Genomic DNA, 269,212 nt, shown 5'->3' on the forward strand with positions numbered 1-269,212 from the left:
ATGCAGAGTGACTTGGATAGGTTAGGTGAGTGGGCAAATTCATGGCAGATGCAATTTAATGTGGACAAATGTGAAGTTATCCACTTTGGTGGCAAAAACAGGAAAACAGATTATTATCTGAATGGTAGCCGATTAGGAAAAGGGGAGGTGCAACGAGACCTGGGTGTCATTATACACCAGTCATTGAAAGTGGGCATGCAGGTACAGCAGGCGGTGAAAAAGGCGAATGGTATGCTGGCATTTATAGCAAGGGGATTCGAGTACAGGAGCAGGGAGGTACTACTGCAGTTGTACAAGGCCTTGGTGAGACCACACCGGGAGTATTGTGTGCAGTTTTGGTCCGCTAATCTGAGGAAAGACATCCTTGCCATAGAGGGAGTACAAACAAGGTTCACCAGATTGATTCCTGGGATGGCAGGACTTTCATACGATGAAAGACTGGATGAACTAGGCTTATACTCATTGGAATTTAGAAGATTGAGGGGGGATCTTATTGAAACGTACAAAATCCTAAAGGGATTGGACAGGCTAGATGCAGGAAGATTGTTCCCAATGTTGGGGAAGTCCAGAACGAGGGGTCACAGTTTGAGGATAAAGGGGAAGCCTTTTAGGACCGAGATTAGGAAAAACTTCTTCACACAGAGAGTGGTGAATCTGTGGAATTCTCTGCCACAGGAAAACAGTTGAGGCCAGTTCATTGGCTATATTTAAGAGGGAGTTAGATATGGCCCTTGTGGCTAAAGGGATCAGGGGGCATGGAGGGAAGGCTGGTACAGGGTTTTGAGTTGGATGATCAGCCATGATCGTACTGAATGGTGGTGCAGGCTCGAAGGGCTGAATGGCCTACTCCTGCACCTATTTTCTATGTTTCTATAAGTCCCCAGGGCCGGACGGAATATTGCCTAGGCTGCTCCACGAGGTGAGGGAAGAAATTGCTGAGCCTCTGGCTAGGATCTTTATGTCCTCGTTGTCCACAGGAATGGTACCGGAGGATCGGAGGGAGATGAATGTTGTCCCCTTGTTCAAAAAAGGTAGTAGGGATAGTCCAGATAATTATAGACCAGTGAGCCTTACGTCTGTGGTGGGAAAGCTGTTAGAAAAGATCATTAAAGATAGGATCTATGGGGCATTTAGAGAATAATGGTCTGATCAGGGACAGTCAGCATGGCTTTGTGAAGGGCAGATCATGTCTAACAAGCCTGATAAGAGTTCTTTGAGAAGGTGACCAGGCATATAGATGAGGGTAGTGCAGTGGATGTGATCTATATGGAATTTAGTAAGGCATTTGACAAGGTTCTACACGGTAGGCTTATTCAGAGAGTCAGAAGGCATGGGATCCAGGGAAGTTTGGCCAGGTGGATTCAGAATTGGCTTGCCTGCAGAAGGCATAGGGTCGTGGTGGAAGCAGTACATTTGGATTGGAGGGTTGTGACTAGTGGTGTCCCACAAGGATCGGGTCTGGAACCTCTACTTTTCGTGATTTTTATTAACGACCTGGATGTAGGGGTAGAAGGGTGGGTTGGTAAGTTTGCAGATGACACAAAGGTTGGTGGTGTTGTAGATAGTGTAGAGGATTGTCGAAGATTGCAGAGAGACATTGATAGGTTGCAGAAGTGGCAGATGGATTTCAATCTGGAGAAGTGTGAGGTGGTACACTTTGGAAGGATAAACTCCAAGGCAGAGTACAAAGTAAATGGCAGGATACTTGGTAGTGTGAAGGAGCAGAGGAACCTGTGGGTACATGTCCACAGATCCCTGAAAGTTGCCTCACAGGTGGATAGGGTAGTTAAGAAAGCTTATGGGGTGTTAGCTTTCATAAATCCAGGGATAGAGTTTAAGAGTCATGATGTAATGATGCAGCTCTATAAAACTCTGGTTAGGCCACACTTGGAGTACTGTGTCCAGTTCTGGTTGCCTCACTATAGGAAGGATGTGGAAGTATTCGAAAGGGTACAGAGGAGATTTACCAGGATGCTGCCTGGTTTAGAGAGTATGGATTACGATCAGAGATTAAGGGAGCTAGGGCTTTACTCTTTGGAGAGAGGGAGGATCAGAGGAGACATGATAGAGGTATACAAGATATTAAGAGGAATAGATAGAGTGGACAGCCAGCGCCTCTTCCCCAGGGCACCACTGCTCAATACAAGAGGACATGGCTTTAAGGTAAGGGGTGGGAAGTTCAAGGGGGATATTAGAGGAAGGTTTTTTTACTCAGAGAGCGGTTGGTGCATGGAATACACTGCCTGAGTCCGTGGTGGAGGCAGATACACTAGTGAAATTTAAGAGACTACTAGACAGGTATGGGGGAGTTTAAGGTGGGGGGGGGTTTATATGGGAGGCAGGGTTTAAGGGTTGGCACAACAAAGTGGGCTGAAGGGCCTGTACTGTGCTGTACTATTCTATGTTCTATGTAACCTGTGTGCATTGGTGATAACGTCTCCTCCTCACTGACAATCAACACTGGTGTACCTCAGGGTGTGTGCATAGCTCACTGCTCTACTCTCTCTATATACACATGACTGTGTGGCTAGGCATAGCTCAAATACCATCTATATATTTGCTGGTGATACAACCATTGTTGGTAGAATCTCAGATGGAGTTGACAGGGCAAGATATGTCAACTGGTGGAGTAGTATCCTTGCACTCTATGTCAGTAAGATTAAAGAGCTGATTGTGGACTTCAGGAAGAGGAAAATGAAGGAACACATGCCAATCTTCATAAAGGGCTCAGAAATGGAGAAAGTGAGCAGTTTCAAACTCCTGGATGTCAAGATCTCTGAGGACCTAACCTGGTCCCAACATGTCAATACAGTTATAAAGAAGGCAAGACAGCGACTATACTTCATTAAAAAATTCCGTTAAAGATGGCGCCGGTAACTGGCGACTTTGCATGTGCTCTCCCGAGTAAGCTGCCCTCTCCACTATCTTATACCCAAGTAACCCTTCTAAACCTCCAACCTAGCAAGATCAAGCTAAACAACACCCTGGCGAAGCTACTGATCCAGCTGGAGACCACCGCGCCAGAATTGCTTCTTAAACTCCAGACCGCATCTGGACCTGACCAGCGAAGCCCATCACATTCCCGGAGACCCGCGGTCTGCTACCGTGCTGGAGTGCTTGGAGACGCAGCGCATTCCGACCAGCACCTCTCCGGAGCAGAGGACCACACAGAAGTGACAGCGGAGACCTCAAGGTGCCCCAGATGCTTCCCTGGAGCGGCCACCATAAAGCCCCGTTGGTGGCCATCCACAGCTGCCGGAAGTGAGGCCTCCGCCGCCAACCTAGGAAACCAAGCCCGAGGCTCGGCTGGAGCGGAGGCCTCCGCAACTGTGACTTGGCTTAAGGGCTTGTGTCAGCCAGGAGCCCGGCCATCCAGGATTAAGTGTCGGCTTCAGGGCCCGACCCAATCGACAGCCCGGAAGTGGCAGCGGAGCCTCCCCCGTTACTTGGCCCGATCCGGAGCGCACGATGACGCGACCCGCCAATCGATCCCCGCGGTACACGCCCACCTACCTCAAAGAGCTGACAACAACACACTGCATCGATGGAAACCTGCATATATGCACTACTTACAGAGGAAGCGTGGGAAAAGAGCTGGGCTGCTGGTCAGATTGAAGCTGAGGGGCTTCGGGGTCCCTACGCCCACCATCCTACTAGCTAATGTGCAAGCCATAGAGAACAAGGTGGATGGTCTTAAATGGAGACTCAGCTACTGCAGGAAAATGCAGAACTGCTGTGTATTCTACTTCACCGAGACCTGGCTCCCCCCTGCCAGCCCCGACTGTGCCATCTGACCGGAGGGGTTTTTGATCTATTGGATGGACTGCACGGCGTCTTTGGACAAGATGAGGGGAGGTGGTGTCTGCCTACTGATCAACACTGGGTGGTGCTCGGACACAGTGGCACTAACAAGCTCCTGTAGCCCGGACCTGAAACACCTGTAGGTGAAGTGTCGTCCTTAATATCTGCCACGGGAATTCACCTCGGTCATACTGACAGCGGTCTACATTCCTCCCCAGGCAGATGTGGAGTGTGCTCTGAACATACTGTATGCCAACATCAGTGAACCTCAGACCAGGTATCCAGAGGCATTACAGCCAGGGACTTTAACCAGGCCAACCTCAGAAAGGTGCTGCCAAAGTTATACCATCATGTCTCCTGCCCCACTAGCGGCCCAAATATACTTGACCACTGCTACACAGCAGTCAAGGATGCCTACCGTTCCGTCCCACGACCTCATTTCGGAAAATCGGACCGTCAGGCTGTACTCTTCCTCCCGGCTTACAAACAGAAACTGAAGCGGGAAGTCACGGTGTCAAAAGTAGTGTCGCGTTGGACTGAAGAAACGGATGAGGTCCGCCATGACTGCTTTGAATCAGTGACTGGTTAGTATTCAAGGACTCGGCAGCTAACCTCGATGAGTATGCCTCAGCTGTCACGGACTTTATTTGGAAATGCATGGAGGACTGTGTGTCTCGCAAGACGATCCAGGTATTCCCTAACCGGAAACCTTGGATGAATTATGAGGTCAAGTCCCTTTTAAAGGCTAGAGCTGCGGCTTTTAGGTCCAGGGACACCAGTCGCTACACGGAATCCAGGCATGAACTCCGGAAAGCCATTAAGAGCGCCAAGAGGCAATATCGAGCTAAGTTGGAAGCCCAGGCTAACCAAAGGGATGCCAGTAGACTATGGCAGGGTCTAAATGAGATCACTGGGTGCAAAGAAAAGGCTGGGAATATCAATAACTGTGGCACTTCTCTTCCTGACGAACTTAACGTATTCTACGCAAGATTCGAACAGAAGAGGAGCGTCCCACTCCCTCCAGATGCACCGGACCTGGTGGCATCGAGATTCATTGTCACCGAGGGGGACGTTAGAAGGGCCTTTCTGAAGATAAATCCAAGGAAGGCAACGGGCCCAGATGGCGTCCCGGGACGGGTTCTCCAGGCCTCTGCAAGCGAGCTAGCTGGAGTGTTTGCTGACATCTTTAACTGCTCCTTGCTTCAGTCTAAGATCCCCTTGCGTTTTAAGAAAGCAACGATAATCCCAGTGCTGAAGAACAGCAAGGTGGCATGCCTGAATGACTATCGACCTGTGGCTCTGACATCAATTGCTATGAAGTGCTTCGAGAGATTGGTTATGGCACACATCAACCACAGCCTACCTGTCAACCTCGACGCTTTGTAATTCGCCTACCGGAGCAACATGTCAACGACAGATGCCATCTCTCTGGCCCTACATTCCTCCTTAGAACACCTGGAGAATAAAGACGCATACATAAGATTCCTTTTCATTGACTACAGCTCTGCCTTTAATACCATCATTGCAAATAAACTGATTCCTAAGCTCTGGAACCTGGGCCTTAGCACTCAGATCTGCAGCTGGATCTTTAACTTCCTCACAGACAGGACCCAGGCTGTAAAAATAGGGGACAATCTCTCCTCTACAATCACTCTGAGCACCAGTGCCCCTCAAGGCTGTGTACTCAGCCCCCCGCTGTACTCACTGTACACCCATGATTATATAGCCATGTTTCCATCAAACTCAATATATAAGTTTGCTGATGACACAACAATTGTAGGCTGTATCTCGGGTAATGATGAGTTTGAGTACAGAGAGGAAATTAAGAACCTGGTAGCATGGTGTGAAGACCATAACCTATCCCTCAACGTCAGCAAGACAAAGGAATTTCAGAAGGAGTAGCGGACTGCACAACCCAATTTACCTTGGTGGTGCGCAACTGGAACAGGTCAAAAGCTTTAAGTTCCTCGAGGTCAATATCACAAATGACCTGACTTGGTCCAACCAAGCAGATTTCTCTGGTTCACTGCCAAGAAGGCCCACCAGCGCCTTTACTTCCTGAGAAAACTAAAGAAATTTGGCCTGTCTCCTAAAACCCTCACTAATTTTTATAGATGCACCGTAGAAAGCATTCTTCTAGGGTATGGGCATCACAACCTGGTATGGAAGGGCATCACAACCTGGTATGGAAGTTATCCTGTCCAAGACCGAAAGAAGCTGCAGAAGATCGTGAACATGGCGTAGCACATTTCACAAACCAATCTTCCGTCCGTGGACTCACTTTACACCGCACGCTGTCGGAGCAGTGCTGCCAGGATAATCAAGGACACGCCCCACCCAGCCCTCTTTTTGTCTCCCTTCCCTCCGGGAGAAGGCTCAGGAGCTTGAAGACTCGTACAGCCAGATTTGGGAACAGTTTCTTTCCAACTGTGGTAAGACTGCTGAATGGATCCTGACCTGGATCTGGGCCGTACCCTCCAAATATCTGGACCTGCCTCTTGGTTTTTTTTGCACTACCTTACTTTCCATTTTTCTATTTTCTACATATGATTTATAACTTAAATTTTTAATATTTACTAATTTTAACTATTTTTAATATTTTTAATATTTAATATGTGTAATCCAGGGAGTGGGAAGCGCAGAATCAAATATCACTGTGATGATTGTATGTTCTAGTACCAACTGTTTGGCGACAATAAAGTATAAGTATAAAGTATTAGGAGTTTGAAGAGATTTGGTACGTCAGCAAATGCACTCAAAAACTTCAATAGGTGCACCTGTGGAGAGCATTCTGACAGGCTGCATCAGTGCCTCGTATGGGCGGCGGCAGGGGGGAGGTGGGCGCTACTGCACAGGACCAGAAGAAGCTGCAGAGGGTTGTAAATTTAGTCAACTCCATCTTGGGTATTAGCCTACAAAGTACCCAGGACATCTTTAGGGAGTGGTGTCTCAGAAAGGCAGCGTCCGTTATTAAGGACTTCCAGCACCCAGGGCATGCCCTCTTCTCACTGTTACCATCATGTAGGAGGTAGAGAAGCCTGAAGGCACACACTCTGCAATTCAGGAACAGCTTCTTGCCCTCTGCCATCGGATTCCTAAGATCACAAGATCACAAGACAAAGGAGCAGAAGTAGGCCATTTGGCCCATCGAGTCTGCTCCGCCACTCCACCATGAGCTAAAGTATTCTCCCATCCAATTCCAATTTCCGGCTTTTACCCCATATCCCTTGATACCCTGACTAATTAGATACCTATCAATGTCCTCCTTAAACACCCTCAATGATCGGGCCTCCACAGCTGTATGTGGCAACGAATTCCATAAATCCACGACCCTCTGGCTGAAAAAAATTTCTCCTCATCTCTGTTTTAAATGGGTACCCTCCAATTCTAAGACTGTGGCCTCTTGTCCTGGACTTACCCACCAAGGGAAACAGCCTTTCCACATCTACTCTGTCCAACCCTTTCAACATTTGAAATGTTTCTATGAGATCCCCTCTCATTCTTCTATACTCTAATGAATACAGTCCAAGAGCCAACAAACGCTCCTCACATGTTAGCCCGTGCATTCCAGGAATCATCCTCGTAAATCTTCTCTGAACTCTCTCCAACATCAGTACATCCCTTCTAAGATAGGGGGCCCAAAACAGCACACAGTATTCTAAACACGAGGAATTCTGCAGATGCTGGAAATTCAAGCAACACACATCAAAGTCGCTGGTGAACGCAGCAGGCCAGGCAGCATCCCTAGGAAGAGGTACAGTCGAGAGGTCTCGGCCTGAAACGTCGACTGTACCTCTTCCTAGAGATGCTGCCTGGCCTGCTGCGTTCACCAGCAACTTTGATGTGTGTTGCTTACACAGTATTCCAAATGAGGTCTCACCAGTGCCCCATAGAGCCTCATCAACACCTCCTTAACTCCTCTTGAAATGAATGCTAACATAGCATTCGCTTTCCTTACTGCCGATCCAACCTGGTGGTTAACCTTTAGGGTCTTCTTCCAAAATGTACAACCGTACATTTCTCAACATTGTATCTCATCTGCCATTTCTTTGCCCACTCTCCTAAACTGACCAAGTCTCTCTGCAACCTCTCCGTTTCTTCAACACTTCCTGCTCCTCCACCTATCTTGGTGTCATCCACAAACTTTGCCACAAAACCATTTAATCCATAATCTAAATCATTGATATACATTGTAAAAAGAAGCAGCCCCAACATCGACCCCTGCGGAACACCACTAATAACTGGCAATCAATCAGAATAGGATCTCTTTATTCCCACCCTTTGCTATCTGCCCATCAGCCAATGCTCCACCCATTCCAATATTTTTCCTGTAATTCCATGGACTCTCATCTTATTAAGCAGCCTCTTATGCGGCACCTTATCAAAGGCCTTTTGAAAATCCAAATACACAACATCTACAGCCTCTCCCTTGTCACTTATTTGAGATCACCTCAAAAAATTCCAATAGGTTGGTGAGGCAGGATCTTCCCTTCATGAAACCATGCTGGCTTGGGCCTATCTGGTCATGCACCTCGAGGTATTTCATAACCTCGTCCTTGCGGATCAGCTCTAATAACTTTCCAACTACGATGTCAGACTAATAGGTCTGTAATTTTCTTTTTGCTGTCTCCCTCCTTTCTTAAACAGCGGAACTACATTTGCGACCTTCCAGTCCTCCGGAACCATGCCAGAGTCTATTGATTCCTGGAAGATCATTTCCAATGCCTCCACAATCTCCAAAGCCACCTCTTTCAGAACCCATGGGTGCACCTCATCCGGTCCGGGAGACTTATCTATTCTTAGACCGTAAGACAAAGGAGCCGAATCATCGAGTCTGCTCTGCCATTTTATCATGAGCTGATCCATTCTCCCATTTAGTCTCACTCCCCCGCCTTCTCACTTAATTCCCTGGCTACTCAGATACCTATCAATCTCTGCCTTAAATACACCCAATGACTTGACCTCCACTGCTGCCCGTGGCAACAAATTCCACAGATTCACCACCCTCTGGCTAAAAAAATTTCTTTGCATCTCTGTTCTGAATGGGCGCCCTTCAATCCTTAAGTCATGCCCTCTCGTACTAGACTCCCCCATCATGGGAAACAACTTTGCCACATCCACTCTGTCCATGCCTTTTAACATTCGAAATGTTTCTATGAGGTCTCCCCTCATTCTTCTAAACTCCAAGGAGTACAGTCCAAGAGCAGTCAAACGTCCCTCATATGTTAACCCTCTCATTCCCGGAATCATACTTGTGAATCTTCTCTGAACCATCTCCAACATCAGCACATCCCTTCTTAAATAAGGAGCCCAAAACTGCACACAGTATTCCAAGAGCCTCAACATCACATCTCTGCTCCTATACTCTATTCCTCCAGAAATAAATGCCAACATTGCATTCGCCTTCTTCACCACCGACTCGACCTGGAGGTTAACCTTAAGGGTATCCTGCACGAGGACTCTTAAGTCCCACTGCATCCCATTTAGCTTCCCAAGCACTTTCTCTCCAGTAATCTTGACTGTACCTAATTCTATTCCCTGAGACCTCTGGCTATCAGGTATGTTGCTAATGTCTTCCACTGTGAAGACTGATGCAAAATACTCATTTAGTTCCTCTGCCATCTCTTTGTTACCCATTATTCTCCAGCATCATTTTCAATCGGTCCTATATCTACCTGTCACTCTTTCACTCTTCATATATTTAAAAAAACTCTTAGTATCCTTTTTTATGTTAATTACCAACTTCCTTTCATAATTCATCTTTTCTTTCCTAACGACTTTCTTAGTTACCTTCTGTAAGTTTTTAAAAGTCGTCCAGTCCTCAGTTTTCCCACTAATTTTTGCTTCCTTGTACACCGTCTCTTTTACTTTTATTTTAGCCTGAACCTCTCTCGTTAGCCACATTTGTGCCATTTTTCCATTCACGATTTTCTTTTTTCTTGGAATATATTTTTCCTGTACTTTCCTTATTTCTTGTAGCAATTTCATCCAATTCTACCTTCTCTCCGCCTAGCTTATTTTTCCAATCGACTTGGGGTCAGTTCCTCTCTCATACCACTGTAATTTCCTTTGTTCCACAGAAGTATTGATACACCTGATACTAGTTTCTCCTTTTCAGATTTGAAACTGAACTCAATCATATTATGATCACTACTTCCAAGGGGTTCCATTACCTCGCTGCCTAATCGCCTCAGGTTCATTACACAGCACCGAATCCAAAACAGCCTGGTGGACTTATGGACAAGCTGCTCCAAAATGCCATCCCGTAGGCATTCTACAAACTCCCTCTCCTGAGATCCAGTACCTTTCTGACTTTCCCAATCCACTTTCGTATTAAAATTCCCCATAATTATCTTGACAAATCGCAGAGATTCACAGATAACGGCCTTCGACTTCCCCAGTGGACTCTTTCCTTTCTCCCGTGCTCCTCCTCCACTAACATCTGTTGCTCTGTCATGGCAGGTGAGCTCAGACCCGTGCCATGCTCCTCCTGTGCCATGTGGGAACTCAGGAAGGCTGAGAGTGTCCCTGAAGACTATGTGTGCAGGACGTGTGCCCAGCTGCAGCTCCTGATAGACCCCATGGCAGCACTGGAGCTGCGTATGGACTCACTTCGGAGCATCCAAGATGCTGAGAATGTTGTGGATAGCACATTTAGTGAGTTGGTCACACTGCAGATTAAGGATATAAGGGAAGATAGGGAATGCGTGACCAACAGTAAGAGTAGTAGCAGGAAGGAAGTACAGGAGTCTCCTGTGGTCACCTCCCTTCAAAGCAGATATATGGCTTTGGAGTCTGTTGGGGGAAATGGCTCATCAGGTGAAGGCAGCAGTAACCAGGATCATGGCACCGTGGGTGGCTCTGCTGCGCATGAGGGCAAGAAAAAGCGTGGTGGAACTGTTATGATGGGGGATTCCATGGTAAGGGGAATGGAGAGGAGCTTCTGTTGACGCAAACGGGACTCCCGTATGGTGTGTTGCCTCCCAGGTGCAAGAGTCAGTTCTTCGCCAAAGCCCTCTCACTAGACTACAACAGGATGAGGGAGGAGTTGGCTAATGTGGATTGAGAGCACAGGCTATGTGGTGGGACAGTTGAGGAACAGTGGAATACTTTCAAAGAGATTTTTCACAGTGCTCAACAAAAGTATATTCCAGTCAAAAGTAAGGACAGTAAGTGTGGGGTGAACCAGCCTGGGATAACTAAGGAAATAAAAGATAGTATCAAATTAAAAGCTCCTGTGTACAAAGTTGCAAAGAGTAGTGGGAGACTGGAGGATTGTGAAAACTTCAAAAAGCAACAGAGAACAACTAAACAAGAAATAAGGAAGGGGAAGATAGTCATAGTCATACTTTATTGATCCCAAGGGAAATTAGAGATTAGAAATTAAAGGTAGAGTATGAAAGTAAATTAGTACAAAATATAAAAACAGATAGCAAAAGTTTTTTTAATTGTATAAAGTGGAAGAGGGTGGCTAAAGTCAACGTAGGTCCCTTGGAAGACAAGAAGGGGAAATTGATATTGGGTGATAAGGAAATGGCTGAGGCATCAAACGACTATTTTGTGTCAGTCTTCATGGTGGAGGACATGTCTACTATGCCAAAGAAGGATGTTATGGATGAAATGGGAGGTGAGGACCTCGATAAAATCACTGTCACTAAAGAGATAGTGATAAGGAAACTAGAGGGCCTGAAGGTATATTAGTCCCCTGGTCCTGATGGGATGCATCCTAGGGTGCTGAAGGAATTAGCGGGGGTTATAGTCGACGCGTTGGTAATCATTTATCAAAACTCTCTAGACTCTGGGCAGGTCCCGGCAGATTGGAAGACAGCAAATGTCACTCTACTTTTTAAAAAAGGATGTAGGCAAAAGACGGGCAACTATAGGCCAGTTAGCTTAACAGCTGTAGTTGGGAAAATACTTAAAGCTGTCATTAAGGAAGAAATAGCGAAACATTTAGAAAGGAGTAGTTCCATTAGACAGATGCAGCATGGATTCAGAAAGGGCAGGTCCTGTTTGACAAACTTACTGGAGTTCTTTGAGGACATAATGAGTGCAGTGGATAGAGGGGAACGTATATTTGGATTTTCAGAAGGTGTTCAATAAGGTGCCGCACAAGAGACGTATAAATAAGATACAGATGCATGGAGTTGGAGGAAGTGTATTGGCATGGACAGTGGATTCGTTAACCAATAGAAGGCAGAGAGTTGGTATAAATGGGTGTTTCTCCAGTTGGCAGTCAATGGTGAGAGGGGTGCCGCAGGGGTCGGTGCTGGGCCTGCAGCTGTTTACCATTTACATTGATGATTTGGAAGAAGGGACTGAGTGTAGCGTAGCAAAATTTGCTGACGACACTAAACTGAATGGAAAAGCAAATTGTACAAAGGATGTGGAGAGTCTGCAGAGGGATATAGATAGGTTAAATGAGTGGGCCAAGGTTTGGCAGATGGAATACAACGTCGGTAAATGCGAGATCATCCACTTTGAAAGGAATAATAGAAAGCAGATTATTATTTAAATGCTGAAAGATTGCAGCATGCTGTTGTGCAGATGGACTTGCGAGTGCTTGTTCATGAATCGCAAAAAGTTGGCTTGCAGGTACAACAGGTTATTAAGAAGGCAAACTGAATGTTGGCCTTCATTGCTAGAGGGATTGAATTCAAGAGCAGGGAGGTCATGCTGCAAATATATAGGGTACTGGTGAAGCCGCACCTGGAGTACCATGTGCAGTTCTGGTCTCCATACTTGAGGAAGGATATACTGGCTTTGGAGACAGTGCAGAGAAGGTTCACCAGGTTGATTCCAAAGATGAAAGGGTTAACCTATGAGGAGAGATTGAGTCGCCTGGGACTATACTCTCTAGAATTCAGAAGAATGAGAGGGGATCTTACAGAAACATACAAAATTTTGAAAGGGATAGATAAGATAGAGGTAGGAAAGTTGTTTCCATTGGTAGGTGAGACTAGAACTAGGGGACATTGCCTCAAGATTCAGGGGAGAAGATTTAGGACGGAGATTAGGAGAAACCGTTTTTCCCAGAGAGTGGTGAATCTGTGGAATTCTCTGCCTAGGGAAGCAGTTGAGGCTTCTTCACTAAGTATATTTAAGATACAGTTAGATAGATTTTTACATAGTAGGGGAATTAAGGGTTATGGGGAAAAGGCAGGTAAATGGAGCTGAGTTTACGGACTGATCAGCCACGATCTTATTGAATGGCGGGGCAGGGTCAGTGGGCCGGATGACCTACTCCTGTTCCTATTTCTTATGTTCTTATCACAACATGCTGCATCAATGCATGGTATGGAAATTGCACTGCGGCAGACAGGAAGCCTCTACAACGGGTGGTGGGTATTCAAAACTGCTCAATGCATCACTGGCACCAGCTTACCATTCATCAAGGACATATATACAGAACAGTGTCAGGAAAGGGCCAGTTAATATCATGAAGGATCCCACACACATCGACTGTTTGTCCCACTCCCATCAGCAAGGAGGCTACGCAGCATCCACTCCAGGGCCAACGGACTGTGTGTGTGTGTATATATATATATATATATACACACACACACACACACATACATACATACATACATACACACACTCTATATATATTTTTTTTATACTATTTTTATTATCGTGTACTTCACCCTGTCATGTTTATTTTGTGCTGCATCAGATCCAGAGTAACAATTATTTTGTTCTTTACATGTGTACTGGAAATGACATTAAACAATCTCAAATCTTGAATGAATAGAGCACATCACTTACAAAATGCTCAGAAAAGTAACTAGCCAATTACATTTGTATGGTCATGCAAATTCGAAGAAGGAACAAAGGTGTGGACTATTTTCTAAATGAGGAGAAAAGTCAAAAATCAGAGGTGCAAAGTGATTTGGGAGCCTTGGGCAAGATTCCCTGAAGGTTAACATCCAGTTTGATTCAGTGGTAATGAAGGTAGATTCATTTCGAGAGGACAAGAATATAAGATCATGGATGTAATAATGCTGAGACTTTACAAGGAATTGGTCAGTCCACACTTGGCCCATCACCAGGACATGTCCTCTTTTCATTGCTACCATCAAGGAGGTGATAGAGGAGCCTGAAGATACAATCAATGTTTGAGGAATGCTTCTTTCCTTTTGCCATCAGACTTCAGAATGAACAATGAACCCATGTACACTACATGATTCTTTTCTTCTTTTTGCACTATTTATTTAAATATATACATAAAGGTTCAAAGGTTCACTTATTATCTAAGTATACAACTTGGATACATAGATATACACATACATACAAAGAGAAGCCGAAATCTGATGTGTTGGTGTTTCAGTGGAGTAAAGGAAATTACAGTGGCATGAGAGAGGAACTGGCCAAAGTTGACTGGAAAGAGACACTGGCAGGAAAGACGGCAGAGCAGCAGTGGCTGGAGTTTATGCCAAAAATGAGGAATGTGCAAGACAGGTATATTCCAAAACAGAAGAAATTTTCGAGTGGAAAAAGGATGCAACCGTGGTTGACAAGAGAAGTCAAAGCCAAAGTTAAAGCAAAGGAGAGGGCATACAAGCAAGCAAAAATTAGTGGGAAGACAGAGGATTGGGAAGTTTTTAAAACCTTACAAAAGGAAACCAAGAAGGTCATTAAGAGAGAAAAGATTAACTATGAAAGGAAACTACAAATAATATCAAAGAGGATACTAAAAGCTTTTTCAAGTATATAAGGAGTAAAAGACAGGTGAGAGTAGATACAGGACCGATAGAAAATGATACTGGAGAAATAAATGGGAGATGAGAAGATGGCAGAGGAACTGAACAAGTATTTTGCATCAGTCTTCACTGAGGAACACAGCAGGATACCGGACACTCAAGGGTTGCAGGGAAGATAAGTGAGCGCAGTCACAATTACGACAAAGAAAGTACACAGGAAGCTGAATAGGCTAAAGGTCGATAAATCTCCTGGACCAGATGGAATGCACCCTTGTGTTCTGAAGGAAGTAGCTGTGGAGGTTGCGGAGGCAGTAGCGATGATCTTTCAAAAGTCGATAGATTCTGGCATGGTTCCGGAAGACTGGAAGATTGCAAATGTCACTCCGCTATTTAAGAAGGGGGCAAGGAAGCAAAAAGGAAATTATAGACCTGTTAGCTTGACGTCGGTGGTTGGGAAGTTGTTGGAGTCGATTGTCAAGGATGAGGTTACAGAGCACCTGGAGGCATATGACAAGATAGGCAGAACTCAGCATGGATTCCTTAAAGGAAAATCCTGCCTGACAAACCTATTACAATTTTTTGAGGAAATTACAAGTAGGCTAGACGAGGGAGATGCAGTGGATGTTGTATATTTGGATTTTCAGAAGGCCTTTGACAAGGTGCCACACATGAGGCTACTTAACAAGATAAGAGCCCATGGAATTATGGGAAAGTTACATACGTGGATAGAGCATTGGCTGATTGGCAGGAAACAGAGAGTGGGAATAAAAGGATCCTAGTCTGGTTGGCTGCCGGTTACCAGTGGTGTTCCACAGGGATCAGTGTTGGGGCCGCTTCTTTTTACATTGTACATCAACGATTTGGATTATGGAATAGATGGCTTTGTGGCTAAGTTTGCTGACGATACGAAGATAGGTGGAGGGGCCGGTCGTGCTGAGGAAACGGAGAGTCTGCAGAGCGACTTGGATAGATTGGAACAATGGGCAGAGAAGTGGCAAATGAAGTACAATGTTGGAAAGTGTATGGTTATGCACTTTGGCAGAAAAAATAAATGGGCAGACTATTATTTAAATGGGGAGAGAATTCAAAGTTCTGAGATGCAACTGGATTTGGGAGTCCTCGTACAGGATTCCCTTAAAGTTAACCTCCAGGTTGAGTCAGTAGTGAAGAAGGCGAATGCAATGTTGGCATTCATTTCTAGAGGAATAGAGTATAGGAGCAGGGATGTGATGTTGAGGCTCTATAAGGCACGGGTGAGACCTCACTTGGAGTACTGTGGGCAGTTTTGGTGTCCTTATTTAAGAAAGGATGTGCTGACGTTGGAGAGGGTACAGAGAAGATTCATGAGAATGATTCTGGGAATGAGAGGGTTAACATATGAGGAACGTTTGTCCGCTCTTGGACTGTATTCCTTGGAGTTTAGAAGAATGAGGGGAGACCTCATAGAAACATTTCGAATGTTAAAAGGCATGAACAGAGTGGATGTGGCAAAGTTGTTTCCCATGATGAGGGAGTCTAGTACGAGAGGGCATGACTTCAGGATTGAAGGGTACCCTTTCAGAACAGAAATGCGAAGAAATTTTTTTAGTCAGAGGGTGGTGAATCTATGGAATTTGTTGCCACGGGCAGCAGTGGAGGCCAAGTCATTGGGCGTATTTAAGGCAGAGATTGATAGGTATCTGAGTAGCCAGGGCATCAAAGGTTATGGTGAAAAGGCGGGGCAGTGGGACTAAATAGGATAAAATGGATCAGCTCATGATAAAATGGCGGAGCAGACTCGATGGGCCGAATGGCCTACTTCTGCTCCTTTGTCTTATGGTCTTATGGACTTATGGTCTTATAAACATACTGTATACTGTGATATTAAACCTGATTTTGATTCTTGGAGTATTGTGAGCAGTTTTGAGCCCCTTATCCAAAAAAAAGATGTGCTGGCATTGGAAAGGATCCAGAGAACATTCACATGAATAAAGGGTTAACATATGAGGAGCGTTTGATGGCTCTGGGCCTGTACTAACTGGAGTTTAGAAGAATGAGAGGCAGTGGGGGTGGGGGGGGAGGGTGTCATTGAAACCTATTGAATATTGAAAGGCTTAGATAGAGTGGATGTGAAGAGGATGCTTCCTACAGTGAGTGAATCTAGGACCAGAAGACACAGCCTCAGAATGATGAGGGATGTAGAGGGATGTCATTTAGTACAGAAATGAGAATTTCTTTAGCCAGAAGGTGGTGAATCCGTGGAATTCATTGCTACGGATGGCTGTGGAGGCCAAATCATTGAATATACTTAAAGCGGAGCTTGACAGATTTTTGATTAGTCAGGGTGTCAAAGGTTACAGGGAGAAGCAGGAGAATGGGGTTGAGAGGGATAATAAATCAGCCATGAAGAGATTCGATAGGCTGAGTGGTCTAATTCTGCTCCAATGTCTTATGATCTTATCTCAGCCTAATGGGCACAATTCACAGTACAGCAGCAGGGGTCCATAAAACAAATCCCAATGGTTCTTCAAAAGCAATCAACATTGGGATGTTTATTTCAAGGCACTGTTTCTGTCCATATGAGGACCTCTATTGAACTTCAAGGTGAAGGTTAAGAATTGAGGTTTTTGTCTGGTTCAAATGGAGTTGGGTGATTTTAATCCAATCTACAGGGAGCAAGTGCTTGACCAAAGAAATCTGCTTCTTTGTAATGATCCATGAAATAAAAGCTTGGTAAGCTCCTACACAGTGACAGGTTGCATTGTAGAATGGAAAGCTAGTAATACCCTCAAATCCACACCAGATGCAGGCTCCTGATTCAATCACATAGTCAGCCACTGCATATCAGAGCAGCCTCCCAAATTTCACATTTTCTCAAACAATGCAAAAGCAAAATACTAAAGATGCTGTAAATCTGAAACAACATTAGCCAAGTCAAGTCGTCACTTTTTATTGTCATTTTGACCATAACTGCTGGTACAGTACACAGTAAAAATGAGACAACATTTTTCAGGACCATGGTGCTACATGAAACAATACACTGAAAAACTACACTGAACTACGTAAAACAACACAAAAAATACACTAGACTACAGACATACCCAGGACCGCATAAAGTGCACAAAACAGTGCAGGCATTACAATAAATAATAAACAAGACAACAGACACAGCAGAGGGCAGTGAGTTGGTGTCAGTCCAGGCTCTGGGTATTGAGGAGTCTGATGGCTTGGGGGAAGAAACTGTTACATAGTCTGCTCGTGACAGCCCGAATGCTTCAGTGCCTTTTGCCAGATGGCAGGAGCGAGAAGAGTTTGTACGAGGGGTACGTGGGGTCCTTCATAATATTGTTTGCTTTACGGATGCAGCGTGTGGTGTAAATGTCTGTAATGGCGGGAAGAGAGACCCCAATGATCTTCTCAGCTGACCTCACTATCCGCTGCAGGGCCTTGCGATCCAAGATGGTGTAATTTCCGAACCAGGCAGTGATGCAGCTGCTCAGGATGCTCTCAATACAACTTCTGTGGAATGTGATGAGGATTGGGGGGTGGGAGATGCACTTTTCTCAGCCTTTGCAGAAAGTAGACATGCTGCTGGTCTTTCTTTGCTATGGAGCTGGTATTGAGGGACCAGGTGAGATTCTCCACCAGGTGAACACCAAGAAATTTGGTGCTCTTAACAATCTCTAGGGAGGAGTCGTCGATGTTCAGCAGAGAGTGGTCGCTCCGTGTCCTCCTGAAGTCAGCAACCATCTCTTTTGTTTTGTTCACATTCAGAGACAGGTTGTTGGCTCTGCACCAGTCCGTTAGCCGCTGCACCTCCTCTCTGTATGCTGACTCATCGTTCTTGCTGATGAGACCAACCACGGTCGTGTCATCGGCAAACTTAATGATGTGGTTCGAGCTGTGTGTTGCAACACAGTCATGGGTCGGCAGACTGAACAGCAGTGGACTGAGCACACAGCCCTGGGGGCCCCTGTGCTCAGTGTGATGGTGTTGGAGATGCTGCTTCCAATCCGGACTGACTGAGGTCTCCCAGTCAGGAGGTCTAGGATCCAGTTGCAGAGGGAGGTGTTCAGGCCCAGTAGACTCAGCTTTCCAATCAGTTTCTGAGGAATAACTGTTTTGAATGCTGAACTGAAGTCTATGAACAGCATTCGAACGTATGTGTCCTTGTTGCCCAGGTTGGTTAGGGCCAGGTGGAGGGTGATGGCAATGGCGTCGTCTGTTGAACGGTTGGGACGGTACGTGAACTACAGGGGGTCCAGTGAGGGGGGCAGCAGGGTCTTGATGTGCCTCATGACGAGCCTCTTGATACATTTCATGATGATGGATGTGAGTGCAACGGGACGGTAGTTGTTGAGGCAGGACGCTGAAGACTTCTTCGGGACGGGGACGATGGTGGCAGCCTTGAAGCGCGTAGGAATGATGGCGCTGCTGATGTTGGGAAGATGTCAGTGAGAATCTCTGCCAGCTGGTCTGCACATCCTCTAAGCGCTCTGCCAGGAATATTGTCTGGTCCAGCAGCCTTCCGTGGGTTGACCCTGCACAGGGCTCTCCTCACATCGGCCTTGGTAAGACACAGCACCTGGTCATTTGGAGGAGGGGTGGTCTTCCTCGCCGCCACATCATTTTCCGCCTCAAAACGAGCGTGGGAGTAGTTCTTTTTTCCTAAATTTTATTTTTATTTGGATAAGGAATTCACAAGTATCATGTACTTTTTTCACATGTATAACCTTTTCCATTTTTTTATATGTATAAAACTATAATTATTTATACGTTCTTAAGTACACATTGAGATGATATAAAAAGAAATTAGACACTTAAATAGATAATTATGTACAGTAGAAATTCTAATCTATTAGGCCAAGTAATGGTGTTAATTGTTAAGGAAAGTAGTAATAATAGTGGATTAGTAATAGTTTCCATACATCTCTTCTGGATCACTTCTTCTGGTCCAAAATGTTGTGTGTAAGCCTATATAACAACCATTATAGGTGTTTATATCCTAACTTGTTCATGCTTGCTCTTGCTCCCAAACATAATTATCTGATCCCTATGTACTTATTTACTTAATTTTATCATTTTTTATCCCTTACCCAAATCTTTTCCTTTACTTGTATTAATTCTCTATTTTCCAAACAAAAAAAAGACAAAAACAGTAAACATTTAGACTAGGGGTGCTTACATTAGCAATATTACTGTGTTGATGAGAAGAGCAGTATAAATCATTAGGAGATTCATCTAAAGTCTGCTCGCATTGGGGTTATATATTCAATCCATTTATTCCAGATTTGACAAAATTTTTCTTTTTGAATTCTCAGGGAGTAAGTCAACTTTTCCATTTTAAATATTTCCAAGATAATTTCGTGCCAATCTTCTAATGTAGGTGGTATTGGATTTAGCCACTTTCTAGTGATTGATTTCTTACTTGCCGCTAAAAGGGCCTGCAGCAACTTTATGTCTTCCTTCTGTTCAAGAAACAATACATTCCCCAAATAGAGCGTCTCAAAGTTCAGAGATATCTGGGTCCTAAGTACCTTAACTAATGTTCTATGAATATCTTCCCAATATAGACTTAATTTAGGACAATCCCAGAAAATATGGAAATGATTTGCCTCCTTGGAGCCGCACTTTCTCCAACACGTCACGTTTGTATCTTTATATTTTTCCTGATATGGGGTCTTAAAAGTATCTTATAGTATTTTTCCAACAATGTTCTCTCCAAGTCAAAGAATTAGTCGAAGACCACTGAAAGCTGCATATTTCCCCCAAGCCTCCTCTGAAAGTACCAACCCCGCTTCTTTCTCCCACTTCTCTTTAATATACAGTGTATTTACATCTTTAGCATGGGAGAGTGCAATATATAATTGAGAAACTGACTTACTAGGTATTGAACCGCAAGCCGAATTCAGAACTTGAAAAATTCTAATTCTACTGTTGATAGGTCTGTATATCTACAACTCTGGTCAACATAATTTCGTACTTGAAGGTACCTAAAAAAGTCATTGTGTTCTAGGCCATGTTTGTCCTGCAGGATTTGGAAACTTTGTAATACTCTTTTATGTATAAATGAGAGGTAGGTTGTAAGACCTTTCTTTATCCATAATTCAAATCTTTTATCTCCTCTGTTGGGAAGGAATTCGGTATCATATGCACACCATCTGAAGAGTTTTAGCATGTTATTAATTCCACATGAATTAACCACCTTCTGCCATATTTTTAATGTAAGATTTATCCAACTGTTTTTAAATTTTTCCAATTGGGCCATCAATCCTTTGTCAGCTATTGAGGCCTGTAGAGGAAAACTGTCAACCAATCCAAATTCTATTTCCTTCCATCTAGCCTTATATTCCCTATTACACCAATATAACAGAGGGGTTATCTGTGAGGCATAAAAATAATTTCTCAGGCAAGGAAGAACCATACCTCCTCCTTCCTTCCCTAACTGTAAGGTGTTATATCGAATTCTAGGTTTCTTTCCTCGCCAAATGAAGCAGGAAATCCATTTGTCCCATTCCCTGAATTGATTATCATCCACCTCCACAGGTAAAGTACGGAAAAGATACAGTAACCAAGGAAGAATATTCATTTTTATAGTATTTATCCTTGAATTTAAACTTAAAAAGGGGATAAGATTCCATCTATGCATATCTGCTTTTATCTCTGAGATTAATGGCCCATAGTTTACCTGTGACAGTGTTGAAAGATCCTTCGGCAGGGATATTCCTAAATATTTTAATGATTTAGCTTCCCACTTAAGATCATATGTATCCTGCAATTTTTTGGATGGTGTATAATTTAGGGATATAACCTGCGTTTTCTTTACATTTATTTTATAACCCTATATTTTCCCAAAGTCATCCAACAATGTAAACAATCCTATAAATGATTTTTCTGGTTCACTCAGATAGACTAAAACATCATCTGCGAATAACGCCATTTTCTGTTCAATCCCTGCCACCTAGATACCTCTTACGATTTTGCTCTGTCTTATTAGTTGGGCAAGCGGTTCAATATATAGCACAAAAAGGAGAGAAGAAATTGGGCATCCCTGTCTAGTGCCTCTCGCTAAAATAAAGGAGTCAGAGAGGTCCCCATTTATCTTAATTCGAGCTGTAGGGCTGTTATATAGAGTCTGGATTACTTTAATAAACTTTTCTTCAAAGCCGAATCTTCCTAACACTCTGTATAGGAATGCCCAACTAACCGAATCAAAAGCTTTCTCAGCGTCTAATCCTAATTGTCTCTGTCTCGTTCTTATTAACCTGTTCTAATATGTGTAGAGTTCTCCTTATGTCGTCCTGTGTTTGTCTTTGTTGAATAAATCCAGTCTGGTCTAAGTGGATTAGGCCAGGTAAGAGTTTTTCCAATCTGCACGCTAATATAGATGTAAATAGTTTGTAATCTAAATTAAGAACACTAATTGGCCGATAATTGCCACATTCTAATTTATCTTTACCCTCTATAGGAATAACTGAAATAATCGCTTCTCTCCAGGAAGGTGGAGTTTCTCTTCTCTGTAAGATCCAATTAAAGGTGTAAAGTAGTAATGGGGCTAACTGTGATTTCAGGGATTTGTACCACTCTGAGGTAAACCCATCTGAACCCGGGGACTTTCCAGCTTTTAACCTAGAGATGGACACATTCAGTTCTTTGGCAGTTACTGGTTCTAATAGACTTTCATTTTGTAAATCTGTAAGTTTAGGTAGATCTAAAGAATTCAATAAACTGTCTATATAGGGTTCATTGGAGGCCCGGAGTTGGGAGTACAGCTCTCGCTAATATGTTTCAAAACTCCCTTGAATTTTCCCTATTGTACTCTCCACAAGCTTTGTCTTTGGATTCTTTATTTTATGAATTGTATTGTCTGCTTGTTGGTTTCGTAATTTATATGCTAGTAATCTAGCTGATTTACCTCCTACTTCATAATTCTTTTGTCTCAGGTAAAGAAAATTTCTTTGAGTTTCCAACGTATAAATATCGTCAATTTCACTTTGCAATTTCCTAATTTCCTGTTTTAAATTTGAACTACTTTTGTTGCTATCTACAACTTGAAGTTGTTTTAATTTTCCTTGAAGGTCTGCTAATTTTTGTGTATTGATTTTTTTCATGTGAGTGGTAATGGAAATAATTTTCCCTCTCAGTACAGCTTTCAATGTATCCCATAAGATCACTGGTGATGTTTCTCCCGTATCATTAAGGTCTAGGTATTCTTTGATTTCTCCCCTTAATCTCTCCATTACTTTCGGGTTATTGAGTATATTTGAGTTTAGCCTCCATAGTGTTTTCCTCATTTTCCTTTCCAGGATTAGAGACATAGAGACTGGGCTATGATCTGACAGATCAATTGTTGCAATATTACAGTTTTTTATCCTGAGTCTATCTGTATTAAAGATAAAGAAATAGTCTATCCTTGAATAGGCTGAATGAGGGAAAGAGTAATGTGTATAATCTTTACTAGTGGGGTGTAATTCCCTCCACACATCTATAATTCCCAACTCCTCCATCAATAAATTCATTTTCCGAGTCAGAGATTTATTCTGAGTAACTATTCTTGAAGAATCTAATATAGGATTTAATCTAATATTAAAATCCCCTCCACAAATTACTACCCCTTGAGAACTGACCATTAGGTCAAAAATGTGTCTATAAAATGACCATTCACTACCTGGAGGAGCATAAACATTCAGCAGTGTTATTTCTGTACCTTCTATTCTTCCTGTAATTTTTACAAATCTTCCATCTTTGCCTTTAGTCTCTGAAATATGTTCATAATTAAGAGTACTTGATACTAAAGTAGCTACCCCTCTTTTGTGGCTCAATTTATATGATGAATAAAATACATGCTTAAAGCCCATTCTTCTTAATTTTCCATGTTCAGATTGGCTCATATGTGTTTCCTGGAGGAAAGCTATTTGTGCCCTCTCTTTTTTCAATTTAGACATAATCTTATTTCTTTTAATTGGACTCAAAACCCCATTAACATTATAGGAAATTATTTTTACCAATTCAATTTGCATTTTTCTCTAGTAGAAAATAAACACTCTCCTTTTCTAACCAAACAGTAAGCAATCCCTTCTCAACAGTAAACCAAAATATATAACCACACCCTAGACATTTTTGAACGTATAACATTTGAAAATTTTTCCCGACTTCCCACAGTGAGGCCTGAGCACCGACCCGCCTCAGTTCAGAGGGATAACCTCTATCTTCACCCTGTGTTAGAGGGCCCTCAGCAGTTTGAATAATCATAGAGAATTTTCTCCTATTTATGTCTCGACCATATTGCTATCATTCAAGTTATTCCGTCTAGTTTATTTTCAGATACCAGCTTTCATTTTACCTTTAAGTTCAAATTGCTCTTTTCAGTCATTTCTCTTAATTAGTCTGTATTCTCTGTACATTCGCGTCTGAATATTTGCAGCTTTTCCTTGCAGTTTGACACTCTGGTTCGTGTGGAGCGTCCACAACTTCTGCCGAATCTTCTCCAGTAGTGACTCCGGTTGGGTGATAACAGTAGTGACTCCGGTTGGTCCACCAGGTCCGAAGTTGTCTCCTCCACTGTAGCGTAAGTTTTTGTCCCTTCGTTGTAAAAGACTTTCAGCCGAGCTGGATACAGGGTCTGAAATCCGATGTTGCTTTCCTTCAGGACCCTCCGTGTTTCCACATATTCCTTCCGTCTGGCAAGAATCCCCGGTGCGTAGTTGTGGTCTAAACTGATTTTACAGTTGCTCCACATGAAACCTTTCTTTTGCCATGCCCGCTTAAGCACCTCTTCCTTCATTCTGTAACTGAGAAATCTGACCAGAATCGATCTGGGCTGGGGCGCCTGCCGGAGGCTGTGGTGCCAACGCGCGGTGAGCTCTTTCTATCTGTAGGTCTTTTGTGGCCGGTATATCAAGGTTCTCTCTCAGCAGCTTCTCCACGAAAGGAATCATCAATCCGGGTTTACCTTCAGTTCCTTCGGGAACTCCATAAATCCTCACATTTTCCCTTCTTGAGCGGCCTTCTTGATCTATTAGTTTCCACTGGAGCTGCTCTTGTAGCTTTAGCATTTCTGCTATCACTTCCTCGGCGTTTTGTAGCTTCTCTTCAATTCCAACAATCCTCGCTTCGGCTTCATCTATCCTCAAGTTAGTTTTTACTATTTCTCCTTTAATATCCTCCAGCTGTTTGTTGTTATCTTGTCGGAACTCACAAATCTCTTCGAGAATCAAAGACAGAGTCACCGATTCCTGCTCATTATTTCCGTCCTGGCTTGCCGTGGGGGAGCTAGGCCCGTCGCCTTGCTGCATCCCTTTATGTTTACCAGCCTTCGGAGAGGACTTTTTAATCTTGTTCTTAGACATCATCCTTGCCCCTTTTATTAATATAGTTATACAATATTAAGTATTCGTCTAAATTCGATTTTGGGGCAGTTTACCTTCTTTTTGGCCGAGAGACCTTTTCCTTACGCCGCCATTCCCTTGATGACCCGGAAGTCGTCCCCGCATAGAAGTAGTTCAACGCATCTGGGAGGGAGGCATCACCAGCACAGGCAGTTGGTGTTGTCTTATAATTGGTGATGTCCTAAATGCCCTTCCACATGCGCCGTGTGTCGCCGCTGTCCTGGAAGTGGCTGTGGATTCGCTGGGCGTGTACACGCTTTGCTTTTCTGATGGCCTGGGACAGCTTGGCCCTCACTGTTGTTAGGGCTGCCTTGTTGCCTGCTCTGAAGGCAGAGTCACAGGTCCTGAGCAGCGCACGCACCTCCGCGGTCATCCACGACTTCTGGTTAGCAAGTGTAGTGATGGTCTTGGCCACAGTGACGTCATCGATGCACTTGCTGATGTAGCTGGTCACTGATGCTGTGTACTCCTCTAAGTTGGTAGAGTCACCATCGGCTGCCGCCTCCCTGAACATGTGCCAGTCAGTTCAAAGCAATCTTGAAGAGCAGAGATGGCTCCTGCTGGCCAGGTTCTCACCTGCTTCTGAACTGGTCTGGAGCATCTGACAAGCGGTCTGTATTCTGGGATTAGCATAACAGAGATGTGGTCTGAGTAACCGAGGTGGGGGTGGGGCTCCATCCGGTACGTGTCGGGAATGTTTGTGTAAACAAGGTCCGACGTGCTCTCCCCTCTCGTTGCAAAGTCCACGTTCTGTTGGAATCTGGGGAGCACTGACTTGAGGTTCCCGTGGTTAAACTCTCCAGCGAGAATAAACAGTCCATCAGGGTGTGCGTTCTGCAGTTCGCTAATAGCCCCATACAGTTCACAGAGCGCCTCCTTAGCATTAGTGCTGGGGGGAATGTACACACCGACTATAAGGACAGTGGTGAATTCCCGTGGTAAATAAAATGATCTGCATCTAACAGTCACAAACTCCATGAGCGATGAGCAGTATCTGCAAACCAGCACAGAGTTCTTGCACCATCCCGTACTGATGTAAAGACACAAGCTAGAAATAGAATCATTTCAGGTTGATTACCGTTCATCAGGACCAGGAAAATTTTAATATAAAAAAGGCTTCAAATCACAGAAAGGGGGAGAAAGGACACAGATGACAAAGGGAAGATCTACAATAAAGTGATAAAGACAGAATGAATGACAAGTGTTGATGGTGCAAGTACCTCAAGAGAGTTGTTTGAAGGGGATGAATGAAAGAGAAAGATAAAAGAACACAACCAATACTGTAATTGTGAGATACAAGATTAGATTGGCTGATCATCAATATCCATTTAAACCATAAAATATAGGAGCAGACCATAAGATATAGGAAAAGAACTAGGCCATTTGGCCCATTGAGTCTGCCCCACCATTTCATCATGGCTGATCCATTTCTCTCTCAGCAATCTCCTGCAACCTTCCTGGATCCTTTCATGCTCTGACTAATCAAGAATCTGTCAACCTCTGCCTCAAATACACCCAATGACTTGGCCTCCACAGCTGCCTGTGGCAACAAATGCCACAGATTCACCACCATCCGGCAAAAAAAAATCCTGATCTCCATTCTGAAAGAACACCCCTCTATTTTGAGGCTGTGGCCTCCGGTCTTCGACTCCACCCCTCCACCACAGCAAACATCCCCTACACATCCACTCTATCGAGGCCTTTCAACATTCAATAGGTTTCATTGAGCTCATCCCTCATTCTAGTGAGTACAGGCCCAGGGCCATCAAATGCTCTTCATATGACAAGCCTTTCAATCCGGGAATCACTGTCGTAAACCTGCTTTCAACCCTCTCCAGTTTCAGCACATCCTTTCTAAGATAAGGGTCCCAAAACTGTTCATAATAATCCAAGTGAAGCCTCACCAGTGCTTTATAAGGTGTCAATATTACATCCTTGCTTTTATATTATAGTCCTCTTGAAACGAATGCAAACATCGCATTTGCCTTCCTCACCACCGCCTCAACCTGTAATTGAACTCCTAGGGAATCCTGCAAGAGGGCTCCCAAGTCTCTTTGCACCTCAGATTTTTGAAGTTTCTCTCCATTTAGAAAGTAGTTTACCCTTTTATTTCTTCTACCAAAGTGTATGACCATACACTTTGACACTGTATTCCATCTGCCACTTCTTTGCCCATTCTCCTAACCTGTCTAAATCCTTCTGTAGCCTCTCTACTTCCTCAAAACTACCTGTCCCTCCACCAATCTTCATATTCTCTGCAATTTTTGCCACAAAGTCATCAATTCCATCATCATTGACATATAACATAAAAGGAGTGGTCCCAACAGACATTTCTGCTCTCACGATACCTTTCCATGCAAACACAAATAAAACTCCTGCCATTTTATCTCCTCTCTTCCTGTCAACTAGAAACCCAAACCCCTCTTCCATGTTAAATAGCAGTTAACACGTAGTTCTTAAAGAGACATTTACTTTGGTGGGTTGGCCAGTATTCACTGCTATTCCCAAGTTGTTTCTGAAATTAGTAGATGGTTGGCTATTTCAGAGCGTATTCGTGGGATGACTAGACAGACTACATACTATAGAAACATAGAAAACATACAGCACAATACAGGCCCTTTGGCCCAAAAAGTTGTGCCAAACATGTCCCTACTTTAGAACTACCTAGGCTTTACCCATAGCCCTCTATCTTTCTAAGCTCCATGTAGCCATCCAGGAGTCTCTTAAAAGGCCCTATTATTTCCGCCTCCACCACGGCAGCCAGCAGCCCATTCCACACACACAACACTCTCTACGTAAACAACTTATCCCTGACATCTCCTCTGTGCCTACTTCCAAGCACCTTAAAACTATGCCCTCTTGTGCTAGCCATTTCAGTCCTAGGGAAAAGCCTGACTATCCACACGATCAATGCCTCTCATTATCTTGTACACCTCTATCAAGTCATCTCTCATCCTCCGTCGCTCGAAGGAGAAAGGGCCAAGTTCATTCAACCTATTCTCATAAGGCATGCTCCCCAATCCAGGCAATATCCTTGTAAATCTCCTCTGCACCCTTTCTACAGTTTCTACATTCTTCCTATAGTGAGTACTCCAAGTGGGGTCTGACCAGGGTTCTATATAGCTGCAACATTACCTGTCAGCTCATCAACTCAATCCCACGATTGATGAAGGCCAATGCACTGTATTCCTTCTTAACCACAGAGTCAACCTGCATAGCAGCTTCGAGTTTCCAATGGACTCGGACCCCAAGATCTCTCTGATCCTCCACACTACCAAGGATCTTACCATTAATGCTATATTCTGCCATCATATTTGACCTACCAAAATTAACTACCACATACTTATCTGGGTTGAACTCCATCTACCACTTCTCAGCCCAGTTTTGCATCCTATCAAAACACAAAATAATCTGCAGATGTTGGGGTCAAAGCAACACTCACAATACGCTGGAGGAACTCAGCAGGTCGGGCAGCATCCGTGGAAAAGATCAGTCAACGTTTCGGGCCAGAACCCTTCGTCAGGACTGTAGAGGGAAGGGGCAGAGGCCCTATAAAGAAGGTGGGGGAAGGGTGGGCAGGAGAAGGCTGATCTTTTCCACGGATGCTGCCCGACCTGCTGAGTTCCTCCAGCATGTTGTGAGTGTTGCCTTGCATCCTATCAATGTCCCACTGTAACTTCTGACTGTCATGGTCCGGTCTGTGAAGTCCGCATTCCGGTTCACGGACCAGTCCATCGATCTTTATTCCAGGTTTTCTGGTTTTCCCTTGTTCTGTTGGTGCCTTAATTGAGGCACATGATTCTCATTTTGGGCTGGCTACATATACAGCTCCTGGGTTCAGCTTCAGTTGCTGGACTGTTCCCTTCCCCTTCTTTCTGAAGCCTTGCCTGAAACCTCGCCTGCGTCCTCGCCTGTATCGCTGTCAGGTTCTACTGCCAAAGCAAGACCAGAGCTTTGCTGTGTCTAGATAAGGAACTGTCTTTCGTTGTTTGGAACTGTCTCTTTGTGTCCACGTCTTCGCGAGGTAGGTCCTGCCGTTTGCCACTACCTTGGGTTGAGAACTGTCTCGTTGTGTTCAGTATTCTGTGTATGAGTCCTGGCCCTACGTCCTGTTCCCAAGGAGGGGTCCTGGCTCTGTGTTCTACGTTACTGTTCTCCCTCGACCAAGGCTCTGCATTCCTGTTCTCCCTCGACCAAGTCAAGGCTTTGTGTTCTCATCCTGTCCATGTGCCTCGCCCAGCCCAGGAGTACCTTGCCCAACCCAGTGCTGGGGTTCCCTCGTCCTGTCCAGGAGTCTCACGTCCAGTCCTATTGCCACTCCTGGTCCTGTAGCCACTTCTTATCCTCGCCTAGATCCGGGGTCCGAGCCCGAGTCAAGACCCAAGTTCTGGGTTCCTGTGCAGTCTCTGGCTTGGAGTTCCGTTCCTAGTTCCTCGTCCAGGTCCCGCTTTCCTAGTCTAGTCCTAGCCCAGGCCCTGTATCCTAGCCTCGTCCAGGGCCTGTGTCTTGTCCAGTGTCGTTTCTTCCCCACTTCCCTTGCTTGCTTGACTCAACTAGTCCTGTTCCTAATACTTCAGTGTCTGTGTCTTGCATTTGGGTCTGCTCCCAGACCCCCCCCCAATGACACTGACAGCCCTCCACACTATCCACAACACCTCCAACCTTTGTGTCATCAGCAAATTTACTAAACCATCCCTCCACTTCCTCATCCAGGTCATTTATAAAAATTACAAAAAGTGGGGGTCCCAGAACAGATCCCTGAGGCAGACCACTGGTCACCAGCCTCCATGCAGAATATGACCCGTCTACAACCACTCTTTGTCTTCTAGGGGCAAGCCAGTTCTGGATCCACAAAGCAATGCCCCATTGGATCCCATGCCTCTTTACTTTCTTAATAAGCCTTGCAAGGGGTACCTTATCAAAATCCTTGCCAAAGTCCATATACACTACACCTGGTGTTGGTGGTGGTATCTGTTAGCCTCGCGAGACCATGGATCTGCGCCTGGAAAGTCTTGCTTCAGTCTGTGTTAGAGCAGCATCTGTTGTAGCTGTAGAGGCCCACACGGGAGTGACAGTCTCGGCTGCAGTGAATGCACTTGAAGGCGCTGTCCTCCAGTGTTGTCTTGGTGCTGTTTTTCCGACGAGTGCACTTTTCTTCAACAGCAAGCCTCAGCTTCTCTTCTCCTCTTTTTAGACCTCTGTGTAATTCCAGCCTCCAGTGAGAGCGATCGCTTGCGATCTCCTCCCACCTCTTGACGTTCATTTTCAGTGATCTCATGTCTCTCTTGCAAACATCTTTGAAACGAAGATGGAGCTGGCCTTGTGCTCTCTTGCCGGAGGCCAGTTCCCCGTACAGCTGGTCTTTCGGGATCCTCTCATCTGACGTGTGGTGTACGTGGGCCAGCCAGCGGAGACAGCATTGTTGGCGCAGGGTGAAGAGGCTGGGTATCTGGGCGTGGGCCAGGACCTCGTTGTTGGTGACTCGGTCAGTCCATATGATGTCCAGGATGCGTCTCAGACTGCGAAGGTGGAAGGCATTGAGACGCCGCTCATCTGTAGTAGAGGCTCCAGGTCTCGCTGCCGTAAAGCAGTGTGCTGAGGACGCAGGCCCTGTAGACTGCAACTTTGGTTGCAACTTTGGTGTGCGTCGTCAGCTTTCTGTTCTCCCAGACTCTCTTTGTCAGCCTGGCGAATGTTGAGGCTGCTCGTCCGATCCGTCTGTTGATCTCAAGGTCTAGGGAGACACTGTCCATGATGGTGGAGCCAAGGTATGTAAACTCGTGAACTACCTTCAGCTTGTAGTTGTTGATGGTAATGGCAGTGGGGTGCTCAACGCTTTGGCCCAACATGTTGGTTTTCTTCAGGCTGATGGTCAAGCTGAAGTCCTGGCAGGCACTTGAGAAGCTGTCCATGAGGTGTTGCAGTTGCTCTTCAGAGTGTGTTGTCACTGCCGCATCGTCTGCAAACAACATGTCCCTGATGAGTACTTCACGAACCTTGGTTTTTGCCCTCAGCCAGGACAGACTGAACAGCCTCCCGTCCGATCTCGTATGGAGGTAGACACTATCAGTTGATGTTCCAAAGGCGTGCTTCAGCATGACGGCAAAGAAGGTGCCAAACAGGGTGGGGGCAAGCACACAGCCCTGCTTCACACCGCTGCGGATGCTGAAGGCCTCCAAAGAAGACCCGTCGAACTGAACGAAGCCCTTCGTGTCTGTGTGGAATGACTGAACTATCCTGAGGAGCCTCAGGGGACAACCAATCCTGGCAAGGATTTTGAACAGGCCGTCTCTGCTCACAAGGTCAAAGGCCTTCGTAAGGTCAATGAAAGCGACGTAAAGTGGTTGTCTTTGCTCTCTGCATTTCTCTTGTAGCTGTCGAAGAGAGAAGATCACGTCGATTGTGGAACATTGCGACCTGAAACCGCACTGAGACTCGTGATACATCCTTTCGGCTATTTTCTGCAGTCTGTTCAGGACCATGAGGGCGAAGACCTTCCCAACGATGCTCAGCAAGGAGATTCCCCTGTAGCTGTTACAGTCGCTTCTGTCCCCTTTGTTCTTGTATATGGTGACAATGTTGCAGTCTCTCATGTCTTGCGGCACTGCTCCCTCTATCCAGCACTGGCACAGTAGTTCGTGCAGGTGGTTTAACAGGACGCCCTTTGCACACTTGATGGCCTTTGGTGGAATGCCATCCAATCCTGGTGCCTTCCCAGTGGGCAGGCTGTCGATGGCTTTACTCAGCTCTTCAGCAGTCGGCAATGCATCAAGTTCCTCCATGACAGGCAGGCATTCCACAGCGCCTAGCGCGCTGTCCGAGATGCTGTTTTCTCTGGAGAAGAGTTCAGAATAATGCTCCACCCATCTCTTCATCTGCTTGCCTTTGTCATTGACGGTCTCGCCTGTTATGGTTTTCAATGGTGCTGTCTTGCTCTGGGTTGACCCGATGGCTTTCTTGATCCCCTCATACACTCCACGGATGTTACCTGTGTCAAATGATGACTGAATGCTTTCGCATAGTTGTAGCCAGTAGTCATTTGCACAGCGTCTGGCCGTTTCCTGGGCCTTGCTTCTTGCTATTCTTAGCGCTTGCAGTGTTGCCTGGGTGGGGTGCCGCTTGTGCTCTAGTAGTGCAACACACTTCACCTCGATGACAGCGGTGAGCTTACTTGAGCTCGCTTCAAACCAGTCCTGTGTCTTGCCCCGTTTCTTCCCGAAGGCCTTGAGTGCAGTGCTGTGGATCGTGTCCCTGAGAGAGTCCTACCTCTGCTGAGCATCTCCTTCTGGTGGGTCTGCAAGGAGAGCATCCTCCAGTGACTTGGTGAACTCTGCAGCTTTGTCTGGGTGTTGTGTCTTACTGGCATCGATGCGCTGCTTGCCTGGTGGCTTGGCGCAGTGCATCTTCTTCGGCCAAAGTCTGATCTTGCAGCAAACCAGAGAGTGATCTGTGTTGCAGTTGGCACTCTGAAAGGAGCGAGTCATGAGCACGTTTCTCAGGTGATGGCGTCTTGTGATTATCGGGTCTAGCTGGTGCCAGTGTTTGGAGCGGGGATGCCGCCAAGACACTTTGTGCTGAGCTTTGGTCTGGAAGTAGGTGTTGGTGACACACAATTCGTGGAGCATGCAAAGCTCGAGCAGTCGTTGCCCGTTGTCATTCATGCTGCCAATCCCATGCCACCCCAGGCAGCTTGGCCAGGAGTTGTAGTCGGCGCCCACTCTGGCGTTGAAGTCGCCAAGTAGCAGCAACTGTTCCTGATTTGGGATCCCCTGTATCATCATTGAGAGCTGGTCGTAGAACTCGTCCGTTGCGTCTTGTGTAGAGTAGAGGGTTGGGGCATAAACGCTGACAAGGTTGACAGGCCCGTCGGATGTGTGGAGTCAAAGTGAGAAAATCAGTTCCGTCCCCTTCTCGCTGGGCTCTACCATCTTCAGCAGCGAGTTCTTCACGGCAAAGCTGACACCATGCTCTCTGGTCGCATCTGAGCCCTTCCCCTGCCAGAAGAAGGTATAGTCTCTTTCACGTAGGGTTCCCGATTCTGCGAGACGTGTCTCTTAGAGCGTTGCAATGTCCACTTGGAGTCTCAACGGTTCATTGTTAATCACTGCTGTCTTGCATGTGTCGCTGATCTCCCAAAGGTCATCTGATATACCAGCTGTCATGGTCCGTATATTCCAGCATCCTAGTCTGAGTGCTGGCTTCTATATACACTACATCTATGGCTCTACATTCATCAATGTGCTTAGTCACATCCTCAAAAAATTCAATCAGGCTCGTAAGGCACAACCTACCTTTCACAAAGCCATGCTGACTTTTCCTAATCATATTATGCCTCTCCAAATGTTCATAAATCCTGCCACTCAGGATCTTCTCCATCAACTTACCAATCACTGAAGTAAGACTCACTGGCCTATAATTTCCTGGGATATCCCTACCCCACTTCTTGAACAAGGGAACAACATCCGCAACCCTCCAATCCTCCAGAACCTCTCCTGTCCTCATCGATGATGCAAAGATCATTGCCAGAGGCTCAGCAATCTCCTCCCTCACTTCCCACAGTAGCCTGGGATACATCCTGTCCGGTCCTGGTGACTTATCCAACTTGATGCTTTCCAAAAGCTCCAGCACATCCTCTTTCTTAATATCTACATTCTCAAACTTTTCAGTCCACTGCAAGTCATCTCTACAATCGTCAAGATCCTTTACTGTAGTGAATACTGAAGCAAAGTATTCATTAAGTACCTCCGCTATTTTCTCTGGTTCCATACACACTCTTCCATTGTCACACTTGATTGGTTCTATTCTCTTACATCTTATCCTCTTGCTCTTCACATACTCGGAGAATGCCTTGGGGTTTTCCTTAATCCTGTCCGCCAAGGCCTTTTCACGGCCCCTTCTGGCTCTCCTAATTTCATTCTTAAGCTCCTTCCTGCTAGCCTTATAATCTTCTAGATTCATATCATTACCTAGTTTTTTGAACCTTTTGTAAACTCTTTTCTTCTTGACTAGATTTACAACAGCCTTTGTGCACCACGGATCTTGTACCCTACCATCCTTTCCATGTCTCTTTGGAACGTACCTACTCAGAACCCCACACAAATATCCCCTGAACATTTGCCACATTTCTTTGGTACGTTTCTCTGAGAACACCTTTTTTTCCCTTTCCTTTAAAAATCTTATTATTATTATTATCCAAAATTAACACGAGTATATCCAAGTATGCAACACTTACAATGTCTCAAGAAAAAAATCATTATTTTAAAGATTGAAAAAAATTTTAGTGATAAAAAAACCCTACTAAGCAAGAAAAAGTGAGGGGGAAAAAAACCCATTAGGTGTTCAACCCCGGAGCCATGCGTCATACAAAAAGCTTCTACAGATAAACATCAAACTGCCAGCAAGAAAAAAAGAAGTACCAAAAATTAACGAGTAGATTGTGGAGGAAATCTATCAATTAACTCAAATGATAATAATGAGCAAATGAACCCCATCTTTTCTCAAAATCAAACATAGGTTCAAAGGTTCAACTTCTAATTTTCTCCAAACTAAGACAAAGCATCACTTGAGAGAACCATTGTGACAAAGTGGGAGCCGATATATCCTTGCACTTCAACAAAATGGCCCTCCTAGCTATCAATGTAACAAATGCAATAACATGTTGGTCAGACACAGAAAAACCATGAATATTTTGAGGAATTATTCCAAAAAGCACAGTAAATTTGTTAGGTTGTAAATTAATTTTGAGTGCTTTAGAAATTGTCAAAAAAACTGACTTCCAGAACTGTTCCAGTATAGAACAAGACCAAAACATGTGTGTCAGTGTAGCTGTCTCAGTTTTACATCTATCACAATAACTATCAACATTAGGGAATATTTTAGACAATCTCTCCTTTGTCAAATGGTAATGATGTACAATTTTAAATTGAATCAGTGAATGACTAGCACAGATTGAAGAAGAGTTAACCAGCTTCAGAACCCACGTCCAATCCTCCGTCATAAAAGTCAAATTGGAGCTGCTCCAGCCTATGGTCAGGCCACACTAAGATCCCCTCCAGTTCGCCGACCAGCCCTGACTAGGAGTTGAGGATGCCATCGTCTATCTGTTGAACCGTGTCTACGCCCACCTGGACAATCCAGCGAGCACTGTAAGGGTCATGTTTTTTGACTTCTCCAGTGCGTTCAACACCATCCGCCCTGCTCTGTTGGGGGAGAAGCTGACAGCGATGCAGGTCGATGCTTCCCTGGTATCATGGATTCTTGATTACCTGACTGGCAGACCACAGTACGTGTGCTTGCAACACTGTGTGTCCGACAGAGTGATCAGCAGCACTGGGGCTCCACAGGGGACTGTCTTGTCTCCCTTTCTCTTCACCATTTACACCTCAGACTTCAACTACTGCACAGAGTCTTGTCATCTTCAGAAGTTTTCGGATGACTCTGCCGTAGTTGGATGCATCAGCAAGGGAGATGAGGCTGAGTACAGGGCTACGGTAGGAAACTTTGTCACATGGTGTGAGCAGAATTATCTGCAGCTTAATGTGAAAAAGACTAAGGAGCTGGTGGTAGACCTGAGGAGAGCTAAGGTACCGCTGACCCCTGTTTCCATCCAGGGGGTCAGTGTGAACATGGTGGAGGATTACAAATACCTGGGGATACGAATTGACAATAAACTGGACTGGTCAAAGAACACTGTGGCTGTCTGCAAGAAGGGTCAGAGCTGTCTCAATTTCCTGAGGAGACTGAGGTCCTTTAACATCTGCCGGACCATGCTGAGAACGTTCTACGAGTCTGTGGTGGCCAGTGCTATCATGTTTGCTGTTGTGTGCTGGGGCAGCAGGCTGAGGGTAGCAGACACCAACAGAATCAACAAACTCATTCGTAAGGCCAGTGATGTTGTGAGGATGGAACTGGACTCTCTGACGATGGTGTCTGAAAAGAGGATGCTGTCCAAGTTGCATGCCATCTTGGACAATGCCTCCCATCCATTACGTAATGTACTGGGTGGGCACAGGAGTACAGTCAGCCAGAGACTCATTCCACCGAGATGCAACACAGAGCATCATAGGAAGTCATTCCTGCCTGTGGCCATCAAACTTTACTACTCCTCCCTTGGAGGGTCAGACACCCTGAGCCAATAGGCTGGTCCTGGACTTATTTCCTGGCATAATTTACATATTACTGTTTAACTATTTATGGTTTTATTACTATTTAATTATTTATGGTGCAACTGTAACGAAAACCAATTTCCCCCAAGATCAATTAAGTGTGACTAAGACTATGACTATGACTATTTGATTTCCTTTTCCCAATCATGTTTAATCTTAAATAAAGGATGCTTATCCCATTGTAATAGTAAATTATAAATTCTTCGAGTGGAACCCTTCATCGAAGGGTTCATACTCATAATGGTATCCAACAGGTCAGCATCCAATATGCAAGGAGAATTACTTAAATATTTTTATAAGCAATGTCTAACTTGAAGGTATTGTAAAAAGTGTGAGTATGAAAGAGAATATTTATCAATTGTTCAAAAGACTACAGTCTATCTTCTTTAAATGAATCCAAAAAAGAATTAATACCTTTATTTTTCCAAAGTAAAAAAATTGGATCACTCAAAGAAGGCTTAAAAAAGTAATTTCGATTAATTAAACTACAAAGTTTAAATTTTTTAAGATTAAAAAAATTGTGGAACTGGAGCCAAATTTGTAAAGAATGCTTAATCACTGGGTATAAGTTTAATTTAGCAACTTTAGCTAATTGTATAGGTAAAGCAGCTCCCAATAACGAGGTTAAATAAAACTGTTTCACAGCTTTCAATTCCAAGTCTACCCAAATTGGCCGATGGTTCTTATCAACCCAATGTAACCAAAGGGGCATGGATCACACATTAACAGCGACTTTTGTAAGTAACATTTACTAATTCTTGGTCTTTTATTATTCTAAATAAAAGATAAAATAATAGAATCAATCCAATTTATGCTTCCAAGGTTCTGCCTGATAGCCTCATAGTTGCCCTCACTCCAATTAAATGTTTCCCTAACTTGTCTGTTCCTATCCCTCTCCAATGCTATGGTGAAGGAGATAGAATTGTGATCACTATCTCCAAAATGCTCTCCTACTGAGAGACCTGACTCCTGACCAGGTTCATTTCCCAATACCAGATCAAGTACAGCCTCTCCTCTTGTAGGCTTATCTACATATTGTGTTAAGAAACCTTCCTGAATACTCCTAACAAACTCCACCCCATCTAAACCCCTCACTCTAGGGAGATGCCAATCAATATTTGGGAAATTAAAATCTCCCACCACAACAACCCTGTTATTATTTCTCCTTTCTAGAATCTGTCTCCCTATCTCCTCGATGTCCCTGTTACTATTGGGTGGTCTATATATAAAAAAAAAACAGCCAGTAGAGTTATTGACCCCTTCTTATTCCTAACTTCCACCCAGAGAATCCGTAGACAATCCCTCCATGACTTCAAGCAACTTCAATCCCTCTATGACTTCTCGGCCTGAAACGTCGACTGTACCTCTACCTATAGATGCTGCCTGGCCTGCTGCATTCACCAGCATTTTTTGTGTGTGTTGCTTGAATTTCCAGCATCTGCAGATTTCCCCATGTTTGCCCTCTATGACTTTCTCCTTTTCTGCAGCCGTGACACTATCTCTGATCAACAGTGCCACGCCCCCACCTCTTTTGCCTCCCTCCCTGTCCTTTCTGAAACATCTAAAACCCAGCACTTGGAAGTAGCCATTCTTCATAGAAACCATGGATCTGCACCTGAAAAGTCTTCACTCATAGAATAGACTATGTAAAAACATCAGTAAAGTAGATGGATTTACACAACAATCTTCAACTTAATAAACAACATTAACCTTCAAATTAAAACAATTGAATAAATTTGGAATTGAACGTCTTCCATTCTCACAATTAGTTCAAATCTGGTCTCTGGCACCAGTGCATAATTTGATAACCAATAATTTGATCATTTTCTCCAGAAAAGGATCGAATTATCTACAGTGTCTCCAACTTAATGAAGTTTTTAAAAATATAGTTTAATCATTCATTAAGATATGGACATCACTGGCAAGGCCAGAATTCCGAACAGTGTTGCTAGGACATTTTAAGAGAAATTACGACGCAGTGGGAACCGAGCCACATTCCAGTCATATCATATCTCCTCACTTGAAGGACATTGGTAAAGCATGTGGAATACAAGATGCTTCGATGACATCGACTGAAATGTCTTCCATGATGAGGATGTCTCCGAGTTCATGGATGAGGTCATGAGTTACATCCGGAAGTACATCGAGGATGTTGTCCCACAGAAATCGATCAGGGTCTATCCAAATCAGAAAGCCTGGATCAACGGTTCCATGACAGCAGCACTCTCAGTTCCATGACAGCAACAGTGAGATGGTAAAGGGCTAGTTTGTTCTACTGACATGGAAAAATTAGATGTCAAGCTAAGAGCCGCTGGCTTTTGCACCTGCAGGATAAGATGTGGTAATCTAATTATATTCAGTCTCCAAAAATGCGGAACAACGGTTGAAAAATGAGGAATTACCTCATTGTGCACATTGTCCCGGTTGCCTGAGTTTGATGGCCTTTTAAGGTAATCAAGGGGTCTTTGTCTCAAAATACCACTGTTGCTTGGCAAGTCACTATGGAGGTAGCTAAAAAATTGTTTCCTGTGTATGTGACAAAAATGGTATTAAAAAAACTCATTCTCTGTGCTTTGGCAGGGAGACCTCTGGTACCCTGTGTGTGCCTAAGGAGGGCTCTCTCTCTAGTAGCGAGCTACTAATAAAAAAGCTGTTGCTTTATCCTCCATAGTACTGTGTGTTCTTGCATCGGGTAACAGGTAATAATTAGAAGTAAGGTTTAACAATTTGGCGAGCCAGCCAGGAGTCCAAGATAAGGCATCCCCGTGAGACGTCGTCAGTGATCAGCTCAGTGGCAATGACGTGAGACGGATGGGCCCACAAGGTAAGATTTACCTTAATCTCTCTCATTAATTGTCCACCTTGATGACCCCTTCATCTGGCAGGCAATCCTCTGACGGACTCCTGAAGAACCATTAAGATTACCCGAGTACTACGGCAAGGAGAGTGGGCTTGAGGATTCACCCTGGTACAAGAAGAGTGGTTTTGAGGATTCACCCTGGATAATAGTTAGAGGCTTCAATGGGATAATAGTTAGAAGATTCACTGGAGTAAGCTTACAATAATTTCCCTGTCATGGACACCCTGCCTTACACCGGCTGTTAAGAGGGGAAATCCCCCATGCAAAAGTCAGGACCCTGAAGTGGGTGCAGAGAGACACAGCACAAAATTAACAGATTAGAGGAAAATGAGTCAGACCCTTGATAAGTCAGGACTGGACACCCCCTTGTTCACAATTTGTAAGGAGAATCCCAGGGATGAAAATGATTTCCGTAAATTATCTGCCTCATTAAATAAGAAACTGGGAAATGGAATGTGGCCATTAGGAGGGACCTAGGACGTGGAAAAATGCGTTCAAGCAGAGGAGGCAATGGGGAAACGAAATTCAGGGGAAAAATGGAAAATTTTAATGTCAACATGGAGAAAAACGGCCAAGGAATTAACCAGTAAGTCCAGTCAAAGTAGTTGGGAACACAATGCACAAAGAGGGATTAGTGTATGTGACGGGGAAGGCAAACCCAAGCCATGGGAAGTGTTGAAGTATCAGTGTGAGGAGCATGATAAAGAACAGAAAAGGAGGGAGAAAACGGGAGAAGGAACTAGATGGGGACATGAGGGTGCTAATTACTAGGGTAAAACAGAGATACCTCCGGACATGTCTGGATTACCCATGTTGTTTCAAAATGAGACTGATGATACAGATAAAACAGAGGAGGATTGGCTACTGCGTCCCACGACCCCAGTTTACCCTCCACTTCCTCAGCCGCAAGCGTCCCAACTACCACCTCCTTATTCATCTCAGAGATCTAATAGACAGGAGCAGGGACAGAGGCGGAGCAGTTTAGTGACCCAGTAGCAGCCAGAACTAGAACTCAAATTAAGCTGCAGTCAAAGGAAAAACCCTTCCGGCTGCCAGTACCTAAAACCCATGCCGAAGAAACTGCCTAGTAGGGGACGGCCCCTTGATAGACCCAGATGAGGAATATGATGATGACGACCTCTTTGGACCTGCAGTCCAGAATGCAAGCACTCCACGTTTGCTCCCGAACTGAATTGTCCCCAATCCCCATGGAAACGCTGAGGCTCCTACTCTGCAGGTTTATACCCTGGAAACCACATGAAGTGTGCAAGATTATGAGCAAGGCACCCAATCGTAAGACGAATCCTGACGATTTTATAGTCTATATAATAGGTATCATTCAAATGTATCAGGCTATTCCCCAAGATCTAGCCTTCAAAAGGGACTTGACCTCATAATTCATCCAAGGTTTCCGGTTAGGGAATAACCGGATTGTCTTGCGAGACACACAGTCCTCCGTGCATTTCCAAATAAAGTCTGTGACAGCTGAGGTATACTCATTGAGGTTAGCTGCCGCGTCCTTGAATACTAACCAGTCCACCGATTCAAAGCAGTCACGGAGGACCTCATCCGTTTCCTCCGTCTCCTCCGTCCAATGCGACACTACTTTTGACACTGTGACTTCCCGCTTCAGTTTCTGTCTGTAAACCGGGAGGAGGAGTACGGCCTGATGGTCAGATTTTCCTAAGTGAGGTCGTGGGACAGAACAGTAGACAGCCTTGACTGCTGTGTAGCAGTGGTCAAGTATATTCGGGCCTCTAGTGGGGCAGGAGACATGTTGGTATAACTTTGGCGGCGCCTTTCTGTGGTTGGTCTGGTTAAAGTCCCCGGCTGTAGTGGGCAAAGCCTTCAGATACCTGGTCTCAAGTTCACTGATGTTGGCATACAGGATGTTCCGAGCACAATCTACGTCCGCCTGCAGGGGAATATAGACCGCTGTCAGTATGACAGAGGTGAATTCCCATGGCAGATAGTAGGGACAACACTTCACCAACAGGTGTTCCAGGTCCGGGCTGCAGGAGCTTGTCAGTGCCACTGTGTCCAAGCACTACGCAGTGTTGATCAGTAGGCAGACACCACCTCCCCTCGTCTTGTCCAAAGATGCCGTGCGGTCCATCCGATGGATCGAAAACCCCTCCGGTCGGATAGCACAGTCGGGGGTGGCAGGGGAGAGCCAGGTCTCGGTGAAACAGAATATTCAGCAGTTCTGCATCTCCCTGCAGTAGGTGAGTCTCCCTTTAAGATCATCCACCTTGTTCTCTATGGCTTGCACATTAGCTAGTAGGATGGTGGGCGTAGGGACCCTGAAGCCCCTCAGCTTCAATCTGACCAGCTGCCCAGCTCTTTTCCCACGCTTCCTCGGTAAATAGTGCCTCTTTCTAGGTTTCCATTGATGCAGTGTGTTGTTGTCAGCTCTTTGAGGTAGGTGGGAGCGTCCCGCGGGGATCGATTGGCGGGTCGTGTCGTCGTGCGCTCTGGGTCGGGCCGAGTGACAGGGGAGGCCCCGCTGCCACTTCCAGCTGCCATGAGCCCGGGCTGTTGACTGGGTCGGGCCCCGAAGCCAACACTTAATCCCGGAGGGCCGGGCTCCTGATTGAATCAAGTCCGTAAGCTGAGTCACAGTAGCGGAGGCCTCCGCTCCAGCCGAGCCTCGAGCTCTATTGCCGAAGTCGGTGGAGAGGCCTCACTTCCGGCAGCTGTGGATGGCCACCATTGGGGCTTTACGGTGGTTGCTCCGGGGAAGCATCTGGGGCACCTTGAGGTCTCCGACTTCACTTCTCTGTGGTCATCTGCTCCAGAGAGGTGCTGGTCGGAATGGGCTGCGTCTCCAAGCTCTCCGGCACGGTAGCAGGCCACGGGTCTCCAGGAACATGGTGGGCCTCGGACCAGGCCTCACTGGTCGGGTCCAGGTGCGGTCTGGAGTTTAAGAAGCAATTCTGGCGCGGTGATCTCCAGCTGGGTCAGTAGCTTCGCCAGGGTGTTGTTGATCTTGCTAGATGTAGCAGATTGGAGGTTTAGAAGGGTTTCTCAGGTATGGGATAGTGTACAGGGCAGTTTGCTCGGAAGACCACGCGCAGAGTCGTCAGTTACCAGCGCCATCTTTCAACCACTTTTAGGTCTGGGGATACCAGTCGCTACACGGAATCCAGGCGTGAACTCCGGAAAGCCATTAAGGGCGCCAAGAGGCAATATCGAGCCAAGTTGGAAGCCCAGGCTAACCAGAGGGATGCTGGTAGACTATGGCAGGCTCTAAATGAGATCACTGGGCATAAAGGCTGGGAATATCAATAACTGTGGCACTTCTCTTCCTGACAAACTTAACACATTCTACGCAAGATTCGAACAGAAGAGGAGCGTCCCGCTCCCTCTGGACGAACCGGACCTGGTGGCATCGAGATTCATCGTCACCGAGGAGGATGTTAGAAGGGCTTTCCTGAAGATAAATCCAAGGAAGGTGACGGGCCCAGATGGCGTCCCAGGATGGGTTCTCTGGGCCTGTGCAAGCGAGCTAGCTGGAGTGTTTGCTGACATCTTCAACTGCTCCTTGCTTCAGTCTAAGATCCCCTTGCGTTTTAAGAAGGCAACGATAATCCCAGTGCCGAAGAAGAGCAAGGTGGCATGCCTGAATGACTATCAACCTGTGGCTCTGACATCAATAGCTATGAAGTGCTTTGAACGATTGGTTATGGCACACATCAACCACAGCCTACTGGTTAACCTCGACGCTTTGCAATTCACTGAACGGAGCAACAGGTCAACGGCAGATGCCATCTCTCTGGCCCTACATTCCTCCTTAGAACACCTAGAGAATAAAGACGCACACATAAGGCTCCTAGTCATTGACTACAGCTCTGCCTTTAATACCATCATTCCAAATAAACTGATTCCTAAGCTCTGGAACCTGGGCCTTAGCACTCAGATCTGCAGCTGGATCTTCAACTTCCTCACAGACAGGACCCAGGCTGTAAAAATAGGGGACAGGCTCTCCTCTACAATCACTCTGAGCACGGGTGCCCCATAAGGCTGTGTACTCAACCCCCTGCTGTACTCACTGTACACCCATGATTGTGTAGCCAAGTTTCCATCAAACTCGATATATAAGTTTGCTAATTACACAACACTTGTAGGCCGTATCTCGAGAAATGATGAGTTTGAGTACAGAGAGGAAATTAAGAACTTGGTGGCATGGCGCGAAGACAATAACCTATCCCTCAATGTCAGCAAGACGAAGGAATTGGTTGTTGACTTCAGAAGGAGTAGCGGACCGCACGATCCAATTTACATCGGTGGTACGCAAGTGGAAAAGGTCAAAAGCTTTAAGTTCCTCAGGGTCAATATCACAAATGACCTGACTTGATCCAACCAAGCAGAGTCCACTGCCAAGAAGGCCCACCAGTACCTTTACTTCCTGAGAAAACTAAAGAAATTTGGCCTGTCTCCTAAAACCCTCACTTATTTTTATAGATGCACCATAGAAAGCATTCTTCTAGGGTGCATCACAACCTGGTATGGAAGTTGTCCTGTCCAAGACCGGAAGAAGCTGTAGAAGATCATGAACACGGCGCAGCACATCACACAAACCAATCTTCCGTCCTTGGACTCACTTTACACTGCACGCTATCGGAGCAGTGCTGCCAGGATAATCAAGGACATGACCCACCCAGCCAACACACTTTTCGTCCCTCTTCCCTCCGGGAGAAGGCTCAGGAGCTTGAAGACTCGTACAGCCAGATTTGGGAACAGCTTCTTTCCAACTGTGATAAGACTGCTGAACGGATCCTGATCCGGATCTGGGCCGTACCCTCCAAATATCTGGACCTGCCTCTCGGTTTTTTTGCACTACCTTACTTTCCCTTTTCTATTTTCTATTTATGATTTATAATTTAAATTTTTAATATTTACTATCGATTTGTATTCCAGGGAGCTGGAAGCGCAGAATCAAATATCGCTGTGATGATTGTACGTTCTAGTATCAATTGTTTGGCGACAATAAAGTATAAAGATCTTTTCAGTCTGTGTTGTATGGCTCTCACTCAAGATGAACGGACCAAATGGTACGAGGGGCTGGATAATCATAGTAATTGGCAAGCATTTTCAGCAGCAACCCGTGACCCCCAGCAACAGGTAGAAAAGATTAAATGAGCTCTAGAACAACCCTCCAGCAGCCCATTGACCTGACTAAAGTCTTAGAATGTAGACCAAAGGATAAAGAAGACGGTAATGACTTCTGGGGCCGTTTTTGTTCCACCTACGCGACTTATGCTGGGGATACCGCCTATAATGCTGGTGACCCCTCACCCCAGTTTAATGATATTCTCCTGCAATGTATCCCTGAGAATATCGCTACTGCTATAAGGACCAACAATATGAACTGGTCATATAACTTGCGACCCCAGATGAAGCGAGCACTCATTTTTTACTGGAACCCAATTAAAGAATCAAAATCTACGAAGGTGAAGTATGAGATGGTCCAGCGACCACCTCAGCCTCCTCGCCGGGAACCTGACAATATGGGATACCAGATGGAACAATCAGGCCATGGGTACACAGTCCACCCTAATGGACCCACAGCACCATTATAGGGGCCACCTTATGCTCCAAATCCTCAGCCCCGTGGTGTTCGAAGACCTCCATTCCCCCGTCCTTCCGACCTGGCCCTGCCCAGTGTCCGGTTGATGGGATGTTTTTACTGTGGGGCCGCGGACCACTGAAAAAACGATTGCCCCTACCACTTAAAGAACCCACCAGGAAGGCCAGAACATACAGGCAGGCGACATCCTTTTACCATGGATAACCCATTTTCAGCCTGAGTAGATAAGCCACTGACGCCCACCCACGTTTCCCACACTTACCAACAACCCAGAAGATGAGCCCGTATTTAATTTGTTAGTTGAAGGTACTAATATCCTCTTTATGGTGGATACTGGAGCAACTACTTTGACCCTTGAATCTTCATGTATTACTCAACATAGTTTTAGAATGTCAGGTGAATGTCACTCTGAGCGGTCTGATGGGACAACAAAGATCTTACCCATTGACAGCGCCTTTACAGGTGTAATCTGGAGACTAGTGCAATGAAATTCAGCTACATGCTCCATTGGCTTCAGTATCCAGTGCCTTGACGGTGGCATCACTGTTACCGGTCCAGCAACTGGCAGAATCCTCTGGACCCACCATCCTCCCCAATGGTGGTCCATAGACCTTCAGCCCGGAGATTTTGACCCACCCCTCAAAGTGTCCGATCCACATGATCCACATGTGATGCTGGCGTATGACCCTACAGGGGTCTTAAAGGAATTGGAAACGCGATATGCTCTGTTTGTGGGTAGCATGGTCGGAGTCATGGTTCTGGGGGAGGTACAGGGCAAGGAAGGGACAGCATTACTTATCCAAGTGCCTGCTGAAATTTGGAGTCGGTCAGGCCTTGTATTCCCCCATGTTACCTTGTCAGTGGCAGCTGGACACAAGCCAAAGGAACTAGGCTTCCTAGCCCATCGACTGCGGCAGCAGGCAAACCCCCACATCTTAGGAGTGCCCCAGATGCTAACAGATGGTGCCCTTACCTATTACCCTATCCCCTTTTCAGTGCAGGGACTAATCCACCACCATCAGCCATACCGTTCTCTTTCAGATGAACCGGCCCCTGACTTATGGGCTACATCAAAGGACTAGGTGGGATTGACTTCAGTGGCCCCGGTGCATATTATGGTAAAACAAGGTGCACAATTACCCTCCATTCCTCAATATCCCCTTCGGAAGGAAGCCGTTGCTAGTATTACTTCCCAAATAAACGGCTTTTGTAAACAGGGAATTTTAGTCCCCTGCCAGTCACCTTGTAATACTACCATTTTGTCTGTCCCTAAACCCGGAAGAACGGACTGGCGCCTGGTACAAGACTTGCATAAGATTAATTACATAGCTGAACCCCTGCATCCTATTATCCCTAAACCTGCTACCATTCTTAGTAATATCACAGCAGATGTCTGTGTATTCACTATTATTGATCTGCAACATGCGTTCTTTGCCATTCCACTATCCCCCGAATCGCAGTATCTATTTGCGTTCATTTTCCAAGGTCAACAATATTCCTGGACGTGTCTCCCCCAGGGATTTGTCCATTCACCGATAATTTTCTCCCAGATACTGAATAATCAGCTAAGAGACTTGCAGTTTCCTGGCGGCTCGACGGTGATACAATATGTGGACGACCTTTTGCTGGCCAGCCCCTCCGAGTCTGCCAATTAACAGGATACCAATAGGCTCCTTAATGCCCTCCATTCCTGGGGATGTGCGGTTCCTTGCCACAAGGTGAAACGAGGCCAATACCAAGTAAAATTCCTGGGCACCCTACTTAGTGCGAAGAAGAGAGAGATTACCCCTGAACAAATAGCGCCCATTCTGGCGACCCCACCACCAACTACACCCAAGAGTATTAGAGCTTTCCTGAGACTGGTAAACTTCTGCAGGCAATGGCTGCCCAATGTTGCCCTCTTAACCAAACACCTGTCACCCTTGGCATCGAGCCAGATGGCAGGACCCTTTGAGCTCACCCAGGAGCAAAGAGATGCCTTTGATAAGCTTAAGCAGGTGTTGGCTAGTGCCCCCACCTTAGGGCGCCCTCTCTATGATCATCCTTTCCAGTTATTCGTCCATGTCTTGGAAGACTGTGCTGCAGCAGTCCTTACTCAAATTCACGGGGATAGGAAACGGCCAGTACCGTACTTCTCCACGCGTCTAGATCAGTAGCAAGGGGCCTGCCACCATGCTCACAAATACTCCCAGCCATTTATTCCCTGGTAATGGCCACCTCGAATATCACTTTGCAGCAGCCGGTGGTCATATATTCCTCGCATATTATTACTGCACTTTTGACCTCCCATCAGACCCAACACCTCACCCAAGCTAGATTGAATAGATATGAGATAGCACTCCTTAATAACCCACCTCTCACCTTTGCCTACTGTACCACCATCAATCCTGCCACCTTTCTAGAAAGCCCACCTGAAGACCTCATAGACCAGCCCCATGACTGTTTAACGAGAAACCATTTCTTGACCATACCTCACCTGGACCTCTCCGACAAGGCTTTTCCATCTGTGGATTTAACTCTCTACACTGATGGTACCTCCCCTATCTCTAAGCAGGGAACCCGCCTTCGCGGCTATGCCATTGTGAATGACTCAGCTGTGGTCGAGTCAGCATCCTTACAACCTCCTGTCTCAGCACAAAAGGCGGAACTATTTGCCTTGACGAGAGCCTGTATATTGGCCAAGAATAAAGTGGCCAATATTTTTACCGACTTCCCTTACGCTTTCGGTGTGGCTCATGAGTTCGAGTAACTGTAGGCCCACCGGGGATTCCTCACTTCCACAGGGACCCTTATCCAGAATGCCTCGTATGTGAAGAACCTCCTCAGTGCCATCCTACTCCCAAAACAATTGGCTATCATTAAGTGCTCAGCGCATCTCTCCGACTCCTCTACAGTCATCCAAGGTAATAATCGGACAGACATGGAAGCCAAATTAGCGGCGCAGACCGCCATTTATATTGTCTCCACGCCAGAGAAATTGGCCTTGGCCTGCAGGCCAACCACAACAACGAAGGGTATTCCAGACATGGACACTGTACAACAACTACAGGGGGATGCCCCGATTTAGAAAAACTAATTTGGGAGACGCATCGGTGTTCGCACTCTGCGTCTGACAGCCTCTGGCTCACTCCAGTTGGCCAAGTATGTATACCTGATGCTTTGTTACCAATGCTTATTGTTTGCCTGCATACTGATATGCACCTTGGCAAGGAGGGAATGAATAACATTTTATTATGCACCTGGTGGCACCCTTAACTGGAAGAGGCGGCACAAGAGAAAGTACGATCATGACTAATATGCCAACAAACAAATGTGGGAAAAGGAGCAAAATGTGCCCCAGGCAAAACCCCCTTGCCAAGTGGTCCTTTTGAATGCATACAGCTTGATTTTATCAAATTACCGCATGTACACTGTTATAAGTATGGTTTAGTGATTGCAGATGTTTTCAGTAGATGGATTGAAGCCTTTCTGACCACCAATAATAAAGCTTCTACGGTGGTAAGGTTGTTATTTACAGAGATTATGCCAAGATTCGGGGTACCCAGACAGATAAGTTCGAACAATGGCCCTCATTTTGTGGGAAAAATAAATAAAGAGCTATGTGAGGTGCTGCACATTGAACAGCAGTTTCATTGTGCCCACCACCTGAAGGCTGCAGGAGTAGTGGAACGGGCTAACGGCACCCTGAAAAATAAGTGGGCTCAGTTAATGTCCGAAACCGGGCTGAACTGGCTGAAGGTCCTTCCATTAGCTTTATATAATATGAGAATTACTCCCCATTCCACTACTGGAGTATCAGCAGCTGAAATTGTTTATGGATGTCCCAGAAGGACACCATGGGATGCTAACATGCAGCCTCCCACCCAAGTTGATCTTAACGTTATGGGGAATGAATTACAAAGGTATTTCAAGCAATTAACATCCTCTCTAAAGTTTCTTCATTCTCAGGTGCAGGAGGCATTTAAGCCACAGGAAAAACCAGAGGCGGAGTGGCCGGATTTGAAAACTGAAGATTCGGTACAGGTAAGGGATTGGGGCCGCTCCAAGCTTGGACCCCGGTGCAAAGGACCTTTTTAGATCCTTCTCCAAATGCTCACAGCAGTAAAAGTACAAGGTCACGACCGTTGGATTCACCTGAGCGATTGTAAGCAATGGTCGCCGGACAAAAAGTGATTGTTGTTGTTGTGGGACTCTTTATGTTTGTACTAACAGATACTTTGGAGAGTAATCTCTTTTATGAAATGCATATGCGATTATATGGTAATACTGTAGAACTGTATGTTACCCCTTAGCTCAATCTGTGGAGGCACTATTCGTGGCTAACCCATCTGAAAGGAGGTGGGAGGACTTAGTGGAAGAGGATAGGTCAGGCAGAGAGAGTAAAGGTGATAAGGGAAGGTTTACAAGAGGGAGTAGGGGACAGTGTGTGGAAAGTCTGAACAGTACCTCTGAGAATTGGTAATCCAAGTGCTGGGGAGCTTGGTCCTGGCTAAAAGCACAAATGCAATGAAATGACGATTGGGAAAGGGTCATAGGTTCACTAACTCCAGCTATAGGGGCACCCAAGGCTACCCTTTCTGTTTCCAGGGATTAGGATAGGGGTGTGTAATTGCCAAAGTCCCTAAGAACATCCCCTGCATTGAAAAGCGGTGTCTGAATCATGATTGCAGAATAAAACGAGGGAAGTTTTCATGTACCTGTACTCGAGAAAGGTGTGTTTCCCTACCCAAAGTGAGTCAGTATGTATGTGGTCATTGTAATTGGACCCACGTTTCTAGAGGGACAATGTCACTGGTTTTTGCCTCAATATACTGCTGTGAACATACCAGGTATCAGAAAATATTTTCTTCTGGTAGTTCCACAAGCTACCAGGAAAAGAGCGGATATGTGTTCCTCTTTAACGGAACCTATACTACGGCTACCAATGTTCTGCCTCCACTATTCGCAATAGGAACAATCAGCCCTTTCATTGTTCCTTGCCCGCAGGAAGCTCATGTTCGACAACCACTGATGGCTCGATCCACCAGTAAGGAATTTTGTGCGGATTATAAGGACCCAACCACTCTGGGATCAGCGGTAGGCTACGGCTGGCTCAGCACGTTCTCCCTTGGGGGATCTGCTGGGGCCATAACCGCCAGGAATCAAAACTACCTCATCTGTGGGCTGACGGCATTGGGGAACAGCACAATGGAGGGCCTGGAGGCAATCAACCAAGAAATAGCAGAACTTCGACTGTACGCTTTGCAGACCCGGTATGCCGTGGACTACCAGTTAGCTCAGCAAGGAGGGGTGTGTGCCATAGTTGGGGATAAGTGCATCACTCATGTCAGGGACGAGTCCTATAACGTCTCTCATGCAATTCTAGAGATTCAGGAGCAGTTAGATAGTTTTAGGCAAGAGTCCGCCGGAGGAGAAGGGTGGCTCAGCTGGTTGCTAGGGGGATCGTGGGGCTCTTATTCCCTGCATGGGCTAATCATTTTTGTCGTGATTATCATTGTGTGTTGTGTACTGTTGACCTGTTTAAACACTTGCTGCAAGGCTTTCGCTACCAAATTAGTGGCACTGTTTTCAGCCCCAATTTAATTGTGTTATCATGGAATGATAAAAGGAGGGAATGAGATGGTAAAGGGCTAGCTTGTTCTGCTGACGTGTAAAAATTAGATGTCAAGCTAAGAGCTGCTGGCTTTTGCACCTGCAGGATAGGAAGTGGTAATCTAATAATATTGTCTCCAAAAATGCAGAACAACGGTTGAAAAATGAGGAATTACCTCATTGTGCACATTGTCCCAGTTGCCTGAGTTTGATGGCCTTTGAAGGTAATCAAGGGGTCTTTGTCTCAAAATACCACTGTTGCTGGTGTTACGTACCCCGTAACTGGGTTGCCAAACCAGCAGAAATGGGTCACTCAGTTGGAGTCTGGATTACTAGAACTAAGAAAGTTTTATTAAAGAAACAAGCAACACAGGATAATAAATGCAACAGTTCAGCAATGATAAATACACATGTACACAGAATTAGAATAACAGGATCAATCAAGTTCTATCGTCGTCTAGGGGTAAATGACCAGTTTCAAAGTGACGCAAAGTTCAGTTCAGTTCACAGTAATCACTGCCGTGGGAGATGGACAGTGGGGGGATGGAGAGAGAGAGCAAAACGAATGAATATTCAAATGGCTTCCACACAGACCTTCGATATTCTTCGCAGTCAGCTTTCGGGCGAGCCCTTTGTGATGTCTTCTGAGGTCACCGACTGTGACCCCTCCATTTCCAGATACGATTGTTTCTCTGTGGTGAACCTGGCACCCAGGCAAGGGCGGACACACACACCAGGTTCCCGCCGATCGTGCCTTTCCACCCTGTGCGTCTATGGCTTGGTCCCGCGACCAGCCCTCCAAAACTTCCCACCGAGTTATGGGAGGCGCACCGCTTCCGGGGTCTCGTTACCTCGTGGTGTCGTGTGTGTCTTGCCTTAGCAAACCTGTCCCTTTTTATCCCCCTGCTGGGGTATCGCCTGTCCATCACTTCAAACAGTTCAGGGTTCGAAGGGGGAGCCGATCTTGAGCCGATCCATAACAGCCTAGTTGCACCTGTAGATGTGAATGTCCCACTATTCAGGACATTTACAAAGACAAGCATGTAAAAAGGGCCTGAAGGAGTATTGGGGACCTGAGTCACTCCAACCACAGTCTATTCCAGCTGCTACCATCCAAGAAACAGTACCACAGCATAAAAACCAGGACCAACAGGCTCCAGGGCAGCTTCTTCTACCAGGCCATCAGACTGATTAATTTATATGAAACAACTATATTTCTATGTTATACTGACTGTCCTGTTGTACATATTATTTATTATAAATTACTATAAATTGCACTTTGCATATTTAGATGGAGACATAAGGATTTTTACTAATGTATATGAGGGATGTAAGTAACAAAGCCAATTCAATAGTTGTTTGGCCATTATCGTACAATTACTTTGGTATTTCCAAAATAAATTATTCTTGCTATTTCCTTTCATTCTCCAAATTTTCATCTCTTTGAACCAAAAACAAAAACGTGGTGCTGACACGACGCTTAATAATAATGTCCAAGAGCCACTAAAAACCACAGAAACAAAGTCCTTTGTAAACGCAAACTTCTCGATATACCCATTGCCAAAGGATAAACTACTACGGGTTAAGATGATCAGAACTCCAATCCTACCACCGAATTTTTCACGAAAGCGCTGCCCGCCCGTCAACAAAATGGCGGCGCTTATTACGCGCCGAAGCCGCCGAAATGACGTAGAGTCCCGGCTGCGGTATTCGGGAACTTCCGACAGTGTTCGGAAACCTTCGGTCTTCCTCGGCCATGGTTCGCGTTCGTTTCCGACTGGCGGCTTGTCTTCTATGGTAACGGGGCAAAGGGAGCGGTGGGGCGGGCGGTCTGAGCCCGGGACATGTCAGCTTTTTGTAGCCGCACAGGTAATGATGTCCCGTCTGATGAAGTGCACTCTTCGTTGCTACTCGTTTCGTTTCTAATGTCACCGTAAGTTGGCGGCCTCTGTCCCTTTGAGTATGGCGGCCTGTGGTACAGGTAAAGCCTGGGGCTGCTCCACAAAACCTTGCCGCTTTACAAGCTCCTTTCAGTAATTTACCCGGTACAGGTCGAGGAAGTGAAAGACAGATTGATATAATTTAGAAAGATGATACGTGAATATCAGCTGTTGGTAAAACTACCAAGCTTCTTTTGTGTTTTACAGCATGTTTTGAGTTTTCAGCCTGATGTGATTGTTCCTCGAGAGTAAAATGCTAGACAAACTCGCTTTGGAATTTTGAAGATCGGCCTATAATCACAATTAGATTTGTGCGGAATGTAATTGATTGGTAACCTATAACATTAAAGTCAAACAAGTGGTGGGACCAGAGTTAGTTGATCAAGTGGATTGAGACCAACCCTTCCTCCTTTATGTTGTTTACAACCACTGTCGTTCCTATCGGCATTTTATTTTGTGTATACTGTTCTTTCAAAGGTACATAATGTTCTTTATTAAGACAGACTAATTTTTGCTTATTGAATGCAAATTTATGATTACTGCACAACAAAAATTTGACATAAGTGATAAAAAATTAATTTTAATATACATACAAAGATTAATTTGTTCTCATTTTATATTAGAAATACATAAGTAATGTTTGAAATAATTGGGGTTAGAAATGATTAATGCTACGAAACTTGTATACATGAAGACAAAAACAACAGATGAGTTGTCCTAGAATCTTGCCTTAATTTGTTACTGTAAGTGACCTCCACATGCCATGAATATTTAGTGCTTAATTTGGTTCACTCCTGCAGTTCAGTTCAAGTCCTACTCTAGGATTAGGCAGTCCCAATGGAGCTGACATCCCAGAGAACTGGAGGTACACTACAGTAATGTCAAAGGTACTATCATCTGTATACAATGTAAACATGACTAGAAGACTGTTTCCAGTGAAGTTTGAGAGGGCTCAGAAGTTGTGCCTTGACCCCTTTGATCACCTACACTAATCGCAGACTCTTAAAGGCCACCAGTAGTTAGAATAAGGGGAAACCATAAAGGGAAGGGTGACTGTATAAAACCCGTATTGTCCAAAGCCTCAGCTGATGCTGTTCAACATGACATTCTTTTGACACTTACAAATAGTGATGACACTGATCCAAGCGAGAAGTGGAAATAGATGTTCATTCGTATCTAAGGTTAATTCCCTTATTTAGTTGGAGATACAGGGCAGAATAGGCCCTTCCAACCCATCAAGCTGCACCACCCAACAACCCTAACCAAGTCATGGGACAATTAGTTTGTTTGGTACGTCTTTGGACTGTGGGAGGAAACCAAAGTACCTGGAGAAACCCCATGCATTCCATGGGGAGAATGTACAAACTCCTTACTGGGGATGCCAGGATTGAACTCCAAACTCGGACTCCCCGAGCGTTGCGCTAACCACTATGCTACCGTGCTGCCCAGTTTTATTTCATAGCCAATGTGTAACACTGAAGTAAGAAGTAGAGATTGTTAAATTCTGGTGGAGACCTCCCTGGAACCAGTGATATTAAACCTGTGGTATTCGACCTGGGTGCTAAGGAAAACAGGTCCTTCCTATTTGCTTCTCTAAGATACCTCAATTTACTCTCCTCTCAGTCTCTTCTATTCCAAAGAAAACATCTCCAACCCATCCAGTTTTATCTTGTCACTTTTTTTTTGAAATGTTTATTTGAATTCCCTATGCACCTTTCCATTGCATTCACATCTATCCTATAATGTTATGGCCTGTCCTGGTACTGGGTACTTTAGGCTTGGTCTGACTCGTTTGTAGTTTTAAATTACCTTTCCTGCTTTTATATTCTGTATCATAACAAATAAAGGAAAGCCTTTTCCTTGCTACCTTTACAGACCTGACACCAACATGCAAAGGCTTCCTTGTTCCTCTACCCCACCCCACGTGCCTTAATTCACCTATACACATTGAAATTGGTTTGCTATTTTCTGCTAACTGGCCAGATCATTGCTACCCGTTGTAGTCTAAAATTTCTCACCGGGAGACTTAGAACCAACTCTTGGATAATTGAGAATTTGTATATCATGCTCTTTACATTCGTAATATAAAGGGATCATGCACTGAGATCTCTGCAATGTCACACGAAACAATTTTGCAGCCATGTGAATATCTGTTAGATGTTAACTTTTTCTTAGTGTGGCAAGATGTGGTTCATAGTGAGTCTCAGGGGGATTGGTGCTGTGGATTCAGCTTCTTATTTTACATAAATGGCTCATAAGAGAGCATGCAAGGTATAGTTGCTTAATTCAGCAGTCAGGCAGCATCTGTGGTAATGAATAAACAGTTGACGTTTTAGGCCAAGACCCTTCTTTATGACTGGTGAAGAGTCTAGGCCTGAAACATCAACTGTTTATTCATTTCCACAGATGCTGCCTGACCTGCGGAGTTCCTCCAGCATTTTGTGTCTACTGTTTTGGATTTCCGGCATCTGCAAAATTATTTGTGTTTGTGATATTTGGTGACAAAGATAGGTAGGAAAGGAAGTTGTGAAGTGGACTTAAGGGAGATGCAAAGATTTATGAATAGGTTCAAGGAGATGTCAAAGGTTCTGCAAAAGAAGTATGATGTGAAGAAATAGGAAGTCAAAGTTTGACTCCTAGAGTTGGAGGACTGTGTGTGGGTGGATGGCTGGGAGGGAGGAAGAAAATGTTGTTGTTTCATGGTATTCTGTTACAGAGTTGTAATCATAGAAAAATACAGCCCTTTGGCCCATCTAGTCCATGACAAAACCATTTAAACTGCCTACACCCATCGACCTGTACCGGGACCATAGCCCTCCATACCCCGACCATCATGTACCTATTCAATCTTCTCTTTAATGTTGAAATTGAGCTTACTTGCACCACTTGCGTTGGCAATTCGTTCCATTCTCTCATGACCCTCTGAATGAAAATTCCCCCTCATGTTGTTCTTAAACCTCACCTTTCACCATTACCCCATGGCCTCTGGTTGTAGTCCCCCTCAATCTCAGTGGTAGAAGCCAATTTATACCCCTCATAATTTTACATACCTCAGTCTCCCCTCAATCTTCTATGTTCCAAGGAATAATATCCGAACCTATTCAATCTTTCCTTATAACTCAGGTCCTCCAGTCCCAGCTACATCCTTGTAAATTTTCTCTTAATCTTTCAACCTTATGTACATCTTTCCTGTAGGCAGGTGACCAAAACTGCACACAGTACTCCAAATTAGGCCACACCAACATCTTGTACAGCTTCAACATAACATCCCATCTCCTGTACTCAGTACTTCGATTTAAGAAGGCCAATGAGCCAGAAGCTTTCTTTCTGAACCTATCTACCTGTGACGCACTTCCAATGAATTAAGGACCTACATTCCCGGATCCCTTTGTTCTACAGCGCTCCTCAGTGCCCTACTGTTCACTGTGCAAGACCTACCCTGGTTGGTCCTACCAAAGTGCAACACCTCGCACTTGTCTGCATGAAATTCCCTCTGCCGTTTTTCCAGCTCCTGCTGCAAGCTCTGATAATCTTTCTCGCTGTCCACTACACTGCCAATCTTGGTGTCATTTGCAAATTTGCTAAGTCAATTAACCACATTACCATCTAGATCATTGATAAAGATGACAAACAACAATGGCCCCAGCACTGATCCCTGTGGCACTCCACTAGTCACAGGTCTCCAGTCAAAGATGCAAACACCTACTACTTCTCTCTGACTTCTCCACAAAGCCAGTGCCTAATCCAATTTAGTAACTCATATTAAATGCCGAGCAACTGAACCTTCTTGACCAACCTCCCATGCGGGACCTTGTTAAAAGCCTTGTTTAAGTCCATATAGACAAAATCCTTGCCTTTTCAACTTTCTTGGTAACTATCTAGAAAAACTCTACAAGATTGGTTAGACACAACCTACCACACATTAAACCCTGCTAACTATCCCTAATCAAATCAGGTCTATCTCAATACTCATAAATTCGGTCCCTTAGAATATCTTCCAATAGCTTTCCCACAACTGATGTCAGGCTCACCGGCCTATAATTTCCTGGTTTATTTTTCAAAACTTTCTAAAGTTGGCTGTCCTCCAATCCTCGGGCACCTCACCTGTCGCAAAGGATGACGTGCGTAAGTATCTGCTAGGGCCCCTGCAATTTCTGCACTTACCTCCCACAGGTCTGAGGGAACACCTTGTCACCACCCTAATTTGCCTCAAAAAAGCAAACATCTCCTCCTCTGTGATCTATATGGAGTCCATGAAGTCATTACTGCTTTGTCTCACTTCGGTAGACTCTGTGTCCATCTCCTGAGTAAATACACTTTATACCTATACTTTATACTTTACACTTTATTGTTGCCAAACGATTGATACTAGAACGTATAATCATCACAGCGATATTTGATTCTGCACTTCCCACTCCCTGGATTACAAATATTAAATATTAAAAATAGTAAAATTAGTACATATTAAAAATTTTAATTATAAATCATAAATAGAAAATAGTAAAATGGAAAGTAAGGTAGTGCAAAAAAGAAACCGAGAGGCAGGTCCGGATATTTGGAGGGTACGGCCCAGATCCGGATCAGGATCTGTTCAGCAGTCTTATCACAGCTGGAAAGAAGCTGTTCCCAAATCTGGCCATATGAGTCTTCAAACTCCTGAGCCGTCTCCCTGATGGAAGAGGGACGAAAAGTGTGTTGGCTGGGTGGGTCATGTCCTTGATTATCCTGGCAGCATTGCTCCGACAGCATGCGGTGTAAAGTGAGTCCACGGACGGAAGATTGGTTTGTGTGATGTGCTGCGCCGTGTTCACGATCCTCTGCAGCTTCTTTCGGTCTTGGACAGGATAACTTCCATACCAGGTTGTGATGCACCCTAGAAGAATGCTTTCTATGGTGCATCTATAAAAATTAGTGAGAGTTTTAGGGGACAGGCCAAATTTCCTTAGCTTTCTCGGGAAGTAAAGGCGCTGGTGGGCCTTCTTGGCAGTGAACTCTGCTTGGTTGGACCAAGTCAGGTCATTTGTGATATTGACCCCGAGGAACGTAAAGCTTTTGACCTGTTCCACTTGCGCACCACCGATGTAAATTGGGTCGTGCAGTCCGCTACTCCTTCTGAAGTGAACAACCAATTCCTTCATCTTGCTGACATTGAGGGACAGGTTATTGTCTTCACACCATGCCACCAGGTTCTTAATTTCCTCTCTGCACTCAAACGCATCATTACCCGAGATACAGCCTACAAGTGTTGTGTCATCAGCAAACTTGTATATTAAGTTTGATGGAAACTTGGCTACACAATCATGGGTGTACAGCGAGTACAGCAGGGGGCTGAGTATACAGGCTTGTGGGGCACCGGTGCTCGGAGTGATTGTCGAGGAGAGCTTGTCCCCTATTTTTACAGCCTGGGTCCTGTCCGTGAGGAAGATGAAGATCCAGCTGCAGATCTGGTTGCTAAGGCCCAGGTTCCGGAGCTTAGGAATCAGTTTATTTGGAATGATGGTATTAAAGGCAGAGCTGTAGTCAACGAAAAGGAGCCTTATGTATGCGTCTTTATTGTCCAGGTGTTCTAAGGAGGAAAGTAAGGCCAGAGAGATGGCATCTGCCGTTGACCTGTTTCACTTGTAGGCGAATTGCAAAGTGTTCAGGTTGACCGGTAAGCTGTGGTTGACGTGTGCCATAAACAATCTCTCGAAGCACTTCATAGCAATTCATGTCAGAGCCGCAGGTCGATAGTCATTCAGGCATGACACCTTGCTCTTCTTCGGCACTGGGATTATCGTTACCTTCTGAAAACAAGAGGGGATCTTACACTGAAGCAAGGAGCAGTTGAAGATGGCAGCAAACACTCCAGCTAGCTCGCTTGCAGAGGCCCGGAGAACCCGTCCTGGGACGCCATCTGGGCCCATTGCCTTCCTTGGATTTATCTTCAGGAAGGCCCTTCTAAGGTCCCCCTCGGTGACGATGAATCTCGATGCCACCAGGTCCGGTTCATCCGGAGGGAGCGGGACGCTCCTCTTCTGTTCGAATCTTGCGTAGAATACGTTAAGTTCATCAGGAAGAGAAGCGCCACAGTTATTGATATTCCCAGCCTTTTCCCTGCGGCCAGTGATCTCTCTAAATGACCCTGCCATAGTTTACTGGCATCCTTCTGGTTGGCCTCGGCTTCCAACTTGGCTCATTATTGCCTCTTAGCGCCCTTAATGGCTTTCTGGAGTTCATGCCTGGATTCCGTGTAGCGACTGGTATCCCCGGACCTAAAAGCCGCAGCTGTAGCCTTTAAAGGGGACTTGTCCTCAATTCATCCAAGGTTTCCAGTTAGGGAATACCCGGATCGTCTTGCGAGACACACAGTCCTCCGTGGATTTCCAAATAAAGTCCATGACAGCTGAAGTATACTCATCGAGGTTAGCTGCCGAGTCCTTGAATAGTATCAGTCCACCGATTCAAAGCAGTCACGGAGGAATTCATCTGTTTCCTCCGTCCAACGCGACACTACTTTTGACACCGTGACCTCCCGCTTCAGTTTCTGTTTGTAAGCTGGGAGGAGGAGTACAGCCTGATGGTCTGATTTTCCGATTTTGTCATACACATGACAACGATTCATTTAAGGTCTCCCCCATCTCTTTTGGCTCCACACATGGGACTAATTTTGTCCCTTGCAATCCTTTTGCTCTTAATATATCTGTAGAATCCCTTAGGATTCTCCTTCAACTTGTCTGTTGGTGCAGCCTCATGCTGCCTTTTAACCCTCCTTGTGGCACAATGAGATCAGCGCCGGACTCTGGAGCGAAGGCTCCCAAGTTCGAATCCAAGTCGGGCCACCCCTGAGCATGCTTTCCACCCGTGCCGGGTTGAGTGTCGAGCTAGCCACTCGGCCTCATAAAAAGAAAGGGTCGAGTCAGGAACGTTCATATCGTGACTCGGTTAATCTGAAAGAAGACCAATCCTGATACCACACACCAGACAAGAATGGCTGACTGTCCGGTGCGACACGCAAAAAAAAAACCCTCTTGATTTCCTTCTTAAGTATTCTCTTGCATTTCTTATACTCCATAAGTACCTGTTTTGTTCCTACCTGCCCACACCTTCTATGCACCTCCTCTTTCTTAACCAGGGGCTCAATAACTCTTGAAAACCTGTTATCTTTACTTTTTATTCTGACAGACGCTTACAAGCTTTGCACTCTCGGAATTTCACTTTTTGAAGGCCTCCCACTTACCAAGTACACCTTTGCCAGAAAACATCCTGTCCCAATCCACAGTTGCCAGATCCTTTCCAATACCATCAAAGTTGGCCTTTCTCTAGTTTAGAATCTTAACCCACGGACCAGACCTATCTTTTTGCATGTTTACTTTGAAACTATTGGTATTGTGATCACTAGATGCAAAGTGTTCCTCTTCACAAACTTCTGTCATCTGCCCTGTCTCATTCCCTAATAGCAGATCCAGTATCGCACACTCTCGTTGAGTCCTAGTCAACATGCGGAAAGTTAAAATCACCTGCTATAATAACCTTGTGTTTCTTGCAGCAGTCTGCGATCTTGTTACGAATTTGTTCCTCTAAATCCCGCCGACTTTTGGGTGGTCTATAATAGAACCCTGTTAACATGGTCAAACATTTTTTTGTTCCTCAGTTTCACCCATAATGCCTCACTAGACGAGTTCTCCAGTCTGTTTTGATTGAGCACTGCCATGACATTTTCCCTGACTAGCAACGCCACCCTCTTCCTTTAATTCCTCCAGCTCTGTCACGTATAAAACAACAGAACCCTGGAATGTTGACCTGCCGGTCCTGCCCTCCTACAACCAAGTCTCACTAATGGCTACAATATCATAATTCCGTGTGTTGATCCATGCCCTGCGCTCATCTGCTTTTCCAACGATCCTTTTTGCATTGAAATATACAGAGCTCAAGACATCAGTCACACCATGTTCAACTTGTGTTCACTGCCAAGCATGTTGGGCATATTATGTTGGAACCAAAATGTTCGGTGAGATTTACTTGTTTTCCCTCAGCATATCCTTAGGTGTGTTGGTTGTTAACACAAATGACCTATTTTACACCTGTAATAAATAAATGTGAAACTGAATTGTACACCTCATAACTTTTTTAAATGATGAAAGATTGCAGAGCTCTGAAATGCAGAGGATCTGGTGTCTTCATGCATGTAGAAAGATTATTTTGAAAGTGTGAGTGTGTTTAATGTGAGATCCAAAGCTTTGTAAGCATGGAGTGCAAGAGCAAGGAAATCCTGATGGACCTTTGCAAATCGCTAATTCAGCCACAGTTGGAACTTTGCATCCAGTCTGGGTACCTTCCTTAAGGGAAGATGTGAAAGCTTTAGAGAAGGTGCAGGAAAGTTTATCAAAAGATTCCAGGGGCTGAGAGATCTCAGTAATGTCAATAAATTGGAGAAACTTTGATTGTTCTCCTTAGAACTGAACTGGCTGTAAGAGACTCTAATGGAGGTACTTTAAATTGTGAAAGATATAGACAATAGATAGTGATAAACCGTACTTGGTGGCAAAGCAGTTAAGGACGAAGAGACATAGAATGAAGATGGCTGGTAGAAGAACCAAAACTGACATAAGAGTTTAGGAGGGCACAGCCTCAGAGTAGAAGAATGCCCATTTAGAACAGAACTGAGGAATTTCTTTAGCCAGAGGGTAGTGAATCTGTGGAATTCGTTGCCATAGACACCTGTGGAGGCCAAATCATTGGGTATATTTAAAGCGGAGGTTGATAGGTTCTTGATTAGTCAGGGTGTCCAAGGTTACAGTGAGAAGGCAGGAGAATGGGGTTGAGAGGGAAAATAAATCAGCCATGATGGAATGGTAGAGCATACTCGATGGACTGAATGGCCCAATTCTGCTCCAATGTCTTATGGTTTTGTGGTGTAATCTGATGTTGATGCCAGGATGAAATCATGCAGTTTGAAATGTTTCTTTATAACCTGAAGTCATGTTTTAAATGTGTGCATTCTCATTTCTTTCAGACAGATGCTGAAGTGAGTTGGGTTTATGGTACTGGTGCACCATGTATTCAGAGTGGCGGTCTTTGCAGCTCGTCATTCAGAGTGACCGAGGTCACATGAGTGTTCTGCATAGCTACCCCAGTATTGTTGGCAAAGATGTGGCTCTTGCTGTAGTACGTCCTCTGGGACAGGGACTCAACAGTTCTGCAGGCAACAATGAAAGCATTCTAAAAACTGACAAAGAGGCAAGTTACCTGAAGTTTGACAACTGTTGCACATGAAGATTGAAGCATTTAAAATATTTTGTTTTTAAACATTTTGTCAGTCAACAGTTTACAATAAGCAAAATTTTGTTACTGAAAAGAAATGTGCTGTACTCCATGTATCATTTTGTATTTAAATTGTATACATTTGCAAGAAATGTAAATGTAAACCCTTGTAAATGTAAGTGTGAACCCTTTACAAGTACCTGGTTTTCTGCATTAATTACTCACAAAAAGTGGTGTGATCTTCATCTAAGTCACAATAATGGATGAATACAATCTGCCTAAACTAATAACACTCAAACAATTGTACTTCCTTCTGCAAAAGCTATTTGGAGTCAGGTGTTCCAATCAATGAGATGAGTTTGGAGGTGTGGGTTATAGAAGTGCCCCGCCCTATAAAAAATGACACACAAAGTCAGGTTACTGATGGAATCTGCTCTTTTTGAGAAAAATCTGTTCATGTGCACCATGCCTCAATCAAAACAGCTTTTAGAGGACCTTAGAAGAAGGATGAAAATGGAAAAGGCTACAAAAGCATTCCTAGAGACCTGAGTGTTCATCACTTCACAGTAAGAGAAATTGTCTGCAAATGGAATAAACTCAGTACTGTTGTTACTATTACTGTGGGCATCCTGCAAAGATCACAGTGTGCAATGCTGAAGGAGGTGAAAAAGAACCCAAATGTAACAGCAGAAGACCTGCAGAAATCTCTAGGACTTGCTAAAGTCTCTGTTCATGTGTTCACTATAAGAAGAACACTGAACTACAATGATGTTCATGGAAGGACACCACAGAGGAAACCATTGCTCTCCAAAAAAAACATTGCTGCACATCTCAAGTTTGCAAAAGACTACCTGGATGTTCCACCAGACACAATGTTCTGTGGACAGATGAGACAAAAGCTGAATTTTTTGGCAGAAATGCACACCACTAGGAAAAAGGACACTGTGCACCAAAACCTCATCCTAATTGTGAAGCATGGTGGAAGGAGCGTCATGGTTAGGGGCTGCTTTGCTGCCTCAGTGTCTGAACAGCTTGCAATTGTTAAGGGAGCAATGAATTCAAAGTGTATCAAGACATTTTACAGGAGAATGACAGGATAGCAGTCTGTCACCTGAAGTGTAGTAGAAGTTGGATGATGCAACAAGACAGTAATCCAAAATACAAGAGTAAATCAACAATAGTTTGGTTTAAAAAGAAGAATATTGTGTTTTGGAATGGCCAAATCAAAGTACAGAGTTTAACCCAATTGGGATGCTGTGGCATGACCTGAAGTGGGCTGTTCATGCAAGGTATCCTAGAAATATTGATGAAACAGTTTTGTATAGAGAAGTGGTCTAAAATTCTTCCTTGCCGTTAGGCGATTCTAATCAGCAGGTACAGGGAACATTTGGTGGAGGTTATTGCTGCTAAAGGAGGCTCTGCCAGTTATTAAATACAAGGGTTCGCATACTTGTTCCAGCCTGAACTGTGAATGATTAAACAATGTGTTCAATAAAGACGTGAAAAGTACAATTGTTTGTGTTTTATTAGTTTAGGCAAATTGTGTTTGTCAATGATTGTGACAGATAAAGATCCGACCATATTTTATGAGGAATTAAGGCAGAAAACCAGGTAATTGCAAAGGATTCACAAATTTTTTCTTGCAACTGTACGATCTTGTGGCACAAGAGGAGACCTTTCAGCCCGTTATTCCTACATTAGCTTTTTGAAACAACATTTCCATTGGTTTACTGATTTTCCAGAATTCGAGTTCAATTCCCTATTGTATCACTTTGAAGATTCTATACAACTTGAGTAACTCTGCTTAACATTTTCAATTCCTTAACTGATACAGTTATCACAGTATATGAACACTTATAACAGTTACTTCAGTATAATATATTCAAATACGCGTGTTGGTTGCAGTCCCAATGACTGCCTGTTTTGCGGGGCTATGTTTCTGATTGCAGCTGAAAATCAACATGTCTGATTGAAATAGTTGACAGGAGTGGATGTACTTACTCCTTCGGAAAAGAGCTATTGAGCTCCACTTGGTAACTTGGAATAGTGTTTATAAATGGCAATAGTGATGTGCTTTATCTCCTGGGCAGGTAAAATGGACCATGGAAGTGCTATGTTATGGACTGACTCTGCCTCTGGATGGGGATACAGTGAAGCTGTGTGTGGATGTCTACACCGATTGGATAATGGCTCTGGTATCTCGACGTGATTCTATCCCTCAGCCCATTATCAAAGAACCAAATTTATATGTGCAGACTATTCTCAAACATCTACAGAATCTGTTTGTTCCCAGGTAAAAGCATGAATCTCTTTGTGACTTCATTTGAAGAACTTAGTGATTTATCTGAAAAAGACTGAGGGAATGTGTAATTGAGGTAGGCAAAGTTATAGAGTGGATGAGAAAAACTTGTTTTCTAAATCACTGGGATCAAGAATTGGGAATACTACTTCAATGTAATTATCTAGAAGATTCAAGGAAGGAAGATGAAATATTGTGAAGGAGTATAGAACTCAGTACCCATGCAGTTTGGAGGTTTAACACTCAGACATGTAAAATTTTCTTCTTTTTCAAATATTTAGATATATACTAATGCAGACCGAATCTAAAGATAGTCATAGTCATACTTTATTGATCCTGAGGGAAATTGTTTTTTGTTATAGTTGCACCATAAATAATTAACTAGTAATAAAACCATAAATAATTAAATAGTAATATGTAAATTATGCCAGGAAATAAGTCCAGGACCAGCCTATTGGCTCAGGGTGTCTGACCCTCCGAGGGAGGTGTTATAAAGTTTGATGGCCACAGGCAGGAATGACTTCCTATGACGCTCAGTGTTGCATCTCAGTGGAATGAGTCTCTGGCTGAATGTACTCCTGTGCCCAACCAGTCCGTTATGTAGTGGATGGGAGACATTGTCCAAGATGGCATGCAACTTGGACAGCATCCTCTTTTCAGACACCACCATCAGAGAGTCCAGTTCCATCCCCACAACATCACTGGCCTTACGAATGAGTTTGTTGATTCTGTTGGTGTCTGCTACCCTCAGCCTGCTGCCCCAGCACACAACAGCAAACATGATAGCACTGGCCACCACAGACTCGTAGAACATCTTCAGCATCGTCCGACAGATCAAAGGGCAGAAAATTTGATTAAGCTGCTTTGCACATTTTAGTTAAAGATAAGTTCAACCAAATAACCTCCTCTGTCATCAATTACAGTGTTTTATATACCTCTCGATTGTAATACTTTCCTAAAAGAAGTGGGATGCTACATGTTCCTGCCAAAATTGAGTTTCCCAAAATGCAGTTTGACTGATTCCTAACACCATGAATATAGATTCTGCTAAACTGTTCAATAAAAATAAAGATTAGTTTCTGGGAGGTTATGCTGGAGTAGTGAGCAAGGACCGGAGTAAATATTCTGTAATCTGAAATATTAATTTGAACTAAAGGGATATATTGCCTATTGTGTTAAAAGACTTTTTTTCGGATCAATCTCCATTTTACTTTCATTTGTAGCACATTTAGCACATCCATAATATCCAGTCATGAGTTTCCAAGCAAAAACCTTTCTCCTACCCATTTTCAGGAAAGATAATGGAACAAATAACCAGAAGAAAGAAAAAGAGATACAATTTATTTTTAAATAAATCAAGGACTGAAGCCAAAGTAACTGGAAATACTGCACTATTTCATCATAATGTGATACAGGACAAAAATAAGCCTTTCAGTGAATTGCATCAATACCAACAATGATGCCCATTTAGCTAATCCTATTTGCCTGTGTTAAACCCAAACTCTCCTTCTTTCCCTCTATTCCAGAAAACATCTTGGATTTCCTCTGCTTCTCTCTTATGCTGTCACATCCTTAATATAGCATGTACATAATAGGAGAACACATGCAATAGTCCGTTTTATTATCTCATACATTAGTGCGCTTGCTAAATTATTATTCTGTACTTTTTTCGTTATTGCTAAGCGTATTTTTTAATGTTGCTGTTGTAGCAAAATAATTTCCCACTCGGGATCAATAATATTATTATTGATATTAATAGTCTAATTCTGCCTGTCAGTGTTTTGTGCAACTGCAACATGACAATACAACTCTAACCCAATGCCTCACAGCCTCTGAAATCAAGCATACTGCATGCCTTCTTCACCATCTTACCTACTTGGTTTGTCATTTTTAGGAAGCTATGGAATCACACCTCAAGTCGCTGTACATCAGCACACCTGCTATTTACTATATATATGTCTGGTTAGTATGTGAAATCCCAAAATGCATTACCATATAACCATGCAACAATTACAGCACGGAAACAGGCCATCTTGGCCCTTCTAGTCCGTGCTGAACGCTTACTCTCACCTAGTCCCACTGACCTGCACTCAGCCCATAACCCTCCATTCCTTTCCTGTCCATATAGCTATCCAACTTTACTTTAAATGACAATGTCGAACCTGCTTCTACCACTTCTGCTGGAAGCTCGTTCCACGCAACTACCACTCTCTGAGTAAAGAAGTTCCCCCTCATGTTGCCCCTAAACTTTTGCCCCCTAACTCTCAACTCATGTCCTCTTGTTTGAATCTCTCCTACTCTCAATGAAAAAAGCCTATCCATGTCAGCTCTATTTATCCTCTTCATAATTTTAAATACTTCTATTAAGTCACCCCTCAACCTTCTATGCTCCAAACGATAAAGACCCAACTTGTTCAACCTTTCTCTGTAACTTAGGTGCTGAAACCCAGGTAACATTCTAGTAAATCTTCTCTGTACTCTCTCTATTTTGTTGACATCTTTCCTATACATCGGTGACCAGAACTGTACACAATACTCCAAATTTGGCCTTACCAATGCCTTGTACAATTTTAACATTACATCCCAACTCCTATACTCAATGCTCTGATTTATAAAGGCCAACATACCAAAAGCTTTCTTCACCACCCTATCCACATGAGATTCCACCTTCAGGGAACTATGCACCATTATTCCTAGATCCCTCTGTTCTACTGCATTCTTCAATGCCCTACTGTTTACCATGTATGTCCTATTTTGATTAGTCCTACCAAAATGTAGCACCTCACATTTATCAGCATTCAACTCCATCTGCCATCTTTCAGCCCACTCTTCTAACTGGCCTAGATCTCTCTGCAAGCTTTGAAAACCTACTTCATTATCCACAAAACCACCTATCTTGGTATTATCTGCATACTTACTAATCTAATTTACCACTCCATCATCCAGATGATTAATGTATATGACAAACAACATTGGACCCAGTACAGATCCCTGAGGCACACCACTAGTCACCGGCCTCCAACCTGACAAACAGTTATCCACCACCACTCTCTGACGTCTCCCATCTAGCCACTGCTGAATCCATTTTACTACCTCAATACTAATACGTAATGATTGAACCTTCCTAACTAACCTTCCGTGTGGAACCTTGTCAAAGGCCTTACTGAAGTCCATATAGACAACATCCACCGCTTTACCCTCGTCAACTTTCCTAATAACCTCATCAAAAAATTCAATAAGATTTGTCAAACATAACCTTCCACGCACAAATCCATGTTGACTGTTCCTAATCAGACCCTGTCTATCCAGATGATTATACATACCATCTCTGAGAATACCCATCAATTTACCTACCACTGATGTCAAACTCACAGGCCGATGATTGCTAGGTTTAATCTTAGAACCCTTTTTAAACAATGGAACCACATGAGCAATATGCCAATCCTCCGGCACCATCCCCGTTTCTAATGACATTTGAAATATTTCTGTCAGAGACCCTGCTATTTCTACACTAACTTCCCTCAAGGTCCTAGGGAATATCCTATCAGGACGCGGAGACTTATCCACTTTTATATTCCTTAAATGCGCCAGTACTTCCTCTTCTTTAATCATCATAGTTTCCGTAACTTCCCTACCTGTTTCCCTTACCTTACACAATTCAATATGCTTCTCCTTAGTGAATACCGAAGGAAAGAAATTGTTCAAAATCTCCCCCATCTCTTTTGGGTCCACACATAGTTGTCCACTCTGATTCTCTAAGGCAGTGGTCCCCAACAACCGGGCCGCAGACCGGTACCAGGCTGCAGAGCATTTGCTACCGGGCCGCGAGGAAAGGATATGATTTGGCGATATGAGTCAGCTGCACCTTTCCTCTTTCCCTGTCACGCCCACTGTTGAGCTTGAACACGCACGAGGTCATTAACAGCGCATCATCCATGTCAACTCCTGGAGCTTGCAAATGACGGCGGGCTGAAAAGTATGTTTGACATAACGTCTCTGCCGGCATTCTGGATCAAAGTAAAGGCTAAGTATCTTGAGATAGCCCCGAAAGCACTGAAAACATTGCTTCCATTTCCAACATATCTCTGCAATGAATGCAACGAAAACTAAATTGGGGAATAGACTAGACAAAAGGAACCCCCTTCGAGTATCGCTGTCTCCCCTCACCCCTTGATAGGACCGTCTTGTTGCAGGGAAACAAGCCCAGGGCTCCCACTGATTCAGCGATATTGGTGTGTTGCAATGATTTTATATGTTCATGCGGGGAAAATATGTGCTGTGTGTTTAATATCCAAACATTACTTAAAATGTTATGATGTTATTGACTGATAAGTGACTTATATAACCATATAACAATTACAGCACTGAAATAGGCGATCTCGGCCCTTCTAGTCCGTGTCGAACGCTACTCTCACCTAGTCCCACCGACATGCACTCAGCCCATAACCCTCCATTCCTTTCCTGTCCATATACCTATCCATTTTTTCTTTAAATAATATCGAACCTGCCTCTACCACTTCTACTGGAAGTTCGTTCAACACTTACTTCAAGCTCCCGTCCTCCCCTGATGATTGACTTATCACTATATTCATGCGAGGAAAATATGCGCTGAGTGTTTAATATTAAATTCGTTAGATAAACCCTTTTAGAAACGAAATTGAGTGTATTAGCCCCTTATTACCAATATTCCAGTCGTGATTAACACCCCCCACCCCCCCCCCGAACAGAATCGCCAAAAAAGATTTACAGAGGATAATATTGGCAGGTACACGCATGCGCACTGGTGCCCGCGCAAGGCTTCATGGTCATTGTAGTCTTTCTCGGGGTAAACACAATGTATTTTTTGACTGCTACTCTTGTCCGTTGGCAACCCTACCCCCCCCCCCCCCCCCCGGGTCGGCCGGTCTGCAAGAATATTGTCAATATTAAACCGGTCCGCAGCACCCCTGCTCTAAGGGACCAATTTTATCCCTCACTATCCTTTTGCGATTGCTATAACTGTAGAAACCCTTGGGATTTATTTTCACCTTACTTGCCAAAGCAACCTTGTATCTTCTTTTAACTTTTCTAATTTCTTTAAGATTCTTTTTACATTCTTTGTATTCCTCAAGCACATCATTTACTCCATGCTGCCTATATTTATTGTAGATATTACCTCACACTTATCTAAATTGAACACCACCAATTACAGATCTCCAGTCAACAAAGCAACTCTTGATCACTCCCTTTATCAAGTCAAATGTTCAATCTAGTTTGCCAATGCCTTGGATACCACATGCCCTAACCTTCTAGACCAGCCTGCTGTGTGGGACTTCGTCAAAAGCCTTACTAAAATCCATGTAAACCACTTTTACCATGGCCTTCATCAATTTTTTTGTTTACTTCCTCAAAAAGAACTGAATTGGATTTAACTTGATTTCCCTTCCTCAAAGCTACATTGACTCCTAATCAGTCCCAGACTTTCCAAGTGACTATTAATCACTTTAGTTTTTTTCCTATAATATCTCTATTACTCATGTCACTCTTGTGGGCAGAGGCAAAGGCTATGGGAGTAAATCCAGAGTGCAGCTCCGGACATCACTGAACATTCTTCTGGCACCCCCTGCAGCCAAGCTGGTGCCAAACATATTGCTTCACTTTCCTTTGGACTGTACTGTCGATGCCAAGAGGGGGATCTTGATGACCAAGATCTCCGTGGCTTCCGCCCAGACTTGTGCCCTGAAGGGATCACTCCAGAATGGACTGACCCATGGCGCACACTGTATTTCCATTGTCTTTTAAGAGTGACAGGTATCATCATCACTATCATAATTTATGTCAAGCTTAATGCCCTGCAGTTTCTTGGATTATTTGAAAAAAGGGAACAACGGCCATCCTGGGAATTACCCACCTTAATGTGCATTGTCATCTTTAACATATGCTCCTTCCTAACACAGATATGTTCTAGAATATCATCATACCATCCTTCCTTCCTTGTACAAGTCACTCTTGCCCCAAAAGTATCCTAATGGTCCAAATACATCAATCTCTCCCTTCAACAGCAGTCCTTTAAGCACACATTTGTGTGTCCTAGCTTCCTCTTTCTCAATTGACAAACACATCACACAGGGAGTAGTGCTGAGATTAAACACCTAGATTTGCAGCTTTTCAGCTTTCTGCTTAACTCCCTAAATGCTTTCTGCATGATCCCAGCTCTCTTCTTACCTATGTCTTTAGTACTAACATGGGCTTGTAACCACATCTTTGACCCAGGTACCAGGGAGGCAAAATGCCAACCTGGAGTTTCACTTGTGATCACAGAAACACCTGTCTGTTCCTTTGACTAACAAGAGTTCCCTGTCACAGTTGCTTGTCTAGACTTTATCCTTTGCTGCTTTACAGTGCTGCCAGTCATGGTGCCACTGATGTGGCTGCTCCCGCTGTCCCCTGACAGGACTTTTCCAACATTGCCTCACTTCCCCAAACAGTATCCGAAGCAGTGTACCTGCAAGGGAGGGAATTGTTGCAGATGACTCTTGCAGTGCCAGCCTGCCACTCATGGCAGTGACCTACCTACTATCTGACTGAGCCTTTGGTGTGGTTACTACCCTGAAACACCAATCTGTAACACCTTCTACCTCCTTACTGATCCCCAGTGAGTCGATCTGCTCAACCAATCCATGCAGTGTGAGAGGAGCTATAGCTGGACACACCACCTACAAACATTGTTACTTCTTTACCGTACGTGTTTACTATTAAAGAATTAACTTGGTAGAGGTGTACAAAATGAAAAGAAGCATAGATCGAGTGGATAGCCGGAGACTTTTTCCCAGAGTGGTAATGACTAATACAATAAGGTGTAATTTTAAGGTGATTGGAGGAAAGTGTAGTTTGGATGTCAGAGGTAAGTTCTTAACATAGTGAGTGGTAGATGCATTGAATGTCCTGACAGGGGTGGCAGTAGTGGCAAATACATTAGGAGCATTTTAGAGAATCTTGGATAGGCAATTGATGATAGAAAAATGGAGGGCTATGTGGGAGGGAAGAGTTAGATTGATCTTAGAGTAAGTTAAAGGTTGGCATAACATTGTGGGCTGAAAGGCCTGCACTATGCAGTTATGCTCATGTTTTTCTTATGTTTTTTTGCTTTCAGAACAGAGTACGCTCACAACCAAATCACGTTGTGCCTGCGGGTTCTTGCGGCCGTTCAGAAATTGGCTCATGAGTCTGCTATAATGTCCAGAGAAACCTGGGAAGTACTACTGCTTTTCCTGCTGCAAATTAATGACACCCTTTTGGCAGCTCCAACAGTCTCAGGTTGGTACCAAGGTCACTCCACCCAGCAGAGTGCATTAGCACGTGTTTACATTCTGCTTTTGAACATCAAAAAGTGTCAAATGTCACATTATAAAGGCAGTTCACCAAAATAAATTTTATCCTGGGCCATTGTGGAATAACTGATCAAAACTTGATCAAAGAATTCATTCTGAAAATAAGTCATTTTGTTGTCTTCGTCCTTCCTTTCCAGTCCTGATAAGGGTCTCAGCTTGAAATGTCAACTGTTTATTCCTTTCCATAGAGGCTGCCTCAATTTCAAGTTTAATTGTCAATCAACCATACACATAACAAAACAGTGTTTCCTTGTGGATAACTGACCTGCTGAGTTCCTCTAGCCTTTACTATGTGTTGCTCTTGATATCCAGCATCTTTAGAATCTCTTCTGTTTAGTCATAGACCTTGTTTTTAAGGATCATCAAGAGAGAAAAAAAAAATTAGGAAATGTGTTTCATAGCTCAGAATTCAGGCAGTTGAATGTATGGACACAAGTAGTGAAGTGAATGGAAATGCTAAAACAAAAGCAAAGTGGAGGTGCACAGACCTTAAAAGTCTCTGCTGTAGGTTGTTCCTCAATTTTGTTGCAACAACCTTAGCCTTACTGTATGGCAGGGCTTCCCAACCTGGGGTCAGTCCACTGACCCCTCGGTTTATGGTTGGTATCCATGGCATAACAAAGGTTGGAACTCCTGCTCTATGGTATACAGAGACCGCCTAGTTGTGCACTTTGCCTGTGTGTTGAAATGGTAGTCAGTACAGGCGTCAGTGTTCAGGTGGAGGGTGAGACTAGGACAGGTTTGGAAACATGGGAGTGGCAAATACAGTACTCAGTGTTATATCTCAATGCACAGAGTATAAGAAATAAGGTGGATGATCTTGTTGCACTATTACAGATTGTCAGGTATGATGTTGTAGCCATCACTGAATCGTGGCTCAAGGGTGGTTAGGGTATGTCCAAGGTTATGTGTTGTATCAGAGGGATAGGAAGGTAGGCAGGGGGGTGGCGTGGCTTTACTGGTAAAGAATGCCACCAAATCAGCGGAAAGATGCGACATAGGATCGGAAGATGTTGTATCTTTGTGGGTTGAGTTAAGGAACTACAAGGGTAATAGGACCCTGATGGCAATTATCTACACGCTCCCCCTCCAACAGTAGCTGGGGTGTGGACCACAGATTACAACAAGAAATAGAAAAGGCGTGCCAAAAGGACAATGTGATGATAGTCATGGGAGATTTCAACATGCACGTTGATTGGGGAAATCAGATTGGTAATGGATCTCAAGAGAGCGAGATTGTTGAATGCCTATGAGATGGCTTTCTAGAACAGTTTATCGTTTACTACGGGATCAGCTATACTGGATTGGGTGTTCTGTAATGAACCAGAGGTGATTAGGGAGCTAAAGGTAAAAGAACCTTTAGGATAAGTGAACACTATATGATTGTGTTCAAATTGAAATATGATAAGGAGAAAGTAAAGCCTGGCATAGCAATATTTCAGTAGAGTAATGGAAATTACAGAGGTATGAGAGAGGAGATGGCCAAATTAAATTCGAAGAAGATGCTGGCAGGCATGTCAACAGAGCAGCAATGGCTTGCGTTTCTGGGAAAAATAAGGAAGGTGTATGATAGATGCATTCCAAAAATGAAATACTAATGGCAAAATAGTACAACTGGTTGACAAGAGACGTCAAAGCTAATGTAAAAGAAAAAGAGAAACAAAGCAAAAATTAGCAGGAGAATAGAGGATTGGGAAGTGTTTAAAAACCTACAGAGGGCAACTAAAACAGTCATTAGGAGGGAAAAGATGAAATATGAAAGCGGAGTCAAAGTGGATAGTACAAGCTTTTTCAACTATGTAAAAAAAATAAGAGAGTTAAGAGTGGATTTAGGACCACTAGAAAATGAGGCTGGAGAAAATAATGGCGGACAAGGAGATGGCAGATGAACTAAATGAATATTTGCATCTGTCTTCACTGTGGAAGACAATAGCAACATGCCAGATGTTGAGTGTGAGGGAAAATAAGTGAGTGCAGTTACTATTACAAGGGAGAAGGTGCTCAAAAAGCTGAAAGATGGGGTTGAGCATGGAGTGAGTGGGTGCGTGTGAGTGTGGCTCCCGATTTTTATTGAAAATCTACCTGTTTATCTTTGCTGTATGCTAGAGATAACTAAATATTTAACATTGTGAACAACCCTGGATGTTGCTGGACACTGAAATGGCAAATAAAATGTACCTTCGAAGTAAAACTGGGGAAAAGGATAGCAAAGCCTCGATCAAGAAAGCTGATGTTACAGTAATGGCGCCGTTGCACACTGCTAGACGTGGACCTGTGCTACCCGATGACCTGGAGAGGCTCCGTTTAGTACTTCTTACTGACATGACGCAAGCGGTGCATTCTGCCCTAAAAAGAGAACTTGAAGATGCTTTGTCACCAGTGAATGCTACCACAGAACAAATTATGTCTTATTACGAGTCGCACGACGAATGCATTCGTGAGGTTGAAGATGGCCTGAATGATTACAGTGACCGACTGGTGAGCGCTGAAGCCGCCATTGCAGTGTTGCAGAGTGAAAACACATTTCTGAAAGGAAAGCTAGATGACCTTGAAAATCATCAAAGCTGCTGGTGAACGCAACAGGCCAGGCAGCATCTCTAGGAAGAGGTACAGTCGACGTTTCAGGCCGAGACCCTTCTTCAGGACTAACTGAAGGAAGGAATTTGAAAGTGGGGGGGGGGGGGAATCTCCCCCTCCCCCTCCCACTTTCAAATCTCTTACTCACTCTTCCTTCAATTAGTCCTGACAAAGGGTCTCGACCTGAAACGTCGACTGTACCTCTTCCTAGAGATGCTGCCTGGCCTGTTGCTGACCTCGAAAATCGGTTGCGGAGATCCAATTTGAGAGTGGTCGGCATTCCTGAAAATTTGGAAGGTTCAGACCCTGTTAAATTTATGACTGATTTTTTTTGACGAAGTGCTGGGGACAAATTTTTTCCCAAGGTCTCTCATACATTCGCGTGCTCACCGAGTCGGGCCTAAACCATCTGGTGTCTCTGGAGCCAAGCAAACGAGACTAAGAACGTTCCTGGTTCTCTTTCACTTCTTTCAAGATAAGCAACACATCATCAATAGAGGGAAACAGGAGCTGTATTTCCGCGGATATCGCGTGCTTTTTCCATGAGGATTTTAGTGCTGAGCTGGGGAAAAACAAGCAGCTTTCAAGGAGGTGAAATCCCTGGTTTACGGGAAAGGGGTCAGTTTCACCCTCTTGTATCCTGCCCAGCTCCGGGTCGTGCATGAAGGTAAAAAGCATTATTTCATTACACCAGAGGCAGCCAAAGAGTTTTACCATTCGCGCTGGGGAGAAGAAGAACGAGAAGAGCGATGACTTTTTTTTAGGTTATTCTTGTAGCATTGAAGGGGCCTCCTGCCGAGGCAAACTGTTAATTTTCGCAATCAACTTCATTGTTCATTTTTTCGAATTTAATTTCTGGAACGCAATTGGGTCGAACTGCTATGCTGCGGAATCTGATTAACAAGAACTTTCAACCAGCAAAATGTAAATATTTGGGATTTGTATCTGGGGCATTTGGTTTCCTAGTTTTTTTTTGTTTTTAACGCTTTGCTTGATATGTGTGTATTAAAGGTAGAATAAGTGATGGTATAAATTTTAAGGAGGGAAACCACCCTAGATTAGATTGAAAGTTTGGTTGTATGGGGAACGCTTTGGAAGTTTCTTGTTTGTTAATGCCTGCGATCATCCTCAGTTGAGGAGATAGATCTAGGTTTCGGGGGTTAATTGTGTTTTTTTGTTGTTTATGTAAAGGGGTAAGGGGAGTGTTTTGGGGGATTACCATGGCAGCTTATTCTTTTGTGTGTTATGGATTGGCCAGACTTTCTTTTCATTGTGCGTTAGTGTGTGCAACTTGTGCCCTCACACTGTCTTGGATTGTAGGCCCTGTGTGTCTTTTGATATGGTTAACGTGAGTGCTGCTGATGGTGGCCACCCTGTGAGGTTTATTTCTTGGAATGTAAAGGGGCTCAATGGTCCTGTTAAAGGAGCTAAAGTTTTCTCTCACTTGAAACAATTAAAAGCATACTATTTCTACAAGAGACACATTTAAGAGTGGAAGACCATAATAGACTTCGTAAAGCATGGATTAGTCAGGTTTTTCATTCCAGATTTAATAGTAGGTCCAGGGGGGTGTCAATATTAATCACCAAAAGAATGCAGTTTACACCATCTGATGTAATCAGTGACAATGATCACTCTATTATAGTCTCTGGATCTCTTTTTCAGATATCTGTCATTTTGGTAAATGTTTATGCCCCTAATTGGGACGACATCCACTCTGCAAATAAGGTTTTGTCATTAATACCTAACCTGAACACACACCAGCTAATCTTTTCAGGAGATTTGAACTGTGCTATTGACCCACTGCTTGATAGGTCTAGCTCTAGGGGAACACTTTCTGGTATGGCAAATGCCTTCTCCATGTTTATGCAACAAAATAGTTATATGGATCCGTGGAGATTTTTGTATCCATCAGTTAGGCAATTCTCTTTCTTTTCTCATGTTCACCACTCCCATTCCAGGCTAGACTACTTCTTTATAGATAGCTCCTTGACACCAATGATTAGACAAATTGAGTACACTGCTATAGTTATATCTGATCACGCGCCCGTGAAACTGGACTTGTTTTCCTTTAAACATTAGAGAACGGCCTGTGGGGAGACTTAACCCCCTTTTGCTTTGCAATGAGAAATTTTGTAATTGTATATCAGTTAACATTGACACATTCTTCGAGACTAACAAAACTGAGTCAGTATCGTACTCTTTACTTTGGGAAACTTTAAAAACTTACTTGAGGGGTCAAATAATATCTTGTACTGCACATGCCAATAAAGAGCGTTGGAAGGAAATGCAAGTGTTATTGCAATCTATTTTGGACCTGGATAGGCAATATCCTGAGGCACCCACTGCGGAATTATATAAAAGCCGAGCTGATTTGCAAGCGAAGTTTAACCTTCATATGGAACATTTTTTAGATAATTTGGAAATACCAACCCTTGAACCAGAGGAGGTGGAGAATTTAAATCGGGCTCTTGGGCAGGAAGAGATTAATAATGCCATTATGGCTATGCAGAGTGGTAAGTCCCCAGGTCCTGATGGTTATCTGATAGAATTTTATAAGAAATTTAAGGATAAGCTCATACCGGTCCTTCTAGAAGTGTTTCAAGAATCTTTGGAGAATGGTTCCTTTCCACCTACTCTTTCACAGGCATCTATTTCGCTTCTTAAAAAGGACAAGGACCCGACTCAATGTGGATCATATCGCCCCATCTCACTTTTGAATGTGGATGTGAAAATTTTGGCTAAAGTGCTTGCATGCCGTTTAGAATGCCCCTTTCCCAAGATAGTTTCAGATGATCAAATAGGTTTTATTAAAAATCGCCATTTTTTTAAAAAAATGATGTGGTTTATTCACCTAGTGATTCTCCGAGTCCGCAGGTTGTTATCTCCTTGGACGCAGAGAAGGCGTTTGATAGAGTGGAGTGGGTATACTTGTTTAGTGTTTTGGAGAAATTTGGATTTGGCAGAATATTTGTAGCCTGGGTTAAGCTATTATATCAGTCGCCTTTAGTGTGTATACAGACAAATTATTTTCGATCTGACTATTTCCCATTAACACGTGGCACTCGCCAAGGCTGCCCATTGTCCCCTCTTCTTTTTGCAATTGCAATTGAGCCTCTTTCTATTGCACCTAATTCAACTACATTATTTCAAGGAGTTAGGAGAGGGAACATGGAACACCGTGTATCCCTATATGCTGATGACCTCTTACTTTATGTTAGCGACCCTGTAGGTAGTGGTCCTGCTATTGTGTCATTATTAGGCCAGTTTGGAGCCTTCTCTGGCTATAAACTGAACTTATAAAAAAGCAAATGCTTTCCCATTAATAACTTGGCCCTACAGATCCGACAGGAATCTTTGCCTTTTCTCAAGATGGTTTTGTATATCTAGGAATACACATTACTCGCTCTTTTACATCTCTATTTGAAGCTAACTACAGGCCTCAGGTTACCCCTTACTATAGCTGGGAGAATTCAATCAGTGAAAATGACTATACTTCCCAGATTTCTTTATTTGTTCCAGTGCTTGCCAGTTTTCTTATCTAAGTTATTTTTCAAATCAGTCGACCAAGCTATAACCTCCTTTATTTGGAAAAATAAGATCCCAAGGGTTAATGAGCACACTCTCCAAAGTGGTCGTGACGTAGATGGAATGGGCCTTCCTAGCTTTATTCATAACTACTGAGCATTGAACATTCAAAAGGTATTATTTTGGCTCCACGGGCCAGATATAAACTGGTGCCTGCCTGAGACATGGTCTTGCCAGTCCTCATTTCTCCCAGCTTTATTGTATTCTTCCTTACCATTGAAATCCTCTCAATTCACATCTAACTCAGTCGGCTCTCCACCCTCAAAATTTTTAAACAATTTCGCTGCCACTATAAGTTCACATCAGCTTCAGTTTTTGGTCCCATTCATAGAAACCATCTATTTCTTCCCTCCACACTCGATTCAATTTTTAGACAATGGGGTTTGAACGGTCTTAATCGCATTAAGGATTTGTGCACTGATAACTTATTTGATAGTTTTGATAACCTATGCAGTAAATATGGCCTTCCGCATACACATTTTTTAAAATACCTGCAGATTCATCACTTTGTCAAGGAAGAATTTCCCTCTTTTCCTGATCTACCACCTGCTATGTTGTGGGAAAAACTCACTCTTAGCTTTAATAATAAAGGACTGATCTCTGTACTATGCTGTCAGCTGATGTCTTTGGGAGTTCAAGATCTAAACAAAACTAAAGCTAGGTGGGAAGATGACCTTTGTATGGATCTGGCTGAGGAATATTGGGCAAAAGCATTGAATCGGGTTCATTTCTCATCATCATGTGCTAGACTGGGGCTCATACAATTTAAAGTTTTACACAGGGTACATTTAAGTAAAGCCAGACTTGCAGACATGTACCCTGGGACAGACACTGGCTGTGACAGGTATTCCTTCTCTCCAGCTGGTTTAGTGCATGCATTTTGGTCTTGCCCTCGGCTTGATGGCTATTGGGTACTGGCTTTTAAAATTATCAGTGAGGATTTGGGGGTGACACTGAGACCTTACCCGCTTATAGCTGTATTTGGTGTGGCAGATGATGATTTGGGTTTAAATGCAAGCCAGTGGAATATCACTGCATTTACATCGCTATTGGCCCAAAGGAGAATTTTGCTGGTCTGGAAATCTGCCACTCCCCCATCTGCTGCTGCTTGGTTAGAGGACGTAATGTTTTTTCTGAAATTAGAAAAGATTAAATTCACTTTGAGGGAGTCTATTCAAAATGGGGACCTTTCTTGTCATGTTTTGGGAGTCTTAAGGAATTACCTAGTTGAGGGCATTTGATTGTATTTGGGAAGTTGCCTCCCTTTTAACATGCATATGGTTTACCTCACAGAGTGGTTGATGAATTGTAATATGAGTGTATTTTGGATCATCTGACATGTTGTGGATGTGTGTGGGCCGTCGTCATGAAGTAATGTGGGGGTATGGCTGTGAAATATCCGTACTTGTATTTGTGAGTTGTATTGTAAATACATTAACTGTCATGGTATGTTCTGGGAGGGTGGGTGAGGGGAGGTTTGTTTAGGGGTAAGATATAAAAGCAAAATGGAAGAAAATGTAATCCATTATGTATCCTGTATTGTGCCATTCCTTCAATAAAAATATATTTAACAAGAAGCTGAAAGACCCAAGGGTACATAAGTCACCTGGACCAGATGAACTGCACATTACGGTTCTGGAAGAGGAAGCAGTAGAGTTTGTGGAGGAAATAGTAATGATTTTTCAAAAATCATTGGACTCTGTCATGGTGCCAGAGGACTAGAAAATTGCAAATGTCACTCCAGTCTTGGAGAAAGGCACCAGAAAGGAAATTATAAACCAGTTAGCCTGACCTCAGTAGTTGGGAAGATGTTGGAGTCAATTATTAAGGATGAGATTATGAAGGACTTGGTGACACAGGATAAGATAGGACAAAGTCAGCATGGTTTTCTTAAGGGAAAATCTTGCTTGGTGAACCTGAGGAGATTACAAGTAGGATAGATAAAGGGGATGCAGTGGATGTTGTATATTTGGACTTTCAGAGGCCTTTGACAAGGTATCACACATGAAGCTGCTTACCAAGTTAAGAGTTCATGGTATTACAGGAAAGTCACTGGCATGGTTGGAGCATTGGCTGATTGGAAGGAGGCAACAAGTGAGAATAAAATAATCCTCTTCTGGTCGGCTGTCAATGACCAGTCCTGTTCCGCAGGGGTCACATTTTATGCTATACGTCAACGATTTAGATGATGGAAAAGATGGTTTTGTTCCCACGTTTGCAGGTGATATGAAGATTGGTGGAGTGGCAGGTAGTGTTGAGGAAACAGGTAGGCTGCAGAAGGACTTAAACAGATTAGGAGAATGGGCAAGAAAGTGGCAAACAAAATGCAATGTTGAAAAATGCATGGTCATGCACTTTGGTAGTAAAAACAAATGTGCAGACATTTTTTCTAAATGAGGTAAAAACTCAAAATTCTGAGATGCAAAGGGACTTGGGAGTCTTTGTGTGGAACACCCTAGAGGTTAAATTGCAGGTTGAGTTGGTGGTGAGGAAGGCAAATGCTATGTTAGCATTCATTCTATGTTAGAGGAGATTTACCAAGATGCTGCCTGGTTCAGAGAGTATGCATTATGATCAGAGATTAAGAGAGCTAGGGCTTTACCCTCTGGAGAGAAGGAGAATGAGAGGAGACATGATAGAGGTGTACAAGATATTAAGAGGAATAGATAGAGTGGACTGCCAGTGCCTCTTCCCCAGGGCACCACTGCTCAATACAAGAGGACATGGTTTTAAGGTAAAGGGTGGGAAGTTCAAGGGGGATATTAGAGGAACATTCTTGTTTTTTTACTCAGAGAGTGGTTGGTGTGTGGAATGCACTGCCTGAGTCGGTGGAGGCAGATACACTAGTGAAATTTAAGAGACTTCTAGACAGGTATATGGAGGAATTTAAGGTGGGGGGTTATATGGGAAGTAGGGATTAAGGGTCGGCACAACATTGTGGGGAAGATAGATTCTGCCATGATTGAATGGCGGAGCAGACTGGATGGGCCAAATGGCCTAATTCTTCTCCTGTGTCTTACAATCTTTACAGTTGAGACATTTTTACACCTGAAGCCTTTATTTTTATGCAATAAGCAATTGGTGTGATACAAGTTTTAACATGGGAGGATGTGTTTCATACGAGTTTAGATTGCATGGTGGAGGTTAGGAAGCTCTGCAGGAGTGTGTTGCACAGTTATATCTGTATATAACAAAGATAGATGAGGGGATTAGCAGTAAATAGGCAATAGTGTGAAGGCATTTTTAGAAAGGTAGGTTGTCAATGGAGTGGATGTGGATTTGGAATCCCAGTTTAGTGTAGAGGATGCGAGGATATGAAATTGAGCAACAATACCCAGTAGGTTAAACTTTTACAATTTTTTTACACAACTTGAAGCACTTTATTTATCCTGTATTGATTCATCGTAAAAGTAAGATCATAAGTTATAAGAGCAGGATTGAGCCATTCGGCCTATCGAACCTGCTCCGCCATTCCATCATGTCTAATTTATTATCTGTCTCAACCCCATTCTCCTGCATTTTCCCTGAAGCTTTTGACGCCCTGATAAATTACCTATCAACGTCCACCTTAAATATACCCAATGACTTGGCTTACACAGCTTTCTGGCAAAAGAAAGTTTTCTCATATCTGTTCCAAATTGACATCCTTCTATTGTGAGATTTTGCCCTCTGGTCAGAGACACCGCAACCCTCTCCAATGCCAGCACATCTTAGAATAGGAGCCTAAAACTGCTCACAATACTCCTGTGGTCTGACGAATGCTGTATAAAGCCTCAGCATTATATCCTTGCTGTTATATTCTAGTTTCTCAAAATGAATGCTAACATTGTCGTTGCCTTCCTTACCAGTGACTCAAGCTCCTAATTAACCTTTAGGGAATTCTACACAAGGGCTTCCAAGTCCCTTTGCACCTCTGATTTTTGAATTTTTCTCCCCATTTCGAAAATAGTCCACATCTTTATTCGTTCTGCCGAATTCAGGAACAGCTTCTTTCCCTCTGCCATCCAATTCCTAAAGGGACATTGAATCCTTGGACTAATTCACTTTTTTTAATACGCAATATTTCTGTTTTCTGCGTTTTTTTTATCTATTCAATATACGTATAGTGTAACTGAATTACTTGTTTATTATTATATTTTTCTCTTCTGGGTTATGTATTGCATTGAACTGCTGCTGCTAAGTGTTTTAAGATGGCAACGATAATCCCAGTGCCGAAGAAGAACAAGGTGGCATGCCTGAATGACTATTGACCTGTGGCTCTGACATCAATTGCTATGAAGTGTTTCGAGCGATTGGTTATGGCACACATCAACCACAGCCTACCAGTCCACCTCGACGCTTCGCAATTCGCCTACCGGAGCAACAGGTTAACGGCAGATGCTGTCCCCCTGGCCCGACATTCCTTCTTAGAACACCTGGAAAATAAAGACGCATACGTAAGGCTCCTTTTCATTGACTGCAGCTCTGCCTTTAATACCACCATTCCAAGTAAACTGATCCCTAAGCTCCGGAACCTGGGCCTTAGCACTCAGATCTGCAGCTGGATCTTCAACTCCCTCAAAGACAGGACCCAGGCTGTAAAAATAGGGGACAAGCTCTCCTCTACAATCACTCTGAGTACCGGTGCCCCACAAGGCTGTGTACTCAGCCCCCTGCTGTACTCACTGTACACCCATGATTGTGTAGCCAAGTTTCCATCAAACTCAATATATAAGTTTGCTGATGACACAACAATTGTAGGCCGTATCTCGGGTAATGATGAGTTTGAGTACAGAGAGGAAATTAAGAACCTGGTGGCATGGTGCGAAGACAATAACCTATCCCTCAACGTCAGCAAGACAAAGGAATTGGTTGTTGACTTCAGAAGGAGTAGCGGACCGCACGACCCAATTTACATCGTTGGCGCCCAAGTGGAACAGGTCAAAAGCTTTAAGTTCCTCGGGGTCAATATCACAAATGACCTGACTTGGCCCAACCAAGCAGAGTCCACTGCCAAGAAGGCCCACCAGCTCCTTGACTTCCTGGGAAAACTAAAGAAATTTGGCCTGTCCCCTAAAACCCTCACTAATTTTTATAGATGCACCATAGAAAGCATTCTTCTAGGGTGCATCACAACCTGGTATGGAAGTTGTCCTGTCCAAGACAGGAAGAAGCTGCAGAAGATCGTAAACACGGCGCAGCACATCACACAAACCAATCTTCCGTCCTTGGACTCATTTTACACCGCACGCTGTCGGAGCGGTGCTGCCAGGATAATCAAGGACACGACCCACCCAGCCAGCACACTTTTCATCCCTCTTCCCTCCGGGAGAAGGCTCAGGAGCTTGAAGACTCGTACGGCCAGATTTGGGAACAGCTTCTTTCCAACTGTAATAAGACTGCTGAACGGATCCTGACCCGGATCTGGGCCGTACCCTCCAACTATCTGGATCTGCCTCTTGGTTTTTTTTTGCACTACTTTACTTTCCATTTTTCTATTTTCTGTTTATGATTTATAATTTAAATTTTTAATATTTACTATCCATTTGTAATCCAGGGAGCGGGAAGCGCAGAATCAAATATCGCTGTTATGATTGTACATTCTAGTATCAATTGTTTGGCGACAATAAAGTATAAAGTATAAATTCCACGTCACATGCTGGTGACAATGAATCTGATTCTGTTAGTTCCTCAAAGACTTCCAACCGTTTTCTCAGGCAAGATTTCCCCTTAAGGAAACCATGCTGACTACAGCCTATTTTATCATGTGCCTCCAAGTCCTCATCTTTATAATAGACTCCAGCATCTTTCCAACCACTGAAGTCAGGCTAACTGAACTATAAATTCCTTTCTTCGAACATAGAACATAGAGTAGTACAGCACAGTATAGGCCCTTTGGCCCACAATGTTGTTCTGACCCTCAAACCCTGCCTCTCATATAACTCCCCACCTTAAATTCCTCCATATACCTGTCTACTAGTCTCTTAAATTTCACTGGTGTATCTGTGGTGCCCTGGGGAAGAGGCACTGGCTATCCACTCTATTCCTCTTAATATTCTGTATACCTCTATCATGTCTCCTCTCATCCTCCTCCTCTCCAAAGAGTAAAGCCCTAGCTCCCTTAGTCTCTGATCATAACGCATACTCTCTAAACCAGGCAGCATCCTGGTAAATCTCCTCTGTACCCTTTCCAATGTTTCCACATCCTTCCGTTAGTGAGGCGACCAGAACTGGACATAGTACTCCAAGTGTGGCCTAACCAGAATTTTATAGAGCTGCATCATTACCTCGCATCTCTTAAACTCTATCCCTCGACTTATGAAAACTAACACCCCATGAGCTTTCTTTCCACACTTCCAAGTATCCTGCCATTTACTTTGTACTCTGCCTTGGAGTTTGTTCTTCCAAAGTGTACCACCTCACACTTCTCTAGGTTGAACTCCATCTGCCACTTCTCAACCCACTTCTGCATCCTATCAATGTCTCTCTGCAATCTTCGACAATCCTCTACACTATGTACAACACCACCAGCCTTTGTGTCTTCTGCAAACTTGTCAACCCACCCTTCTACCCCCACATCCAGGTTGTTAATAAAAATCACAAAAAGTAGAGGTCCCAGAACAGATCCTTGTGGGACACTACTAGTCACAATCCTCCAATCTGAACATACTCCCTCCACCATGACCCTCTGCCTTCTGCAGGCAAGCCAATTCTGAATCCACCTGGCCAAACTTCCCTGGATCCCATGCCTTCTGAGTTTCTGAATAAGCCTACCGTGTGGAACCTTGTTAAATGCCTTACTAAAATCCATGTAGATCACATCCACCGCACTACCCTCATCTATATGCTTGGTCACCTCCTCAAAGAACTCTATCAGGCTTGTTAGACACGATCTGCCCTTCACAAAGCCATGCTGACTGTCCCTGATCAGACCATGATTCTCTAAATGCCCATTGATCCTATCTGTAAGAATCTTTTTTCAGCTTTCCCACCACAGACACAAGGCTCACTGGTCTATAATTACCCGGACTATCCCTACTACCTTTTTTGAACAAGGGGACGACATTCGCCTCCCTCCAATCCTCCGGTACCATTCTCGTGGACAATGAGGACATAAAGATCCTAGCCAGAGGCTCAGCAATCTCTTCCCTGGCCTCGTGGAGCAGCCTGGGGAATATTCCGTCAGGCCCCGGGGACTTATCTGTCCTAATGTATTTTAACAACTCCAACACCTCCTCTCCCTTAATATCAACATGCTCCAGAACATCAACCTTACTCACATTGTCCTCACCATCATCAAGTTCCCTCTCATTGTTGAATACCGAAGAGAAGTATTCATTGAGGACCTTGCTCACTTCCACAGCCTCCAGGCACATCTTCCCACCTTTTATCTCTTATCGGTCCTACCTTCATTCCTGTCCTCCTTTTGTTCTATACATAATTCTTCTGCCTCCTTCCCTTCTTAAAAAATGGCTTAAAGTAAGCCTTATTTGCTCTGTACAGTATTAAATTGTTGCAAAGCTATAGAGATGGTCATTTTAATTGATTTACCCAGAACAGTATTACAGTATTACTTTGTGTAAATTTTTTATTATTATGTTGGCCATGTTTGTAATGTACTGTGCTACTGCATAAAGCTAGTTTTCATGGCACTTGTACCCTGTGTGAGTAAGCCTGTGACATTACACTTGTGAACTGAGTCCCATGCCCTGGGGCAGTATTACGGTTGTGGCCTTGAACCATCTTCAGTGGTTGGGAAGATGTTGGGCAGAAGGGCAGGTTCTGTGCTGTATCCTTAATAAATTATCTGAGTGGATTTCAACAGACTGAATGGCTTACAGCTGATCTAATATTGTCATTCCATAGTCGAAATGTTCCTCCAGTCTCTTTTCTCTATGGGATTTGGGGATAAAACTGAGATGGAAATGACACCATGGTTTTAATAACACCACCTTTACCAAAGGAAATTTGATGTATTGCATTGAGCATTAATTGACCTTGGTCTTTTTCATGGCTCAAATCACCTGTTGATTTTAAGCCTTTTAAATATTTTGTCTCACTGACCACGTGGTGCTTAAGGTGGGAATTGCAACCATTGAGTAACTGTAATTTGATGTTTAATTTTGTGAGTTATTGCCAAAAATGATATTAATGACTACAAAATTTTGTTGTCATTAATATCATTACAGCACAGAAAGGGACATTTAAAAGCCTTTCACACCTCTTCCAACTTAGAAAATGCCCAGTTAGTCTTTGCTGCTCTTCGCTGAAAATGTATTTTTCAACTTTGTGGTAGTGAACGAAAAACCTGTGCAGCTTTCAGAATCACTGATTTGCTTCTCTTTAGGTGGTCTGGCAGAAAATCTCGCTGATAAATTAATTGCTGTACTCTTTGAAGTCTGGTTCCTGGCTTGTACACGATGTTTCCCAACGCCGCCTTACTGGAAGACAGCTCGAGAAATGTTGGCCAACTGGAGACACCACCCAGCTGTGGTAGAGCAGTGGAGCAAGGTCATCTGTGCACTGACGTCTAGGTTAGTCCAATTCAACTTATTGTTGTGACTGTAAAATCAATTTGTCCCACAGCCTTGCTGGACGTAATAGATCACAAATAACCTTTTTAAAGCTGAGCTGAATGGGATTGAGGGGGATAATAAATTACCTATGATGGAATGGTGGAGCGGACTCGACGGGCCAAATGGCCTAATTCTAATCCTATGCTTTATGGTCTAATGGTCTAATATAAAGGAAAGTATGAGAGGATGTCAAAGGATTTTTTTTACACTGAAAGGAGTGGGTACATGGAACACTGAGCCAAGGGTGGCAGTAGATGCAGATACTTGCCCTTGTCTCATTGCTACTGTAACGCCCCAGTTAAGATTCTTACTGCTTATGCTGTAGGGTATTTCATTTAATAACTTTCTGTAGAATCAGTGTGTTCTGCTGTTCGTGTTTGGGTTTCAGGAAAAGATAAGAGGCTGTGATGCTCAACTTCAGAATGTTGGGTCAACCAATCAGGATGGTGGATTTGGTAGAAGGTTCTAGAGAAAGCTGGGTGGAGAAGAATTTGTGATGGACACTGGTGGGGGTTCTGGTCTTTCGGCGAGAGATGGAAAGGGAAGATCAGGAGAGGCAGCTATAGGATTCGATCCAACTGAAGTGTGCACTTCGATGGAGTACAAGATGGGAAGTTCTACTGGTGAACGGTGATGAGGAGTTGGCACCATGAGCAAGGGACACATCCAGCTCCAACCTTGTGCACATGTAGACTGGTTTAATTATAATCGGCCCTTCTAGTTTTTCTTATTTTAATAATTGTTTGAGTAAACGGACATTAGTAAATACACGTTTATAATTGTATGTGGTGTGCGATCTATTATTTCTTCCTGACAGATAATTGCACGTGGGCAGTATTTACACAGTATTCGCTCAGGTCGTGGTTCGGGTGGTTGAAACATCTGAACATTCCAGTTCGGTGGGACCCAAGTTATACCGACCTTGGATGTACAGAGTGTGAGAAAGATGGCTTTCTCTCCACTGAGTCCAGTGGCTGTTAGCAGAGTGGCTAACAAACCAAGTTTCTAGGGAAAACCAGTGAAGGGGCGGTTTCACTACTATCAAGCAGGAGGTACAGAGCCTGAAGGCACACACTCAGTGTTTCAGGAACAGCTTCTTCCCCTCTGCATCAGACTTCTGATTGGGCAACAAACACTACCTCAATTTTCTCTCTTTTTGCACTATTTATTTAATTTATCTTTTTATTATTCTAGTATTTTTAATTATTCTGTATTGCAATGTACTGCTACCACAGAACAACAATTTTCACAACTTAGGCCAGTGATACTAAACATGATTCTGATTCTGTCTGGTTAATTAGGGATATAAGAGGAGAGGCTGTACTTGATCTGGTGTTGGGAAATGAATCTGGTCAGGTGTCAAGTCACTCAGTGGGAGAGCATTTTGGAGATAGTGATCACAATTCTTTAGCATAGTATTGGAGAGGGATAGGAACAGACAAGTTAGGAAAGTGTTTAACTGGAGTAAGGGGAAACATCAGGCAGGAACTTGGAAGCATAAATTGGGTACAGATATTCTCAGGGAAATGTACGGAAGAAATGTGACAAATGTTCAGGGGATATTTCCGTGGAGTTCTGCAAAGGTACGTTCTAATGAGAGAGGGAAAGGATGGTAGGGTACAGGAACCGTGGTGTACAAAGGTTGTTGTAGATAGGTCAAAAAGAAAGAAAAGATTACGAAAGGTTCAAAAAAAACTAGGTAATGATAGATATAGAAGATTATAAAGCAAGCAAGAAGGGGCTTAAGAATGAAATTAAGAGAGCCAGAAGGGGCCATGAGAAGGCCTTGGCAGACAGGATTAAGAAAAACTCCAAGGCATTGTACAAGTATGTGAAGAGCAAGAGGATAAGACGTCAGAGAATAGGACCAATCAAGTGTGACAGTAGAAAAGTGTGTATGGAACCAAAGGAGATAGCAGAGGTACTTAATGAATACCTTGCTTCAGTATTCACTACGGAAAAGGATATTGGTGATTGTAGGGATGACTTAGAGCGGAATGAAAAGCATGAGCATATAGATATTAGGGAAGAGGATGTGCTGGAGCTTTTGGAAGGCATCAAGATGGATAAGTCTCTGGAACCAGATGAGATATAGCTCAGGCTACTGTGGGAGGCAAGGGAGGAGACTGCTGAGCCTCTGGCGAAGATCTTTGTATCATCAATGGGGACAGGAGAGGTTCCGTAGGATTGGAGGGTTGCAGATGTTGTTTTCTTACTCAAGAAAGGGAGTAGGGATAGCCCAGGAAATTATAGACCAGTGAGTCTTACTTCAGTGGTTGGTAAGCTGATGGAGAAGATTCTGAGAGGCAGGATTTATGAACATTTGGAGAGGCATCATATGGTTAGAAATAGTTAACATGGCTTTGTCAAAGGCAGGTCATGCCTTAAGAGCCTGATTGAATTTTTTTGAGGAGGTGACTAAAGACATTGATGAAGGTAGAGCAGTAGATGTAGTGGATATGGATTTCAGCAAGGCATTTGACAAGGTACCCCATTCAAGGCTTATTGAGAAAGTAAGGAGGCATGGGATCCAAGGGTTAAGTTTGCAGCTAATGCTATTGTAGTGAGCTGTATCTCAAGTAACAGTGGGTCTGAGTACAGGAAGGAGATAATGAGCTTAGAGACATGGTGTCATGACAACCTTTCCCTCAGTGTCAATGAAGGACTCATAGAGGAGTCGTCTTCTTCATGTGCCTTGCGCGTTACACACTTGGGCGATCATGGCTTTCCGCATCGGACGATCCCATGCAGCATCAATGACAACTTGCACGCTTAGATCTGTTAGTTCTTTCACAGTGTCCATATATTTTCTTCTTTGCCTTCCTCTTCCGCGTTTCCCAAGCATATGGCTTTGTAATGGCTTCTATTTCTCCCTTTCTGATGATATAGCCCAGGAATTTAAGTTTCCTCTCATTTAATGTTCTCATTAAAGATCTTTATGTATGGGCATATTGGAGTACTGTCCCATTAGTTACTCTATCTCTATATGGTATTTTCAGCATTCTTCTAAGAAACCAGATTTCTGTTGCTTTTAAGTTTCTTTGGAGTTCTGGTGTTATTGTCCATGTTTGGAAGCATAAAGCAAGATTGACCAGATATAACATTTCAGTGGCCTAAGCCTTGTTGTCTGTTGGTAAAAATGGGCTTCATTTTTTGGAAGTTGGTTTTGGCAATGGCAATTCTTCTTTTCATTTCTACTTTACTTCTAGTATCTTGTGATATAAAGCTACCAAGGTAATTAAAGCTGGTCTTTTGTTCAATCACTTGGTTACCGATGTACAATTGGCAGTTGGGAGTATCCTGCTGTTTTCATATTACCATACATTTGTTTTTTTTTTTTTACAGTTGATGGTTAGACCAAAATCTGCACTTGTTTGTACTACTTTGTCTGGGTGGATTTGTAGGTCTTCTGCAGCACTTGTGTAACATTCCGTTATATTGGCTCGTGTATGTCTAGGGGAAATCCCGCCCAGCACCTGCTTCAACACTCCCCTCAGGGTCAGTCGCTGCCCGAATCAATCACAAACATCAATCATCAGCCAGCACACCCAGTAAATTTTAACAAGTACACTTTATAGATATTACTAATTCTATGACATTAATATACATTTGATACAGAGAGGAAAGTAATGGAAAAAAAAGGCGCCAACACTTATCAAAGTCCAAGTTCTTTGCGCACTACCGTTGGAGCTCAATTCGACGTCAGACGACCTCCCGAATTCCGTCGACTCATGGCTCGGGACCACCCTGAGTGATCGACCGGAGCCTCTCCGCACGTCCGCCGTCCTCCTCGTCTCTCCTCCCGACTCCCCGCCAAAACCCAGTCCACAGTCATATCATACAGCATGGCATCCGAAAACAAAACGATACATAACCACCCATTGGCTAATAGAACCTTGTTATCTCATTTAAAGTAAAACAAACTGTTAGCGCAAACTCTCTGCAGCGTTAAAACACAACAAAGCCGCATTCCCCAGATTAACATAACAAAATTGCCATTTTAAATGTAACAAAAGAAAGACCCCGTACACTTGTTATTAGGGTGGTATTGTCTGTATATCTTATATTGTTGATGTTAACACCTCCAATTTTTATTCCATCTCGGTCTTCTATTTCTCTGAGAATCATTTCACTATAGGCAACGCATCCCTGTCTAACTCCTCTTTGAATTTTAGTCCAACTGCGTATATTATCATCAATTTTTACCGCCGCCATTTGGTTCCAATATAAATTTTGAAGCAGTTGTTGGTCTCTTCTGTCAATGTTTAGCAAGAATTTGAAATAATTTTTCATGTTGCACTTTGTTGAATGCTTTAGTGAAATCAATAAAACATAAAAAGACATCATTTGATATTCATTTGCCCTTTCTGAAAGCATTTGTAGTATGAAAATTGTGTTCCTAGTTCCTCTATCCTCAATAGACCCATATTGCAGTTTAGAAGTTTCTGGCCTCAACTTGTTTTTAATTCGACTCAGAACAATTCTTAACAAGATCTTTATTATGTGACTCATAAGACTGATCGTTTTATAATTTTCACAGTCAATAGTTCCAGGAATTTTTGGCAGAGTTATAAATACTGATTTCAAGAGATCGTCAGGCAATGCACCAGACTCATATATGTCATTAAACAGTTCAAAAAGAATATCTATGCCCGGATCTTCTAGGGCTTGTATCATTTCTCCTGAAATGTCATCAGGTCCAGTGGCTTTACCATGTTTCATGCTTTTCATTGCTTTAGTTATTTCTTTTTTGGTAATAGGTGGGCCAGAATTAGGGTGTTTAATATCTGGGGGTTCCCCTCTATTATCTTCAAAAAAACTGCTCTATATTACTGAATCCACCTCTCACATACTTTATCTGGATCTATTAGTATGGATCCGTCTGCTGATCTTATGCATCCTGTAGAGGAGGTTTTCTTAATTCCAGTAATTTCCTTAATTTTCTTGTGCATTTCTTTGCTGTTGTTAATATGGCCTTCAACTTGCATTTTTGATTCAGCCATTCTTCCTTTGCAATATTGCACAATTGGTGTAGGGGGCAGGGTTTCAGATTTCAGGATCATTGGGACCTCTTCTGGGGCAGGTGGGACCTGTACAAGAGAGATGGGTTACACTTGAACTACAGGGGGACCAATATCCTTTCAGGGAGGTTTGTTAGTGCTATTGGGGAGGCTTTAAACTAGATTTGCAGGAGGATGGGAACCAGAGTGCCAGGGCTGACAATGGGGCTGGGGTGAAAATAAATGATGTTAAAAGTTCAAGCAAATCCGCTAATAGAAAGGTTGTGAGTGGTGGTAAAACTCTTCTGAGGTGTATATATTTCAATGCTAGGAGTATTGCGGGAAGGCGGATAAGATGAGGGCGTGGATTGATACGTGGAATTATAACGTTATAGCTATTAGTGAAACTTGGCTACAGGAGGGGAAGGACTGGCAGCTTAATATACCAGGGTTCCGATGTTTCAGATGTGATCGAGGCAGAGGAATGAAAGGTGGGGGAGTAGCATTGCTTGTTAGGGAAAATATTACAGCAGTGCTCAGGCAGGACAGATTAGAGGGCTTGTCTACTGAGTCCTTATGGGTGGAGCTGAGAAACAGGAAAGGTATGGCCACATTAGTGGGATTGTATTACAGACCACCAAATAGTCAACGAGCATTGGAAGAGCAAATCTGCAGAGAGATAGCAAGCAACTGCAGGAAACATGAAGTTGTGGTGGTAGGGGATTTTAATTTTCATATATTGATTGGGACTCCCATACTGTTAGGAGTCTAGATGGTTTAGAGTTTGTAAAATGTGTTCAGGAAAGTTTTCTAAATCAATATATAGAGGGACCAACTAGAGGGGATGCAATATTGGATATCCTGTTAGGAAACGAGTTTAGGAAATAGAGGACAAGTGACGGAAGTCTGTGTAGGGGAGCACTTTGGTTCCAGTGATCATAACGCCATTAGTTTCAACTTGATCATGGACAAGGATAGATCTGGTCCTGGGGTTGAGGTTCTGAACTGGAAGAAGGCCAAATTTGAAGAAATGAGAAAGGATCTAAAAAGCGTGGTTTGGGACAGGTTGTTCTCTGGCAAAGATGTGATTGGTAGGTGGGAAGCCTTCAAAGGAGAAATTTTGAGAGTGCAGAGTTTGTATGTTCCTGTCAGGATTAAAGCCAAAGTGAATAGGAATAAGGAACCTTGGTTCTCAAGGGATATTGCAACTCTGATAAAGAAGAAGAGGGGGTTGTATGAAATGTATAGGAAACAGGGAGTAAATCAGGTGCTTGAGGAGTATAAGAAGTGCAAGAAAATACTTAAAAAAATCAGGAGGGCTGAAAGAAGACATGAGGTTGCCTTGGCAGTCAAAGTGAAGGATAATCCAAAGAGCTATTACAAGTATATTAAGAGCAAAAGGATTCTAAGGGATAAAATTGGTCCTCTTGAAGATCAGAGTGGTCGGCATTGTGTGGAACCAAAGGAAATGGGGGAGATCTTAAATAGGTTTTTTGCGTCTGTATTTACGAAGGAAACTGGCATGAAGTCTATGGAATTAAGGGAAACAAGTAGTGAGATCATGGAAACTGTACAGATTGAAAAGGAGGAGGTGCTTGCTGTCTTGAGGAAAATTAAAGTGGATAAATCCCCGGGACCTGACAGGGTATTCCCTCGGACCTTGAAGGAAACTAGTGTTGAAATTGCGGGGGCCCTGGCAGAAATATTTAAAATGTCGCTGTCTACGGGTGAGGTGCCAGAGGATTGGAGAGTGGCTCATGTTGTTCCGTTGTTTAAAAAAGGATCGAAAAGTAATCCGGGAAATTATAGGCCGGTAAGTTTAACGTCAGTAGTAGGTAAGTTATTGGAGGGAGTACTAAGAGACAGAATCTACAAGCATTTGGATAGACAGGGACTTATTAGGGAGAGTCAACATGGCTTTGTGCGTGGTAGGTCATGTTTGACCAATCTATTGGAGTTTTTTGAGGAGGTTACCAGGAAAGTGGATGAAGGGAAGGCAGTGGATATTGTCTACATGGATTTCAGTAAGGCCTTTGACAAGGTCCCGCATGGGAGGTTAGTTAGGAAAATTCAGTCGCTAGGTATACATGGAGAGGTGGTAAATTGGATTAGACATTGGCTCAATGGAAGAAGCCGAAGAGTGGTAGTAGAGAATTGCTTCTCAGAGTGGAGGCCTGTGACTAGTGGTGTGCCACAGGGATCAGTGCTGGGTCCATTGTTATTTGTCATCTATATCAATGATCTGGATGATAATGTGGTAAATTGGATCAGCAAATTTGCTGATGATACAAAGATTGGAGGTATAGTAGACAGTGAGGAAGGTTTTCAGAGCCTGCAGAGGGACTTGGACCAGCTGGAAAAATGGGCTGAAAAATGGCAGATGGAATTTAATACAGACAAGTGTGAGATATTGCACGTTGGAAGGACAAACCAACGTAGAACATACAGGGTAAATGGTAAGGCACTGAGGAGTGCAGTAGAACAGAGGCATCTGGGAATACAAATACAAAATTCCCTAAAAGTGGCATCACAGGTAGATAGGGTCGTAAAGAGAGCTTTTGGTACATTGACCTTTATTAATCAAAGTATTGAGTATAAGAGCTGGAATGTTATGATGAGGTTGTATAAGGCATTGGTGAGACCGAATCTGGAGTATTGTGTTCAGTTTTGGTCACCAAATTACAGGAAGGATATAAATAAGGTTGAAAGAGTGCAGAGAAGGTTTACAAGGATGTTGCCGGGACTTGAGAAACTCAGTTACAGAGAAAAGTTGAATAGGTTAGGACTTTATTCCCTGGAGCGTAGAAGAATGAGGGGAGATTTGATAGAGGTATATAAAATTATGATGGGTATAGATAGAGTGAATGCAAGCAGGCTTTTTCCACTGAGGCAAGGGGAGAAAAAAAACCAGAGGACATGGGTTAAGGGTGAGGGGGGGAAAGTTTAAAGGGAACATTAGGGGGGGCTTCTTCACACAGAGAGTGGTGGGAGCGTGGAATGAGCTGCCAGACGAAGTGGTAAATGCGGGTTCTTTTTTAACATTTAAGAATACATGGATGGGAGGTGTATGGAGGGATATGGTCCGTGTGCAGGTCAGTGGGACTAGGCAGAAAATGGTTCGGCACAGCCAAGAAGGGCCAAAAGGCCTGTTTCTGTGCTGTAGTTTCTATGGTTTCTAATTGTCTGGTCTGTCTGTCTAGCTCTCTGTATTACACTTCATTATTCTTCACTAACCTTCTTTGTTCCATCAGACCTAGAATTTCATGGGTTATCCACCCCTTGTTGGTGTGTTGGATTTCTTGTACTGGGATTATCTCCTTTGCTTATTGCTGTATAGCATATTTAAGTCTGTCTCAAATAGGTGTTGTTAAGTTTTCATTGTGGTGTTCTTCTACAGCTGTTTTGAATTGTTGCTTAAGTATGTTATCCTTTTTAAGTTCTCCCAACATGTACTTTCTCTTTTTTCCACTTTTCAGTTTCTTTAGTCTTGTTTTAATAGTAGCTATTACTGAATGGTCTTGAAGCACAGTCTGCTCCTGGGTAGCCTTTAGAACTTGTGATGTTATTTCTAAAGCATTCATTGATGATAATGAAATCTATTTGATTCCTTGTTCTATCTCCAGGGCTAATCCAAGTACACAATCTACGTGGATGGTTTTTATTCCAAGTATTGGTGATCACTTGGTTGTTTCTGACACATCAATCAGTAAACCTTTCTCCATTTTCATTTTTCTCCCCTAATCCAAAAGGTTCTATGATGTTATCAACCCTTTCCTGTCCAACTTTGGAGTTAAAATCTCCCATGACTATTTTTATATACTGAGATTTACATTGCTCATAAGCACTGTCGAGATCTTCATAAAACTTGTTGATATCCTCTTCATCCACATCATTTGTTGGCGCATAGGCTTGGACTATGCTAATATTAAAAGGGTTATCCCTTAACTTAACTAGAAGCAGCCGGTCAGATATCGCCCAATCTCCCATAAGACATTTTGATACTTGTTTGTCTAAAATAATTCCAACTCCATACATATGCTGTTGACCTCCAGAATACATTATCAGAGAACTATTCTTAGTGAATTTGCCACTGTTGGTCCATCTAATTTCTGACAGGCCTAAGATATCAACTTCCAACCTTTTCCCTTCATTTAATGTGTTGTCCAACTTTCCTTTCTGGTAAAGTGTACAGATGTTCCATGTTGCTACCCTTAGCCTTTCCCTATTGCTTACAGTGTTTGGATGACGGTCTGGTGTCACATGCAGCACATGACTACCCCTACCAAGCGAGGTGTTGTTCTGTTGATTAGAATCAACCCCATTCACGCTGCCTCCTTTTGTTTCTTTCCATGATTGACTAGGCAGAAATTTCAACAGTGGTTTGCCGTTGCCTTCTGTTGCCGCAGTGCTCATCTAGTTAGAGTGTTTTGACCCCTACTGGTGTTCCCGATTGGGAATCATACGCAAGACGTCACCCAACCTTTGCTGCTGTTGTACAAAGACAATCTTCCACCAAAGCTTAGAATCCATCTCCCTGCTGCCAGAGACTTCAGTGATGTTAGGTGACACCACCACCATTGGTCTGGTTATTTTTCTGGCGCCAAACACTCGCCATAGACAGAGCTCCTTCAGCGAGACAGGGTGCACCCAGACCTAAGTCCTACGTGAAGGCGGAGTTGTCTTGGGTGTATGGGGTGGTTGGGTCCTGACGAAATATCAGGAAACACCAATAGCGATTATATAGCTCCTACCTCCCAAGACAACTCCGCCTTCATACAGAGGAGTACAGCACAGAAACAGGCCTTTCTGCACATCTAGTCCATGCTGAAACATTTAAACTCTCTACTCCTATTGACCTGCACCAGGACCATAGCCTTCCATACCCTTTCTATCCATGTACCTATCCAAACTTTGCTTAACCATTGATACCAAACTCACATGCACTGATAGTGCTGGCAGCTCATTCCACACTCTCACCACCCTCTGAGTGAAGTTTTCCCTCATATACCCTTTAAACTTTTCACCTTTCTCCCTTAACCCATGACCTCTGTAGTCCCATACAACCTGAGTGGAAAAAGACTGCTTACATTAGCCCTATTTATACCCCTCAAAATTTTATATACCTCTATCAAATCTCCTCTCAATCTCCTACATTCTGAGGAATAAAGTCCTAAACTATTCAATCTTACCTTATGACTCAAGTCCTTCAGACCGGGCAATATGACATCCATCTCCTGTACTCAATACATTGTTTTATGAAAGCGAATGTGCTAAAAGTTTTCTTTCCAACACTATCTACCTGTGACACCGCATCAAATGAATTATGCAGATGGTCATTGACTTCAGGAAGGAAGGAGGTGCACATGCTCCTGTCTACATCAATGTTGCTGAGGTCAAGAGGGCTGGAGATTTCAAGTTTTTAGGAGTTGGCGGCATCAATAGTCTCTCCTGGTCCAATCAATTAGAAGCCACAACCAAGAAAGCCAAGTGCCTCTACCTTGGATGCTAATAGTTCAACCATCATAAATTATGATCATTGCACCATAGAAATCCTTCCATCTGGATGCATCAGTACTTAATATGGCAATTGTTCTGCCTGTGACAGCAAGAAACTGCTAATTGTGGTCACTGCTCATAACATCACCAAAGCCATCCTCCCCTCCAGGGATTCTGACTACACTTCTCACTTCAGTGAACAAGCTATCATAATCAAAGACCCCACCCACCCCAATCATTCTCTCTTCTTCCCCCATCCCATTGGGTAGAAGGTACAAAAGCCTAAAAGCACATTCCACAAGAGTGAAGGATAGATTCTATCCTACTGTTGTAACAGTTGCCGAGTACGAGTTGACTTTACACCTTGTTGTCTGTCTGCACTGCACTTTCTCTGTAACTGCATCACTTCATTCTGCACTCTGTTTTACCTTGTACTCCCTCAATGCACTGTTGTAATGAACTGAAATGTACGACTAGTAGGAAAGACCAGCTTTTTTACTGTACCTCAGTATATAACAATAATAAACCAATTTACCAATTTAGCTTGCACTAAAATGCTGTTTCGCTTTGACAGGCTGCTGCGGTTTACGTATGGTCCTTCCTTCCCTCCATTCAAAGTTCCAGATGAAGATGCAAGCCTCATTCCCTCAGAAATGGACAATGACTGTGTTGCTCAGACATGGTTCCGTGTCTTACACATGCTCAGGTAAGTTCAAAGTCATTTTATTATCTAAATTCATATACAATATGTCACCATATACAACCCTGAGATTCATTTTCTTGTGGGCATTCACAGTAGATCCAAGAAACACAATAGAATCTACATTAAAAAGAAAGCACCCACCAAGACGGACAAACAATATGCAAAGGACAACAAACTGCCAATACAAAACAAAAAGGGAAATAATAATAATAAATAAATAGTGATAAAATATAATAATAGAGACATAGAAAACCTACAGCACAATGCAGGCCCTTCGGCCCACAAAGTTGTGCCGAACATGTCCCTACCTTAGAAATGGCTAGGATTACCCATAGCCCTCTATTTTTCTAAGCTCCATGTACCTATCCAGGAGTCTCTTAAAAGACCCTATCATATCCGCCTCCGCCACTGTTGCCGGCAGCCCATTCCACGCACTTTCTTACCCCTGACAATGTCAATACCTTTGATTCAGTATCAAGGGAACTCCTATGGGATGTCCTATCCACCTATGGATGCCCTGAAAAGTATATTCGAATCCTGAGACTCCTCCATGATGGCATGCTTGCCACAGTCATGGTCAGCAACAGTAACTGTGAGTCTTTTCAAATTAGATCAGGAGTAAAACAGGGATGTGTGATTGCCCCAACTTTGTTCGCCATCTTCATTGCGACAATCATCCACATTATCAAGGACGACCTACCACTAGGAATCGAAATTGTCTACAGAACAGATGGCAGACTTTTCAATCTTGCCCGTCTCAAATCCAAAGCGAAGACATCCACGAGTTCCCTCATCGAGTTCCAATACGCAGATGACAACAGTGTTGCAGCTCTTTCAGAAAACCACCTACAACAGATTCTGACTGCCTTCAACCGTGCATACAAGAAACTTGGACTTACCATCAATTCCAGGAAGACTCAGATCATCTATCAACCATCACCAATTGAGACAAATCGGATAGAACCATCATTTTAACTTGGCAAAACAACTTGGAAGTCACCTGTCCTTCAATGTCGACCTTAATGACGAGATCCAACATCGTCTTAAATGCGCTGGAACAGCTTTTGGACGTCTCCGAATAAGAGTCTTTCAGGATTGTGACATCCGAACAGACACCAAAATGTTAGTGTACAAGGCATTGGTAATCCCAACACTCCTGTTTGCATCAGAAACCTGGGCAACATACCGACGACATCTGAAGGCATTTGAAAAGTTCCATCAACGCTGTCTTCGAAACATCTTAAATATCAGCTGGGAAGATAGAAGAACCAACATCAGTGTGCTAAATGAAGCAAAAACAAGCATTGAAGCCTACGTCATCAAGAACCAACTAAGATGGAGCGGTCATGTTGTTTGGATGAAAGACGAACGTCTGCCGAAACAAATCTTCTACTCCCAGCTTAAAGAAGGCAAACGTAAAAGAGGCGGACAACAGAAGAGATTCAAAGACGTCTTAAAAGCCAACAGGAAGAAATGTAACATCGACATCAACAATTGGGAAACTAATACCAAGGACAGGAAACTCTGGCAAGCCATCATCCGAGCAGGAACAGCAACTTTCGAAGCCAGCAGATGTGCAGAATTAGAATGAAAGAGAAGAAAATGGAAAGAGAGGCAGCAACAACCAAAGCCTGATCTGCCATCTGGAACTACCGGTCCTGAATGCAGAAGAACTTTCAAAGCCAAGATTGGACTCATAAGCCACTTGAGAGCCCATAAGTAGATTAACAGAATGCAGACCATCATCCTCGACCTCGAGGGATAGCCACGATGATGAAGACCTCTGACATCTCCTCTGTATCTACTCCCAAGCACCTTAAACCTGTGCCCTCTTGTGGCAACCATTTCAGCCCTGGGAAAAAGCCTCTGACTATCCACATGATCAATGCCTCTCATCATCTTATACACCTCTATCAGGTCACCTCTAATCCTCCATCGCTCCACAGAGAAAAGGCCGAGTTTACTCAACCTGTTTTCATAAGGTATGCTCCTTAATCCAGGCAACATCCTTGTAAATCTCCTCTGCACCCTTTCTATAGTTTCCACATCCTTCCCGTAGTGATGTAACCAGAACTGAGCACAGTACTCCAAGTGGGGTCTGACCAGGGTCTTATATAGCTGCAACATTAACTCTCGGCTCCTAAATTCAATTCCATGATTGATGAAGGCTAATACACCATATGCCTTAACCACAGAGTCAACCTGCGCAGCTGCTTTGAGTGTCCTATGGACTTGGACCAAGATTCCTCTGATCCTCCACACTACCAAGAGTCTTACCATTAATGCCATAGTCTACCACCATATTTGACCTACCAAAATGAACCACCTCACACTTATCTGGGTTGAGCTCCATCTGCCACTTCTCAGCCCAGTTTTACATCCTATCAATGTCCCGCTATAACCTTTGACAGCCCTCCACACTATTCACAACACCCCCAACCTTTGTGTCATCAGCAGACTTACTAACCCACCCCTTCACTTCCTCATCCAGGTCATTTATAAAAATCACGAAGAGTAAGGGTCCTAGAACAGATCTCTGAGGCACACCACTGGTCACCGACCTCCATGCAGAATAAATAATAAATAAACAATAAATATTGAGAACGTGAAATGAAGAATGGTTTAGGTGCTTCTTGAAGCTGTAGACACCTAAAGTATTCTCTAAGCTTTGACTAATTGGGGCAGCTGCTTAACTGGACCAAAATATACAGGTCCTGAAGTGTCCCAATTAACTGGAATCCACTGTATATACACAGCCAAATGAAATAACATTGATCTAGAGCAAGGTGCACAGCATAGTACATATGCGGAGCAGACTCGCTAGGCCAAATGGCCGACTTCTGCTCCTTTGTCTTATGGTCTATATAATATACAATTCACACACAACACAAACTATCTTAGAAACCATTGACTGAATGGCTTAAAAGCAATTGCCACTTTTTTTTTACTGTGAATTCATTGAAAGGTGGGTGTTTCTGCTGATACAGATATCAGTTAACAAGGCAAGACTCCTGTTTTATGTTGAAGAGATGTGTGAAGACATTTAACTTACCTTGTTAAATGGAGATGGAAATGAACTAATTGAGTATTTTGCATCAGCCTTCCCAGTGCGAGACACTAGCAGTGTGCCAGATATTGAAGGGTGTAAGGGAAGAGAAGTGAGTGCAGTTTTTATTACAAGGGAGAAGGTGCTCAAATAGCTGAAAGACCTACGGGTACATAAGTCACCCGGACCAGATGAACTGCATTCTAGGATTCTGAAAGAGATAGCAGTAAAGATTGTGGGGGCATTAATGATGATCTTTCAAAAATTATGGTGCCAGAGGACTGGAAATTGCAAATGTCACTCCACTCTTTAAGGGAGAAAAGCAAAAAAAAAGTTCTAGACCAGTAAAGTGTTGGAGTGTATTACTAAGGGTGAAGTTTCAGGGTACTTGGAGACTAATGATTATATAAGTCAACGTCAGCATGGTTTCTGTGAAGGGAAATCTTGCCTGACAAATCTTTTAGAGCTCTTTGAGGAAGTAACAAGCAGGGTGGACAAAGAAGAGGCAGTGGATGTCATTTACTTGGAATTTCAGAAGGCATTTGATAAGGTGCTTATGAGGCTGCTTAACACAGTAAAATCCTATGGCGTTAGAGGAAAGATACTGGCACGGATAGAGGAATGGCTGACAGGCAGGAGGCAGTGAGTGGGAATAAAGGGGGCCTTGAATACGGGCATGCCTCAAGGCTGTGTGCTGAGCCCTCTTCTGTACTCCGTTTTCACCTATGACTGCATTCCTTTATATGGTTCTAACTCCATAATCAAGTTCGCAGGCGACACCACTGTGGTTGGCCTGATCAGAGGGGATGACGAGACGGCCTACAGGGACGAGGTCCAGCAACTGGCTGTGTGGTGTGCCGACAACAATCTGGCCCTTAACACCCAGAAGACCAAGGAGATCATTGTGGACTTCAGGCATGCTAGGAGCCACACTCACGTCCCCATCTACATCAATGAAGCTGTAGTGGAATGGGTATCAAGCTTCAAATTCCTTGGTGTCCACATTTCCGAGGATCGCACCTGGTCCCTGAACTCTTCCATCCTAATCAAAAAGGCACAACAGCGCCTTTGTTTCCTGCGAAGCATCAAGAAAGCTCACCTCTGTCCCAGGATACTGACGGATTTTTACCGCTGTACCATTGAGTGCATACTCACCAACTGCAACTCAGTGTGGTATGGCAATTGTCCTGTATCAGACCACAAAGCACTCCAGCATATGATGAAAACTGCCCAGCGGATTATCGGCACCCAATTGCCCACCATTGAGAACATCTACCATAAACACTGCCTGAGCAGGGTGAAAAGCATTATCGAGGATGCATCTCACCCTAACTATGGACTTTTTACTCTCCTCCCAACTGGTAGGCTCTACAGGAGCCTCTGCTCCCGCAGCAGCAGGCACAAGAAGAGCTTCCAGATTGTACTGTCTCAGTACTTTTATATTTGTGTGCTGTAGCACTTACTTTTTATTCGCAGTTATTTTGTAAATAACACTATTCTTTGCATTTCCGGTCAGATGCTAACTGCATCTGTACTCGGCACAATGACAATAAAGTTGAATCTAATCTAATCTTTTCTGATTGACTGCCAGTGACTAGCGGTGTTCCTTGGGGGTCAGTATTGGGACTGCTGATTTTCACATTGTTTGTCAATGATTTGGACAACAGAATTGATGGCTTTGTGGCAAAGTTTGCAGATGATACAAAGGTAGGTGAAGAGTAGGTAGTGCTGAGGAATCAATGTGATTGCAGCAGGACTGACAAATTGGAAGAATGGGCAAAAAGGTGGCTGATGGAATACAGTGTTGGGAAATGTATGATGCATTTTGTGAAAGGAACAATAGTTCAGATCATTGTCTAAATAGGAAGAAAATTCAAACATCGGAGGTCCAGAGGGACTTGGGAGTCCTTGTGCAAGATTTCCAGAAGATTAATTTACAGGTTGAGTCTGTTGTAAAGAAGGCAATTGCAATCTTGGCATTTATTTCAAGGGGAATAGAATATAAAAGCAGGGAGATAATGCTGAGGCTTGATAAGACATTAGTCAGGCTGCACTTGGAGTATTGTCAACAGTTTGGGGCCCCATATCTCAGAAAGGATGTGTTGTCATTGGAGGGAGTCCAGAGGAGGTTCATGAAGGGGGTTAACATACGAGAAGCATTTGGCAGTTTTGGGCCTGTACTCACTGGAATTTGGAAGTATGAGGGGGGATCTCATTGAAGCCGACCGAATGTTGAAGGGACGAGATAGGGTGGATATGGAGAGGATATTTCCTTGGGTGGGCATATCCAGAACTCAAGGGCACAGCCTCAAAATTGAGGAGTGATCTTTTAGAACAGAGGTAAGGAGGATTTTTTTTTTTAGCTAGAGAGTAGTGAATCTGTGGAATGCTCTGTCACAGACTGCGATTGAGGTCAAGTCCGTCGGTATATTTAAAGCAGAAATTCATCATTTCCTCATCAGTCAAAGGATATGGTGAAAGGCAGGTGAGTGAGGTTGAGTGGGATCCAGGACCAGCCATGATGGGATGGTGGAGGAGACTCAATGGGCTGAATGGCCTGATTCTGCTTCTATATCTTATGGTCAGATACTTTTTATGGGCACTGTATGGTGGAATGGCAATAAACTTGAACTTGAATGGACTTTCAGCCCACTGGCTGAATTGGCTTTTCCATAAAGCAATTTTGAAAAAAACAACCACCCTCTTGCCAAAGTCCTTTTATCTATTTCAAACATGTTTTCATTGTTCCTTTAAAGGATGCAGAGGCTTGTACCTCAACTACTTGTGGCAGACGTTCCATGCTCCAACAGTCTTGAGTACTCTTAAACTGCCACCTTGTTTTCTAAACTGATTTGCCGCCTTCACCCCATTCACTGATAAAGATCCCAGTGTAACAAAAAATAAGGAATTGCCAAGCAATACACACTTTTTCTCTTGTTTGTAAGGAATTAGCAAAGTAGTTTTCAGACCATTAGACATAGGAGCAGAATTAGGCTATTCACCCCGTCATGTCTGCTCCACCATTCAATCACGTCTGATTTATTAGCCCTCTCAACCCTATGGATTCCTCATAATTCCACAGATTCACCTCTGGCTGAAGAAGATTTCCTCCTCAATTCTGTTCTAAAGTGACATACTTGTATTCTGAGGCTGTGCTCTCTGGTCCTAGACTCCCCCACTATAGGAAACATCCTCTCCAATTCCATTCTATGAGATCACCCCCTTTAGAAGATCATTCCCCCTTTCTTCTTAAAGCCCATCAAATGGTCCTCGTGCATTAACCTTTCATTCATGGGATCATTATTGTGAACTTCTGGACCTCCTCTAATGCCAGCACATCCTTTCTTAGATAAGGGGCCCAAGTGAGGTCTGATCTATCTGTTATAAAACCTTATTCTTGGTGGATCATTGCCTTATACAGTTTTATTCTGTGTAAATAATGTTCATTTGAAGAATACAGTAAATAAAATATTTTGTAATTTTCTCTTTATTTTTTCATTTTATTTTATTTTAAATTCTGTTATTTTGCCTCAGCAATCCAGTGGATTTGAGTAATCCAGCCATTATAAGCACCACGCCAAAATTCCAGGAGCAGCTGTTGAACGTTAGCGGGATGGCTCAGGAAATGATACAACATCCGTGTCTCAAGCAGCTGCCTCAGATCTTCTTCAGAGCCATGCGTGGCATCAGCTGCCTGGTGGATGCCTTTCTAGGTGACAAACAATTTATAGTTCTTTTTTTTTAAAACACTTCTCAATATTGTTTTCAGTATATTTAAAAGATGTTCTTTATTACGCATGCAAAGCATTGGACAGACATCCTTTTCCAGTGATTGATCATAAGTATCTGTGAACTGTGCCTGAATGTACAACTTGCATTAAATATTTTCTCTTCAATTTCACCATTCAAATAGATCATTTCATTACAGCAGTGTATTGAGGTAGTACAAAGTAAAACATTCACAGAATGCAGAATAAAGTGTTGCAATTACAGAGAAAGTGCAGTGTAAGCAGATGATAAGGTGCAAGATCAGGAGCCCATGTTATGGGCATGCAGTTTGGTAGAAGAAATAAGAGGATAGGCTGCTTTCTAAATGGAGAGAAAATTCATAAATCTGAGGCACAAGGAAACTTGGGAGTCCTCATGCAGGATTCCTGAAAGGTTAATTTTCAGGTTGAATTTGTGGGGAGGAAGGCAAATAAAATGTTAGCATTCATTTAGAATCATAGAAAACCTGCAGCACAATACAGGCCCTTATTCCCACAAAGCTGTGCCGGACATGTCCTTACCTTGGAAATTACCTAGGGTTACCCATAGCCCTCTATTTTTCTAAGCTCCAGGAGTCTCTTAAAGTACCCTATCATAACTACCTCCACCACCGTCGCCGGAAGCCCATTCCATGCACTCACCACTCTCTGTGTAAGAAACAAACTTGCCCCGACATCTCCTCTGTACCTGCTTCCAAGCACCTTAAAACTGTGCCCTCTCGTGCTAGCCATTTCAGTCCTGGGAAAAAGCCTCTGACTATCCACACGATCAATGTCTCCCATCATCTTATACACCTCTATCAGGTCACCTCTCCTCCTCCATTGCTCCAAGGAGAAAAGGCCAAGTTCACTCAACCTATTCTCATAAGGTATGCTTCCCAATACAGGCAACATCCTTGTAAATCTCCTCTGCACCCTTTCTATGGTTTCTACATCCTTCCTGCAGTGAGGCGACCGGAACTGAGCACAGTACTCCAAGTGGGGTCTGACCAGTGTCCTATATAGCTGCAACATTACCTCTTGGCTCTTAAACTCAATCCCACAATTGATGAAGGCCAATGCACCGTGTGCCTTCTTAATCACAGAGTCAATCTGCGCAGCAGCTTTGAGTGTCTTATGGACTCAGACCCCAAGATCCCTCTGATCCTCCACACTGCCAAGAGTCTTACCATTAATGCTATATTCTGCCATCATATTTGAACTACCAAAATGAACCACCTCACACTTATCTGGGTTGAACTCCATCTGCCACTTCTCAGCCCAGTTTTGCAACCTATCAATGTCCGACTGTAACACCCCCGACCTTTGTGTCATCAGCAAATTTACTAACCCATCCCTCCACTTCCTCATCCAAGTCATTTATAAAAATCACGAAGAGTAAGGGTCCCAGAACAGATCCCTGAGGCACCCCACTGGTCACTGACCTCCATGTAGAATATGACCCGTCTACAACCACTCTTTACCTTCTGTGGGCAAGCCAGTTCTGGATCCACAAAGCAATATCCCCTCGGATCCCATGTCTCTTTACTTTCTCAATAAGCCTTGCATGGGGTACCTTATCAAATGCCGTGCTGAAATCCATATCCACTACATCTACTGCTCTTCCTTCATCAATGTGTTTAGTCACATCCTCAGAAAATTTAATCAGGCTCTTAAGGCTTGACCTGCCTTTGACATATTGAGCTGACTATTCATAATTCTATTATGTCTCTCCAAATTTTCATAAATCCTGCCTCTCAGGATCATCTCCATCAATTTACCAACCACTGAGGTAAGACTCACTGGTCTATAATTTCCTGGGCTATCTGTACTCCCTTTCTCGAATAAGGGAACAACATCCGCGATCCTCCGGAACCTCTCCCATCCCCATTGATGATGCAAAGATCATTGCCAGATGCTCAGCAATCTCCTCCCTCACCTCCCACAGCAACCTGGGGTACATCTCGTCTGGTCCCAGTGACTTATCCAATTTAATGCTTTCCAAAAGCTCCAGCACATCCTCTTCCTTAATATCTATATGCTCAAGCTTTTCAGTCTGCTCTAAGTCATCCTTACAATCGCCAAGATCCTTTTCCGTAGTGAATACTGAAGCAGTGTATTTATTTAGTACCTCTGCTATCTCCTCCAGTTCCATACACACTTTTCCACTGTCACACTTAATTGGTCCTATTCTCTCACATCTTATCCTCTTGCTCTTCACATACTTGTAGAATGCCTTGAGGTTTCCTTAATCCTGTCCATCAAGGCCTTCTCATGGTCCCTTCTGGCTCTTCTAATTTCATTCTTAACCTCCTTCCTGCTTGCCTTATAATCTTCTAGATCTCTATCATCACCTAGCTTTTTGGACCTTTCGTAAGCTCTTTTCTTCTTGACTAGATTTACAACAGCCTTCGTATACCATGGTTCCTGTACCTTACCATCCTTTCTCTGTCTCACTGGAATGTACCTATGCAGAACTCTACGCAGATATCCCCTGAACATTTGCCACATTTCTTCCGTACAGTAACCTGAGAACATCTGTTTTCAATTTATGCTTCCAAGTTCCTGCCTGATAGCCTCATATTTCCGCTTACTCTAATTAAACACTTTCCTAACTTGTCTGTTCCTATACCTCTCCAATGCTATGGTGAAAGAGATAGAATTGTGATCACTATCTCCAAAATACTCTTCCACTGAGAGATCTGACACCTGACCAAGTTCATTTCCCAATACCAGATCAAGTACAGCTTCTCCTCTTGTAGGCTTATATATGTACTGTGTCAGGAAACCTTCCTGAACACACCTAACAAACTCCACCCCATCTAAACCCCTTGCTGTAGGGAGGTGCCAATCAATATTTAGGAAGTTAAATCTCCCACCATGACAACCCTGTTATTATTCCACCTTTCCAAAATCTGTCTCCCTCTCTGCTCCTTGAAGTCCCTGTTGCTATTAGGTGGTCTATAAAGAAGCACCCAGTAGAGTTATGACCCCTTCCTGTTCCTAACTTCCACCCACAGAGACTCTGTAGACAATTCCTCCATGACTTCCTCCTTTTCTGCACTATCTCTGATCAACAGTGCCACGCCCCCACCTCTTTTACCTCCCTCCCTGTCCTTTCTGAAACATCGAAAGCCTGACACTCGAAGTAACCATTCCTGCCCCTGAGCCATTCAAGAAGACTAGAATATGAAAGCAAGAATGTAGTGAGGCTTTCTGATGCACTAGTGAGGCTTCACTTGGAGTATTTATGAGCAGTTTTGGGCCACATCTAAGAAGGGATGTGCTCATATTGGAGAGAGTTCAAAAGAAGTTCATGAAAATGATTCTGGAGATTGAAAGGCTTGTCATATGAGATGCGTCTGATGGCTCTGGACCTCTACTCAGTGGAATTCAGAAGAATGAGGGGTGACCTCATTGAAACCTATCAAATGTTGAAAGGCCTTGATAGAGTGGATGTGGAGAGGATTTCCTATGGTGGGGAAGTCTACGACCAGAGGATGCAGCCTCAGAATAGAGGGCTGTTCTTCAGGAACAGAGATGAGAAGGCAAGAGGTTGGTGCTGAGGGGGAAAATAGATCAGTCGTGATGAAATGGTTGTGCAGCCTTGATTGCTCTAATGGCTTAATTCTGCTCCTATACCTTATGATCTTATGGTCTTATCATACTAGGGAACTGTTCAACAATCTTAGGTACAGTAGCGTAGTGGTTAGCAGAACACTTTACAGTTCCAGTGACCCAGGTGCAATTCCCACTGCTGTCTGTAAGGAGTCTGTACATTCTCCCCATGACCGTGTGGGTTTCCTCTGGGTGCTCCGGTTTCCTTCCACATTCCAAAGATGTACTGGTTGGTAGGTTAATTGGTCATTGTAAGTTGTCCCATAATTAGACTAGGGTTAATATGGGAGGTGCTGGATGACGCAGCTCAATGCTGTATCTCAATAAACAAATAACAGTGGGATAGAATCTGTCCTTGACTCTGGTGAAACTGTTTGGCTTCTTAGTTGACACAAAGCATGGAATTCATCATGCACAGAAACAGTGTCGTGACACTGTAATCACCCGCATATCTTTTCATTCCTATCCTTTCAAAAAAGCTGTCAATCTGTCAAACACACCTGAGGCTGTACAGCTGCCTGCTGATCTGGAAAAATGGGCTAAAAAGTCGCAGATAGAATTTAATGCAGACAAATCTGAGGTGGTATGCTTTGGGTGAACAAACTAGGGTAAGACGTGCATAGTGACCGGTGTGCCATAGAACAAAGGGACCTGGGAATACAGATCCATAATTCCCTGAAAGCAGCAAAAGCGCATTGGCCTTCATAAATCAATGTACTGAGTACAGGAGTTGCATATTATGTTGAAATTGAATAAAATTGGAGTATTGTGTGCAGTTCTGTTCACCTACCTACAGAAAAGATACTAATAAGCTTGAAAGAGTGCAGAGAAAATTTACAAGGATGTTGCTGGGATTTGAGGACTTGAGTTATAGATTGAATAGGTTAGAATTTAATTCCCTGAAGTGCAGGAGAATGATGGGAGATATTTTCAAAGTATACAGAATTATAAGGTATATAGAATGGATAAATGCAAATAAGCTTTTTCCCCTGAGATTGGTTGAGACTAGAACTAAAGGTCATCGGTTAAGGGTGAGAGGTGAGATATTTAAGGAGAGTCTGAGAGGGATCCACTTCACACGGTGGTGTGAGTATGCAACGAGCTGCCAGTAGAACTGAATAGTAACATTGAGAAGTTTGGATAGGTACAAGGGTGAGAGGGATGTGGAGGGTTATGGTCTGGATGCAGGTAGATGGGAGTGAGCAGAAGGCCAGGTCAGTACAGACTAGATCAACTAAAAGGCTTGTTTCAGTGCTGTAGTGCTCTCTCTATGCTGTAGTTTTACTAACTTTGCTTCAGTGGTGCCTGGTTTGAAATACTGATCACAAACCTGCCTACTTAAAGGGTGAAAATGAATCCAAAGATGAAGAGAAAGAACTTGGAAATAAAACTTGGCAAAGTTTGGGTACAGTTAGAAATATCAGTAAGGATAATTACTGAATTAAGCAATTGACTGTTAGAAAGGTGTATCAGAGCTGAGAAAATAATCAATTTAATTCAACAAATGACTTCTGGGAATTGGATAGAAAATGTAATACATCCTGCCATACATTGTACTGTTACCCATTGCAGAGCATTCAGGTCATGGTGAATGTTCAGACTCTCCACTCTACCATCTTGTCCATCGTAATACTGCAACTGTTAGGTAACCTGTTGCTTTATATTGCATCTGTGTCAAATCAAAATCGATTCACATCCAATGTTCATTCCAAATTTAGTCTTCCATTAGCTCCAGTCTAGATTTGTTGTACATACTTAGTCCTGAATACAAAACAAAAGTTTATAGTTGTGTCCAGCAATGGCAAGTTTGAAATTGTATCTGGTGGTGTGCTTTCTTATGGTTAACTTCTCTTTCTGGCTTCTGTACTTTAAGAGCTTCAGCAGATTTCTGAATTCTTTGATCATTCAAAGATGTGGTTTGGATTTTATAGTTGTCACTATATTTGGCATTTTTGCCACTTGTTCATACTTCATGAACTGCATCGATGATTTACAATGGTAAGTTGCTGTGGGAAAGTGATGAAATATGCTTGCTTAAGCCAAATTTAAGTTTAAGAAACCTTTTCTGTGAACCTCATTCACTGAAAACAAGTTGTATATTTTTAAACAGCGCCTTGCTTTTTCTTGTTCCGTAGGCATTGCAAGGATCAATATCATTCGGGAAAGGTTGCCCCCTTATGGTATAAAGTGTTGAGCATTTGGCAGATTCCACCTTTGATCAGTAACATTTGAACTGGTATAAGGGTTACCAATGCACTCCTTTTCTCCTGGCAATCTGATTTATGTTTAAAGCTGCAGTATTCTGTTTTAATAACAATTCTAATAACCATTTTAATTTACAATTCTGAAATTGAAAAAGGATCTAGTGCTTTCCTGGCATATATGATGAATAAACTCTACTCGGGCTTCTAGCCGGGTACAGGTATCTTCATGAAGATGGCCGAGTTTGTCATCATTACGTCTCAGTTATAATTGATACCTGTACCCGGCGTGGAAGTCCAAGAAGAGTTTATTCCATTTCTGAAATTGTTTAATTCATTGAACTATTTGGCAGGTAAAATAGAGTAAAATAATTTATGTAAAACAGAAATTGCATCCTAGTTGTTACCATATGTGGATCCCTTAAATTGTCATTATCAGTTATGTGGAGATCTTTCCTTGTCTGCAAGTATTTCGAGTTCTGAATCACTGTGGACCCTTGCTGTTCCTTGTGTGGTAAATATCATGCACCAACTCCCCAGTGTCGAGTATAATGTTTTACGAGCAATAACCCCAACTCAATAGTGCAAGAATAGAACTTTGAAATGTATCTCCGTTTTTGTCCATTTCTCTATTTGTAATCTGTAATTATATTTAAGGGTGAAAGCTACTCAGTTACTTTTAAGTATTACGAAACTTCAGGTGCACTCTATTATAGCATAGTTTTCCACATTGAAAATCTTTAATTTTATTTCCATTTCCTAACTGAATGCAAAGTACTTACATTACCTGATTCTTCATGCGATGCATTATTTAGTCTAGCCAGAGGATTCCATTTTATTTACAGTTGGGACTATAAGACACAAGCCACTTGGCCCATTGAACCTGCTCTGCTATTTCATCATGGCTGATTTATTACCCCTCTCAACCCCACTCTCCTACCTTTTCCCTATAACCATTGACTTGGTCTCCACAGCCATCTGTAGCAATAAATTCCGCAGATTCACTACCCACTGGCTCAATAACTTCCTCTTCATCTCTGTTCTAAATGGACATTCCTGTACTCTGAGGCTGTGCCCTCTGGTCCTACACTATTGGAAGCATCCTCTCCACATTCATTCTGTCTAGGCCTTTCAATATTTGATAGGCTTCAATGAGACCCCTGCTCATTCTTCTAAACTCCAACAAGTAATAGAGTTTTGACCAGTAACCAATCCGGACATTGGAAGTTTGGAGAGGAGGGGATTTCAATCAGGTCTGCTGATCAAGGATAAAAGGCAGGAGCGGATTGCAGCAACATAATAGAGCTTTGACCAGGGACCAGTCAGGACATTGGATTGATTAGTGTCTGTGTGTCTGTCTCTGTCTGTCTGTCTGTCTGTCTCTGTCTGTCTGTCTGTCTGTCTCTCTCTCTCTCTCTCTCTCTCTCTCTCTCTCTCCTCTCTCCTCTCTCCTCTCTCCTCTCTCTCTCTCTCCTCTCTCTCTCTCTCTCTCTCTCCTCTCTCTCTCTCTCTCTCTCTTCCCCCCCCCTCGCTCTCCCTCTCCCGGACCTCTAGGGTTGTGATCTCAGGATTGCTACCTGTGCCACACGCTAGCGAAGCTTGAACTGTACAGTTATACTATAGAATGATACAGTTTAATTTTTGGCTAAGGAGTTGGTGCAGGAGGGATGGCATAAGATTTTAGGATCATTGGGCTCTCTTCTAGGGAAGGTGGGACCAGTACCGAAGGCACAGTTTGCACCTGATCTGGAGGGGGACTAAAATTTTAGCAGGAAGATTTGTTAATGCTGTGTGGTGGGGTTTAAATTAGAGTTGTGGGGGGATGGGAACCAGAGTGACAAAACAGATAGTGGAGAGTTTGTGGAGGCAGATGTTGGTAAGACCTCAAACAAAATCAGGAATCAAAATTGAGAGCATGGTGCAACTAGTGTCCTGAGCTGCCTATACTTCAATGCAAGAAGTATTATAGGAAAGGCAGATAATAGTGCTGAAAATGAGGTAACTGGTTTACAATGTGTGGTGAGAGGCTGTTGGTAGGGCAAAATTGCAGTCAACAGGATGAGTTGCACATAACAGGTGGACAAATTGAAAGGGGTGAATACAGGACTAAAGATGTTATATCTGAATGCACGCAGTATACAGATTAAGGGGAGTTAAACTTGCAGTACAGTTGCAGATTGGCAGCTCTGATGTTGTAGGCATCACTGAATCATGGATTATAGCTGGGAGCTTAATGTCCAATGATACACATTGTATCGAAAGGATAGGCAGGAAGGCAGGGGGGTGGTATTCCGCTGTTGGTAAAAAAAAATTAAATAATTAGAAAGAGGTGTTGCAATACCCTGATGAGAATTATATATAGACCCCCAAACAGTAGTAAGGATGTGGCCTACAAATTTACAATGGGAGACAGAAAATGTATGATAAAAGGGCAATGTTCCAATAGTCATGGGGGATTTCAATATGCAGGTAGATTGGGAAAATCAGGTTGGTGCTGGATTCCTGGAGAGGGAATTTCTAGAGCCGAAGATATGACTTTTTAGAGCAGTTCGTGGTTGAGCCTATTAGAGGATCAACTATTCTGGATTGGTTGTTATGCAATGAATCGGAATTAATTAGAGAGTTTAAGGTAAAAGAACCCTTCGGGCAAAGTGATTGAATTTGCCTTGAAATTTGAGAAGGAGAAGCTAAAGTCAGATGTATCACCATTACAGTGGAGCAAAGGAAATTACAGAGGCATAAGAGAGGAGTTGGCCAGGATTGATTGCATCAGTCTTTACCGTGGAAGACACTAGGAGTATGGTGGAAGTTTGAGAGTGTCAGAGGTCAGAAGTGTGTGAAGTTGCCATTACAAGGGAGAAAGTTCTTGGGAGACTGAAAGGTCTGAAGGTAGAGCAATCATCAAGTCCAGATGGTGTACACCCCATGGTTCTGAAAGAGGTGACTGAAGAGATTGTGGGGACATTAGTAATGATCTTTCAAGAATTACTAGATTCTGAAATGATTCTGGAAGACTGGTAAATTGCAAGTGTCACTTCACTCTTCAGGAAGGGAGACAGACAAAAGAAAGGAAATTATAGCCGCAAGCACGAGGAAATCTGTAGATGCTGGAAATTCAAGCAACACACATCAAAGTTGATTGTAAACGCAGTAGGCCAGGCAGCATCTTTAGGAAGAAGTACAGTCGACATTTCGGGCCGAGACCCTTCGTCAGGACTAACTGAAAGAAGAGCTAGTAAGAGGATTTGAAACGTCAACCGTACCTCTTCCTAGAAATGCTGCCTGGCCTACTGCGTTCACCAGCAACTTTGATGTGTGTTGGTTAAAGGAAATTATAGGCCTGTTGGTCTGATCTCAGAGGCTGGGAGGATGTTGGAGTCCAATAGTAACGATGAGGTCTCAGGATACTCATGATAAAATAGGCTGTAGTCAGCATAGTTTCCTCAAGGGAAAATCTTGCATGACAAATCTGTTGGAATTCTTTGAAAAAATAACGAGCAGGATAGACAAAGGAGAATCAGTTGATGTTGTGTACTTGGATTTTCAGAAGGCCTTTGACAAGATGCCACACATAGTCTGCTTACAAGCTACGAGCCTGTGGTATTACAGGACATTAGCATGGATAGAGCATTGGCTAATTGACAGGAGGCAAAGAGTGGGAATAAAGGGAGCCCTTCCTGGTTGGCAGCTGGTGACTAGTGGTGTTCCACAGTGGTCTGTGTTGGAACTGCTTCTTTGTACATTATATGTCAATGACTTGGGTGATGAAATTGATGGCTTTGTTGCAAAATTTGCAGATCATGTGAAGATAGGTAAAGGGGCAAGTAGTTGTGAGGAAGTAGAGAGGCTACAGATTAGAAAATGGGCAAAAAAAAAGGCAGATGAAATACAGTGTCGGGAAGTGTATGGTCATGCACTTTAGAAGAAGAAATGAAAGAGTGGTATTTTCTAAATGGAGAGAAAATTCAAAAATCTGAGGCACAAAGCGAGTTGGGAGTCCTCGTGCAGGATTTCCTGGAGGTTAATTTGCACATTGAGTCTATGGTGAGGAAGGAAAACACAATGTTAGCATTCCTTTCAAGAGGGCTATTTATAAAAGCAAGACGTAATGTTGAGACTTTATAAAGCACTGATGAAGCCTCACTTGGAGTATTGTGAGTAGTTTTGTGCCACTTATCTTAGAAACAATGTGCTAAAACTGGATAGGGTTCAAAGGAAGTTCATGAAAATGATTCCAGGATTGTATGGTGTGTCATATGAAGAGCATTTAATGGTTCTGGACCTGTGTTCACTAGAATTCAGAAGAATGAGGGCTGACCTCATTGAAACTATCAAATGGTGAAAGGAATTGATAGAGTGGATGTGGAAAGGATGTTTCCTATGGTGGGAAAGTCTAGGACCAGAGGACACGTCCTCAGAGTAGAGGGATGTCCTTTTAGTATGGAGATGAGGAAAAATTTCTTTAGCCAGAGAGTGGAGGATCTGTGGAATTTGTTGCTGCATGCATCTGAGGTCTTTACAAATATTTAAGGCAGAGGTTGATAAATTCTTGATTGGTCAAGGCATAAAGGGATATGGGGAAAAAGCAGGAGATTGAAGCTGAGAGGAATAATGGATCAGCCATGATGAAATGGTGGAGCAGACTCAATGGGCCAAATGGCCTAATTTTGCTCCTATATCTTGGTCTTATGGTCATACTTCTTTCTCCCACGTTGGCCAGACCTTTACCACACACCTAATCTATTCACATTTTTTAACAACTTATTTTCTTTTATGTATTTGTGGCATCTGAAAAATTAGTAACCATACCTTCACCCAAATCATTTACATAAATTGTAAATGGTTGCGACACAGCTCCACACCATTCATTTGAGGAAAAGACCCATTTCTTCAGTTTCCTGTAGCGTTCCAGTCTTCCATCCATGACAATACGTTGTAAACTTTTATTTTCTACAATAACCTTTTGGGGATTATCCAAAGCTTTGTGAAAACCTCAGTATATTACATCTACTGGTTCCCTCTTTCCCACAGCACATTACATGAACACACTTCTAGGCTACAAGTGGGGTGAATGAAGGTAGGTGGGTGTAGCGTGTGAAATAGTGAAAACATAAAACCATATCATGACTGGTACGATGGATTTTTTTAAAGCTTGAGATGGGAAGTCGAAATTTGCAGTTTGTGGGCCTCACGTGTTCAGAATTGTAATTTGCGAATAGCAATTATCAGTCTACGTAATCAGCCCAGTGCACTTTTATCTCCAGCTTTCCAATTGGTCTTCCCTTTTATCTAATATCAGCTAAGGGCTGACAGGAAGTATTTGAATAGCTTTCTGGGCAAATCTATAAGAATACTGCATCTTTAAGATGTTTCAATAAAGTTGTCAATAGAGGAAATGATTTTTTTGTTTCAACCTTTTTGCTAATTTGACTTTCCTTTTGTTTAAATGAATATCAATTACTGTGCTCTGATATTGATTATTCTTATTTCACAGTTCAATAGTTTGCTGACTAAGAACCAGGTAGAAGCTGGTGCCACCTGCAGCATAATTTGAATGCTAAATCTGAAATCTTTGCCCCAGTTAGAGTTGGTGCAAGTGAAAGAAAGATATTAGTGCTTGCATGTTCTGTCGATTGGGGGTTTGTTCGTTTCTCTTTCTCTGCTCCCCTTCTAGAGGCAGGCAATGAAACACAAGTAGCAAATGTTCTCCTAGCCTATTTAAGTGTTGATAATTATCATTTGAGTGTTGTCAAAGATTGAGATGTCATCAAAAATATCTAAACACCCAGCATGCAAGCAATAGATATCATGAAAAAAGCACTGAGACTAAAGATGCTCAAGATTCAAGGTTGTTTAATGCAATTTCTAGTAAACAAGTGTAAAGGAGAATGAAATAATTATTTAAACACAATAGGATAAATAACATAACAATTTAAAAAATACACAGCAAAAATAGATATATAAGATGGTGTGTGTGTGTATGTATGTATATATATAAATTGTATGGCCATAAAGTGATGCTGGGCACAGGAGTGTCTGTACATAAGGTGACTCTGACAGGAAATGATAAAGTAGTGATGGTTTGGGGTGTGGAGGGATGGGTTAGTGAGTGGAGGTGTTGATCAGCCTTACTACTGCTTGGGGAAAGTAACTGTTTATGAGCCTGGTGTTCCTGGCATGGATGCTACGTAGCCTCCTTCCTGATGGGGATGAGGCAAACAGTCCATGAGCAGGGTAGGTGGGATCCTTCATGATGTTACTGGCCCTTTTCTGGCACCTTTTTGTATGTATGTTGTTGATGGCGAGTAGGCTGGTGTCAGTGATGCTTTGAGCAATTTTGACTACCTGTTGTAAAGGCTTCCTGTCTACTGCAGTGCAGTTTCCATACCATGCAATGATGCAGCTTGTTAGAATGCTCTCTGCTGCACATCTGTAGAATACTGTAGATGTGCAAAGTACAGCTCTCTTCAGCCTCCTCTGAAATTAGAGGCGTTGGTGAATTTCCTGATGGTGTGTGATGTTTTCTGGGACCATGAGAGGTTGTGCAAGATGTGCACTCCTAGGAGCGTGAAACTTTTCAGTTTCCACTGCTGTACCACTGATGTACATGGTGGTGTGAGTGGTGCAAATTCTCCTGAAGTTGATAACAATTTCCTTTGTCTTGCTGACATGGTGGAAATGTATGTTATTTACTGAAAAAGAAACATTGAAAAAAACAGAGGATCAGAGGTTGGGAAAGTGTAAGTATATGGAGAATTCTCTCAAAGTACCAGCATAGACTTGATGGACGAAGTAGTCTCCTCCACTGTATCATATGTGGAGTTTTGAGTATAGATTCTTCAAACTTATTTTGTTTGAAGCATGCCCAGGAGATGGTTTTATTTTCTCATGATCTTTGCAAATCAGGAGGAGACCACCTCTAAAATAAAATCTTTGTTATTTTTCCATTCTCCCTCTTAAGAGGATAGATTCATGGACAAAGGCTTCCTTCCCCCAGACAGAAATGTCTAGAAAATGGTCTGAAAATAAGGGATCAGCCATTCAGGACAGAGATGAGAAGAAGTCTCTTCACCAAATGTATAATTATCTTACCCAAGAGTGTTTTGCAGGTTCAGTTACGGTGACAGGGATCAATAAGTTTTTGGAAATCTTTGTATATGGGGTTATATGAAGTGTGGTACTCAATACGAATAAGGCACTGCAGGTTGTGCTTGCACAAGGTTTAGTAAAGCTGAAGTGTGGAGCTCTTTTATTCTTTAAATCCTACCTCATTGTCAGAGATCAAAATTTCATTAACTTCTCTATTTGTATCTTTGGAGCGAGATAATCTGTGAAAGCTAAGTATCTAGTGAAGGGAAACAGAGTTAGATGAGCTAGAACTGTGTGCAAAAGGAGAGGATAAATATGGAAAGAATATCAACAGGAGGTGATTTGGTCTTCTGGTTGTTTCTGCTATTCAGTTCGATTCCAGTTATTTTGTATTTTAACTGTCAGCAAATGATGAATTGGTTCACTATGCTTTAACTCCATTTGCCTGGTCCATTCCACAGATGTTTAACCAATATTTTTACATCAGTCTTAAAGTTCTCAGTCATTCTCGAGACTGCAGCACCTTGATCAGAATACTTCTCATTTGTACTTGGGTAAATATAATGCAAATCTTTGTAATATTTTCTCAGTTTAACCCAATTTGTCCTGATGTTACCATGATTCTGTGCTGAAATGTATCCTCAACCTAAGGAGTTTTGGATCTCTCTGGATAGATCAGTTAAAAATCCTTCTCTATAATTTTAAGTTTTTACAGCCATACAGCACAGAAGCAGATCCTTTGGCCTGTGCCAACCATCAATTATCCATCTATAATAATCTTTTTGCCAGCATTTGGTCTATAGCCTTCCACACATTGGCAATTCAAGTGCTTGTGTAGAAGTTTTAAGAGAAGCTAATCTATAACACTGTTGCAAGTTACATCCTTGAGGACTAGGAAGCATAACAATACTACCAAAACATAGCAAAAATGTATATGAATGATGAATTTACTATTCACATCAAGAATCTAATATTTTGTTTCACGAGACATTTCTATTCTGTCTCTTTAAGTTTGAATGTTCTTTGTCACAGTGGATTTCAAAATAATCAGCTCAAACAAGACATTGAGAGCAGTTTGAAGGAAGAACTAGAAAGAATGAAGAAATACTTTGTTTTCCTAGAGCTATGAAAAAGATTAAACTAGCAGCTGTGTGTTTGGTAAAAACTAATGTAGTCAAGAAACTATGAATACTTATGAAGTTCAGTGAGTTCCTATTAAGGAACCATTGATCCCAGTGGTTTATAAGCTCTGTGAGAAAGCTTCCAACTTGCTAATTATTGCTTATTTATGGAACTGCAGATAAACTTCTGCTGTGGAACAAGCCATTCTCACTCACAGTACAGTAATACAGTAGTACCTCTCAGGTTCTCTCTGGAGAGACCTAAAGCTAACTTGAGTGGGGCTTAGTCTGAACATAGCTCTGCATAGACCTGAGTACTGTGGAGACACGTGCAGGTGCCCTTGAGTCTCAGTGTAGAAGGGTTAATTTGGGAAATGAAGTGCTTTTCTCCCAAGCAGGGTAGAGTTAACTCTGTCTTGGAATTCATATAACCTGTCAGCAAATGATGAATTGCTTCCCTGACCAGATCTTCACGGTGTCAGAGTTGCTTAATTGAGATTTATGCCTCTGTACAGTACCTAGATACATGCTTTCAACAGAAAACATTTTTAACAAAAAGCTGTCTCATGCTGCATGGGTGAAGCCAGCCATTTTAGTCAGCTGTTACTGTTGACTATTCTCTGTAAGCTGTCCTGCACTAAACATTTCCTTTCCAAATTTGTACTAAACTGGTGGGGCAGCTTGAATTGGATCTGGGAGTTAATGGCCGTGTTTTATACATCTGTGTTTCCTTTTGCAGGTATTTCCCGGCCCCGTTCTGACAGTGCTCCTCCAACGCCAGTGAATAGGCTAAACATGCCACAGGCAAGCAATACGATGAACACAACTCCCCCTCACAGCAGGAGGATGCGCTCCGTTACTGTTACCAAGGCAACTGTTAAAACAAGCTCAGTAAGCTGCTGCCATCTTACTTTCTTTGTGTTCAGTGTTCTATCCCTTTGCCTCCTTGTCCCTCACCAGCACCTGAACCTGCTGGAATCATCAAAAATTTTCATCTGGACAGTCACTCCCTCCCATCCACCCACCCCACAATCTCTTTGACCCCTGCCATGAGATAGGAGGTACCATAGCATAAGGACTGTTAGGATGGGAAACAGTTTCTTCCCCCAAGCTGTGAAACTATTGAATTCCCTGCCACCACACAGGTCTCATTACATATGAAGTGCCAATGGCATTATACTGAATACTTTTTAACTTGTCTGTAAATGTACCTTATGCTTAATGTGTATAGGTATAAATGTGCATGGTTAGAAACATAGAAAGCCTACAGCACAAAACAGGCCCTTCGGCCCACAATGCTGTGTCAAGCATGTATGTACTTTAGAAATTACTAGGGTTACCCATAGCCCTCTATTTTTCGAAGCTCCATGTACCTATCCAGGAGTCTCTTAAAAGACCCTATCGTTTCCGCCTCCACCACCATTGCTGGCAGCCCATTCCACACACTCACCGCTCTCTGCGTTTAAAAAAAAAAACAACTTAACCCTGACATCTCCTCTGTACCTACTTCCAAGCACCTTAAAGCTATGGAATGACAATAAACTAGAACTTGATCTGCACCACTCTAGAATATCACCATTGAATGGTGTAAAGTTTGTGATGGGGAGGCACAGTAGCATAGCGGTTTTCGCAATTGCTTTACAGCACTAGCTATCACCATTTGGGATTCCATCCCCGCCGCTGTTTGTATGTCTTCCCCATGACTGCATGGGTTTCCTCCAGGTCCTCCAGTTCGTCCCATACTCCAAAGACATATAGGTTAAGGTTAGTAAATTGTGGGCATGCTGTTGTAGCGCCAGAAGCATGGTGAGACTTGCAGGTTGCCCCCTCAGACTGTGTTGGTTATTGACGCAAACACTTTTCACTGAATATTTTGATGTCTCGGTGTACTTTTACAATAAAGCTAATCTTTCTTTCATCTTTCATTTTCATCTATTCCATAAAAATTCCTCTTATCTCTACCTTGCAGTCTTCCCCCTTGTCTCCCATAAGCTAGGTTCAAGGAAACAGGATTCTAATCCTTAAACTGATGTCTGTAAAGCTCCAAAATTAGCTTCAAAACATTTGGTACGTAATACCAAAGTGGGAGTTCTCAAAGAGATAATCTACGTAGATTACTCTAACCCTCGGTTAGGATTAGTGAGTTGTGGACATGTGTTGGCACCAGAAACGTGACGGCCATGGGCTGTCCCCAGCACATCCCCGCTGATTTGATTTGATGCAAACAACACATTACCCTGCATGTTTCCATGTCCAGTATATGTAACAAATCATGTTAATTTTTAATGAAAGGATATATTGACAATTTTCCAGATTTTTGCAAACCTTACAAAATCCCTTCTGTTCCATTAGCTACAGTAAGTACGGAAGTTGAGGATAGTATTGAATTGATTTGTATACCTACTGACTATATCCCATGTGTCCTTATTTATGACAATGCACTGGCCTGTAACTCTTGAGCAGAGAAGCTTTCCCAGGTGTCCTGGCTGCACATCAAAACAAACAAACCCTTTTCATCTTGTGAAGTTTCACAACATAGAGTCAAAGAGTCACTGGAAGACAGAGTTCAGAGTTAATGAACCGGAGGTGATTAGAGAGATTGAGGTGAAGGAACCCTTAGGAGACAGTGATCATAACATGATTGAGTTCACTGTGAAATTTGAAAAAGAGAAGCTGAAATCCAATGTGTCGGTATTTCAGTGGAGTAAAGGAAATTATAGTGGCATGAGAGAGGAACTGGCCAAAGTTGAGTGGAAAGGGACACTGTCGGGAAAGACAGCAGAGCAGCAGTGGCTGGAGTTTATGTGAGAAGTGAGGAAGGTGCAAGACAGGTATATTCCAAAAAAGAAGAAATTTTCAAATGGAAAAAGGATGCAACCATGGCTGACAAGAGAAGTCAAAGCCAAAGTTAAAGCAGAGGAGAGGGCATACAAGGAAGCAAATATTAGTGGGAAGACAGAGGATTGGGAAGTTTTTGAAAGCTTACAAAAGGAAACTAAGAAGGTCATTAAGAGGGAAAAGATGAACTATGAAAGGAAGCTGGCTAATAATATCAAAGAGGATACTAAAAGCTTTTTCAAGTATATAAAGTGTAAAAGACAGGTGAGAGTAGATATAGGACTGATAGAAAATGACGCTGGAAAATTGTAATGGGAGATAGGGAGATAAGGAGATGGTGGAGGAACTGAATGAGTATTTTGCATCAGTCTTCACTGAGGAAGACAGCAGTATACCGGACACTCAAGGGTGGCAGGGAAGAGAAGTGTGCACAGTCACAATTACGACAAAGAAAGTACTCAGGAAGCTGAGTAGTCTAAAGGAAGATAAATCTCCAGGACCAGATGGAATGTACCCTCATTTTCTGAAGGAAGTAGCTGTGGAGATTGTGGAGGCATTAGCGATAATCTTTCAAAAGTCAATAGACTCTGGCGTGGTTCCGGAGGGCTAGAAGATTGCAAATGTCACTCTGCTATTTAAGAAGGGGGCAAGGAAGCAAAAAGGAAATTATAGACCTGTTAGCTTGACATTGGTGGTTGGGAAGTTGTTGGAGTCGATTGTCAAGGATGAGGTTACGGAGTACCTGGAGGCATATGGCAAGATAGGCAGAACTCAGCATGGTTTCCTTAAAGGAAAATCCTGCCTGACAAACCTGTTACAATTTTTTGAGGAAATTACAAGTAGGCTAGACAAGGGAGATGTAGTGGGTGTTGTATATTTGGATTTTCAGAAGGCCTTTGACAAGGTGCCACACATGAGGCTACTTAACAAGATAAGAGCCCATGGAATTACGGGAAAGTTGCATACGTGGATAGGGCGTTGGCTGATTGGCAGGAGACAGAGAGTGGGAATAAAGGGATCCTATTCTGGTTGGCTGCCGGTTACCAGTGGGTTTCCATAGGGGTCCGTGTTGGGGGCCGCTTCTTTTTACATTGTATATCAACGATTTGAATTATGGAATAGATGGCTTTGTGGCTAAGTTTGCTGATGATACAAAGATAGGTGGAGGGGCCAGTAGTGCTGAGGAAACAGAGAGCCTGCAGAGAGACTTGGATAGATTGGAAGAATGGGGAAAGAAGTGGCAAATGAAATGCAATGTTGGAAAGCGTATGGTTATGCACTTTGGCAAGAAATAAACGGGCAGACTATTATTTAAATGGGGAGAGAATTCAGAGTTCTGAGATGCAACGGGACTTGGGAGTCCTCGTGCAGGATACCTTTAAGGTTAACCTCCAGGTTGAGTCGGTAGTGAAGAAGGCGAATGCAATGTTGGCATTCATTTCTAGAGGAGTAGAGTATAGGAGCAGGGATGTGATGTTGAGGCTCTATAAGGCGCTGGTGAGACCTCACTTGGAGTACTGTGGGCAGGTTTGGTCTCCTTATTTAAGAAAGGATGTGCTGTCGTTGGAGAGGGTACAGAGAAGATTCACAAGAATGATTCTGGGAATGAGAGGGTTAGCATATGAGGAACATTTGTCCGCTCTTGGACTGTATTCCTTGGAGTTTAGAAGAATGAGGGGGGACCTCATAGAAACATTTTGAATGTTGAAAGGCATGGACAGAGTGGATGTGGCAAAGTTGTTTCCCATGATGGGGGAGTCTAGTACAAGAGGGCATGACTTGAGGATTGAAGGGTGCCCATTCAGAACTGAGATGCGAAGAAATTTTTTTAGCCAGAGGGTGGTGAATCTATGGAATTTGTTGCCATGGGTGGCAGTGGAGGCCAAGACATTGGGTGTATTTAAGGCAGAGATTGACAGGTATCTGAGTAGCCAGGGCATCGAAGGTTATGGTGAGAATGCGGGGGACCGCGACTAAATGGGTGAATGGATCAGCTCATGATAAAATGGCAGAACAGACTTGATGAGCCGAATGAGTCTTGTGAGGAAGTGGAGGGATGGGTTAATAAATTTGCTGAATTCACAAAGTTTGGGTGTGTTGTGGATAATGTGGAGGGCTGTCAGGGGTTACAGCAGGACATTGATAGGATGCAGAACTGGGCTGAGAAGTGGCAGATGGAGTTCAACCCAGGTGAGTGTGAGGTGGTTCATTTTGGTAGGTCAAATATGATGGCAGAATATAGTGTTAATGGTAAGACTCTTGGCAGTGTAGAGGATCAGAGGGATCTTGGAGTCCGAGTCCACAGGACACTCAAAGCTGCTATACAGGTTGACTCTGTGGTTAAGAAGGTATACAGTGTATTGGCTTTCATCAATCGTGGGATTGAGTTTAAGAGCCAAGAGGTAATGTTGGCAGCTACATAGGGCCCTGGTCAGACCCCTCTTGGAATACTGTGCTCAGTTCTGGCCACTTCACTGCAGGAAGAATGTGGAAACCATAGAAAAGGTGCAGAGGAGATTTACAAGGATGTTGCCTGGATTAGGGAGCATGCCTTATGAGAATAGATTGAGTGAACTTGGCCTTTTCTCCTTGGAGTGAGGGAGGATGAGAGGTGATCTGACAGAGGTGTACAAGATGATGAGAGGCATTGATCGTGTGGATAGTCAGAAGCTTTTTCCCAGGTCTGAAATTGTTAGCCCGAGAGGGCACAGTTTTAAAGTGCTTAGAAGTAGATACAGAGGAGATGCCAGGGGTAAGTTGTTTACACAGAGAGTTGTGAGTGCATGGAATGGGCTGCCAGCAACGGTGCTGGAGTCAGAAACGATAGGGTTTTTTAAGAGACTCCTGGATAGGTACATGGAGCTTAGAATAATAGAGGGGCTGTGGGTAACCCAAGGTAATTTCTAAGATAAGGACATATTTGGTACACCTTTGTGGGCCAAAGGGCCTGTATTGTGCTGTAGGTTTTCTTTGTTTCTATAGGTGGCCACTGGGAGATCCCTTTTGTTCTGATCTTCTGCTGCAGTAGCCCATCCACTTCAAGGTTCAGCATGTAGTCCATTCAGAGATGGTCTTCTGCACACCTCTGTTGTAACTCATGGTTATCTGAGTTATGCAGACACGAGGAAATCTGCAGATGCTGGAAATTCAAGCAACACACACAAAACGTGCTGGTGGAACACAGCAGGCCAGGCAGCATCTATAGGAAGAGGTACAATCGACGTTTCGGGCTGGGACCCTTCATCAGGACTAACTGAAAGAAAAGATAGTAAGAGATTTGAAAGTAGGAGGGTGAGGGGGAGATCCAAAATGATAGGAGAAGACAGGAGGGGAAGGGTGGATCTAAGAGCCGGAAAGTTGATTGGCAAAAGGGATACCAGACTGGAGAAAGGAGAGGATCATGGGACGGGGAGCCTGGGGAGTGAGAGAAGGGGGGAGGGGAGCCCGGAGGGTGGAGAGCAAGCAAGGAGTTATAGAGAGAGGGTCAGAGGGAGAAAAAAGGGGGGGAGGCCTCCCCTTCACACCCCATCCCTTATTTATTTATTTAATATATTCCCCCCCCCCCCCACTCTCTCTTTTTTCTCCCTCTGTCCCTCTCACTATAACTCTGCCTGCTCTCCGGGCTCCCCTCCCCCCCCCTTCTCTCACTCCCCAGGCTCCCCTTCCCATGATCCTCTCCCTGCTCCAGTCTGGTATCCCTTTTGCCAATCAACTTTCCAGCTCTTAGATCCACCCTTCCCCTCCTGTCTTCTCCTATCATTTCAGATCTCCCCCTCCCCCTCCTACTTTCAAATCTCTTATTATCTCTTCTTTCAGTTAGTCCTGACGAAGGGTCCCAGCCCGAAATGTCGACTGTATCTCTTCCTATAGATGCTGCCTGGCCTGCTGTGTTCCACCAGCACTTTTTGTGTGTGTTGCTTGAATTTCCAGCATCTGCAGATTTCCTCGTGTCTGCATAACTCAAATAACCATGAGTTACAACAGAGTTGTGCAGAAGACCATCTCTGAATGGACTACATAGATCCACCCCTCCCCTCCTGTCTTCTCCTATCATTTCAGATCTCCCCCTCCCCCTCCTACTTTCAAATCTCTTACTATCTCTTCTTTCAGTTAGTTCTGACGAAGGGTCCCGGCCCGAAATGTCGACTGTACCTCTTCCTATAGACGCTGCCTGGCCTGCTGCATTCCACCAGCATTTTTTGTGTGTGTTGTTTGAGTTACTGTCGCCTTCCTGTCAGCTTGAACCAGTCTGGCCATTCTCCTCTGATCTCTCTCATTAACAAGGCATTTTCACCCACAGAACTGCCACTGACTGGATATTTTCTGTTTTTCACACCATTCTCTGTAAACTCTAGAAACTGTATGAAAATCCCAGGAGATCAGCTGTTTCTGAGATACTCAAACCACTCAATCTGGCACCAACAGTCTATCACTTAGATCACATTTCTTCCCCATTATGATGTTTGGTCTGAACAACTGAACCTCTTGACCACGTCTTCATGCTTTTATGCATTGAGATGCTGCCACATGATTGGCTGATTAGATATCTGCATTAACAAGCAGATGCACAGGTGTACCTAATAAAGTGGCCACAGAATGTATGTGTGTTTTCCCATGTGCTTGTGTGAACTTTACACACTGTTTTTGTTTTTGTGTGCATTGTGTCTACACATTCAAACTCTGGCTTTCGATCCTATTTGAAAACATTGTAATTTGTATCAACTCCTAATGCTATGTGCATGTTTGTTTTGAATCTTTTCATCTTGCTAGGGAAGTACTGCACATCCTCCCAAAATAACACATCAGACCTCCAGCACTTCTCCATTATCTAGCCCGAACCAAACAAGCTCGGAGCCAAGACCTCTACCTGCTCCAACCCGCCCCAAGGTCAACAGTGTATTGAATCTCTTTGGTCAGTGGTTGTTCGATGCAGGCCTGGTTCACTGCAGACTGCACAGTGGCATAAACAGGGATGGCACTATGACAGGTAAGGTGACAAAATACTTGCAGTTTGTTCCTGCTTTCTATTGTAAAATAAAATGTAGTTTAAATATCATCGACAGTCTGTGTACTCTTAATTTAGTTTGCAGTCCAGATTTATTAAACCCTAATCTAATTTAACATCAGTGTTTCCCTAATTTTTGTTTATTTCTTTTTTGCATATTTTTGCATGCTAATTGTCAAATTCATGGCTTTTACCTGGTTGCCAGTCTTGTATGTAGTGCCCAGTCTACCTCTCAAAACCCTTAAATTTTTAAGTTTTAAAACAAAAACAGATGAAAGCTGCTTATGACTAAAGCATTAAAAAAAACTAATCATCTTAACGATATTATAACAACTGCTGTCCTTTGATTTGTTTCCATTTTTATTTCTATTATCTTGCAGCATCTTTTATCCAAATTCTTCTTTCTTATAAATCTTGTAAGTAGGAAAAGTAGATTCTATTTTAATTGCAGTCAGCTGTTTTATGATTTTTGCCATAAGCCATTCCTTTTCCTTCTAATTGCTCCAGCTGTTTTTCTCTAACATCTGCCTCCTGTCCTTGTTGCACTTTCTGGGGCGATTAACTTCATTCAGTATTCTGTGTGTTTCTCTTGAATGGGGGAGGAGCGTTGCCAAGCCTTGTAATCTGCTCTTCCGCAGGTGCTTGTTTTTATCCCATCATGCTCATCTCCTGCTATTTTTGTATCACGTCATAAACCTGAGACTGTGCACTAACCATTTTGTATATTTTCTATAATTCTTTGGTTTCTTCCATTAAGTCCTGGTTTTGTAAACTACTTGTTCTGCTTTTTGTTTTATATGTCTGTCTGCGAAATGCATGACTTGATTCAGTTTGGCAATGTGTTGGTAAAATAGTTGCTTCTCACCAGCGGCTTGTGATTCCTTTAACCTCTTCCTCACCGCAGGTATTACAACTCCAGCAGGACTGGATGTCCGACGGAAGCCCTCCCAGATATCCACTGAGAACATGGTTGCCAACCCGCTCTTCGATGCGAATGAATTTCCAGATAACTACGAAGCAGGAAGGGCGGAGGCATGTGGGACACTTTGCCGAATTTTCTGCAGTAAGAAAACAGGCGAAGAGATCCTTCCAGTGTACCTCTCCAGGTGATCTTTCTTTTCCCTGTCAGGCTCAGTGCTATAGTCACAAGAAGCTGTCATGATTTAGTTGTAATTGTTTTATCTGTGATTACTGTTTGGGTGAGCTGTTGGCAGTTTTGTTTTAAATGGTCAATGGAAATTAAGGTGTAATCGAAACTCATAAAACCATACAACTTGGATGTAGAATTAGGCCATTTGGACCATTGAGCCTGCTCTGCCATTCAATCATGGCTGATTTGTTATCCCTCTCAATCCAGCTGGTAGGAAACTGATGGGATCACATTACACTTCAAATGAATTTTATGTTTCTTTGTCTTCCTTAACATTGTGAAATGGGTATTTATTCTGATCCCAGTAGTTCCTACTGATGTGCACCAGCTCTCTTCAAGCTCCATGCAAAGTGCAGGCATGAAAGCCAAGTTATACAAAACACTTCCAAGTTATTTCTTATGGTAGAATGCCAACCCAGTTCAAAGACATTTTCAGAATTTTTGAATCCTTTCAACATTAGGGCAGAGTGAAGAATCCCAGCCTCCTTCCTCCATGTAAAATAGTGGAATAGTGACAATGATTTTATACGAGTTGTAGTTTAATTAGGTCCAAGCAATTCATGGTGATAACAGATTAGCAAAATGGAGCAAAGTTAGCGTTTAGGCTTGTTACATCATTGAAAAGAGTAAGGCTAGTCTCCACCTGCCTGCTTTGGCTCTGTCATGACCTCAAGTCAGTTATAATAGAGCAATATACAATCAATTATTTTAGCCTGGCAGGAACTAAACCGTTGAAGGCTTAAATTCTATTTTTATTTTACGAATGAAAATATAATGAGGTAGAATCTGCAACAAAATATCTCCATATGATCCACTTGATCTAATGAGCAGAATCACAGGTGTAACACCAAATTAGCAAATAATATGAGTCAGTTGCAGTTGAATTCGTGTGTCTCCAGTGCATGGAAAGGGGAAATGTGCCTGCTGAGGTTGATTATCACAATTTGCTGGTCTCTGCACATATAATGTATAGGGCAATATCTATTGAATTGAATTGACTTTATTTCTTACATTCTTCACATACGTGAGGAGTAAAAATCTTTATGTTACGTCTCCGTCTAAATGTGCAATCATAGTAATTTATAATAAATAAAACAGTTAATGTAACATAGAAATACGCACTCAGATCAGCATGAGTTAATCAGTCTGATGGCCTGGTGGAATAAGCTGTCCTGGAGCCTGTTGGTCCTGGCTTTTATGCTGTGGTACTGTTTCCTGGATGGCAGCAGCTGGAATAGATTGCGGTTGGGGTGACTCAGGTCCCCAATGATCCTACAGGCCTTTTTGACACACGTGTCCTTGTAAATGTCCTGAATCATGGGAAGTTCACAACTACAGATGTGCTGGGCTGTCTGCACCACTCTCTGCCTCCCTTATATGAAATAAGAAGGTTGAGGTCATATTTACAAATCCTCAGACCTCCCTCATGATATCATGCACATCTGTGGATTAGCCTGTATTTAACATAAGTAAACTTGATTGGAGATGTGCTCCTTCAGGAGCTCCCATGCACAAGCTATACTGGCAATCCAAAGGTATAAATGGCTATACTGACATGTAGTGAAAAACTCATTGGTGATTGGCTCAGTATGGGTTTGGGAACATTAGCAAAGCAAAGTTAGAGGGTATTTCTGCTCTTTAAGCTGAAGGAAGCAATTTGTAAGCAACTGTGTGGACAAGTTGTTTGTCCATCCTGGTCAAGACTGCCATTGTGATTGTTTCTATTATTTTTATTCCTATTTATTGGTTGGACCACACAAGTAAACATTGTGTGCTTTGGACAGAAACCAGGAATTCTTTATTAGCACAGTCTAAAGCAAATTCCCAACAATGCTTAAATTCTGCACTTAACACTATGACTACAGATTAAGGCAGGGATTTCCTGATCAATTCCAGCTCTGCACAGTTTTGGGTCACAGACATATTAAGCAGAAAGGCTGCCTTATTTCTTGATAGGTGAGCTTGAGTTTCTAGGAGGAAAGACCAGATTTATTTATTTAGTGATACAGTGTGGAGTAGGTCCTTTGAGCCACACCACTCTAGCAAGCCCCACAACCCCAATTAACCATCATCTAATCAAGGATTCAAAGGTTAATCCTGCTGAAGGGTCTTGGCCCAAAATATTGACTGTACTCTTTTTCATGGATGCTACCTGGCCTGCTGAATTCCTCCAGCATTTTATGTGTATTGCTTGAATTTCCAGCATCTGAAGATTTTCTCTTGTTTGTCAAAGGTTCATTTACTATCAAAGCATACAACTCTGAAATTCTTCAGTCCTTTGGGTAGCCATGAAACCAAGAAAAGAAAAGCAGCATGATCATTAACCCCCAAATACCAGCTCCCTGAAAGAAAAACAAACACAGAACAGAAACAGATCCTAATCACAGGACAATGTACAGTGACCAGTGAACCTACCCGGTACATCTTTGAACATTGCACAGGGAGATCGTACAGAGACTTCTGACAGGACACTGCTGGAATTGCGCCCCAAACTCCAGAATACCCTGAACTGTAATAGCGCCTTGCTAACTGCTACACTACTATGGCCGATGATTAATTTGGAAGATGATGTATTGATGGTCTCTGGGAGGAGAGAGGATGTCTGTGGTTTAACTACACAAAACTGATGAGATCTGTGATTCTATGGAAAAGCACATATCATAAAGGAAACTATAGAACTAGAATACTGCAGCACGGTACAGCCCTTCAGCACACGATGTTGTGCAGATCTTTGAACCTACTCTAAGATCAATCTAACCCTTCCCTTACTTTCTTCCAGCTCTGTGCCTATATAAAAGTTCCTTAAGTGTTCCTAATGTATCTGCCTCTGCCACCATCCCTGATAGGGCATTTCACACACCCACCACTCTGTGCAAAAATCTTACCTATGAATTCATAATCCTGAAATCATACCTCTGATTTTATAATATACAAAATGAATTCGGTATATATAGGTTATGGCTGCCCATCTGCAACTTGTATTACTATAAGTATGCATTGGGCAGCAAAAAGTAAAATTTGACAGTAGGACCCCTCTGCAGAGATTTACTTGATTCCAGGTGACTTTTTCATTATTTACTGAATGAAATGAAATGAAATTAATTTGCACCTTCCCCTTTTAATTTTCTGCTGCATTCTATGTTGGTTGGTTATCTGTATATCTTTTAAGCTTTTTAAAGACCTGGATTGCGACTGTCTTTGATTTATTTTTGTCCAATGAAAACAATCTAATTTCTTTGCCTTAACTTCCAGGATCATCCTGTTTCTATTCCTTTCAGTTATTTTTAAAGGTGCAATATTAAAATTTCAGTTTCACCAGTGAGCATGATTAGAATTTGTTTAATATCACTCCAGTGAATTTACAAAGCTTTGGAATATATTGTTAAGTGTTCTTTAATGCTTTAACACTGGTTAGATATTCCTGGAGGTAGATAATGAAATCCAAGTCCAACCTTGTAGAACTTGCAGCTTAGTTAATAGCCTCTTTATGATGAGGTGTCTGTGTGATCAGAGGATCAAGTAGACCCAGCCAAATATTTAAATTGTACTATCTTCTTCTATAGATGCACATTGGAGAGATCCTAACTAGTTGTATCACATCCTGGTAGGGAAGCACCAATGCCCAAGAACAAAAAAACCTACAGAAAGTGGTGAATACAGCCTAGTCCATCAAGGGCAAAGCCCACTCCACCATTAAACACATTTACATGGTGCACAACCACAAGAAAATACCATCCACCCTCAGGGTTCAAAGGTTCATTTATTATCAAAGTATGTATGCAGTATACAACTCTTTTCCAGCTAGCCACAAAACAGAGAAAGGAAACCACGCAAGTCATTCAAAGAAATTCATCAACCCCTCCCACACAAGAAAAACAAATCTTGCAAATGGCAGCACAATCATCAGCCCCTCCACGCAAAAAGAATTTGCACAAATGTCAACAAGAACATCAAAGCCTCTCCCCAACCCAGCAGAGAAACAAATCATGCAAGTAGCAAGAACATCAAATCCCAAACCCCAACACAACTTTCCCCCCCCTCCCCCCCCACCATCCAGCCAAGCTCTCTTCTCACTGTTGCCATCAGGCAGGAGATACATCCCCTCTAATATTTTTTTTACAGCTATGTAGGCCAACCATGGCTCTGAACATGAAATTTTTACACTGCCTGAAAACTGCATGGCACTTCAAATGGTTTTTTTATAATATGCATGCTATAAGTATTTAGAAAGAAGATTGAAATGTAGCTGACAATATAACATTGACGTTGAAGCTCTAAAATGTTTCAAAGTAAAGGTTGTGGTACGTTTATTATTATATTGACATTATATAAAAGAAAATTCCAGCTGCGTGATAATAAAGGCTATATGTGGGGGAGCATTTCAGTTACTACACAGCACAGCTGCGCACCTGCCAGCTTAGAGGGAATAGTGAGCCTTAGGTCCCACATCACCATTTCTGCATGCAAGTCAGTGTTGTTCCTCAGGGATCTGTTCTGTGACACCTCCTCTTTGTGATTTTTATAAATGACTTGGATGAGGATATAGAAGGGTGGGTTAGCATAAAGGTTGGGGGTGTTGTGTATAGTCTGGAGGGTTGTCAGAGGTTACAGTGGGACTTTGATAGGATGCAAAACTGGGCTAAGAAGCGGCAGATGGACTTCAACCCAGTTAAGTGTGAAGTAGTTCATTTTGGTAGGTCTAATTTGAAGACAGAATATAATATAAATGTGTGAGCATGTGGCCAAGTGGTTAAGGCATTGGACTAGCTACCTGAAGGTCATGAGTTCGAGCCCCAGCCAAGGGAACGTGTTGTGTCCTTGAGCAAGGCACTTAATCACACATTGCTCTGCGACAACACTGGTGCCAAGCTGTATGGGTCCTAATGCCCTTCCCTTGGACAAAATTGGTGTCGTGAAGAGTGGAGACTTGCAGCATGGGCAACTGCTGGTCTTCCATACAACCTTGCCCAGACCTGCACCCTGGAGAGTGAAGACTTTCCAGGTGCAGGTCCATGGTCTCACAAGGCTAACGGATGCCTTTATTATAATATAAATGGTAAGACTCTTGGCAATATGGAGGATCTGAGAGATCTTGGAGTCCGTGTCGATAGGGGAGACAAAGCTGCTGAGGAGGTTGACAGTGTTGTTAAGAAGGCTTATGGTGTGTTGGCATTCATCAACTGTGGGACTGAGTTCAAGAGATGCAAGGTAATGTTACAGCTATATAAGACCTTGGTCAGACCCCACTTGGGGTACTGTGTTCAGTTCTGGTCACCTCACTACAGGAAGGATGTGGATACTATACAGAGAGTGCAGAGGAGATTTATAAGGATGTTGCCTGGATTGGAGAGTGTGCCTTAGGAGTATAGGTTGAGTGAACTTGGCCTTTTCTCCTTGGAGCGACAGAGGATGAAAGGTGACCTGATAGAGGTGTATGAGATGATAACGGGCATTCATTGTGTGGATAGCCAGAGGTTTTTTCACAGGGTTGAAATGGCTAACATGAGGGGGCATAGTTTTAAGGTGCTTGAAAATGGGTACTGAGGGGATGTCAGCGGTAAGTTTTTCACACTGAGAGTGGTGGGTGCATGGAATGCACTGCCGGCAGCGGTAGTGGAAGCAGATACAATAGAGTCTTTTAAGAGCCTCTTAGATAGGTACTGGGAGCTTAGAAAAATGGAGGGCTATGCGCTAGGGAAATTCTAGGCAGTTTCAGAGTAGGTTACATGGTCAGCACAGCACTGTGGGCCGAAGGGCTTGTATTTGCTGTAGATTTCTATGTTCTGTATATTACCAGGTTCAGGAAAACGTTATATCCTACAACCATTATGCTCCTGAACCGGCATGGATAACTTCACTCATCTCAACCCTGAACTGATTGCCCAACCTACAGACTCACTTTCAAGGACTACAACTCGTGTTCTCAGTGCTTTTTAAATTTTATTTATTTATTAAGATTTGGCAAGACTCTTCGAGCCATGCTGCCCAGTATCTCCTGAATTAACCCTAGCCTAAACATGGAACAATTTATAATGACCAACTAATCTACCACTGGTTCTTCTTTGGACTGTGGGAGGAGACCGGAGCACCCAGAGGAGACCCATGTGGTCACACAGAGCATGCACAAACTCCTTGCTGCACAATTTGTCTTCTCTTGCACATTTGTTGTTAGTCAGTTTTTATTTATGTGTATTTTTTTTTCCATAAATTCTAGTGTATTTCTTTATTTTCCTGTGAATGCCTGCAAGAAAATGAATCTCAAGGTAATATATGGAGACATACACTCTGTGGCCACTTCATTAGGTACAGCTGTACACCTCATTAATGCAAATAGCTCATCAGCCAAACAGGTGGCAGCAACTCAATACATAAAAGCATCCAGGCATGGTCAGGAGGTTCATTTGTTGCTCAAACCAAACATAAGAATGGGAAAGAAATGTGATCTGAGTGCTCTGACTGTAGAATTATTTTTGGTGACTGACAGGGTGGTTGGAGTATCTCAGAAACTGCTGATTTGCAATTTTCACACACAGCAGTCTCTAGAGTTTACAGAATGATGTGAAAAATAAAACAGAATCCAGTGATTAGCAGTTCTGTAGGTGAAAACACCTTGTTAATGAGAGAGGTCAGAGGAGAATGGCCAGACTAGTTCAAGCTGATACTAACTCAAATAACCAATAGTGATATGCAGAAGAGCATGTCTGAACACACAACACATCGAACCTTGAAGTGGATGGGCTACAGAAACAGAAGACCACGAACGTACACTCACTGGCCACCATATTAGGTACAGGAGGTACATAATAAAGTGGCCACTGTGTATGTATACTAAATAATTAAAACTTTGTAAGTTTAAAATTAAATTATAGCTATTAACTGGAATAAGTTAGTGTCTCAGGTTTGTTATGAAATACCATGATGGTGTATGGTGCTGATTTTCTCTCTACAGATTCTACATGGTGCTGATCCAAGGTCTTCAGATCAATGATTTCATCTGTCGCCCTGTTCTGGCCAGCATCATCCTGAACTCTCCTGCATTATTTTGTTCTGATCTGAAAGGCATCGATGTTTTAGTTCCTTACTTCATTTCAGCCCTGGAAACGATCTTGCCTGACCGGTGAGTTATTGTCCACCACTGTTTAATTTGCTTTTCATTGATTCCTTGACCAACCAGTGGGAAACATTTGATCATGAGGGCTATTCAGGATTCACAATTGATTAATATCATTTCCAGTACACAAAATAATTGTTACTTCAGATCTGATGCAACACAATAAATATAGATGCAAAAGATAGCTTATATACATGTATGTATCAATCAATCCATTTTTATGTCTGCACATGTACCTCTTTCAAAAGTCATTTGCCTAATAATAAGCAAATATCCAGAAGTCTACTTAACCAGTTGTGTCTGTGCTACCCAACCTATTTCCAGTGCTGAGTCCATAGCCAGACAGGTCAAGAGAACAGCACAGAAATTAGGGACAAATAATTAATATTTCATATCTCTTTAATTTTAAAAATGTCTAATAGAACATAGAACATTACAGCACAGAGCAGGCCCTTTGTCCCGCAATGCTGTGCCTTACTTTAAATCTCCTGTTTGCATTTATTCATTGGTGTTGACTAAATGAAGTTAATCCCCCAGCACTAACCCTACCAAGCAGCTGCCTCTTCACTACCACTTACTTCCTGTTCTTCATACACACTTTGAAATCATTTTGAGTTTGCTCATTTTTTTGTCTAAAACAATTGAAAGATGTTTGATAGAAACATTGTTAAAATTAATTTGTTAAGATGTCACTTAAATCTTGTACACACAAGTTCTGGTTCCTGATGAAGAGTCTTGGCCTGAAACATCAGCTGTTCATTTCCCTTCATAGCTGCTGCCTGACCTGAATTTCTATAGTATTTTGTGTGTGTTGCAATTGAAACTGGTATTTTTTTAAAGATTTTTTTTAATGGTGTTGAGCATTTTTGGTACATAGATCCTAATAAATAGTCCAAAGATGGCCCAGTTCAAAGTTCTGATACACGGTGAAAAATGAATAAGGCAAATTTTGTCAGATGAGATGGGCAGACAGATAGAAGTTAAAACAGAATGTTGTGAAGTGATTCCTTTTTATAGGACAAATGATTATTGTCCCGTAGCACTTGCATCCACTGTAATGAAGTGCTGTGAGAGGTTGGTAATGAAACATATCAAATCCTGAGAAGGAACCTGAGTGCACTCCAATTTACACACCATCACAGCAGATCAACAGCAGATACCATTTCATTGGCTCTTAACTTAACTCCGGAACATCTGGACATGAAGATGCATACATCAGGATGCTGTTCATTGACTACAGCTCAGCATTCCCCTCAAAACTAATCAATAAGCTTTAACACCTTGGCCTCAATACCTCCTTATGTTGGATAACTGGATCCTCAATTTCCTCAGTTGGTTCAGATAGGCAATAACATCACCACCACAATCTCCATCAGCACAGGTGCACTACAGGGCTGTGTGCTTAGTCCCACTACTCCATTCATTTAACACTTATGACTGAGAGACCAAACACAACTACAATGCCGTATTTAAGTTTGCTGATGACACCAATGTTGTGGGCCGAATTAAAGGTGGAAGGAGACCTTAGAGGAAAGCACTGCTCTCCAAAATAAACATTGCTGCACACCCCAAGTTTGCAAAAGACCACCTGGGTAATCCACAACTCTTCTGGGACAATGTTCTGTGGACAGATAAGAACTTTTTGACAGAAGTGCATACCATTATGTTTGGAGGAAAAAAGTCATTGTACACCAACACTAAAACTTCATCCCTACTGTGAAGCATGGTGGAAGGAGCTTCATGGTTGGGCACTGCTTTGCCGCCTCAGGGTCTGGACGGCTTGCAATTGTTGAGGGAACAATGAATTCAAAATTGTATCAGGACATTTTATAGGAGAATGTTAGGGAACGATCCATCACCTGAAACTTAATAGAAGTTGGATGATGCAACAAGACAATGATCTGACATACAAGAGTAAATCAACAACAGAATAGTTTAAATAGAAGAAAATCTGTGTTTTGGAATGGCCAAGTCAGAGTCCAGAGCTTAACCGAATTGAGATGCTGTGGCATGACCTAAAGAGGGCTGGTCCTGAAGGTATCCCAGAAACATTGATAAACTGAAACAGTTTTGTCTGGAGGAATTGTCTAAAAGTCCTCTTTGCCATTGTGCAAGTCTGATTAGCAGCTACTGAAGTTATTGCTGAGAAAGGAGGTTCTACCAATTGTTAAATACAAGTGTTCACGTACTTTTTCAAGCCTGGGCTGGGCTGTGAATGATTAAACAATGTATTCGATTAAGACATGAAAAGTACTGTTGTTTGTGTTATTAGTTAAGGCAGATTCTGTTTGTCTATTATTGTGACTGAGATGAAGAACCGACCACATGTGATGAGTAATTAATGCAGAAAGCCAGGTAATTGCAAAGGGTTCACAAATTTCTTCTTGCAACTTTATGCATCTTTGCTGTCCAGCTAAGAAGCCAATGAATATGGTATCTGATATGGATCTGTTGTAGCCCTTGGCAAATTGGAGCAAATCCAAGTCACTCCTCAGGAGTTAATGTTTCATCACCACACTCTCAAAACACTTCATCACTCTAGATGTAAGTGCTACTGGACAATAGTCATTGAGGCAGGTCACCACACTTTTCCTGGGCATCGGTATAGTTGAAGCCTGCTTGAAGCAGGTGGGTTTCACAGATTGCTGAAATGAGAGGTTAAAGATCTCAGTGAACACTCCAACTAGTTGATCAGCACAGGTCTTTTATTCTTGGCCAGGTACCTCAAAAGGGCCGAATGCTTTCCATGGGTTCATTCTCCTGAAGGATGCTCTCATGTCAGCCTCAAGAGACTGAAATCACAGGGTCATCAGGGGCTGTGGGAGTTTGTGATGGTTCCTGCATAATTTGACTGGCAAAACTAGCTTTGAATTCATTGAGCTCATCTGGAAGCGAAGCCATATTGTCGTCTATGTTGCTTGATTTCACTTTGTAAGAAGTGATAGCATTCAAGTCCTGCCACAGCTATCGTACATCCTTCAATGATTCAAGTTTAGTTTGGAATTGCCACTTCGCCTGTTGATGGCTTTCTGGAGATCATACCTGGACTACTTGTAACTTTCTTAGTCACCAGACTTGAATGCCGCTGATCGGGCCTTCAGCAGATCTCATGGTTCATTTAGGATTAATCCCGTGTACATTACAAAGAATAACAAGATATCTAAGTTTGAGAAGAATTGTGCTGATTATCATCCACCCTTCCACCAGCACTATTAGTCCAGAAACCACTGTTTTCTCCATCTCTAGTCTTTGGATTCAAGAGTTGTTTCACCAGTATCTTCACTTTCCACTTGCAAGTTTATAATATGTTCTTCTACCTGGGAGGGGATTTAGGATTTTTATGCTATATAGACTCAGCTTTGCAAGGTAAGGAACAGAGCAACTAATTGTAAAAGTATATATATTTTTTTACTGCCTCTTTTGCAGAGAACTGTCAAAATTTAAAGCATACGTCAATCCCACTGAACTTAGAAGAGCTTCAATCCACATTCTGCTGTCAATGTTGCCACTCCCCCACCACTTTGGGACAGTTAAAACAGAGGTACTGTTCAAATGGTCTGAGGTGCACTTATTATTAAAGCTTTGGCAGATGAGTTGAAATTCTAGGCAACCTTCTAGGTATACAAAATTTTGCGGGGTATAGATAGGGTAAATGAAAGCAGACTTTTTCCCACTGAGGTTGGGTGAACCTAGAACTAGAGGTCATGGGTTATAGGTGAAGTGTTAAATATTTAAGGAAAACGCAAGGGGAAACTTCATTCAGTGTGGTGAGAATGTAGAACAATTTGCCAGTGGATGTGACGGATACAGGTTCAATTTCAACATTTAAGAGAAGTTTTGGTAGGTACTTGGATGGGAGTCCTATAATCTAGATGCAGGTCAATGGGACTATGCAGGTTAATAGTTTGGCATGTACCAGATGGGCTGAAGGGCCTGTTTCTGTGTTATAGTGTTCTATGACTCTATAACATTATTATTTGACAGGAGTTGAAATTTAATTGTACAAGATTTGTTATTAATGTTGCTTAGAATTTAGGATACATGTAGATGGTTACAGAGAGCTGGAGAGAAAATTATCACATATAAACAGGTCATCAAATTTGTTTTATTCTGAGCTGTTTGGACTAAGAAAGCAGCAGGTTTGATCCTGTGTTATTCATTCACAGATTTTATTTATTCATTCATGAGATCAGGAGATTGCTGGTAAAGCAAGCATTTATTGCCCTTACCTAATTGTCCTCAAGCTGACAAAGCCATTTGGCACTGCTGCAGTCTTTTTGTTGAAGGCCTTCTCACAATGCTGTTGCAGAGCATGGGCTTGGGAAAAACTACAGTGAAGAGGGTAGCAATGTATTTTGAAAACCCAGTGGAATGTGCCCTGTGGCAGAAATTGCAGTCTGCTGTTGCCCTTATCCTTCAAACCATTAAGCAACACAGATTTATGAGATGCTCCGATTAAAGCCATGTTGAATTATTGCACAGATTTTAACTGTGGTACACTGGTGGTAGCAGGATTAGTGGCTGGAGTATCAATCATGTAGTTCTCTTGTCCAGGAAGATCAAACTGAGAGGTGCACAAACTTAGCTATTGGGATGGTTCAGTTGCTATTGGAATGTTCACATCACAGAACATTGTCATTAGGATAATTACATCGCACGACATTGTCATTGAGAGAGTCACACTGCGGAACGTTGGCGTTGGGAGGGTCACATCACGAAACATTGGCGTTGGGAGGGTCACATCGCGGAATGTGGGCGTTGGGATGGTCACATCGCGGAACATAGGCGTTGGGATGGTCACATCGCGGAACATGGGCGTTGGGAGGGTCACATTGCGGAATGTGGGCGTTGGGAGGGTCGCCTCGCAGAAGGTGGGCGTTGGGAGGGTCGCGTTGCAGAAGGCGGGCATTGGGAGGGTCATGTCACAGAACATGGACATTGAGATGGTTCAGTAGGCATTGAGATGTTAACACCGCAGAACGTTGTCATTGGGATGGTCACATTGCAGAAAGTGGGCGTTGGGAGGGTCGCGTAGCGTCGCGAAATGTGGGTGTTGGGAGGGTCACATCGCGGGACATGGGCATTGGGATGGTTCAGTAGGCACTGGGATGGCCACATCACAGAATGTAGGCATTGGGATAGTTCACATCGCAGAACATGGGCTTTGGGATGGGTCAGTAGCCACTGGGATAGTCACATCACAGAATATGTACATTAGGGTGGTCACAATGCAGAATGTTTTGGTAATTTTATTATCATATATTGGTTGGTAAGTTGATGGAGAAGATCCTGAGAGGCAGGATTTACGAACACTTGGAGAGGCATAATATGATTAGGAATAGTCAGCATGGCTTTGTCAAAGGCAGGTCATGCCTTATGAGCCTGATTGAATTTTTTGAGGAAGTGACTAAACACATTGATGAAGGAAGAGCAGTAGATGTAGTGTATATGGTTTTCAGCAAGGCATTTGACAAGGTACCCCATGCAAGGCTTATTGAGAAAGTAAGGAGGCATGGGATTGAAGGGGACATTGCTTTGCGGATCCAGAACTGGCTTGCCCACAGAAAGCAAAGAGTGGTTGTAGATGGGTCATATTCTGCATGGAGGTCGGTCACCAATGGTGTGCCTCAGGGATCTGTTCTGGGACCCCTGCTCTTCGTGATTTTTATAAGTGACCTGGATGAAGAAATGGAGGGATGGGTTAGTAAATTTGCTGATGACACAAAGGTTGGAGGTGTAGTGGGTAGTGTGGAGAGCTGTCAGAGTTTACATTGGGACATTGATAGGATGCAAAACTGGGCTAAGAAGTGGTAGATGGAATTCAACCCAAATAAGTGTGATATGGATCATTTTGGTAGGTCAAATATGATGGCAGGCACTCAAAGCTGCTGTGCAGGTTGACTCTGTGGTTAAGAAGACATGTGGTGTGTTGGCCTTCTACCGTGAGATTGCGTTCACGAGCCATGGGAGAATGTTACATCTATACAAGGCCCTGGTCAGACCCCACTTGGAGTACTGTGTTCCGTTCTGGTCACCTCACTACATGAAGGAGGTAGATACTATAGAGAGAGTGCAGAGGAGATGTTCAAGGATATTGACTAGATTGGAGAGCATGCCTTATGAGAATACATTGAGTGAACTTGGGCTTTTCTCCTTGAAGGGTCTAAGGATAAAAGGTGACCTGGTAGAGGTGTATAAGATGATGAGAGGCATTGATCATGTGGATAGCCAGAGGCTTTTTCCCAGGGCTGAAATGGCTAACATGAGGGGGCATAGTTTTAAGGTACTTGGAAGTAGGTACAAGGGGGATATCAGAGGTAAGTTTTTCCATGCAGAGAGTGGTGGGTGAATGGAATGGTAGACATGGTTACAATAGAGTCTTTTAAAAGATTCTTAGGTACATGGAGCTTAGAAAAACAGAGGGCTTTACGCTAGGGAAATACTAGGCAGCTTCTGGAGTAGGTTACATGGCTGGCACAGCATTGTGGGCTGGAGGTCCTGTAATGTGCTGTAGATTTCTATGTTTCTCTGTTGCTGTGTTTTAGGATGCTGAATCAAAAAGGGTAGTAAATACAGTATTCAAAGTGTTTTATCTCAATGCAGAGTAAAATAAATAAGATGGATGATCTTGTTGCACTATTACAGATTTTCAGGTGTGATGTTGTGGGTTCACTGAATCGTGGCTGAAGGATGGTTGTAGTTGGAAGCTGAAAGTCCAAGGTTATATGTTGTATCAGAGGGATAGGAAGGTAGGCAGAGGGGGTGGTGTGACTCTACTGGTAAAGAATGGCTCAAATCAGTAGAAAGATGTGACATAGGATCGGAAGATGTTGAGTTAAAAAACTACAAGGGTAAAGGGACCCTGATGGCAATTATATACAGGCCTCACAACAGTAGCTGGGATGTGGACCACAGATTACAACAGGAAATAGAAAAGGTGTGTCAAAAGGGCAATGTTATGATAGTCATGGGAGATTTTAACATGCAGGTTGATTGGGAAAATCAGGTTGTTAATGGATCTCAAGAGAATGAGATTGTTGAGTGCCTATGAGATAGCTTTTTAGAGCAGTTTGTTTTTGAGCCTACTAGGGGATCAGCTGTATGGTATTGAACGAGAGGTGATTCGGGAGCTTAAGGTAAAAAAAAATCTTTGGGAGACAGTGATCACAATATTATTAAGTTCAACTTGAAATTTGATAGGGAGAAATTAAGGACTGGCGTGACAGTATTTCAGTGGAGAAAAGGAAATTACAGTGGTATGAGTTATTTCCCATTGTAGGGGAGTCTAGGACAAGACAGCATGACTTCAGGATTGAAGGACGTCCAGTTAGAACAGAAATGCAGGGAAATTACTTTAGTCAGAGAGTGATAAATCTGTAGACTTTGTTGCCATGAGTGGCTGTGGAGGCCAACTCATTAGGTGCATTTAAGGCAGAGATAGATAGGTTCTTGATTAGCCAGGCCATCAAAGGGTATGGGAAGAAGGAAGGGGAGTTGGGATGACTGAAAGAATTGGATCAGCCATGATGGAATGGCAGAGCAGACTCAATGGGCAGAATGGTCTACTTCTGCTCCTATATCTTACGGTCTTGAGAGAGGTGTTGGCCAAAGTAAATTGGAAGGAAATGCTGGCAGGGATATCGGCAGAGCAGCAATGGCTTGAGGATAGATATATGTATTTCAAACATGAAGAAATACTCAAATGGCAAAATAGTTCCACCGTGGATGACAAGGTAAGTTAAAGCTTATGTAAAAGCAAAAGAGAGGGAATACAACAAAGCAAAAATTAGTGAGAATACGGAGGATTGGGAACCTTATAAAAGCCTACAGAGACAAACTAAAAGAATCATTAGGAGGGAAAATTTGAAATATGAAAGCAAGCTAACAAACAATATCAAAGTGGATAGTAAAAGCTTTTTCAAGTATGTAAAAAAATGAGAGTGGTGGATATAGGACCGCTAGAAAATGAAGCCAGAGAAATAATAAGGGGATACTAGGAGATGGCAGATGAACTAAATGAGTGCTTTGCATCAGCCTTCACTGTTGAAGACACTAGCAGTGTGCCAAATGTTGAATGGTGTGGGGAAGGGAAGTGAGTGCAGTTACTATTACAAGGGAGAAGGTGCTCAAAACGCTGAAGGACATAAGGGTACATAAGTCACGCAGACCAAATGAACTGCACCCTAGGGTACTGAAAGAGGTAGTGGTAGAGACATTAGTAATAATCTTTCTAAAATCATTGGACTCTGGCATGGTGCCAGAGACTGGAAAATTACAAATGTCACTCCACTCTTTAAGAAAGGAGGAAGGCGGCAGAAAGAAAATTATAGACCAGTTAGCCTGACCTCAGTGGTTGGGAAGATGTTAGAGTAAATTGTTAAGGATGAGATGATGGAGTACACAGGACAAGATAGTACAAAGTCAGCATGGTTTCCTTCAGGGAAAATCCTGCCTGACAAGCCTGTTGGAATTCTTTTGAGTAGGTTACAAGTAGGATAGATAAAGGGGATGCAGTGGATGTTGTATATTTGGACTTTCAGAAGGTCTTTGACAAGGTGCCACACATGAGGCTGCTTACCAAGCTAGGAGGCCGTGGTATTACAGGAAAGTTACTAACATGGTTAGACTATTGGCTGATTGGTAGGGGACAGCAAGTGGGAATGAAAGGATCCTTTGCTGGTTGGCTGCCAGTGACTAGTGGTGTTCTGCAGAGGTTGGTGTTGAGACCGCTGATGGAATAAATGGCTTTGTGGCCATGTTTGCATATGATACAGAGATTGGTGGAGGGACTGGGAGTGTTGAAGAAATAGGAAGGCTGCAGAAGGACTTAGACAAATTAGAAGAATGGGCAAGAAAGTAGAAAATGAAATACAATGTTGGAAAATACATGGTCATGCACTTTGGTAGAACAAATAAATGTCCAGACAATTTTCTAATGTGACGAGAAACCAAGTTATCAGAAGATTGATACTAATGAGAGAGATAAGTGAGACAATGGAGAAACATTCAAAAATGTTAATGAGAGAGGAGAGAGAGATAACGGAACGAGTCACCAGTCCGAGTATTGACAGACCGATTGCTTTGAACCTGAACTGTTTGAAGTTTGATGGATAGGCGATACCCTAGCAGGGGGATAAAAAGGAACAGGGTCGCTAAGGCAAGACACACCACAAGATCACGAGATAACGAGACCCTGGAAAAGCGGTGTGCCCCCACAAGTTGGTGGGAGTTTGGAGGTCCGTTCACGGGAACCGACCATAGATGCACAGGGTGAAAAGGTACGATCAGCGGGAACTTGGTGTGTGTGTCTGCCCTTGCCTGGGTGCCGGGTTCACCACGGAAGAACAGTCGTATCTGGAACGGAGGGATCACAGTTGGTGACCACAGAAGACATAAAAGGGTTCGCCCGAAAGCTAACTGCGAAGAACAAAGGTCTGTGTGAATCAGAATTTGCATTCCCACTCTCTCTCTCCAACGGCACAACAGCGATTACTGCGAACTGTACTAAGCTGAACTGAACTCTGTGTCACTTGAGACTGATCATTTTAGTGCTAGACTGCGATCGAGCTTGTTTGATTCCTATTACCCTAGTTCTGTGTACATGTGTGTTTTATCATTGCTAATCTGTTGCATTCATATCCTTACGATTAGGGTACTGTGTTACTTATTTCTTCAATAAAACTTTCTTAGTTCCAGTAATCCAGACTCCAACTAAGTGGTCCATTTCTGCTGGTTTGGCAACCCAGTTACAGGGTACGTAACATAAGTGGGGATCTCGTCCGCGATTTTGAATGCTAAATTTGGGACTGGGTAAATTGATTGGGTTAAAATTCCCGAAAGAAAGAAAGGGCAAACAGCAGAAATAGAGATTAAGGAATTTCTAAAGGCGCCAACCTTGGAGGCATTAGAGGATGCCAGGAAATCAGAATTGGCAACTGTGGCCAAACAGTTGAATCTTTTTAAGGGGAAGTCGACAATGAGGAGAGCGGAGATGCACAGAGCTATCATAGAGCACTATGTATCTAAAGGTGTGTTTCCCCAAGGGGAACTGGAGGTGGTATCTATGGGCAAACCTGGTGGAGAAGCAGTACAGCTGCAGATGGAAAAATTGAGACTCGAGCACGAGTTCCAGGTAAAACAGCTGGAGCGAGAAGAGAGGGACAGGCAGTTAGAACGCGAAGAGAGAATAAAACAGCTGGAGCGAGAAGAGAGAGTAGGAAAGGGAATTTGAGCTGGAGAAGTTAAGGATGACGCTAGCGCAGGGGCCCATGCCGAACCAAGGTGGAGGGTTCAGGGCGACCCAGGAGGTTAGGCTGGTTCCCCCATTTGAGGAGGCCGATGTTGATCGGTACTTCCTCCATTTTGAAAAAGTTGCTACAAGTCAGGACTGGCCGAGGGATAAGTGGGCTGTTTTGCTTCAGAGCGTACTTAAAGGAAAAGCCAGCAAGTTTACTCGGCCTTGTCCACAGAAGATGCCCAGAGGTATGATGAGGTGAAAGAGGCCATACTCAGGATTTATGAGTTGGTCCTGGAGGCATACCAGCAGAGGTTCCGGAATGCGAGGAAGCAGTGGGGCCGCACGTATTTAGAATTTGCCCGTGAGATGCAGATGTATTGTGAGCGTTGGTGCGCCTCGAAAGGAATCCGTGGGGATTATGACAGACTGCTACAGCTAATACTGTTTGAGCAGTTTAAAGGTTGTGTCCCTGAAGGTATGAGGCCCTACCTAGATGAGAAAGAGGCAGACACCTTAGCCGCAACTGCTAAGTTAGCGGATGAATACGCATTAATGCACAAAGCGAAGTTTACCCCGAGTAAAGTCTACCAGGAGGGTAGTCAAGACGGCGCAGAGAGTCCGCCAGAAAAGTCAGAAAGTAAGCCGGGGACTAGTGAGAAGGATAAGGAAGACAAGAAGTTTGGTAGGAAGTCTCCTGGGGTCGTATGCTATAATTGTGGGAACACAGGTCACTTTGCGTCCAAGTGCTTTGCCCCAAAGAAGGAGACGGGAAAAGGAAAAACGACTCTGACTGGCTGTATTGAGCCGGCAAACAAACCGCTAGGGGAGAAGAGGTCTGATAAAGTTCAGGAAGGGCGCAAGAAGTTTATTTCGGCAGGATTGGTGTCGGTGAAGGAGGGGTCAAACCCAGTTCCAGTGCGGATCTGGAGAGACACTGGAGCTTGTTGGTCACTGATCTTAAGGAGTGTTTTAGACTTTAGTTCAGAGACCGAGACTGGGGAGGTCAGTGTGATAAAAGGCATTGAGAAAGGGACTGAAGCAGTACCTTTGCACCAGATACGCCTAAAAAGCGACTTGGTCTCCGGACCGGTCACAATCGGGGTGAGGCCCGAACTACAGATGGAAGACGTGGAGGTCTTACTCGGTAATGACCTCGCCGGCAGAGAGGTGTACCCAGCAGTAAGATTGACAAGCCAGCCTGCCGCGTTGAGGCCCCGCCCATGGACTCACAGGTTTATCCCGTTTGCGCTGTGACTCAGTGCATGTCCAGAAAGGCTGCCAAAGTGAATATAGATTTAGCTGAGACGTTTTTACCAGCCTTGTACTAGGAGGGGTTAGAAAGTGAAAAGCAGCGTAGTGAAACAGAAGTTAAGGTAGACTTATCATTAGCAAGGAAGGAATTTATACAGGCACAGGAGCGAGACAAGGAGCTGATGGTTTTGATGGAGACAGCTCTCTCTGAAGCAGAATTAAAAAGGGAGCCAGTGGGCTATTATGTGAAGGAGGGAGTACTAATGGGGAAATGGAGACCACGTACCGTGCCCACAGATGAGGAATGGGGGGTGATAGTGCCGAAAATTTATGGGGGTGAGATTTTTAACCTGGCCCACAAGATACCCCTCGGTGGACATTTTGGGGTGAAGAAAACAGTCGGTAGAATCATGAAGGAGTCTTACCGGCCGCACAGGAGGAAGGATGCTTTCGACTATTGTAGACGTGAGCTAACACAATTACAGGCTGTTGATATGCTAACAGCTTGCCACGATAGGCGAACAAACCTAGTCGGTGTTATCACGAAAATTAATGAGGCTAGGGTGCCACCTGATAAGGGGAAAACCCATTTTGAAAAGATAAGTATGGTGCTGACCAGATGGGAGAAGTCTATTGTTTTGGCCAGCTTTGCTGATAAGGTCTCTCCCTTAACCCTCAAACAGAGCGACCCGCTGAGGAAGCTAATTAACCAGCACGCACACGTATGTCCGGATGTCCCGAGGCGATGCTAAGAGCCAGGACATGGTGTTGTTGTCACATCAGGTCAGCCTAGTAAGCAGCACCCCTATAGGATGATTAATTCAGTGACAAAAGGGCTAAAGAACGCAGAAGCATATATTAGTGATTTAGTGGTCTGGAGTGACACATGGGCGGGGCATATTGTGGCAGTAGAGGAGCTGTTTAAAAAGCTATTTTAAGCCAGCCTGACAGTGTACCTCGCATAAAGTGAATTCGGCCACGCGAAGGTCACTTATATGGGATTTGTGGTAGGACAGGGGCAGCTGGCACCAATGACCAATGCAGGCTAGGGTGTGGGCTATCTCTGAAGTACCCACCCCGACAGACAAGAGAGCCCTGAGAAAGGTTCTTGGGGATGGTAGGGTACTATCGGAAGTTTTGTAAAAACTTTGCAGATATTACCCTCCCTCTTACTAAGCTCTTGCAAAAGAATGCGAAGTTTGTGCAGGACGACCCTTGTTATATTTGTCCGGGACGGAAACCACTGAGAAGTTACGCTGATCACAACCCATTAGTGTTTTTGGCCACTATGAAGTTTGCTAAGTTGGAGCCTGGTCTCAGAGGATATTAAAATAACACATATAAAAGGAACGGAAAGATGATTGCTGACTGTCTGTCAAGATGTTGACAACTTAAAGTTCTCTGTATTAGCCGAATAGCTGATGACCCTGTATATTAGTGTGTATCTAATAATGTATTCATGCCTATAATTTTTACCCCGGTAAAAATCCTTTGAAGGATAGGGGTGTGATGAAAAACCAAGTTATCAGAAGATTGATGCTAATGAGAGAGATAAGTGAGACAATGGAGAAACATTCAGAAATGTTAATGAGAGAGGAGAGAGAGATAACGGAAAGAGACACCAGTCCAAGTATTGACAGACCGATTGCTTTGAACCTGAACTGTTTGAAGTTTGATGGATAGGCGATACCCCAGCAGGGGGATAAAAAGGAACAGGGTCGCTAAGGCAAGACACACCACAAGATCACGAGATAACGAGACCCTGGAAAAGCGGTGTGCCCCCACAAGTTGGTGGGAGTTTAGAGGTCTGTTCGTGGGAACCGACCATAGACGTACAGGGTGAAAAGGTACGATCGGTGGGAACCTGGTGTGTGTGTCCGCCCTTGCCTGGGTGCCGGGTTCACCGCGGAAGAACGGTCGTATCTGGAACAGAGGGGTCACAGTCGGTGACCACAGAAGACATAAAAGGATTCGCCCGAAAGCTAACTGCGAAGAACAAAGGTCTGTGTGAATCAGAATTTGCATTCCCACTCTCTCTCTCCAACGGCACAACAGCGATTACTGCGAACTGTACTAAAAGCTGAACTGAACTCTGGGTCACTTGAGACTGATCATTTTAGTGCTAGACTGCGATAGAGCTTGTTTGATTCCTATTACCCGAGTTCTGTGTACATGTGTGTTTTATCATTGCTAATCTGTTGCATTCATATCCTTACGATTAGAGTACTGTGTTACTTATTTCTTTAATAAAACTTTCTTAGTTCCAGTAATCCAGACTCCAACTAAGTGGTCCATTTCTGCTGGTTTGGCCACCCAGTTACAGGGTACGTAACACTAAGCAGGGAGAAAATCCAAAATCTGAGATGCAGAGGAACTTAGGAGTCCTTGTGCAGAAGACCCTGAAGGTTAACTTGCAGGTAGAGTCGGTGGTGAGGAAAGCAAATACAATGTTAGTGTTCATTTCAAGAGGTCTAGAATTCAAGAGCAGAATGTGATGCTGAGGCTTTATAAGGTAAGGTCTCACCTTGTGTATTGTGAGCAGTTTTTTGCTTCTCATCAAAGAAAAGATGTGCTGGCATTGGAGAAGGTTCAGAGGAGGTTCACAAGGATGATTCCAGGAATGAAAGGGTTATCATACGAGGAAAGGTTGATAGCTCTGGGTCTGTACTCACTGGAATTTAGAAGGATGAGGAGGGATCTCATTGAAACCTTTTGAATGTTGAAAGGCCTAGACAGAGTAGATGTGGAAAGGATGTTCCCCATGTTGGGGGAATCTCAGACAAGAGGGCATAGCCTCAGGATAGAGGAGTGTCCATTTAAAACAGAGATGCAGAAGAATTTCTTTAGCCAGAGGGTGGTGAATTTGTGATATTTGTTACCACAGGCAGCTATGGAGGCCAGGTCGTTGGGTATATTTAAGACAGAGCTTGATAGGTTCTTGATTGGCAATGGCATCAAAGGTTACGGAGAGAACACTGGGGAGTGGTGTTGAGGAGGGGAGAAAAGGATCAGCCATGATTGAATGGCAGAGCTGACTCACTTGAAAATAAAATAGTTCAAACAAAAACATAATACATGAATCCAAGCTGTGTCCACAGGTGTTTTTTTTTTTACCTCTCAGGTGCTTTTGGAAGGAAAATTCAGCAGTGAGGAATCTTCTTCCCATGACAAACCGGTTACCTTTCTGTCTCTGAAGTTGAGGCTTGTCAATGTGTTAATTGGTGCCCTTCAGACTGAAACGGATCCCAACAACACACAGATGATTCTAGGTTGGTTTACATTTTATCTTTTTTCATAACTGATTCTTGGTTGTCAGTATTTTAATCAGTCAACAATGAAATGTTTTCCTTTTAGGCGCCATGTTAAATATTGTTCAAGATTCTGCTCTTTTGGAAGCAATTGGTTCTCAGACAGAGCTGGTAAGTGGCCATTGTGCATATTTTAATTCTGTAAATGAGAAGACCTTTGTGCATACACTCAACTATTGAGCACAAGGCACTGAAAGAGAAACCCACCTCATCTCCACAGCTTGGTTTTCAGTTGTGTAGCTCCCTGATCAAACTGTACTTGTTCCTTCACTCTGCCCTGTCGTTTTGTAGAGCGTTGGTGATAGCACTCACACGTCACTGAAGAGTCACAGCCGAAACAGTAGCGGTATCAGTATGACCAGTACTGGCAGCTCTGAGGCTACGACACCGGATAGTGAAAGGCCTGCACAAGCACTCCTGCGGGATTATGGTAAGATAAACCTGTTATTAAAATTATTATCTCATTGTACTCTTCATCTTGAAGAAATGTGTTTTTTTTAGCTTTTAAAAAAAGTGTTAACTACGAATGTTGAAGATAATAGTCTGAAGTGACTATGACAGATCTGTATGGTGGTACCTATGGTCTTCAATGAGACTGAAACTTCAGAGATTAGCATTATTATTTATCACGTGTACATTGACGCATACAGGGAAAAACGTTGTTTGCATCAAATCAGTAAGGATTGTGCTCGGCAGCCTGCAAGTGTCATCATGCTTCTGGTGTCGTAGCATGCCCACAACTCACTAACCCTAACCCATATGTCTTAGGAATCTGGAGTACCCAGAGGAAACCCCCACGGTCACAGGGAAAATGTATAAAACTCCTTACAGACAGACATATAACCTCAGTCTTATAGCCAGTGCTGTAAAACATTGTACAGCAGTGCTGTAATAACTCTTTTTCTCGAAAAAGGAGATCTCTTGACTGAAAGCAATGACTGAATTCAGTAAAGTTATATTAATGATCTCACTGTTGGGCATTAAACACGCAAAATCTGGATAATTAACAGGAAACAGGATTGTCCTCATCTACAGGAGTATATCAATAAGAATTTACAAATTCAAGATTCCCACTAAGAGATAAAATTTTTCATTTTGTCTATGTTCCTGACTTAAAATCAGGTTGAAGTTGGATGAAACTCTTAAACCACTACTTCTACAGATAAGAAAATAGTTTTATTTATGAACCCAAGAACAAGTGCTGGAAACACCCAGGCAACATCAGTGGAAAGAAAAACAATTAGTTCAGCTCTTTGCCATTTTCTTTGAGACAAAAATAGACCTGCTTTTATTTCAGATTTTAGTCATTAAAGGTTTTTTGATTTTTCCTTTATCAACAACTGCTTTGTGTAGGGCTGCTTTTTCATGTTTTCCTTTGCCTTGTGGGACAAACAAATCATAGTTGAGAAGAAAGAGATTTACAAGGATGTTGCCCGGATTGGCGAGCATGCCTTATGAGAATAGGTTGAATGAATTTGGCCTTTTCTTCTTGGAGTGACAGAGGATGAGAGGTGACCCGATAGGGGTGTATAAGATAATGAGAGGCATTGATCGTGTGGCTAGTCAGAAGCTTTTTCCCCAGGGCTGAAGTGGCTAACACGAGAGGGCACAGTTTTAAGGTACTTGGAAGTAGGTACAGAGGAGGTGTCGGGTAAGTTTTTAACGCAGAGAGTGGTGAGTGTGTGGAATGGGCTGCCGGCAACAGTGGTGGAGGCAGATACAATAGGGTCTTTTAAGAGACTCCTGAATAGGTACATGGAGCTTAGAAAAATAGAGGGCTATTTCTAAAGTAAGTACATGTTCGGCACAGCTTTGTGGGCCGAAGGGCCTGTTTTGTGCTGTAGGTTTTCTATGTTTCTGTGAAAGCGTGCTGACTGATTTGGGTTGATTTAACTCAGGACAAAGCTATGGATGTTGTTCTAGACTTCTGGTAACACTGCAGTCTCTGTATGGGGTTGACCTGGAGGAAGTATTATACTAGTAACATAGGAACATAGAAGTCTTCGTGCTTGCATGTAATACTTAACAAAAGTATTTCCTACAAATTTTACACTAGTCATGACAGACTGGAAACAGCAAAGATGCTACAGTGTCATTGCTGTATTCAGCATGTCCTGTTTTCACCCCAGACTTGGTATTTGTGAAGCCTGCTATCACTTGAGTTGGTTTACGTGGGTCAGAAAGCGCATTTGGTAGCATTCAAGGCTCTGGGAAAATTAAGGTTGTTGCTGATCCCAATGGTGGCACTATTTCCAAATGGTCATTCATTTCCTGGATTTTATTTTAAATTTATCTATAGGAAATCAGAAGTTTGAATTTCTAATTCACAAAATCAGCTGACCTAATTGAATGCAAAGACTTTGAAATATTTAATCTATTTGTAATTATGTTAATAACATAGTTGCAGACAGCTCAGTTGAAACTTACTGTGGGGGCCATTCCTAACAATTAAGCTAGAATATTCAGCATGCATGCTAACACAAGTTTAATGGAATCCTCCCATGCAATTTGTTCAGAAATGGTAAAGTTGCAATACAGAAGATATAAAATAGCAATGTGCCAATTACAAGAGCTTGATGTCCTAGCATTCTTAGCCTTGTCCTTCTGTTTGGGGTCATTCATAAAGGTGACTTTATTTTTGGGTGCAACTTGTTGCATTGTTTGTCATAGAGTTGTACAGCATGGCCCGACTCATCTGTGCTGACCAAAATTGTCTACTCTCATCCCACGCTCCTATATTTGGCCCATATGCCTCTATTGTTCTGTACCTGTCCAAAGCTTTATAAATGGTGTGGTTGTTCCTGCCTCTACCACTTCCTCTGGCAACTTGTTCCAACAACACACCACTCTCTATGTGAAAAATTTGCCCCTTAGATTTCCTTTCCCCTCTAAACTTAAATGTATGCCCTTTAGTGATTGGTATTCAAGTTTAGTGCTGTTGACTAAAGCAGTAGTGATGATAGCCATGATTTTTCTGTTAGCAAAATGCTGCAAATTAGTTTAATGTGTTTGCAAGTATGTAGATTCAATGATGATTACACTCAAAGGTGTCCATTTGCTTTGGCTCTGACAATGTGATGAATTGTTCTTATGAATTCATACATCACTTTAAAAATGCCACAAACACTGTCATTTCCATAAATGCTCTGTTAATTTTGTCTCAGAGGAAAATATGGCATCACAAAACTTGGGGACGTTTTCTTGCTTTAAATTTGCAGCAAATCCTGCCAACAAAAATATAGGGATCAAAATGTAAATACATCTGTATGTAAGCAATGTGTTTAATCCCAGTGTTTCAATCTTAGCTAGCAATATTCTGTGGAGAGACTATCCAAGTGCATTCTGGAAATTCAAATATGACATATTTATCAGCATTAATATTTAACTTCAAAATATTCCAAGTCATTAGGCATGGCTCTCCCTTTCCAAAGCTGCCTCTCTGAGTAACTGCTTAATTGTCCATGTCCAGTCCAGTCCAGTCCTCTGTAAATCCACGGATTCCTCAACAGATATTTATGTACTTTTCATTTTCCTTGAAGTTAAACAATGGCATACGAGATCATTACAGTCCATCTATGCAGTGCCAAACTATAATCTAATGGAACAGTTGGCAATCTGAGTGTTAGACCATGTGCAATGTTGCCACATGCTTCCAGCAAGAAACACTCTAAACCGGGAAGCTTCTTTGTTGTTATCTTCATTATCACACTTATTTGATCAGTCCCTGTCATTCACTCTGATGTAAATACTGAGGCAAAATCATCGTTCAGCAAGTTCACTGTTTCCTGATTTTACTTTGCACTTTCACCATTATTCACCTTTAATGGATGTAATTTTCCTCTGAACATCCTCTTCCTCCCACACCACATCCCCTAATACAATTGTTCAAGAAAACTGCTGCTTCTCATAACTCTTTCAGCTTCTGTTAAATAGGGACAAGTGATAGACACTCATCAGAAACTCAGCAAGCTCGAGTGAAAGTTGACGGCTGACTGGAGACCAATTGGCCAAGTTGAAGTATACAGTATAAGGAATGGAAGATGGGTCCACAGGGAGAACAGAGATGTAGTTCAACTTGTGACAGACTAAAACAAGAATTTGTGATGGACCTAAATAGTAAGAAGATGTCTGGGTGATGTGTAATAATTTTATTAGACTAGAGATAGCTTAAATTTGGAAAAATTTAGTTTCAAGTCAAGTTGCTTTTATTGTCATTTCAACCATAACTGCTGGTACAGTACACAGTAAAAACGAAACAACGTTCCTCTAGGACCATGGTGCTACATGAAACAACACAAAACTACACTAGACTACCTGAAACAACGCAAAACTATATTAGACTTAAGGCCTACACGGGACTACATAAAGTGCACAAAACAGTGCAAGGCAATACAATAATTAATAAACAAGACAATAGGCGCAGTAAAGGACAAATTACAATATAATAATAAATGATGTAAATGTAAACAATGTTTTAGCAGGAATTGAGAAAGAAATGAGCAAAAATTGCAAAGGGAGTGGAGTGGTGTTCAGTTGGTGTTCTTGGGCTAGTTTATCATATTTCAAGCCATCTTACTGTCTAAGTGTTTCAGGCACAAGGACATGATCATATTCAGTCAGATAAGATGAGAGAGCTAAAATTTCTGGAGCTTGATTTATGTGACTTTAGCTTGCAAAAGAAGTATACAAATTTATGAGGGGTATAGATAGGTTAAATACGAGCAGGCTTTTTCCACTGAGGTTTGGTGAGACTAGAACTAGAGGTCATGGGTTAAGGGTGAAAGATGAAATATTTAAGGGGAACCTGAGAAGGAACTTTACCCAGAAGGTTATGAGAGTGTAGAACGAGCTGCCATCAGAAGTAATGGATGCAGGTTCGATTTCAACATTTAAGAGAAATTTGGATAAATACGTGTACAGGAGGGATATGGAGGGCTATGGTCCGGGTGCAGATCAATGGGACTAGGCAGAATAATAGTTTGGCATGGACTAGATGGGCTGAAGGGCCTGTTTCAGTGCTATAGTGCTCTATGAGTCTATAAGAATGAGGGAAAAAACTGATCTTTAGATTCAATGCTGAATATTGATTCAAGTATTGGTTCTTTGAAAGAATAAGGGTTAATCAAATTTGGAAATTTTGGGTGGTTATAGAGTTTATTTGGGAAGATGGAGAGAAATTACTTCCTTGTGGGGAGGCCAGAACTAAGGGGAATCAACTTAAAACAGCAGCAATAACATCAGGAGGCAGATCATAGTAGGAGATGGAGGAAAATCTAAATTTATTTTTGCACCAAAAAACCAGTTGATTAAACTGAAATTGAAAACCTGAAGTAAATAGCTTTGGTTAGGATTGGTTCCAGAGGCAGTACAGGTAACTTGAGTGAAAGTGCAGACAGTCATGATCAAACTGGAATGAGGAACAGTGTCCTGTTCTTCAGTTTCTAAGCAAATGCAGTGGATGTTGGTAGTTCCTTGACAATAGCCCCACTAGTTGCAAAAATGATATTGGAATCTCTTGGGGAGAGACCATTGCTCAGTTTTTCAAAGGTGAAGACACCTTGTTCTTGCTTATAATGTGTAACTTTGGCATAGGGCAAGATAACTATAACTTCAGAGCAAAAGGGTTTGGTGATCAGTCTTGTGCAGGTTAATTTTTCTATTCTGAACAGCAAAAGAAAAAACAATGCTGGCATTATCTAAATTGTCTTTGAATAATAGGATGGACAGGATTAACGGTGAGTCAGTAATTAGCAGCTATTCCCCTCTTGGCTGCTTCTCCTAACCAAGTTGTGTTATTTTATGCCAGTGTCACCCATTAAACAATAAACTGGTTAAGCATCTCCAGCTGGACTCTCACTTTTTCCCACTTCCTATGTTTTGCTCACATCTGTGCATTTCCCATTTGTTTCGTGTTCACTTGCAATTCTCTGAATTGTTTTTGGTGTCACAAACCCAATTTCAATCTCGATCTCTCCCCCCACCTCCCTCACACTTCTTCTATCCCTTCTTTCTTTCTTTCTCTCTCTCTCTCTCTCTCTCTATCTCTCTCTCTATCTCTCTCTCTCTATCTCTATCTCTATATATATATATATCTATATCTATATCTATCTATCTACCTATCTATCTATCTATCCCCTTTTTACTTCATTTTGGCATTACCCTGTACTAAGGAGTAGCTAACGTCTACCAGCACACTTCTCTGATGTGAGGGGAATTCGGAGCACCTAGCTATGCAGAGAAGTTTTAGGTGCTTCACCAACAATACCTTAGGTTTTGAACCCAGGTCCCTGCAACTCTGGTGTACGTACTGCTATTTCTCATTGGATGACAACATGGATGTCCACCATTAGCACAGCTCCCCTCAACAGAAATATTGGAGATAAGGGTGTGTAAATTGAACAGATGATGCAGAACTTCTATTCCCAACTTCTCGCCATCTTTCTTTGGGCTCCATTCCATTAAACCTGTTTATAGTGCCAAATACTGCCCTGTAACTCAACTACATTTACTGGAAGTGCAAAGTGTTCGTTCTGGTCAGGATCCGCAGTAAGTTATTCCCATTTCTACAGATCCCCTTGCTCTCCCCACTGACACCCTAGTCACCTTGGCTTTTTGAACTATAAAATGTTTGGCTTAAAGTGTACTAAAATGGTGTGTGCCTGATACTGTAAGTCTAAGCTGTAGACCTCTTGTTGACTGCTGACTCTTCTGTTGAATATATCCTATGACCACTTTAAAATGTCTACTGTACCATGTGTGTAAAAGATGTTGCAGTGTTGCATGTTAATTTTGTTCTTTTTTTTTGTATGTCTCCCCTCCCAATAGGTGGTTCAGGTATTTTTGTGTCATGAAAATATTCATCCTCAATTTAAATTCTTCCATAAGTTGTGTTTATCACCATACATATGATCTGATTTTACAGGGCAAAAGATAAAACACATACTTCAAATAATTAGTATTTGATTGGCATTTAATGAGTTTTTATTATTTTGTGCTGCTTGCTTTTTCTAAATGTAAATTGTTTCTCCACCCAGTCACACATGTACTTTGGGTTTTTTTTTATCGTCTATAGTTGGAGCCAAATCCTCCCATTCCACCTGAACCTAGATACATGTTGCTTGATGTGGCAGTGGACTTGGGACACCTTGTTTTTGCATTCAAGTTGAATTTAAATCTAAACAAATTCAAATACAACCAAATTATCTCAACTTTTGTGGAAGAAAGAAGAAAGTTTAATCACTTCTTTGCAATCCTGAATGACAAATGGAATACTAGCTCGTTACCCTATTATCTTACAATGTCCTCCAGGCACCTCTACAGCATCCTTATTACACAAGAACCAAAGATTATTGTAACTGGCTCTTGAGAAAGACATGTTTTTAATGAAATGGTATGGTGCTAAATGCATAATCCAATAATTGAATTTAAGATTGGTTATGGGGCGCACATCACTCTTAATGGGCTATTGCTGGCTTTCTGCAAAACTGAAAGGCTGTTCAGATAAAACTGCATGACTTATGGTGTCTCAATACAGATGTCATGACATTGTTGCTCATAGCAATTAGATTAGGAATACAAGCGTTATTGCTCTTTCCCTACCCTAGCATGGCCCAATGGGAGAGGAGTGGTTGCTGAACTCGTGTAGTCAAGTATTTAAATGCATTAGCAGTGCGCTTTTTCTAGTTGTGTCTGAGCTAGGAATAGATAGATCTGAACCCAAGTTGAATAGTTGGCTGGGAGAGAGGGTTGGGTGGGGGAGCAGGGAAGCAGCAGATCCATAAGTATGCCAACATTCTCCTCATGTCGGTATCTGCAGTCTCTGTTCTCCTCTTTGGAGCTTGGATGAGAGGGGTGGGGGAAAAATGCTATAGTGTCTGTCCTCCAGTGAAATGGAACTTTGCAACGATTAAAATATCCAAGTTTTCAATATCGGATCCACCTGCAGATATCCCCCATGTGTTTTGAATGAATGATCATCCCTGATTTCTCCACACAAAACCGTTATTATTGGAATGTCATTAAATTCAACTGCATGCTTGTGTCATCAGAACTGCTTACCACCACTGTGCAGCCACTCTACCCCCCTACACCTTGGCCAACCCAGCCTGGAAAGTCAGAGCAACCTACTGGGTGAAATTGTAGCAATACACACAAAATGCTGAAGGAACTTAGCAAGCCAGGCAGCATCTATGAAAAAGAGTAAACAGTCAACGTTTTGGGTCAAATTGTCATGCCTGATACCATGTTTGAACATTGATAATTATAGGACCACAGGATTCTGTGGCACTCATTGTTCAGTAAGGTGAAAAATGCTCATACACCTGTGAAATGTTCAGTGGTTCAGGTAGAACTCTAGTGGCATTTTGGTTTGATTACCATTTGATAGATTTGTTAGTCAAACCTCTTAAAATCTACTTTCTGTGTGTATTGAGATTCATGACACTAATTATTTTATTTCTCAATTAATCTGATGGATACTTCCCAGTAAGTTAAAGTGAACTTAAAAATCCACAATCCACGAAACAGGTTTTCCCACAATATTGCAGAAATGTTTTTAAAGCTATTCTAAGTTTATTTTCAAAACTAAATCTGTAGTGAGATACCTTCCAGGATCTTTAACATCTCAACAAATTGCAATCTTTTGCAGTATTGTTTCTGAACAGTACCTTGAAAGTTCTTTTGCTTGTTCATGTGAGTCTACATATAAACAATATGCAGTAACGCTGTATGAATATGGGCAACAGTACTTCGTTTTTTTCTTTCAATTGGCCATTGTTATGGGGCAGCTGAGGCAATTGCCTTCTGGTTTGGCCACTAGTATTCTGTTTCGGCTTTTATGCAGGTAATCCTATTGTCAGTAATGTTTAAATAAGACAGCTATATTCACCATCATATATGCCAAACAAGCATTTCCCTGGAAAGAGTATAACAATGTTATAACAATAAAGACCCAGTTGTAGAACTGGTACATTGCTGCAGAGGAATGGGCCTTGAGATTGGGCTCAGAAAGTCCTCATCCTATTTTGTCTCTTCCTCCTTCCATTAACTCTCAGCCATAAGCTTTCCAATTGTCTTGTGTAGCCAAGTAGTCCAGAGGGCATCAAATATTGGATATGTAATTGCCACCTGTGGAGAGTTCTCCAAGGGAGTAGGTGCAGAGATAAGCATCTTCATTTTGAACAAAGGAAATAAGAGCAGGCCCAGGCCACTTGCTTCTTGAGCCTGTTCTGTCGTTCCGTAAGGTCTGATCTTGGCCTTAGCTCCACTTTCTTAACTTCCCCCCATGACCCTTAATTCACCTCTAGTCCAAAATCTGTCCATACCAACCTAGAATATATGCATTGACTAAGCTGCTTCTGGAGTGGTCAATTTCAAAGAATCACAATTTGCTAAGAGAAGAAACTATTCTTCAGCTCTAATTGAGCAGTGAAACTGGTTTGAAGGGCGAAATGGGCATCTCCTTTTCCTATGCTAATGGATTCCCATTAGTTTATGGAACACGTTACTATGGACAATGACCAAATGGTCATTTTAATGATTGTTTGGGATCCATGTGGTCCCTTCACCTGCAATCCTAGAAAAATTATCTTTCATTAAATTGTTAGCCAGGTTGAATCCCATAATTTGTCGAATAATCCCTTATTAGATTACACTGCTGTAAGGTTTGTAAGGTGTGTGTGTGTATATATATATATATATATATATATAGAGAGAGAGAGAGAACATTTCATATTTATGAAATCAAGTTTGCTCCCATTGAACCCAATGTGCAGTTCCACTAATGTCAGCTTATTATTCAGTAGAGTGGTTTATATGTAGACATTTCAGTAGGAAGGAGGTAATTTTGAAAATTGCAGAATAGATCAAGCTTCAAGGTTTCACTTTTAAGATCCGGATTGAAAGCATTTTTAGCAAAATATTTTTTAACTGAAACTGCCCTGTCATGTAACAATCCCCCATTCTTTGTTCTGAACTCAAACCATTGAAGTTGAATACCTGGTCCTCCATTGTTGATATGCAGACTCAAGTCCTTTTGATTCTAAAGCATTATTTAATGGCTACCAAATTGTCACAGCCTCATTGCTACTGGGATGGGAGCAGTTCTCCTTTATGAATGCTGTTCTTTGCTGCATGGGTTGTGAGCTTATGCTGATTTTGATTGCTTTGCTTTTAGTTACTAATGCCTAGTTGTTTTCCCTCCCCCGTGGTGTGTGATACTGGGGTTATATCATAGCTCTTCATACAGATACAGCGACGGGACTGTTGATTCGAAGCATCCATTTGGTAACACAGAGACTGAACTCCCAGTGGAGACAAGATATGAGCATCTCACTGGCAGCACTTGAATTACTCTCTGGGCTGGCCAAGGTATTGTAATATTAACATTCTGTGCATTGTACACAGTGTATTTCAATGTGTGAACAATAGCTCCTGGAATTTCAACATGAACCCAGACTGACAGAGTTCTGGGCCATTCAGGCTGCTTGCAGATTAAACATTTAACTGTTAAGATTTACTGTACTCATGGGACCTACTCCACTAACTGGAAAGAGAAGGAAGACGAAAATAAATGTATTGGAAATGAGCCAATTCTGATAAAGTGATGGAATTATCTACACTCAGCCAGTTAGTCAGCACCTATGAAGAGAAATTCATTATCTCTGCTTTCCTCTCTCTCCACAGATACTGCCCAACCATTTGAATATCTCCAGCGTTTTATGCTTTTACATCAGGTTTCTGCTGTCGGCAGAAGGATCAGGAAGGCTGATGGTTAAAGGCTGGGTGCCTTAAAAGGCACAAAACTGCTCTAAAGTTTAAGCTTTAAAGTCCAGAGTACCATGGTGGAGCTGGGACAGTTTATTTGGGAATTGTTCTTGTGATATTCTAGTGGCTGAAATTTCTTCTCATTTTTGGCCAGATGGATTTCCCTTGGAATGCAATAAGTAATAAAAGAGGGTCCTGAAGACACCTTTTACTGCATGGTTAGAGTAAGCTGGTGTCCCCAGATGTGGTGAGGAAGACTCCCATAGAGGGTTATGATCAAGGGGATGGATGGCATACAGTAGCTTTTTTATTTTCTCTTCTCTTACCTCCAAACTCAAAAACACGTTGCCCTATAATGTTAAGAATTACAGATGTCTTCCTCTCAAAACCTAGCGGAATTAAATTCCCGCACTCACTGCTGAGTGTATGATGTTTTGTGTTCGTCTGGGGACTTTGGGGCTAAATGCTGGGTTACTGTCCATGTCACAGGCTGATCACTGAAAACCACCAGCAGCGTTGCCTAAGTCTATAACCTGCAGTTTTGGAGCTTGCATAACTGGTCAGGAGGTGTGCACAGACGTTCGTCCTCTCCTTTCATTTATTTCCTGTTTTCACTTAGAGATGCAGCATGGTAACAGGCCATCCTGGCCTAACAAGCCCATGTCACCCTAGTACATCCATATGACCTGCCAACTCAGACCAGGAATGTAAGAGTAAGCTGGAGCACCCACACAGTCATGGGGAGAACATTTTGATTTAAAATAGCTCTTTTCCAAGCTATAACATACCTAGATTCTAACAGTTGCCAAAGCACTTTGTGATGCTATATTCAGCACTACATGGGGAGGATGCAGGGTAACTGCACTGTGCTTCACATGAAGCTTGCAAAGTGGGTTGCATCTGATGTTTTCAAGTTCCTAGAAACCTAGGTGCATTATTTGTGCGCGTACTAATTTTTAATGGTTTACGTCATTGTGGCCTCTGCAGGGGCACGGTGGATGAATGCTTGATGGTTCTAGTGGACAATTATTTGAGGTTTTTAGAATTATCACCACCACCCAGCATCAGACCAACAAAAATGTGCACCACACAAAAGGTGGAGCATTACTAGAACTAGCGGACATTGCCAAAATATTCAGGGGAGAAGATTTAAGACGGAGATGAGGAGAAACTGTTTTTTCCAGAGAGTGGTGAATCTGTGGAGTTCTCTGCCCAGGGAAGCAGTTGAGGCTTCCTCACTAAATATATCTAAGAAACAGATAGCTTTTACATAGTAAGGGAATTAAGGGTTATAGGGAAAAGGCAGGTAGATGGAGCTGAGTTTACGGACAGATCAGCCATGATTTTATTGAATGGCGGGGCAGGCTCGATGGGCCGGATGGCCTACTCCTGCTCCTATTTCTTATGTTCTTATGTTCATTGATGTCAGAGTCAGAATTGACTTTATTGTCACTGACATATTGCATGAAATTTGTTTTGTATAGCATTGCAGTCCAATACATTAAAATTATTATAAGTTGCAATAAGAAATATAAAAATAAGTGGAGCAAAATGAAAATGAAATTCAAATCCATTGCTAAAACTTAATTTTAAATAGTGAGCTCTGAGCTGCATACAGCAGGAATGGCCAAACTTAAAGTATGGAGATTGACAAATTAAAATTTAATGTCGTCTCTAGCTCAGACCCTCAGATTCTGTGAGAAACAAGCCTAGAATGCAGGCTTGTTTTGGACAATGGATTGTTACCTCATTTAAGTGGGAGGCCTTCAAAAGTGAAATTTTGAGAATGCACAGTTTGTATGTTCCTGTCAGAATAAAAGGCAAGGATAACAGATTTAGGAAGCATTGGTTTTCGAAAGATACTGAAGTCTTGTTTGAGGAAAAAATAAAAGGAGGTGTATAGTAGGTATAAGCAGGAAGGAGCAAATGAGGTACTTGAGGGGTATAAGAAATACAAGGAAACACTTCAGAAGGAAATCAGGAGAGCTAAAGAAGACATGAGGTTGCTCTGGCAAACGAGGTGAAGGAGAATCCTAAGGGCTTCTACAGATATATTAAGAACCGAAAGAGATGGGGGAGATCAAATGGATTATCTGCATCTGTATTTACTTGGGAGACACAGGGTCTACAGAGGTGAGGCAAAGCAGCAGTGAGGTCATGGACAGTATACAGATTACCAAGGAGGAGGTGTTTGCTGTCATGAGACAAATTAGGATAGACTCTGTGGGAAGCTTGTGCAGAAGTTGCAAGGGCCCTAGCAGAGATATTTAAAACTTCCTTGGCCACCAAGTATGAGGCACCAATGGATTGGAGGATAGCTAATGTTGCTCCATTGTTTAAGACCTTAAGACATAGGAACAGAATTAGGCCATTCAGCCCATCAAGTCTGCTCCACCATTTCATCATGGTTGATCCATTTCCCTCTTAACCCCATTCTCCTGCCTTCTTCCCATAACCTTTCACACCCTGAATAATCAAGAACCTATCAACTTCTGTCATAAATGCATCCAGTAACCTGGCCTCCACAGCTACATATGGCTATGAATTTCACAGATTTACCACGCTCGGGCTAAAGAAATTCCTCCATCTATGTTATAAAAGGACATTTTTTGAGCCCCTACCAAAGGAAGCATCCTCTTCACATCCACTCTATCTCGGCCTTTCAACATTCGATAGGTTTCAATGATATGTCCCTTCATTCTTCTAAATTCCGGTGAGTACAGGCCCAGAGCCTTCAATCACTGCTCATACGTTAACCCTTTCAATCCCGGAATCATTTTCATGAACCTCCTCTGAACCCTCTCCACATCCTTTCTTAAATACTGGGCTGAAAACTGCTCACAATACTCCAAGTGAGGCCTCACTGGTGCCTTGTACAGCCTCAGCATTACATCCTTGTTTTTATATTCTAGTCCTTTTGAAATGAATGCTAACATTGCATTTGCCTTCATCACTACCCGATCGCCCTGTAAGGGAATCCTGAAAGAGGACTTCCAAAACTCTTAGCACCTTGGATTTTTGAATTTTGAATGCCCATATAGAAAATAGTCTAGACTTTTCCTTTGTTTATTTTGCTTGTTATTTCTTCAAAGAATTCCAACAGATTTGTCAGGCAAAATTTTCCCTTAAGGAAACCATGCTGACTACAGCCTATTTTATCATGTGCCTCCAAGTACCCAGAAACCACATCCTCAACAATTGGCTCCAACATCTTCCCAACCATTGAGGACAGACTAATTGGCCTATAATTTCCTTTCTTCTGCCTTCCTCCCTTCTTGAAGAATAGAGTGTCATTTGGAATTTTCTAATCCTCCTGAACCATACCAGATAACCTTCTGAAAGGCTTTGAGAATAAGATCAGAAATCAAACCCTGACATCAGTAGTGGATAAATTATTGGAACGTATTCTAAAGGTCTGGATGTATATTTATCTGGAATGACAGATGCTGATTAAGGATAATCAACATTGTTTTGTGCGTGGCAGGTCATGTCTAACCAATCTTTTAGAGTTTTTTTAAAAGCCGTTGCCTGGAAAGTTCATGAAGGCAAGGCAGTGGATGTTGTCTAAATGGAATTTAGCAAGGCCTTTGACAAATTCCCATATGGGAGGTTGGTCTAGAACATTCAGTCACTTGATATTCAAGATGACATAGTAAATTGGACTAGACATTGGCTTCGTAGCAGAAGCCAGAGAGTCGTAGTCAATGGTCGCCTCTCTGACTGAAGCCCTGTAGCTAGTAGAGTGCTGGATCCGTTGTTGTTTGTTATCTGGATGACAATGTGGTTTCCTGGATCAGCAAATTTGTGGATGACACCGAGATTGTGAGTATAGTGGACAGCGAGGAAGACTATCAAAGCTTGCAGTGAGATCTGGACCAGCTGAAATAATGGGCTGAAAAATGGCAGATAGAATGTAATGCAGAGAAGTGTGAAGTGGAGGTGTTGTACTTTAGGAAGACAAAGCAGAGTAGGTCTTACACAGTGAAAGAGAGGGCACTGAGGAGTGCAACAGAATAAAGAGATCTAGGAATGCATAATTCATTGAAAGTGGCGTCATTGGTAAAGAAAGCTTTTGGCACATAAAGTATTGAGTACAGGAGTTGGAATGTTATGTTAAAAGTGTATAAAATGGTGGTGAGGTCCGGTTTGGAATATTGTGTGCCATTTTAGTCACTACCTACAGAAAAGATGTACATAAGATTGAAAGAGTGCAGAGAAATTACACAGGGATGTTGCCGGACTTGAGAACCTGAGAAATAAGGAAGGTTGCACGGGTTAGGTTTTTATTCGTTATTCCCTAGCGTATAGAAGAATGAGGAGAGATTTGATAGTCATACAAAATTATGAGAGATATAGATAGGTTAAATGCAAACAGGCTTTTTCCACTGAGGTTGAGTGAGACTACAGCTAGAGGTCATGGGTCAAGGGTGAAAGGTGAAATGTTTAAGGGGGACATTAGGGGGATCTCCACTCAGAGGATGGTGAGAGTGTGGAACAAGCTGCCAACGGAAGTGGTGGTTGCGGATTTGATTTCAAAATGTAAGATACATTTGGATAGGTACATGGATGGGAAGGGGTATGGAGTGTAGTGTCTAGGTGTAGGTTGATGAGACTGGGTAGATTACTAATTCAGCACAGATTAGATAGGCTGAAGGTCCTGTTTCTGTGCTGTAATGTTCTATGACTGTTGTGTTTGTTATTTCCTGGATCATCAACAGAAGATGTTGTGAAAACACTAGAGCTTCAGATGCTGGATTTTGCAACAGCTTTTAAACATTTTTCAGGCTTTTTAAAAGAATTTATTTGTTCACTCTTGTGAAATTTGCTGTCCTTGTCAGTATATAGAATTGTCCGTCTTTAGCCCCTAACCAAGGCACATTGTTGGGTCTGTTGTTACATGTGGGCTAGCCTGGGTAACAGGCAGGTTTCCTTCTCTTGAAGGATATCAGGGTTTTTACAATGAACTAATGAACATTTCACAGAGAGTGACTTTTCTTTTCCAAGTTCAGGTTCATTTGATTATTTGGATTTTAATTCCTCAGTTCCCAGTGTGTGATATGAACTGCTGTCCCTGTGTGATATTCCACAATGTGTCAGTATTATACCAGAAGGCAGGATTTTAGTAGCCAGTGAAGTCATATCTTGTATTGCACTCGTGTCATTGACCTGACTTTGGCAAATATTTGTAGGGGGGAGGCCCTGTGTAACTCTCATCTAATTCAGTGTTTTGCATGCTTGAATTTGTAAAAATTAGCTATTTAATTTTCAAAGATGTAATGAAGGCAAAGTAAAACTGGGAACCTGAATGCCATCTCAGTGGGTTCAAATAAAGCTGGACAGAAGCATTAAAACATTGAAGTTTGGAGTATCTGTAGGATTGTACAACATAGAAACAGTCTCTTCAGTTGTTCATGTCCATTTCCACTAATCCAAATTGCCTACATTAGTTCTGTATCCTTCTGTGCCTGGCTACAGCACAAGAAAGGGCCCTTCGGACCATTGGGTTCATACCTGCTGTTGAGCACTCATTTTCCTACATGGATCCAGTTATATTCTCCCCACATCCCCATCATTTCACCCCAAGTTCTACCACTCACTTGTGAGAGGAGGTCAGAGCAGCTGGAGGGAAGCCATACAATCACAGGGGAATATACAGACTGCACCAGAGTTTGTGAGGCCACACCTCCACCAGTGTACCGTTGGCTTGAAGCAGCACTCAGGACAGAAATGGAACTGATGTGTGTTTTGCAGTATTTTCTACATTACAGTTCAATATGTGCTATCTCATAGAACAGCTGTTAGGGAATTGGACAAAACTTTAACCAGGCATGATTTTGGAATGAAGCTGTAAGAATGTGAGCAAAGTGGGAATAGGCCTTTCTCAGTATGTCAGACTGGCTCTGAAGATTCAGCACCCTCCTTTCCACCAGCCTTCTTGCTTTCTTTATCAGCTGATCATCCAGAATAGTTACTGTCTGTTCTGTTAAACAGGTAAAGGTGAGTGTGGACTCATCAGACCGAAAGCGTGCCATCAGTTCTGTGTGTGGCTACATCGTTTACCAGTGTAGCCGGCCTGCACCATTTCATTCCCGAGACCTACACTCCATGATAGTGGCAGCCTTTCAGTGTCTCTGTGTCTGGCTCACAGAACATTCGGACATGCTAAATGAAAAGGTACTTTTGACATCTGGTAGTTTGAATGACTCGTAACATTTTGTGTTATTCTTCTCTGTCACATTTTGACTGTTTCTTTCCACCCGCCATCATCATCTCCTGCTGGGGATTGTAAGAAAGAATTAGAAGAGTGGAGAAGCATAGAACTTCCCAAGTTAGTTCAGAAATGAGAAATCAGTCTTCATCCCTCTATCATTAATACACGCAAATTAGAGAATGTAAGAAAATAAGAACAAGGTTAGGACTCAGGCCTGACCTGTGATCAGTTCATTCTCAGTTGATCTGCTCCAGGCCTCAATTTGCTGGTCCTTCAAAATTGTATCTGTTCCTCTTTAAATTTCTCCAATAAAGATAAGCTTAATTGCCACATGTACATTAAAGCATGCAGTGAAATGTGTCTTTGAGTCAAATCAAATCAGCAAGGATCGTGTTGAGGGCAGCCTGCAAGTGTCACCACCCTTGCTGTGCTGTGTTATGGTGCATTGTGCAACATAAAACAACAACATTTAACAATTATAAAGAACGATGTAAAATTAAAGTGAGAAGTATGGATATGGAATAATATGTGCTATGATCTTAAGTGGGAAGCTAAATCATTAAAATATTTAGGAATAATCCTGCCGAAGGATCTTTCAACGCTGTCACAGGTAAATTATGGGCCATTAATCTCAGAGATAAAAGCAGATATGCATAGATGGAATCTTATCCCCTTTTTAAGTTTAAATTCAAGGATAAATACTATAAAAATGAACATTCTCCCTTGGTTACTGTATCTTTTCCGGACTTTACCTGTGGAGGTGGATGATAATCAATTCAGGGAATGGGACAAATGGATTTTCCGCTTTATCTAGCAAGGAAAGAAACCTAGAATTCAATATAACACCTTACAGTTAGGGAAGGAAGGAGGAGGTATGGTTCTTCCTTGTTTGAGAAATTATTTTTATGCTTCACAGATAACCCCTCTGTTATATTGGTGTAATAGGGAATATAAGGCTAGATGGAAGGAAATAGAATTTGGATTGGTTGACAGTTTTCCTCTACAGGCCTCAATAGCTGACAAAGGATTGATGGCCCAATTGGAAAAGTTTAAAAACAGTTGGATAAATCTTACATTAAAAGTATGGCAGAAGGTGGTTAATTCATGTGGAATCAATAACATGTTAGAACTTTTCAGATGGTGTGCATATGATACCAAATTCCTTCCCAACAGAGGAGATAAAAGATTTGAACTATGGATAAAGAAAGGTCTTACAACCTACCTCTCATTTATACATAAAAGAGCATTACAAAGTTTCCAATTCCTGCAGGACAAGCATGGCCTAGAACACAATGACTTTTTCAGGTACCTTCAAGTACAACACTATGTTAACCAGAGTTGTAGATATACAGACCTATCAACAGTAGAATTAGAATTTTTCAAGATCCTGAATTCGGCTTGCAGTTCAATACCTAATAAATCAGTTTCTCGATTATATAATGCACTCTCCCATGTTAAAAATGTAAACACATTGTATATTAAAGAGAAATGGGAGAAGTGGGGTTGGTACTTTCAGAGGAGGCTTGGGGGAAAATCTGCAGCTTTCAGTGGTCTTCGACTAATTCTTTGACTTGGAGAGAACATTGTTGGAAAAATATTATAAGATACTTCAAGACCCCATATCAGGAAAAATATAAAGACACAAACGTGGCGTGTTGGAGAAGGTGCGGCTCCAAGGAGGCAAATCGTTTCCATATTTTCTGGGATTGCCCTAAATTAAGTCTATATTGGAAAGGTATTCATAGAACATTAGTTAAGGTACTTAAGACCCAGATACCTCTGAACTTTGAGACGCTCTATTTGGGGCATGTATTGTTTCTTGAACAGAAGAAAGATATAAAGTTGCTGCAGGCCCTTTTAGCGGCAAGTAAGAAATCAATCACTAGAAACTGGCTAAATCCAATACCACCTACATTAGAAGATTGGCACAAAATAATCTTGGAAATATTTAAAATGGAAAAGATGACTTACTCCCTGAGAATTCAAAAAGAAAAATTTTATCAAATCTGGAATAAATGGATTGAATATATAACCCCAAAGCGAGCAGACTTTAGATGACTCTCCTAATGATTTATACTGCTCTTCTCATCAACACAGTAATATTGCTAACGTAAGCACCTCTGGTCTAAATGTTTACTGCTTTTGTTTTTTTTTGGAAAATAGAGAATTAACACAAGTAAAGAAAAAGATTTGGGAAAGGGATAAAAAATGATAAAATTAAGTGAATAAGTACATAGGGATTGGATAATTATGTTTGGGGGCAGGAGCAAGCATGAACAAGTTAGGATATAAACACCTACAACGGTTGTTACATAGGCTTACATACAACATTTTGGACCAGAAGAAATGGTCCAGAAGAGATGTATGGAAATTATTATTAATCCACTATTATTACTATTTTTCTTAACAACTAATATCATTACTTGGCCTAATAGATTAGAATTTCAACTGTACATAATTATCTATTTAAGTGTCTAATTTCTTTTTATATCATCTTAATGTGTACTTAGGAATGTATAAATAATTATAGTTTTATACATATAAAAAAATGGAAAAGGTTATACATGTGAAAAAAGTACATGATACTTGTGAATTCCTTATCCAAATAAAAAATTATAAAAAAGAAAAAAAAAGGAATAATATGTGCATAAATACATAACACCATGTATTTACAATGTAAACAGCTTTATAAAAGGTAGTTTAAAAGTGTTTACAGTGCAGTGATTGAGGTAATAGCGAGAGGTGGGTAGGGTTAACTAGGATGGTTGATCAGATTAACTTTTAAGATGGCGCATGAAGTTTTTGTTTTAATAGCCTAATTTTCTATCTGCTTTATCAGGACTGCCTGATTGAGGTGCTGGAGATTGTGGAGCTGGGTATCTCAGGAAGCAAGTCAAAGACTAGTGATCAGGAGGTGCGATACAAGGGAGATAAGGAGCTGAACCCTGCTTCAATGCGGGTGAAGGATGCTGCTGAAGCTACACTTACTTGGTAAGAGGAGTAACTAACAGTTAAAGACAGATTTCCCTGGATTGATTCCCCAATTCCAGTACAGCTTTAACTCACTTTGAAGGCAGAAACCCAAATAGTTCAGTTTTATTCCTGGCAGTACAAAACAGATTCTGTTATATTCAGACAGAAGTGTGTACTCGTTCTGTATTATACATAACTGGTGTTGTTTATCTCTGCTCCATTGGGCAGTAGTGCTGAGCTACAAACCCAGAGATTCCAATGACAGTAAAAATAGGAACTGACATAAAATTCCAACTGGTGCACGAATTTCCCTTCCTAAAGTCTGCAGAAGGACTTGGCAGATTGGGAGAATGGGCAAAGATGTGGGATTTGGAATACGGTGTAGAGAAGTGTATGGTCATGCACTTTTTGTAGAAAGAATAAAGATGTAGACTTTTTGTAAACAAGGAAAATATTTAAAAATCAGAGTTGCAAAGGGATTTGGGAGCCCTTGTGCAGGATTCCTTAAAGATTAACTTTCAGATAGAGTTAATGGTGAGGAAGGCAAGTGCAATGGCAGCAGTCATTTTTAGAGGGCAAGGTTGTAATGCTGAGGCTTTATCAGCAAACACGGGGAAATCTGCAGATGCTGGAAATTCAAGCAGCACACACAAAATGCTGGTGGAACGCAGCAGGCCAGGCAGCATCTATAGGAAGAAGTACAGTCGACGTTTCAGGCCGAGACCCTTTGTCAGGACTAACTGAAAGAAGAGATAGTAAGAGATTTGAGGGGGGGGGGGGAGATTTGAAATGATAGGAGAAGACAGGAGGGGGAGGGTTAGAGCTAGGAGCTGGAAAGTGGATTGGCAAAAGGGATACAAGGCTGGAGAAGGAAGAGGATCATGGGACGGAAGACCTAGGGAGAAAGAAAGGGGGAGGGGAGTGCCAGAGGAAGACGGAGAGCAGGCAAGGAGTAATTGTGAGAGGGACAGAGAGAGAAAAAAGGGAGGAAAATATATATAAATAAATAAGGGACAGGGTGAGAACGGGAGGAGGGGCATTAACAGAAGTCAGTGTTCATGCCATCAGGTTGGAGGCTACCCAGACGTAATATAAGGTGTTGTTCCTCCAACCTGAGTGTGGCTTCATCTTTACAGTAGAGGAGGCCGTGGATAGACATGTCAGAATGGGAATGGGACGTGGAATTAAAATGTGTGGCCACTGGGAGATCCTGCTTTCTCTGGTGGACAGAGTGTAGATGGCTTTATCAGCTATTGGTCAGACCACATTTGTAATTTTATGAGCAGTTTTAGGCCTAATATCTAAGACAATGTGATAGGATTGTAGCAGATCCAGAGGAGGTTCACGAGAATTATCCCAGGAATGAAAGGGTTAGTCTACAAGTAGTACACACAAAATGCTGAGTTCCTCCAGCATTTTGTGTGTGTTGCTTGGATTTCCAGCATCTGCAAATTTTCTCTTGTTAATGTGTGAGTAGTGTTTGATGGCTTTAGGCTGAAGTTTAGAAGAATAGGTGGGGGATTTCATTGAAACTTATTGAATATTGAAAGCTTAGAGTGGATGTGGAGAGAACATCTCCAACAGTGGGACAGTTTAGGACCAGAAGGTGCTGCCTTGGAATAGAATGATGTCTCTTTGGAACAGAGGTGAGGAGGAATTTCTTTAGCCAGGGATGGTGAACCTATGGAGTTCATTGCTACAGGCGGCTGTGGAGGCCAAGTCATTGAGTATATTTAAGGTGGAGGTTAATATTGCTTGATCATTAAGTGTGTCAAAGGTTATGGGGAGAAGGCAGGGAAACAGAGCTGAGAGGGAAAATAAATCAGCCATAATAGAATGGCAGAGCAGACTTAATGGGTCATATAGTTTCATTCTTCTATGTTTTATGGCTGTATGATGTAGAATTGTATTAGCATGGAATTTGCTTTGTATATGGTGTCCTTTTTTTAATATGCATTAAACAGCTGTAACATTCCTTTCTTTCCCAGTATAATGCAGATACTTGGAGCATTCCCCTCTCCTAGTGGGCCTGCCTCACCATGCAGTCTTCTGAATGAAGAGACACTAATTAAGTACTCCAGATTGACCTCAACCAGCAAGAACCACTTCAGATACTTTGTCTTGGATAACAGCATCATCTTAGCAATGCTAGAACAGCCCCTGGGCAATGATCAGAGTAAGTTTTAAATCTCTGTCAGGTTAAGTACATCATCATTTTTATGTATGTAGATTTTGAGCTCATGGTGGAAAAGGAAGATCAGTTTCATTAAAGGTGCTCAAGAAAGACAAACTTTGAAGCCCTGTCCTACTTTCTTTGTACTCCAGCTTTGTGGTAGACCTTTCTGAGCAGGCAAATGGGTGACTTTAATCATCTGATATAAAGTGAAAAATCTAGGCACCCCAGTAGTTTGGTGGTTTTAAGTATATCTTTCAACTTCCTCCTTAACTTCCTCTGTAATAAGAGCAACCCTAGCTTCACCATTCTATTCCACACAAAGCCCCTGAGGTCTGGAATCTTTCTCTTCTGCTCTATCTCTAAATGGCCTCATATCTGTCCTGATGTTTGTTGCTAAGAGCTGTGTACAGTTTTCCAGTTATAGTCAAAACCTTGTTTTCTAACTTCCTGGTTCTTGTACTCCATAACTTTGCTTGTAAGAGATGGCATCCCATTTCTTTTCTCAACCTGTTCTGCCTTTTCAACCATTTACATACATATATCACTAATCCTGTATCTATTTGAGAATATTGTCTCTTCCTTATTCTTCCTGACAACATGTAAAATTTTTCATTTTCCTGTGTAAGATTACGCAGACATTACTGAGCTGAGTCCTGTTGTTCAGTCATTTTCTTCAGCTTATTTTTAAATTAATAAATGATCTTTTAAGAATCACAAGATTCTAGAATGGTTCCAGAAGACTGAAAAATTGCACTCTTCAAGAAGGGAGAGAGACAGAAGAAAGAAAATTATAGACCAGTTAGTCTGACCTCAGTGGTTGGGAAGATTTTGGAGTCGGTTTCAGGGTACTTGGAGGCAAATGATAAAATAGGCTGTAATCAGCATGGTTTCCTGGAGGGAAAATCTTGCATGACATATCTGTTAGAATTCTTTGAAGAAATAACAAGCAGGATAGACAAAGGGCAATCGATTGATATTGTTTACTTGGATTTTGAGAAGACCTTTGACATGGTGCCACATATGAGGCTGCCTAACAAGCTACGAGCCCATGGTATTACAGGGGAGGTTCCAGCATGGAAAAAAAGCAGTGACTGATTGGCAGCAGACAAAGAGTGGGAATAAAGGGAGCCTTTGATGGTTGGCTGCCAGTGGTTAGTGGTGTCCAGTGGTTGTTTGTAAAATAAATAAATAGATTCTATTAATCATTCTAACTTTAAGTTGTATTTCAGTATTCAGTGGTGAATCTATGGAATTCATTGCCACAGACAGCTGTGGAGGCCAAGTCATTGGGTATATTTAAAGTGGAGATTGAAAGGTCCTTAATTAGTCAGGGCATCAAAGGTTACAGGGAAAAGGCAGGCGAATGTAGTTGAGAGGGAAAATAAATCAGCCATGATGGAATGGTAGAGCAGGCTTGATGGGTTGAATGGCCTAATTTTGCTCCTGTGTCTTATGGTCTTACTCTGCCTTGTGTTTCGTCTGCTCTTCCAATAGACCCTTGCCCATCCGTTACTATGCTGCTCCGGGGAATGTCTGGAAGGCATGCGTGGACCATGCAGCTCCATCACCAGCCAAGAGGATCTCGAGCAAACCAAAAGGTTTGAATTCAATGCCCCAGTGCTATATTACCCAAAGTAACAGCACCATATTCTTCACCTTAAAGTGATAAGCCTGCATTAGTTTTATATATGGAAACTTATAACTCCACTTATGGCTGAATTACCTCCAGGCAGAAAGGAGCAATAAGGCAGCAGTGTGCATGCTGGTAGTGCGGGTAGCTAACAGGGCCAAGAAGACATTCCATTGAGCAAGTATTGGCCGGTGTATTTTTCACTTACAGGTGTACCAGTAATTTCACATTTGATAGAAATGTGTAGTACTCATATAGTTCAACATATTCATCAGAGTTTGATGCTTGAGCTGAATTCTGCACACTCAAAGCAGCAATGTGTGGCATCAAGGAGCCTTACTAACTTAAAGGCAGTGAATCCTCCACTGACTGGAATCGCTTCTGTCACTAGTGAAGAGATGGCTGATGTTGTTGAAGACCATCTCAGTCTCAGGACATTGTTCTAGGAGTTTCGGGCAGTGTTCTAAGTCCAAACATCTTCAACAGTGATGTTCCATGCATTATAAAGTTGGGAAGGGCAATGTTCAGTGACAGTTGCCTAGGATTCAGTTTCATTTGTATTCCTTTAGATCGTGAAGCCATCTATCCTGATATGCAACAAGACTTGGGCAATGTTCATAGATAGGTCAATAAGTAGTAAGTAACTTGCATGCCACACGTGCCAGGAATGACCATCTCTGATAAGAGAGAACTTAGCCACCTTCTTGAACTTAATGACATTGCCGTCTCTCTATTTTCCAACCATCAACATTTCAGGGATCACCGATAAACAAAAACTTAAATGACTTCTACGTAAATATTGTGTTTGTCAGAGCAGGTCAGGGTCAGGGTGAGGTATTAGGAGTGACCCATCTCCCCTGTTTCCAGCGTCAATAAAGCATGAGTCGGCAGTGATTTGATGTTGCCCTGGATGTGCTGGATAGACCCCCATCACCCTGTGCATTCACATCTATCTTTAGTCTGGAGGTTCAGTGTATATGACTACAAGGTACACTGCAACAGCCACATGAAAATGTGGCCGCGAGGACAAGACAGATACTGGGTATCCTGTAGCAAATGACTCACCTCCTGACATATTTTAACCCTCCAAGATAAGTCAGGAGTGTGATAGAAAACTCACAAGTTATATGGATAAGTACAAATAAAACAGTACTCTATCAGCTAGGGCTGATCCAGGGCAAAGATTCAAAACTTCATTTAATTTTATTCTCGAAGTATGCATGTGCGATACAATTCTGATACTTGTCTGCACCAGATAGCTATTAAATACAGAGAGACCATGGGTGTTGGTGAAAGAAAAGATATCAGTACACAAAAAAGAAAACAAAACTCGCAGACCCCAAAATTCCCCCCTCCGCACAGCAAAAAACAGCCATGGTAACAATCACCAACCCGCTACGCATAACAATCCCTGATTCTCTCATAGAAAAGAACAGCAGCAGTAGTACTGAACACCCACACCACACCACGCCACTGCCACAACTACTATCACATTACACACATCACCCACCTGCCAATCAGCCACAAGATGGGAAGTATCTCTTCATCTGCATACAAGGAGTGCAGCCATGCAAACTCAGTCCTTTTGTAAAGAATGACCACCAATCCAGCTGCTGACCATCTCTGACCCTCTCCGCATTCACCTCAATGCCTTAATCTTCCTCGCCACTTTGAGGTGGAGTTGTTCATGACCCCATGCCTCTTCTGGTCTTTTCGGTAAGTCAGCTTTTGTTCTCGGACCTTTTCGGCCCCCCTCGTGATCTCCACGAGGCAGCTTTCCGGACACACTATAGCACTGGATCCTTCACTGCCGCTGCAAGCTGATTGTCGCAGGCTCCAACAGTTTCCATAATACAAACAAGACAAAAAGAACAAGTGAAAGGCGTAGAAAAACAACAAGCCGCCTTGTTATCCAAACACTGCTCTAAACATTCAATGTGGCAAAAATGTGTGACACCTATAAAACTCACTACAGTTATCTGCCAGGCAGTTCTATCAATGCCTCCCAAGCCACCAGCATGTCCTTTACCATTAACAACCATATGTCAACTTGCTTTTCTCCAAGTCACAGAGCAACCTGACTCAGAAGTCTATTACAGGTCCTTATTTGTCACTGGGTCTAAATGCTGAAACTTCCCACCCTGTGAGGCTGCAGATGACCTTTACTGGGCTTGAAGGTCCATGTGTGTGCATGGGTGAGAGGGAGGAACGGGCTTGTCTTGCTGTTGTTTTGTTGCTTGTTGTGTTCTGTGTTGTTCTGCTGAGCATTGTGGCCATGCTCTGTTGGCGCTGAATTGTGTGGTTACACTTGCGGGCTGCCCCCAACACTTCCTTAGGTCATGTCGGTTGTTAATGACGCATTTCACGGTATATTTCAATGTACTTGAGATAATTACATCTGAATCTGTGGAACCACAGCCACCTTCTTATGGTCAGTCAGAGATGACAGTAAACGCCAAACTTGATGGCAGTGCTTTCCCTCCCAAAAAAAATGAAGAAATCTAAAATAACCCCTAAAGGAATTTTAGATTCATAGAATCATACAACAAAGAAAGAGGCCCTTTTGTATAAATGGATACTAACAAGATGTCCATCTAACCTAGTCCCAATTGCCTGCATTTAGCCCATATCTCTCTATCTCAGATTTTCCACCTTTTTGATTCCATGGAACAATACCATTAAGCAAGGGATCCAGGTTGGGAACTCCTGCTCTATAACTCTTTCCTGTCCACGTACCTGTCAAAATGTCCCTCCTAGCACCTCATAAACCCATGACTCTGACGTCATCCCGGAGGACTGGAAGATTGCAAATGTCACTCCAATCTTTAAGAAGGGAGGAAGGCAAAAGAAAGGAAATTATAAGCCAGTTAACATAATCTCAGTGGTTGGGCCCCCCCCCCCGGTGTCCCTGACAACAACACCTGCAAGAAGTGCATCCAGCTGCAGCTCCTAACAAACCGCGTTAGGGAACTGGAGCAGGAGCTGGATGACCTGCGGATCATTCGGGAGAATGAGGAGATTATAGATAGCAGCTACAGGGAGGTAGTTACGCCAAAGGAGCAGCACACAGGTAATTGGGTTACCGTCAGGCGAGGGAAGAGGAAAGGGCAGGCAGAGCAGGATTTCCCTGTGGCCATTCCCCTCAACAACAAGTATACCACATTGGATACTGTTGGGGGGGGGGGGCGGGGGGATGACTTACCTGGGACAAGCTGCGGCAGCCGGATCTCTGGCACTGAGTCTGCTTCTGCAGTGCAGAAGGGAGGGTGGAAGAGGAGGAGTGTGGTTGTGATAGGGGACTCGATAGTTAGAGGTACAGACAGGAGGTTCTGACAGAGACTCCCAGATGGTTTGTTGCCTCCCGGGTGCCAGGGTCAAGGATGTCTCTGATCACGTGCACAGCATTCTGAAGTGGGAGGGTGATCAGCCAGATGTCATGGTACACATCGGTACCATTGACGTAGGAAGAAAGAGTGAGGAGGTCCTGGAGAGTGAGTATAGAGAGCTTGGTAGGAAGTTAAAAAGCAGGACCTCAAGGGTGGTAATCTCAGGATTGCTACCTGTGACACGTGTCAGTGAGGGTAAGAATAGGATGCTCTGGCGGTTGAACACGTGGCTGAAGGAACTGGTGTAGGGGGCAGGGTTTTAGATTTCAGGATTATTTGGACCTGTTCTGGGGCAGGTGGGACCTGTACGAGGGAGACGGGTTACACCTGAACTAAAAGGGGACCAATATCCTTGCAGAGAGGTTTGTTAGTGCTATTGGGGAGGGTTTAAACTAGATTTGCAGGGGGATGGGAACCAGAGTGCCAGAGCAGATAGTGGAGCAGGGGTGAAATAAATAATGTTAAAAGTTCATTCAAAGTCTGAAACAGAAGAGTTACGTGTGGTGGTAATAATCTTCTGAAGTGTGCCTATTTCACTGCGAGGAGTATTGTGGGAAAGGCTGACGAGCTGGGGGTGTGGATTGACACATGGGATTACTACATTATAGACATTAGTGAAACTTGGCTACAGGAGGGGCAGGACTGGCAGCTTAACGTTCCAGGGTTCCGATGTTTCAGACGTGATAGAGGCAGAGGGATGAAGGGTGGGGGGGGGTGGCATTGCTAGTCAGAGAAGATGTTACAGCAGTGCTCAGGCAGGACAGATTAGAGGGCTTGTCTACCGAGGCCATATGGGTGGAGCTGAGAAACAGGAAAGGTATGACCACATTAATGGGGTTGGATTATAGACCACCCAATAGTCAGCGAGATAGCAGACAACTGCAGGAAATATAAAGTTCTGATAGTAGGGGATTTTGACTTTCCACATATTGATTGGGACTCCAATACTGTTAAAGGTCTAGACGGGTTAGAGTTTGCAAAATGTGTTCAGGAAAGTCTTCTAAATCAATATATAGAGGTACCAACTAGAGGAGATGCAATATTAGACCTCCTATTAGGAAACGAGTTAGGACAGGTGACGGAAGTGTGTGTAGGGGAACACTTTGGTTCCAGTGATCATAACACCATTAGTTTCAACTTGATCATGGCTAAAGATAGATCTGGTCCTCAGGTTGAGGTTCTAAACTGGAAAAGGCCAAATTTGAAGAAATGAGAAAGGATCTAAAAAGCGTGGATTGGGACAGGTTGTTCTCTGGCAAGGATGTGATTGGTAAGTGGGAGGACTTCAAAGGAGAAATTTTGAGAGTGCAGAGTTTGTATGTTCCTGTCAGGATTAAAGGCAAAGTGAGTAAGAATAAAGAACCTTGATTCTCAAGGGATATTGGAACTCTGATAAAGAAGAAGGGAGAGATGTAAAACATGTAAAGGAAACAGGGAGCAAATAAGGTGCTTGAGGAATATAAAAAGTGTGAAAAAATACTTAAGAAAGAAATCAGGAGGGCTAGAAGAAGACATGAGGTTGCTTTGGCAGTCAAGGTGAAGGATAATCCAAAGAGCTTTTACAGGTATATTAAGAGCAAAAGGATAGTAAGGGATAAAATTGGTCCTCTTGAAGATCAGAGTGGTTGGCTATGTATGGAACCAAAAGAAATGGGGGAGATCTTAAATGGGTTTTTTGTGTCTGCATTTACTAAGGAAACTGGCTTGGAGTCAATAGAAATAAGCAAACAAGTAGTGAGGTCATGGAACCTATGCAGATTGAAGAGGAGGTGGTGCTTGCTATCTTGAGACAAATCAGAGTAGATAAATCCGCAGGACCTGACAGGGTATTCCCTCGGACGTTGAATGAAACTAGTGTTGAAATTACAGGGGCCCTGGCAGATATATTTAAAATGTCGGTATCTACAGGTGAGGTGCTGGAGGATTGGAGGATAGCTCATGATGTTCCCTTGTTTAAAAAAGGCTCAAAAAGTAATCCGGGAAATTATGACCAGTAGGTTTAACATTGGTGGTAGGTAAATTATTGGAAGGAGTACTAAGAGATAGGATCTGTAAGTATTTGGATAGACAGGGACTTATTAGGGAGAGTCAACATGGCTTTGTGCATGGTAGGTCATGCTTAACAAATCTATTAGAGTTTTTCGAGGAAGTTACCAGGAAAGTGGATGTAGGGAAGGCAGTGGATGTTATCTATATGGACTTCAGTAAGGCCTTTGACAAGGTCCCCCCATCGGAGGTTAGTTAGGAAGATTCAGTCGCTAGGTATACATGGTGAGGTAGTAAATTGGATTAGACATTGGCTCAATGGGAGAAGCCAGAGAGTGGTAGTTGTTATTTGTCATCTGTATCGATGATCTGGATGATAATGTGGTAAATTGGATCAGCAAATTTGCTGATGATACAAAGATTGGAGGAGTAGTGGACAGTGAGGAAGGTTTTCAAAACTTGCAGAGGGATTTGGAGCAGCTGGAAAAATGGGCTGAAAAATGGCAGATGGAGTTTAATACAGACAAGTGTGAGGTATTGCACTTTGGAAGGACAAACCAAGGTAGAACATACAGGGTAAATGGTAAGGCACTGAGGAGTGCAGTAGAACAGAGGGATCTGGGAATACAGATACAAAATTCCCTAAAAGTGGTGTCACAGGTAGATAGGGTCATAAAGAGAGCTTTTGGTACATTGGCCTTTATAAATCAAAGTATTGAGTATAAGAGTTGGAATGTTATGGTGAGGTTGTATAAGACATTGGTGAGGCTGAATTTGGAGTATTGTGTGCAGTTTTGGTCACCAAATTACAGGAAGGATATTAAGGTTGAAAGAGTGCAGAGAAGGTTTACAAGGATGTTGCCAGGACTTGAGGAACTGAGTTACAGAGAAGGGTTGAATAGGTTAGGACTTTATTCCCTGGAGCGTAGAAGAATGAGGGGAGATTTGATAGAGGTGTATAAAATTATGATGGGTATAGATAGAGTGAATGCAAGCAAGCTTTTTCCACTGAGGCTAGGGGAGAAAAAAACCAGAGGACATGGGTTAAGGGTGAAGGGGGAAAAGTTTAAAGGGAACATTGGGGGGGGCTCCTTCACACAGAGAGTGGTGGGAGTGTGGAATGAGCTGCTAGATAAAGTGGTAAATGTGGGCTCACTTTTAACATTTAAGAAAAATTTGGACAGGTACGTGGATGAGAGGTGTATGGAGGGATATGGTCCAGGTGCTGGTCAGTGGGACTAGGCAGAAAAATGTTTCAGCACAGCCAAGAAGGGCCAAAAGGCCTTTTTCTGTTCTGTAATGTTTCTATGGTTCTATGGGAAAGTGTTGGAGTCTATTATTAACGATGAGGTTTCGAGGAAATTGGAGACTAATGATAAAATGAGTCAAAGTCATAACCATATAACATCATAATAACCATATAACAATTACATCATGGAAACAGGCCATCTCGGCCCTTCTAGTCCGTGCCGAACTCTCACTCTCACCTAGTCCCACCGACCTGCACTCAGCCCATAACCCTCCATTCCTTTCCTGTCTATATATCTATCCAATTTAACTTTAAACGACAACATCGAACCTGCCTCAACCACTTCTGCTGGAAGCTCGTTCCACACAGCTACCACTCTCTGAGTAAAGAGGTTCCCCCTCATGTTACCCCTGAGCTTTTGCCCTTCAACTCTCAACTCATGTCCTCTTGTTTGAATCTCCCCCATTCTCAATGGAAAAAGCCTATCCACGTCAACTCTATCAATCCCCCTCATAATTTTAAACACCTCTATCAAGTCCCCCCTCAACCTTCTACGCACCAAAGAATAAAGACCTAACTTGTTCAACCTTTCTCTGTAACTTAGGAGAGAAACCCAGGCAATATTTTAGTAAATCTCCTCTGTACTCTCTCAATTTTATTGACATCTTTCCTATAATTGGGTGACCAGAACTGTACACAATACTCCAAATTTGGTCTTATACCAATGCCTTATGCGTCATGGTTTCTGAAAGGAAAATCTTGCCTGACAAATCTGTTAAGAGTCCTTTGAGGAAGTAACAGGCAGGGTGGACAAAACAGAGGCAGTGGATATCATTTACTTGGATTTTCAGAAGGCGTTTGATAAAGTGACACATATGAGGCTGCTTAACAAGATAAAATCCTATGGAGTTACAGGGAATAAAAGGGGCCTTCTCTGGTTGGTTGCCGGTGACTAGTAGTGTTCCTCAGGGGTCAGTATTGGGACTGCTACTTTTCACGTTGTTTGTCAGTGATTTAGATAATGGAATTGTTGCTTTGTGGCAAAGTTTGCGGATGATACCAAGATAGGTGGAGGGGTATTGAGTGCTGAGGAAGCAATGTGATTGCAGCAGGACAATGGGCAAAAAAAGTGGCAGATGGAATACAGTGTTGGGAAATGTATGATAATGCATTTTGGTAAAAGAAACAATAGTGCGGATTATTATCTAAATGGGGAGAAGGTTCAAATGTCAGATGTGCAGAGGGACTTGGGAGTCCTCGTGCAAGACTCCCAGAAGGTTTATTTACAGGTTAAGTCTGTGGTAAAGAAGGCAAATGTAAATTTGTCATTTATTTCAAGGCAAATAAAATATAAAAAGCTAAAAGATAATTGTGAGCCTTTATAAGACACTAGTCAGGCCGCATCTGGAATATTGTCAACAGTTTTGGCCCCTATCTCAGAAGGGATATGCTGTCATTGGAAAGAATCCAGAGGAGGTTCTCGAGGATGTTTCCAGGAATGAAGGGGTTAACATATGAGGAGTGTTTGGCAGCTTTGGGCCTGTACTCACTGGCATTTAGAAGAATGTGGTGGGGCGGGGGGGGCCTCATTGAAATCTACCGAATGTTGAAAGGACTACATGGGGGGGATGTGGAGAGGATGTTCCCTATGGTGGGGGTACCCAGAAATAGAGGGCATGGCCTCAAAATTGAGGAGCGACCATTTAGAATAGAGGTAAAGGGAAATTGTTTTAGCCAGAGTAGTAAATCTGTGGAGTATTCTGCCACAGACTGCAGTGGAGGCCAAATCTGTGGGTATATTTGAGGCAGAAGTTGATCGTTCCCTGATCATTCAGATTGATCAAAGGATGTGGCGAGAAAGCAGGTGTATGGGATTGAGTGGGATCCGGGATAAGCAATGATGGAATGGCAGAGCAGACTCAGTGGGGTGAATGGCCTTATTCTGCTCCTATGTCTTATGGTCTTATGGACAGGAGGACAAGGATGGATGGTGTATAAGAATGCCACTGCCTGCGGGTGCAGGGCAGTGCACCATCCTAACCTCAATATATATCGCCATTCCTTCGTCATTAGTTGGAATCACAGAAATACTCAACAAAAGCACTCTGCAGGGACTGCTGTACAAAGGCACCTCAAGATGAGTGTTAGCTCCTGATCTTTGCAGAGCAATCACTTAGCAAAGGAAGAAACTTCAAACCCATTCACCCTTGATCTTCATTGCTATCTTTTCTTCTGTTTCCTCCTGGAAAATTGCCTCCCTGTGGCATAGCATGGCATGCTACAATAACCCCTTGTGCAAAGAATATCTTTAATTATTCCCGAAGCAATTAGAATATACTTAAATTTTAGTTTCTAGTGATGTAGATAATGTGGAACTCAGCCAATTGGTCTAGGTTTCATTTGAGTTTTTGCTGAGTTAGCAGTTCTCATTTATAATTGACTACATCCTTCCTTGCAGAGAGGACTAATCACACTGGCGTCCTGTTCCTGGTAATTAGCCAGTATTCACTGCTGGAAACTGTGGAAGTTGAAAACCACACATCCTAATAGCATTCCGACATTTTTTAATGGAGGTACATCCCAGCAGGATTCAGGGGTGACCATGTGGAAGAATGGCTTGATATGTGGAGGGAAATGTGGATGAGAAAGGTGATTGTAACATAATATCTAATATTATCCACAGGCATTTGTTCCAGAACCTCATCCCACTCCAAAAGATAACGTAGGAATCAAGTACAATGTCAAACATCGACCTTTCCCTGAGGAAGTAGACAAAATTCCATTTGTCAAAGCTGATCTTAGCATTCCAGATCTCCATGAGATTGTTACTGATCAGGTAAGTGTGTGAATTGATGCAGCAAATAAGCAATTTCCAAAGTGTAGGACATGGCTGTTCAACAACTCCTAAACAGGGTCACACAACAGGTGAATAACAACTGATCACAACTGCAGATTGTGGAAATATTAGATGGATATACTTTATTAATCCCGAGGGAAATTTGGTTTCGTTACAGCCGCACCAACCAAGAATAGAGCGTAAATATAGCAATACAAAAACCCCAACAATCAAACAACAAAATGCAAAACTATGCCAGATGGAAAATAAGGCCAGGACCAGTCTATTGGCTCAGGGTGTCTGACCCTCCACAGGAGGAGCTGCACGTTCGATGGCCACAGGCAGGAACGACCTCCCGTGCCGCCACGTGTTGTATCACAGTGGAATGTGGCCGAAGTCCAACAGTAAAAAGTTCAATATCCAGTCTGCAAACACATTCCTCGATCGTAATATACCCGGATTGCACCATCTGTTATTAACCAGATCAGTAAGCATGCAACTCCTTTACGCTTACCGCTCTCGGTGCACTTCCGGTCAGCCGGAACAGTATTACCCACCGAACTCCTCTTCTCCAAAAGTCTCTGTTGTCTCGACCCAGTCCTCTTTCCTCGGCTTTGTGATCCCCCTCTGTGTGTTTTCCTCCGGACTTCAGCAGGAATGTCCACTGCTCTGTTAGCTAAGCCGGCCGGGATTTGCTGGTCCGTGGAATACACAATGCGACCTTGCTTCTGTCCCGCGTGTCGGGATGTAACCATTTCCAGCACTAAAGAAAACCCAAATAAAACTCTCTCCTTACTCTTACTCTTAATAATTAGTCCTTACTCTTAATAATTTCTCCTTTGGCTCCTCCCACTTCCACCAAACTAAAGGTGTAGCTATGGGCACCCGTATGGGTCCTAGCTATGCCTGCCTTTTTGTTGGGTTTGTGGAACAATCTATGTTCCGTGCCTATTCTGGTATCTGTCCCCCACTTTTCCTTCGCTACATCGATGACTGCATTGGCGCTGCTTCCTGCACGCATACAGAACTCGTTGACTTTATTAACTTTGCCTCCAACTTTCACCCTGCCCTCAAGTTTACCTGGTCCATTTCCGACACCTCCCTCCCCTTTCTGGATCTTTCTGTCTCTGTCTCTGGAGACAGCTTATCCACTGATGTCTACTATAAGCCTACTGACTCTCACAGCTATCTGGACTATTCCTCTTCTCACCCTGTCTCTTGCAAAAACGCCATCCCCTTCTTGCAATTCCTCCGTCTCCGCCGCATATGCTCTCAGGATGAGGCTTTTCATTCTAGGACGAGGGAGATGTCTTCTTTTTTAAAGAAAGGGGCTTCCCTTCCTCCACTATCAACTCTGCTCTTAAACGCATCTCCCCCGTTTCACGTACATCTGCTCTCACTCCATCCTCTCGCCACCCCACTAGGAATAGGGTTCCCCTGGTCCTCACCTACCACCCCACCAGCCTCCGGGTCCAACATATTATTCTCCGTAACTTCCGCCACCTCCAACGGGATCCCACCACTAAGCACATCTTTCCCTCCCCCCCCCTGCATTCCGCAGGGATCGCTCCCTACACAGCTCCCTTGTCCATTCGTCTCCCCCATCCCTCCCCACTGATCTCCCTCCTGGCACTTATCCGTGTAAGCGGAACAAGTGCTACACATGCCCTTACACTTCCTCCCTTACCACCATTCAGGGCCCCAAACAGTCCTTCCAGGTGAGGCAACACTTCACCTGTGAGTCGACTGGGGTGATATACTGCGTCCGGTGCTCCCGATGTGGCCTTTTATATATTGGCGAGACCCGACGCAGACTGGGAGACCACTTTGCTGAACATCTACGCTCTGTCCGCCAGAGAAAGCAGGATCTCCCAGTGGCCACACATTTTAATTCCACATCCCATTCCCATTCTGACATGTCCATCCACGGCCTCCTCTACTGTAAAGATGAAGCCACACTCAGGTTGGAGGAACAACACCTTATATTCCGTCTGGGTAGCCTCCAACCTGATGGCATGAACATCGGCTTCTCTAACTTCCGCTAAGGCCCCACCTCCCACTCGTACCCCATCTGTTACTCATTTTTATGCACACATTCTTTCTCTCACTCTCCTTTTTCTCCCTCTGTCCCTCTGAATATACCTCTTGCCCATCCTCTGGGTCCCCCCCCCTTGTCTTTCTTCCCAGACCTCCTGTCCCATGATCCTCTCGTATCCCCTTTTGCCAATCACCTGTCCAGCTCTTGGCTCTATCCCTCCCCCTCCTGTCTTCTCCTATCATTTTGGATCTCCTCCTCCCCCTCCAACTTTCAAATCCCTTACTCACTCTTACTTCAGTTAGTCCTGACGAAGGGTCTCGGCCTGAAACCTCGACTGCGCCTCTTCCTATAGATGCTGCCTGGCCTGCTGCGTTCACCAGCAACTTTGATGTGTGTTGCTTAAAACTCTCTCTACCAGCATGTTAGAGAGGGTGCAGCTTCGACATGTTACCATGAGACAAAAAAAACAAAAAATAACGTAAATTAAAAGGTAAGAGGAAGAAAGTAAAAGAATAGATGGGAACGGCTGTACCAGGCTGCATGCACAACCGGCACATGCGCACAAAGGTAGTGAGCAACTGTTAATGGGGAATGAAACAGAATTAATGTTTCAGACCTTGAGCATTTTGTTTTGATTTCAAATGAATGTTGGATCATTGCATTAGCATTCTGTTAAGTTCATCCCTCAGGACTGACTATTGTCAAAGAGAGACAGGTGTCTTCAGAATCAGGTTTATTGCCTCTGACTTGTGTGTCGTGAAACTTGCTGTTTAGTGGCAGCAGTACAGTGCAAATATATAAAATTACTTTAAATTACAAAACTCAATAATGCAAAGAAAAGGAATCATGATGATCGCAGATACCTCCTCTTATTTACCCCTCGATCATGACCCCACTAAGGAGCACCAGGCCATTGTCTCCCACACCATCGCCGACTTTATCCACTCAGGGGATCTCCCATCCACTGCCACCAACCTTATAGTTCCCACACCCCGCACTTCCCGTTTCTACCTCCTACCCAAGATCCACAAACCTGCCTGTCCTGGCAGACCTATTGTCTCAGCTTGCTCCTGCCCCACCGAACTCATTTCTGCACTTCACCTGTGAGTTGGCTGGGGTGATATACTGCGTCCAGTTCCCTTAGATGCTGCCGGGCCTGCTGCGTTCACCAGCATTTTTTATGTGTGTGGCTTGAATTTCCAGCATCTGCAGATTTCCTCGTGTTTGCGAAGAGAACAGATTACAAATCTCTTACTAGCTCTTCCTTCAGTTAGTCCTGATGAAGGGTCTCGGCCCGAAACGTCAACTGTACCTCTTCCTTGAGATGCTGCCTGGCCTGCTGCGTTCACCAGCAACTTTGATGTGTGTTGCTTGAATTTCCTGCGTCTGCAGAATTCCTCGTGTTTGCATGATGTAGCGGTTATGGGTTTCATAGACTGTTCACAAATTTAGTGGCAGAGAGGAAGAAGCTGTTCCTGAATGTGTGTCTCAGGCTTTTGTAACTCCTCCCCGATGGTAGTAATGGGAAGGAAGAGGACACATTTCAGATGTTGAGGCTACTTTAGTGATGAACACTACCTTCTTGAGGCTCAAGAAAATGTCCTCGATGGTGGGAAGAGTTATGCTTGTGATGGAACTGTGATCTCTTGTGATCCTCCGCATATAGTCTATACACAAAATGTTGATATGAATTCCAGAGGCAGTCATGTTGTTTTGTTTAAAACCTTAGAAGTTCTTTCAAGTTTAAAGGAATGGCTGCAGAAAGTTCTTCCTTGTTCTGCCCCTAGACAGTTTGTACTTGCATCATAGCACCTCTTTTGTTTTGCAAATTGTTCTCTTTTATGTTAAATCATGCTGTAACATAAAAGTTTACCTTTCTCCAAAAAATGAAGGGGATTTCTTATTGTTTTGAAGAGTTTAAAACAAAAAAAGGAAATGTGTATTTTTGTCACTTCATGAGCAGATATTCCCCCCAGTGGTACAGTGCTGCCACCGTTTGTCAACAACTAGTACAACATTGCAGAATGCTTGAGCTTTGGCTGCCTAGTTAAAATTCGAGTTTAATTGCTATTCAATCATACAGAAATATAACCAAACAGAACAGTGTTACTGTAGGGAAAAGGCTCAAGGCACAGTACCAACAGTCACACACAGTGCAGTCCGCAATCAACATGTCAGTAAAATACAGTCATGCAAAAAAATATATCATCCTAGACTCCCAGTCTGTAGTTGAACACAATACAGCTTGTCTTCTGCTGAGCAAACACTGTGAGGTGGGGGGGTGGGGGGGAGGGGGACAACACCTACTCCAGCTTGGACATCACACCACACTGCCTCCAATGGAGCACATTTACGCCAACTCCTCTCTTCTGGGCAGCTGTAGACAAGCAACACCTCGTCCTCGCTATGACCAAGACCAGGCAGCTCCCATGTCATCTGCCCCTGCCATCCGTCAATAAATCAGTGAATCAGACTTGCAGAATACCTCATTAACTATGCCCAACAGGGTCTTGCGATCACAAGAAAAGCGACCACAGTGATCACTCGCTGTTAGACTGCACGGCGCCTTGGCACCCCGACTGCTCAGACAGAGGCGGTAGTATGATCCGCACTAAGTCCAGCTCCTTCAGTTCCTTCACCAACAAGCAATTCGCTAATGGGGTAGAACTAAGTTCTTAATGTCCCGTAGGGTCTTGTGATTGTTAAAAAAAAAGTATCTTTTAAAAAAAACAGTAACACCTTTGGTTGACCCTGTAGGAGCCACTGCAATGGTGGTACTCTAACTTATATATTTTCTGCCCAACTCGAAGGGTGAGAAAAGAGAGTAACTGAAGTGGGAAGGGACTGTGCTGCATTCACAATTGAATGCAATTTCTTGCAGTCTTGGGCAGAGCAGTTGCCACAACAAGCTGTAATGCACCCAGATAGGATGCTTTTATGGTGCACCTATAAAAATTGGTAAGAATCTTTAGAGACATCTTGAATATCCTTGGCATCTTAGGAACTACAGGCATTGGTTTGCTTTCTTGGCCATAGTGTCCACATGGCTGGACAGGGACAAATTGTTGGAGATATTTATATCTAGGAGCTAGAATCTCTCAACCATCCCCCATGTGATCATGCTTCCAGAACAGTCTGTCATGCAAAATCTTATCAAAGGCCTTGCTATAGTCCATGTGGCAACATCAGTCCTCTTGGTCACCTCTGTCAAATAAACACAATTAAATTCATGAGACATGATTTCCTACACCCAAACAATTATTATCCTTAACATTGTCAGTGCCAACCGCCCTCACAGAGTTTGCGCCAAGCGTTCCTAACAAGGATTCCCAGCCTTTTTTATGAATGGACCAATAATATTAAGCAGGGAGTTGATAGGCCCAGGTTGGGAACCCCTGATCCCCAGCCTAGTCCGCACTGACCGTCCTAAAGTTTGGGAATAGGTTCTTAAGAAAGCTTACGGGGTGTTAGCTTTCATAAGTCAAGGGATAGAGTTTAAGAGTCGCGAGGTAATGAGTCGCTCTATAAAACTCTGGTTAGGCCACACTTGGAGTACTGTGTCCAGTTCTGGTCGCCTCACTATAGGAAGGATGTGGAAGCATTAGAAAGGGTACAGAGGAGATTTATCAGGAAGCTGCCTGGTTTAGAGAGCATGGATTATGATCAGAGATTAAAGGAGCTAGGGCTTTACTCTCTGGAGTGAAGGAGGATGAGAGGAGACATGATAGAGGTGTACAAGATATTAAGAGGAATAGATAGAGTGGATAGCCAGCGCCTCTTCCACAGGGCACCACTGCTCAATACAAGAGGACATGGCTTTAAGGTAAGGGGTGGGAAGTTCAAGGGGGATATTAGAGGAAGGTTTTTTACTCAGAGAGTGGTTGGTGTGGGAATGCACAGCCTGAGTCAGTGGTGGAGGCAGATGCACTAGTGAAGTTTAAGAGACTACTAGATAGGTATATGGAGGAATTTAGGGTGGGGGGTTATATGGGAGGCAAGGTTTGAGGGTCGGCACAACAGTGTGGGCCGAAAGGCCTGTACTGTGCTGTACTATTCCATGTTCTACATACCTACCATCACATTGCTGAATGGACCATGAATTTATGAACTCTACCTCACTATTTTGTTGTCCTTTTGCACTACTTATTTTTCTATATTCCTTATTATAACTCATAGTAATTTTTATGTATTTCACTGTACTGCTGCCACAAAACAAGCTTCATAGTATCTGTCGGTGATAATAAACAGGATTCTGATTCTAATCAGAAGAGAAGTCCTTGTAATCAGCAGAAAAGAATATCATTGAATTCCAGCGAAACATACTTAGCAAAAGTTAGTGAAAGTGCAGTTAAACATTTTAATTTTTTGTTTAAGCTTTGGGCTTTTGATGCAGTTGGTTAATTACTGACTAACGAATTCAGGGTGAAATGGTACTATGTATGCAACTTTCATACTTGGAACTCTGATTCTGTGTTATAGTTCTGAAGTTTCTTAAACGATGAAATGTGAAAATTACTCCCAGTATTGCTTATTAGGAACCAATCATTTGTTTGGAAACTGACATTCATAGAACTCAGTGAAATTCTCTAGTAAGGTCAGAGATCGTCATGTGTCTTTCAGGACTTTGTACATTGTGCACCAGTTAAATACTTGATGTAAAGTGGGAATATCTTTTGACTCTGTGCAATACTGAATTCTATTTAACATTTTCCAGATGGAAGTTCAACATGAGAAGCTGAAGAAGCTGATGGAAAATCAAATTATTTATGAAAATGCATTGGAGAAAGTCAGTGAGGAGAAACTGTCCAAAACTACGTTCCCTGATCCAGACACTGAATGCACCCCCCATCCACCAGCCCAGGAGTTCCAGACTGCTCGTCTTCTACTCTCCCACTTTGGGTTCCTTTCTCTGGAAGCACTGAAGGTACAATGGATTATTCCTGAGATCACTCGAGCTTTTTTTGTAAATGGTTGCTTCATACTTGCAATTTCTTTGTCTAACTGCACATTGGATGGCTTCCTATGCTGAAGTGAGTGGCAAAATCTGAACACGAGGAATCTGCAGATGCTGGAATTTCAAGCAACACACATAAAAGTTGCTGGTGAACGCAGAAGGCCAGCCAGCATCTCTAGGAAGAGGTACAGTCGACGTTTCAGGCCGAAACCCTTCGTCAGGACTAAGATGAAGGGTCTCGGCCCGAAACGTCGACTGTACCTCTTCCTAGAGATTCTGCCTGGCCTGCTGCATTCACCAGCAACTTTTATGTGCGTTGTTGGCAAAATCCGATTCCATTTCTTGCAACTATGCTTCAGCGATGGACCTTTGTTCCTCAGATTGTGTCAAGCCAAAATCATGTTCTTGAGAAAATTAGGTTGCCACTACAGATTTTTATTCAGAGATAAACTTCTTGTTCAGTAACTTGAAGAAATAAGAACAAGTGCAGATCATTTAGCCCTTTGAATTGGGTCTGTCACTGATGGGTTTCAAAAGGTACATTTAATGTCAGAGAAATGTATACGATATATATCTTGAAATTCTTTTTCTTTGCAAACATCCACAAAAAAAGGGGAGTGCCTCAAAAAATGAATGGCAGTTAAACGTTAGAACCCCAAAGCCACCCCCTCAGCTCCTCCCTCCCATGCACAAGCAGCAGCAAGGCAACGACCCACCCCCACCAGCAAAAAAAGCATCAGTGCCCCCCACCAAGCACTCAAGCGTGCAGCAAGCATCAATAAAGACGCAGACTTGCAGTACCCCAAAGACTACCCGTTCACTCAGTAATTCGACATACCACAGGCGATCTCTCTCCCTAATAAGGGAAAAAGTGGTGTCCCTGTTGCATAGCGAGGGGGGAGACGACATCACAAACAACTCGCTGATTTATGACGTTAAAAGTCCGTTGCATTGCTTTTTCTGAGCTCTTTGCCCAAAGAACTCGGGTCTCTGGGCACACAGCTAGCAGCCAGCTTGCTGCTTAAAATCTTCCGTCTCCCACGGCTTGTCAGGTGGTGGCACCAGCCCTGAATCCCCCCGCCTCCAGAGCCATAAAAATCTGGCACCCTGAAGGCGCACTAGTCTTCCAAGTCGCGTCCTTGGCGTATCAAAAAGCAGCCAATCATCAGGCCCTGAGAGCAGGTCCCATTCCCACAAAGAACCAAAGTCAGAGTGTAACTCCAGTTCAGGGTCTTCAAAAGAACTTAGAAAAGGAGAAAAAAGAGATATCAAAGATAGAAATAGAGTTGTTTCCGAAGATACAAGCAAAGGATTCGCCATTTAGCGCCATCATCACTTCGCGTAAACCAATTTTCCTCAATTTCAACTTCCTGTTCTTTCCCAATAATCTTTGATTCCCCTATTGATTAAAAGATCTGAATATTTTCACGGATTTGGCTTCAGCAGCATTCTGGAAGAAAGAATTCCAAAAGTGCATAATCCTTTTCTGAGAAGTAATTCTTCATAGCTTCTTAAATAATTATCCCCATATTCTGAAACTCTGACCCACAATCCTGAATTTACCCTGGAGGAGAATTATTCCCCCACCATTTAACCCTATCAAGCCCCCAAAGAATTTTTAGTTTCATTTCCCTGATTGGCAGTGTTGTAGCTGGTAGAGCTACTGTCCCACAGCTTCGGTGACCTGGTTTGTCCCCTGCCTCAGGTGCTGTTTGTGTGAAATGGGGAAATGGGTACCAATTGCATAAGTTTCCTCCTACATTCCAAAAAACATTCCTTTTTATTCAAGAACCTGCGATAATCCTGGAAACTATAACCCAGTGAGTTTTATATCAGTGGTAGAGAAGTTACTGGAGAGAGTTCTTAGGGCTAGAATTTCTGAGCATTTGGAAAACCATGGCCCAATGAGGGAGTGGCAACGTGGCTTTGTGTGGTGCAAGCAGCGTTTTACTAATTTGAGTTTTTTTTTGGTGAGGTGACAAGGGTGATTAATGTAGGTAGAGCTGTAGATGGAGCCTACGTGGATTTTTCTTAAGACATTTGACAAGATCCCTCATGGGAAGCTCATCCAGAAGATTAATGAATTGGCTATTTGTGTTCAGAACAAACTTGTCCATAGATGTCAAAGGGTAGTGATTGAAGGGGCGTTATTCTAGCTGGAGTGACTGTAATTAGTGGTGTTCCATCAGGTTCTGTACTGCGACCTCTGCTGTTTGTGATGCATATAATGACCTCACTGAAAATGTACAACTCTGTGCAAAATTCTTAGGGGGCAGGCAGAAGGGAATCATGCTTGGGGAAAGGGAATCATAGTTGGGAAAGGGAGAGAGGAATGAGCAGGAAGCACCTGACAAACATTCTGTAATGATCAATAAACCAATTGTTTGGAATCAAATGACCTTGCCTGGTGTCTCAGGGCTGGGTGTATCTGCACCCGCACCACACCCTGCCCCTGGCATTCCTCCTCTGCCCCTGTGCCACTTGTCTTTCACGGCGCTCCACCCTCACCATTCCCTAAATCCTTTTCTCCCACCATATTTACAGACTCGCTGTCAGTTCCACTTTGACAAATATAGTACTGTGCAAAAGTGCACCCTAGCTATAGCTATATATATATACATTTAATACTTTTGTGCAGCACTGTTGCTGGGTGGGTTAGTAAGTTTGCAGATAATACAAAGATTGGTAGTGTTATGGATAGTGTAGAAGACTGGCAAAGAGTACAACAGGATGTAGATCAGTTGTAGATATGGGCAGAGAAATGGCAGATGGAGTTTAACCAGGCCAAATGTGAAGTGTGGTGCAGTTTGGAAGGTATTGTAAAGAGACAACACACTGTAGAGGACAGTGTTGATGAGCAGGGAGATCTTGGGGTCCAAGTTCATAGCTCCTCGAAACTGGCTACACAGATTGATAGGGTGGTTAAGAAGGCATATGACTTGGAAAGTTATGTTTATAAAACTCCAGTTAGACCGCATCTAGTCGTCCCATTATAGAAAGGATGTCAAGCTTTGGAGATGGTACAGAACAGGTTTACCCGGATGCTGCCTGGATTAGAGGGCATGTGCTGGCAAAAGGTTGGACAAACTTGGGTTGTCTTCTCTGGAGTGGTGGTGGCTGAGGGGAGATCTGATAGAGGTTTATAAAATTATGAGAGACACAGATAGAATAGACGGACAGTACTTTTTGCCCAGGGTTGAAATATCTAATACCAGAGGACAGGTATTTAAGCTGAGAGAGGATAATTTCAAATGTAATGTATAAAAAAAACTTGCCCCTCACAGAGAGTGATAGCACCAGGAATGCACTGCCTGGGGTGGTGGTAGAGGCAGAAACATTGAGGACATTTAAGAAACACACATCAGAGTTGCTGGTGAACGCAGCAGGCCAGGCAGCATCTGTAGGAAGAGGTACAGTCGACATTTCAGGCCGAGACCCTTCATCAGGACTAACTGAAGGAAGAGTGAGTAAGGGATTTGAGAGGGGGAGGGGGAGATCCAAAATGATAGGAGAAGACAGGAGGGGGAGGGATAGAGCCAAGAGCTGGACAGGTGATAGGCAAAAGGGGATACGAGAGGATCATGGGACAGGAGGTCCGGGAAGAAAGACAAGGGGTGGGGGGGGACCCAGAGGATGGGCAAGAGGTATATTCAGAGGGACAGAGGGAGAAAAAGGAGAGTGAGAGAAAGAAAGAATGTGTGCATAAAAATAAGTAACAGATGGGGTACGAGGGGGAGGTGGGGCCTTAGCGGAAGTTAGAGAAGTCGATGTTCATGCCATCAGGTTGGAGGCTACCCAGACGAAATATAAGGTGTTGTTCCTCCAACCTGAGTGTGGCTTCATCTTTACAATAGAGGAGGCCGTGGATAGATACGCCAGAATGGGAATGGGATGTGGAACCAAAACGTGTGGCCACTGGGAGATCCTGCCTCCTCTGGCGGACAGAGCGTAGATGTTCAGCAAAGCGGTCTCCCAGTCTGCGTCGGGTCTCGCCAATGTATAAAAGGCCACATCGGGAGCACCGGACGCAGTATATCACCCCAGTCGACTCACAGGTGAAGTGTTGCCTCACCTGGAAGGACTGTTTGGGGCCCTGAATGGTGGTAAGGGAGGAAGTGTAAGGGCATGTGTAGCACTTGTTCCGCTTACACGGATAAGTGCCAGGAGGGAGATCAGTGGGGAGGGATGGGGGGGACGAATGGACAAGGGAGTTGTGTAGGGAGTGATCCCTGTGGAATGCAGAGAGAGGCGGGGAGGGAAAGATGTGCTTAGTGGTGGGATTCTCTCACTCTCCTTTTTCTCCCTCTGTCCCTCTGAATATACCTCTTGCCCATCCTCTGGGTCCCCCCCCCCTTGTCTTTCTTCCCGGACCTCCTGTCCCATGATCCTCTCATATCCCCTTTTGCCTATCACCTGTCCAGCTCTTGGCTCTATCCCTCCCCCTCCTGTCTTCTCCTATCATTTTGGATCTCCCCCTCCCCCTCCAACTTTCAAATCCCTTACTCACTCTTCCTTAAGTTAGTCCTGACGAAGGGTCTTGGCCTGAAACGTCGACTGTACCTCTTCCTACAGATGCTGCCTGGCCTGCTGCGTTCACCAGCAACTTTGATGTGTGTTGCTTGAATTTCCAGCATCTGCAGAATTCCTGTTGAGGACGTTTAAGAGATGTTTAGATAGGCACATGAATGTGAAGGAAATAGAAGGATATGGACATTGTGTAGGCAGAAGAGATTAGTTAGCCATTTAAGTACTAATTTAATTGGTTGAGCACAACATTGTGAGCTGAAGGGCCTGTTCCGTGTTCTTTGCTCTGGTCAGTAGGTTGATCCTCGTGTGTAGATGATCAATGCAATTTGGTGCCAGGTGGAGGAAGTTAGAGGAAGAGATTAGCTTTATTTCTCACACTTACATCAAAACAGATTGTAAAATGTGTTGTTTTGCATCAAACCAAGTCAGCGAAAGCAGCTCGCAAGTGTTGCCATATTACAGACCAACATAGCATGCTCACCCTAACCCATACATTTTTGGACTGTGGGAGGAAACTGGAGGACCCAGAGGAAACCCACTTGGTCACGGAGAAAACATACAGACTCCTTACTGACAGCAGCAGGTATTGAACCCCAATCTTAGAGCAGTGTTGCTCTAATTGCTGTGCTGCCGTACCACCCCCTGGGAATGGAGAATGGGGATGGGAATATGAAGGAAATAAAGTGGGTTGGATTAGAGTTCACATAAAAATAGCCAGGGTGGACTTGGTTGGTTGAAGGGCATGCTTCTGTGTTTCTATGACTGATTATTTATTGTGAACAGCTGCAGTCCCAGCACTGGTCCTCACAGCACCCCTGTGCTTACAGGTTGCAAATCTAAAAATAGCCCCCTTATCTCCAATCTCTGCTTCCTGATAGCTACCCGGGTTTCTCCTTGTCATAGAATATCACCTCTTCCACTAAACCAAAAAAAACATTTATTGACTGCCTTCTGAAAATGCAAATATGTTTCAGTGTTGGTATGTCTAGATTACATGTGCTGGCTCCTGTCCATCCACTCTGCAGACTGGTTACTCAAAGAACGAAATTTGTCAGACTTGTTCCTTTCAGAAAGCAATTCTGCTTGATCTGATTTTCCAGCACGAAGGAAGTAAAAACAGAATAAGTAATTCTGATAAACAAGATGAGATTAACTGACATAGCTTACTGGTATTTTGTCCCTAACCATTTTTAAATGAAGGAATCACTTTGGCAGCTTTTCAGTTCTTCACTACCTCTCCAGGATCTAATAATTTTTAGATGCATCCATTTCGCAGAGCCGCCTTTTAAACCATCGAGGCCAGAGGACTTATTAACCTAGATTGCTAGAACGTTTATTTTTATAGGCACTTTGAATGTTCTATGTATTTTTCTGTACAATTTTTCATTCTGGAATTAAAAGGGGTTGGGGGGGGGGGGAGACTGGTGAGGAAGTCTAAGACCAGAGAACACAGCCTCAGAATAGAGGATTGTCCTCTAAGAATGGAGATGAGGAGGAATTTCTTTAGCCAGTTAGTGTTGAATCTGTGGAATTTGTTGCTGCAGGTAGATGTGCAGGCCAAGACATTGGGTATATTTAAAGCAAAGGTTGGTAGGTTCTTGATTAGTCAGGGCATGAAGGGATACAGGGAGAAGGCGGGAAATTTGGGTTGAGAGAGAAATGGATCAACCATAATGAAATGGCAGAGCAGACTCGATGGGCAATATTGCCTAATTCTGCTCCTATATCTAATACTGTTACGGTCTTCATCATGGCTGATCCATTTTCCTCTCAGCCCAAATCTCCTGCCTACTCCCCATAACCTTTCATGCCCTGACTAATCAAGTCTATCAACCTCTGTCTTAAATACACCTAATAACTTGGCGTCCACAGAGGCCTATAGCAATGAATTGCACAGATTCACCACCTCTGACTAAAGAAATTACTCCTCATGTCTATTCTTAGGGGATATCTATTCTGAGGCTGTGCCCTCTAGTTCTAGACTCCTCAATTACAGGAAATATCCTCCCCACATCCACTTTATTGAGGCCTTTCAACATTCGATACGTTTCAGTGAGATTCCCCCCCTCATTCAAGTGAGAGCCATCAAACACTCCTCATACTGTAAACCTTTCATTCCTGAAATCATTCTCATGAACCTCCTCTGAACCCTCTCCAATGTTAGCACATCCTTTTTTAGATAAGGGCCCAAACCTGCTCACAATACTTCAAGTGAGGTCTCACCCATGCTTTATACAGCCTGAACATTATAGCCTTATTTTTATCTTCTCGTCCTTTCAAAATGAATGCTAACATTGCATCTGTCTTCCTTGCCACCAACACAACCTGCAAGTTAACCTTTCGGAAATCCTGCACGAGGACTCCCAAATCCTTTTACACCTCAGATTTTTGAATTTTCTCCCCGTTTAGAAAATAGTGTGTGCTTTTATTCCTTCTACCGAAGTGCCCATGACCATACACTGTATTGCATCTGTCACTTCTTTGCCCATTCCGAGTCTGTGGGTATATATAAGGCCGAAGTTGATAGTTTTCTAATCAGTCAGGGCATCAAAGGATATGGTGAGAAGGCAGGTGTATGGGGTTAAGTGGGATCTGGAATCAGCCATGATGGAATGGCAGAGTGGTCTCAGTGAGCTGAATGGCCTAATTCTGCTCCTGTTTCTTATGATCTTATGGAGTCTATGAAGGTTTGGCACGCCTTCAAAAACCTGGCAGACTTCTATGATGTGTGGTGGAAAGTGTGCTGACTGGCTGTATTACAGCCTGGTATTGGAACACCAATTCCTTTAACCGGGAAATCCGACAAAAGGTAGTGGCTTCGGACCAATATATCCAGGGATAAAACCCTCCCAACCATTGAGCACCTCTACATGAAACATTGCCGTAGAAAAACAACGTCCATCATCAAAGATCCTACCCACCCAAGCCGTGCTCTTTTCTCGCTGCTGCCATCAGGTAGAAGGTACAGGTGCCTCAGGACCCTCACCACCAGATTCAAGAACAGTTACTACCCCTCAACCATCAGGCTCTTGAACTAAAGGAAATAGCTACTCTCATTTAAGAACTCTGTTATTTCCTGCTCATTATTGCTTTTTATTCATATCTGCATCTGCACAGTTTGTTTGCAGTTAACAGTTTACAGTTACTGTGCTATAGATGGGCTAAGTTTTCCCACAGAAAATGAATCTCAGGGTTGTATGTGGTGACACGAATGTACTCTGATAATAAATTTTACTTTGAACTTTGAGTTTAACACCTTTCAACTACCAAGATTAGGCTAACATGCATATAATTTCCTTTCTTCTGCCTCTCTCCCTCTTGTAGAGTGGAGTGACAGTTGCAATTTTCCAGTCCTCCAGAACTATGCCTCAGTCTAGTGATTCTTGAAGGGTCATTACTGATGCTACCACAAACTCTATAGCTACCCTCTCTAGAACCTTGGACTGTAGTCCATCTGGTTCAGGTGACTTATCCGCCTTCAGACCTTTCAGCTTTCCAAGAATCTTCTCTCCAGTAATAGCAACTGCACTTACTTCTGACCCGATACTGTTGAACTTCTAGCATATTGCTCATGTCTTCCACAGTGAAGACTGATGCAAAATGACCATTCAGTTCATCTGCCATTTCCTTCTCCCCCATTACTACCTCTCCAACATCATCTTCCAGTGGTCTAATATCTGCCCTCCCCTTTCTTTTACTGGTTACGTATCTGAAAAAAATTTTGTGTTCTCTTTGATATTATTGGCTAGCTTACCTTCATATTTCATCTTTTCCCTCACATTCTTTCTCTCTCTCTCCTTTTTCTCCCTCTGTCCCTCTGACTATACCCCTTGCCCATCCTCTGGGTTTTTCCCCCCTCCCCCTTTTCCTTCTCCCTGGGCCTCCTGTCCCTTGATCCTCTCATATCCCTTTTGCCAATCACCTGTCCAGCTCTTGGCTCCATCCCTCCCCCTCCTGTCTTCTCCTATCATTTCGGACCTCCCCCTCCCGCTCCCACTTTCAAATCTCTTACTAGCTCTTCCTTCAGTTAGTGCTGACGAAGGGTCTTGGCCCAAAACGTCGACTGTACCTCTTCCTAAAGATGCTGCCTGGCCTGCTGCGTTCACCAGCAACTTTGATGTGTGTTGCTTAGATTTCCAGCATCTGCAGAATTCCTCGTATTTATGACTTCATTGTTGCCTTCTGTTGCTTTTTAAAAGCTTCCTAATCCTCTGACTTCCCATTAATTATTGCCCTCTCTTTTGCTTTTGTGCTGTCTTTGACTTCCCTTGTCAGCCACAGTTGCGTCATCCTGCCCTTTAGATTACTACTTCATCTTTGGGAAGTATCTATCCTGCACCTTCCAAGTTGCCCTGAGAAACTGCAGCCATTGCTGCTCTGCTGTCATCCCTGTTAGTGTCCTCTTCCAGTCTTTTTTGGTCAGACCCTCTCTGTAATTCCCTTTATTCCACTGTAATACTAGTACATGTGGTACATCTGACTTAACTTCTCCCTCTCAAACTTGCAGGGAGAATTCTATTGTATATTGTATAAAACATAGGAGCAGAATTAGGCCATTTGGCCCATTGAGTGTGCTCCGCCATTCAATCATGACTGATCAAATCCAGTTCATTACACAATACCTGATTAAGAATAGCCTTTCCCCAGTGAGTTCAACCTCAAGTTGTTCTAAAAGCTATCTCATAGGCATTCCACAAATTTCCTCCCTTTGTATCTAGTACCACTCTGATTTTCCCAATATACCTGCATATTGAAATCTCCCATGGCTATTGTAACATTGCCCTTTTGACATTCCCATTGGAATTTGTACCTCACATCCTGGCCATTGTTCAGAGACCTGTATATAATTCCCATCAGGATTATTTCACCCTTGCATAATTTTAGCTCTACCAACAAGGATTCTACACCTTCCAATCCTGTCACCTCTTTCTTAGGATTTATTCTTGTTCTCTTACCAACAGAGCCACGCACCCCCCCCCCCGCCTACCTGCCCGTCATTTTGATACAATGTGCATCCTTGGATGTTAAGCTACCAACTATAATTTTCTTTCACCACGACTCAGTGATGCCCACAAAGTCATATCTGCTAATCTCTAACTGTGTTACTAGATCATGTGCCCTATTCCATATACTGTCTGCATTCAAATATAACACCTTCAGTCCTGTATTCATCACTCTTTTCAATTTTGCCCCCATGTTACACTTCAACTCATCCCACTGACTGCAGTTTTGCTCTATCATCTGCTTACCCTATCCTCAGCCATATCACTCCAGTTCCCAGCCCCCTACCAAATATTGTTTAAACCATTCCCAACAGCTCTGGCAAACTTGCCCACAAGGATATTGGTCCCCCTCAGGTTCAGGTGGAACCCCTTCTTTTTGTACAGGTGATAATTCCCCCAGAAGAGATCCCAATGCTCCATTAATCTGAAACCTTGTCCCTGTACCAGCTCCTCAACCACTCCTTAATCTACCAAATCATCCTATTCTTGCCCTCACTGGCACATGGGACAGGTGGCATCCAGAAACTACTGCAAATACATCTCCTCAGCATGTTTTGTTTCCCATAATTTTTCCCAGTTTCATTCTTGAAGGGAATACATTTAGTTTGACCCCTCTCTTGCATTTTAATCTACTTAAAGGAAGCTGTTAGAACATAGAACAGTACAGCATAGGAACAGGCCAATTAAATTAGTAATCAGATGGCCAACTAAACTAATTCCCTCTACTTACAAAATGTCCACCTTCCATTTCCCTTGCATTCATGTGCCTATCAAAACGTCTCTTAAATGTCTCTAAGGTACCTGCCTCCATCAACAGCACAGGCAGTGCATTCCAGGCAGCCATGCATCTCCTTTTAAAATTACCTTTTCTCACCTTAAATGCATGCCCTCTGGCATTGTACATTTCAACCCCTGGAAAAAGATATTTCTGTCACTCTATCTGTGCCTCTCATAATCTTATCAAATGAGGGTCCTTAATGATGGATGCCTCCTATTTGAGGCATTGCCTTAGCTTTTGCCTCTTACTTTCATGTGCTTAAAAGCAGTTAAGCCTCCTGACCCTGTCATACTTCCCCTCCTGTCTCTGCCTACTCTTCCCACTGCACTTGCCTGTTTTATTTTCTTCATGCAAGTCGTCCCTCCCACCTGTGCTGTTATTCTGGGCCCCGCTGCTATGCGTCACTAGTTTACATCTTCCCAAGCAGCATTAACACATCTCCCTCCAGATTAGGCTTCTGCTACTTCCTTGAGGATAATTTTTGAAAACGCTGAAGATTAAATTTGTAAGGATTAGCTTTGTTTGTCATGTGTGCATGAAAACATTGAAATATGCAATGAAATGTGCTAGTTTGTGTTAAATCAATTCAGCGAGGATGTACTGGGAACAGTCCGCAAGTATCACCATGCTTCCGGCGTCTACGTGGCATGCCTACAACTCGCTAACCCTGATCCGTAAGCCTTTGGAATGTGGGAGGAAGCTGGAGGAAACCCAAACAGCCACAGAGAGAACGTACAAACTCCTTGTAGACAGCAACAAGAATTGAATCCTGATGGATGATTGCTGGTGCTGTAAAGCGTTGTGCTAACTGTTACTCTACTGTGCCACCCAATAATCAACTGAATCAGAGGGTTACTAATTACTGCTCCATAAGCACTTGTTCTTTGCCCTAAAGATATTGCATATCTTTTTGTTCTACCTCACTATGTTATCCCTTATTTAACAGTTACTGATTTACTGCAGTGTTTGTACCTTTCCCCAGGAGCCAGGTAATAGTCGTCTTCCTCCTCACCTTATTGCACTAGACTCCACTCTGGCTGGGTTTTTTGATGATATCAGCTACTTGGACTTGCTGCCGTGCAGACCATTCGAAACTGTCTTTGTATTTTATATGAAACCAGGGCAGAAAACCAGTCAGGAGGTAAGGACTTAATTTGTTTGTTTGCAAAATGTCAATGAAGTCATTTTATTCTAATGATACTTAATTATCATAAGGCACTGAGAAAACGTAATTGTCTGGAATACAGTGAATCATGAGGCCACTCCATTGGATGTGCAGTATTCAATGTCATTGCCAAGAGTCTGATTAAATCTCCTCCTGGTTTCAGAGTTAGCTAGGAACCAGTTTTGTTCTACACTCATTTAGTCTAACACTTCTATTTCTAATAGGCATGTGTGGTGTCTCATTAAAGATTGAGGAGAGAAGGCAGGCAAATGGAGTTGAGAGGGAAAATAAATCAACATGTTGGAATGATGAGCAGGCTCAATGGGCTGACTGGCTAACTTCGGTCCTATGTCTAATGGTCTTTGTCACACCTTGCTATCAGGTGTGGGTATGCGTGCACAACGAGGGCCACCATTTGAAAAAAAGCAGATCGTAAGCCGCAACAGCACATTAGTGCAAGGGGTTTTATTTAGTACCAGTTTTTAAAAAAATGCAAAAGCTGCCCAAAATGGTGTGAAGAAATCACGTGACCAGACCATAATAATTATTTCAGATGCAGAACTGGAATATTTTAAACAGGGATTCTAACATCCTACAGTTTTATTCCATAACAAATGCCTTAGTTAAACCATTGATCAGTGTCCACATGCTCAGATGAATATAAAAGAATAATACCTCCCCCACCAGTGGTTTTGCCTGCATTAGGTTTAAATGTGTCTGCACCCACTAACCCAGGCATTATTTTAGGACACGCCAAACTGTCCCATGGGTTTTTTGGGGCCGTTCTGCTCTCTATAAACCTGTATAACAGTGTGAGTGAAAATAAATGAAACTGTTTGGAATGCCTGTGTCTATAATCCTTATTTTTGAGTTATAAACCAGTAGAGCATGTAAACTGAAGGGACTTTTGATTAGCTGTGCTAACAATTATTTTACTGTTGGGGTGTGTAAATGGTGAACTCCCAAGAACTGCAGAACAGGAGGGCAAAGTATGTGAACTACTGGGGAAGCTAGACTAGGGACAGAACAAGGAGGCGTGACTTACTGGGCTAAGGAGCAATGTTAGTGAGAGAATCCGCAACCCCTTCCTGTTCTGTCACAGTCTTACATGGTAAGCATATATTTACCGGCCTCTCTATTAGATACTTTCTATATCTAATAAAGTGGCTACTGAGTGTATGTTCATGGTCTTCTGTTGCTGTAGCGCATCTGCTTCAAAATTGTTTGTGTTCAGAGATGCTCTTCTGCACACCACTGTTGTAGCACATGGTTATTTGAGTTGCTGTCACTTTCCTGTCAGCTTCAACCAGACTGGAAATTCTCCTCTGGCCTCCCTCATTAAAATTTTCGCCCACAGAACTGCTGCTGACTGGGTGTTTTTTTGTTTTTCACACTGTTCTCTGTGAACTTTAGAGACTGTTATGCTTGAAAATCCCAAGAGATACTTTTAACTTGTGACTGACGCTTCTAACTCTTTGAAACTCTCTTCCACAGAAGGCCGTACAAGTATTTTGAGTATACTCGAGCTGGGATTTGTAAAATTTTGAACAAAAAGGAAGCAAAGATATAGAATTTGGGTCAGTGTGGACTTGAAATATAGGATCAGTCGTGATATCAGAAAACATAGAAAACCTACAGCACAATACAGGCCCTTCGGCCCACAAAGTTGTGCCGAACATGTCCCTACCTTAGAAATTACTAGGCTTACCTGCCATTGTCATCATCAGGTGCCATACCCAGTTTGAGTTTTGACTGCCATGGCCCACACACTCCTGTTTCAGGTCAAGTGGATCAATTCATTGGTATTCATTTCCAGTTCTCTGGCTGCTCTCTCCATCATCATTTGTCTTTGCCTTCCTCTTGCTTTCTTCCCTTCAATCTTTCCCATAATTACTGTGCATTCTAACTCCTCTTTCCTAATCACTGTCCAATGAAGTCATGTTGCCTTTTCATGACCTCATACATTATTTTACAATAAGAGACACCTTGGGAATCAAAGTTGGCAGTGAAAGTATTGATAATTTTAGATATGCAGATGACACTGTGTTAATTGCAAATACGGAGGAAGAACTACAAAACTTAATCGTTGAAGAAAGTACAAAAATGGGTCTATATGAATTGCAAAAAGACAGAATGTATGGTGATATCCAAAAAGAAGGAGAATCCTATCTGCAGGCTGAGAACAAACGGGAAAGACATAAAACCAGTACAGAACTTTTGCTACTTAGGAAGCTGGGTGACATCAGATGGCAGGTGCGACAAGGACATCAAAAGAATAATAAGGATGGCAAAAGACACCTTTATGAGAATGAAGAGTATACTGACCAATACTAAACTAGGCATGACAACGCACCTCAGAGCACTGAAATGTTACGTTTATCCAGTTATGTTATATGGCTCAGAATGTTGGACAATATCTAGTAACATGAGGAAACGAATTGTAGCAGCAGAGATGTGGTTTTTGAGGAGGATGCAATGAATATCATGGAGAAACAAATATCTAATGAGGATGTCATGAACAGAGCAAGCACAAAAAGGCTTACCTATAGCCCTCTATTTTACTAAGGTCCATGAACCTATCTAAAAGTCTCTTAAAAGACCCTATTGTATCCACCTCTACCAATGTTCCCTGCAGCCCATTCCATGCACTCACCACTCTCTGAGTAAAAAAAACTTACCTCTGACATCTCTGTACCTACTCCTCAGCACCTTAAACCTGTGTCCTCCTGTGGCAACCATTTCAGCCCTGGGAAAAAGCCTCCGACTATCCACACGATCAATGCCTCTCATCATCTTATACAGCTCTATCAGGTCACCTGTCATCCTCCGTCGCTCCGAGGAGAAAAGGCCGAGTTCACTCAACCTATTCTCATAAGGCAAGCTCCCCAATCCAGGCAACATCCTTGTAAATCTCCCCTGCACCCTTTCTATAGCTTCCACATCCTTCATGTAGTGAGGCAACCAGAACTGAGCACAGTACTCTCAAGCGAGGTCTGACCAGGGTCCTATATAGCTGCAACATTACCTTTCAGCTCCTAAATTCAATTCCACGATTGATGAAGGCCAATACATTGTACGCCTTCTTAACCACAGAGTCAACCTGCTCATATTATGGAATTATGGTGCAAACTTGAGTGATCATATGATAAACTCCTCCACTTACGTTTGAAATCTTTGTATCATCATTTGTTTTTACAAATTATATCTTGTATTGCATTGAACATGATGTTTGTAATTGGCCTGTAGTGATTACTTCTCTTTCTTAGGGGTGCAGTTACTAATTATTTTCTTCAAGATTCAGTTTAGTGTACCCATCCTACAACTAATAATTTTGCAAAATATTTATTAGACATTAATGATTAGTTTAGAATTGCAGGTGTGTGCTGCTTGTTGCTATTGCTGTGCTGCCGAGCTACAGAACGAGTTCATGTTGGAATTGAACTCAACCAACTGGAATTTAGTATTTTCAGGCAGAACCCCTTGATTCATCAAGTGTGAATCAGAAGAGCCTAGAAATTTGTGGGCATTCTACATTGATTGGCCTAATCTCAAATAATAACAAGGCAGCCTACAGCAGTCCCCAAATACCGGGCCACGGACTTGTACCGGGCCGCAAAGCATGTGCTACCGGGCCACGAGGAAACTATATGGTTTGGCGATATGAAACAACACAAGTCAGCTGCACCTTTCCTCATTCCCTGTCACACACTGTTGAACTTGAACATAGGGTTGCCAACTGTCCCTTAGTAGCCGGGACATCCTGTATATTGGGCTAAATTGGTTTGTCCCATACGGGACCGCCCTTGTCCTGTATTTCCCCCGCTAAGGTAGAGCGTTCCTATGAAACCATTCGTAAGCCAAAATGGCATAACGCGAAAAAGTAATTACCATTAATTTATACAGGAAAAATTTTTGAGCATTCCCAGACCCAAAAAATAACTTACCAAATCATACCAAGTAACACGTAAAACATAAAATAACACTAACATATAGTAAAAGCAGGAATTATATGATAAATACACAGCCTATATAAAGTAGAAATAATGTATGTACAGTGTAGTTTCACTTAACAGAATCGGGAAGATTAAGCCAAAACCGATTTGTAGAAAAAAATCAGCATGTGCACGCATGCGCACGTCATGTATGCGCATGTCACACATGCACACACAGGTGCCCATGCAAGGCTTCATGGTCATGGTAGTCTTTCTTGGGGTAAACACAAGTGTCCCGTATTTGACTGCTAGTCTTCTCCCTTATTTGGGAGTGAGAAAGTTGGCAACCCTACTTGAAAACCCCCGTACCCGCCCCCCCCCCCCCCCCGTCAGCCGGTCTGCAAGAACATTGTCAATATTAAACCAGTCCGTGGTGCAAAAAAGGTTGGGGACCCCTAGCCTACAGAGAAGTCATCACCCTGACACAGTGGTGTCAAGAAAACAACCTCTCCCTCAATGTCACAAAAACAAAGGAGCTGGTTGTGGACTACAGGAGGAATGGAGATAGGCTAACCCCTTCTGACATCAATGGATCTGGGGTTAAGAGGGTGAACAGCTTTAAGTTCTTGGGCATACACATCACCAAGAATCACACGTAGTCTATAGATACTGGCTGTGTGGTGAAAAAAGTACAACAGCGCCTCTTTCACCTCATATGGTTGAAGAAGTTTGATATGGCCCCCAAATCCTAAGAACTTTCCACAGAACATCCTGACTGACTGCATCACTGCCTGGTATGGGAACTGTACCTCCCTCAATCGCAGTGGTGCGGACAGCCCAGTACATCTGTGGATTTGAACTTCCCACTATTCAAGACATTTACAAGGATAGGTGTGTAAAAGGGGCTGAAGGATCAGTGGGGACCCGAGTCACCCCAACCACAAACTGTTCTAGCTGCTACCATCTGGGAAACGGCATAAAAAGGCAGGGCCAACAGGCTCCAGGACAGCTTCTTATACCAGGCCATGAGACTGATCAATTCAATCTGATAAACTGTATTTCTATGTTACATTGACTGTCCTGTTGTACAAACTATTTATTATAAATCACTATAAATTACACTTTGCATATTTAGACGGAGACATAATGTAAAGATTTTTACTCCTCATGTATATGAAGGATTTAAATAATAAAATCAATTCAATTCAGCCAAATCATTCACAAATAACAAATGAAACTTGCTGTGATCTGATATTCTCCCTCAGTATGATTGAAACCAGCAAAGTGATTCATTCCAGTTCATCACCATAAGACATAGGAGCAGAATTAGACCATCTGGCCCATTATGTCTGCTCCATCATTCCATCCTGGCTGATTTAATCCAGTAAAGTCAAGTTTATTGTCATTTAACTATATACATGTATACCATCAAATGAGACAACTTTTTTCCAGACCAGGGTGTAAAGCACAGTGGTAAACATAACACACAGATACACACAATAACTTAGGAAAGTAAGAATTAAATCTACAAATGAATTACGCATAGATAAAGTAAAACACAAATTATCTGGTTACTCTTCAAATGCAGTGCAGCAGGGAGTTCAGAAGCCTAATGGCCTGAGGGAAGAAGCTGTTTCTCTTTTTGATCGTTCTTGTCTTTATGCATCGGAGTCTCCTGTCTGGTGGTAGAATGTCAATGAGGATACTGGATGGATGGGTGGGATCCTTTTTAATATTAAGGGCCCTGTGTATGCTGCGCTCCTGATCAATGTCCCTGATGGATAGTAGGGAGATCCCTATGATCCTCTCGGCCGTTCTCACAGTCCTTTATAGGGGCTTCCAGTCCAATGCACTGCTGCTCCCATACCAGATGGAAATGAGATGCAGCTTGTCAGGACATTCTCAGTGGTGCTCCTGTAAAATACAGTTAAGATGGGGGGGGGTGGGGGTAGCCTCACTTGTCTCAATCTCCTCTGGAAGTAGAGACCCTGCTGTGCCTTCATATTCAGGTAAGTGATATTGAGGGAACAGTTGAGATCATCCATGATGTGACATCCCTCTCAACCCCAACCTTTGACACCCTGACTAATCAAGAACCTATCAACCTTTGCTTTGAATGTCAATGCTTGGCCTCCATAAGCACCTGTAACAATGAATTTCACAGATTCACCACCCTCTGGCTAATGAAATTCCTGCTCATTTCTGTTCTAAGTGGCCATTCATCTATTCTGAGGTTGTGCCCTCTGGTCCTGGACTCTCACACATCCTCCCCACATCCACTCTATTTAGGCCTTTCAATATTCAATAGGTTTTACAAATGCATCCAGCTCTTGAACACCTCCAGTTATTGATCCTGCTATTTTAGGGTTCATTTATCTTTCACTCTTTTCCTTGTCTTTTCAGATTCTCAGGAATGTGGAATCCTCCAGCAATGTGCAGTCCAATTTCCTGGAATTCCTCTTGTCATTGGGATGGCCAGTGGATGTTGGAAAACACCCAGGCTGGACTGGCCACATCTCGACTAGCTGGCTCATTAACACAGACAGCGGCAATGAAGGGAAAGAACAAAGTACGTGGACAAGGCAAAAGGGGAACTGGGCATTTCTGGAAACCTTAACGTTGAAAACCTTAATCCATTGTAGATTTCCTACTTTTACCAGCAGATACGGTAAATCTGTAATAAAATGAGAAAAGGAAGACATAGTTGAGCAGCATTTGTGGATAAGCTCAATGATATCTCCTTTGCACAGCAAGTTACCTCCTGAGACTACAGTAGACATACAGGTAGAGGAGAATACTCTGAAGACACAAGAGAAACACATGCAAAATGTTTTAGGAACTCAGTAGGTCAGGCAGTTTATTCCTCTCTGAGATGCTGCCCGGCCTAATGCATTTAGTGTGTGTAATGTGAATAGTGACCTCTGGTATACACTGCTTAAGTGAAATGGCCAGTTTCCATGCAGTATTCCCTTTGTAAGGACATTGAAGTTTGAAACAATAAAAACAAAGACAAGTCTAAAGCTGATCTATTTTAACTTTATCATTGAGCTGATATTTCTGAGATCTGTCTGATCATTTCAGGGGACATGTTGATGGCAGAAGATACTGGCGGAGGTGTTTTTAATGGGGAGAAGAACGTGCTGTATTATGCCGATGCCTTGACAGAGATTGCCTTCGTTGTTCCCTCTTTTGTGGAGTCATCCAGTAAGTCAGAATTTGGTGTCTGAGAAGTTGTTTTGACATGCAATCCAGCAGCGTGCCCAGAGCCTCCTGACCTCGTCACTTAAATACTTTGTGCTTTAAGGGCTCTGTTAAATCATTGAGAGCCATTTAACAAGACTTTCTGCAATGACCAGGCAGGGATTTCACTTTTGGATCTGCGGTCCAGGTGAATGAAGTAATTTTTTATTGGAACCAATTGTCAAATTTGAAATCAAAAACAAATTTAAACATACAAGTAGAATCTTGATACCAGGTGGAACTTCCTGCCCAATTCTAAATCTCAAGAATTACCTAAATTTCTCAGTTTTTATACACTCATGCAGAGAGTAGAATTGTGTATGGTGTTTAATAGTCCTGTACAATTAGAACATCGACCAATACAACAAATTACAGGCCCTTTTGTAAACTGTGTATGGTAGAAACATAGAAAACAGTCGTTGGCTGCCTATTCCAAGCACCTTAAAACTGTGCCCTCCCATGTTAGCCACTTCAGCCCTGGGAAAAAGCCTCTGACTATCCACACGATAATGTTCTGTACATTAATAGTCTTGTACAATTGGAATATAGAACAGTACAACACATTACAGGCCCTATTGTGCTGACCCATTAACCTACTCTGAGATCAATCTTACCCTTCCCTCCCACATAACCCTCCATTTTTTCTTTCATCCATGTGCCTATCTAAGAGTCTCTTAAATGTCCCTAATGTATCTGCCTCTACCACCACCCCTGGCAGAGTGTTCGATATACCCACCACTCTCTCTGTAAACAAACAAGCAAACAAACAAACAAACCTAACTCTGATGCCCCCTCCACAAATACTTTCCTCCAATCTCCTTAAAGTTATGCCCCGTGTATTAGCCATTTCCACCCTGGGAAAAAGTCTCTGGCTGTCCACTCGATCTATGCCTCTAGAGGTGATTTGTATACCTCTATCAAATCACTTCTCATCCTCCTTCTCTCCGAAGAGAGAAGTTCTGGCTTGCTCAACTAATATGCAGTTTACAAGACTTACTCATTCCTGCATCCATATCTCTTTAACAATATAGACGAGTGTACAATTCTGCGATTGAATTGTTTTCCAGCACTTGCTTGTTAGCTTAGTCTTCCATGAGTAAGACTATACTCTATAACATTTGCAACTTTATACAAACTTAGTTTAAAAATTCGTATCCTTCTACCAAAGTGGAAAACACTTTTCCCTACGTTACCTACTATCATCTACCCACTTATGAATAAACTAGTCTCAGGCTTCCAGTGGGTTACAGGTATTGATTATAATCGATATTTCGATGACAAACTCTGCCATCTTCTTCAGAGATGATGCCTGGCATGTCTAAACTGTTGGTATTTATACTTGTCATCCTTCCCTCCTGATTGGTTAGTCCTCATCCATTCAGATTTCCACTCTCCTACCTTGCTTACAATCAAATTCCAGCTCTTACTTAGAGTGAGACCCCGGTCTTTGTTAAAATTCTTTTCCTCTAGTTTTATTTCAATGGCTTTCTTTTCCAGGCGGTCCCAAAAGGCATTGATGTGGTACAGTAGTTTTGTGCCATCAAAGTCAATCCTACAGCCATTGTGAATGCAGTTTTCTGCTACCACCAATTTCTCTGGGTAACTCAAACAGATACACCCCCTATGTTCTTGATGCTAGTTTCCACTGTGCATCCCATCTGGCCAGTATACGCTGCTCCGCATTCACAGGGTAAACGTCAGTCAACCCAAGTTCCAGGTCATCTTTGACCCGCGTAAGCTGTGATTTGAGCTAGCTTACGGGTTTGTGGATGGTATTAATCTGGTATTTCGTCAGGATCCTTCCAGAAACCATGGAGATATCGGGAAGACAGGTGGTAGTGACCGGTTTCTCATTGCTGGGTTTCTTTGTTTTTCTTTTGGCCCTTTTAAGAGACCGATTGATTTCCTTCACCTTGTAGCCATTTTGTAGGAACATCGTGCATAATTGTCTTATTTCATCAGGCAGACTTTTGGGTCGGAAATAGTTTTTACACAGTTAATCTTTTTGGAAAAATCATGTTGCAAAGGGAAATCTTGAAACGTTTCCACTGCTGTTTGAGCTTGACGGTGAGGAAGGATAAGAAAGTCTTGTGTTTTACTGAAAACCACCTGGAAGAGCTGCAAAACAGTATTTTTCCTACCTTTCAACACAAGTGTGTGACAAGGTGAGAGACCCTTTCTCTGAATCTTTTTCTCAGCCTGAGAACTTAACTTTGAGAGACGAGGAAGAACTTTGTGAGCTGTATTCTGATTGTTCATTCAAGATGAGATTTATTGACCTGTCCCTGGACAAGTTCTGGATTTCTGTGAAAGGAGGGTATCCTGCTATTCATAGGGAAACAATGAACATTTAGCTGAGTTTTCATCTTCTTACATGTGTGAGAAAGTTTTTTTTTGTTTAAGCACACAAGCTTTTTCTTGTGTGCTTATCTTCAGTTTGTCCCAGAATTAAGTATTTGTGCAGCAAAAAAACAAGCACAGGTTTCACGTTAGGCCTATATTTTAGCCAGATCATGCCACTTAGTATGAAAATGTTTTTTCAAAGCCTTGTATAAAATTGTGTCTTAGGCTATATTTTTATTCATATTTGTCTGGCTTATGGTTTTAGTAACTACACTATTCAACATTATCAATAAATTTCCATGTTGTAAATAGCATGAATTAAAATCAATTTACAACCTTTATTTAAATTAAATCTACCGAGCCTACCTTTGGAAAAGTTAAATCCCATTTTGGCTTAAGCCAGTTATTTAATAGAAATTTATTATGTTTGGCTTAATAGTTTTTAAAATTTATGAAAAGGAAAGCAAGAGATTAATTTCAAGAAAGATAAGGTAAGCCTAAATAACTTTTTTTTTCGAGAAAGATTGACTAAACATTCATTCTCTACTCAAAAGAGCATTAACAATTATTTTTGGATTATTATATCTATAAATTACTGATCACACTAATGTATTGGGAGCTGTTGATTTAATAAATTTTATGCAGGGGTTCCCTGAGACCTGAAAGTTATTTCAATGGCTCCTCCAGGGCAAAAAGATTGAGAAATGTTGGTGTAGACTGAATAATTGAAGTCCTAATAGTGAACCCTAGTAGAAACACTTTCATAGTTAAATATGCAATGGATCCTATTGATTACTGCTCTTTTAATTTTGTTCACTGAGGGCAGAATATTACCCCAGCATTGTGGCACTTCAGCAAAGCCATCTGAAAGTTCATATACATAATGCCACGTTCTATGGCCTCCTCCAATCCCTTGCTATTTCATGTCATCACATCCTGGCGTTCATCAGCATTTAGTCCTGTTAATTACTCAAGAGTCAAGATTCTTTAATGTTATTTCCAGTACACAAGTGTAAAGGAGAACAAAATTGTTGTTACTCTGGATCTGAGGCCGCACAAAAACAAACAAACAGATGAAGAATACAATGATTTAAAAACACAATAAATGTAAACACATCAGATAGCCTATATACATAGATCAAATGTAATATCCATAAAGTGACGCTAGGCACAGGAGTGCCTGCACTCTGATGGGTCTCTAATGCTGTTTTGTTAATAATGTTAATTTCTTTCTGTTTGTTATTCACCCAAAACCTCTAAACTGCACTATTTCCAGGTTTTATATGAAGATAGGAACAAATATTTGATTAATATTTCTGCCATTTATGTGTTTCCACCGGGGGAAGTAGTCTCCATAATCAGTTAAATCCTGCCTGTATCATGTCCAAGGTATTCATTGTGATGCTGAACTATGACCAGTATATTTATACATGTCAGGGGAGTGGAGGACTCTCAGACAAGCCCTCGTCTGCCTTTGCCAAACTCCACCTGCATCACTGATCTCTGACAAGAGTGATGTACATTCACTTTCCAATTCACTGAAATAGACTGACTGTACCTCACTGAACATCTCCCAGAACAACAGTCAGCAGTTTTCCATCTGTTGTGGTTTGTAAAGGTCAGTGCTTACAACAGGAGTTCCTTATGAGAAAAGAATACTTCTTTTCACTCCTTACGAAATGCAAAATTAGTTAGAACATAGAATGGTACAGGCTCTTCGGCCCACACTGTTGTGCCGACCCTTAAACCCTACTTCCCATATAACCCCCTCCACTTCAAATTCCTCCATGTACCTGTCTAGCAGTCTCTAACATAGAACATTACAGCACACAACATCTGGCCCACAATGTTGTGCTGACTTTTCAACCTTTTCCAAGATCAATGTAACATTTCCTTCCGATATAGTCCTCCACTTTTCATTCATTCTTGTGCCTATGTAAGAGTCTTTTAAATGTCCCTTATGTAAATGTTCCACTACCACCCCTGACAGGGCAATCCACATAGCCACCATTCTCTGTTTTATCCTGCCTCTGACATTCCCCATATACTTTCCTCCAATCACCTTAGAATCATGCCCCATTGTATTAGCCAGTTCTGTACTGGGGGAAAAAAGTCTTCGGCTGTCCACTCTATCTATGCCTTTATCATCTTGTACACGTCTATTAAGTCATCCTGCCCAAGCTCACTCAACATATCCTCATAAAACATGCTCCCTAATCCAGGCAACATCTTGGTGGATCTCCTATGCATCCTCTCTAAAGCTTCCACATCCTCGCTATGAGGTGACCAGAACTGAATGCAGTACTTCAAGTGTGGTATACCCAGGGTTTTATAGAGTTACAACATTACATTAAGATTCTTAAGCTGATAAAGCCTGATAAACCATGGCCTTCTTAGCACCCATGGAAATTTTAAGGGATCTATGGATGTGGACCCCAATTTTCCCTTTATGAGTATTAAATACAAAAACAAAATATTTTCTGTAATCACAAACAAGAGAAAATCTGCAGATGCTGGAAATCCAAGCAACATTCAAAAAATGCTGGAAGAACTCAGCACACCAGGCAGCATTAATGGAAAAGAGTACAGTTGAAGTTTTGGGCCGAGACCCTTCATCAAAACTGGAGAAAAAAGATGAGAAGTCAGAGTAAGAAGTTGGGAGGAGGGGAGGAAGAAATACAAGGTGGTAGGTGATTGGTGAAACCAGAAGAGGAGGATGGGTGAAGTAAAGAGCTGGGAAGTTGTTTGGTGAAAGAGATACGGCTGGAGAAGGGGGGAGTCTGGTAGGAGAGGACAAAAGGCCATGGAAGAAGTGGAAGGGGAAGGGGGAGCACCAGAGAGAGGTGATGGGCAGGTAAGGAGATAAGGTGAGAGTGGGAAATGGTGAGTTTACTGGAAGTTTGAGAAATCAATATTCATGCCATCAGGTTGGAGGCTACCCAGATCAAATATAAGACCTGAATGTGGCCTCATCACGACGATAGAGAAGGCCGTAGACGTGTTGGAATGGGAAGTGGAATTAAAATGAGTGGCCACTGGGAGATTCTGCTTTTTCTGGGATAAGAAGCGTAGGTGCTCGATGAGGCGGTCTCCCAATCTACATAAGGTCTCATTGATATACAAGAGGCCGCACCGGGAGCACCAGACACAGTAGTTGACCCCAACAGACTCACAGGTGTGGTGTTGCCTCACCTGGAAGGACTGTATGGGGACCTGAATGGTAGTGAGAGAGGAGGTGTAGGGGCAAGTATAGCACTTGTTCCGCTTGCAAGGATAAGTGCCAGGAGGGAGATCAGTGGGGAGGGACAAATGGACAAGAGAGTCGTGCAGGGAGCAATCCCTGCAGAAAGCAGCAAGTGGGAGGGGGCCAGGAATCTTCATTTGTGATAGCAAGGAAATAATGTTTGAGATGCTAACTGCTTTTTTAACATGCTCTTTGATTTTAAAATACTGTTAGTGTTTTAGCTGCCACTTCATGGCCATTCAATCCATCATTTTGAGTGCTACAATATTACAGAGAGAACATAATTTCACTATGTTTGTAGCTGACGCTTTGGAGAGCGGACTTGCGATGCAAGAGACTGAGACACAGATGGACCTGCTGCCAAGTCTGCTGAAACAAGCCCCACTGACCTTGGAGCTCTTCCCGAACCATTCTGACAACCTTGGCAATTCACAAAGGGTAAGATTCTCACAGCCAGAGATTTATTCTTTCAGTAATATAGTTTCAGCTTTGTATGCACTCTGTGAACCCCTGCTATATGCAAATCTGTTCAAAAATATCTACCCCCCCAAAAAAAAATCCTTCATTGCTATTACATTGACAAAAATTAATCAAAATTCTGGTTTAGTTTTTTTCTTATTATGAACCCTACACAGCAGCACCTTTGCTTCGGTGTTCAATGAGATTTGGGCAGCATTCCTTCCGAAAGCACAGCCCTCACCTCCTTGCTCTGTACTGTGTGCAAACAACCCGCGACATTTCACTGCCTGACAGTTAATTTTTAGCCTCCTTGTTGGTATTTTCATCTTTGACAAAGAGGTTGTGTACTTTAAGTACAGTATCAAAGGTTGCTGTCTTTGAGTTTTAATCGAATAACCGATATGTATAGACATGCAGACACAAGCTACCCACTATTTTAAACAATAGCATGGGGGCAGCAACATAAAAACCTTTAACTAATCTCAGCAGGTCAGGAAGCATCAATGGAGAGGGAGAAACAGTCAACATTTCAGGCCGAGGCCCTCCATCAAGATTGACATTGTCATTGGGACTATTCTCTCCACAGATGCTGCCTGACCTCCTGAGTTCCTCCAGCATTTGCTGTGAATTTCCAGCATCTGCAGGATCTCCTGTGACCGATCTTCTTTAGAATCCTCCCTTCTCATTGTTGGTTGGAGCATGCTGTCATCTGTGTAATGAGCAGTTGCATTTAAGGAATGCTTCATTTTAGGACTCATATGTTGTATAATGCAGAATGCCACTTTTACTGAGAGCTATTGAAATCCTCAGAGGCTTGCCCCAGCTGGAGCATTATTGTCACCAAGAGTAACTGCCAGCTGAGATATCTGTCTAACGTTCAGCTGCCTCTGGTAAAGTAGCCAGCATAGTCCAAGGCTCCACCTACCCTGGACATTCTGATTACCAGGCTCAAGGACAGCTTCCGCCCATTGTTATAAGACTATTGAATGGTTCCCTAGTACAATGAGATGGACTTTTGACCTCACAATGTACTGTGTTGTGACCTTACACCTTACTGCCCATCTAAACTGCACTTTGTCTACACTGTAACACTTTATTCCACACTATTATTGTTTTACCTTGTACTACCTCAATACACTGTGGTAAAGAATTGATCTGCTTGGACAGTAGCAAGACAAGGTTCTCATTGTACTTTGCTGTATATGACAATAATAAACCAATTTACCCATGTTCTATCCTGAGCATGCTACCATGGAGTGAGTACAACAGTTTTTTCCATGCATATGTGGTTTCCTCAAGTTTTACTCCGGTCCTGTGGAGCCTGTCAGTCTGGTGTGGTTGGGTGGATTGTCTACCTGAACAAGTGAAATCGCCAGCAGAAGTACAGCTCAGCAGTGAATCTCTGAGCCGCTAACATGCTCCCTGAAGTGCCTCCAGTTTCATTGACCATGTCGCTGAGCCCTGCAACACACTGCACATTGCAAAAGTGCATCTCACAATCAGGTTTATCATCACTGACTTAGATCATGTGAAATTTAATATTTTGTGGCAGCAATCAGTGCAGAAATAAAATAAGTAAATAGGGCAAAAAAGGTAATATCAAGGTGGTTTTCCTGGACTGTCAGATATCGAATGGTGGAGAGAAGAAAGCTATGCCTGTGTCATTGAGTATGGATTGTCAGTCTCCTATATCTGCTTCCCAGTGATACTAACAAGAAGAGGAGATGTCCTGGATGGTGACAGTCCTTAGTGATGGATGCTGCCTTCTTGAGGCATGGCCTCTTGAAAATGTCCTTGGTGGTGGGGAGAGTTGTGCTAATGATGGAGTCTCTAGTGACCCTATACATTGGTCCTTCCATGCCAGGCTATGATACAACCAGACAGTACATGCTGGAGCAATAGACGTTTCTGAGCTGTTTTAGGGACTGTGTGCAAATGAGGTTTGAATTTTACTTTCTTCTTTGAATTCAATATGTTTCAGATTGTAACCAAATTTCAATTTCTCCCTTCAAAAGCCAAGTCCAACACAGAAAACCAAGAAACTGCCACTTGGCCGCACAGTACCCCCACTGGGCCCTGAAACCAAGGTTATTGTGGTGTGGGTTGAACGCTTTGATGATATAGGTATAGTATCTTTTTTACTAAAAGCTTTCTTACAAACCTACATTACTGTACCATCGTATACCACTGTGTGTCACTGGTCTCAGTTACTTGTGCAGCTATCTCAAATCATTGTGTTGTAAAAGAATTGTTTTTAAACTTGGTGTTCTTTACTGGAAAAATTAAAGTACCTACTTGTATGTCTAAGTAGAATTAAGAACTTGCATCTATAAAGAAAAATGGTTTTAGCGAGAAGGCAGGAGAAAAGGGACGAGGAGGATAGTGAACAAGCCATAATGTAATGGTTGTTGTGGCTATCCCTCGAGGTCGAGGATGATGGTCTCCATTCTGTTGATCTACTTTTGGGCTCTCAAGTGGAGATGTAATGGTGGGGCACATTCAGTAGGTTGAATGGCCTGATTTTGCTCATGTGTCTTATGGTCTAATGAAAGAAAAATAGAAGGCTGTGGGGGAGGGAGGGGTTAGATTGATCTTAGAGTAGGTTAAAAGATCACACAGCATCGTGGGCCAAAAGGCCTCTATTGTCGCAAACACGAGGAATTCTGCAGATGCTGGAAATTCAAGCAACACACATCAAAGTTGCTGGTGAACGCAGCAGGCCAGGCACCATCTCTAGAAAGAGATACAGTCGACGTTTCGGGCCAAGACCCTTCGTCAGGACTGCCTGACCTGCTGCGTTCACCAGCAACTTTGATGTTTGAGGCCTCTATTGTACTGCTTTGTGTTCCAAAGCACCAACACTGTCGCAAAAGGATCCCAAGACATTTCATGGAAGTGTTATTGAACAACAAATTGAAGTAAGCATAAACTTATTCAGAGTAACACACACCAAAGTTGCTGGTGAACGCAGCAGGCCTCCTCTACTGTAAAGATGAAGCCACACTCAGGTTGGAGGAACAACACCTTACATTCCATCTGGGTAGCCTCCAACCTGATGGCATGAATATTGACTTCTCAAACTTCCGCTAATGCCCCACCTCCCTCTCGTACCCCATCCGTTATTTATTTATATACACACATTCTTTCTCTCTCTCTCTCTCTCTCTCTCCTTTTTCTCCCTCTGTCCCTCTCTCTATACCACTTGCCCATCCTCTGGGATTTCCCCCCCAACACTTTTCTTTCTCCCTGGGCCTCCTGTCCCATGATCCTCTCGTATCCCTTTTGCCAATCAACTGTCCAGCTCTTGGCTCCATCCCTCCCCCTCCTGTCTTCTCCTATCATTTCGGATCTCTCCCTCCCCCTCCCACTTTCAAATCTCTTACTAGCTCTTCTTTCAGTTAGTCCTGACGAAGGGTCTCGGCCCGAAACGTCGACTATACCTCTTCCTAGAGACGCTGCCTGGCCTGCTGCGTTCACCAACAACTTTGATGTGCGTTGCTTGAATTTCTAGCATCTACAGAATTCCTGGTGTTAACTTATTCAAAGTGGTGTCTTAAAGGAGTAAAGAGAGGTGAAGAGGTTGAGAAAAGGAGTTCCTGAATTTGATTACATATCACCAATAAAGCAAGACTTAATTTTAGGGGTGTTTAGGAGGCCAGAAGTGGACAAATGTGCATCTCTTCAGAGATGATGGCCAGAAGTTATCGGACTAGATCAAGCTGCCAATAGATACAGGTGACTTCAGGTTAGACTGCAACATTTAAGAAAGACCATAAGACACAGGAGCAGAATTAGGCCATCTGGCTGATCGAGTCTGCTCTGCCATTCAATCATGGCTGATCCTTTTTCTATCTCTTCCTTAACCCCAGTTCCCAGCCTTCTCCCCATAATCTTTGATGCCATGTCCAATCAAGAACCTATCAATCTCTGCCTTCAATACACCCAACAACCTGGCCTCCACAGCTGCATGTGGCAACAAATTCGATAAATTCACCACCCTTTGGCCAAAGAAGTTTCTCAGCATCTCTGTTTTGAAAGGGCGCCCCTCTATCCTGAGGCTGTGCCCTCTTCTCCTAGACTCTCCCACCACTTACTCTATCTAGGCCTTTCAACATTCGAAAGGTTTCAATGAGATCCCCTCCATCCTTCTGAATTCCAGTGAGTACAGACCCAGAGCCATCAAACGTTACTCGTATGATAACTCTTTCATTCCTGGAATTATCCTTGTGAATCTCCTCTGGACACTCTCCAATGCCAGCACATCTTTTCTCAGATGACGGGCCCAAAACTCTTCACAGTACTCAAGGTGAGGCCTCAGCAGTGCTTTATAAAGCCTCAGCATCACATCCCTGCTCTTGTATTCTAGACCTCTTGAAATAAATGCTAACATGGCATTTGCCTTCCTCACCACCGACTCAACTTGCAAGTTGACCTTCAAGGTCTTCTGCACAAGGGCTCCCAAGTCCCTCTGCATCTCAGATTTCTGGATTTTTTCCCCATTTAGAAAATAGTCCACACATTTATTTCTACTACCAAAGTACATGACCATGCATTTTCCAACATTGTGTTTCATTTACCACTTTCTTGCCCATTCTCCCAGTCTGTCTAAATTCTTCTGCACCCTACCTGCTTCCTCAACACTACCTGCCCCTCCACCAATTTTTGTATCTTCTGCAAACTTGGCAACAAAGCCATCTATTCCATCATCTAACTCATTTATATACAGCATAAGAAGAAGTGGTCCCAACACCAGCCCCTGCGGAACACCACTAGTCACTGGCAGCCAACCAGAAAAAGGTCCTTTTATTCCCACTCACTGCCTCCTACCAATCAGCCAGTGCTCTAACCATGTTAGTAACCTTCCTGTAATACCATGGGCTCTTAACTTGGTAAGTAGCCTCAAGTGTGGCATCTTGTCAAAGGCTTTCTGAAAATCCAAATACATAACATCCACTGCATCCACTCCATCTATCCTACTTATAATCTCCTTAAAGAATTCCAACAGGTTTGTCAGGCAGGATTTCCCCTGAAGGAAACCATGCTGACTTTGTCCTGTCTTGTTCTGTGTCACCAAGTACTCCATCACCTCATCCTTAACAATTGACTTTTAACATCTTCCCAACCACCAAGGTCAGGTTAACTTGTCTATAATTTCCTTTTTGCTGCCTTCCTCCTTTCTTAAAGAGTGGAGTAACATTTGCAATTTTCCGATCCTCTGGCACTATGCCAGAGTCCAATGATTTTTGATAGAACATTTCTAATGCCACCACAGTCTCTAACGCTACCTCTTTCAGAACCCTAGGGTGCAGTTCAACCTGGGTGACTTACGTACTTTTAGGTCTCAACTTTTTGAGCACCTTCTCTCTTGTAACAGTAACTGCACCCACTTCTCTTCCTTCACACACTACAATATCAGGCATACTGCTAGTGCCTTCCACAGTGAAGACTGACACAAAATACTCATTTAGTACATCAGCCATCTCCTTGTCCCCCATTATTATTTCTCCTGGTGGTCCTATATCCACTCTCATTTCTCCTTTATTTTTAACATACGTGAAAAAACTTTTACTATCCACTTTGATATTATTTGGTAGCTTGCTTTCATATTTCATCTTTTCCCTTCTAATGATTTTTTTAGTTGCTTTCTGTAGGTTTGTAAAGGCTTCCTAATCCTCTGTCTTCCCACTAATTTTTGCTTTGTTGTACGCTCTTTCTTTTGCTTTTACAATAGCTTTGACTTCCCTGGTCAGCCACGGTTGTACTATTTTACCATTTGAGTATTTCTTCATTTTTGGAATACACATGTCCTGCACCTTCCTCATTTTTCCCAGAAACGCACACCGTTGCTGCTCTACTGTCATCCCTACCAGCAGTTCCTTCCAATTTACTTTGGCCAATTCCTCTCTCATACCACTGTAATTTCCCTTACCCCACAGAAATAATGCTACATCAGACCTTACTTTCTTCCTATCAAATTTCAAGTTGAACACAATCATATTGTGATCACTGGTTCTTAAGGGTTCTTTTACCTTAAGCTCCCTAATCACCTCTGGTTCATTAAATAACACCCAGTCCAGTATAGCTGATCCCCTAGTAGGCTCAATGACAAACTGCATGTTAAAATCTCCCATGACTACCATAACATTGCCCTTTTGACTCGCCTTGTCTATTTCCTGCAGTAACCTGTGGTCCACCTCTCTGCCACTATTGGGAGGCCTATGTATAACTGCCATCAACATCCTTTTACCCTTGCTATTTCTTAACTCAACCCACAAGGATTCAATATCTTCCAATCCTATGTCACATCTTTCTACTGATTTGATGCCGTTCTTTACCAGTAGAGCCGCCCCACACCCTCTGCCTACCTTCCAATACAACGTGTAACCTTGGGCATTCAGCTCCCAACTATAACCGTCCTTCAACCACCATTCAATAATGGCAACAACATCATACCCGACAATCTGTAATAGTGCAACAAGATCCACAACAGCTCTAACAAACCTTCCCGTGAGAATATTGGTCCCCCTCAGGGTCAGGTGCAACCTGTCACTTTTGAGCAGGTCATAAACTTCCCTCAGAAGAGATCCCAATTATCCAAGAACCTGAAGCCCTGCCCCTTGAAAGGTTTGGATAAGTGCATGGATGGGAGGGGCATGGAGTACTGTGGTCCAGGTGTAGGTCAATAGGCAGGGTAACAGGAAGTGGTGGTGCCCTAGCAGAGAAATTTGTGTCTTCCTTAACAGACTGAATAGTGGTTGTGGGAAGAGACGATATTAGAGGTGGTTCTGTGGCTTAGATTGGATTTATTGAGACAAGTGCAGTCCCATTCATCAAGACAACAGTAAAATGATGTTGAGGGGGATGGTGTTGTTGTGCCAACACACCCCTAGTCAAAGTCACTTATGGCATCTTGCATGATTCTGACAAAGCTACTCCAATCTTCCTTGTCCTTGTGGTCTACAGAGAGTGGGGTAGTGGAGTTTGCAAGTGCTGGAACATTAGAGTGGATCTGGTTTTTCATCAAGCCCCAAATATCCATGATGTGCTTCTGGGTAGGGTAGGCTTTTGCCTGCAGAATGGACTTTATTGGGGAATTCAGTGAGATCTTTCAAGTGTTCTCCCTCCCTGTTAATTAACACATCCCAAATTCAAGCAGCCTTTGTGCTCTTTATGCATTTGCATTGCATCTAATGCCACTCCTGTTGATGTAATGTGGCTAATGCCTTATGATATTTTTCCAGAAAATTTTCCTCTGAGTGACTTGCTGCCAGAGACCAGCACTGGAGTGGAGACCACTACGAACAGTAGCACTTCTCTCAGGTATATTCAATCATGCAGCCTGGCTTTTTATTGTAAGTTATTGAAATCTCAATGTTCTGCCTCAAGCCTTGCTGATGTCTCCTTTTCCTTATTTTAAATTGATGTATCACAAGGTCTGAACCTCTAACCGTGCGCCAATAGGCACATGCGTCAGATATCCAATGGTCTGTACTGAGTGTGGGCCAAAGGAGGCCTCTGTTTTGTGGTACAAGTCTTGTTAGATTGTCACACACACAAAATGCTGGAGGAACTCAGAAAGTCAGGCATCATCTATGAAAATGAATAAATAGTCAACTTTTTGGGCTAAGACCCTTCATCAGGACTGTGGATGTTTCGGTCCTGATGAAGGGTCTTGGCCCAGAATGTTGACTGTTTATTCATTTCCATACATGCTGCTTGATCTGCTGAGTTTCTCCAGCATTTTGTGTGTTGATCTAGGAATCCAGCATCTGCAGAATCTGCTATGTTTCTTGTTAGAGTGTAATTTTTGCAGGAGTAGCAAGAGCAAGGTAATGTTAGTGCATTGAATATAATTTCAAAGTTCAAAGTAAATTTATTATCAAAATACATATATGTCACCATATATAATCTTGAGATCCATCATCTTGTCGTATACACGGTAAATCCAAGATTTATCTATTTATCTTGGTATTTAAGAGGCTTTTGATGAAATAACATATACTACTGATGAATGAGGTCAGAGAATGCAGAGTCGGGGGTTCAATGGATCACTTGCTGTTTTCAAGACAGAAAGCAGACAATAGGTGTGTAGGGCAGCCGTTCACAGTGGAGATGGGTCATAGAAATACAATCTTCAATGAAGGTTTGCTTCTGATCACCATTTACATTAACCATTCAAAAGCACCATTACTAACTTTGCAGATATTGGGAAAGAGCCAACACTAAAGACTCAAACAACAAATTGCAGTCAAATTTCATTGTATTGTAGAATGGACAGATAATTGGCAAATTGGGGGGATTGCTGTAAATGCTGGAAACATTCGTAACAGGAGAATATCTTGAAATATGTGAAGAGATGGAAAAGTTGTCATGACTTTATCAAGAATAAATCCTAAGACTGTAAGATATAGGAGCAGAAGTAGGCCATTCGGCCTATCGAATCTGCTCTGCCATTCAATTATGGACTGATCCAATTCTTCCAGTCATTCCCACTCCCTTGTCTTCTCCCCATACCCTTTCATGCCCTGGCTAATCAAGAACCTATCTATCTTTGCCTTAAGTACATCCAATGACTTGGCCTCCACAGCCACTCGTGACAACAAATTCACAGATTTACTACCCTATGACTAAAGTAATTTCTCCGCATCACTGTTCTAAATGGAGGTCCTTCAATCCTGCAGTTTTGCCCCCTTGTCCTGGACTCCCCTACCATGGGAAATAATTTTGCCATATCTAATCTGTTCAGGCCTTTTAATATTCTAAATGTTTCTATGAGATCCCCCCTCATTCTCCTGAACTCCAGGGAATACAACCCAAGAGCTGCCAGACGTTCCTCATACGGAAACCCTTTCATTCCTGGAATCATTCTTGTGAATCTTCTCTGAACCCTCTCCAATGTCGGTATATCCTTTCTAAAATGAGGAGCACAAAACTGTACATAATACTCCGAGTGTGGTCTTACGAGTGTCTTATAGAGCTTCAACATCATATCCCTGCTCTTATACTTTATGCCTCCGGAAATGAATGCCAAAATTGCATTCACCTTCTCTGCTGACTCAACCTGGAAGTTAACCTGTAGGGTATCTTGCACAAGGACTCCAAATTTCCTTTGCGTCTCTGCATTTTGAATTCTCTCCCCATCTAAACAATAGTCTGCCCATTTATTTCTTCCACCAAAGAGCATGACCTCCATACACTTTCCAACATTGTATTTCTTTGCCCTTTCCCCTAAACTATCTAAGTCTCTCTGCAGGCTCTCTGTTTCCTCAACACTACCCACTCCTCCACTTATCTTTGTATCATCGGCAAATTTAGCCACAAATCCATTAATCACATAGTCCAAATCATTGACATACGTCATAAAGAGCAGCGGTCCCAACACTGACCCCTGTGGAACTCCACTGGTAACCAGCAGCCAGCCAGAATAGGATCCCTTTATTCCCACTATCTGTTTTCTGCTGACCAGCCAATGCTCCACCCATGCTAGAACTCTCCTGTAATTCCATTGGATCTTGTTTTGCTCAGCAGCCTCAGGTGCAGCACCTTGTCAAAGGCCTTCTGAAAATCCAAGTACACCACATCTACTGCATCTCCTTTGTCTACCATGCTTGTAATTTCCTCAAAAAATTGCAAACCGTAATCTCATCCCTAACAATCGATTCCCACAACTTCCCAACCACTGATGTCAGGCTAACAGGTCTACAGTTTCCTTTCTGCTGCCTCCTACCCTTCTTAAATAGCAGAGTAACATTTGCAACATTCCAGTCATCCAGTACAATGCCAGAATCTATAGATTCTTGAAAGATCATCGTTAATGCCTCTGCAATCTCTCCAGCTACTTCCTTCAGAACCCGAGGGTGCATTCCATCAGGTCCAAGAGATTTATCCACCCTCAGACCATTAAGCTTCCTAAGCACCTTCTCAGTCGTAATTTTCACTCCACATACTTCACTTCCCTTTCACCTTTCAATCTCACCTGGTCCAGGAACACCACTGGGATTGTGAAACGGGCCCAGCAGAGATTGCACTTTCTGAGGAAGCTTAAACAAGCATCACTCCCCACTGACATCTTAACTACATTCTACAGGGGTGTGGTTGAGAGTGTGCTGACCTTTTGTATCACAACCTGGAACTCCAGCTGCAGTGCTTTCGACAAAAAAGTCTTACAGAGGGTGGTTAGGGGAGCAGAGAAGGTTATTGGGGTCTCTCTACTTTCTGTCCAAGACCTCTTTCAGAGTTGATGCCTCCAGAAGACACGGTACATCATTAAAGACCCCTCACACCCTCTCCATGAACTGTTTGTTCTTCTGCCATCAGGTAAACATTACAGGAGCATCAAAACTAAAACCACAAGGCTACTAAATAGCTTCCTCCCACAGGCAGTCAGACTGCTAAATAGCTGCTCCACCTGACTCTGCTTTGGACACTTTTAACTTGCACTGGACACTTATAACTGATTTTAAATGACATGTGGCTGTTGTGTTTTACTATTTATTGTTATGTTTATTATTTAGTGTTATGTTTGTTATGTTGTGATTACACTGCCCCTGAGAAACGCTGTCTCATTCTGCCCTGCAGAGCTGATGTATGGTTAGAATGACAATAAAGTTTTTTGAATCTTTGAATCTTGAATGTCCGATATACTGCAGATGTCTTCCACTGTGAAGACTGATGCAAAATACGCACTCAGTTCCTCTGCCATCTCTGCATCTCTCAGCGTCATTTTCTATTGGTCTTATATCTACTCTCAACTCTCTTTTACCCTTCAAAAAGCTTGTAGAATCTTCTTTGGTATTACTCACCAGCTTCCTTTCATAATTTGCCTTTTCCTTTCTAATGACCTTCTTAGTTTCCTTCTGCAAGGTTTCAAAAGCTTCCCAATCCTCTATCTTCCCACTAGCTCTGGCTTGCTTGTATACCCTCTCTTTTGCTTTTACTTTGGCTCTAACTTCACTTGTCAGCCACGGTAGTGTCCTCCTTCCATTTGAAAATTTCTTATTTGGAATATATCTGTCTTGCACTTCCCTCATTTTTCACAGAAACTCCAGCCATTGCCACTGTGCTGTCCTTCCTGCTAGTGTCTCTTTCCAGTCAACCTTGACCAGTTCCCCTCTCATGCCATTGTAATTTCCTTTATTCCACTGAAATACCGACACATTGGAATTTAGTTTCTTCTTCTCAAATTTCAAAGTCAGCTTGATCATATTGTGATCACTGTTTCCTCAGGGTTCCTTAACCTTAAGCTCTCATTACAATACATTACAATATCACCTCCGGATCATTGCACAACACCCAATTCAGCACAGCCGATCCTCGTAGGCTCAACAACAAACTGTTCAAAAAAGCCATCCCTTAGATATTCTACAAATTTTCTCTCTTGAGGTCCAGTACTGGCCTGGTTTTCCCAATCCATTTTCATGTTAAAATCCCCAATGATTATCATGCCATTGTCCTTATGACGTGCCTTTTCTATTTCCTGCTGTAATTTGTAATCCAGGGGTTGTGGAGGTATAATTTGTCCATCAGTGCTGATCACCCCATCCTTGATTAAGCTGTTCCACCGTGAACACGATCTGTTATGAGTCAACATGATGCTTTCAGATCAGGTCATGTATAGCGCATACCTCTGCCGCACTGCTCAGGTGTGTTTCTGGGGTACAGGGGCTAGCGACACTTGTGCCTGTTTTCTATCACTGAGCAGCAGTGAACCATTTGATTGGCCTATCAGAGTTCTCTTTGGGAACTAGTTGACTTGATCAGCATTTCTGATCTGGCTATTGTTCAAGATTGCACTTAATAAATAAATACATAAATCCCGGCTGCTGTTTGGAGACCTGTATACAACTGCCATTAGGGTCCTTTTACTCGTGCCATTTCTTAACTCAACCTATAGAGACTCTACACCTTCCCTTTCTAATGATTTAGTATTATTTTTTATACACAGGGCCACACCACCCCCTCTGCCTACTAATCTCTTTCCGATACACCGTATATCCTTGGACATTCAACTCCCAATAGCAGCCATCATTTATCCAAGTTTCAGAGATGGCCACCACATCATACTTGCCAATCTGTAGCTGAATTTCAAGATCGTCCATTTTATTTATTATGCTATGTGCGTTCAAATATAACATTTTCAGTCCAGTATTTGTTGCTTTCTGTTTTAACTGCTCCATGCCTCTATTGCCCTGTAACTCATCCTACTGGCTGTGATTATGCCTCATCTCCTGCCTGTCCTTTCTATCATCTCTGTTGCAGCTATCTTTGACTTATTTCTGTTTACCCCTTCCTCAGTCCTATCACTCTGGTTCCCATCCCCCTGCCAAATTAGTTTAAACCCTCCTGAACAGCTCTATTAAACCTGACTGCTCGGATATTGGACCCCTTTAGGTTCAGGTATAACCCGTCCTTTTTGTGCAGGTCGTACCTCCCCCAGAAGATGCCCCAATGATCCAAGAACCCGAAGCCCTGCCCCCTACACCAGTCTCTCAGCCATGCATTAATATGCCTGATCATGCTATTCTTCGCTCATTAGCATGTGGCACACGCAGCAATCCTGAGATTACTACCCTGGAGGTCCTGCTTTTCAGCTTCCTACTCAACTTCCTGAATTCTCTCTTCAGGACATCCTCCCTTTTTCTACCAATGTCATTGGTAGCAACGTGTACCAAGACTTCTGGCTGTTCACCCTCTCCCTTCAGAATACTCTGCACCAGGTCCGAGACATCCTGTACCCTGGCACCTGGGAGGTAACACACCATGCGGATATCTCTATCAGGCTGACAGAACCTCCTGTCTGTTCCCCTCACTATGGAATCCCCTATGACTACCGCATTCCTCTTCATGTTCTGTCCCTTCTGCACCACGGAACCAGCCTGAGTGCCAGACTAATCTGCTGGAGTTGACCAGGATGTGACCACTAGAATAGATGAAGACGTTATGATAAATTGGATTTTCCAAAAGATATTGGATAAAGTCCTGAACAAGAGATTCCTTAACGAGGTTGGAGGAATTGGGGACAATGTAATAACATGGATTGAGGATTGTTTATTAGGTGAAAGCAAAAGCAAATAGACTCTCTGTAGGATGGCAGCCTGTGACTGTGCTTGGTCCCCAGCCACGAGGAATCATCTGCAACTACAATCTGACCAAGGGGACTGAATACCATTTTAACACGCAATACTGGAGGAACTCAGCAGGTCTGGCAGTGCCTATGGAAGGAAATAAACTGTTTATTCCTCTTCATAGATGCTGCCTGAACTGCTGAGTTCCTCCTCCGTGTGTGTGTGTGTGTGTGTGTGTGTGTTACTCTTGGTTTCCAGCATCTGCAGAATCTCTTGTGGTTTTGAATACCACTTTGACAAGCTTGCTGTTTGAACTTGACGGCATTGTGATGTGACGGGCCATGTAAAAGAGGGATGCAGACAAACTGAGTGAATGGATGAGAAACTGGCCTATGACTATGTGCAAATACAAGGTCAGTCACTTGTATACCTAAGAGAAAATAATGAATGAAATGATGAGAGGTTAGACAGTGTTAAATGTTCGGAGGGGCCAGGTGTTCTTGTATTCCAGTCACAGAAGACCAAACCAGCCTGCAGTAAAGCACAAACCAATTGGAGAACAAATGGGCTGAATTAGCTTGTGGAGTAAGGAAGCGTTGGTGAGGCCGCACCTGGAGTACTATGTACAGTTTTGGTCTCTTTACCTCAGGGAGGATGCCCTTTCCACAGACAGGATGTTTATCAGGAGTGCTTTGTATGCAGAGCCCTTATCATTGCCACTGATCCCTCCCATTTGTCCAACAATCACGTTGACCCCCCCCCCCGCCCTCCACCATCAGGCAAGAGGTACCATAGCATTAGGACAAGGACCAATGGGATGGGAAAGCTGAGCCACAAACTATTTCTTTGAAAAAGACAAAGTAAGCACTGGGTTCATGTCTGGAGTTTCTAGAACAGTTTGAGGAGTGAGGTGGATGGTGGAGGAAGGGTCACTGGAACAAAAAGGCTTAACTTTCCTATGCTGGTAATCTACTGTTTAATGTAACAATGTGTTTATGATGAGTGACTGTTTTTCTCCACATTCTCTTGTCTGCACTGAGGACCTTTCTGTCACTGGCTCTTATGTTTTTAGGACCACGGCCTCAGACAAGGATGTACCTGTCATTTTCATCCACCCCTTGAGGACGGGTCTATTCCGAATCAAAGTGCAAGGAGCCACGGGGAAATTCAGCATGGTGATCCCACTGGTTGACGGGATGATAGTGAGTCGACGAGCTTTAGGTAAGAACAGAAGCTGGCAGAGAATTGAACATCCCACTTTGAGGAGATGTGCTCACTCAAGAAAAAAGTTTACAGCTCCTGTTTGTCCCTGGTAATCCATGCTTCATTGTATTGGTCTTGGTTACTTGTGCTATAAAGTCTAAAATGCAGACTTGCTGCATCCTCTTGCCATGTACAAGGATCACACACACATTTATTTATCACATGTATATTGAAACAAACAGTGAAATACATCCTATGCATTAACAACCAACACACCCAAAGATCAGCCCACAAGTGTCACCTCACACTCATCAAAAGCTGATAATTTTGTGGACTTTGAATAAAAATAGCGGGATTACTACAATCCACTGAGAAGTATTGTTGAGTAAATTACCAGCGGAATTAAAATCAAAACACAGGGATGTTTTCTGTCTGTCAGTGCTGTACTTAATTTTCATAGTACCACACTGTAAAACAAGTTGTGCAAATGCTAAACTGCACCTTACTCGGGCTGGATTTGCTCAGCAGATTCTTCCTGAGCAAAACTCCTTTGACACAGCATTTGCATTTATTGTCCAGATTGTTATGTTTTGTAACTCTAAAGCATAAAACTAACTGGAAGTAAAATCAGGGAGTCCAGAATGTGAGTCTAACTTCGTCTTTACTCTAAGTGAGGTATACACGAATAATGTATGCCATATGCCATTCACATATGCCATTCACTAACTTTTACATATAACCGGTAATAAATTATTTAAACAACAAATACTTAATCAAATAATATATTTACAGTATTTATCAAATATTACTGAAATATTAAATGCACAACGCTCCTCCCTGCTTAGCTATAAACTCCAACTCGATACTGAATGCATCTCAGCAGAAATAAAGTATACAATATCATACAACTACTATATAAGCACCTACATTTTAAATAGTGCCATTCAGACCAAAGATTTAATCACTGTGGAGGATTTCTTACTCTTGTGAGATACTCTCTTTCCTGACAGGGGGTCACTCTGCTTGGCAGGTGAGACTTGTGGCTGTGAAACAATCTCAGGTTCTGGGCCCTTCTCAGTGTTGGTTGTACAAGTTGACTCTGAGACTGCAGGAAGTGATTCTGACAGCTCTGAACACCTTTCTTCTCTTAACATTTGACTCTGGTCTCCTCAACTGATCGATGTGTCGTCTCCAGATGACATCAGACACAATCTCCACTGTTGTAGGAAAGTGGTCCAGTCTGTCCTTAATCTTTCTGAGTTCCTGCTTTTGATCACCTCCGTATTCCCTTGCCAGGATGGCTTGTCACGAGTGAAATATCGAACTTCCTTGTTTGAGAAGCCCTCAGTCTGTCTCAGCTGTTTGTCCTGCATACTCCTTCTGAGATTGGGTTTGAGGAGACCCAAGGAACAGCGTAGCTGGTGCATTGCTGGTTGTGGAGTATGCTGTGTTATGATGTGCAAGCAGGAAATTGGTAAGCTTCTGATTGAGTGTCAGTGTAGTGAGTTCTGCTGACATTGCTCACAGTGCATTCTTTACAGGCTCTGGACAAGCCTTGTCGCCAAGCCATTTGTAGCTGGGTGGTACAGTGCAGATGTCTTATTCCATTCGTTTTTAGGAATGACTGAAACTGTTCCACCACAAACTGTGGTCCATTGTCACTGACTTAAGTGTTCTGGAGCACCTTTCTTGAAAAGAGGCTTCTCCACATTGTGCAAGGCTATTGGGAACACTTCTGGCCACATTGTAGCTGCATCCACTACCAAGAAATTTGTGCCTGTGAATGGTCCAGCAAAATCTACATGGATCCTCTGCCAGGGCAATGCTGGCATGCCCAGGGATGGAGAGGCACTGCTCTTGGCATCTTCTAGACATGTTTGCATCTCGAACAGTGCATGGCAATTTACCCAATCCACTGATCTGTCCTGGACCACTAGTCAAATCTTCAAGCCAATGCTTCCATTTTGACCACACCTAGATGACTGGCATGTAACTCTTCCAACACTTTAGCTCTGTGCTTGGAGGGTTCAACAACTCTCAATCCCCACATAAGGAAATCTCTGTCAACGGCAAGTTCATCCTAGCGCTGGTAAAAATGGGGAACTGGGATGTCTGCTGCACATTCCAGCCAGTTTGGGTGGCATGTAGACCTGAGACAGTGTGGGGTCTTTTCTGGTTTCCCTTTGGATCATCCCTGCCATAACAGGGAGACTTTTGATTTGTGTTAGAGAGAATATGTCAAGAGGAGTGTCATTTTCTGTAAATTTTTCAGGTATATCCTTTTTCAAGGGTAAATAGGGTAATCCATCTGTACGTCCATGATAGGTCGTCCTCTTGAATTTGATCTTCTAATTGTTTCCTCCAAGAACCAGACCCCATCTCTGCATTTGTGCAGCTGCTGTTAGTGAAACACCCTTCTGTGGAAAATGGACATCAGTGGTTGATGATCAGTAATGAGGGAAAACTTTCTCCCACACCAAGTATTGGTTGAAATGTCTTGCACCTCAGGCCAGACTCAAGGTCTCTCCGTCAATCTGTGCAACAGTAAGGGACAATGATGCAAAGGCTATGAGGTGTTCACTTCCGTCACTCATGTGACATGACTACGCCTATACCATAAGACGAGGCATCACAGGCAAGCTTCATAAGACCATAAGGTGTAGGAGCAGAAGTAGAGTCTGCTCCACCATTCAGTCATGGCTGATCCAATTCTTCCAGTCATCCCCACTCCCCTGCCTTCTCCCCATACCCTTTGATGCCCTGGCTAATCAAGAACCTATCTATCTCTGCCTTAAATGCACCCAATTATTTGGCCTCCACAACCACTCATGGCAACAAATTCCACAGATTTGCCACGCATTGACTAAGGTAATTTCTCCACATCTCTGTTGTAAATGGACATCCTTCAATCCTGAAGTCATGACCTCTTGTCCTAGACTCCCCTACCATGGGAGATAATTTTGCCAGCTTCACTGGACAACGTGGATTATCATACGTGAGTACGGTGCCTGGCGTCACCCTTTCCTTTTCCTTTTGGAAAGCCGCCTCACACTGCATTGTCCATTGCCATTTCTTCCCAATCTGTAGTAATGAGTTCAAGGGGTGGAGCATCATAGCCAGGTTTGGCAGGAGCCTGTCATAGTAATTGACAATTACTAAAAAGGACTGCAACTGTGACACATCGTTTGCATTGTCGTTTGCATGCACCACTGCTTCAATTTTCTCCAGCACACTTGTGTGATTCTTGTGTGTTGATGGTATGACCACAGTAAGTGATACTTAGTTTAAAGAATTTACTCTTGTGTCATGCTCTAAGCCCATAATCTTTTGAACACTGTCTGGAGATTTTGGAGATGTTGCTTGCCATTCTTAACCAGCAATGGCAGAACAAGGATAGGAACAAGAGTGACAGGGTTGAGGATGGGCAGCTGGTTTACAAGCAGAGGCAGTGTGCAGTGACACTGTGAGGAAGGACAGGTAGATGATGGCAAAATTGCAGTCAGTAGGATGAGTTGCAGTGTAACATGGGGACAAAATTGAAAAGTGTGATGAATACAGGACTGAAGATGTTATATTTAAATGCAAGCAGAATATGAGATAAGGTAGGTGATCTCGTAGCACAGTTAGAGATTGGCAGTCATGACTTTGTAGGCATTACTGAGTTGATGGCTGAAAGAAGATGATATTTGGGAGCTTAACATCCAAGGATACACATTGTATCCAAAGGACAGGCAGGTAAGCAGAGGGGGTGGCATGGCTCTGTTGGTTTTAAAAAAAAAGGAAATCAATTCCTTAGAAAGGTGACATAGGATCGGAAGGTGTAGAATTCTTGTGAGTAGAGTTAAGATAGTGCGAGCGTAAAAAGACCCTGATGTACATTATATACAAATAGTAGCCAGGATGTGAGTTACAGATTACAACAGGAGACAGAAAAGGTGTGTCAAAAGGACAATGTTACGATAGTCATGGGGGACTTCAATATGCAGGGAGATTGAGAAAATCATCTTAGTGCTGAGAGTATTTGTAGAATGCCCAGGAGGTGGCTTTTTAAAGCAGCTTGTTATTGAGCCTATTAGGGGATCAGCTATTCTGGATTGGGTGTTGTATAATGATTAGGGAATTTAAGGTAATGGAACCCTTGGAAGACAGTAATCATACTATGATAGAATTCAGCATGCAATTTGAAAGGGAGAAGCTAAAGTTGAATGAATCAGTATTACAGTGCAGGAAAGGGATGAGAGGACTGGTCAAAGTTGATTGGAAGGGTCATTAGCAGGGATGATGGCAGAACAGCAGTGGATGGAGTTTCTGGGAGTAATTCGGGAAGCACAAGATAGATACATTCCAAAGTAGAAGTAGTCGTCTAAAGGTATGATGATACAACCATAGCTGACAAGGGAAGTCAAAGCCAACATAAAAGCCAAAGAGAGGGCAAATAATAGAGCAAAAATTAGCAGATTGAGAAGCTTTTAGAAACCAACAGAAGGCAGGTAAAGAAAGCCTAACGGAGGGCAAAGATGAAATAAACTAAGCAAGCCAATAATATCAAAAAGGATGACACAAGTTGATGCTACAGTGTCGTTGCTGTATTCAGCATGTCCTGTTTTCACCCCGGACTTGGTATTTGTGAAGTTTTATCAGGTATATACAGAGAGGCACAAGTGGATATCAGACCACTGGAAAGGTAATTATGGGGGAGCATGGAAATGGCAGACGAACTGAATAAATATTTTACATTATTTTTCACTAGCAGTATGCCAGAAGTTTGGGAGTTTCAGGGGATCAGAAGTGCGTGCAGAGGGAAAAGGTACTTAGGAAGCTGAAAAAGGTCTGAAGGTAGATAAATCACCTGGACCAGATGGACTACACCTCAGGGCTCTGAAAGAGGGAGCTGAAGAGATTGTGGAAGTATTAGTGATGATCTTTCAAAAATCAATAGATTCTTGCATGGTTCCAGAGTTATGAAAAATTATAAGTATCTCTCCACTCTACAAGAGGGAGAGAGGCAGAAGAAAGGAAATTACAGGCCGGTTAGCTTGACCTCAAAGTTCAAAGTAAATTTTTTTATCAGAGTACATACATGTACTTAGCACATCTGTGGACCAGTAACTGTAAACAGGATCAATGAACAACAAACTGTGCAAATGCAGATGTAAATAAATAATGAGCATGAAATAACAAGGTAAAAGAGTCCTTAAATGAGTGTGGTCATCCTCTTTTGTTCAAGACCCTAATGGTTGAGGGTAGTAACTGTTCTTGAACCTGGTGGCGCAAATCCTGATGCACCTGTACCTTCTACCTGATGGCAGCAGCGAGAAAAGAGCACGGCCTGGGTGTCAAGGATCTTTGATGGATGCTGCTTTTCTACAGCAACATTTCCTGTTTGGGGGGTCTTACCCGTGATGTACTGGGCCAAATCCACAACCTTTTGTAGGATTTTCCACTCAAAAGCATTGACGTTCCCATACCAGGCCGTAATGCAGCCAATCAGCACACTTTCCACCACACATCTATAGAAGCTTGCCAAGGTTTTTGACATGACGAATCTCCGCGGACTCCTGAGGGTAGAGGCAGTATAGTGCTTTCTTCGTAATTGCATTCACATGACGAGTCAGGACAAGTCCTATGAGATAGTGACACCCAGGAATTTAAAGTTACTGACCCTCTCCGTCTCTGATCCTCTGGTGATTACTGGCTCATGGACCTCTGGTTTCCCTCTCCTGAAGTCTACAATCAGCTCTTTGGTCTTATTGATATTGAGTGAGAGGTTGTTGTTATTACACCACCCAGCCAAATTTTGGGAAGATGTTAAGAGTCGATTGTTAAGGATGAGGTTTCGGGGTACTTGGAGGCACATAATAAAATATGCCAAAGTAGGCATGGTTTCCTTAAGGGGAAATCTTGCCTGACAAACCTGTTGGAATTCTTTAAGAAAGTACCAAGCAGGATAGACAAAGGCGAATCAGTCTATATTGTGTGCTTGGACCTTTGACAAGATGCCGCACATGAGGCTGCTTAGCAAGCTACGAGCCCATGGAATTACAGGAGAGATTCTAGCACAGATAGAGGATTGGGTGACTGGCAGGAGTGGGAATAAACAGAGCCTATTGTGGTTGGCTGACGGTGACTAGTGTTCCACGGGGTTCAGTCTTGGAATTGATTGTTTTTGTATGTTGTATGTCAGTGATCTTGATGAAGAAATTGATGGTCTTTTGGCCAAGTTTGCAGACGATATAAAGGTAGGTGGAGGGGCAGGTAGCGTTGAGTAAAACAGATTAGGAAAAGATTAAGTGGCAGATGGAGTACAGTGTTGGGAAGTGTATGGTCATGCACTTTGGTAGAAGGAATAAAAACGTAGACTATATTCTAAACAGAGAAAATTCAAAAATCCGAGGTGCAAAGTTATTTAGGAGTCCTCATGCAGGATTCCCCAAAGGTTAAATTGCAGGTTGAGTCAGTGGCGAGGAAGGCAAATGTAATGTTAGCCTTCATTTTGAGAGGACTAGAATATAAAAGCAAGGATGTAACATTAAGGCATTGGTTAGGCCTCATTCAGAGTATTGTGAGCAGCTTTGGGCCCCTTAACTAAGAAAGGACGTACTGACGTTGGAGAGGGTTCAAAGAGAATTGAAGGCTTATCATGATTCTGGTCTGTACTTGCTGGAATTTAGAAGAGTGGGGCGGGGGGAGATCATATTAAAACCTATCAAATGTTGGAAAGCCTGCTTTTTCACCATATAGGCATCCATTAGTCTCGTGACACCATGGATTTGTGCCTTGGAAGGTTTCCAGGGCGCAGGCCTGGGCAAGGTTGTATGGATGGAAGAATGTCAGTTGCCCATGCTGCAAGTCTCCCCTCTCCACGCCACCGATGTTGTCCAAGGGAAGGGCACTAGGGCCCATACAGCTTGGCACCGGTGTCGTCGCAGAGCAATGTGTAGTTAAGTGCCTTGCTCAAGGACACAACACGCTGCCTCAGCTGAGGTTCGAACTAGCAACCTACAGATCACTAGCCCAACTCCTTAACCACTTGGCCACACGCCATATCCCTTGATATTCTGACCAGTCAGAAAACTATCAACTTATCCTTTAAATACACCCACAGACTTGGCCTCCACCACAGTCTGTGGCAGAGCATTCCACAGATTCACTACTCTCTGGCTAAAAAAAAATCCTTTCCTCTGTTTTAAAAGGTCTCCCCTCAATTTTGAGGCTGTGCCCTCTAGATCTGGATACCCCCACCATAGGAAACATCTTCTCCACATACACCCTATCAAGTCCTTTCAGCATTCGGTCGGCTTCAGTGAGATTCCATCGCATTCTTCTAAATTCCAGTGAGTACAGGCCCAAGGCTGACAAATATTCCTCATATGTTAACCCTTTCGTTCCTGCTCCACCATTTCACCATGGCCGATCCGATTTTCCTCTCAGCCCTAATCATCTGCCTTCTCCCTGTATCCCTTCACGCACTGACCAATCAAGAACCTATCAATCTCTCCCTTAAATATACATAAAAATTTGGCCTCCACAGCTGCCTGTGGCAAATTCACCACTCTCTGGCTAAAGAAATTCCTCAAATTTGCCTGCATTACTTCCACAATATCAGTAAAGCATATTTAGGGTCACCTGCTTGGAACAGTTAGACTTCTAAGCAAATTGCATCCCCTTAAATCCAATGCACTCAGCAAAATTGACACTTGCTTCTCATTGGCTATTTAATTTGCTTCAAGATACTGCTCAATTTGTTCAGTATACAATATCCTTTATCTCTTGTGCATTTGAACGTACCAGTCTTTCCAATGTAGGCAGGGTTTGTTTAAAACTTCCTCATTGTCACTGTAACACACATAAAAATTACTGGTGAACGCAGCAGGTCAGGCAGCATCTATAGGAAGAAGTACAGTCAACGTTTCGGGCTGAGACCCTTCGTCAGGACTAACTGAAGGAAGAGTGAGTAAGAGATTTGAAAGTGGGAGGGAGAGGGGGAGATCCAAAATGATAGGAGAAGACAGGAGGGGGAGGGATGGAGCCAAGAGCTGGACAGTTGATTGGCAAAAGGGATATGAGAGGATCATGGGACAGGAGGCCTAGAGAGAAAGAAAGGAGGAGGGAATCCCAGAGGATAGGCAAGGAGTATAGTGAGAGGGACAGAGGGAGAAAAAGAGAGAGAAAAAAATATATATATAATAATAACTAAATAACAGATGGGGTACGAGGGTGAGGTGGGGCATTAACAGAAGTTAGAGAAGTCAATGTTCATGCCATCAGGTTGGAGGCTACCCAGACGGAATATAAGGTGTTGTTCCTCCAACCTGAGTGTGGCTTCATCTTGACAGTAGAGGAGGCCGTGGATAGACATATCAGAATAGGAATGGGACGTGGAATTAAAACGTGTGGCCACTGGGAGATGACAGTATGGGAGGCCATGGATAGACATATCAGAATGGGGACAGTAGAGGGGGCCGTGGATAGAAGCCACACTCAGGTTGGAGGTACGACACCTTATATTCCGTCTGGGTAGCCTCAAACCTGATGGCATGAACATTGACTTCTCTAACTTCCATTAATGCTCCACCTCCCCTTGGTAGCCCATCCGTTATTTATTTATTTATTATTATTATATATTTTTTCTCTCTCTCCTTTTTCTCCCTCTGTCCCTCTCACTATACTCCTTGCCCATTCTCTGGGCTTTCTCCCCCTCCCCCTTTCTTTCTTCCTAGACCTCCTGTCCCATGATCCTCTCATATCCCCTTTGCCAATCAACTGTCCAGCTCTTAGCTTCATCCCTCCTCCTCCTGTCTTCTCCTATCATTTTGGCTCTCCTCTCCCCCCCCCTTTCCAATCTCTTACTATCTCTTCTTTCAGTTAGTCCTGACGAAGAGTCTCGGCCCGAAACATCGACTGTACCTCTTCCTATAGATGCTGCCTGGCCTACTGCGTTCACCAGCAATTTTTATGTGTGTTGCTTGAAATTCCGGCATCTGCAGATTTTCTGTGTTGTCACTGTCACTGTTAAGTTTTGTAACTCTAAAACATAAAACTAATTGAAAGAAAACAAGGGAGTCTGGAATATGAGTCTAACTTCATTTTTACTTTAAGTGCAGTATGCACGTATAATGTGGTGGTGTGATGACGTATGCCAGTCACGTACTTTTACATGTAACCAGTAATGAATTATTTAAACAACAAATGCTTAATCAAATAATATATTTACAATATTTATCAAATATTACTGAAATATTAAATGCCCAAGCAGCTGCCCCATATGAGGGCCTGGGCTATAAATCCCAGCAGTCTCCCCAGCTCAGAAAGACCATGTTTTGGGGTGAACTATGAGATAGGAGCACAGATCAGACCAGGTATTGGGGTGGCTTGTGCATATTAATGAGGTTTCTCGTCATGTCAGAGGGGCAGTATGTCAGTAATGTGTGACAGGACAAATAGATTGAGTAGATTTCATGGACCCACTGACAACAAGTCTGAGGAGAGCTTACAGAGGCAGGAACTTGCGGAGGTGTGGGGTGTGTTTCAGATGCCTTCCACACATGGTTATTGGAAAGGTGATTGTGAATGGAAGTTGTTTAAAAAGCAATGTTTGGTGCAGTGGTACAGAAATGGGCACAAGGACTGGAGCCCCAGGGATTAGCCTGTCTTGCAATTAGAGACCAGTTTCTGGGGTAGGTGGGAGGGATCTGGAAAGAGGCTTCACTTGCTGTTATTGTCTTGTGTTGTTCTGCTGAACATAGTGGGCATGCTACGTTGGCATTGGAATGTGTGGCAAAACGTGTGTTGGTTGTTAATGCCAACAACACATTTCACTATATGTTACCGTGTACATGTGATCAATCTGAATATGAAACTGTAGAACTGGGCAAACATTCAAGATATAAAAATGTTATTTCAGAATAACTTGAAAAGTTGAAGCTGTTTCCAAACAGAGGAGTGATCAGCCTGCAGGAGCTGTTCTTGGGCTAGGACTAGTTGTGGCCAAGCTGAGGTTCATTGGCTATCCTTGAAGTTGGATAGTGTTGTGCACAGGCAAAGACAGGTGTGGACACTCGGATTCCTTCAGTACCAATGGAGAACCAGTTGGCTTCTGCAAGAATTTCACTGCTTAATATTGCCTTCTATTTCCTACATCTGCATAGTTCCAGTTTTCAAACTAACTTTCATTCTCTAGCTGCTGTTCTCCAAATGTTAATCAGGTATAGTGATACTGCATTGTGTTTACCAGTTAATGATAAACAACCATAGGCCCTGCAATAACAACAGTGTTTGACGTGTGGGCAGCATGCTTGCAGGGAATTCATCATTCACAGACCTTGGAAACAAAGGTGGGAGGATGGAGGGAGGGAGGGAAGGATTAAAACGCTTTTTCATACAGTTCGTGCACGACTTTGTACCTACGCTGCTCAGCATGTGGTCGGCCAATTTCAGAGAGTAAATACAGGGATGAGAGTGTGTTTACGGGAACAATTGTATTAATCACCCACATACATGTTTTCCTGCTGCAGGGTTTTTGGTCCGACAGACGATTATAAACATTTGCCGACGGAAGAGACTGGAGAGCGACTCCTACAACCCGCCCCATGTGCGTAGGAAGCAGAAGATCGCTGACATCGTCCATAAATATCGCAACAAGCTGCTGGAACCAGAGTTTTACACCTCGCTCTTTCAGGAGGTGGGACCAAAACACCTGAACCCGTAGGCAAACGATCAGAGATCCGTGCAGAGAGTATTTATAAGCTATTTTACTACTTAGACAGGCACTTGGCCACTGAAGAATGTGATGCGAAGTACCGACTGGTATCCGGAGTTCTGGAAAGCAGTATATCCCAGCTGGTTCTGTGTAAATGTGTATTAAGGACGTAAACTTGATTTTTGAGAAATATATAAAGCCCATTTTATACTGAACTTCAAGACAGCCTTACTGAACATAACCAAATTTGTGTACAGTACCCAGAATGTGTATTATGTATTGTATCTTTGATCAGCTGTATGGCACAGTGTGCACTAGTGCTACTGTCTTAGCACGTTGACTCTGCACTCAATCCTGCACGGGTAGACAGTTGTGAAAGGGAAGTGACTCTGGGGCAGTCTCAGTCCAGGGAACAGTAGGAGTGACTCATGTTTGGCACCAAAACTAAAGGGAATGGGACTGGTGCTGGGAGGAGATAGAAATATCCTAGTCATTTGTTGGCCGAGATCAGTGACCTTTATGAAGACACCAAATTGATTAAGAGTTGAATTCCTGATGCCAGGCAATGTGCTTTCTGTATGCTGGCAGACACTTGTCCTGCAGCCACCCCAATGGTGGTAACACGAGATCACTTGGCACAACACCTAGTACAATTGGAGGATATCAATGTGCCTTCACCATGTCCTGCAAGCATTGATGAGGAAGTGCACTGCTAGTAAAAGAACAGTAAGAGGAATGAAGAGTAACTGAGGAATATAGAGAGGGTGGAGGCTGTGGAAATGAGGAGGTTCACACAAGACAATAATGATAATGGTCCTTTGCATCCCAACTCCGTGATTCTTCCTCACTAAATCCCCACCCCTTGTCAGAAATTAAACACCACTCCTGAACTTAATTTTGCAATTGACCTTGTGATGTATTTGCAGATATATTACCCTGGCAATCAATCTGAGTCAAGTTCCTGAACAGCTAGCTGCTGTGGATTACCATTGAGGTATCTTGTGGCTTCTCATTTTGAACCTCTGCTCTGGGACCTTGCGATGGTTCTGCATCAGGCATCTCAGGAAGCTGTTCTCCAAGAGAGGCAAATTTCCTTTGTTCCCAGTAAATCTGACTAAGATCAACTTTAGCTGCAAAATCATGCAATAAAAACCACTGACCAAGGCTGTAGTTTAAAAACTAAAGTGACCCTAAAAATCCCTGACTTGTTCGGAAACCTCCCACACAATTAGTATTTCATTATTTTTCATAAATCACAGACCATTTAAAATGCTTTTACCTTTTTTATCTCCGTTCAATGTTATTTTAACTTGAGCCTTCTCATCCCATTTGAGGAAATAATGGTTACTTTTGAAGGTGTCTCTGTTTGCAAGTATTTACTTTGTCATTGGAACCATGTTACAAGTTACACAAACTATCATTTTCCAACCAAAGGTCTAGTAAGTAAAGGATGATCAGTGTCATGAAAGAGGTCACATGTTATTGAGCCAGTTTTGACATTTACCGTATCCATCTTAAACATCACCAGAATTAAAGAACACGCTGCTCACTGTATGTGCATTTTATTCCATCACTGGGACAGGGAGCAATCAGAAACAGCTCGCAAGTACTGTTACGTAGATGCCCTATGGGGGAAAACAGCAATTCGATGTATCGTTCCCAGAAACAAGAAGTCCGTAGTTGCTCCTTGGTGGTAAGCAGACAGGAGTGACCCAGGTTCCAGCTGAATGATTGATACATCGGGTCTTGGTGAACTACTTCAGTAGACCTCTTAGTGGCTCGGGTTAAGCTGATAAAATAATTGGTCTTATATTTCCTCTGGCTTTGGTTTAGCCTTGAAAAGACTCCCATGATGTGGGGTGAGATTATAGTGAGATGTGCAATGCATTGGGAGTAGAGAAGATCTGGAGATGTTGCAGAGAAAAAAAATTGTCAGTGCAGAACTGCACTGTTTTCACTTTGCACATACAGTAACTAGAATCTTAATGTGTGCCTGCCAAACATATCATCAATACTTACAGCCAGCACCAACCTGGGGGGCATGCTGGAGTCAGCCAAAGGGAGAAGTGGTTAGGGGCAGGCACTAGCAAGAGCTACAGGTAGCTTGACATTAGCCTCACTGTGTGGGGTCTTTGTATCTTCACTTTCTCTTCAGAATGGTGCTTTTAGTTTGTGAAACTGTGTGTTTTTAAAAATTACTTTTTCATAATTTTGTTACTCTATGTCACCTTCCTCACCCAATTTCCAAACATCAATGTAGCCAACAGCTGTAAAGTAACTGAAAAGTAAATCCAGATCCATTTTGTAAAATGTCATAGGATGAATAATTCAAAGCCTAGATTGTATTCATCAGTCTATGATTATCTCATTTAATGAGTTGTGTTGCTCTGGTGTGCAGTGACATAATTCTGGTTTCAGTGGGAAGGAAATTACATTTTGCCTGTAAGTAACTCAAACTTTTGTGTTTGCTTCAAGTCCCGTTAACAGATTTTATTCAGTCCCTCAACTCCTCAGAACAAGACCCTGACTTCAGATATTCCAACGAGCTAGAGTGCAATTAAATCAGCAGGTCAGTTCCTCAAATAAAATCAAAACAGCTTTTGAAGTTCAGCATTTGGTAAACTAAAAATTGTCTGCTTCGGGAGATGTGCCACAGCTGGGTGATTAAGCTATTCTAAGCCTTTGAGAGGCTGTTTCTGATGGTGTTAAATCCTACCACTGCCCTCCCCCTCCCTCTGATCCAGGAGTTCCCACGCTGGGGTCCATGGACCTCTTGCTTAAGGGTTTTAGTCCATGGCATAAAGAAGGTTGGGAACCCCTGCTCCAATCCAAGAAACTGGACAGTGAGACCATGTGGTCAGACTTTAGCAAACCTAATCTGACACAATGCAACTCTCTGCTGCTGCTTGTATTAAAGCAATGTTTGAAAATTCCAGTCAGGCTACTGGGTCTTTCCTGATACAGTATTTCCAGAGCCTGGACAGAAACCAATCAGCTCTGCTTCTTAAACCATTCCCAGTGATCCACCATTTAACTAAAAAGTTACTGTACTTGTGTGTGTGTACCAGAACTGATGAGACACCACCCTGTTGGTACTTAATTTTTCAAATGTTATCCCCAGTCACTGAAGAAGGACACTGTGTCCATCTACCCCCGACCCAGAAGCCCACCATTCCCTCCTTGTTTCACTCCACTCTCTGACTATGCTGGGAGGTGGAGTGGAGGGTCTCACTGATACTTGCCCATTGTGGCTTTTGTGTTAGCTTGCCGTGTGCAGTTGGCAGCCACACTTCCTGCACTGCAACACTTCACACTTACGTCTTTAGCTCTAGCTGTAAAAACTCTTAAGCGCTTGGGGTATGAAAAATATTCTAAAAACACAAGAGCTTTTCTCCCACTGTCCAGTGTCTTTGGGACTCAGCACAGGGTTCGACCATGGTTTGGAACTTTGGTCATCTTGAGTCAATTAATGGATTCAGAACCAGCGTCATTGTGTTTTGTGATCCCTGCACCCCCCCCCCTTCCCCAGGAATACTGAATCCCATTATCCACAGTAGGTAGCCCCTCAGAAACCTCTACATTTTATGTGCGGCTGCCTCTTTGCGGTGAGTATGTTGTTCCAGAGTTAAAACCAGATTCCAGTATGCTTCACTCAAACTGGCCTTAGTGAGCTAACAGTGAGGAGAGCAAGGAGCACAGGATCACCCTGGTCACTGTCAGGACCTGTCTGCGGTTCATGGTCATCTGCAGGGTCAGCCCTGTGTGATCAGTGCAGCACAGATGTGTGTATGTAGCAGTCTGTCAACAGATAAAACTCTGACCAGATTCTGTTCACGTCCATGACCCTCAATGAAGCAGGCACAGTTGTGATACATTCTGCTTCTTGCCATCCTGCCTGCTGACACTCGCATGTTAATGACTGCAGGGGTCCTTCAGGAGCCAGGGAGCCTGGTAGGTTGGGAACAATACAATATCGTGGGAGCTCTTCACTCTGTGAGATCTGCTCACCAAAACAATTTTAAACTTTGCCTGAGAATAAAAGTTCCCAAAGGTTGAACTTTACTGTTAGAAATTGGCTGACTTGCCTTGAATTCATGTGTTGGTTGTGTTGTACAGAAATTGAGGTTGGTTTAAGGAGAGGTGGGGAGACTACCATTTATTCCTCATTCTATCTGGAAATGCTGCCTTCATAATTGGAATGTACAGCATGGGACAGAGCCCATCTTCTTGCTAGTCTTCTGCCCACAGGCCATCTTCTTCTCGGCAATGTAAAACACAAACAGTGAAAATGGTGAGAGAATATTCCATGGAAAGAAAAACAGTTTACATCAAAGACCTTTCGTAAAAGTTCACCAACTTTAACTCTTAAACCATCAGACATGCAGAATGTTTATCACCTTGTCTGATTTTCATTTCATGCTACCACAACTTTCAATGTGGCCCTTTCTACTGTGGATCAGACACAGCTCTGGGAAGTACACTGCACTTCACATCAGCAGCAGGTAAAACATACTGTGATGCCAAAGTAAGTTGTTTAATCTAAACCATGGTTTCTGCAGGTCTGCAGGTGTGCCTGCTGCTGGTTCACTAGACAGGTACCAGAATGAACCTGTCCACATTTCACTCTTATCCATTAACACTCCATGTCACAGCTCAGGGCCACTTGCTTCTCAGAAGCAAACAAGACCCAGAATACCTTAAATCTATTCCAATAAAAGTTCTTTCCCCTTATGTATTTACTTTGTGCTCTTCACCTTTTGTTCCAATGCAGACCGTAGACATTTCAGGCTCAGTTTATTGGATTCTAGCAGGTTTATGGGAAACGCTGACCGTAACCATGAGCCAGCTGTGTGGGTGGGTGAGTGAATAACTCAGCTGACAGGATACCCAACTGTTGAAACTTTCCCAGTGGTTATCTGGTTCCAGACAGCTCCAGCTCCCTGGGTTTGATGGAGTTAGGTTCAGTTTAATTCGAAGGGAAGGCTCACTGTTTGTGACATTGTGTGCAATCATTGTGAAAGTAAACAGTGAAGTAACTTGGCATAATGCATTTCTGGAGGGTAATTTAAGTGTTGCATTTTCTGTAAATAATGCTGGCTTTGATTTGAGAGTATAATAAAGAAGGATCAGTGTATCAAATAGTCCAGGTTGGTTGTCCTCTCTGTCTAAACTCTTTGCTAGGATCGGCACAGAGAGCTTGTTTGTATTTATACCAATTCAATATGTCAAAGAGAAATTTACGGACTGAATGTATCCCGTGTATTCAATAAAATTCCAAGAGCTCCTCAAACCTTAACCCTTATTCAAAGGGTTTGATACTGGTGGGCTGGTTTTTAAATGGAAGCAGAGCAAATCTCTGATTGACTGGAGAGGAACATGGGGGAGTTAGAGTTGTCCTCCTATCTATTAAAGGTATACAATGTCCAACAGAAACTCTGCATGGACGATCCCAAGCCTGACTGTGAAAAGAGGAGGGTTGGGCATGGGGCTAGCAACCCCATACTCTTTTAAAAAAAAACAAGGCCTGTAGCAATGTAAACAGAAACTGCAAAGACCTCATCCCTGGGAGAGGACGGATACACCAAGACCTCATCCCTGGGAGAGGACGGATACACCAAGACCTCATCCCTGGGAGAGGACAGGTACACCAAGATCTCATAAGAAATAGGAACAGGAGTAGGCCATCCAGCCCATTGAGCCTGCCCTGCTATTCAATAAGATCATGGCTGATCTGTCCGTAAACTCAGCTCCATCTACCTGCCTTTTTCCCCATAACCCTTAATTCCCCTACTATGTAAAAATCTATCTAACTGTTTCTTAAATATATTTAGTGAAGAAACCTCAACTGCTTCCCTGGGCAGAGAATTCCACAGATTCACTACTCTCTGGGAAAAACAGTTTCTCCTCATCTCTGTCCTAAATCTTCTCCCCTGAATCTTGAGGAAATGTCCCCTAGTTCTAGTCTCACCTACCAATGGAAACAACTTTCCTACTTCTACCTTATCTATCCCTTTCAAAATTTTGTATGTTTCTGTAAGATCCCCTCTCATTCTTCTGAATTCCAGAGAGTGTCCAGTCCCAGGCGACTCAATCGCTCCTCATTGTTTAACCCCTTCATCTCTTGAATCAATCTGGTGAACCTCCTCTGCACTGCTTCCAAAGCCAGTATATCCTTCCTCAAGTATGGAGACTAGAACCATACACAGTACTCCAGGTGCAGCCTTACCAGTACCCTGTATAGTTGCAGCATGTTCTCCCTGCTCTTGAATTCAATCCCTCTAGCAATGAAGGCCAACATTCGGTTTGCCTTCTTAATAACCTGTTGTACCTGCAAGCCAACTTCTTGCAATTCATGAACAAGCACTCCCAGGTCCCTCTGCACAACAGCATGCTGCAATCTTTCAGCATTTAAATAATAATCTGCTTTCTATTATTCCTTCCAAAGTGGATGATCTCACATTTACCAATGTTGTATTTCATCTGCCAGACCTTGGCCCACTCACTTAACCTATCTGTCTCCCTCTGCAGACTCTCCACATCCTCTGTACAATTTGCTTTTCCATTCAGTTCAGTGTCGTCAGCAAATTTTGCTACGCTGCACTCAGTCCCCTCTTCCAAATCATCAATGTAAATGGTAAACAGCTGCAGGCCCAGCACCGACCCCTGCGGCACCCCACTCACCACGGACTGCCAACTGGAGAAACACCCATTTATACCAACTCTCTGCCTTCTATTGATTAACCAATCCACTGTCCATGCCAATACACTTCCTCCAACTCCATGCATCTGTATCTTATTTCTACGTCTCTTGTGCGGCACCTTATCAAACACCTTCTGAAAATCCAAATATACGTTCCCCTCTATCCACTGCACTCATTATGTATTCACCCTGGGAGAGGACAGATATACCAAGAAGATAGCCTACACCTGGGTACAACTCAAAAGGTTGGCCCAGGACAGAGGACTCTGGCTAGCTGCTGTCTGCGGCCCGTGCCCCAGCAAGAATGATGGGCTTAAGATGAAGAAGAATGTCTAACGGAGGTCAATGGAACCAGTTGAGATCCTGGTCACCTTTAATCTTGACCTGATGCAGAGGCAGAGCTCTGCACAAAGAAGCAGGAGATGGACAGTTGTCCTCTGCTCTGCCCAGTCAGTAAGGCCACAGCTGCTCCAGACTTCTGCTTCAGCTCCAGCACTCATCTCAGCATAATGTGGTTTGTATGGGCCTGTCCTGAGGCACAAACACTGCATCAGATTTCAGGGCGCCCCTCACAACCCCACTGTGGAACCACTGACATCCTTGCAATAAGGAAAAATCTGCCTAGTGAATAAGAGCACGTTTATTGTCACTGTCAAATATGATGTGAAATGGATTGTCTTGCAGCAGCAGTAAAGTGCAATCGATTAAAGGTGGGGTGCTAAATACTTATCTAGCAATGCAGAGCAGACGAGGCCCTTCCTTCCAGCCCTTCAAGCCACACCATCACAGCAACCCCTGACAATCCCAATTAACCCAAATCCAATCACAGAACAATTTACAATGACCAGTTAACCTGCCCAGTCGGTGTTGGATGGTGGGACAAAATGAAATACTACACGCTAGCATCATTGCCTTTCTAACAGCTGTTAGTGCTGGTGGGAATAACAGATCAATGCTGTTCCTTTAACCTATTACTGACTGTCGCAGCAGATATTATCACAGTAAACTGGAAACACAGCAGGTTGAAAGAGAAACTGCCAGAGATGACTTGCTAGAGAAACAGGCCCAGTGTTTACAGCTGTCTTGTACCTGGTACCCCACCTCCTTCCTTCTCTCCCACTCTCCTCTCCTATCAAATTCCTTCTCCAGCCTTTCATCTCCCCCATCCACCTTCTCTATTGCCTGGTCTGGCCTATCACCACTTCATCTCCACTCCCCCACCACCTTTTCCGGTCCTGATGAAGGGTCTTTGCCTGAAACTCGAATACTTATTCCCCTGCATAGATGTGTGTGGTGTGTTGGCCTTCATCAACAGTGGGACTGAGTTCAAGAGCCGTGTTACAGCTATATAGGACCTTAGTTAAACCCTACTTGGAGTACCGTGTTCAGTTCCAGTCACCTCACTACGGAAGGATGAGGATACCATAGAGAGAGTGCAGAGGAGATTTACAAGGATGTTGCCTGGATTGGAGAATGTGTCTAATGTAAGTAGGTTGAGTGAACTTGGCCTTTTCTCCTTGGAATGGCGGAGGATGAGAGGTGACCTGATAGGGATATATAAGATGACGACGGGCATTGATCCTGTGAACAGTCAGAGGCTTTTTTTCCCACGGCTGAAATGGCTAACACAAGGAGGCATAGTTTTAAGGTGCTTGGAAGTAGGTACAAGGCAGATATCAGAGGTAAGTTTTTCACACAGAGAGTGGTGAGTGCCTGGAATGCACTGCCAGTAGAGGTGGTAGAGGTGGATACAATAGAGTATTTTAAGAGATTCCTGGATAGGTACATGGAGCTTAGAAAAATTCTAGGTAGGGAAATTCTAGGCGGCTTCTAGAGTCGGTTACATGTTCAGCACAACATTGTGGGCTGAAGGGCCTGTAATGTGCTGTAGGTTTTCTATGTTTCTGTGCTGACTGACCTGCTGAGTTCTTCCAGCATATCGCATGTGTTGTACTGGGACGCCCTGCTGGTTGTGAGTGCTGACTGAGTGGCTATCTGCACCTTTCAGAAGGGGATGGCTGTCACCTTAGTTAGCTGATGGCATTTGGCTGGTGTAGGGGACTGCAAGTAGATACACAGGGGGAACTTTTATAATAATAATTTGATTTATATCCTGTTTTTTTATTCATTACAGAGTTCCTATTTTACTGAAATTAAATTCCTTGCTTCTTTCATGTGCCTTGAACTTGTCTCTGAATCATGTTAGGCAATGTTCAAGAAGACTGAATCTGCATATGGTTATGGTCTGAATACAACTTGAGCAGTCCCTGATGCTTGCTGAGAGAACTTAAATTCACCGGCAGGCTCACAATCTTCACATAAACACAAGAGATTCTACAAATCCAGAGCGACACAGACAAAGTGCTGGAGAAACTCAGGTCAGGCAGCATCTATGGAAATGAATAAGCAGTCAATGTTTCAGGCCAAGACCTTTCTTTAGAACATCACTGCCCATTTGAAAGTCGGAGACTGGGAAATCTTTAATTTGCCTTGTCACTTTGAATGCTCGTTTCAATATTCATCTCTTTGTAGGGTGAGTATGAGACTATAAGTTGAAAGGTGTCATGGGACTCCAGATACCGTACCTGATGATGTCCACTGTTACCCAGTGCAGCCCAGCCAACCTTGACATCTAACTTCCCACACCTTTATCCGTAAACCTTAACAGCCCCTTAACTCCCCTCTCTGTCCAAAACCATCCCTGTGAAACCTAATCTCTCTACGAGTCTGCTGGAAAAGCCGGGGCCTCAATGTCTGTGAATCTGCAAGTCTGGAAGTCAGCGGCTGGAGAAGACATCCTGTCCTAGGTCTAGAGGACCGTGTCTGTGAGTGGAGGAGCAACAGGTCTTGTTTTGCTGATGTTGCTTTCTTCTTTCTGTCTTTCTTTATCAACCTTTCTATTAACTAAAAAAAGTACATATATACAAACGAGGAGGATTATCTCAGATATCTATATCGATAACTATATATATAAAAGGTAAAATAGACATTGTCAAGATCATACATAGTGTTAATCTAATAATATATAATAAAAAATAAGATAATCTTATTTCATAAAAAGAAAAAAAATTATAATTTTTGTATATATATAAAAAAACACCTCTCTAAACAACAAAAAACAAAAAAAAAACAAAAAGGGGACTGGGCAGCCCATATTGAGAGTAAAAGCAAGAAAAAAGAGAAACTTTCTGATCAAATCCAAAGTTTTGAGAGAGTAACAGGAAGACCAGTAAATCAAACCATATGAAAATATTGAATAAAAGATCGCCAGGTTTCTTCAAATTTAAAGGATGTATCAAATGTCCAACTTCTTATTTTCTCTAAACTTAGACAGGACATAATGGAGGAAAGCCAATAAAAAACAGAAGGTGGATTAGAGACCTTCCATTTCAGCAAAATGGCTCTCCTAGCCAATAAAGTTGTAAAAGCTATCATCCGTTGAACGGAAACAGGAACATATCCTGCTTCCAGTGGAATGATCCCAAAAATTGCTGTAAATAAATTGTAGGTCCAAATTCAAAACTTTTGATAAAGTTTTAAAGACATCTTTCCAAAAATTATCTATCTTTATACAAGACCAAAACATATGAGTTAAAGTAGCCATCTTTATATTACATCTGTCGCAAATAGGATTAATATTGGGAAAAATACGGGCTAATTTATCCTTTGACATATGTGCCCAATGTACTACCTTGAAACCTTCAAGGAATGACGGGCACAAATAGATGAGGTATTCACCAAATGAAAAATTTTATCCTATTGATTATCTGAAAGTGACTCTCGAAATTCCAGTTCCCACGCACCTTTAATTTTATCGTTAGATACCTTTCGCAAATTCAATAACCATTTATAAATTATAGATATCGGTCCTTTTTGAAATGGTTTAACCTGAAAAAGAGTATCTATCATATTGGGTGGATAAGCAGAGGGAAAATGTGGAAGTAAACTATGTAAAAAAAAATTCCTAATGTGTAAATATATAAAAAACTGTGCATTAGATAAGTCATATTTGTCCACTAACTGAGTGAAAGACATTAAACAATTCCCCGTTAACAAATCTAAAAAAGTTATTATTCCTTTGGTTTTCCAAATTAAAAAGGTCTGATGGCTTAAAAAATAATTAGGATGGATTTTACTAGAAAGAACAAAGTTATTAAACTCAAAAAATCTACGAAACTGAAACCAAATTCTTAATGTATGTTTAACAGGTCAAAAGCTTTAAGTTCCTCGGGCTCAATGTCACAGATGACCTGACTTAGTCCAACCAAGCAGAGTCCACTGCCAAAAAGGACTACCAGTGCCTTTACTTCCTGAGAAAACTAAAGAAATTTGGCCTGTCCCCTAAAACCCTCACTAATTTTTATAGATGCACCATAGAAAGCATTCTTCTAGGGTGCATCACAACCTGGTATGGAAGTTGTCCTGTCCAAGACCGAAAGAAGCTGCAGAAGATCATGAACACGGCGCAGCACATCACACAAACCAATCTTCTGTCCTTGGACTCACTTTATACCGCACACTGTTGGAGCAGTGCTGCCAGGATAATCAAGGACACGACCCACCCAGCCAACGCACTTTTCGACCCTCTTCCCTCCGGGAGAAGGCTCAGGAGCTTGAAGACTCGTACGGCCAGATTTGTGAACAGCTTCTTTCTAACTGTGATAAGACTGCTGAACGGATCCTGACCCGGATCTAGGCCGTACCCTCCAAATATCCAGACCTGCCTCTCGGTTTTTTTGCACTACCTTACTTCCCATTTTTCTATTTTCTATTTCTGATTTATAATTTAAATTTTTAATATTTACTATCGATTTGTAATCTAAGGAGCGGGAAGCGCAGAATCAAATATCGCTGTGATGATTGTACGTTCTAGTATCAATTGTTTGGCGACAATAAAGTATAAAGTGTAATGGGATTGAGGTCTTGACTACCAATCTTAGAAAGCAAAAAAGGAACAGAAGCTCCCAGTAAAGAGGCCAAAGAATGCCGCTTCACTGAGTTTTTCCTCCAAATCCACCTATAAAGGACAGTCACGTATGTTTGAATAATGAATCCAAAACGAAATATATCAAATATTAATTGCCCAGCAATACATTCTAAAATTTGGCAAAGCTATACCACCAGGCTTTTTTAATTTTTGCAATAGAGGTTTATTCAATCCAGGATTTTTATTATTCCAAATATAAGATAAAATTTTAGAGTCTATTCTATCAAAAAACCATTTAGGAACAAAGGAAGGGATTGCTTGAAATACATGTAAGAACTTCAGTAGCACTATCATTTTAATAGCATTAATTCGACCAATTAATGATAACATCATAGGAGACTATTTGGAAAGTATTTGTTGCATGTATTCAATTAATGGAAGAAAGTTATATTTATACAGGTCCTTAAAATCTTTGGTAATTTTAATACCAAGATAAGTAGTTAATTTTAGCAATGCTAAAAGGAATTTGATCATATTGATCCAAGTAGTTATTTATCGGAAATAACTCACTTTTGTGCAAATTTAATTTATATCCAGAAAAACTACTAAATTCAGAAAATATAGATAACATAGAAGGAATAGATTTCTTAGGATCTGAAATATTAACTTTTTCTTTTCTTTTTCCAATCTTTTTATTGATATCAAAATGTTAAACATAATATTAATACAAAGTTATTGGGATTACATTATTAATAATTAGCATATAAAAATATAAACTCAGTTAATACACGGATAATAACCTCCCAAAGTCTTACAAAATATGAGTATGAATATAATATAAGAAATAAAAATGTAAAAGTAGAACAGAAAAAGAAAAAAAAACAAAATACCCCAGAAAAAACTAAACTAAACAATACTAAGCAACTAAACTAATAAAAGAAAAAGACATGGGCTGTTATGTTACGTCAAATAGGATTATTAGTATCATTAACTCTGCTCCTCTCTCCATATATTTGAAAGTAATAGAATAGGTTTGGGAAAGGTCAAATTACATCATATGGAAGTGTTGAATAAATGGCCTCCAAGTCTTTTCGAATTTAATAGAAGGATCATAAATAGAACATAGAACATAGAATAGTACAGCACAGTACAGGCCCTTCGGCCCATAATGTTGGGCTGACCCTCAAACCCTGCCTCCCATATAAGCCTCCACCTTAAATTCCTCCATATACCTGTCTAGTAGTCTCTTAAACTTCACTAGTTTATCTGCCTCCACCATTGACTCAGGCAGTGCATTCCACGCACCAACCACTCTCTGAATAAAAAAACCTTCCTCTAATATCCCCCTTGAACTTCCCACCCCTTACCTTAAAGCCATGTCCTCTTGTATTGAGCAGTGGTGCCCTGGGGAAGAGACGCTGGCTATCCACTCCATCAATTCCTCTTATTATCTTGTATACCTCTATCATGTCTCCTCTCATCCTCCTTCTCTCCAAAGAGTAAAGACCTAGCTCCCTTAATCTCTGATCGTAATCCATACTCTCTAAACCAGGCAGCATCCTGGTAAATCTCCTCTGTACCCTTTCCAATGCTTCCACATCCTTCCTATAGTGAGGCGACCAGAACTGGACACAGTACTCCAAGTGTGGCCTAACCAGAGTTTTATAGAGCTGCATCATTACCCCGCGACTCTTAAACTCTATCCCTCGACTTATGAAAGCTAACACCCCATAAGCTTTCTTAACTACCCTATCCACCTGTGAGGCAACTTTCAGGGATCTGTGGACATGTACCCTGAGATCCCTCTGCTTCTCCACACTAGCAAGTACTCTGCCTTGGAGTTTGTCCTTCCAAAGTGTACCACCTCACACTTCTCCGGGTTGAACTCCAACTGCCACTTCTCAGTCCACTTCTGCATCCTATCAATGTCTCTCTGCAATCTTTGACAATCCTCTACACTATCTACAACACCACCAACCTTTGTGTCGTCTGCAAACTTGCCAACCCACCCTTCTACCTCCACATCCAGGTCGTTAATAAAAATCACAAAAAGTAGAGGTCCCAGAACCGATCCTTGTGGGACACCACTAGTCACAATCCTCCAATCTGAATGTACTCCCTCCAGCACCACCCTCTGCCTTCTGCAGGCAAGCCAATTCTGAATCCACCTGGCCAAAATTCCCTGGATCCCATGCCTTCTAACTTTCTGAATAAGCCTACCGTGTGGAACCTTGTTAAATGCCTTACTAAAATCCATATAGATCACATCCACTGCACTACCCTCATCTATATGCCTGGTCACCTCCTCAAAGAACTCTATCAGGCTTGTTAGACACGATCTGCCCTTCACAAAGCCATGCTGACTGTTCCTGATCAGACCATGATTCTCCAAATGCCCATAGATCCTATCTCTAAGAATCTTTTCCAATAGCTTTCCCACCACAGATGTAAGACTCACTGGTCTATAATTACCCGGACTATCCCTACTACCTTTTTTGAACAAGGGGACAACATTCGCCTCCCTGCAATCCTCCGGTACCATTCCCGTGGACAACGAGGACATAAAGATCCTAACCAGAGGCTCAGCAATCTCTTCTCTTGCCTCGTGGAGCAGCCTGGGGAATATTCCGTCAGGCCCCGGGGACTTATCTGTCCTAATGTATTTTAACAACTCCAACACCTCCTCTCCTTTAATATCAACATGCTCCAGAACATCAACCTCACTCATATTGTCCTCACCATCATCAAGTTACCTCTCATTGGTGAATATCGAAGGGAAGTATTCACTGAGGACCTCGCTCACTTCCACAGCCTCCAGGCACGTCTTCCCACCTTTATCTCTAATCGGTCCTACCTTCACTCCTGTCATCCTTTTTTTCTTCACATAATTGAAGAATGCCTTGGGGTTTTCCTTTACCCTACTCGCCAAGGCCTTCTCATGCCCCCTTCTTGCTCTTCTCAGCCCCTTCTTAAGCTCCTTTCTTGCTTCCCTATATTCCTCAATAGACCCATCTGATCCTTGCTTCCTAAACCTCATGTATGCTGCCTTCTTCCACCTGACTAGATTTTCCACCTCACTTGTCACCCATGGTTCCTTCACCCTACCATTCTTTATCTTCCTCACCAGGACAAATTTATCCCCAAAATCCCGCAAGAGATCTCTAAACATCGACCACGTGTCCATAGCACATTTCCCTGCAAAAACATCATCCTAATTCACACCCGCAAGTTCTAGCCTTATAGCCTCATAATTTGCCTTTCCCCAATTAAAAATTTTCCTGTCCTCTCCGATTCTATCCTTTTCCATGATAATGCTAAAGGCCAGGGAGCAGTGGTCACTATCACCCAGATGCTCACCCACTGAGAGATCTGTGACCTGACCCGGTTCATTACCTAGTACTAGATTTAGTACGGCATTCCCCCTGGTCGGCCTGTCCACATACTGTGACAGGAATCCGCCCTGGACACACTTAACAAACTCTGCCCCATCTAAACCCTTGGAACTAATCAGGTGTCAATCAATATTAGGGAAGTTAAAGTCGCCCATGATAACAACCCTGTTATTTTTGCACCTTTCCAAAATCTGCCTCCCAATCTGCTCCTCTGTATCTCTGCTGCTACCAGGGGGCCTATAGAATACCCCCAATAGAGTAACTGCTCCCTTTCTGTTCCTGACTTCCACCCATACTGACTTAAAAGAGGATCCTGCTATATTACCCACCCTTTCTGTAGCTGTAATAGTATCCCTGACCAGTAATGCCAACCCTCCTCCCCTTTTTCTGCCCTCTCTATCCCTTTTAAAGCACTGAAATCCAGGAATATTGAGAATCCATTCCTGCCCTGGTGCCAGCCAAGTCTCTGTAATGGCCACTACATCATAATTCCATGTATGTATCCAAGCTCTCAGTTCATCACTTTTGTTCCTGATGCTTCTTGCATTGAGGTACAACATTTCAGCCCTTCTACCTTACTGTCTTTACACCGTTTATTCTGCTTCTCTTTCCTCAAAGCCTCTCTATATGTTAGATCTGGCTTTACTGCATGCACTTCTTTCACTGCTCTATCGCTCTGGGTCTCATCCCCCTCACAAATTAGTTTAAACCCTCCCGAACCATGCTAGCAAACCTACCTGCAAGGATATTGCTCCCCCTCGAGTTCAGGTGCAACCCATCCATTCTGTACAGGTCCCACCTTCCCCAGAAGAGATCCCAATGATCCAAAAATCTAAAACCCTGCTCCCTGCACCAACTCCTCAGCCACGCATTCAACTGCCATCTCCTCCAATTCTTACCATCTCTGTCACGTAGCACTGGCAGCAATCCTGAGAACGCCACCCTTGAGGTCCTGTTCTTCAGCCTTCTGCCTAGTTCCCGAAACTCACACTTCAGGACCTCATCCCTCTTCCTGCCTATGCCGTTGGTCCCAACATGTATCACGACTTCTGGTTGCTTTCCCTCTCGTACCAGGATGTCGTGCACCCGGTCAGAGGCATCCCGGACCCTGGCACCTGGGGTACAACAAACCATGCGGGTGTCCTTCTCACGTCCACAAAATCTCATGTCTGCTCCCCTGACTATAGAGTCTCCAATGACGACAGCTCTCCTCTTCTCCGTCCCACCCTTCTGCACCACAGGGTCAGACTTAGTGCCGGGGGCCCTGCCACCGTGGCTCACACCTGGTTGGTCGTCCCTGCCAACAGTATCCAGGATGGTAAACTTATTATTCAGGGGAATGGCTACAGGGGTGCTCTGCACTACCTGTCTGCTCACCTTCGCTTTCCCGCCTCTGACTGTCACCCAACGACCTGCTTCTGACAGCCTAGGTGTGACTACCTCCCTGTATCTCTCATCTATGACTGTCTCATTCTCCCTTATGAGTCGAAGGTCACCCAGCTGCTGCTCCAGATTCCTTACACGGTCTTCCAGATCGCCCAGCCGTATGCACTTCTGGCAGATGTGACTCTGCGGGAGAGGGGCGTTCCCCCAAGACTGCCACATCTCACATGAGAGGCACATCATCGTCTCAGGAGACATTGTAAAGACTAACTGCGAGCTAGCTTGTCCTCCACCTCTTCTCGTCGAAGCCTCTTGAGTCAAAGCCTCAAAGCTCCACTCCTTCACTGGCCGCTTTCCACCTAAACGACACCTAATTTTTTCTAAATTTAAACACAACGTAATTTGAGAGAACCAATGAAATGTGGTGGGAGGATTAATCTCATTCCAGTTCAGCAAAATGGATCTTCTAGCTTTAATGTAACAAATGCAATCATCCAACGAGCTAAAGAGGTTAGATGAATTGGTTCTGTCATTGGTAAACCAAAAATTGCCATAATAGGGTGAGGTTGTAAATCAATACTCAAAACAGTTGAAATAATATCAAAGATATCTTTCCAATAACTTTTCAAAAAAGGACATGGCCAAAACATATGAGTTAAAGGAGCTATCGCAGACTGGCATCTATCACATACAGGATTTATATGAGAGCAATAACGAGCTCATTTATCCTTAGACATATGGGCCCTATGTCCTACTTTAAACTGTATCAACGCATGTTTAGCACAAATAGAGGATGAATTAACTAATTGAAGAATTTGGTCCCATTTTTCAATAGGTAAAGTAAGCTTAAGTTCCCTTTCCCAATCATTCTTAATTTTATTAGATAAGTCTGGATGTATTTTCATAATTACATTATAAATGGTTGCTATTACACCTTCCTGAAAAGGACTTAAATCTAAATTTTTTTTCCAAAATATCCATTGGCTATAAATTCAGAAAGGTAGGAAGAACAGTATTTAAAAAGTTTCTCATCTGTAAATATCTAAAGAAATGGGATCTAGGCAAATTATATTTATTAGATAATTGTTCAAAGGACATGAAACAGTTATCCAAAAATAGATCACAAAATCGTAACATTCCTTTGGTTTTCCAAACCAAATAGGCTTGATCCACCATAGAGGGTTGAAAAAAATTAGATGTAATAGGGCTTACTAAAATTAATTGATTCAACCCAAAATATTTTCAAAATTGAAACCATATTCCTAAAGTATATTTAACTATTGGATTATCTATTTGTTTATCCAATTTAGAAAGAGTAAAGGGAAGTGAAATCCCTAAGATAGAACCCAGTGAAGACCCTTGTACAGATTTACATCAAGATGTACTCAATGTGGACTTGAAATTATGTCCAAGTCCCATGTCCAAAATTTTAAATACCAAATATTAATTGCCCAGTAGTAAAATCTAAAGTTCAGCAGTGCCAGACCACCCTCCTTTTTAGACTTCTGTAAATATCTTTTATCTAAGCTAGGATTTTTATTCTGCCATATATATGAAGAAATTTTAGAATCAACATTATCAAAAAAATATATAAACTAACAAGTCATCTGCATACAACAAAACCTTATGCACTTTATCTCCTCTCTTAATACCTTGAACATTATTGGAGTCCCGAAGAGCAATAGCAAGAGGTTCTAAAGCCAGATCGAATAACAGTGGACTAAGAGGACAACCCTGCCGGATACTTCTGTATCGCCCAAAATAAGGAGATTTTTGATTGTTAGTTATAACTGCTGCCATAGGAACTTGATAGATCAGCCCAATCCAGGAAATAAAATCTGGACCAAAATTAAATCTTTCTAAAACTTTGAATAAATAAGACCACTCCACCCTATCAAAGGCTTTCTCTGCATCAAGAGAAACAACACATTCGGACTCTTTAGATGGAGAGGAGTGAATAATGCTCAATAATCTCCGAATATCTATTCTTAATAAATCCAGTTTGATCCTTAGATAAAATATTCTTGAGCCCGTTAGCCAAGATCTTAGAAAGAATTTTAGAATCCACATTGACTAAGGAAATTGGTCTGTAAGAGGCACAAGATGTTGCTTTATCACGAGTGGGGTTCTGTTCTGCTGAGTACGGTGAACATGTCATGTTAGCACCGGAATGTGTGATGGCATTTGCAGGCTGCCCCCAGCACATCCTTCCATTGTGTTGGTTGTTGATGTGTTTCGTTGACTGTTTCAATGTACATGTGGCAAATTAATCTGAATTTAAAAGAAACCCCAGCCAATCTGGAGTCTCCCAAGCTATCTCTCTGCACGAAAACTTCATCCTTTCTTGTTCATATATTTTTGTTTCATTGAAATTTAAAACCCTTCACTGGATTCTTGTTGTTCTATGGCTCTGCCATTCCCTCTGTGAATCAGTTCTGTTCCTCAACCCACTCAATAACAGTGGGACCTTCTTTAGGAGTCACCTTGTAGTTACTGCTTGGGCTTTATCACCATCAGTGAAGGTCCACCTTAAAATAGGCCTTTTGGCCTGTGATGTGGTGCCAAACCAGTCCCTCCTGCCTGAGTGTGATTCACATCTCCCCATCCTCTGCACATCCATGTGTCCGTCTAAAAGCCTCTGTTATACCTGCTTCCATCATCCCTGACAGCACCTTCCAGCCACCCACACATTCCTTGTAAAATTCAAACTTGATCCACACATCTCTTTTAAACTTATCCCCCCCCACTAACATTAGACATTCGGACCCTAAAGAGAAAGATACTCTCTGCCCTAAATTTACTAAACTATGAACTTCTAAAAGTTTATGATATGTGATGTCTCTGCTTCTAAGGAAACGAATGGAGAAAGCTCTGACTGTTATCTGTCGGATTGCCCAGGTCCCCAAACCAAAGGTCTCAGCTTCCCGCCTCAGTGTGGGCATCTTGCTCAATGTGAGGACCTCTGCTGTAGAAAGCTCCAGCTCAGTTCTAGCCTGCATTCAGCCCTCTGACCTCCGGGCTGCCTCAGTCCAGCTGTCTTTAAAAACAATTTAATTAAATTCATACAACTTGTTCCTGCTTAGGTAAAGAAGCTGATCCTGAATTGCACAGTGTGTGCCTTCCTGATGGTAACAGTGAGAAGAGGGGCATGACCTGGGAGTCCTTTGTGATGGATGGCGTCTTTCTGCGGCATCGCTCTTTGAAGATGTATTGGATCTGGTGCCCATGGTGGATGGGTGAAGCATGGCCCAGAGCAGTTCAGGACATATCCCAACCTGAGGAGGTTTTCCTCTTTCCTGACAGCAGGAGGCGACACTGAGAACGGTTCTCGAATCAATGATGTCCTTTATCTATTCACTCTCTGCATCCATGGCCTCTCTGACTCCCAGTCGGGGGAGGGGTCATACAACAGCGACCGGTTAACATCCTCGGGAATGCAAAGAAATTACAAACTGCACACAGACGTCGCCAGAGGTCAAAGTCCGATTCGGGTCGCTGGATTCCTTCCACATGGAGTGGCAGTAAATCGCCTGCGGCCCGTGGTGGTGGGGAGGGGGAAGATCGAATCCAGATCCGGCGGCTGAACACGGTTACAACAGCGGCTCAGTGCCGCTGCTGCTCCGCCCAAATTCGCTTCGGTCATCCTGCCGCCATGGAGTTCAGCCTCCGGCAGAAATCTCCAACACATCTTGATGTGAACAGTATCTGCAGGGATGCATCACAAACCCGAGAGAATCTGCAGAGGGCTGGAGATCCAACACAATGTGCACAAAATACTGGAGACACTCAGCAGGTTAGGCAGCATTTATGGAAATTACGTTTCGGGCCGAGTTCCTCCAGCATTTACTTCGTGTACGTTGCTCCTGGGGTAGATCGCTTGAGGGACAAAAATCTGCGGTTATCACTTCTCCGACCTACAAGGGCCACTTTGGGATTTTGAAAAAAAACTATTCTCAAGGGAATCTGTTCCCCAATTGTTGCTGGCTGAAATCCCGTCACAGCTTTTCATTCACCGGCCCGGCCCTGCCCTGCCCTCGATACACTCACCATCCTCCCCGGTCTCCCCAGTTTCAACATCCCGTGTTAGCCCGCGGACCCTCGTTCTCGGGTTATTCGTAATGACTGGACTGCTTATCTCGCTGAGGAGCTACATTCTTCAGCGAGCACCTCCGTAAAATACAAGTGCTGATTTGTTGTAACCGCTTTTGACGGAAAGGAATCGAAGACTTTCGGCAGGAGGGAAGGAAGGGAGCGGGGTTACCGACGGAGTGGGGGAGAAGCAGCAGCTCAGACAGCATCGTGTGCTATCCATTCCCCCCACAGACACTGCTTGACCTGCTGAGCTCCCGATTCCCTAACACTGCTCGGACCGGACGCTGATTTGTCCCCGGGCTCCATGCAGAGGCGCAGCCCTCCCCGTAATTCTCACTTGTGCTTGTTCGCAAAAAAGAAGCTGCTGTTCTGCCCTACTCCCAGCGGTGCCCGCTCATTTGCCGATCCGCCAGCGGACAGAGCGACATCAGCGGCCCAAGTCGATACCGGTTCCCGTCAGCCGAGGGCGGTACTGAGCCGCCGTTCTGGTTGGCGGAAAGCGAGCCCAGACTGGATCAGAATCGGATCTTTCAGGGTTCGGGACTCGGGCCGGACCAGGATCGGAGAAACGGAACTCTCGGGAATCTGGATTCAGACTTCGGGGTCAGCTCATTCATGCGGAGCCGGAGACAGCGGCCAACGCTGATTGGATACATTCCGGGGTTGGCACGTGACCTTCAGCCTCCCTACCATTGGACAGACATCATGTCCATCTCCAGCAAGCCCCTCCCCTTTTCACTGGTCACGATGCCAGCAGGATGGAGACTCTCTGTCCGGACGCTCGTTCTACGGCCCAACCCGTTGATGTGAAGCCAAGGTACGTCCCTGAGCCAGTCCCACCTGCCAGCTGAACCTTCCAAGTGTCTTTTAAATGTTGTTGAACACAGGAAATGTTGGAGAACCTCAACATTTGTTACTATAAAACAGATGTTAATATATCTGCCTCAACCATTTCCTTTGACAGCTCGTTCCATGTGCTGACCGTCCTCTGGGTGTAGAAGTTGCGCTTTGATTCTCTAGCCTCTCACCTTTAACCTGTGCCCTCTGGTTTTAGAATCCCCTACACTGGAGAAACTAACAGTGCTATGCTCCCACAGTACTCGGTACAATGCCATGCTCTGTTATACCAAAGTGCGACACTCCCTCAGTAACACCCTTTCCATCTCAGTGAGATGCTCTCTCAATACCACTGCCCACTAGTGTGACTTGCTCTCTTTCTCACTCACGTGTCTCAGGGGTTTTTTGAATATGTCATCAAGATGTGAATTTTACCACCAGAACTAAGGTAAATACTTATTTACACCTGGTGATGAGGGGGAGAGCACAGCAGCTGCTGTTAACCTTTCTCCCATGGTGGGAAGTCTAAGACTTTAAATAGAGTGGAAGGCAAGATGTGGAGAGAGATCTGACCTGAAATGTGACACCTCCTCCCTCCACAGATGCTGCTGTACTTGCTGACTATTTCAGACATCCATCAGTTTTCTCAGCTCCAGCTGCAAGCTGAGTTTGAGGAGTTGGGTTGTAAGTTAAAGGACAGAATCTCCAGGGTGCTGAGGACAGGAGTCACAATGTCAAGTTGAAGTTGTACAAGACATTGGTTTGATCACAACATTTCAGAGAATGGTGAGGGGGGTATGGAACGGACAGGAGGGGTTTGGAATGGACAGGGGGGTATGGAACGGACAGGAGGAGTTTGGAATGGACAGGGGTGTTGGAACGGGCAGGAGGACTTTGGAACAGACGGGTGTTGGAACGGACAGGAGGAGTTTGGAACAGACAGGGGTGTTGGAACACATGGGAGGGGTTTGGAACGGACGGGAGAGAGTTGGAATGGGTGGGGAGGGGTTTGGTCTGATATGGATTGATGGAGTTAGACAGAATAATAGTTCAGCCCAGACTAGATGGACTGAAGGGTCTATCTCTGTGTTCTATTGCTCTAAGACTCTACAACACTGCAGTTGGTATTTTGTTTGTTGGGGGAGAGAAGTCTGATTCTGGGGAGCTGAAAGCATTGCCCTAGTGATTAAAGGTGGACAGACATGGGGTGGGCAGGGGGAGATACTCGCAGGAACTGACTCCCGCGTAATTCTGCCATGACTGTCTCAATCGCAGCTGTGAACGGAGTGGGTTGCGCGTGGGGTGAGCTACCTCGACCTGTAAGATCCAGAGCTGAGAAACTCCAACAGAGGCTCTGAAGCCCTCATCTGTGTGTAGGAGGGATACACCAAGGTATACTACATCTGCGGAAAACTTGAAAGACTGTCCCAGGACAGAGGGCTCTGGTGAGCTGCTTTCGGTGGCCTGTGCCCCAGTAGGGGTGTTGGGCTTAAGTAGGATCTCATTTTAAGTAGGCTTCTCTCTGCTGTGTCATTTCAGCCCTGGGAACTATTGGACATGGGGAATTTTTGGCAGGAATTCCCCATCGCAGGGACCTGACAGCCATGGCCCTGCATTAATGAATGTCCTATAACGCCTGCAGGAACTGACTGGCTGGTTGTGTGGTGCCCTGGAACTGTGCAGGTTCTTGCTGTCTGTGTGGAGTTTGCACATTACTCCAAGTGAGGTCTCATGAGTGCCTTATAGAGCCTCAACATCACATCCCTAAAAATGAATGCTAACATTGCATTCGCCTTCTTCACCACCGACTCAACCCATCTAAATAATAGTCTGCCCGTTTATTTCTTCCACCAAAGTGCATGACCATACACTTTCCGAGTTTGTATTTCATTTGCCACTTCTTTGCCCATTCCCCTAAGCTATCCAAGTCTCTCTGCAGGCTCTCTGTATCCTCAACACTACCCACTCCTCCACCTATCTTTGTATCATTGGCAAATTTAGCTACAAATCCATTAATCCCACAGTCCAAATCATTGACATACATCATAAAAAGCAGCAGTCCCAACACCGACCCCTGTGGAACTCCACTGGTAATCGGCAGCCAGCCGGAATAGGATCCCTTTATTCCCACTCTCTGTTTTCTGCCAATCAGCCAATGCTCCACCCATGCTAGTAACTCCCCTGTAATTCCATGGGCTCTTATCTTGCTAAGCAGCCTCATGTGCGGCACCTTGTCAAAGGCCTTCTGAAAATCCAAATACCCCACGTCTACTACATCTCCTTTGTCTACTCTGCTTGTAATTTCTTCAAAGAATTGCAGAACCTCACTTCCCTGACACACTTGAATGTCCGGTATACTGCAGACGTCTTTCAGTGTGAAGACTGATTCAAAATACACATTCAGTTCCTCTGCCATCTCTGCGTCTCTCATTTCAAGCGTCATTTTGTATTGGTCCTATATCTACTGTTGACTTGCTTTTACACTTCATATACTTAAAAATGCTTTTAGTATCTTAGAGACATAGAAACCTACAGCACAATACAGGCCCTTCGGCTCACAAAGTTGTGCCAAACGTGTCCCTACTTTAGAGATTACTAGGCTTACCTATCCTCTGTTCTTCTAAGCTCCATGAACCTATCCAAAAGTCTCTGAAAAGACCCTATCGTACCTACCTTCACCACCATTGCCAACAACCCATTCCACGCACTCACCACTCTCTGTGTAAAAAAACCTACCCCTGACATCTCCTCTGTATCTTCTCCCCAGCACATTAAAACTGTGTCCTCTTGTGGCAACCATTTCAGTCCTGGGAAAAAGCCTCTGACTATCCACATGATCAATGCCTCTCATCATCTTATATACAGGTCGACCTTCACTAATCCGGCACCATTGGGACCTGAGGAGTGCCGGATTAGTGAAAATGCCAAATTACAGGAGGATCACATTAAGCATAATCAGTGCCGAATCATCGAAGGAACTGGATTACGGGTAGTTGGATTAGTGAAGGTCGACCTGTACCTCTATCAGGTCACCTCTCATCCTCCGTCGCTCAAAGGAGAAAAGGCCGCGTTCACTCAACCTATTCTCATAAGGCATGATCCCCAATCCAGGCAACATCCTTGTAAATCTCTTTTGAGGTTAGTCGCCAGCTTCCTTTCATAATTCATCTTTTCCTTCTGAATGACCTTTTTAGTTCTGCAAGTTTTTAAAAGCTTCCCAATCCTCTATCTTCCCACTAGCTCTGGCTTCCTTGTATGCCCTCTCTTTTGCTTTTACTTTGGCTCTGACTTCATTTGTCAGCCATGGTAGTGTCCTTCTTCCCTTGGACAGTTGTCCTGTCCAAGACTGGAAGAAGCTGCAGAAAATCGTGATCACGGCGCAGCACATCACACAAACCAATCTTCCATCCTTGGACTCACTTTACACCGCACGCTGTCAGAGCAGTGCTGCCAGGATAATCAAGGACACAACCCACCCAGCTGACACACTTTCGTCCCTCTTCCCTCTGGGAGAAGACTCAGGAGCTTGAAGACTCATATGGCCAGATTTGGGAACAGCTTCTTTCCAACTGTGATAAGACTGCTGAACAGATCCTGACCCGGATCTGGGCCGTACCCTCCAAATATCCAGACCTGCCTCTCGGTTTTTTGCACTACCTTACTTTCCATTTTTCTATTTTCTATTTATGATTTATAATTTAAATTTTTAATATTTACTATCGATTTGTACTCCAGGGAGCAGGAAGCGCAGAATCAAATATCGCTGTAATGATTGTATGCTCTAGTATCAATTGTTTGGCGACAATAAAGTATAAAGTAAGTAAAAGTAAAATTTCTTCTTATTTGGAATATATCTGTCTTGCACTTCCCTCATTTTTTGCAGAAACTCCAGCCATCGCTGCTCTGCTGTCCTTCCTGCAAATGCCCCTTTCTAGTCAACCTTGGCCTGTTCCCCTCTTGTGCCATTGTAATTTCCTTTATTCCACTGAAATACTGACACATTGCATTTTATTTTTTCCCTCTCAAATTTCAATGTGAACTCCATCATATTCTGATCACTGTTCCCTAAGGGTTCCCTTAAGCTCGCTTATCACCTCGGGATCATTGCACAACACCCAATACAGCACAGCCAATCCCCTAGTGGGCTCAGCAACAAGCTGTTCTAAAAAGCCATCCCGTAGACATTCTACAAATTCTCTCTCGAGGTCCAGTACTGGCCTGGTTTTCCCAATCCACTTTCATGTTAAAATCCCCAACGATTATCATCACATTGTCTTTTCTATCTCCTGCTGTCATTTGCAATCCACATCCCGGCTGCTGTTTGGAGGCCTGTATAAAACTGCTATTAGGGTCCTTTTACCCTTGCCATTTCTTAACTCAACCCATAGAGACTCTACACATTCCAATCCTATGTCATCTCTTTCCAATGATTTACTATTATTTCTTATTCACAGAGCCACACCAGCCCCTCTCCCTACTAACCTATCTTTCCAATACACCGTATATCCTTGGATGTTCAGCTCCCAATGGCAGCCATCCTTTAGCCAAGTTTTAGAGATGGCCATAACATCATATATGCCAATCTGTAGCTGAATTTCAAGATCGTCCATTTTATTTCTAAGGCTACGTGCATTCAAATATATCACTTTCAGTCCAGTATTTGTTGTTTTCTGTTTTAACTGCACCATGCCTCTATTGCCCTGTAACTCATGCCACTGGCTGTGACTAAGCCTCATCGCCTGCCTGTTCTTTCTATCATCTCTGCTGAACGCTATCTTTGATTTATTTTTGTTTTCCCCTTCCTCAATCCTATCACTCCGGTTCCCATCCCCTCCGCCAAATTAGATTAAACTGTCTTGGTCTTCTGAAGACCAGTTGATGTAACCCAGTAACCCTTCAGACCCCCGAAAGGCACTCCTTCCATGGGGGAGGAGGGTATCAGACTGCTAAAGGCACTCCCTCCACAGGGGGGATGTGGGAGTCTGTGAAATGCTCCCTCTGTAGGGAGGGGGAAATGAGACCGAAGGGCGATGGGCCTGTGAGGGAGATAACTGCAGAGCTGCAAGGGAAGGAGAGGGGCAGTGGTGCTGATGGATTGCTGTCCAGAGCCAGCAGAGGTCAAAGCACCGAATGGCCCCTGGTTCTGTTAGCAGTAAAATAATCAACATTTTCAGAGTTGCCTATGATTTTTTTAGCACTGGGCGCAATCATCTCTGAACGAATACCATCAGAGAACGCGTCCCAACTCCTCACCTGGTGATCACTGAGGGAGATTTCCCATCCTCCTGAGTCCATTCGGCTCTTTATGCCTGGTCTTGCTCTCCTATCAGCCCCTTGCCCTGCTATAACCCACCCCTCAGTGCCCTGCTCTCTCCAGATTCCTCAGGAGCTGCCTCTGGAACTGAGGAATCCTGATCCTGGTAAGGCGTTGGGCAGACCTCGCTTGGAGTACTGGAAGCAGCTTTCAGCTCTTTATTGAAGGAAAGATGTGCTGAAATTAGAAAAGGTCCAGAGGAAGTTCACGGGAAGGAAAGGGTTAACATACGAGGACCGTTGGCAGTCTCTGGACCCATACCCACTGGAGTTGAGAAGAATGAGACCTATCATTGAAACCTATCAAATATTGTAAGTCCCAGATAGAGTGGATGCCGAGAGGATGTTTCCAAAAGCAAGTAAGTCTAGGACCAGAGAGCACAGCCTCAGAATAGAGGGATGCCCCTTTAGGACAGAGATGAGGAGGAATTTCTTTAGCCAGAGGTGGTGAATCTGTGGAATTCATTGCTACAGACGGCTGTGGAGGCCAAGTCATCGGGTATATTTAAAGCGGAGGTTGGTAAATTATTGATTAGTAAGCGTGTCAAAGATTAAGGGGACAAGATAGGCAAATGGAGTTGAGGGGGATAATAATGGTGGAGCAGACTTAATGGCCTAATTCTGCTCATGTCTTGCTATAATAGAAACTTGCTATATAGAAGCCTGAATTATGCAGTTGTTTCCAATGGCTGGACATTCGCAAGGCTGTGGGACTGGACGGCATCCCAGGCCGGGTACTCAGGATGTGCACAGCACAACTGACAGGTGTGTTTACAGACATTTTTAATCTCTCTCTCTCCCAGTGCAGAGTGCCCTCCTGCTTCAAATTATCCACCTTTGTCCCTGTACCTAAAAAGACCAAGGTAGCATGCATGAACAACTGCCATCCTGTCACATTCACCTCAATAATAAGCAGATGCTTTGAGAGGCTGGTCAAGGACTACATCTGCAGCATGATACCACCCACACTGGACCCCAACAATTCACCTACCGACACAACTGATACGGATGACACAATAGCCACAGCTCTACACACCATTCTTACACTTCTGGAAAAGAAAGATGCTTATGTAAGAATGCTGTTCTTAGACTACAGTTCAGCATTCAACACCATAAATCCCTTCAGGCTCAACAAGAAGCTCAGAGACCTCAGCCTTCGCCCTGTCTTGTGCAGCTGGATCTTGAAGTTCCTGTCAGTTTGCCCTCTAACCCTCAACACAGGAGCCCCTCAGGGCTGTGTCCTAAGCCCCCGCTTTACTCTCTGTATACCCATGACTGTGTCGCCACCCACAGCTCTAATCTGCTAATTAAATTTGTAGATGATACTACACTGACTGGCCTTATCTCAAATAATAACAAGGCAGCCTACAGAGAAGTCATCACTCTGACACGGTGGTATCTAAAAAACAACCTCTCCCTCAATGCTGCAAAAACAAAGGAGCTGTTGTGGACTACAGGAGGAATGGAGACAGGCTAACCTATATTGTCATCAATGGATCTGGGGTTGAGAGTGTGAAGAGCTTCAAGTTCCTCGGCATAAACATCACCAAGGATCTCACATGGTCTGTACATATCGGCTGTGTGGTGAAACAGAACCTCTTTCACCTCAGATAGTTAAGATGTTTGGTGTGGGCCCCCAAATCCTAAAAACTTTCTACAGAGGCACAATTGAGAGCACCTTGACTGGCTGCATCACTGCCTGGTATGGGAACTGTACCTCCATCAATCACAGGACTCTGCAGAGAGTGGTGTAGACAGCCCAGCGCATCTGTAGTTGTGAACAGCTCAGGACAGTTACAGAGACAGGTGTGTAAAAAGGGCACGTAGGATTATTGGGGACCCCAGTCACCCCAACTACAATCTATTGCAGCTGCTACCACCTGGGAAATGGTAACCACAGCATAAAAGCCAGGACCAACAGGCTCCGGGCCATCAGACTGATTAATTCATGCTGATACAATTGTATTTCTATGTTATATTGACTGTCCTGTTGTGCATAATATTTATTATAAATTACTATAAATTGCACATTTAAGCGGAGACACATCGTAAAGATTTTTACTCCTTGTGCATATGAAGGATGTAAATAATGAATTCAATTCATTTCTCCTCCCCTCTAATCCCACCCACCTCTCCTTCTGCACACCATCGAGACCTGCTCGCACTTTAGAAGTACTCCCTGAGCAGGATGTCAGTGGGTATACATCGGGTGATGTCTCCAAGCTGGGACAACGTAAAGCTCCCAACATCTGGTACACATCCTCCCCCTGAAGCGTCCCAAATGAAGATTGACGTCACCTTGGGTGTTTATGAACAACACAAGAGGTTTCCGAGGAGTGTCAATGTAAACTTTCGACTCACAAAGAAACACAAAATGTTTCCTGGAGACTGGAGCAAATGCAGAGCCGGGAGAGGGAGGCGTGAAATCCACTGATACAGACAAGTTGATGGTTAGAGCAGAGAGTCGGGTACAAACAGCAGGTCTCGTTCACTGAACTTTAGAAAAGAAACTCAGCTGTCCTGAGCCTGACTGTGCCTGCCCTGGTATTGTGTTCTGCACTCAGTGTTCACCATGCAGTCTCCTCTACACTGGATGTCCAAACACAGCCTGTAGCAGTGACCCTGAGCTCCGACTGCTGTCCCATTAGCTTGCAATCTCATTCCCACTGTTCCTTGTTGCAGAAAATCCAACCATTCAGATTCAGATTTATTTATCACATGAACATCGAAACACACAGTGAAATTTATTGCAACACACATAAAAGTTGCTGGTGAACGCAGCAGGCCAGGCAGCATCTGTAGGAAGAGGTGCAGTCGACGTTTCAGGCCAAGACTCTTTGTCAGGACTAACTGAAGGAAGAGTGAGTAAGGGATTTGAAAGTTGGAGGGTGGGGGGGGAGATCCAAAATGATAGAAGAAGACAGGAGGGGGAGGGATAGAGCCAAGAGCTGGACAGGTGATTGGCAAAAGGGATACGAGAGGATCATGGGACAGGAGGTCCGGGAAGAAAGACAAGGGGGGGGGGGAACCCAGAGGATGGGCAAGGGGTATATTCAGAGGGACAGAGGGAGAAAAAGGAGAGTGAGAGAAAGAATGTGTGTATAAAAATAAGTAACAGATGGGGTACGAGGGGGAGGTGGGGCATTAGCGGAAGTTAGAGAAGTCGATGTTCATGCCATCAGGTTGGAGGCTACCCAGACGGAATATAAGGTGTTGTTCCTCCAACCTGAGTGTGGCTTCATCTTTACAGTAAAGGAGGCCGTGGATAGACATGTCAGAATGGGAATGGGATGTGGAATTAAAATGTGTGGCCACTGGGAGATCCTGCTTTCTCTGGCGGACAGAGCGTAGGTGTTCAGCAAAGCGGTCTCCCAGTCTGCATTAGGTCTCGCCAATATATAAAAGGCCACATCGGGAGCACCGGACGCAGTATATCACCCCAGCCGACTCACAGGTGAAGTGTTGCCTCACCTGGAAGGACTGTTTGAGGCCCTGAATGGTGGTAAGGGAGGAAGTGTAAGGGCATGTGTAGCACTTGTTCCGCTTACACGGATAAGTGCCAGGAGGGAGATCAGTGGGAAGGGATGGGGGGGACGAATGGACAAGGGAGTTGTGTAGGGAGCGATCCCTGCGGAATGCAGAGAGAGTGGGGGAGGGAAAGATGTGCTTAGTGGTGGGATCCCGTTGGAGGTGGCGGAAGTTACGGAGAATAATATGTTGGACCCGGAGGCTGGTGGGGCAGTGGGTGAGGACCAGGGGAACCCTATTCCTAGTGGGGTGGCGGGAGGATGGAGTGAGAGCAGATGTACATGAAATGGGGGAGATGCGTTTAAGAGCAGAGTTGATAGTGGAGGAAGGGAAGCCCCTTTCTTTAAAAAAGGAAGACATCTCCCTCGTCCTAGAATGAAAAGCCCCATCCTGAGAGCGGATGCGGCGGAGACGGAGGAATTGCGAGAAGGGGATGGCGTTTTTGCAAGAGACAGGGTGAGAAGAGAAATAGTCCAGATAGCTGTGAGAGTCAGTAGGCTTATAGTAGACATCAGTGGATAAGCTGTCTCCAGAGACAGAGACAGAAAGATCTAGAAAGGGGAGGGAGGTGTCAGAAATGGACCAGGTAAACTTGAGGGCAGGGTGAAAGTTG

The 269,212-nt window shown here is 43.1% G+C and overlaps 1 protein-coding gene and 1 long non-coding RNA gene across 11 annotated transcripts; both read left to right on the forward strand.

Moving 5' to 3' along the window:
- Nucleotides 1-51,816: 51,816 nt before the first annotated feature.
- ralgapb (Ral GTPase activating protein non-catalytic subunit beta) lies at nt 51,817-243,566 on the forward strand. 9 transcript variants are annotated; one of them, XM_072244752.1, is made up of 33 exons: nt 51,817-51,944; nt 52,816-52,902; nt 61,011-61,234; nt 63,349-63,551; nt 70,690-70,853; nt 85,419-85,605; nt 96,718-96,849; nt 103,427-103,605; nt 109,392-109,436; nt 118,407-118,558; nt 125,276-125,492; nt 125,891-125,926; nt 126,415-126,616; nt 133,610-133,777; nt 137,198-137,312; nt 148,381-148,528; nt 148,614-148,678; nt 148,859-148,997; nt 158,802-158,935; nt 165,323-165,505; nt 168,382-168,533; nt 170,504-170,691; nt 172,186-172,289; nt 181,626-181,778; nt 188,531-188,740; nt 200,061-200,219; nt 206,579-206,744; nt 207,257-207,379; nt 213,304-213,440; nt 215,477-215,585; nt 220,703-220,781; nt 227,598-227,746; nt 238,243-243,566. In XM_072244752.1, the coding sequence occupies exons 3-33, from the start codon at nt 61,052-61,054 to the stop codon at nt 238,434-238,436; spliced, it is 4,575 nt and encodes a 1,524-aa protein (XP_072100853.1). In that variant the 5' UTR covers nt 51,817-51,944; nt 52,816-52,902; nt 61,011-61,051; the 3' UTR covers nt 238,437-243,566. The 9 variants fall into 9 exon arrangements, with proteins under 9 accessions (XP_072100853.1, XP_072100860.1, XP_072100847.1 ...); XM_072244759.1 differs by having other exon boundaries at nt 61,015-61,234; XM_072244746.1 differs by lacking the exon at nt 52,816-52,902.
- Nucleotides 243,567-259,076: 15,510 nt separating this feature from the next.
- Nucleotides 259,077-267,819, forward strand: LOC140208669 (uncharacterized). 2 transcript variants are annotated; one of them, XR_011888864.1, is made up of 3 exons: nt 259,077-259,738; nt 265,716-265,836; nt 267,225-267,819. It is a non-coding gene; the product is annotated as an uncharacterized lncRNA (long non-coding RNA). The 2 variants fall into 2 exon arrangements; XR_011888863.1 differs by having other exon boundaries at nt 267,242-267,819.
- The last annotated feature ends 1,393 nt before the right edge of the window (nt 267,820-269,212 follow it).

This window comes from Mobula birostris, chromosome 2 (genome assembly GCF_030028105.1).
Source record: "Mobula birostris isolate sMobBir1 chromosome 2, sMobBir1.hap1, whole genome shotgun sequence".
In the NCBI taxonomy this organism is placed as follows: domain Eukaryota; kingdom Metazoa; phylum Chordata; class Chondrichthyes; order Myliobatiformes; family Myliobatidae; genus Mobula; species Mobula birostris.

Bases quoted from the DNA above. Each gene is read 5' to 3' on its own strand.
- ralgapb (XM_072244752.1), top strand. From the start codon at position 61,052: ATGTATTCAGAGTGGCGGTCTTTGCAGCTCGTCATTCAGAGTGACCGA. The intron at 148,679-148,858 runs GTAAGTGGCCAT...GTCGTTTTGTAG, and splicing joins TTGGTTCTCAGACAGAGCTG to AGCGTTGGTGATAGCACTCA. The intron at 206,745-207,256 runs GTACGTGGACAA...TGATCATTTCAG, and splicing joins CAATGAAGGGAAAGAACAAA to GGGACATGTTGATGGCAGAA.